The sequence below is a fragment of the Meriones unguiculatus genome, chromosome 16 (assembly GCF_030254825.1).
Source record: "Meriones unguiculatus strain TT.TT164.6M chromosome 16, Bangor_MerUng_6.1, whole genome shotgun sequence".
Taxonomy (NCBI): domain Eukaryota; kingdom Metazoa; phylum Chordata; class Mammalia; order Rodentia; family Muridae; genus Meriones; species Meriones unguiculatus.
The window spans coordinates 11,180,201-11,465,285 of NC_083363.1; the positions used below are offsets into that span (position 1 = coordinate 11,180,201).

Consider the following 285,085-nt stretch of genomic DNA (forward strand, 5'->3'; position numbering starts at 1 on the left):
TAGCTACAGGGAAAAAATTTAAACTCACATGGAAACCAAAGACTCCAGATAATCAAAGCAATCACGAGCAAAAAGAATAATTCCAGAGAGTTCGAGGCCAGCCTGATCTACAAAGTGAGTTTGGGACAGCCAAGGCTACACAGAGAAACCCTGTCTCGAAAAAAATAAAAAATAAAAACAAACAAACAAAAAGAAAAGAATAATGCTGGAGTCATCACTCTACTGATTTCAAGTGAAACTACGCAATCACAGTAAGAAAACAACAACAACAAAAAAGACAACATGGTGCTGGCAAACCAGATGAGCATATTAACAGAGCCGAACAGAAGAAGATCCAAGCATAAACCTAGGCAACTACACCCACAAGGATGCCAGGTATGCTCACTGGTTGAAAGACATTCTCTTTAACAAATGGCGCCGGGACAGTTGGATATCTACATGCAGAAGAATGAAACTACAGTCTCTTTTGTTTTACATTTCATTCATTCATAGATTCATTCATTCATTCGTTCGTTCGTTCAGTATTGTGTGTGCGCACAACCCAACAGCACAAAGCGTGGCGGTCAGACGACAGCTTGCTTGTTGGGGTCAGTTCTCTCCTTAGATCCTGGGGATGGAGCTAAGGCTGTCAGTCTTGGTGGCAGCCCCCTTCACCTCCTGAGCTGTCTATCTCATCAGTTCAAACTAGCTTCCTCCTGCCTTTGCCCTTGAATAGCAATCAACCGCAAATGGACCCAAGCCATTAACAGAAAGCCTTAAGCCTTGAAAGTAGCAGAACAAAACAAGCAGGGCACATGTTTCAAGATGCAAGGTCTAGGCCAACATTTTCAACTCAAAGTTTTAAGTTTTAGTTTTTAGTCATGTGTATATCTGTGTGGCCGTGTGGCTGACGCATGTGTGTGTGTGTGTGGGGGGGTCCCTGACAGGGCCAGAAGAGGGTGTCGGATCCCCTGAAGCTGGTGGTATAGATGGCTGTGAGCATTCTGACCCAGTTGCAAGCAGACTAACTTGAGTCCCCTGGGGTGCAGCCAGCACCCTAACCACTGAGCCATTCCTCAGCCTAAGGACCAGCTTCCTAATAAGACTCCTAATAAGAGCTCACGAGTTACGCCCAGCAACTAATAAATGGGACCTCGTGAAATTAAATAGTTTATGCACAGCCAAGGAAACAATCAAGTCGAGAGGTATCCCTGTAGGGGAGTAGAAAAACTGCCGAAGGATTAATATTTATAATATATGAAAAACTAAAATGAAATTGGAATAGCAAGACAAAAACCCCAATTGAAAATGGGCTATTAGGGCCGACCTGCTCAGTGGAGAATGCTGGCCCCTCTTGCGGAGGATCTGGGCTTGGTTTTCAAGAACCTACTTGGCAGTTCACAGCTCATCTGTAACTCCAGGTCCAGGCAACCCTATGCCCTCTTCCGGTATTTTTTGGTTCCAGGCAGGCACATGTATAGTTCACCTGCCATATACGCAGGCAAAACACTTATTTAAACACATGAAATAAAGGTAAACAAATCTTTGTTTAAATGGGAAATTGAACTGGACAGAGTGTCCTCAAAAGAAGAACTGGAAATGGCCAATAAATAGTTTTGAAAGTGTTCAACATCCTTAGTCATCAGGGAAATGCAAATTCAAAGGACTTTGAGACTCCGCCTCAGTCCAGTCAGGATGGCTGTCATCAAGATAACGAGGGACAATGGGTGCTAGCGAGGATGTGGAAAGAGAAGGCTTATTTACTGTTGGTGAGCGGGGGAAATGGGGACAGCCACTGTGGGAATCTGTGTTCAGGTTTCTCAAAAAGCTAAAAATATAACTACGTTCCAGCTTTCCCACTCCCAGGCATAAAACCTAAGGACACTATAGCCTTCACAGACATACGTGCATGGTGTAGTCTGTATGTGTGGAGAAAGCTACTCCCACAAGCCACAGGTTTCTATTGAAAATTCTAGTACCAGGTGTGTGTTATCTCCCGACTTCTCGGCCAGGGAGACCCCTTTGGGCATCCCAAGCTGTTGCCACTGTCCCTGATTGCCCGCCAGCCCTGGATGGTAGGTACGTCTCCATTTCTGAAGACACCAGACACTTTGGTCGCGGGCATAGAGAAAGCGTCTTCCTGACTGGCTAGCTTTCGCGGTGGTGCAGGGGCCACCCAGACTGCTAGGGGACAAAGTTCTCCCCTGTCTCGCACAGCTGGAGACCTGTCGTCCTGCACCACTGACCCGCCAGGCAGCCCGGGCCCTCTGGGGGGACAGTTGTGGGGTAACAGCTTTCTGACTGGATTTGAGGTCTGCCACACAGTAGGGGCAGTCACACCTGCTACTGGAAACCTGCCCCAAAGCCCACGGCCAGGGAGGTTACACGCCTCAGTGGCAAGGCTGGCACTGTGGTTTTATCAAACGGACGCATTGGGCCTATCAAAAAGCCTTAGTATTTACGCCCATAGGTGAGTTAGTGCTGCTCCCAATGCTGGCCAGACCATCTTTTTGCAGCGGGCAGCGGTTACCAGGGAGATGATTACTCCAAATGCCAAGAATAAGGAGCGGTTGAGTGCATCCCCTCCAAGGCTCCAAGCACACGAGGGAAGACTGGATGGAGAGACAGGAGGGAAGGCATCGAGTTTTGAAGACCGCTGTCCTCCTGATGTGACCCGGCCATTGCACTTAAGAACTCACAGCAAGCCGGGCAGTGCTGCTGCACGCCTGTAATCCCAGCACTCGGGAGGCAGAGGCAGGTGGATCTCTGGGAGTTCGAGGCCAGCCTGGTCTACAGAGCTAGTTCAAGGACAGCAAGGGCTACACAGAGTAATCCAACAACAATAGCAAAAACTTCACAGCTGTGCTGTGCTTATTATCTGTACAAGATGGTGCCTGCGAACGGCCTGCTGTGGAAAGGGAAGTTTCGGGCAGTTAAGAATTGCAATGGGGAGGAGCTTATGAGACTGGTTCTTCCCTTGAGAATCTATAGGCAGCTAACTGTTGCCTGGGGAAGGGTGTAACCAGTGGTGAGTTGCCAGGGTTCCTGCCCATAAACCCTTATCCCTGTTCCTGTAAGCAACCCTAATTAAATTCATCGAGTCACACGCACATACACACACATTGGGAAAACAAGGTATCAGCAGAGGTGGGAAGGGGCAAGAGAGGGAAATGAGGACGAGTATGACTGAAACAAATGATCCACATGTATGAAATGTTATAGTGAAACCGTTATTATTTATAGTTGATACATATCAAACATTAAATTAAAAACCCATCTTTGGGAATCGGGACGTAGCTCGGGGGTAAGGCGCATGCTTAGTGTGTGCAAGGCGCTAGATCTGATCTCCAGCCGACACCGACACACACCTCGCCCTTCCAGGTAGGGTCCACCGATGTCGGAGCCAACGGCAGCCCTGGTGAATACCTCTCTCCCTCCGCAGTGCTAGGGATGGAGTCCGGGGCCTGAGTCTTGGGCAAGCACTGAATCACTGACCCACATTTCCAACTCTCCTGCTCTCTGAGGACTAGAAAGGAGCTGTTTGTGAGGCGAAGGTGATGAATTCCAAACACCCCCGAGAGGTGTGTGGATTGGGACTGGCAGGGAACCAAGGCTAGAGAGTGTGTGGACACAAGGACAGACAGGATGAGGTGAGTGCGGACACTGCTGGAGAGGGCACTCGGTGCTTTCTCAGGGCCTCTGTGAGGGCAGCCGGTGGGAGAAGAGGGGCAGCCCTCTCTGTTTGCCTCACTGGCTTCTGCCCCTCTCCATTCGGCTCTGATTGATGTGCCTTGACTTGCAGGTCATGATATTAGTTTCATGTGGTGGTGCCGGAAATGTCTCAACCACAGGGCTCTAGAAAACCAGGATCCTGTCTTCTCTCACAGTTGTAGAAGCCAGAAGTGCCGAATGAATCTGTTGGTGGGTGGGTTCCTTCTGGGTGCTCTGGGTAGAATTCTGGTCCAGGCCTCTCTCTTCCGTGCCCACCCGCAACCTTGGCAAATCTGACATGTCATTTTTACCCCACCTCCATTGTCACTAGCTAGCCCAAGCTAGAGGAGCCCTTCCCAAGTTCTGTACACAGGACAAGCATGTAGATTAAGTCACTAAGTAAGGAAGCACCTCAAGTACTTTTGTACTTAGAGATGAGGCCCAAGGAACTCTGAGGCCTTTCTTGGACAGTTATTACCATCCAACACCTGCTGGGTTCCGGGGTCTTCTCACTGTTTCCCCCACTCTCTCCCCGGGGAACTGGTGCCTTTTCTAACTCAGCTATGCACGAGATGTGACCCATCCCTCACCATGCCTGTCATCCTCACATCCCTGGCTGGCCTTTTTGTAAGATCTGGGGTGGACGCAGGGCCCTCCCCGGAAGTTGACCATGGGCTTGTCAGTTCTTGCCCACTCCCATCAGGCCAGATGGGATGGATCCAAACCCCAACGGCTTCCTTTGTCCCCTGCCAGGACCTTGCTCCAGTCTCGCTGGCCTGTGGGCACTGCTCCAGCGGAAGCCGTTTGGGCCTCTTCAAGAGCACTCTGTCACCCCCTCACTCCTTTTTTCCTGTTTATCTCTCCAGAACTATTTGCATCAGCCCATCTTCAGGCTCTGCGAAACTTCCTTTAAAGGCCACTGGGACGCTGGGGTGGGAGGCGTCACGAAAGTCCTTTTGCGGTTTCTGTATGACTTTGATAGGTCATGATGCTAGGAAGTATCAGCCCTTGAGCCACATTCATACACGCCATTTTGTTTGCATCAAGGCTGGCAGCTGAGGTCTCAACCTAGCAGGAAGCTGGTACGTTTGGGGACAGAGAGCCAAGCCAGCCCCCAGCATCTGTTCACAGGCAGGATATGGGATGCTATGCAGAATGGGGTTACTCCATTTTCCTCCAGACCAGTGGTCCTCAGCCTTCCTGATGCTGTGACTTTAATACGGTTCCTCATGTTGTGCTGACCACCAACCATAAAATCATTTTTGTTGCTACTTCCTAACTGCAATTCGGTATCTGATGTGCGGCCCCTATGAACATGTCCTTTGACAATTTCCCCCCCACCCCAGAAGGAGTCATGACCGGCAGTTTGAGAACAACTGCAGAACAACTGCTCTAAGGGATCCTGGAAATGTTGATCAGATCTGAGACGCAGTGAATCACCCTGTCCCCAGGCCATATCACCGGCACTGGTGTGCAAAGACGTGACCCTTGCATACAGAAGCATGGTGAGGAGTCAGCTTCCACCTGAAGAATCAACTCCTGGTGAGAAATGCAAAAGGGGCCACAAGTGCTCATATGTGTGAGCCAGGCCGCCGACGGACAAGGCCGCCGACTGTAACCTCTTACGGGCTGGACTCAGCCGAACGCTGGTAGAAGGTCTTCGCGATTGCTGTAGCCTCCCGGGAAGGGCAGGGTCCAATGTCAATCCCTGCGCTCCTGGAGTGGGGGCGGGGTGACAGCTGCTCAGGCCTCTCAGAACCCAAGGGTGAGGGTGCAGCTCTGGGGTCATTGGGGTCATCGAGATCAAGTCACCAGGCAACAGGGCGGAAACCCTGTTGCTCCTGACAGCTCATGACCTGCATGGTCACGGAAATGGCTGTGGTGACAGTGAAAGTCCAGGCGGCCTGCAGGCTGGAGGCCACAGTCCACACAAGTCACACTGCTCAGGCGCCCCGCCCCTGGCCATTTATGGTCTCCATCAAGTGGACCTCATTCTAGGGAGCACTGGATTGACCTGACACAGGTATGGTCGGAGAGAAGGCGGTGGTTGACTGATATGGCTAGGCCCCAAGCCACCACCATCAAAAGAGGGTCCCATGGTGATATGCCTGTTGCCGCCAGGCACAGCTCCTGTCCTTTGGGCACACTTCTGGGGCCCAGGCTAGTGCCAGCTAAGAACAGCTACCTCCTCGGCGTGCCATGCAAAGATGAGGGTCTAGCTGGCCCAACCTGCAGTCCCAACAGGCTGAGGGGCCTGAAGCAGGGGTACGGGCCTGGGTGAGAAGCAGGGCCCAGCAAAACGGGCCAGCCTGATAAACCACCCCGCTGCCACCTCTCCCAGCTGCAGGGACACAGAGCCACATTTCCCAGGTGGCTCCTCCTCTTTAGCCAATGCTATGGTCCTTGCCTAAACCGGTGCCCATGCTTGAGGACTCAGTTGTGACTCTGTAGCCTGAAACACTTCACCGATGCCTGCCTGAGGGCCCCCAATTCCACTAAACCAGGACTTCCCACAGTGCCTCATGCAAACCTCCCCTCCCCCACTGACGGCCAGATCTGACTACGACGACGACGACGAGGGCTCTTAGGGCTGCAGCTCCTCGTTTTCCCAAGCCCTAGGAGAGCGGGGGTTTGGAACTCAGAGGCAACGGGCTGACTAGAAACCACCACAACTCTGTAGAAGTCTCAGGAGACTTTAATGAGGGTGTCTGTGGTCCTTCCGGCACAGAGTAGTACAGACAGCTGAGCTCAAAAGCAAGACCGCAGCTAAGAGACCATCAACCCACCGGGGAGGCCAGGCTACCCCCAGGAAGCCAAGGCCCACTGTGCCCAGGACCCAGGTTCCACAGTAAGAAAGTATCGCTTCTTCCTTCAGAGTCTGGCAGCCATGCTCGCTGGGCAGTCCCAGTGTACTCGGGGCTGGCAGTCTCTCCTTGGAGGGAAAGTTGGGCCACCTCACTCCCGAGAACACCACCTATCTTCCAGCCCCACACTGGCATTGCCAGCCTACAGGCCCGCAAGGTGTGAGGCGCTGAGAGGCAGCCCCAGCCACCGCCGCCAATGCCTGATGGCGGAGGAGCACTTCCAGAAGAATGCACAGCCTGTATAAATAAAGCGGACAGAGGATGGGGCCGGGCAGGGGAATGCAAATTGGCACATTGATATATTGCTTTCCAGTTCAGGGCGACAGACGCAAATCAAGAAACAAGGGAGCCGAGCGGGCAGGAACAGCAGTGCTTGCCTTGTAGGGTCAGAGCCATGACATGGGGTGGGCAGCCAAACTAGAGGGGTCCACTGGGTCCAGAAATGCTCAAGAGCAGACCAATGGGCAGCTCTGAAGAAGAAAAAAAGAAAGAGAGAGAGAAAGAAAGAAAGAAAGGAGGAAAAAAAAAGAAAGAAAAAAAGGCCGACCACACAAACACTGTATGCAGACAGAGACCCTCTAGGGTCCTTGGTTTCCTGCCCAACAGCTTGGGCAGGTTCAAGAGCAGACGTTTAGGGGGATGTGTGGCTCTGCCTCTAAGGAATCGCCACCTTCCAGACATGGGAGGGGCCGTGGAGCACGTGACTGGGAGCAGGGGTCCTCATGTGACAAGTCCTGCCTCTGCAGGAGCGGCTGGGCTTCAGGTCTACCAGTCTCTTCTCTCCACCTGCCCACTCCAAGCCCCGTGTACTCCAGCCCTGCACTGTAGTCCTGTCTGGTCCGAAAAGCGCTACGCTGCCAAGGCTGGTCTTGAACTCACGGCAAGTCTGCCTCAGCCTCCCCAGGGTGGGTTTGTACTCTTTTTAAAAATGATGCAAGATCTGTGGATTTTTTTTTTCTTGAAAAGAATTGGTAGTTTCCCCCCTTTCTCTTTTTACTAAGTAGAGACTACCCTGACTCCTGCCCAGGTTCAGGGAGTGTGAGGGTGGGAGGGCATCGGGTGGGCTAGCTTTCATTCTGCAGTGAGGTGGTTGCCCCCACCCCCAGACCTGACTTTCCTAACCTTCTCCTGGTGCTTCTGATGTCCCAGAGACATCAGAGATGACTCCAAACAAAAAGAAAGCTGGATCTTGAAGGAAGACGAAATACTCTCGGGACACGGCCCTCCCGTGGTGCACATTCTCATTTCTTAGTAGGTGTGTGAATCCGTTAGGAAAAAAATTAGAAACTATGTATAAAACTTAAAAATATTCAAGTATCAAAAGCTATTTTGGATCAAAGTTTTTTTGAACAAGCCACTAGAGCAAGCTGCTGCTTTCGGGGTAGAAACTGCTACAAAAGTTAACTTGAGTCTGTTCAGTTGGGAGCGAGGACCGGAAGTAAGTGATCCACACGTGGGACAATGAGGGACAGAGAGAAGAGTCAGAGCCAGGCCGGAGACATCACAGCCTTGTAAGCCAGAAGGGAGAGCTGGCGGCAGGCAGCCAGTAAGGATTGGTGGACACAGCCACTCTCCCTGAAGGCGGATTGTAAGGTGCATCACCAGGGCCTCGACTCCCCCCGTGTCTGGTCCCCGGACACTCCCGGGCCTCGGTGGGGCCTACTCCTGAGAAGTGCAGAAATAGCAAAACACCAAGAGTGTCAGAAAACAGGAGCCTGACCTACTTCTGCACAGACAACCTAGAGAGACAAAGCGAACAGCAAGCAGTCGAGATGCTACAGTGTTGACTCAGCGTCTCCAGCCCGGTTCCGTGTACAGCGGGGTCTCCAGGTCAGGGAAAGGGAGATATCCCCACCCACACAGGGACGGGCTGTGGCCCCCACAGATGCAGCAGCAGCAGTGTTTATTCAAGACACAACAGGGAGGGATCTGGCGCTGTCCCTATTCCCCAGAGAGGGTGCATCGGGACAGATGATCCAGTAGAGATTTAAAAAACAAAAAACAAAAAAAAAAAAAACAACAACAAAACAAAAACAAAAAACTCTGATAAATTAGATTCATAAAAACCACTTTCTTCGCCACCTCTTTCCCTTGTATGCAGGCTGGCAGATGGGCTGGCTTGGGGCGCCCTCTGGTGGCAACAAGGGAAAGTTACAGTCTGGGGCCAGCCTGGGGCTTGCAGACACACCTGGACCATTGGCCTAGGCCCCTTGGCCTTTGCTTTGGGTACTTGTCTCTTGGCAGGTGGCCCAGAGCTTGGGAATGGTTAAATTACCCCACAAGAAGGGTCCCATTCCCACTCCGTGGATGGATTCTTTTGTCACAGGTTTACAGGTCATTCTGTAGGCCTCTTTAAGGAGATGAGCGATGCCAGGCCTTTAGACTTCAGTGGAAAACAGGACGCTCTGTCTCTTGCTGTCGGGGGCAGGGATGGCCTCCAGCTGCAGGAAGTACAGCAACACCTGGACCTGTTCCAGCCGAGAAGAGAGGGGCAACGAGTAAGAGGCTGTTGGGGCTGTAGGTGGAAAACCCGTCTTGGCTCACCCAGCTCAGGTACTACAAAGACCCCGTTGGTGATAAGAGCCCCACTATGTGCACTCCAAAGACCAGCCTTGAGCCCTGCAAACCTAGCCAGGTCCAGAGGAAGCCCTTCCTGGCCTGTCAGTGGTAGCGGGTAGGCCTCTGCCGTGGAGGGAGGAATGCCGGGGCCGGCTGAGGCTGCCCGTGTCAAGCCAGGGAAACGTGGACCTCAGCTTGTCTCCTGTACCTGGGACATGACCTCCAGGGACCAGCTGTCGGTCATGGTGATGGGCTGGCTGGGGTTCGCGGGGAGCTTGCTCTCCTTCTCGGAGGGCCGAAGCAGCGTGGGCCCGAAGACTGTGGCGAGGTTGTGCAGCGACATCTTGTTGACCGTCTCCTTTTCGGCCACCCTGTGTGAAGCCAGAGTGCATTCAGGGCAGGTGTCCAGATTCCACCCCCCGGCCTGAGGAGCCTGGGATCTAGAGGATTCAAGGCCTGTGGGCGGCTGGGACAGCACGGGGCCATGATCTGAGAGTAAGGGGCAAACTTCGGCGCCATGCTGGCTGCTGGTTTAACGTCACGGTGTGTGTGTGGGTGTGGGGGAGGGTGGGGGGAGCAGTGGCTTCAGTCCCTACAATGCAACAAAGCTGCAGACTGGGGAGGAGAAAAGCCCCTAGGTGCCTGGGTTCTGGGGTTACGCAGGAGGAGAGGCGTTACCTTTTCAAGTGGTCCAGGAGGAAGAGGAAGGTCAGTAGGTTGGCTTCCGGGAGGGACAGCAGCAGGTTCAGCATGCAGCTCTCCTTCGCCACAGGGTCTGAAAGAGCTAAAGAAGGAGGAAGTTCAGTGTCCAGGGTCACAGCCCGGTGGGAGACCTCTCCCTGGGACGTCAGATGAGACACCCAGAGTCTGTGGTGGAAGGTGCCAGAGTCCAGGCCCTGTCCTTGTCTCAGCTCACACAGCTTAGACTATCCCCACCCCAGGGAGGAGGGCCCTGTGGTTGCTGTTTATGTGCCAATGGGGGACACCTGGAAAGCATTCTCTAATCTCACAGGGCAGCAGCACCCTAGGCACGCGAAGAGCAGTAACCTGAGAGCGGAGGCTTGTGGGTAGGACTGTACTCAAGTGTCACATTCTGCTGCTACTAACATCTGGGAAGAGGTTGAGTTCTGAGGGAAGCAGGCAGACTTGGGACAAGGAGGCCTGGGGGGTTGGACGGCCTCTCTGCCAGCCCCAGGGACTTCCCTTGTTTTCACGAGCACCTTAGGGGCACTTTCATGCCCGAGTCCAGCTCTTCCAGTGAACCGGCCCTACAGCTTGGGTCATCCTAAGGACGGGGTGGGAACTCATGTGTTTTCCTCATGTGCGAGTGGCTACTTTGGGCAACACTCTTCAGGCTGACTGAAGGTCAAGGAGAGGCTTGAATTTCTGCTTGACTGGGCCAAGACCTGGGGTCAGAGGGTTAGGGGTTCCTCTTGGCCTGGCAAGCCATCCACTCCATGTTTCTCACTGAAAGGAGTGCTAGGGCTTCCAGGGTCCCAGAGCTGGATGTAGCCGTGGTGACGCAGGCTGGTCATCTTCTGGCCACACTGACAGGAGAGGGAAGCAGGGAGCCCTTGGAGAACCCACAGCTGGCTTGGTTTTAGTCTCCTACGCTGCACAACCAACTGTCTCAGGTTAGGTTCAAGTGTAGACCAGAAGAGAGAGGAACGGTTATGCTCCCCTCTCCTAACAGTGCCTGCGTAGACAGGAGAAGGGGGGGATGACTCCCACAAGGCTGGGCCACCAATGCTCACCTATGCCTTCTGCGAAGTTAGGGTAGAACTCATCCGTGAAGAGGGGCTCGGGCAGCTCTCGGAAGTAGAGCTTCAGCGTGCCAGCAATGGCATTCACGTCCATCTCGCTCATCATCACCGACACATCCTTGTTATCTGGAAAGAACAGGGAGATGGAGCCTCTGTGTGACTGAGGCCGGGCAGGGCTGTTGGGAAGCAAGGGTATTCCACACTTCTGCCCGTGCCTCTGCTCTGCAGGGCCGCCAGCTGCAGAGCCAGGCAGGCCAGGGCAGAAGGTAGGGTTCACGGAGCCTGGGTAGGAATTGGGCGACTCTGTTCTGAACAGCTACACGGGTAGCAGCTTGTGACATGAAGGTACTGGGATTATTCAGGTCATTTTCATGGTCACACTGGGTGTTTCCTTCGGACTTGGGTAGCCACTGGCTCTCTGCATCAGAGAGCAGGTGTTGTGGCTTGAATGAAGACAGCCCCCACGGACACACAGGGGCTGGCATTATTGGGGGTGTGACGTTGGAGGACGTGTGCTACACGGGGTGGGCCTTGAGGTTGTAGAGGCACAGCTCACTCTCTTCCTGCTGCCTGACAAAGAACTCTCAGCTAACTCTCCAACACCATGTCTGTCTGCACGCCACCATGCTTCCTGCCATGACGGTAATGGACTAAACCTCAGAACTGTAAGCCAGCCCCCGATTAAATGCTTTCCTTTGTAAGAGCTGCTGTGGTCATGACATCTCTTCACAGCACTACAAACCCTAAGACAGAAGGCCTACTCTGGTTGCCCGGGGAAGCTGAAGGGACAGCAAAGCTCCTTAAGGGGAGCTAGGTCTTTGATGTCTCAGGTGAGGAGGTGGCAAAAAGTCTCTGCAAGTACAATGTCCTGCTGAGTCCTGCTTCTGTCTGCTTGTTCTTTGAGGATGTTGGCTAAAGGACCCTGAGCTGCTTGCTTTTTGTCAAGTTGAAACAAATATATCAAAGTTTCAACTCATATATCTGAGAAGAGGGAACCTCAACTGGGAAGATGCCTGTGTAAGACTGGCATGCATGCGTTTCCTGACTGACGATTGCTGTGCCAGGGTCTAGACCGTTGTGGGCAGTGGCATCCTTGGACAGGTGGTCCTGGGGTGTGTAAGAAGGGAGACTGGGCAAGCCACAAGGAACAAGCGAGTAAGCAGCATCCCTCCATGGCTTCTGCTTCACTTTCTGTCTCCCAGTTCCTGCCTTCAGCTCCTGCCCTGACTTCCCATCATGACAGATGGTGACCCAAGCGTCGTAACCTAAACCCTTTCCTCCCCAAGTTGCTTTTAGGCTTGGTGTTTTATCTCGGCAAGAGAAACCTTAACTAAGCCTGAGCCTCTGAGGATCTCAAGGTCCTTGCTTAGCATTTGGGACAGTTCTGTCTCCCGGGCAGAGTGTGAGGGGTTTGGGGACAGGTAGGAGTAAGACAGCCTCAGTAAAAATCGGGTCATATCCACGCCACTGTCCCATACCACCCTCAAGTGGGCTACCGTCAAATTATACTGTGACTTAACATCTCCTGTTCTCTCCAAGGCATCAGGAAACATCCCCCAGCAGACCATGGTCCAGCTTGGTGGATATGGCCAGACATCTGAAGGACTCATCTATTCTCTTTTTAAAGGGTCACTTGTTATTTTTACATTTATGTGTGCCTGAATGGGTTAACGCACGGGACCTGCATGCAGGATCAGACAGAGGCCAGAAGGGGCCGCTGGAACCCCAGAACTAGTTACAGGTGGTTGTAAACTGTATTGTGGGTGCTGGGAACCGATCCTGGGTCCTGTGCAAGAGCAGAATGTGCTCCCCCCTAAGCCACCTGGCCAGTCTTTCCTTTGAGGTGTAAATTTTCCAGCAGGGCCTGAACTCCTGGGCCCGAGTGATTCGGTCTCAATCTCCTGAGTAGCTGGAACCACAGAGGTTAACATCAACATGCCCAGACCACCCTATCTCTCAAATCTTTTCATTTTATATATTTCCTTTTGAGACGGGGTCTTGTTCTTCAGTTCTCAGTGACCTTGATTTGCAGCAATCCTCCTGCCTCTACCTCCCAAATCCTGGGATTATAGGTGTGCTAATTATCATCAGTCAGTTAGTCATCTATCTGACACAGGGACTCACTATGTAGCTAAAGCTGGCTGGCCTGGAACTCACTGTGTAGCCCAGGCTAGCCTGAAAGTATCCTCCCGGCCTATCCTCCCGAATGCTAGGTTATAGGGTCATAATCGTTTGTCTTCTACACTTAAGAAATAGAACAGTGAGGAAGGGAAAGGTAGACAGTGACACGGGAGGCCCTCTGGGAGTCTTGGTGTGGACACCTGTTCCATGCTGCCCAGGCAATACTCACTGACATCAAAGGCCGCCTTCAGTGCCTGGATGTCTGTGGCCACCCCGGACACTCGGTAGATGCCCACCTCCTCCATCCCCCGGCGCTCGATCTCCTCCACACACTGGCGCACGATGTAGGGTACCTTGGAGCGCTCTCTCCTGCAAGGGGAAGAGAAGGTGTGTAGAGTCTGAGGCGACTCACATAACCTCAGCCGAGCTTCCTTCCCTTCCTGCTGTGAGCTCTCGGGTCTGCTGCAGACATTTGATCAGGCACTTTCCAAGAACCCGAAGCATCCAATCATGCTGCAGGTTACCCAAGACCCTCAGGGGAAGGTCAGGAGGCTGTGCTGTTTTCTTCCCCACTGCTGGAGGGCACTCAGGGCATACCTCACAGATGATAGGGAAGTACCCTGAGCCATGTGCCCAACCTAGGAGGCCTTTCTAGGAGACACTGACCTACGAAGCACAGATCCTGGGCTGCGAATGAACCAAAGCTTAATTTAAGAGAGTCCTGAGAAAGACCCTCACTTTTGAGACAGGAAGTTAAACCGGGTATTGGCCCAGACTCCTGACTGCTATGCAGTAAATCCCGCGAGGCTCTCCGACAGCTGAGCCTTGCACAGGGCAGACGCTTGCATCTGCTGTGTCCTGGCTAGTGTTATGTCAGCTTGACACAAGCTAGAGTTATCTGAAAGGAGGGACCCTCAACTGAGAGAATACCTCCATGAGATCCAGGTGCAATGCACTTTTTAAATTAGTGACCAATGGGAGAGGACCCGCCGATGGTGGGTGGGGCCATCCCTGGGCTGGTGGTCCTGGGTTCTATGAGAAAGCAGGCTGAGCAAGCTGTGATGAGCAAGCCAGGAAGCAGCACCCCTCCATGGCCTCTGCATCAGCTCCTGCCTCCAGGATCCTGCCCTGTTTGAGTTCTTGTCCTCATTCCTTTCAGTGATGAACAGTGATGTAGAAGCATAAGCCAAACGAGGATTCTGCTCCCTCCCCAAGTTTCTTTGGTCATAGTGTTTCATCCCAGCAATAGAAACCCAAGACACATACAGATCTTTAGGGTTACCCTGAGGTAACCTTGTCATTTTAAATGCTTTCTCTCATGACAATCTCTGCAACAACTGGTACAACTCTGGACCCAGAAGGCTTCAAAGACACAATCCAGGGCTACGTGGAGGCACGGACTTAGTTTTACTTAGAGCTGGCCTCAAAAACACAAGCAGGTCCTTTCCAAGCCCCAATTATGTAGTTCCATGGGAGAGGCAAGGGGTGCCTTCCTCCCCAAAGTACACATCCTTATTTTCTGCAAAGAGCTTGGAAGCAGAACCCCTCAAAGGATAAGAGTGTTTGGACACATGTCAGCTCCCCGGGCAACGAGTGATGCAGTCAGTATTCCATCCTGGGGAAGCGCAGGAAGTCTGGGAGGAAGTGGCCCGTATGCCAGAGAATTATCCTCAGACTAACAAACAGGCGTCTCCTGGCAACAGACTCATGACAAAGAGCAGAGGGTCCAACTCTACAGGAACCCAGGACCATAATAATATTTATTCCCAGTGAGGGAAGGAAGCAAGTCCTGCACTTGGGGAGTCCCAGACCACCAGGTGAGGACATTCCTGAACTGGCTTTACAACCAACAAACAGACGTGGCTAAGCAGGGACTCACAATCCTCCCTGGTGCGCCCCCCCCCCCCGCAGACTTTCCCTCAGCCATGGTGCCGAATGCCCTCCGAGAACAAGCGTGCCTTTCCCCACTCACTTTGTGACCACGGCAATCTTGACCCCGAAGACCCCCGTCTGTCTGCGTGAAGGCATCCTTTTGAGGCTGAACTCCCTGCTTGTGAACTTGACCGACAGCTTCACCTCGATCTGCAGGAGAAAGGAAGGGCGTGGGTCCCTCCTGCTCTGGAGCTCATGGCCTGGAGATCTCAGGGCCCCCGAAGGACCTAGCCCAACCAACCTTTTCACCTCTAGGCAAACAGGTCAAGGTCTCAGAGGGAGGTAGAAGGCGGCCTTGTGCTCAGTAAGGAGCGGGGTGGGGGTGTGTGTGGGGTGTCAAGTCCTTTATGTCTTTACTTCTCTACAGTTTCCTCCAACATCCTCATGGGTTCCTTTGCTTCCTCTCTCTCTCTCTCTCTCTCTCTGAGATAGGGTTTCTCTGTGTAGCCTTGGCTGTCCTGGACTCGTTTTATAGACCTGGCTGTCCTCAGACTCATGGAGATCCACCTGCCTCTGCCTCCCTGAGTGCTGGGATTACAGGTGTGTGCCACGTGCCCAGTTTTCTTTTTAAAATACACTCCTACTACTAAAGTAGATGGGGCTGGAGTGCGTAGCTTTGTGGTAGTGCCCACACTCACTACGTGTAAGGTACTGGGTTCAATTCAAAGCATCAGGATGAAGCAAAACCAAACCAAAGGACTCTACCACTTCCCTGTCCCAAAGACCCCACCACACACACACACACACACACACACAGGAACAGGTCAAACATCCCAATCAGGAAACCTGAGTCGTTCCAAAACTGTCAACTTTCTGGGCTCTAACATGATACATGAGGAAGCCTCCACCCCCAGCTGACCTCCTAACGAGGTTAAGATGCATAAAATTACTACCACCCCCACAGTTATGCATATGCTAGATCTAAAATAATACATAATCGTAAATCTCATATTTATAGTTGGGGCCCATGTCCAAGGCTGCTTATGTACATGCAAATATCCCATAATCAGAAAAAAGTGTGGGAGGGGTCTCTAGTCCCATTTTCCTGGGGATAGATTTTTCTGAGCTAGCCAAGGACCATGGCAGTGGACTTTAGGTAGTCTGTGAGATGTGATCCCAGGACCCCTAGCACCACACAGGTCTTTCTTCCAGGTCGGCGTGCAGCCTGACCACCAAATGGAGAGGGTCTCCTCCCATGTCCTGGGTTCTTGCTCTGGAGGGCTCCCCTGTGCCCAGCACTCCTGCTAATGTGGGTTTCCTTTCCTCCTCCCCCTCCTCTACCGCTCTCGCCTCAGGCTTAGCCTCCTTCTGATCCATCTGGATGGAACTGGGTCTGCTCCACCTCTCAGTGGGAAACAGACACAAACAGAGCCCTGTGGGCACTTACCCCATTCATGTCAATGACAGTCCGCTGCCAGTCTCTGTCCTGTAGGGTTTGCGGGTCCAGCTGAAACCAAAGATGTGTGATTACAAAAGGCCCTCAGGTCTGCTCGGAGGCTGTGCCTGGCGATGGCCACCCCAGCTGCTGTTCTGAACTCTACCTGGGAAGGAGTCCGACTGCAGCAAGAGAGGACGGGCCCGTTAGAAAGCCCCGGAACCTCAGGATGCTACAGCTCATAGCCAGAAGCCCCACCAGGTGGAGCCTAAGTCCTTCTTCCCTTTGCTAGAGGCACTGCTAGGTCTGAACAGAGGGCAATCAATGGCTGTAAAGACTAACTGCAGCAGTGACTGTGAGAGGGTGTCAAGAGCTGCCAGTCCTGCTTTCTCTCTGGACTGTGCCCAGAAGGTTACAGAATGCCACCCCAATCAGACAGGAGCTTCACCGTACCCTTCTAACTTTGACTTCTGCAGAGCACCATCCGGCAGCCAGTCTGTAGGAACCCACCATTTATTCACCGGAATAAGCAGTCTTCCTAATTGCTGAGTGCCCCTGACCTTCGGAAGCTCTGCCTCCCGCTCCTGATGAGCGCCCATCAGCTACCACAGGAGGCTACGGCAAGGCCACCAGGGAGGCTAGATAAACAAGCACCCAGGAGCCTTTTGAAGATACGCTATCGCTGTTGAGGACTGGGTCTGCCCTAAACCCTGGTTTTTATCCCTAGTACCCCCAAATCAGGGGTTCCTTCTACAAAGAACTAAGCTCCTTTCAGGGTGGGAGTCTGTGGCATGGGGCATCTCCCTGCCCTGGCATCGAAGCTCCTGGGAGGAATCCCAGGGTCCACCACCTGTCTCGGCTGCCCGAGGATAGTGCCCCTCCCTTCCTTCTTCAAAAGCAGGCTGAGTAAGACAAATCCTTCCCTTTCCATCTCAGGACGGTAATAATGGGAACCCCGCTCCCCTAGAAACCCAGGACCAGCAAAGGCCATGGATGAGTGGTCCTAAGCCTGAGCAGAAGGGTGAGGAGAGCAGCCATCTCAGATGTCTGGTTCCGTCCCCTCCTAGCCTGCCTGGGATTCCCAGGCCCTGACTGGCCCACCTTGCCCCTGCACACCAGACATCGGATGTGGGTCCACAGGGCGGTGCCTCGGACACACAGCTGTTTTTCAGCGGAGGCTATCCGGCTCCGGCTTGCCCGGCGGGGGTAGAAAAACCGAATGAGACCCTGCATGGCAATGGGGGTTCAGGCGACAAGAGGCTCGTGGAGCTGAGCAGTAGGACAGTGGGGAGTTCCTGGCCCCGTCTCCTTTTGAGCAGCCTCCCGGGGAAGCTCCGCCCTACTGCTGGGCCAGCCAAGGTCACAGTTTCCCATCACCCTTACATTCCTTTTTTTTTTTTTTTTTTGGCCAGTATATGGGAAAAACAGCTCCTGCTCCAAAGTCTATTGGTTACGGGAATTCAGATATGTCACAGTCTCCTTTTAGGCCCGAGTCTCCTTTTCAAGTGGGTGGTTTCCTGTGATCCAAATTTAGAGACACTGAGTAACATGTGTGTGTGTGTGTTACTGTTCAGTCCACTTCAAGCCGGCTGTGTCCCGAAAGGCCGGCAGATACCTCCAAATCACATGCACCGCCTCCTAAGGAATGGGGGCAGACAGCATAGCGAATACTGACCCTGTTCCTGCAGGCAAGCTGCTGGGCCCTTGCTGATCGGGACGCGGTCCGCTCTCGAGCACCAAGGTCTGGCATCTAACTAAACCTAGAGCTGCTGGCGTCAGGCCCCCAATTGGCAGCTTATGTTGGTGTCTGGGCACTCAACCTTCACAGCAGCCTCAAACGGGTGAATTTTTCTCAAAGAACAGAACGCGCTTAGAGCAGAAACCATGTGAAGAATAACAGGACAAGGAGGGCCCGGCGACACCACAGACAGCATCCAAGGCCGGCACGCTTTCCCACACAGTTATTTAAAGTTCCAGAAAAACAAACAAGCAAGAGACTGGGATTTGGAAAACCGATGACTGTGTGTGTGTGTGTGTGTGTGTGTGTGTGTGTGTGTGTGTGTTGGGGGGGTCATAGGAGTGGGGCTGTCAAACAGAAGTGCCACTGTAGTTCCAGGGTGCCACCGCTCCACTGGCAATGCAAGGCCAGCATGTGTGTTCATATAGGGGTCTCGGAGGGGCAACCTGTATCACCACTGTCTCCCTGGGACTCTGAAGAACAGCTGTGGCCAACGGGTCTGGTTAATGCCTAGAAAACTGCCTGGTTCACACCAGGGCAGGCTGGGGGAAATCTAAGTTCAACTAGGGCAGACACGGAATGGGTCCTGGAGCCTCCTCTATCTGTGACCGGAACTGTCCCTACTGACTTAGACTGAGCAAGGGGTCACAACAGCACCAATCCACAAGAAGGGTGAAAGCCAGCCTAGTGACCAAAGAAACAAAAGTGGCCATGACAGGATCATTTTATTTAGCTACTGTTGATGACACCAAGAAGCACATGACCCCTAAAACAGTCAGTGGGCAGTGGTAGTGCAAGCCTTTAGTTCCAGCACTTGGGCGGCAGAGGCAGATGGATCTCTGTGAGTTCAAGGCCAGCCTGGTCTACAGGGTGAGTTCTAGGACAGCCAGGGCTACACAGAGACACCCTGTCTCTGAAAACCAACCAACCAACCAACCAACCAACCAACCTAACCAACCAACTAACCAATCCCAACTCCTCCCAGACAAAAACAATACAGTCACAGAACACTACCTCTGGCATGATTTTATTGATATGAAATATGCAGAATGGACAAAAACTCTAAAGACAAAAGGTATTATTACCCAGAAGGCTCTGTGGGAATCTGAATCATAACCCCGGCAGGGTATGTAGAAGTTTAGAAGAGATGATACAAGAGGGGAAAAGAAAGTGTAAAAAGACAAGATTCTACAACTTGATAGAACGTTATTCCCCAGGAAGGAACATGGGCTATGGTAACTCGGCAGCCTAGAAAGTTTGTGAATAGAAATGAGAGAAGGGAAGAGGGCATGGAGAAATCTCTAACGGGTCCAAGGCTGCAAGAGCCCTGGCCTCTGCTGAGCCTCACGGTTTCCTTTGGATGGTGGTCCTAGCCGACGATGGTGCTTTCGGCATCCTGTCTCTGTCTTGACCACATCCTACCAGGCTGCGGCATGGCATCCTCCCAACTCGAATATTCCCATGAATCCTGGTTAACTTCTGGTCTTAGGGTGTAAAACTTGATGGCTTAGCTTTGGGAAATCTCTCCCTGAAGGTGTCCTGAAGGGATACACCTTCAGGGATACCTAGTGTCCTTGCCTGTATGTTGCCCCAAGCCCTGATCCTGCCCCACACTCAGCGCCATCTGAGCCAGTGTGATCCTGTAGCAGGCTGGCCCTGGTTTTTGGTACATTCTTGAGTCTCTCTAAATATCACAAAGCCTGGGATAAATGTCTCTGTGTTATGGCATTCTTGGAGCCTGGCGTACAGGTCTTTCCTCGTGAGGGCAGCACACAGGCTCTTTTGTATGACAGCCTTGTTTTCCCGGGTAACCACAGAGGCGTGGGCCTAGCCTGAGAAGGACCAAGGTCTTGTGTATCAACAGCACATGAGCGCTCATATTCTCCTTGCTGCTGAGTCTTTGAACATTGGCACCATCCTGGCGACTGTGTCCTAGGTCAATGCCACCACATCCCTCTGTCTTTCTGGCCTGAGGCTCAAAGGTACCCTGGATTCAGAAAGAGGGAGTCCCTTACTCTCTTCTCTCTCTCTCTCTCTCTCTCTCTCTCTCTCTCTCTCTCTCTCTCTCTCTCTCTCGTGTGGAACCTCCCTCTTCCAGGAAGTGAAATGGGGACCTGATAACTCAACTGTGACAGTCATGCAAAGTGTAGGGGCAGAATCCAAAGATTCAGGCTGTGGTTTCTTGAACTAAGCGTTCTCTGATATCATTTGTGGAGCAAAAAGCGTGCCGAGGAGGCAGGATCTTAGCCTTGGAAGGGTCTGGCACCCCTCAGTCCAGGGCTGTGTAGGAACAGTGCCTTTACAGTCTCAATCTCCATTCTGGCCCTGGCTTTGGCCCTATTTCTCCTGCCTGGGCTTCCTCCATCTCAGCATAAAGCTTTATCTCACAGAACATCTCTCTACTCAGTTTCTGAGCCCACCCCCACCAACTCCCAAGAGCAGGAAATGGACAGGCAGGCACCCCCCCCTTCCCCCCACGGCACGCATGGAAGGCACTGATGTCAGTGGGAAAGCCCGCGCTCAAGAGAGGTTGGCCCCGACAAGTTCACACATGGCTTCCCCAGCTATACGTAACCCAGAAAACAGCATCTGCAGGTGAGAGAAAGCCAGGAGGCAGGAGGACTGAGCTAGACCGGAGTGTCAGGTCATCACTGGTCTCACTGCAACTCTGCCTGCTTCCTTCCTCCTGGGATCACACGAACAAGCCCTCGTTGCCGGGAGACGGGAATGAGTCATCTAGACCCTTAACAAGCCCTTGGGTTCCTTCCTGTGTAATGAGGTTCCAGAGACCATTCATCTCTCAGACCATGGCAGGGACCAGGGGCTGGAGCAGGATCCGGCTGTCGCCAATGCCTCTTCACTAACAATGACGCTGATAATAATAGTAATAACAGCACCAAATGCTGACCGGGTCTGAGTGACGCATCACTGAGCCCTAGATGTATCATGGTCTCCCACTCCGACCCATAGGTTAAAAAAAAAAAAAAAAAGGCTGGAAGGGTGAGGGGGTGATGACTCACCCGGGTCACACAGACTGCCGAAGGGCTGGGGCACTGACAAAGAGAATCCTCTTTAGGAGACTATTCAGACTTTACGAGCTCTTTGTTCAATACGGCTTCATCCCCAGGCAGGTTCTCAAAGACCCAGTCAGAGTAAGAATCCTGCTGAATCGGTTTTGCTAGGAACCTCTACCCTGTATATACATATATTTTTTGGGGTGTGTGTGTTTTATTTTGTGTGCGTATATATGTCTGTGGAGGGCAGAGGCTAACGGTGCTGTCCACCTTGTTTTCACTGAGCTAGGGGCTCTTCTCCCACTGGCCTGGAACTCACCAAGCAGGGTAGGCTGGCTGGCCAGTGAGCCCCCGGGATCTCAGTTTCTTCAGTGCTGGGATTACAAGTATTATCACACTGGTCTCCCACCTCTAACATTTTTTTTAATGTGGATCTGGAGGTATCATTCAAGCCTCCATATCAACTAAGTATCTCTCCCTCACACCTCTTCTGTCTGTCTGTCTATCTATCTATCTATCTATCTATCTATCTATCTATCTATCTATCTATCTCTATTTTGGATTTTGGTGACAAGGTTTCTCTGTGTAACAAAGCCCTGGATATCCTGGACTCACTCTGTAGACCAGGCTGGACTCAAAGAAAGAAATCTGCCTGTCTCTCTCCTGAGCGCTGTGATCAAAGGCGTGCACCACCATGCCCAGCCCTAGTTTTTTTTTGTTTGTTTGTTGTTGTTTTTGACAGTTTCTCATAAAGCCCATGCTGGCCTCAAATAATTCACGGTGTGGTTGGGCTGGCCTTGAACCTATGGATTTTTTTTTGCCTCCACTTCCAAAGGGCTAGGATTACAGGTGTGCACCAACACCTTTGATATTTAGTTGGGGTCTTAACTTCCTCTCTCCCTCCAGGTAACGTCTGCTTACCCAACTTTCCTTCAGCAAAAAGTCCCATTGGGCTGGTCTAGCCTGAATCCTGCTGACTCCTGGCACTTCCTCAGGGTCCTCACACCCCTCCTCACCCCAAAACACGCAAGTGCTGACCCTCAACCTGCTCCTTGGCTGTAAATTCCCACACGCCTGTGCTGTACCTGGAGTCGAGCCCTGTTCTATACAAAGGTGTCTCCTCCCTCTCAGAAGTAGCCCAAGTATATATGTCTTTGCAGCCTTCACTGCTCTCCTGCTCTGGAAAGTCCCCTTAGTCTGCTGCAGGGTTCTCAGACTGCCTGACAGAAAACGTTCTGTTCATACGATGCCATTATGGCAAGGGGGTTCCAAGGAAGCTTGGTTTGATAAAGTAGCTTTGTTCTCCTTCCACTGACACACCCTAGATTTCTAGTGGTATGCTCAGAGGTCCTGGTTCAAATCCAGCCATTCCCAAGAGTCAAGGTGAAAAATCCAAGTCACTTAAGTCAAAACTAGTAGGACTGGAGTTTCTCTTTGTTTTCTTGACAAACATCACCACAGGGAGCCAGGCATCCTAGGGATCACCCTGAGTGAGGCTGGTTAATACAGGCTTCAAGAGGGTCCCAGGGCCTGGGGTGTGCATCAAGAAGGCCTGGTTTGCGGGCAGCCGCTGAGAGGGACAAGGGACGGGGAGCAACGGGTGCTGGCCCTAACAAGTCACAGACAGTACCACTCAGCAGAGGACCTGAAGCAGCTGGGGAATTGTCTCCCTGATCGTCAAATGAGCGTTCTCCGAGACCCGCTACAGTTGGGTGTAGCAGCACACACCCGATCCTAGCTACCGGAGGCTGAGGCCGTCTGACTGTGGGTGAGTTCAAGACCCGCCTAGACAAATCAGTAAGACTCTTCCTCCAGTTAAACTAAGGAAGGGACAACGCTGCAGAACAAGTGGGAGAACACTTGCTTATAGCACGTGCCAAGGTCTTGGGTTCGCTCCCTTCTCCTCTGAAGAGATCTGCTACAATCTAGTTGTACACAGCCCCTCAATGGGATAGCCTGAAGACAGGGGGTGCTTCCAGGAGTGGGGCCCACCGTGAGGTCCTAAAGCCACTAAAGCAGCTGTTTCTGAGAGAGAACACTCTGACACGACTCCTCAGATCTCGGGAGGTGGTGAGGACAAGCTATGGCAAGATCAAAGCCTGACTACCCCCCCCAATAATCCCCAGGTTCCTGTTTCAAGATGAAACCTCCTCTTTCCATATCACTACCAATAAGATGGGCTTCTCAGCCTCCAAAACTGAGCTAATTGAAACTGCTTTTCTCCTTAGGTAATCTGCCTCAAGTACTTTGTTTACACTACAGAAAAATGAACGGATACAGCACACAGCAAAAGAGCCTGCATCATGCCCATCATTCAACCTATAACTGTCCCCTGGTAGATGTACAACCACTTATGTTCTTTTAAAAGACCAACACTGAGACAGGCATGGTGGCACAGGCCCTTAATCCAGTACCCGGAAGGCAGAGGCTGGTGGATCTGAGTTGGACAGCAGCCTGGTCTGCAGAGTGAGCTCCAGGTCAGCCAGGGCTACACAGGGAAGCCCTGTCTCAAAGACAGATGGAGAGGTAGCTCTTTGCAAAGGACCCAGGTTCAGTTTGCAACACCCATATGCCATTCTGCAACTACAGGCACCGGTAACTCAAGTTCCAGGGGACATGGTACCCTTTTCTGGTCTCTCCAGGCACCAGACACACATGTACTACATGTACATACAAACACACAGGCAAAACATGCACATGTGCATATGAGATAAAGATAAATAAATCTAGCCTGGCCATGGTGGCGGATGCCTTCAATTCCTGCACTCAGGAGGCAGAGGCAGGCAGATCTCTAAGTCTGAGGTCAGCCTGGTCTATAGGGCAAGTTCCAGGACTGCTAGGGCTACACAGAGAAACCCTGTCTTGAGAAAACAAAATTGTCCAAGGGCAGTGTGGCCACTCTGTGGCTGGCTCAGGACAAAGGCTGGAAGAATTAGTGGCAGCCGAACGGCAGGACACGAACAGGACGCGCAGAGGAACGTTTTTGTTTTCCAGTCTGCTCTTGGCCTATGGTAATCCCGTGAGGCCCCAAGCCCTTGAGTTCCCCCGCACACTTGTGCAGTGAAGGCAGCAGCCTTCTCTTAGGACTCTGCCCAGGCAGGCGACAGAGACTGACCGGGGTGAAAAGAATGTGCGTCCTCTCTCAAAGCAAAGAACTGATTCAGGGAGCCCATCTTTGCCTTCACCACCTCTGGCACTCTGTTTTATCACAAGGTGAATGTATTTCCTGCCCCCAGGGAAGGAAGCGGGTGCTTGTGGGTGTGTACTGTGTTCTCACAGGCGTCTGGGAGATAGAAAGTCTAGACGGTGGGGTACAGTGCCCAAGACCAACCCGTTTCCACGGCAGGAGGAGGAGGAGGTCAGATAGAAGTGGCTGGGCCAGCTGAATGCGGTGGTGGCTCACGCCTGTAATCCCAGCACTCTGGGAGGCAGAGCAGGCGGACCTCTGTGAGGTTGAGGCCAGCCTGGTCACACACACCTGCAATCCAGACATTCTCCTGGCCACCCCCACAGAGCTGTGAGGCCAGCAGTGAGTCAACTCCTGTCTGCCAGGAAGCAGTGAGCACTGGTGAGGTTTCTGGGGGCGTAGAACCTTGCAAAGGGCTGAGGGCCCAAACGGCTCTTCCTGAGGCCTGGGAACCCTGTGCTGGGCCTGCATGGGTGAACAGATTCTCTTGGCCTTCCTGGGGACTCCTACGGTAACTCTAGGGTTGTACCTGTGGGTACCCTGCTCAGGAAAGCAGCTAGAAACTGAGTGTGCACCCTGGATAGAAAACTAGTAGGCACTGGCAGTCCTACTTTTCCAAAGAGAGATAGTTTCAAAATCAGTTTTAGCCCAGGGCACCGCCTAACCATCTGCCCGTGGGCTGCTAGAGCCATGGGAGAAACTACAGATTCAGCTGCAAGAACAAGTTTGACAAAACAAACAAACAAACAAACCAACCTCTGGGAAGAGGATGGGATATAACAGGCACGGAGAGAAAAGATGCATGACAGTTGGCTATCCATTCCATCACAAGAGTTAGGCTGTTTCAGCAGCCTCAATGAGAAAGGCCACGAAGCAGCCGGACGGGGCGGGCAGGGGAAGGGAAGGCTTACCTGGACCTGGCCTTTCCCCATGAGCTTGTCCGCGCTCTCGCCATCCTCCTTGGTGATCTTCATTTTGTTGTAACACTTTTCATAGCATAGAATCCGCAGGGTCTGGGAGCCTTCTAGCTCGATCTCAAACTCCTGTGGTTCCCCAAAAGAAAGTAAGTTACCTGTGAGCAAACAGGTCCAGCCAAGGATGTGGTAGCTCAATGCCATATCTGAGCCATGGCTGGTCAACAAATGGCACCCCTGCAGCATCACGTGCTCCATCACGTGGTCCTGGGACCCTTCACGAGCATCCCTGTCACTGCGCTGTGCTTCTCTGACTGGACGTTTCTCAAACCTATTTTAATTCAAATTTGGAACACCATCCTCTATCTCAGTCTTGATACTGGTGGCACTGGGTGATCAAATTCCATTTCTAGAAGACATAACCATGGGTGGGCCGGACAGGAGGCTTTAGAACGGTCCTCTGAGCTTTGTCTGCTGCTTACTGTGAAGTTAACTTGCTCTCCTATCAACCTCAGCCTCCAGTGACTTCTGTACTTTCCATCCATGCTTACGCGTGCTTGGCTCTAGTTGGCCATGCACAGCTCTGGCTGGGCGGAGTGGCTTTATCTGGGAAGATGCGCCAGAAGAGGTGACTGAGACCTCCCAGATCTCCTTAGAGGCTTTGGAATGATGATTCCTACCTGGGCCTTTTGCAACCTACCTAGAATCCACCTTGGTTGCCAGTGTGGGGGTTTACAGTCTCCTAAACCCCTTTTTCTGGGAAGTCTCCTACAGTGGGTCTCACGTGGCCTTTTTTTTCCTTTTTAAATAAATGGAGCTGACTATTCACTATGTAGCCAAGTCTAGTCTTGAAGACTAGGTAATTCTCCTGCCTCTACCTCTCATGTACTGGGACTACAAGAATGTATCACTGAGCAAGCTCATGTGCCTCATCCTGCCACTGTCATATCCTTTTTATTTTTTTGCCCTTTGTACTGAGATGCCCAGAGAAATAACTACTGTGTCCCTCATGTCCTTGTCCTATTTAGACGAGGTATATAAAGGCAGACAATGAGGGGATGCTACAGCGCAAGACTCAGGATTTGGTCCCACTGTTATACCAAACGACCAGGACTAGATCTACCTGGTGTCTCACGGCTCACTCCTCCGTGGGCAAGGCGTGAGCGGCAGCTCTGTAGCTTGGCTGCTCCACTTGTGTCAACTAAACCAAGGTCCTTTAGGGTTACGGCAATGGCAGAGACCGGAAGTGGCAACTTCACAGGTCTGAGGCCTACATACACCGGCCTCTGTGCAGTCATGCCACTCCTAAGGTCCAAAATTTGCGGAGCACAGAAAACAGGCTACAGAAACCTGGTACTTCACGGGAAGCACACAGGACCCTTGGAAACCACCAGGGAGGTCCAGAGAGCCAGGCCCACAGCCCTGACAAGTAGGACCTGAGGACTCCGGAGACCATAATAGTCACAGGAGTGCATTCCAGTTCTGAGGAAAAACGAAAACGGAAACCTACTAACTATACAGAATTCAAAAGGACCTTTAAAGGACTCTTTCCAAACACTTCTCTGGAAAAACAGGTTACTTCTCTGCTGGGAGTGGGTGGGGAAGGCTCTCAGGGACACAGATAAAATCTCTTGGCTCTACTTCACACCTTCCCCTCCCCGCCAACTAGGAGATTCCAGGAATGCTGGCAACATAGTGGCTGTCTCGGGGAAGCCCTGAGGGATCCCCTGGAGATTAAAATCTGTGGAAAACATCCTGGTGGAAGAAGGCTCCTCACCTCATTCCAGTTTGGCTCAGTTGTGTCCCTGTAGACTCGTGTCTTTGCTTTATTCACAAAATACCCAAAGGAATCCACCTCCAGCGTGCAGTACAGATCTGTGAGAAAGGGACAGGGAGAGAGGGTGACCACTTTCCTATATTGCCAGCCTCTTCTTAAGAGCAAGTCAGGAAAAAAAAATCAGGAAAAAAAAAAAAAAAAAACCAAACAGTGGCTGGCACAAAACCAGCCCCTCATGCAATACCCCTGGCCCTAGGTCCATTTCCACATCGCTTAGCCATGGTCTGCTAAGGGCCCCATCAGTGGCAGGGAGCCTAAGCTGGGTGTGCAGGGAGGAAGGGAGCGTGGCGTTGGAAGCCAAGATGGGATGGATGCCGAGCTGCACGGAGAGACCACAGCAGCCGCCTCTATCCTGAGAGTAGCTATAGGTGGAGCCTGGAGACTGGGGAGGCTCCTGTGATCCGAGCAGACCCTGACAGAGATCTCCCCAGGCACGGAGTGTGTGCACAGGCAGTTCCAGCACAGGGCACAGGAAGAGAACGGGGGCACTGGTCTGGTTGTGCGCATGACCTGGCCATCTGGTAAATGACAGGTGGGGGTTCTAGAGAAGCTCATCCAGTATAACAGGCAGATGAAAAGCTCTGGATGAGGAGTAAGGGAAGAGCGGTGGTGGGGGCTGGGGAGGCCATGTCAAAGATCTAGAGGCACACAGACCAAGATGATAACAAAGTTCCAGGACGGGTAATGGCATTTGACTGATAGGGCAAGGGGACAGCTATCAATGACAGTGTCAAGAGTCCAGACAAATACAGATTGGGACACTATTGGAGAATGACATTTGGCTGAAGGCAAGGGGTCACGAAGTGGAACAGAGGCTGCAGGTGAAAGGTTTAACTCGGGGATTTCAGTTTAAAGAGTAAGACATCAGCCATCACACCTATAATCCCAGCACTCAAGGAGGCAGAGGCAGGCGGATCTCTGTGAGTTTGAGGCCAGCCTGGTCTACAGAGTGAATTCCAGGACAGCCAAAGCTACAGAGAAACCCTGTCTTGGAGAGCGAACAAACATGAAGAGGAAGACATCAGATAGAAAAGTACCCTAGGAGGTCCGGGGCATTAGTCAGAGCTGGCACCATCTGCCAGTCACTGGATGAACTGGAGGTAGGCCTGGCAAGGGAGGAAGATGCTCACTGAGCAGCCAGAGGATTTTCTTGTCAACTTGACTGGGTTCAGAATCCACTGTGACAGAGTATCTGATTGAGGTAACTAAGATGCCAAGACCTACCCTAAATGTGGGTGACACCATTCAACAAGCCCACTAAAAAGAGAAAGCAGGCTAGAGTAACCATTCCTCTCTCTCTGCTTCCTGACTGGATACAATGTGACCAGCTGCCTCAAGTGCCTGCCTTCATGACTTCCCCATGAGGATGGAGTGTGAGCTGAGACAAACCCTTCTCCCTTTAAGCTGCCTTTGTTGGGATAGTTATGACAGCAACAAGAGAATAAATGATACAGGAACTTGGTACCAGGAGTGGGGGGTATTGCTGGGATAAATTTGACTGTGGTTCTAGGATTTTGGAACTGGTTTGTTGGAGGAATATGGAAGAGTCATGAACTTTGGGTTAGCAATGCCTTTGAATGCTGTGAGCAGTGTTTAATGAGCCATTCTGGTATGAGTTTGGAGGACCAGAGACCCTGAGAAATTAGGACAGTGGAGGTTCTGGAGGCACTGTCACTAGGTTTCAGAGGGAAACTGGGAAAGACTATTCAGGTTATATTTTGGCACATAGACTGAATTGAGTCCATATACTGAGAACCTGAGTGAAACTGAATTAAAAAAAAATTGACTAATTTGTTTCATGCAAGAAATTTCAAGGAAAGATGTCCAGGCTGTGGCATGGCTATTGCTCACTGTTCTTATCCAGAAATAAAACACATGTAGAGTTTGTTAAGGAAAAAGAGATCAAGCAAATTGAAAGCTGCAGCTAAGACCCACAGTGAAGATGTGGCTGTAATTATAAAAGACAAACCTTGTGCTTTGAACTGGGACAAAAAGAAAAGGTGCCCCGAGGTCAAGCAAGACCTCATCCATCAAAGTCTCCAACGTGAAAATGCAAATTCATTTGGAAGGAGAAAGTCCAAACAGAGAGGATTGCTGAAGGCTTCCCTGCTCCTGGAAAACAACTGCCCCGGAAGTATTTCCCCAAGGTCAGTGCACAGAACCTGTGGCAACTGCAGTGCAAAGGGCGAGGCTCCATCCCAAGCTGGAACAGAGCTTGGCAGTACTGTCCACATGGTACCGGTTTTACAGCCGTGAAAGATGTAAGATTGAGGAGGGGTCATGGGGTCTTGCACAACGGCTCCAGAGAGCCACTGGGGCCACACAATGCGCAACAGAGTTGGAATGTCTTCAGGGAGGCATCCGGAAGCCAATGGGTGAAGCCGTGAGGGTACAGCCTCAGTTTCAACGGAGAGGCAGCACCTGAAGATGCTAGGGCCACGGACAGCCACCAAGGAAAGCTGTGGGTGTGAAGCAGTTCTGGCCCAAGAGAGGGGCTGCCCGTGGCAGAGCTGGGCAGTGGAGAGGAAACCCAATCCTTTCGGCGTTCAGGCAGTTCTATCAACAAGAGTCCCAGATGCCGAACATAAAGCTTCAGGATTTAGTGTTTTCCCCACTGACTTCTACTCTTGTTTTGTTCTTATCATTCCTCCCTATGGCCCTGTTCTTGCCTTTTGCTATGGGAATGTTTGTTCTGTGCCGCAACATGTAACTTGTTTCTGTTTTATGGGAGTTCGGCTGAGTGTTGAGGTTGTACAACACTATCGGGAGTTTTGAAACAGGACGTGATGGATTTTACATTTGAGACAGTCATATGAGGTTATGGGGACAAGCAGCTGAAGGTTTCGGCTTCATCGTGATGTCTGGGCGCCAAGCTGACAGGTATGGATTTGTGATAGCTAATCTTGATCATCAACCTGATGGGGATTAAAATCACCAAGGGGGGAAAAATCTCTGGGCATGACTGTGAGAACATTACCTAGCTTAGGCTGAAGTGAGAAGAACCACTCTAAATGCCCACAAGCTAAATAAAAAGGACAAAGTGAGCTGAGCACAAACATTCACATCTGCTTCCCAACTGTGGATACCATGTGATCACACGGCCCCTTCACCTAACTTCCCTGCCAAGATGGGAGTCACAATAAAACTTTCCTTAAGCAGCAGTTGCCTTTTGTAGTGTTCTGAATTTTCTAGGTTTTCTTTTTCCTGTATCTTAGAGCATTTGTCACAGCAATAAGATAAACGGATAGAGGGGCTGATGAGATGGCTTAATAGGTAAAGCAGCTTGTCACCAATGTTGAAAACGTCCCTAGTGCACATGGGGAATCCCCTAAGTTGCCCTCTGTCCTCCTCACATGAGGTGGTGGGTGTGAGAATGGCTCCTGCAGGCACATAGGTCTGGATACATGGTCTTCAGCTGGTGAACTGTTTGGGAAGGATTCTGAGGCGTGGCCTTGTTGGAGGAGGTGTGGCCTTGTTGGAGGAGGTGCATTACTTGGGGTAGGCTTTGAGGTTTCAAAAGCGTGTACAGTTTCCGGGGTGCTCTCCCTTCTTACTGTGAGGTGTGAACTTTCAGCTGTTGGTCCAGCCATCTGCTGTGGTGCCTTCACTCTGCCACCATGGGCACCAACCCTCTGGCAATGCAAGCCCACCTAAAGGCTTTCTCTGTAAGTGGCCTTGCTCATGGTGGCACCCACATACACACACAGGTGAGTAAATGAAACAAAAATTGAAAAAGAAACTAGTGTAACCAGTAAAGAGGGACATACACAGGGCTGCAAAGAGACAAGGGTTTGGGGCTCGTTAGCCGGTTGCTCCTACAATGCAACCTAGACTGTCAGAGTTCACAGTCCTTCTGCCTCCTGAGCATTGGGATTACAGGTGTGTACCACCATGCCCAGCTTTGATAATTTTTGATAAAAAAAACCCAAAAAACAAAAAACTTGTACAAATAATGCAATAATTTCAGAAAACTGCCCTCACCCCCAAAGCCTCTTCGGGTCCAGTCATAAGCAAGTCTCACCCTTATCGCTAACCTGACGCTGGGTGGGCCGTCTGACTCCAGCCTTCGCCTTTTACTACCTCAGTGGTAGAGCTTGTACTATCACAAGGTTTAGTTCCCAGCACCAAACAGAGAGATCTGCCGTGTTTTCCGGGATGCCTGACCAGGTGATGCATGTGCAGCCACGATGTTCCTGTTTCTCCATATCCCCACCAACACCTGATACTGTTCAGTAGTTCTGTTTTAAGGTGTTGGGATTGGAGCTCAAGGAGGGAGGGGCTCCAGCACTGAGCCGCACTTCCGGCCCTGGTGTGCACCCTTCTGACTATCCCTGACCCAGAGAGCATGAACAAGGACATCAAAGTAGCTTTCATCCTCACTTTCCTGACACGACAACCTTTCACCTTTTCCTGTATTTGCTAGCTATGCATGCATCCACATCCTTTCCACGTTAAAATATTACTTTATCATCATCATCATCATCACCATCATCACCATTATCAGTGTGTGTGAGTGTGTATGTGTGTGTGAGCTGGTGCCTTCGTGTGCTCACAGTGCGGGTATGGAAGTCAGAAGACAACTTCTGGAGTAGGTCCTCTCCCTTCATCGTGCGTTTCAGGGACTGAGCTTAGGTGGCCAGGATGGCACAGGAGGCCCTTCTACCCAGAGAGCCCTCTCATCCGCCCACTACTCACTTTAAAGGAAAAATCAACTGCATCTCCCTAACGCTTGGTTTTAAGAGTTCCCTGTACATTCTTGACTGCAAATCCCCTATCAGAGCCATCCCGGAACGTGCTGAGGCTCTTGTTCTGCAGCAGCTGTGGGAAGGGTCAAAACCTGCCCTTCGCCCCTGTACCACGGGCCTAAGAGCTGGGGAGAGGACAGGAGCCAGGCTAGACCAGTCCAGCTGCAGTGCGGTCGCCCTCAGAGAGCCGGAGCAGCCGCTGGGGCACAAAAGGCTGTGACGATTCCATCTCGACACAACAGCTAAGTCCAGTCTTCTGACGGGGCCCAGGGAACGCTGCCTACGGTTCCCTGCACTGCAACTCAGGCTCCTAGCATCTCGCTGCTATCGGGCTTTGGGCTCAGATTCCAGACCTGACGGCCTGCGGGATCCGAGACCGAAGGAGTGGGGAGGACAAGCCCCTTCCCAGCAGGCTTCCGCCAGCTTGGTCCCTCCAAGAATGGCACCCTCGGTGGACATCTGGGTGGACGGACTCCCTGGGTGGCCCAGGCCTCCCTTCTTGGTTAGCTAAAGTTCACGCACAGCGTCCACCACCTCCCTCCGAGAGCTCCTTACTTGAACTCTGCTTAAACCCGGTGGCCGAGTGGACGATGACGTGCAGGAAGCCGTAGAGTCCCGGAGACTCATCGTCTGTGCGAGAGACCAGAGCGGTGACCCTTCTGCCCACACCTCCCACCCCCAGCCCGCCCAGGATGGGAGGGTGCGGTGACTGGCTGATCCAGCACCGGGCAGTGCCACAAAGGAGGATGTGCCCACTGTGGAGTCTGTGTTTGGTATCTTACAATCCAGTTGGCTTCAAAACGCAGGCAAAACCACAGACTAAAAGCTCTGGAGAAAGGAGAGGGGGTTGGGTGACACGGGTGTGCTCATGTGTGTTAACTGACTCGGCCTGACTCAAAGTGTTGGCCAGGGTTCATTCACATCTACTGCACTGATGGTCTGGCCAGCTGTCACAAGCCTTATGACTAGATACAAAAGCCATGGTCAGTCTCTTCAACTGCCCAGCGATAGCAGCAAGGGGTGGGGGAGAGGCTGCTCTGAACAGATCAGCCCGGGAGGCACAGCCCTACCTTCTTTGTTGATGGTCAGTGGAATGTGGTGAACGGTCTGAAGTTTTACACACGAGTTGGTCAGCATTTGTAGCTCCACAGATGTCAGGGAGAAACTTTTGAAACCTGAGGGGGGGCGGAGCGGGTAGGGGGACGGGTCAGTCTATGCTGGCCCTCTTTAGGACCCTCACAGCACATGGGGGCAGGGAGATTAGCAGGGGCCCCACTGCGGCTTCATGGCTCTTGATGAAATGCAAGGGGAGGTCCTGGAGAGCCCAGGCCCGAGCACTCCCGTGGGGATCGGTGATGCCCCTCCCAAACTCATCAGTGTTGACCTTCTTCCTGAGTGCAGCACCATGGGGCAGGTTTCAGTGACAGGGACAGCATGGACACTTCTCCCTGGAGGTCTCCCCAGACACACACCAGTGTGGCTCTGTCTGGAAAAGGTTTGGATCCCATTGCTAAGCCAAGAATCTCTGGGACACAAGCCCCGGCCAGAGCCCCTAGGTCTCTCCCAGGCTACACAAAGCCTGAAAGGAAGAGGTGCTCTTAGCTCAGCAAAGGCTTAACTGATGGGAGCTCAGGACGGCTCAGAGGCACACAGGGGCCCCCAGCTGTGTCCACAGAAACGGAATCCAGCTTTAGCAGGAGCGGACCTCTCCCCATGCCACGAGCAGGCCTCTGAGGACACAGTTCTTGGCGGGTGCAGCCCAGGAACCTGGGGCAAAGTCTATTGCTCTACTCCCAACCCTGTCCCAGGACCCAGAGAGCAGCATGCAATTCAGAGAAGGAAAAAGCTAACGGAGGCAAGCGCCTAGAGCAGGAAAGGTCATCCCACTGAGGTGGGTCCAGCCAAAGGTGTCTTCTGCAGCACTGCCTGCATCGGGAGGGCAGTGGAACCCGGGAGTAGTTGCTGGTGAAGGGGGAGGCCCAAGGAGACTGGGAATTATACCACAAAGGCCCGACTGGGACAGCTGAGAAGGGCAGGTGTGTGAGCAGGTGTAAGATCAGCTAGCCAAGATGAGGAACCTGAGATGGTCTAGAGGAAGGGGTCTCAGGGATGATCAAAGGGCAGGATGGGGGTGGAGAGTACAACAGGGCCAGGAGGTTCCTCTCAAGTGCTTGCTGAGTCAGGCGGGGCTCCCTATAACATTTCCCAGGGTCCACAGCCCCTCTGAAAAGAACAGCAGAGCAGAAACAAGAAAAGGGAGAAGAGGAGAGAAACTCAGAATGTCAAGAACCATCCTCAGGGAATCCACCCAGCCCCGAGGGCTGAAGGCCGAGGCCAGGGGCCACTCACATTTCTTCTGCTGCTCTCGGATGCTCTCTCTCCACTCCGCTCGCTCATAGTCAGAGGAAATAAGGAATGTGTAACTCTGTGGTGAGTGAGAAGACTGGTTAGCTCCACTCTGGCTGAACTGACACTGGGAGAACCCAGAGCCACACAGCAGCTGGCTGAGTGCAGGTGTGCTCACAGCCAAGCTGACTGCTCTTCGCACACGCCACTGTACCGGCTGTACTTTGGGCCATGGTACCCAAACACAGTATGGGCCTGTGTCTAGCATAAGCCTTACCCGAAATGCCTGGGTCAGGGAATGACTCTGGCACACGGGGTACAGCTTAAGGACTTGGACGAGTTAGGAAATAGTTCTTTAAGGCGAGGGCTGATGGCAACCCAACCGCCGCACCCAACCCGTAAGACGACAAGACGGACACAAGGCTCTACAATGTCTGTCAACTGCTCTCCTTGCCATTCGCTAGAGAATAAATCATCCTTTGTGTTCACAACACATAGGATGCTACGGATGGCACCAGGACCAGAGCAGAAGGAATGCAATGCAATGACCCCGGAGGTCCCCCGGTAGAGTTCCTGTACTCAAGGTTGAGTCTGCAAAAACCCTGCATGCTGTCTACCCTATTCCCTCCCTGGGGCCCCTGCCACTTCCCAGCTGCAGGAGCTGAGTCAGCTGCTATGGAGACTACAGCCTGAAGCCCCACCAGGGGCACGCATGCCTGCACGTGGCATGCTGCACTGATCTCTCGTGGGATGGGGAGGTTCCCTGGGCTAAAGAACAGAGCTGCTGCAAGGGCATCCATGAGCTGGGGACAGCGGGCGGGCGGCTAAATTTGCTCTGCAGCTGGCGCTCACCTTGCCGTTGCGACTGTGTACCCGGAAGGCCATGCTGGGGGACATCAACAGCAGCAGTGACTCCTGCTCAGACAGCTTCTTCCTCAGCCTCTCCATGACCTTGCTGCCCTTGTTTGCTCTCTGCAGAGAGAGAGAGAGAGAATGGTTTGCCTTGTCATCTGGAACCAAGGCCACCTGCTCCCCCTCAGTTGTGGCCTCACTGCTCTGTACCCTTAACCCCAGGCTCACGGAACCCAGAAATCCCATCTGTCCACGCTCAGTACAGCCCAGAGGCTTCATCAGCTGTGGCTGGTGGCCTTTAGAGGATGTGAAGCCCAGCACAAGCTAGGGATGTGCTCAATAAGTCAGCCCTTCCTGCAGGAATTCGGCCTTCTCATAAAAGCAGAGGAGAGGCCTTCAGCTTTTCAAAACCGGGACAATTCAGCAGCTACTGGGACCTAGGGGACTTTTTACCTGCTCCCTGTCTTGGTCACATCACATCTAACATCAGGCTCCTGGGATGTTGGTGAGGATGAGTGGGTCCTAGTGTATTAAGCTGTACATCACGATGATCCGATCAAAAAACCTCTCCCTGTCCTGAGCTGTGTGGAACCTTCCTGAAGCCACTTTACCCTGGAAAGAAGACTGCGGCCTCACATAAGCTATTGTCCCAATCCCCAGATGTGGGACAGAAACACCCATCAGCAGGCAGCAGGGCCCAGTAGTCCTGAGGACACAGCGCTGGCTCTGCTTGGGGACACTCTACTACAGAGGCCCTGAAAAAATGACTAACATGGTGGTCTTGGGTCTCGCTCCTGTGTGTGCTGTGCTTGCAGCGGGGCAAACGGGCTGAAGAGGAGTCCCCGCCCTGCTGCACCCACTTGCCCAGGGCTCCAGGGACTGTCCCTGCGCTGAGGCTGGTCTTGCGATGATACCACTTGTTGGTGGCTAAGGCCAGGCCTCTACTCTGGCCTGGACTAACCCTAGACTCTAGGGGGCTCATCCTCACTCTTCACACCTTCTAAAAGTTCTCCAGAAAAACAACAACAACAAACCAGAGGCCTGCCGTCCAAAGCAGCCAAGGGAGCCGCACTCTCCAGCCTCACATCCCAGACTGCCCTGAGTCCTCCACAGCCTAAGTGGGCTCCCCTCGGTGGTTGAGCATGGCTCCCTGCCACACCACCATGGGCAATGCTGCCTGAGCACCGGCCCAGTGAGCTCTGAGAGCCTCAGAGACAAGAATTTAGAGGTACCACAGCACAGGGCCCCACCCTCCCCTGCCTAGGAGCCCAGCCTCCTTGCTCTTCCAGCTCTTCTTACACAGATCATTCAAGCACTGGTGTGTAAACCCACAACAGCCTATAACCCGAGCCCTATGAACCGCTGGCTGTACCAGGTGAAATGGCATACACCTCATGTTTCGACTGTGGAGGAGGCTATGGGGAGAGGGTTGCCCTTAGGCCCAGGATCCTAGCCTGGACGACCCCGCAAGGCCTCGTCTCTCAGGAAACAAAAGAGGGAGAATGCTGTTAGCTGTCCCATGAGTGGACTCTTTCTCTGCCTCGCTTTTCTACTTGGTGTGACCTGGGGGTGGTGGGAAAATGGTCCTCCCAGCCTTGTGTACCTTTCTTGCCCAGGAGCTGTTAGTAACAGTTTTCCAGCGTGTTTCCTACTGTGGCAGTATATTAAATTTACATCTTCTGTGAGAAGAACCAGAGTCTACCCTAGGCCAGGCTTTCCTGGGATGCATAGATGGGCAAAGGAAAGGGTGAGAAGACAGGAAGGGGCAGGTAAGGTTGGGCTCTTAACATCCGAGTGATGGTGAGGCACGCCAGGATCTCTGACCACAAGTCAGGCAACCAGACCTCATGCAGATCTGCAGACAAGGTAGGTACCCCGTGACAGGCGTGCTGTGAACACCGTCGCCAGTGACTCACCTCCCATCCGGCTAGGTTGCTAGTGTCTTTGGTATGAGAACTCCAATCCTTCTGGAGGCTCTCAAAACAACCAGAGTCCGGCTAGGGCCAGATACACAGCACTCTAGCAGCTGAGAACTCTCGGGGCCCCAGCAGATGCTGGACATCGGCTGAGGGGCCAGATGCCTGGCTGTTTCCGAGAAAGAACCTGCTTGGTGCACACACGAGGGCCTGCCTGTTCACTCAGGCCCCTCGGAACCCGGCACATGCTCTCCCCGACAGTCGCACCTTTTCTCGTTGGATGTCACTCTTGATTTGGGAGATTTTGATCTTCAGGGCGTCCAGTTCCTCATCTGGCACCAGCGGGATGTTGGGCAGGGCCTCCAGCTCATCCACCATCTGGAAGCTGAGGTCCGTGAGCGGAATGTACCATTTACAGTCGTACTGCTGGGTTTTGCTGGGGCGGAGAGGGGAGAGGGCATTAACAGACCGTAGACCTCCTTTTGCTGACATCACTGCTTTGGAGAACCGGGGAGCCGGGCCCTTTCCCAGACTTAACACTGCACAGGCTTCCTGTAACAGGCCAGGCTGAGGCTGACAGCAGACACTGGACAGGACTGATGTTCAGAGCCTCGGAGTCTGAGAAGCTGCGGATTGCCTGTCATCACGTCACTCGACAGACAGGGAGTGGAGGCCCCGTTCTGAGTGGGCTGATTAAGCTCATTTGCACAAAGTCAGAAGAAATGTGTAGGGGAGTCTACCACGTTCTGGTCTGTTCTACCAAGATTGCCTTGGCTCCATTCCGACCTGGTGTACCCTGGGCAAATCTCTGGTGGTGGTGGTGGTGACGGTGGTGGTTTGTGTGTGTCCATGTTCTGGACAACTTACTGGTGGCGGTGCTGGTGGTATGTGTCAAACTTAGAAGGCACCACAGCTCCGGAAGACAAACGTACAGAGACTGCCCAGTGATTGGACGCTGACAGGGGAGGGCTCCGGCTCCAGCCCTGCAGCCCCAGACTCCTACTCTTCAAAGATGATTTATGATGAGACCGTCCTCCGACAACATGGGAGTCATGATCTTGTTTGTCCCTCCCTTGTTATAGGTCCGTGGCCCTGCCCTATGATACCTCCAGATGGAGATAATGTAAGGGTGTGTGTGTGTGTGTGTGTGTGTGTGTGTGTGTGTGTGTCTGGCCAAGTTGTTACTCGTGTGTGTGAGAAACCTACCCTCCCAACACACTGTGGTGAGGGCACGGCCGCCGTCACTCACCCTCCACTTTGCTTCTTCAGCTTGGTGCAGAGGAGCAGGTCAGTGAACAGGAAGATGTGGCGCAGCTTGCGGGCCCCCTCCACCAGCTCCACCATGAAGCTGTCCTTCAGCAGCTGCCGGTGCTGTGGGCACAGTGTGGACAGGGGCCGGGTCAGAGTGGTGGATGTTGCGGGGAGCTGCGGCACTGGGCCCTCTGGGCTCAGGAGGAGCAAGGAGACCTCTCTGAAAACTCTTTTCTTTGGGGATTTCCACTTCCTCTCCATCTTTACTCTCTGAGATTTGTCTTATTTGCCTGCCAGAAGAAGGGGCTGCCAGCATCTCTTGCTCAGCCAATTATTCTGGGTCCCTCCTAGATGCCTGGCCCATAGAAGGAAGAACATCAGAGAATGGGGCAGAGGTGGATATCAGTTTGGGGTGACCGGTGCCTCTCTGAGGTCTTGGCCTGAGGTCAGACACACAGAAGGGCTGCTCCTGTTAAGGGACTGTTCCCAGGCACACACACAGGACTCTGGCGACTGACTGGGCAGCCCTTCAGTAGGGAGAAGATGGGCCCAGGAATTCCCTGAGAAGAGGCAGCACTGGGGACACAGGCTGGGTCTGATGATAAAAGGCTTCAAGAAGCTGTGGGTCCATGTCTGGACCCTACCTTAACCCCTTTCTAGACACCTGCTGCCCAAGGACAAAGCCAACAAAGAGAACAGGTGGGCAGCACAGGATTGTGGCATGGGTGCGCAGGGCCTAGGACAAGGAAAAGAATACGGAGAGAGTCTCCCAGAAGGTCCCGAGCTGCCTGTACCTTGACAGTCCATCTGAAAGCCAAGGGGCCTCAGGGACAAGGGACAAGCCACCTTGCTTGTACAGCTCAAGGAGTTGCAAGTAGGCACAATAAGGCAAGTCCCTGCCCGATATATTCAAACAATGCCAGACACCTTATGTGGGTTTCAGAGGACATGCCACGGAGCAGCGGATGAGGTACCGCTCTTGTGAGCCACCCCCACACTCAATTCAAAGGTAAGAAAATGGCCCCAGAAAGGCCATCCCAAGGCAGCACTGCAAGCAAGAGGCCTGCACACTGGTGCTGGGAGTTTACAAGCCTGGGGAGCACCTGGCTTCAGAAAGGCTTTCTAAAGGGTGACTGCTCTCCAGGCTGCCTGGGGAGGGTCTGTAGGTCAGGTGTATACACAAAGCGCATGAAAACCCAGCCTGAGGTGTCGCTGAGCCCCCACTCCCCCAGAGAAGCAGGCATGCCCCCTGTCCTCACCACAGCGGGCGGTACAGCATGCCCGGTTCCCCTGTGCCCACAGGTCCCATCTGCATAAACTTGACTTCCCAGCTCTGGAGGGACAGATACTGGAATCTGGTGCAGCCTGGAACCAGGCTCTCTGGCATCCCTTGGCACAGAGGGCCACACATCACAGGTAGCTCAGCTCACAACGGCCACCTGATTGCTGGCACAAGACAGCCAAGTATTTTTTTTATAGGCTGGTGTCCAAATGTAGGACAGGAAGGCTCCCAGCATGCTAAGTCCATGACTCTCTTACCCTCTCACATATGCCTCCACAGGGAAGATATAGGTGACAGCAGCCACAAGATTCAAGAAACTATACATACATACGTCTTTTGGGCTGTATGTCTAGTCTTTAACAGCTGGGCCATCTGTCCAGCCTAACAGTGTATACATCTAAAGAAGTGCTGGTGTGGGGCTGGAGGGGAGACTCTAGAGACTGGGGTGTCAGATTCCTAGGTCTATAGAGATGCAGGAGGGTTCTGGGACACCAACACCAACACCTACGAGGACACAGAAGCCAGGTCTCCAGACCAGGAGGTGGCAGTCTTTTTTTAAAAAAATATATATATATAAATTAACTGAACTTCTTGCAATGACCAGCAGAGGGCACCCTAAGCTCAGCCTAGAAGCTGTGGGTCAGGAAAGTTCAGACAGCCTGGCACCGAATGCTCTCCCAACTTCACGCGGGATTAAGATTCCAAGAGGCAGATTTAGCCTGGTCCTGGCAAGCACTTCTGATACCTCAACAGTTACCTAACCCTTCTCTCCAGCTTTGTCACGGGGGCCCTTCAGCACTTCCCAGCCAGCCCCACCATCCCTGGCCGAGTCTATGAGAGCTCTTCCAGGAGTGCGTGTGTTACTGGCTGGGACACCAGAGTGGTCCCTGTGATTGGATCTGGCTTCTGAGCCCCAGGGCATAGGCAGTTCCACCCAAACAACATCCAGCAACCAGGGAGGAGGGCCATCTAGCCTTGAGACAACAGGTGGGTGGGGGTCCAAACGGAATACCAACAGCCCACCCATTATAGACGGTTGTGAGCCACCATGCGGGTGCTGGGAATTGAACTCAGGACCTTTGGAAGAGCAGCCAGTGCTCTTAACCTCTGAGCCATCACTCCAGCCCTGTCCACTGGAGTTTTAACTAAGAAGCCTCTGCTGCAAATTTGTTGCCTATGTGGTCTCCTCCATTCCTTTTCTGGGATCCTGGCTCCTGTATGGACTCAGGTCAGTCAGGGTTGGCTGGGCCAGTTCACAAAGCATCAACAGGGAAGGAGGTCAGGCTCAGGAGACACCTCACTCTGAAGTGTTCACCAGCCTGGTTACAAGCCCAGAGTATAACATAGGCTCAGCAATGGCTTCCGGCCCAGCCTGCACCCATTCTCCAGGGCACACAGACAAGGTCAGAGCTGAGCCACCTCTGCTATAAGTCCCCAAAGCATGCTGAACATCAAAGGAGGCCAGGCTGTTAGGAAGAACTGCAGACTCAAAAGTCTCACCCAGTGAAAACCCCTCACCCCACCCCTGCCTCAAGACAGGGCTGAAGGTCGGACAGCCCAGGACCTGACTGGTCCGGGGTACAGAGAAGCCTTGCTGAAATGGCGAGAGTGTGTGCATGAGGAAAGGGGAGAGGGCCTGTGAAGTGTGCGTGTTCCTGTGTGTTGCTCTTGGTGTGTGGGTCCTAGTTTTACACACGTACATGCCCCTGCATGCTGGCAGAAGTCCCTAAGCAGGTGCCCGCATCCCCTAGTTGTGAGGCAGAACAGGGGGAAGGTGTGTGCATATGCTTTTTTTCGGGGAAGGTCTGAGGCACTGTCTGGGAGCCCTTCCACATTCAGGTAGGAAATGCCAGCTGGAAGGGGCACCACCGTCTTGCTAGGTAGCCAACATGGCCGGGCACCCTGGCAGCGAGCAGATCTGGGATCCCTTCCACTTTCACTGCCTGTCCCCTAGAGTTGCCTGGGAACCAGCCCATCCAGGGCCTCCTTTAGGAAGACCAAGTTTAGAAGTGTGTCTCCATGGGCTTAACGTATATGGCCTCCTTTTCCTGGATGCAGCTGTTTACTTCCTATCTCTGCTTGGCAGCCCCCCCCCCAGGGTGCTCTTGGGCATCGTTTGCCGGGTTTTGTGGGTACTGAGGGCTGAATCCAGGGCCCCTGTATGCTTTGAGAGTGTGCTGCATTTAGAGTCCTGAGACTTCTGCTTGGGCTCTGTCACTCTGCTCACCACCCTCTCCTTAAGGCCTCTTGCAAATGGATTTCACTTTTCCAGCTGTATTTATTCAACAACTCTGTGTGTGCGTGTGTGTTTATGTGTTTGTGTGCATGCTGTTGGAACAGAGTGCAGGTTTCAAGCATGACAGGCAGGTACTCTACCACTGAGGTACATCCTCAATCCCCAACTCCTTTTATTCACCAGCAGGAGAGCCCCGTGTTCCTCTCTACCTGAGCTCCAACTGCTCCTAAGCTTCAGCCTTCACTGGCACTATTCCTCTGCCACCGTTCCTTCTGAGGGCACCTTTAGAAGCCACTGCCCGCCTTGCTCCACAAGGGGCCTGTGGGCTCCCAGGCATGGAGCGAGATCAGCCGATACTCTTGCTGGTACCCTTGCGAGCTCCAGCAGCCCTCGTAGAGCTTGCGGCAGACAGGCAGCAGGGACCTAGTTATTCAACTCGAAGTTAACTCAGCTAAACCAGTGTGCCCACCCACCAGCGCTCAGGACTAGGGCCTGGAAGGAAAACGTGTCTGCAAGATCCTTTCTTGCAGGAGCTAAGAGGGGTGTGCCCTCAACTCCCCACCCTGGGTCGCTCCTTCCTCACAGTTCCTGGTGTGTTGGGGCGAGGATCCTGGCCTGCCAGGGCAGCTGCTGGCCACCATTCAGTTTGGAAACCACTTCTAACGCTGCCTAGATACTTCCAAAAAAGGGCCAGCTCTGGAGCCGGGAGACTTGGCCGAAAAGCATGAAGAGATTGCAGCAAGCCAGATAGCACGTGCTGTCCAGGGCTCATGCCTGGGTCTCCCGCTGGGAGGCTTAAAGGCTCTTTCCTGGTTGGTGACATGAAGGGTGCTCTCCACCATCTTCCATGCAGAAGGCACCTCCATATCACCACTTTTGTTTCATACTATCTGTATGAGAGGTCAGGAAACACTTCCAGCTTCACCATGGCCCAGTGTGGGGTGGGGGTCATGGAGGGGTCACTGTCCTTCGAGAGCACAGACACTCATGTCACAGGCAAGCAGTGGGTGAGGGTCATCGTGGGGTTGGGAAGTTGCCCTCCCTTTCTGAGATGCCTATGGGCTCCATCTGAGCAGGGGGTCTAGGTCCTTGGTTGGTGCATCAGTCTCTGCAGGACCCCTGGGCCCAGAGATTTTTGTTTAGTCACCTTATGGTGCTCCTGTCCCCTCTGGGTCCTTTTATCCACCCACTCTTTCCCACAAACCCCTGCACTCTGCCCAAAGTTTGGCTGTGGGTCTCAGCATCTGTTTGGATCCTCTGCTGGGTGGAGTCTTTCAGAGGTCATCTATGGTAGGTTCCTGTCCTGTTCCCTCTCTTCCACTGCTTTCGGTGTCTATCCTGTTTGCCCTATCCTGTTTGAAAATTAAGCATCCTCCCCAGGGTCCTCCTTGTTAGTTGGCTTCTTCAGGTCTGTGGATTTTCGTATGGTTATCCTATATTATATGCCTAATGTGGATGCCCTTCTGGCACCTTTCCTGCAATGTCAAGTGCCATGTTGCCGGAAGGATACTGAGGAGGATGCTGACGGCCCAAAATGTCTGGGGGTCAGGGAGACAGGTATAGGAACGTGTCTGTTATCCTGGCTTAGTGAGCCCCGAGGCACTGACGGATGGTGCTAGGGGAGGGGGTGTAAGCCACAGCTGCAATCGTTCACAGCCTACAGGACTAGTCCTCTCTCCCTCTCGCAAGCTGAGGTAGCACCAATGACTCTGCAGGTCGAGGCTCCAGCCTTCATAAAGCACTCTGTCCTAACAGCCCGGCCCTGTGGAGAGATGCAGGCGCATGGGCTCAGCTGCTACCTACCGGGTGACACCTCATTATCCTCCGTCCCCAAGGCGGCTTAGCTGACTGGAACGCTTTCGTGGGATCCTACGCAGTGGGCAGGGATACAGGAGTAGACTCCATCCCATATTTAAGCCAGGGGAAAAGGGCTTCTCTTGGGTCAGGCTCTCATAAATGAGCGGTTGAGCAAAAGAGAAAAGAGCACCACGTGGGATGGGTGACTTCAGCAGGCATTTAACCGACACATGAGATCTTGGCAGACACAGATCCGACACCCAGGTGGATGCAGTGAGCTGCCGTCGGGGAGCCCACAGGCTTTAAGTCAGAAGCAAACACAAGGCCCAGTATCGTTCCAGATGAGACCTGCTTCCTAGGTCCCTTAGGTGCTGAATACAGAACAACCAGGTGGCAAACTATGTCACTTTTCTACCTAGTAAAGCTAGAAACCCATTTCTGCCTGCAGTGGGCTTAATGATACTGGAGGAGCGGATGCACAGGGCCAGGGAGCTGCCATTTACTGCTCCGTCCATAACTCGTACCACTGTGAGGCCTGGGGAGGTGAGCCGTGCCCCTGTCCTGTTGTAGAGATGAAAAGGTCTGGAAGGGAGAGGCTGTGAGTGCTGGAATGCTCAAGGTGGACCTCAGGCTACCGGGGTGGAGGCTGAGTTGGCTTTATCCCAGAGCCTGGGTCATGGGTGCTGGCCAGCAGGAGAACTGTGACCAGGTGCCCCATTCACAATTAGCCCAGTCAGACTGTGGCTAAGTAAGAACTTTCAACTCAAAATGCGGAACAGCAATCCTCCCCATCCCAGCCCCTGAGCTCCCCCCAAAAAACAGATGGAGGACAAGGGCCAAGAGCAGCCTGTCTGCCACTGTATCGGTGAAGGACAGAAAAGTCACCGAGCACCTGGCACGAGCCAGAAGAGAAGAAGTGGTTCTCAGAGGCAACTGCAGTCACTGACACGACCTTTCCACGCCCTGCCTAAGCCTGACAGCTCCTGTCTGTGCACAAGACCCCAAAGACTATGGGGCAGCTCCTCCCCTCCCTTTAACACCACCTGTGACAAAGGATGCTCATGTTGGATTCCAGCTCCCCGACCTGTACCCTCTGCTGAACTCACCAGGCACCACCCAACCTAGAATGCACACGCCTAGCAATGTTCTTCCCTTCTCTTTCAAAGGGTGGCCAGAGCACAGGCCGAGGGCTGTGACAGTACAGGATCACCCTTTCGACCTGACCCTGACGCCCTGCACACGTAACTGCACTGTGCCTTGCAGAGTCATGAACCCCCCACGACAACGCATGTCCTGTGCTGTGTTCAGCCATCCGCTAAGAACCAACAATTGGCTCTCTGAGCCCGAGATCAAGGCTGCCCTGCATCCCCCACACCAGCCAAGCTCACCTCTCCTTTCTTCACCGTCATGGACTGCCGGCGGGGCGTGATCTCCTCATTGATGCTGGACAGGAAGTTCTGTGAGATGCGGAGGGCGTCCTGCAGCAGGGAATGGTCGGGGTGGCTGGGAGGAGTGTGTTTCAGCAAGTCCTGCCCCAGATGAGAAGATTAGAGTTAGTCAGAACAGGAGCGGCACATACCACTGTGTGAAAACCATACCGAGTGCAATTCAGAGCTGCAAGCCCAAAGCTCTTGGGTGAATGCCATCCCAGAAGCAGGCCCCAGCATCAATGGCAAATCCAGAAGCCCTGTACAGAGGAGTCTCTGGCCCTTGGTGTTATTAACATTTGGGGTAAGACAAATGCTTTGTTATGGTGGAATGAAAAGGACTGTCTTGTGTGGTACAGGGCACTTAGCACCACTGCTGGTCTCTGCTGGCACTGGATGCCTGGAGCAGCCTCTTATCTTCAGTCATGATGACCAAATGTCTTTGGACATTGATGCTGGCATCCTTAAGGGCAGGACAGTTCATAGCCTAACTACAAAGAGAGCCTGGAGAGATGGGTAGGTCCATCCCTCCTCCCACCACCCTTAGGCAGCTCTGCTTTCTCTACCAGGATACCACACACATGCCTGGACCAATCACAGCCACAGGCAGATGGCAGTGTCTCAGAGAATCAAATGTCTACCTGGCCAGAACCTCTGAACAACGCTATTTCACAATCCTAGAATCATCTAGAAAGAACACCTTCACGAGGAACTGTCTAGACCAGGATGGCTTGCAGGCCTGCCTGAGGGGAATTATCTTGATTATGCGGGAAGACCTGTCCACTCTGGATGGTACCATTCCCTAGTCAGGCCATCATGAACTGCGTAATGGTGGGGACAGCCAGCTGCCCACAGCACACACACTCCTCCTCTCTGCTCTTGACTGGATGTGAACTGCTGCTTCCAGATCTGTCACCTGATGGCTGCTGCCCACGGAGCTCAGAGCTCAGACTCCTCTGGAACCTGAGGTATAGGTGATTGTGAGCCACCCGATGTGGGTACTAAAATTCAAACTTAAGGTCCCTCGGAAGAATAATACACATTCTTAGCTGCTGAGCTACCTCTCCAGCCCCATCCAAAAACTCAATCAGAGCACGATAAGAACAATACAGCTGGGTAAGGTAGCATGTGCCTGTAAGCCCAGTACGAGGCTGAGGAACCATGAGTTCAAGGTTAGCTTAGGCTACAGAGCACAACGGGATACTACGTAGCTTTCAAAAATGAGGCAAGGCTGCCTGGATCAAAATGAAACAATAATCTCCATATATGCTATCAAGAGGGGAAAAAATGGTGTGAATACGTAAGAGTGTAACACTTTCTCAGTAATTAAGAAAGATGTTCACACATGTCAGCTCATGCACAAGCCCTCTACTGGGGACTCATTAGTGGGAGGGGAACAAGGAAAGGAAACACCAGGAGTTCTTGTGAATTGGCTGTACATTAAATATACATACATATATATATATATGTGTGTGTGTGTGTGTGTGTGTGTATGTGTGTATACACACATCTATCTATCTATCTATCTATCTATCTATCTATCTATCTATCTATCTATCTATCTATCTATCTGTCTATCTATCTATCATCTGGGGTTTGTAAGAACAAATGCTTCTAACGGGGCTTTCCTGGGCAGCGAGACTGGAGTTGATTCTATTTTGTGGTTTTATCTCTCAGTGTAAAAACCTCCTGGTAGTGGATCTCCTGGCACCTTCCCCCCAAGGCTGGGAGGCAACAGCAGCCTAGCACCCCGACCCTGCCTGTCTTCCATGAAACCTCAGCGCACACACTTTGCTGCCAGGCATGTTCCCATGTACAGACCCATGCCCATGCGGGATAGGATACTCCCCAATCTGTCCCAACGAGGGCGCCTGGACATACTGCTTCTGTCCCCCAGCAGCCTCAGGGAGGCCCTGCATTCTCAATGCAAGTATGGTGGCAGTGCAGCGGACCAGCTGGGCATGGGTGAGAGAGGTGGGCAAAGAGCAGCGTTAACCTCAAGACAGGAGGCCCCAGTGAAGGGGCCCGCCTAGCCCTTCCGTCTCCCCTTAAGTTTCCTCTTCCTAGGGAGAGGACCCAGGCCACCTGGGGAGGCCGCTGCTCCACAGCTGGACTTACGTGCAGGACTAGCGTGCTCCTCGTCACCCGGTCCACAGGTTTGTAGAGCAGCGCTGTGGGGAGACAGGGAGGGGAGAAATGACCACACTTGGAGAAAACAAGATGCTGACCTGTCCGCTGGCGCTGCAGGGCCACGAGGGCAGTCCCACCCTCCTCTGCAGGGCCAAGAAGGCAAACCTGGAACACCAGACTGCCATGATGCGGGCTTTGAGTTCAGAGCCGCTGCTCAGGCCCCAGTCATTGGAGAGGCTTAGTATGGAAGTGCTGCTGCCTGGATTGTCAAGGAGGATGGTGAGGGCCCCAGTCCTACCCTGTAGCAGGCCAGGATGTGGCTCCCAGAGTCCAAGGCTGGACAAGTTTTAGAGGCCTGAATCCAAGAAGGGCAGAGGCCAACTGGGTTGCGTATATAGCTCTTGATATAGTGGGTACTCTGGGGTGGGGACTCATGTGGGGACAGCCAGGCCAGCCTTGGCCATCTTTACTTCTACACAGTGAGGAGCACAGTTCACACGAGCACGGGCTTAAGGTCTTCCTGATGCACGCCAAGCACACTTTTTATAGAATGACTTCCATGGCCGCTGCAGGGTACCCACTGCGGTCTCCACTTCATCGACACAGAAACCGAGACTCGGAAGCACTAGGGGGTGGGCTCTCGGGACAGAATGACGTCCGCTGTTCCTTACGAGTGAATATAACTGCTCATATCAGCCTAATCCCTCAACACCAGCCTCACTGGTCACCAGCCTAACAATCCAGGCAAGAAGCAATTTACTACTGTTGATGAGTACAGAGGTTGACCACATGGTCCCGGGATCTGTCCCTTGCCTCCTCACCTGCTGTCTACCTGCGTCCGGCATAGCGATGTGTGTGTTTACAGACAGGGTCTCACTGTGTATCCCTGTGTCACACATACATACATCCTAAATGTCTCCCAAATGCTGAGATTACAGGTGCCACCTCACTGGTCTTCACAATGTCACAGTGAGACTTTAATATGTAATGTTTATTATGTGACTTTTTTTTTTTTACCGTGTCTATGTGAGCTGCCATATGGGTGCTGGGAACTGAACCTGGGCCCTGAGAACAAGCTGGTAGGGCTTTTAACTGATGGAACATCTCTCCAGCCCCTTAATATGTTTTTAAAGTCATATATTGATAGTGTGCGTGCACTAGACAGCAGGCAAAAGGGTACACGTGGAATTTGGAGGACAACCTTTGAGAACTGGTTCTTTCCTTCTACCACATAAGTTATAGGGGTCAGATTCAGGTCCTCAGGCTTGGAAGCACCTTCATCCCCAGCCCCACAGTGAGCCTGGAAGCCTGTGGTACCTGATAACTCCTAAAAAGTTCTCCTAGTGACACGATTAGGGACAAACTTGTCTTGATCACATCCTTTCTGCCCGGCCACAACCGAAGCCGATCTCTGTTCCTCCTCCCTCTCACTACCTGAAGGCTAGAACTGGGAAGATGAAAGCCGTGCCCCAATGAGGTGCAGTGTCTTGGTCCTTCCAGCAATGCCTTCCTGCTGGAAGTGGTCGCCCACTGCTAAGGTACAAAGGTCCCTGTGCAGAGAACTCACTTTCTAGAGAGTTCTTGGTGGCTGAGTCCTTGGCATCCTTGTTGCTTCTGGCTCTCAGGTTCTGTGGAGAAAAGAGCACATGCTCACGTGGAATGGAAGTGGCAGTTTGGCACAGCCTGAACAGAAAGCTCAGGCTTTCACCCCACAGGGAACCCTACCCGTAGCCAGTGTCAGCGGCACTCTCAGCCACCGAATGGAAACACAGGCTGAGCGAGGACCCGTGAATAAGATGAGCACAAAGACTGGTCCTAGATCAGCAGTTCTCAACCTATGGGTGGTGACAAATGACCCTTTCACAAAGGGTCCCCTACGGCCATTTGAAAGACATAGAGATTTACATTATGATTTGTAACAGTAGCAAAATTATGGTCACGAAGAAGCAATGACTTAATTTTATGGTTGCGGGTCACCACAACATGAGGAACCACTGGCCTAGATGGTCCCTTAGGACGAGGTGGCTCAATCTCAGCACGGCAGGCATTCAGGGGCCAGAAATTTCTTGTCCAGGCTGTTTGCCCCACGTGGCTCCCCTAAGCAACACTGCTGGTCTCGCTCTGTAGGTGCGTATCAACCCATCCTCCTGCCGAATGCTCTTTTGGGAACAGAACCATCCACAGATGAGGACCTTGCGGACTGAGCATTCTGCATAGGCAAAGCGCTTACTTCCAACACTTTAACAGCTTTCAAGGAACTGGTCATCCAGAAGAGTCCTCACCCACCTTTGATGACAGACAGTGCGGGGGATGGGGGAGGAGTTCGGCATCACCAGATAGTGAATCGTGTTTCACCTTTAGCAAGTTTCGAGAGTGCAAATGCACATAAATACTTGCTATAATGTGCAGGTGAATTGCTTTATCATAAGCTGAGGCCCTTCGACAGAAAGCAAGGACTGTGAGTGAATGACATCAGAGACGGGTCTCGTTCTATCAGAGGTGGAGAGATGACATCAGAGCATCCGTGGGATGTGAGGTCCTCTCTGGGAGGCAGCTGCCTGTCTCCTAACATTGAGCTCCCAAACAAATACATACGCAGCGTGGGAGCAGCAAGGACCTCTGGGATCACCCTAGTAATCCTCCGTGCTACACAAAATGTCTTGGAGAAAGTACTTCCTAGCTCACCAGGAGCAAAGCCTGCTGTGCACGTGGGCACCTTCCTCAGAAGTTAATAGACCTTGGATGGTTGTTCCTACCTATATGGTACGCAGCAGTTCTTAAAGGATCTAAGGAGGTATGAAAGATAAAAGGGACGGCAAGGTGCTGAGCTCGCAAGAGTGGCCCAAGATCCACATCGTCCTGGACAGTATGAGGCAAATTTAAGAGTTTGATCATGTTTCCCCCCATATGCCTGACTCCAAAAGTCTTTTTTTTTTTTTTTTTAAAATCTAACTTTCATTTCTCATTTGAAGAACCAGAATCCCACAGAAGGCAATGAGCATCTCTAGTCTATCCAGATACCACCTCTCTCACAACTGACCCTGGGAAAGAGTGAAAGGCCACTACTTGCCCTGTATGTGGGTGACCCTACAAACAGCCCCAAGCACGAGCACTGGCCAGCCTGGGACCAGTTCCGCCTGGTCACTACCACATGGCCTGCTGCTTTCTCTTCTTTGAACTTCCCTTCACGTTGCTCTCTTTAGGCAGAGCCCATTTCTCTGGGGGCATTTCTGAAGTACAGATGGAGACTGGCACAAATGTTATACTCAGATGGTGCAAGGGTAACCAAGGTTTGGAGAGAGCCCCTGGCCTAGCCCCTGCATGCCAGTCTTGGCTTAGATTCCCATTGTGGCGGTCAGTAGGACCATGGGAACACCCCTCCCCCAGTGTCACCCACCATAGCTTCCCTCTTCGTTGGTAGAACCCTGTCTGGGTGGACTCAAACTTGGCCACTTAACTAGATAGCCTGCTGTTCAAGAATCTGATCTTTGATTGGTCAGGGTCACTTGGGGTTCTACACACATACTGAAGCTTACAACGGCACAGGAAGCAGTTGATTTGATGAAAAGGGATATGGAAGGGGCAGAGTGTACACTTGAGGGAAGTGACAAGAAGTGGGGCACCTTCTGGGTCTGGGAAGAACTGGTTTGGGAAGAACAGCGTAATGTAACATAAGCTATTACCACGGGAGATGATCAGAGCCCAGGCCACAGATGTCTAGACCATGTGATAAATGATAAAAATGGTGCAAAGGCCCTGGACCACAGATCAGGTGTGACAGTGAAAGGTTTTCTCTCAGCAAAAGAAACCCAACTCATCCTATGTGTTTAGTCTATATTTCTCCTTGTGTGTGTGTGTGTGTGTGTGTGTGTGTATGTGTGTGTATGTGTTTTTCCTTATTGCTACTGATGATGTTAAATTGGTCTTGATCAGTTCACGTACGTGTGGAGACCAGAGGAGAATATTGAATGCCTTTCTTTGTTGCTCACCACCTTATTCCCTTGAGGCAGGGTCTCTCTGGGAACATGAGTGGCTGGCCAACAAGCCCCTGCTTCTGCCTTCTGATTACAGGCACATGTGGCCCTGTCTGGCTTTTATGCAGGTGCTAAGGTTTTACCCTCACGGTCCCGTGCTTTTATAAGATGTGTTCTGACGCAGGAGTCGCCTTCCATTCCCTACATTTTCCTTCTTAACACTGTTTTTCTGCACAGAGATCTCTCCCCCCAGATTCCTTGTCAGTCAGAGCTCCAAGGAGCGGGAATTGTGCAAAGGTGATAGTGACAACAGGCCCCCAACAGAGAAAAATGTCACGTGGCCGCCCGTGACATTGCAGAGATATGACAGGGAAGGGAGAAGAGCCCTGTATAGACTAGAGAGACAGAGGAGCAGGGGTGATACTGGGCATTGATCCTGACTTGGCTGCCAGCCTCAAGGGTCCTGTGCATGTTCTCTGTATCTGAGGGGCTCTTCCAAGGCCCAGAGGTTCACCACACACCACAGCTTGAGGTTTCAGCCCAGCAAAGGTTAAATGCAAACAGGGAGACAATCGACCCCCAGGGTTGATACAGCTTGGAGCTTTCTTCAAGTGGAGCTCCACAGACAAAGCAACCTGGTGCTCAACAATGCTTGGCAGGAAAGCCACAAAGCAGGTGGCTTCCTTGAAGCCTCTAGTGACAAGAATGTAGAGTAGCTATAGGACTCACACTGTGGTGGTCTGAATAAAAATGGCCCCCACAGGCCCACAGGGAGCGGCACTATTAGGAGGTGTGGCCTTGTTGGAGTAGGTGTGGCAATGTGTCACTTAGGGTGGGCTCTGAGGTTTCAGATGCTCAAGCTAGGCCCAGTGTCTCTCACTCTCTTCCTGCTGCCTGCTGATACAGACGTAGAACTCTCAGCTACCTCTCCAGTACCACGTCTGCCTGCTCGCTGCCATGCTTCCCACCATGATGACCATGGATCAAAGCTCTGAACTGTAAGCCAGCCCCAATTAAATGTTTTCCTTTATGAAAGTTGTTGTGGGCATGGTGGCTCTTCACAGCAACACTGACTAAGACACCCATGAAAAGACACAGGGGTAGAAGTATAATGACAGACAAGGTAAGGGAGTGCCCAGGGGACATGGCTGCTGTTTGACTGTGTCCTCCGAACGTTCTTGCGCTGGGAATGCAAACCCCGACTGCACACGCTCCTTGTGTTTTGAGGTTGGGATCTTTGAGAGATGGTTGGGATTAGATGAGGCCATGAGGGTAGACCTTAACTGAGACGGTCTGCTTGCTCTGTCCTGACATGTGACATCTCGTCATGGCATGCTCTAGCATGACCATCAACAGATGTACCTCAATGTTGTTGGCGAATACATTTCTATTCCTTATAATGTGCACGGTCCTGAGCAGTTTGTAGTGGTACTATGAAACGGACTGAGACATCACGGAGCTTCTGGAACCCGGCCCCCGCCCGTGTGAGGACTGCTCCTCTCCAATCACAACAGTGTCCTGCCATGGAGCTGACCCAGCGAACTCTGGAGTCAGAGCTGGGTTCATACCCAGCCCTTTACCTGCTGCGCTTCGTTCTCCCAACAACCCGCCCACAACCCATCGAGGGACTGGGAGGGTGTGGGTGGGAGCCTCCGGCAGAGCCCGTGTGGCATCACGGCGCTCACTCGTTACCTCAGATATTTCTGCAAACTGAGTGTTGGCCTGACAGCACTTCTCTGCGGTTTCCATGGCCACTCCATAGTTATCCACAAAGGCTCGGTACACACCCAGCTGGCTGGCCTGCAGAGAGGAAGGAGGAGAGGGTGAGACGGAGGTGGGATGGGCAGTTAGTTGCTCCCTGCCTTTCTGAGGGATGGGTTCTTGTGCACAGCTCTGGGGCGGGGGCGGGGGTGGGGCCAGGTAGAGCAAGACAGCACATGGGCTGCAGAAAGCTCAGCTCTTCCATGCTGTTCCCTCCCACCTACTTCACCTCCCCACACGCCAAGCACGATTCCCTCTCTTAAAATGACATGTTGAGAAGTGAGTCACGGCCCTGGACAGGTAACGGCTCCCTTTAGAGCTCCCTATTCCTCCCACCCCACTTGCATAAAGGGTGCCGTGAGCAGTGGCTTCAACTGGAGGTGAGACTCTGGATAAATGCTCCTGTGCAGGGGAGATGGAGGAGGCCACCCTGGCCACGGTCCGTGGACCCAGTACCCAGGGTGCTGTGTTCATAGCTGATACTGTCAAGCAGGTAAGGAACATGCAGTCTGGCTGGCTGGGAAGAAGAGCTATCACCACCTCGACCTCACAGGGCCACCTGGCTCTTCCATTCCTGGCAGGTGGAAGGCCTGCCAGCTGCCAGGGGAGAGGCATTTTACTTGTCCTTTATTCAATTAAAGACATTAACAGCGGGTTCCCTCACTGAGCTCCTGCTCAGACACACACTCAATTAAGCCACAATTTCCATGGTAGATAGAAGGGGTGTGTGACACCACCATGACCATCTCCGGGCCTCACATCATTTGGGGGCAGTGAGGGAAAATCTAGTCCTCATGCGGAACAGCAATTCGGACACAGGGCAGACACGCTGGCTAGGTCTGGGCCTCCTACAGCGGCTGGAGTTTTCTGTGTTGAGCATACATTTCATTTCCACTGGCATCTGTGTTTACATGGACTTTCCCATTCCCAAGGACGACAATCCCAGATGCTAGATAAAACCAGGTGCCCTTGGATAGGCCGGGCCTGGTCTGGTTGTGCTCCCGTTGGGTTTGCACAGCAGGTATGGGGTGTCTGAGGAAAGAGAAAGGCTGGAAGGGGGCCTGCTCTGCTCCTGTACTTCTACCCCCACCCAGAGAAACTGTAGCAGCCTTGAATTTCAGGCTGCCCTTCACTGAACAAACATAAGACCCAGAATACTGCCTCTTCTCCTCCCCCACCCCCTGCTTGCAGGCCACTGAGTGAGAGCCTCCCAGCTGCCAGAGGGACATGATGGCCTCCTGGGACAGAAAAACCCCTGTGCAGAGTCCAGAGCATTTAGGCGGAGGGCCGCTTTCAGGCTTTTTCCTTTTTTTCCCTCTTGCCTGAGGGGCTTTTTCTTTCAGGCATGAGAAATTCTGAAGAATGAATTCCTACATCTTTGGTAACCAAAAACTGGAGCAACATGGTCATGGCACAAATGGAGATTGCCAGTGTCTGGATAGGATGCCCCATGATGGACTCCAATCCCTGTGGTCCTTCTTGACTAGAAAGGCCGGTGGAAACACCTGACAAACTCAGAGCAGCCTACAACCTTCAGAAAATGTCAGTTCAAAAGGATCTGAAACAGACAGAAGGAGCCTAAAGAGACATCACAGCTAAATACACAGAACACCAGAGAGGACTGGATCTCTCTGGTGAACCAGAGAGGGATTAGGGGAAGTGAACTGCAGGAAAGGGCCTTCGGCACCATTGCAATAACCCAGGCATGCAGGGCTCCGGGGAAGGTACCAACGTTGGAGTAGGTGCACAGAACTCCCTGGATCCCAGGACTCCCAGGGGGTGGTGCTGGGCTAGCCTTGCTGCAGTCTGAAAGGACAGCGTGTAAGACTGTGTCTGTCTTCCTGAGGCGGCCCCAGCATTCAGCTCAGGTTAAAAACATATGACACGCCCAGCAGGATGACTGGGGATCAGCTTTCCCCTGCAGTACAGAGGACAGAGGAAGAGCACCAAGCCAAACTAAAGTAACTGTCTAGAGTTTAGGCTCCACAGGGCCGCCTCAGTGCAGGTAAGGTGGGGTGTGCCCCTTGGACACACCTTCTGCCCTTACACCCTCCCTCTCTCCTCTTCCTCCACTTACTTACTATGTTGGCCTACGTTGGTGCCTTGTTCTTCTGGGCTCAAGCAGTCTTATTGCTGAAACTATAGGCCTGTACCACTGGCCCAGACTCACACTTTCAGTCACCTCTAAGTCTAACCCAACATCATCACTATATACATGGTTGTTACACTGTATTGTTTGGAGAAGGAGGACGAGGAAAAGTCTGTCCAGCATGTTCAGCGTGTGCTTTTTTCTCAGCACTCGGTTAGTTCAGTGTGTAGATGGGAAACCCGCATCTACGGAGGCTGAGTAAGCCCCGCTGTGCTGTCACCTGCAATCACCTCCCAAGGCGGCACTCTACTCTATAAGCCCAAGTCTGGCTGTGCTGGGCAGCAAAACCATTTTGGTCCTGAAGGTAGCTTGATCTGTGTGGACACTGGGAACCCCAAGCAAGATCATAGGGAGCCAAGAAAAACCAGGACAGCACAGTCACTGGACTCTGGCTGGGCTGGCCCCGTGCGTGTCCCTCCTTCTCTCCCTCCAGCGGCCTGCCCTTTGGCACCAGGCACCGAGACACGCCCAGGCTCTCCTTCTTACTGTCTCATCTCCTGGGTATCTCCTTGTGACACATGCCCCAGGGACAGACTAGTCCTTTCCCAGCTACAGCCACAGCCATGGGTGCCAGCGTGCCTGGGGGGCTCACCAGCTTCTGGAAGAGATCTCCCACACGCTGCTCATGGCTCCACTGCTGCACTCGGGGGAACAGGCCGTCGTAGAACTCCTTGTGGATCTCGTAGAGCTCAGGCACTTTGAAGAAGATGGTCTCGATCTGCTGGCTCGTCAGCACAGGCTGAGACGTGGTGGCGGCTGCTTTCAGTGGCTTCATGGGCTAGAGGACGGCATGGGTCAAGTGACAAGGCGGAGTGGCAGGGCGGAAAGGCCTTACCATCTGCCAGGAGCTCCACGGTGGTTACGAAACACCCAAGCACCTAAGCCTAAGTCAACTTCCCGGATGAAAACATCGAAACCCTGCTGCCTTTGCTTCTACCAGGTTAGAGCTCACACACCATTGGATGTGACACGGGCGGGGGTGTGTGTGTGTGTGTGTGTGTTTTACAGTCTGCACAACCTGGGAGACTGTGAGCTGATACCAGCTTACGATAACAAGGTAGATCCAATTGCGTTACGGGCCCCCACCCCCATTCCTATGCTGAAGGTCATGTTTTTGGTGTCATGATCAGGCCCCAGGTAGGACTTTGGGCATGCTGGGCAGACAATGGCTGCACTACTGGGTTCTATCAACTGAGGTCTTCGGCCAGTGTCTACTGGCTTGAGAGAAGTTCAGGCGTCTAGAATAAGGTGTAAGGCAAACCCCAGCACCGTGTGCTCACCAGCAGCAGCGCCTCCAAATGGCTCAGGTACGTCTCCTCGCTGGCCAGGATTCCAGACAAAACCCACTTTCTCATCTCCAAGCCCTTTTCCAAATCCAGCTCGCTCTGCAGGAGAGAAACGGAGACATCAGCTCCCTCTGAGAACATGGCCCCCAGAGATGGTCCACCATGAAGGGAAGTACCAAGAACCCTGACACCCATTTAGCCTTGGCTTCATAGTCAATAAAATCTTGAGGGTCATCCAGGATAGGGCCTCCCTTGGGCACCCCCGCCCCCAGACTAGAAAGCGAGAAGGTTCATGCTGAGCAGGCTGCTGGGACCCCTCCCCTTCTTGCCTCATGCCTGGGACCAAGGAGTTGCTGTCTTGATCTACACACCCATGGAAAAGGAGGTTCTGGCCCCAGGTGGGCATAGCACACGGAGAGCTCAAGAGTAGCTCCAGGAGGGCTGAGCTGAGGTTTATCAGAGCCTACTGCCAGAGCCATACAGATCCCTGCTGTCAGAAGAAGTCTGCTGCTCCTTGCCCTGGTGTGTGCCTCGCCAGAATTCCCTGACTGTCCCTGGCCCCTGAACCTTGGACCCACCAGGCCCCTGGGTGGCACCACCGCCTTCCTCAGCATGCTGTCCTTCCTGGCCGGGACTGAAGCAGCTGTGTGTCACAGCCAACCCACCTGTGGGAGGAGTGGGGAGGGTGGCCCCTAGGGTCAGGACTTCTCTCTGGTTCTGCTTTCCAGGCTCTCACTTTGCTGGTAGGAGGGACCCCCCCCCCTTGCAAGCACACTCTGGGTTAAGTACCTGAGCCTGTCGACTTCCCTGGTGGAAGCAATGATGCCCTGCTGCCTTTGTTTCACATTGTTGGATACTGGCACAGGGGTACAGCCCGCCTAACCTGGCAGACTGTGAGCTGGTACCAGGTTGTGCCGGCACTGTGGCCCGAGTTGTGCCGTGTCCCCCATTTTCTCCATTGAAGTCCTAAGCCCCATGGCCTGAGAATGTGACTGCACTTCAACAAGTTGAAATGAAGACAGCAGGATGAATTCTAAGCCAGTATGGTTAGCATTCCATAAGATGGAATACAGGATAGACAGAGAGAAGACATTTGATTCAAGAGTAGTTATGGGTAGCTGCTCATAGATTCAGGAGGACTCAGAAGGAAACGCCCATGTCACATGTCTTAGACCTCAGCCTTCTAGCCTCTTACCGCCTATGAGAAAGTAAATTTCTGTTGTTTAAGTGGCCTAGCTTCGTGGTGCTTTGTTATGGCACACCTAGCAAACCAATGGTGATGCTGGTGCCAAAGGCAACAGAAAGTACCGCCTGACTTCCTGGCTACTCCCTGTTTCTCTCTGCCAGCCACAGGTGACGTCAGAGGTTGGCCGTGCCTATGGAACCACTGGGTGGCACCTAGCCAAGCAGCCCCACCTACAGGCAGAGGGAGATGCCAGGAAGGGGAGGAGCCCAGCATCCCATGGAGGGCAATGTGCCGTGAGAAGCCCCTCCTACTTGCTCCTCTTCTAGTTTCCCAGCTCAAGAGTGAACTCTAAACAGCCTGTTACCCCACCTCCTGGCCTTACACGGGAGCAGTGACCCTTTCCATGACTCATTTTCTTAAATCATTAAAGGAGAAATGTCAGCAACTCAGGCGCCCGGAGCTGAAGGGCAATCCAATGCAGTATGATGCTAGAACACATTCCTGTCCTCCACGTCCTGCATATAATGGTCACAAAAGTCTCTGGATAGTACCTGGGGCCTGTATAACCCCTGGTGGGATGGAGCGGATTCAAGGAAGGACTGGACTGGGGCCAACTCGGCCTCTGGGAGGCTCTGTGGTTGGACGTTAGGACCCCACTGTGGACTCTCTGGGTCTTAATAACTCTGGTCCTTTGCAGCTCCCTGGTAAGAGGGAGAGACTGTAGGCTCAACAAGAAAAGCCAGGGTCAAGAGTCAGGGTCAGAGCTGCAGAGACAGAGCTGCCCAGGGAGCCACTGGGCTTTTATCATTTAGAAGTAAACTACCTAACTCTGTGTGCCACCTGGGTCCCTGCGGCTTGTATCACATTGTCACTGCCAGAGGATTACCTAAGAAACCATGAGTCACGGCTTTATAGTGTGTGTGTGTGTGTGTGTGTGTGTGAGTGTATGTGTGCATATGTGTGTGTGTAAGTGCATATGTGTGTGTGTGTGCATATGTGTGTGTGTGTGTGTGTGTGTGTCTGAGCTGTGAACATGCAAATGTGTGTAGGTATCGGCCACTGCTCCATGGAAACAATGACTCTCCCCAGATGGGTCCCTGAAGGGAATGCCAGGCAGTGGCTTCCACAGATAGGAGCCTCCAGGGCATAGCTGTGCCTGAACCTGAAACTTCCCAGGCTTGGAACATACAGCACTCAGTTAAGATTCAATTTGTCACCAAATCTCGAAGACTTGGCTAGGTCCTAGTTTGGGCCTCATCATTGTGAAAGCCCAAGGGCTCCCCCAGAGTCTCAGTAATCTCACTGGGAAGCAAGGAGGTCCCGGAAATCCAGCACTGTCAGCTGAGCTGGTTAAAAGCAGGAAGTTGGGGAAACCCTAACTACCACTCAAGTTAGACAGGACACTGCCCATGGCGCTCAGATATGTGGGAGGTGACGGAGTGGTGCCCTCTTCTTGGCACAAATGTAAATGGCAGGTCCTCAGAGAGGCATTCTTCATTTGTCTCTGCACATGCCTCCCACTGAGTCAAGATGATGTGCCTAATCCCACACAAGGGAACCGGTTAGGGAGATGTCAGGCCTTCTGACAGCGGCAGCCACCCCCAACACCCAGGAGTTCTTTTCTAAGAACAATCTTGCTACTGTGAGCTCCCGGGACACAGTGGGGCCCCCAGGAGGTCATCAGGGCCACTCACGGCCCTGCCCAGCATAAGCCGGTGCCACCTGCATGTCTGGGAGTGCCTGATGGAAGCCTGCTGCCTCATTCCACCCACACAGTTTGGGAAGGCAGGAGGAAACACTGTGCAAGCAAGGATGAAGCCGAGTCCCGGGTCTCCTTATTCCAAAGGGTGAGGCTATGCCACGGGACGGTGCCGGGGTGGATGGCGACAGACTCGAGAGGAGGAGTCGTCTTTAGGTGGAGAATCTTTTGGGGATCAGATGGCACCACACAGGCGGTCCCCTCTGTCTCACAGGAAAGGGGAATTAGGCAAGAAAGAAAAAGAGAGCAATGGGCAGGGCTAGCACAGCCTGTTAAGCTGCACCCCTCACATTCCATAATCAGGGCCCCACAGGCAATGATGGGCCTTCTACAAAGATGCTTCAGGTATAGGGAAGAAGAGAAAAAGGTGGCGTGAAGCCCTTCTGCCTGACCCGAGCTCAGAAACGGGCAACCAGGAATGGACAGGAACAAGCTAGGCCCATGGTAAGGTAACAAATGATACCAAGCTCACAGGGTGACCTGAAGTCTGGTCCATGAGTCTTTCAAGTCTCCTCCCAGGGTTGCGCACTCACCCATCAAGGTACAGCTTTCTCTGCTCTAAGTTCGTAGCCAGCACAGCTGCTGGCCTTTTTCTGGTCTGAATAGGGCCAGGGCTCTCTGAGTGCCCGACTTCCACAGGCATACCAGTGCCTCCAGAAGGGGAGACCCCAGCACAAAGGACCGGCTCTGTTAGATGCTGCCTCGACAGACCCACCTGAGGCCTTCCTGCTGCCGCCAAGGTAAGGGACACCAGGGCCCTACCCCACTCCACCTCAACACCTGCCTGGCTCCTCAGGGTGGAAGCTCACAGAGAATCCCTGAAACCCACAAGAAGCTCCATTGAGCTTGCGTGCTGCCCTGGAATCCACACGGAAGTTCCCTTAATGCTCAGCAGCCCAAAAGGTGTGAGCTTGGTGATAGGGAGCAAACCAGGATTGGGGAGGCAGAAGAAGCTTGGGCGGCAGCAGGGGAGGGTGCGTCTGGCCTCAAACCCACCACATTCCTTAAGGAACCTAAGAGACACCAGAACACCCCGGCCATGCCTGTCACCAGGGCCACAGTAAAGTTCTACCCCGAGGTTCTAAGCACTGGAGTGAATATCCAAACAGAGGCCTTCTGGAGTGAGACCAGGTGACACGTTGACTCTCCTCCTTTAGACACGTCCTCTGGTGGAATGCCTGAGGAGCTGTGGACCTGTCTGTGCAGATGGGGAACACCCTGCCATAGCAGGCATGTTTCATGAACTCCCGAGGGAGCTGGAGAAGGGAGGCAAGGTTCTACAGGGAGTCTACAGGGATGAGCTGGGTGCTATATCAGGAGACCGGTAGAACAGAGGCCAACCTGGACGGAGCCTGTATCAAAGAGGGCAGAGCAGCTCCCTCCCAAGGTCAAAAAGGAGCACTAAGGCCTGGGAGGGTGAAGGCGGCCCTCGGGGACGGGTGCACAGGGGTGTATGCCCTGAGTGGGTGCACGTCACACCCTGGCCTCCTCTCCCGTCCCTGTGTGTCAGGGTGAGGAGCCTGCTTGGCATCCACAGAGCTGGATGCCAATCACAGACCCATACAGAGGAAGCAGCCCTCAGCAAGGATGTCAGCCCCAGAGCAGAGCCACCCTGCCGAAAAGACACACTTCTAGAGCTTTGTTAGGGCCACGGAAAAAGTGCGGTGCTGGGGTCGCAAGCCACGCGCATGCTGAGACTGGGCTCTACAAATTAAGCCGTGCCCCTAAGGCCCACTCTCATTCTTAGGCTTCAACCCAGGGTGAAACCATCTGGACACATGGTAGGCAGAAGGGAGAAGATGGCAAGGAGCCAGAAAGACAAAAGGGGCCAAAAACAAGAGGGAGAAAGTGCTCTAGGGCAACAATAATTTACGAAGTCAAAGCAGCGGCTGCCTTAGTTGCTTCCTGCTGCTGTGATTAAAACCAAACCAACCCAAAACACCCTGATCACAATTACTACACACTCTCACTCAGGCAACAAGCAAGTTACGGGACAAAGGGCTTATTTGGTTACAACCCCAGTCCATCACTGTGGGGAGGACAAGGTGGCAGAAACACAGAGCAGCTGGTCAGTCGCACTGCATTCAGAGTCAAGAGCAGAGAGAACAGGTTAGTGCCAGCGCGCAAGCCAGCCACTTGTTCTCCCCGCAGGATACCAAGCCCGGGGGATAAGGCTGTCCGTGGTGAGCGGGTCTTCCCACGTGAATGAGCGTAACTTAGACAGCTCCCCCACAGGCCTTCCTAATCCAGACAACCCCCACTGAGACACTCTTCCAGTATGATGTTCTCACTGTGTCAAATGGACCATTAAAGGCATCACAGGAGGTGTCCTCGCTCCAATGGCAGGAAGAGCGTGCCTCTGCCTCCACTGAAAATATTACCTTCAGTAATGCCCTAGCCACGGGGCCACGGAATGGTGCAGGGCGCTGGGCTGGCTGGGCAGCCCCACTGTGGGAACTGCTCTGTCCAGTTCCCAAGCACTGCAAGCACCTCCGGGCGATGCTCCCGTGTAAGAAGGCTGGCCCACGGAGTAGCTACCTGGGACTGTGGCAGACCGGCTGTCAAATGTTCCGCTACTCACTAGTCACAGGACCTGACTTCAGTGACAGCCTGGTGGGAGCCGCAGCCTGGTCCTCAGCACAGCTCCATCCGGGCCCCTTCAGCCTTCACGCCCACCCCACACTCCTGGACGGTGTGCCTCCAGACTCACCGCTTTGGTGGGCTCCAGGGCTCCTGAGGCCAGAGCATCGCGGCCACCTCTGCCTTTGCTGCTGAGGTGTGGCGAGGAGGAAGGCGAATCGTCGATGTAGGGCATCCCGTCCTGGTGCCGGCGCTGTTCTTCGGCCTGGTCTGCGGCACAGCCATACCCAGGCGGTGTTCCAAACGAGGAATCTGTGGGTGCGAAGAAGCGAGCTGCGTTAGTGAGAGCCAAGAGGGCTGTTTCAGGGGGTGTTCTATGCCCCACCCGTCCAAGCAATGTCCCAAGCTGAAGTCATCTCTATCATGTACCAGCGTCTCTTGGGGACTTCAGGTACACCACCACCCCCTCAAGACCTACTACAAGCCAAAGACACTGAGGAAGAGAAGGGGTCACCTGCAGCCTGTACCCCAATAATACAAGAGTGGCCATGACTGTCCTTGGGAAAGTGGGTAACGTCTGGTCGCTATAAAACCACACACATGCACATCACACTCCTTCCTAGCACATGGCTCCTAGAATCATCAGACTCTCTAAAGCAATGACTGTACTTCTAACCGGGATAGCCCAGAACAGGGGCTGACTGCTGGGGTGAGTGGAGGGGAGGACCAACCATGTGATTAGGGAGTAGGAACTTTCAGCTATGACCCTGACCCTCTAGGAAAGAGGAAGGAGCTGCAGTCTGAGTTGGTCGTTAGAGGCCAATGACATAACCAGTCATGCCTATGGGATGGGACTTCTACAGAATCCTAAAAGGCAGTGTTGGGATAATGTCTTGGTTGCTGAACCCACAGGAAAATGATCTAGGGCACCCCACTTTATAGTTTACCCCCCCTTTTTTTTTTGCTTTTGAGTTGTGCCTTCTCCTCCTCCTCATCATCATCATTTTTCAAGCTGAAAATCTAGTGAGGAAACTATTTTCCTACTTCCAGCCACCAGCTGTGGCTGAATAAATGATAGAGTATGAAGGATGGTTTGTGAGAGATGGCTCTCCCCATTTATATGGTAAAACACAATCATGGGTCAGAGCCCGAGGCCTGAAGATGGTGGAGTGAGCACGGCTGGTCCTACGGGGCCGAGCCCTTCCTTCACCTGTGGGATCCAAAACTATCTCCAGGAAGCTGATGTCAACTGAGCTAAGAATGCAGGAGGATACCCAGATGGCATCCATGGAGAACCGAACTTTTCGTGTGGAGGAAACTCCTGCATTTGGTCACAGAAGTATTCTGCTGAGGGTGATGAGCAGATACACAGGGACTTACCATACAGGGAGGGGACCTGGGCTAGGAGAACCCCAAATGCAAGGATACCCTTGTATGTTCCCTATAAACCTACCTCTGGGGAAGTGATGGGCAAAAGGACCAGCGTCCTCTGTACTAATTGTCGGCAAACACACTAAAAGCTGCCCCACCCCTACCCTGCCCTGGACTACCGCCTGTAATAACTTCTTGTTCTTCCAGTGGGTACCCTCACACAGGCAAACATGACCTTGGCTTTGTGTCAACAACATTATGCAGACAGCCAAGATACTCGGTATGTAAGCATGACAACCAAGACAGTGCTAGATACCGGACAGCCAAGCCAGTCTTGGCCCTAGTTAGCTGCTAGTCCTCTGGGAAGCATGTGTAAGAATGAGGGTGAACAAATGTCCTTTTGTACTTGAGCATCTTTTGGATATATACCTAGGAGTGGTATACTGGATCTTGAGGAACCACTATTCCTAATTGTCTGAGAAAGCACTAGATTGATTTCCAAATTGGTTGTACAAGTTTACACTCCCACCAGCAGTAGAGGAGGGTTCCCCTTTCTCCACATCCTCTCCAGCATGTGTTGTCACTTGAGTTTTTTATCTTAGCTATTCTGATGGGTGTAAGGTGAAATCTCAGGGTTGTTTTGATTTGCATTTCCCTGATAGCTAATGAGGTTGAGCATTTCTTTAAATATTTCTCTGCCATTCGATGTTCCTCTACTGAGAATTCTCTGTTTGTAGCAGCTTTATTTGTAATAGCCAGAAGCTGGAGAACAACTCAGTTGAAACCCTCAGTTGAGGAATGGATACAGAAATTGTGGTACATCCATACAATGGAATACTCAGCAATCAAAAACAAGGAAATCATGAAAATTACAGGCAAATGGTGGGAACTAGCAGAGATCATCCTGAGTGAGGTATCCCAGAAGCAGAAAGACACACATGGTATATACTCACTTATAAGTGGATATTAAATCAACAATATAGGATAATCATACTAAAATCTATATACCTAAAGAAGCTAATCAAGGAGAAGCCTGGGTAAGATGATCAATCCTCTTTCAGAAAGGCAAACAGGATGGACATGGAAGAGGGAGAAAACAAGAAACAGGACAGGAACCTACCACAGAATGCCTCTGAAAGACTCTACCCTGCAGGGTATGAAAGCAGAGGCTGAGACTCATAGCCAAACTTTGGGCAGGGTGCATGGAATCTTATGAAAGAAGGGAGAGATAGAAAGACCTGGAAGGGACAGGAGCTCCACAAGGAAAGATAAAAAAAAAAAAAAAACAAAAACTGGGCACAGGGGTCTTTTCTGAGACTGATACTCCAACCAACGACCACTCAGAGAGATAACCTAGAACCCCTGCACAGATGTAGCCATGGCAGCTCAGTATCCAAGTGGATTTCCTAGTAATGGGAACAGGGACTGCCTCTGACATGAAACATGAACACAGTGGCCTGCTGTTTGATAACCTCCCCCTGATGGGGCAGCAGCCTTGCCAGGCCACAGGGGAAGACAATGCAGCCAGTCCTGATGAGACCTGATAAGCTAGGGTCAGAGGGAAGGGGAGGAGAACCTCCCCTATCAGTGGACTTGGAGAGGGGCAAAGGGAGAAGAGGGAGGGAGTGTGGGATTGGGAGGGGACAAGGGAGGGGGCTACAGCTGGGATACAAAGTAAATAAACTGTAATTAATAAAAAAAAATGAGGGTGTTCAGCTGGATATGGTTGTACACACCTCTAACCCCAGCACTCGGGAGGCAGAGGCAAGTGGATCTCTGTAAGTATGCAGGGGGCCAGCTTGGTCTACACAGACGTTCCAGGGCAGTCAGGGCCACAAAATGACCTTGTCACACAATTTAAGTGGGGGGCTGGGCCTGGCTGCATTTCAAAGCTCCAGAGGTAATGCTGACAAACAGTGGGGCACACCTGGGAAGAGGCAAGGATGCGGTGACATCATCCGGGGAAGCCTACAGCTTGCAACAGGTTCTAGCCTGTAAGCTAGCAGGCCAGCCCGGATACAAGAACCGGCAACCGAGAACAGTGATTACAGCAGGGCCTGTGGTCCTGACCCATGGGATCCCAGCCACAACCCAGACCCCCTTTATTCCAATCCAAGTACAGCACAAAGACAGAGGGGTCCATTCTGTAAGGCCCTGCCTACCCAGACCATAGGAACAGACTGAAAGGGCCAGGTACGCCATTTGTTGGAACACACTGGAGTCAAGAGAAAGAGCGAAGGGACATAGGGGAGAACTGAGGGTTGGGTAGCAGCCTAGCTGTGGGAGAGCGGCCTTCCACATTTACAGAAGTGAGACCAGATCGGGCATCCAGCTGTGACAGGAAGGTTTCCCCAGCTCCTCCTCTCAGCTCTTCACTCTCTCCAGGGCTGAAGGGAAACTAGAGTTGTGCGTTGCTGGTAAAATTGTGCGTTGCTGGTGATGGCTGTTTCTACAGACAGTGGCTCGTGTCCTTTGGTAGGCAGACCTCTCCAGTTCAGGCTTAGAAATCTGCTGAGGCAGAGAGGTCCCAGTTTCTCTCCCACAGCCAGAACCAGGTCTGGACCCTCTGATCCTGGGCTGCAGTCGGGAGCCTTCTCCCAGATCCCTGAGGACAAAAGGCTGACTCTAGCTTGGGGAGAGGGCTGTCGATCAGGAACGCGGGGCTGGTCATCCACAGGAGTCTTATTTTGGAGCAGCACCTTGCATGGGGGTCACCTGCGGTACTACCAGGAGCTAGTTTTCCTAACCACTGGGAGGCCTCAGCTTACATGAAGCAGGTAGTAAGATACCTACTTGCTACCCTCTGCCACGTCCTTCCCCCAGCTCTTCATGGTGCTGCAACCTTTTACACATTCTGTGAGTGTACACAGACACCTTGGTGGCCCTGAGTTCCCAGAAGGCCATTTTTTGGATAGAAAACAAAGTTTCGGAGCTTGGCTCTATTCAAGTCCGCCCGTGACTACTGTGATTCAGGATCTTTAAGATGGAGGCAGTGCCTTCGCTGGTCCTGGGGGCACACTCGGCATGGCTGAGATCCACACACAGGGATATTGGGGAGTATGTAGAGAGAGAGCAGGAAGGAGGGGAAGGACGGCAGAAGAATGCATGAGCCTAAGCCCTTACTGGCCCAGGGTGTCATCCAAACAGTTTCCTAATGGAGTTTTAATTGGCAGGCTTAAAGCAAGCAGGCACTAGCTCTGGGGCGTCACTGAGGCATATCTTCGCCATATTTGTGAGTTTAGTAGGGCAAATTTAACAGGTATTTAATAACCTTTTCCTACGACTACCCAGGGAAGCGGTCACTGGGAGGCAGCTGTGTAAGACAGACACTGAGGAACTGGAAGGAAGAAGGGTGATAAGACCTGCTTTAAATGGGAGGAAGCCCACTTATAGTAAATATGGATGCCATAGTAGCATACAATTGAAATCCATGGGCTTGGATAGAAAATCTGTCTAGTGTGTAAGGCCCTTACACACGCATGCACACCAGCAGAGCCGTTGGAATGGGCCTGTTATCCCAGCACTGGGAAGACCCAGGCAGGGTGATTATAAGCTCAAGGCATGTCTGAGCTATGAGGTGACTTCAAGACCGGTCAGGGCAACTTAGTAAGACCCTATCTCAAAATAAAAGGTGAAAAGGTGACTAGAGATAGAACTCAGCATGCCTGAGTCCCTGGTATTATCCTCTGTGGGCCTATTCTCTTGCTTTCCAAGCACATTCCAAACAGAAGACATCCCTCAAATGCTGTGCTGATAACCACATAATCCAGCAATTCTATTACCTACAAGACAAAGGAGACCAGAAATGTTTAAATGAAACCTTGTGTTTCGACAGCCACTATTCCGATAAGCTGAGGAGCTACCCGGGGGGAGGGGGGGGCGCAGTCGTAGGAAAACTTGCCTGGTATGTGCACGGCCTGGGAGAGCCCCACCACTGGCAAAAACAAAGAGCGAAGATACACAGCAGAAAGGAAAAGCAAATAAGTAAATAGCTAAGAAAGGAAAAGCAAATAAATAAATAAAACAAATAAATTTAAAAAGGAGGGTCACTCCAAATACCCATCTCTACAGTGGTCTATTAGCTTTAAAGAAAAGCTATAGGATGGCTGCAATTTGAGGATATTTTACTCAGTGATAGGAGTCAGTATCACATATCACATGATTTGATTCACACATGACTTGATTCACACATGCCCAGCAGATAAACGGAAAGTTACAGGAAGTAGGTTAGTGGCTGGTTTGCAGGTATGGAGTTTGGTATTAGGGGCAATGGAGAACGTGGAACCAAACAGGCAAAGGCTGGCGCCCTGGCTGGTTTTCTATCAACTTAACACAGGCTAGAGCTATCTGAAAGGAAGTTCACTGAGAAAATGTCTCCATGAGATCCAGCTGTAGGGCATTTCCTTAATTAGTGATTAATTCAGGAGGGCCCAGCACATGGCAGGTGGGGCCACCCCTGGGCTGGTGGTCCTGGCTTCTATGAGAAAGCAGGCTGAGCAAATCATGGGAGGCAAGCCAGTGAGCAGGACCCCTCCATGGCCTCTGATCAGCTCCTGCCTCCAGGTTCCTGCCCTGCTTGAGTTCGTTCCTGCCCTGACTTCCTTCAGTGATACACTATAAAGTGTGAGTCAAATAAACCCTTTCCTCTCCACCTTGCTTGTGGTCATGGAGTTTCATCACAGCAACAGAAATTCTGACTGCTGGTTAAAACTCAATGTGTAACACCTAACTGCTTACTTTAAAATAATTAATTCTGAGTTAGACCTGGTGGTTTAGGCCTGTAATTCCAGTATCTGGAAGGCTAAAGCAGAAGGATCACAAATTCAAGGCCAGCCATATATATATGTGTGTATGCTACACACACACACGTCACATATGTTACATATGTATAAGTATATACATATATGTATGTATATATGTCATATATGTATATATGCCATACACATAAATATATACATGGGTGACTTTCATGTTATATGAATTTTACCTCAATTGAAAATAAACTGGGTGCACAGTGCCATACTCTATAACTGTAGCTCCTCAGGGGGCTTATGACAAGGGTCTCTCAGACAGCCTGAGCTGTTGTTGAATAAAGCTATGTGAGTCACTGTCTTAAAAAAATATTAACAGCTTTCTGAAGGCCAAGAGTACTATTCCAAATAGACAACAGAAACCAGCCATCTGGTGCCATGACCCCAGGCTACCACGAGCAGCCAATGGCCACTGAGCTTTCGGAGATACGTTGCTGGTCTCGGTGGGTTCTCTGCTTTCTCTTCCTGTCAGGCTGGCAGCTGTCCCTCCCGCACTGGTAGCCAAGGAAGTCAAAACTGTTTAGAAAGGAGACATCCCTCACCCATACCATGGCAAGAGCGCTACTGTCAGAAAAAGGGGCACAGTGAGCACTCCACAACCCTAGGCCTCTTAGCCCTTGCACTGCAACCCCAAAGATGACATCACCAGGCTAGCTCCCAAGCACAGAAAGCCCCGGTGGGCTGAGCAGGGAGAGATCATGGTCATGAAACAGTGTGTGCCACACAGAAAGCCCCAAGGCTGTTTAAGCCCTGACTACCACCCAGACGGGTTACAGAATGCCAGTCAGGAGGGGCCTGAGCGGGCCCTGTTCATGGCCTGTTCCTTGGCTTTCCAGTCAGCCCTAGTTATCCTAAAAGGAGGGGCAGATATTTCGAGTGCTTTGTTTCCTCAGAGTAGTGGTTCTCAACCTTCCTAAGGCTTTAATCCTTTAAGACAGTTCCTCATGCTGTGGTGACCCCCCCCCAGCCGTAATTTCATAATTGCTATTTCATAATTGTAATTTTGCTGCTGTTAAGAACTGTAACGTAAATATTTTTGGAGCTAGAGGCTTGCCGGGGTGGGGGGGTGTCACAGACCACAGGTTGAGAACTGCTGTCTTCATGGGTACAGGTTGACCCATACAGACGATACTTCTAACACCTTCCCTATGGTGGTTTGAGTGAGGAAGGCCTTGATGGGCTCACCTGTTTGACTACTTGGTCCCTAGTTGGTATCTGGGAAGGATTAGGAGGTGTGGACTTTGAGGTTTCCAAACCCCACACCACCCCAAGTTTCTCCTGCTCCCTGCCTAAAGCTTGGATACGGAGATGTGCACTCTCAGGTACTGCTCCAGTGCCAGGCCTGCCTGGCACCACGCTCCCTCCTCTGATGATCATGATTTACCCTCTGAAACGGAGAGCTCCCAGCAAACTCCTCTAGAAGTTGCCTTGGTTACGGTATCTCCGAGGCAATAGAAAAGCAACTAAGACACCCTCCTTCCCCTCCAATACCATCGGCATCCAGAACACTGTTGAAGAATCTTCCGTTTCTGAGGACTGAGCTGGCCTGAAACTCCTAGACACTGGAGGTAGCAAAACATCATCTGATGCTGTGGGTCCCAGGCTGAAACTAGATGGTGGTCGGGCGGAACAGGAGAAGGTGGGACCCACAACTAGGAGAAGGTGGGACCCACAACTAGGAGAAGGCAGCCAGCCCCGGCCATGGCAAGAGTTATGTAATTACTGTAACTACCTTGATGTGTGTTTGTTTTCTTTTTAGGACAGTAAGATTTGGAAAAACTTTTTGGAACCTCAACTTCCGGAGCCTCAACTATTTCTCCCCAGGCAGAGAGATGAACGTGGCATCTATCTCAGCCAAGATACGTTCATTATGTAATGGTACAAGACATGGGCCCTACCACGTGGAACTATGGGATATGTATGTACATCAAGACTACCGTGTCAAGGTCGATAAAAGAGGAAGCTGAGGGAATGACTTCAAAATCTGAGGGAGGTATGGGAGAGGCAGAGAAGCTCTGTCCTGAACATAGAAGAAAACAGCAATATTTCAAATAAGAATGTTAAACCATCAATGAACCATGCTTAAGACCAAAGCACATGTGACCTTTCTTTGTTTATAACCTTATTCCTCTCCTGGCTACAAACCTGTAATTTTATAAGAACCTCATAAACAAAATTACAAACTCTGCTTACTGCTGAAACGTGTTTTAACTTCCTCGTGACCTGCATACAGTAAGGATTCCTTTGACCCTTTCGGCCTACTTCTCAAAATTATAGAAGCCCACAATCCTACCCCATGCACTTCAGAAATCATCCTATGTTTAAAAAGAAAGTGCTAGAAACCTTTTGAATAACCTAACTTTAGAAGTTTGCCCACCCCCATCATATATGACTACTTGACTACTTTTTTTTTTTTTTTTTAAGACACTCAAGGCCAAAGGAGAATTTCCTGAGGAGCCCATAGGCACACGTAGGAATGTACTACCCTTTGATGTTAAAACTTTTGTTGTTGTTTTCAGGACAGGGACTCCCTGTATAGCCCTGTCTATCCTGGACTCGCTTTGTAGGGCAGGCTGGCCTCAAACTCGCAGAGATCCGCCTGCCTCGGCCTCCTGAGCGCTGGGACTAAAGGTGTGTGCAATCACGCCCATCCCATGTTAAAACCTTTTACTGACCGACTCCAACCCTGCTTCCCATTACTTTGGCTTGAGTCCTCTTCTGCAGCGCAGTCAGGAATCCTTGGCTGCACCTCAGCATAGGTCTCTGAAGATTTCTATCAGGTGTATGATGGCAGAAGGCAAGGGCTGCATCTCTGGTCCCCGCTGCCAGACTACCATCAAGGACACAAATGACAGCGGGCAAACAGCAAGAGGTACACAGGGTACATGTATCAGGGCTGTACAGGGGCCCTTCATGTCTCTCCAAATGTTCACAGCACTCCCGTCAGCTTGGAAGCTCTCGGAACCCCAATGTTCAGTTTAGTTGTTTTGAACAGAGGAATGACCGTCTCACTCACTGACCACTGGCATCAATTCAATCTCCAGCCCCTTGCTCCTCCCCACAGGTAGGGGGTGGGGCTGAAAGTTCCACCTCTCCGATCATCGGGTTGGTTCTGCTGGCGGCCAGCCCCATCCTGAAGCTATTTAGCCTCCTCAAGTATGAGGCAAAGAACTACTTCGTTTCGTCCCACTGTTTGTAGTTTTTGTTATGTAGCACGTGGTTAGAGCGGAACTCGGACACCAGCACCAAGGAACCACTTCCTGAGCACCACCTGCTCACGGAAACAGGGCTCTAACCAGCTGGTCACGAAAGCACCATGTCGTCAGCAGTGTGGCTCAGTCTCAAAGTGGAGGCCTACGAAGGCAGGTCTTCCAGTCAATGGTTAACAGCAAACGGTTTGGCCGTACTCCGGGCCGCACCCTCAACCTCAGGCATTCTGGAGCTGAACCGGAGTGAGCGTGCTGGGACTGACGTTCTGTGCACTGCACCAGAATTTAATGGTATACGAGATGCAGGCAGATAACAAAAGCCAAGGAACAGGTCAGAGTGGATGGGTCTGCAAGCCTAGGAGCTCAGTTTTTCACTTGAGCACACATTTGCTGGGAGAAATATAGTCCTCTTTGTTCCCTGCCTCTACTGCTCAGCCTTTAGGGCCGTCTTCACCAATGTCCCTGAAAAGGAAAGACAGCAAACAAACTGGTGTTGCCAGGGAGGGGGAAGGGGCCAGTGGTTCTTTTCATCTCTCAACATTCCCATCAATGAAATGAGGATAATGACACTCTTACCCATATGCCTGGGGAGTTAACAAGTAAAACACCACTCCCCCTGGCAGAAGGAGGAAGCAGCTAGGAGCATTGCTTATAATAATTACTGCAAACTGGCTACTCCTTCTGTCCAAGGTGTGATAGCGATCACCAGAGTTGGCTCCCTTCCAGAGAAGCACATGATCTGCTTCTGCAGTCTGTGGAATTCCTTCTTCTACGGTTTTAAAGCAGCTCCAATTGCAAAATATGGCAAGGTCCACATGCTGGCTCACAGAAAGGCCCATTTTCTGTTGTGATAATGAAACACCAGCTAGTGAGTACTGTTAAGATTCCTTCGCTCAAGGTTAGCATGGTGCTGGCGTGGTGCTCCCCTAGCTGGACTGTCTCACAGTGGATGGCCTCTGTTACAGTATGCACGGGAAATGTCCCTTATAGGCCCCTGAGTGTCAAAAGCTCGGTCCCTAGCTTTTGGGAGGTGGTAGAGCCTAGACGGAGGAACAGGTCACCATTCTTGAGCTATTCATTGTCTTTCGCCCCTTCCTCTGGTCCCCATTCCCCTTCGCTTTATTGCCATAGGCAAACAGCTGTTCTCTGCCATGTCCTTGCTCTATGATGCTTCTGTCTGGACTGTCAGTGACCTAGAGGCAAAGGCAGCAGAAACCATAAGCCAAAATGAATCCTTCCTGTAGCTTGTCTTTGCTACTTTGTGGGTTCTTCTCTCCCCCACCCCAGTGCCACCCCCATTACTAGATAAGAAAGGATAGAGGAGAAGGGAGGGGGAGAGAAGAAGAAGGGAAGAGAGAGAGAGAGAGAGAGAGATCCTTGAATCTAAACTCCTTTTTCTTGTTTCTTCTTTGAGCCACAACTACTAACAAACTGTAACCAATCCTGCTGGGTGACCAACAACAGCAACCCTGCCTCTCAGGGGCCCTAGCATTTCCACACCCTCTGAAACGTTCCCAGAATCCCAAACGTCACACAATGAAAAGAAACTATCTACATCTGGCAAAACCGCACCCCTGCTAGAGCATGAGGCAAATCATAGTCAGCTGCTTCAGACAGTCTGAAGCAGCTCCATATCCCCACACCTGGGATTAAAAAGAAAACATACTCTCATATTTCTAAAAGAACCCACAATTCCAGAATTCTCCCTACACTTTCCTACCCTGCTTTCTCAAACCCTGTGTTCCAGTGATTAGGAGTCTGACTAACATAACACAGAACCACTGTGGCAACGCCAGAAACGAGAAGGGACAGGCGCCCTGTCGGAGAATAACCCATTGTTGGACCTAATGTAGGGTCCCATGAGAACTAACCCAGGGACCAGTATCTTAACTGCTTCTGGGTCTCACCTCTAAAAAGTCCCATTACTGATCAGTATTGCCACGCTAGAGGTCAAGCTTCCACTTTCGAATCTTTGGGGGATACACCAAAATCATAGCAGCACCTATCCATAGGGTCTAAGGCTTCTGTGGGCCAGAAAGCCACCCAGGTCTCAGCCTACCAAAAAAGGCCAGCAGAGACTCCAATGCTCATGTATATACGGGTTATTTATCTCAAAGGCTCTCTTTTCCATTTTCTGAGACGCCAGGTGTTTCCAGATTCCTCTTCTGAAGCAAGAGTCAGGCTGGAGCAGAACTCTGCAGGACTTCGGGCTCTGCAGGCCAAAGATCTCCATTTGTACAAACAGTCTCTGCAGATGGTTGAGAAATGAGCCAGTAAGCCGGCCGGTAGGAATTTCTCTGTCCAGATGCACGAGGAGGCTGGGAACTTGGCTCCTGACCCGAAACTCAACTGTCATGCTGGAATTACCACTCATGGTGATAATCCCAGTTGTCATCAGGGTGTGACAATCTGTTCCAAGACCCACCTGTCACTCTCCGGTCAGTCAGGCCCAGCTCCCAGCCTGCTTCCCCCAGGGAGAAGGAATTCACGGGTCTGAGCTGTCCCCCACAGGCACAGCTGCCAGACACTCACACGCCCACTCAGGGCCCAGACTCAGCCACCTGCCAGACCAGTCAGGTGAGCAGGTCCTGATGACAGCCGGGCTAAGTTCCATTCTCAAAGAGCTCTCCAGGGAGAGCTAGTCTGTGAGACTTAACGCCAAAGAGGATCGGCGGGACCACTTTGGTCTGCTGTGGAGTCCCTACACCAGCAGTTGGAATAGTATCGGGAAGAGGCCTTCTTCCGGAACGGTGGGATCCACCGGAGGGTGGAGGGGGAGCTGAGGCATCTGGAGGGGTGGCTCTGGCCTGGTGTGCCTCACAGAAAATCTCCGGGTGGCAGAGCAACCGCTTGGCTCTACTGGATCACGCTGCCCGACACTCTTGCCACCCACTAGGGCCTTGCAAGGCTGGCACTGAAGTAAAGGCACTCAGGCTTCCCAGAGCCTGGAGCTGTCTGTGCCCACGCCCACAGCTCTTGACTGGGATAAGCTGGGGTCTTCCCGTAGCTAACCCTTCACACCCCTGCTGTGCAGAAGTGCTTGCCCCTCTCACTCAATCTTACTCTGTTTGTGACGGGAACTTAGGATGTGTCAGCCAGCAGAGTGTGGGCCGTTCAGAAGGGTGGACTGATCTATCTGGACAGCTGACCGGTGGCCACCAGTTTGCACATGAGCCAGCAACACATCGGTGATGCGAGTGTCTCTTAGCTCCACTAAGAATGCACTGATCTCACAGGATGACATCACACAGCTGGGGCGGAGACCGCCACAAGATGGCCAGAGTCATATGCAGTGGAACCCCAGGGCTCCAGGACTCTTTGGGAGAAGGACCTTGTCTCCTCCGTGCAGAGTGTACCCGGGGAAGGGGGCACGGGGCTGGCGGCTGTGCTGCACGGTGGTAACTATGGACTCTCGAACTGAAGTGCCCAACCGGGCTTTTGGCCACAACGGCCGCCAGCCACGGAGGAGCCATCAGCTCTCATTGGCAAGAACTCTCTGCTTCATGGAGGAGGGACTGTGTGAGGAGTCGCCTGTTACAGGCTAAGGGATTGTGTCTTTCCGGAGTTCACATGCTGAAACTTAATTCCTAACGTTAGGAGGCCTTAGGGAAGTGAACAGAATCACTAATAGGAACGGCGCTTCCTGAGACCCCGCAGTTTCCTTTCACCCTTCCACCAGGGGAAGGCACAGTGAGTGGACTCCTGACCAGGCACTTACCTGCCACCGCCCTGACCCCAGACTGTTGTCTCCTGAACAGAGGAACGGCCGCTGGTGGTTTAGGTCACTCGGATGACAGGGCTTTGGCTAAAGCCTGAATCCACTGAGACTGAAAATCTGACGGATGCACAGATCTGTATTCTGAGCGTCTCTCAGTTGCCCCCTTGGCACCTTGTGTCTGAGAAGACACGGACTTGAACACTTCTTCCTCTAAGGGCATTGTCTTCAATGGAAGCACTTACACATGGCTTTATGCCCAGAATTCTGTCTTGATTGAGGGCCAGGCAGAAATGCTTTCAAGAAAGGCTTAGAGATGGAGATGAAACAAGAGCCTGATTTCTGCTGGTTTTTATCCTCCTCCTAGCTGAGAAATCAAGAGCATTGTAAGGACAAAGTACCACTGGATACAGATCTGGGCTGAGTTGCAGACCTTGTCCAACTGGCCTCTCAGGGCGGCAGGCAGGCCCTGTTCACATACCCTTCTCCCTGCTGTCCTCAGCCTCCAGGCTGCTTTAGGCACCAAGGCCCTCTGGCCCCTGAGCTCAGCCCTCTTTCCATTTTAGCTCACACATATGTCCCCAGTGCCTCATACTGGCTGCTACTGCTTCCCAGTGCACACTGAAGCCTGACAAGCCTGGGACTCTGGGTGCTCCACTGCGGAGCTTGGCTCACACCAACCTCATAGGATGGGTCTATGAGCCATCTTTAGAACCCACCTCTCCTTCCCCTGAAAGACTGGCTCTTGCGCCTCCAGCCTGGGCGACGGGGGACAGTCTCCAGAGTTTACAGGATCCTCCTACTCCAACACCTACATCTAGATTATGGATTTTTTTTTTCCCAATTGTTAGTATTTCCTCGAGGCAAGGGCCTATTCTGGTCCCCTGCAGGCTGATGATAATTTAAAGACCAGGAATCACTTGTAGAGTCCATTTCCAGCCCACTTACATTGTACCACTCTTTAGGTCTCCAGATCTAAACTGGTAAGCACATACCTACCTACACAGATGCAGAACCACTGAGAGGCTACCCGTGGCTTAGCCAGCAAAGACATGAGGCCGGCTCAACTCATGCAGTAGATGTGAGCCAAACCCATGAGGCCAGGGTAGAGGTAGGATGCCTGCCCATACAGGAGATTTAAAGACTTTTTGAGTTGATAAGACATACATAAACAGGATAAATAAATTGTAGTTTCCTGAGAGGCCCAGTGGTGTTCCAGTCTCTGTAGAAACATCAGAAGAAAAAAAGCACAGGCCTGGAGACATAGCATAGCTTGGCTGGCAGAGCGCTTGCCTAGCGTGCATGAAGCCCTGGGTCTGACCTCCAGAACTGCATTAACCACGTGTAGTGGGATACACCTATAGTCCCTGGGAGTCAGAGGCAGGGGTATCAGAAGGAGGTCATGCGCCACTGCTCAAGTTCAAGGCCTGCCCAGGCTATACACACCGAAGGAGGAGAGGAGAGGAGGAGGGAGGGCAAAGCTGAGGATGGGAGAAGAGGAGGTGGACTGATCTATATGGACAGCTGACTGGTGGATGATGGAAGAGGAGCATGGAAGGAGTAGAGGGAGGGGTTAGACGGGGGGAATGGAACAGTGAAGAGGGATATTCGCATACACGGCCACAGCTGATACCCTCCAGGGCAGTGGCTCTCCACCCTCCCCGTGCTTCGACCCTTTAATATAGTTCCTCAAGTTGTTGTGACCCCAACTATAAAACTGTTCTCATTGCTACTTCAGAACTGTAACTTTGCTACTGTTATGAACTGTAATGTAAACATCTGACATTTCTGATGGTCATAGGTGACCCCTGTGGAAGGGGTCATGACCCACAGATTGAGAACCACTGCTCTAGAGGCCTGAGACTACATCTCAGTGCACCTTGAGGCGAATTAGGCTCACCTCATTGGGAATGGGTCCCCAAGCCCCAAAGGGATGTTTGTGGTTCCTGACCGCTGAGAAAGCCTCCCACAGCATGAGTGCGGTCGCTCTGGCTGGCCCGCTCCTTCTCCTAAGAACCCCTTGAAGGTACAACACAGCCATAGGTAGGTAAGGATACTGTGCCCACTGAGCACACACGCAGAGCCTGGCACTATAAACACACCACTGGCACTGGCTTTATGTTTTTGGAAAGGAGAGAAATAAAATACTAGAGCAGAAGAGACAGCGATGGTATCTTTTCTGTTTCCAAACAGGAACAGCCTGTCATCACCAGGAGGACAAACAGGACGGGCTGCTTCTGCTAGAAAAGGGGCAGTGGATACAACATGGAGACGCAGCCAGAGCCTGAAGTCTGCACAAGCTGCTCCTCCGGAGGATCTGTGAGGAATGAGCATCCAATTGGGAGCCTGAGCCTCGGGCCCATGGGCCACAGGAAGTGCCCTAGGGCACTGCCTAGAGAGGTTAGGGGCTCCAAGAGAGAGACAATGGTGGGTGCACAAGAAGGAAGGCTTCCTTTGGGATCTCCACTGTGCTCAGACACAGTTTCTTAGTTAAAACCTTTTATTAGGAATCTTTTCCGTGTCTTATTTCTCCATATAGAGGGCAGAGGACTCATTTTCCCCTTTTGCTTCCTACTGCTTACTTCAGTGGCATCCCATACTTGCCCTGTGCCTGTTCTGCTCCAGGTACTTCTATTAATGTCTACTGCCCAACTTAACGCTCTCTGCAGGCTCCACACAGACACCTGCATGCACATTAGCCGCAGAGCCCATCCTCATGGCCAGCGGGAACCACACTTTTCAAGCCACAGAGCTAGGAAGACTTAGGGAAATATCACAACGCCTAGCCACAGATTCCCAGAAATTGCCATCCCTCCCGGCTATGCTGCATGCCAGGCCTTCCTTCCTTGCCTACAGCCCAGCCCCCCCCCCCCCCCAGCAAACATCCTATGCAGTTGTTCAGGACACACAGTGCTCTGGCAGGGAATGCATCCCTGGTGGGCCGCACTGCACAACACAGAATCATCTGTCAAGCCACGCCAGGATGCACCCTCACTGTGCCTGACCATACCGCACCAGATGAGTTCCTGTTTCTCTCCATGGCCCCTTTGTTAACTGAGATTAGTCATGGAGACCCTAAAAGGGCCGTGCTGGATTGGTGGGAACTGCCCGGCAGGGGGCGGGCGTGATGGAAGCTGAAGTTGCTCTTGTTTTCTGGTGGGAAAGGATGCGTTTTGCCTCAGAATCAACACTCCCGTCATGCAGGCACTCGTTCACAGCTTTTTAGAAGTGCAATGGCAGCACGCACTGGGTAGAGCTGGGAGGCCCACCGACCCCCGCAGCCCAGTGCTGGGGCTCAGCTGGCACTGTTCCTAGGCTGACCCTGTTCCCTCCTCTTTGCTATGGGGAGCAGCCGAGGAATTCAGCAGGAATGTGTGGGGCATCCTTCCCTGGATCCCTGGACACCATCTGGCAGTGCCAATGAACACATGGACCTAGGAACTATGTCCCCACCTACCCCCACACTTACATCCACGTCCAGGGGATGAATCTGCTCCTGTTTAGAGCTGTGGGCGGTGGGGCTCCAAGAAGACCTTAGGGTCTTCTGCATCTTTATTGTGGCCCTTCTGTTCTCTGTTCCCTGGCTCTGCCTTTACTGCCCACTCCTTTGGCCAACCTCAAGGAGACTGAAGGCTGCTTGTCCTTTGGGGCTTCAGCTTCCTAACCTAGGGTCTTACTCTCAGCATGGAGACTTAGATCTCAACATTAGTTCCTAATTTTAGGATGCTTTTTCACCCCTACAACCATTGCAAGTTTGGAGACCCAGTGCTCAGGCATGGACAGGGTATTCTGATACACACTGGAGTAATGGAATTAACGAGGATCCAGGGGCCTCACCAGCTGCAAACTGCTCCAGCCAGCCTGGGAGAAGAAAACATCGGCTCCACAGGCAGACCTGAATCCCAGTGTGAGTCTCAGCTTAGAGCAGACTAAAGGGACTCAGGAAGGGTCACAGACAGTTATTGTGAGCTGGGTGGTGGTGGCGAGGGAATGAATGAATGGGAGAAAAGAAAAGAAAGCTATTGTGAAAGACAGAAATGAAGAAACACAGCTACCAGCCTCAGAATGCTAAAAAAATAATCTGCCTCAGGCAGCACGTCACACGCAAAGATAAGATACTTAAAAGTAGAAACTGGAGCCAGGTACACATGTCGGTTCTCCTAGCACCTGGGAAGCTGAGGTTGGACACTTAGCTCCAGGCTAGCCTAGGCTTCACAGCAGATGCTTTCTCAAACCAAGAAAGAAGGGAAGAGGCAACCGGGCTTCAACTCTTAGTCCCACATGTGAAAGCATACCTTTCCCCACAAAGCCAACCTCCAGAATTTCTGCATAAAACACATGACATGGCCATCATGAGACTCAACGACTTCTTATAAATTTTTTTGCCCCCTACTGGCACCAGAGTGACCCAGAGCCAGTGGCAGGTACAAACAGGAAAGTTAGAAGCCAGGCGTGCAGAAAGGCCTGTGTCTGTCAGCCAGAGGATCAAAGGGGGTCCTGTAGTGGGTTGAACCCTCGAGTTCACCTTGCTGCAGGTGAATCCTGGCAATTCTCCCCACGGATATGGCAGCAGTGGCCCCTATAAGCTATCGTGGTCTCATACCATTAGGCAATCAATGCCACTGAAGAGGCAGGAGGACCCCTGGCCTTCTTCGCTGGCACAGTGGCAGTGGACTCTGAGGGTAGAACTTGCTGCCGTAAGGGGGAGAGGTGTCAAGTTCCTGTGTTTCTAGAATACCCAAAAGGATGTCTCTGAAGAGGATGGATTTCTGCAACGTGAAGACTGGCCACCCCCACCCCCCATCCCCCACCTCCAGCTGCATGAGTGGAATCACTTAAGACCCAGCACAGCACAGCCTTCAGACTGCCCAGCGAGGTACACGGCGGAACAGAGGCTAGAATCAGAGAGCCAGAAAACAGCCCGGGGTGTGAGTCTGTTTCCACCTTGGCTACCTACCTACTTAACACTGAAAAGGGATCTGGGGCCTCGTAACACAATATTCTAAATGCCAAAGACACTATCCCAAATTACTTGACAATAAAGCAGGCGACCAAAACAGGTTTCAGAGAAAATATCAAGTGGCAACACACAATCCAAACGCTGGTACTATCAAGAGTGAAACTCTAAGTATACTTTACTAGAACCTACTATGACCATCACCAACAAGGAGCAAAGGCAGATTCTTGAAACAAAGGAGGAGAGACAGGAATTCTCAGCAAATACGTTAAAGCTACAGAACACACATCCAAAAGCCCCCAAAGGCAATGAGACAGCTCAGACGTGGCAGAGAACTTCCCCACCACAGACAAGGCACAGGGTTTAAACCACAGCACCACAGGACCAGGGAACCAAAACAAAATTCCCAGAACCCAACAGCAAATGGAGGTGACCCTAGGTTCACTGAACTTAAAGATAAAGAAAAATAATAATTTCAGAAATCTATAGGACTGACTTAGAGGATCTGATTTTATATTTCAGGAGTTGCAGAGCTGAGAATGGATGGGAAAACATTTGAGGAAATAGTAGGTGAGCAATTCCCAAATTTGATGAAAGACATAAATCTGTGAAGACAAGAAATCTAATAAACCCCAAAGAGGGTAAACAAAGACGCCACGGTCAGAACAGTAGAGTCACTGTTCTGAAAACCACAGATTAAATCACAGAGAAACAACACATGACATACAAAGTAACCGGCAGTGGCTCACGCCTAAACCCCAGCACTTGGAAGACATAAGCAAGAAAAGCGCCATGAGTTTGAGGCCAGCCTGGGACACATGAGCGTCAAACTACCCTGCATCACAGAGTGAGTACTGCTCTTTGAGAAGAATCAGTAATCTAATAAGTAGATTAATGGAGAAATCTCTACATTTTGAAAATGTCAACAACTGAACACTGCTATCAGACACGCTAATGAAAGAGGAGGACCCAAGGAAAACGATAACATGGCTTAAACTGAGCAAAAACCAAAGTAGGCCATATCCCAATTTCTACGACACATTAAACACAGTGCTTTGAGGCAAATATGCACTGTCAGCTATCAAATACTTATATTAGAAAAAAAAATCTCACTTTAATGAGTTTTTATATTAAAAAACAAAGAGAAAGGTCCAAAAAGATAATAATGAAGATAACGGCAGAAATCATGAAAGGAGAGGAAAAAAAAAAAAAATCAAGGAAAACGATAAACTTCCATCCAGGCTGACAAACAGCAAACAAACAAATCGGGAATGAAGGAGACCCCAGTGTTACTGCTGACCTGGATCTTAAAGAGACGGCAGGGAACATCAAAACAACTCTGTGTGTGTACGCTCGACAACTTGGAAGAAATGGACCTGTCCCCTGCCATGTGTGTGTTAGCACATCCTCTGACACACACACACACACACACACACACACACACACACACACACCCTCAGCCATCTTAGTGCTGGCCAGGGTAGGTGATAAAAAGAACCCTGGAACTGACAGAGGCAGAGGCAGACAGGGCCACCGGGCAGCAGGCACAAGGGCTTCTTGAGATGATCCAGCCTTCTACATTTCTTAGATGCCAGGAACTCCTGAGAAACCAAATCTCCAGTAACGGGGGCCTGGACATTCAGAAGGGGCCCAGCGTGACATCTTGTGAACCAAGAAAGAATCCCCCTGTGAGCAACTGCAGAACCAGGAAGGGTCACCTTCCAGCGGCTATCTTGGCCAGTGCCCTTTCACCATGCAGCTGCAAACGGCCCTGAAAACGGCCCTTCTTTCCAAAGCTTCCCCTGATGAGAATCGGTCACACCCTCCTGACAGCTACCTAATCTCACTGTTCAGCCGTGCCTACAGTCAAGATGCTTTCCCTCATGTCCTCAGGACGTCTGTAGTTCTGGCTAATTTACCCCGTCTATGTGTAGAGGGATGGACAGCCATGCAGCAGACACAGCCCTGGAGCCTCTGCTAGCAACAGGGGGTGATGGGAGGCACTCTGCAGAGCTGTCAGAGGCTGAGCTCGGTGACGGTGTGGCACTGGGCACAGGGGAGGTGCGGAAAGCGGTGGTTCCATTTGTCAGTGGCACTCACCAACCAACCAACCTGCTGTAAGCATGAGCTCATCAAATAAATGCTTTCCCAAAGGCTCCACCCTTCAGCCCACTCGGACAGCTCAGTATGTGCATGCTTTCTGGGTCTGAAGAAACTTTAAAATGACCGAAGTGAGATGTACTCATGGCAGACAGTTGTTAGGTTAAAAAGGACCCTGTCCCAGCCAGGCGGCGGTGGCCGCAGTGCACGCCTTTAATCCTGGCACTCGGGAGGCAGAGGCAGGCGATCTCTCTGAGTTCGAGGCCAGCCTGGTCTACAGTGAGTTCCAGGAAAGCCAGGACTAAACGGAGAAGCCCTGTCTTGAAAAACCAAGATAAAATAAGATCAAAATATGATTCTGGTTCATGAGCCACACTGATTTCTAGTCACCAGACGTCAGTCAGTATGATAGTGTGCTCAGGCCCTTGGTCTCTTGAACAAATCTCACATCAGCCTCTCTGACTCCAAACTGCAGGACCCTAAGTGCTCTCCCAACTCCCTTCACGAACAGCCCAGGGAACCTGACCCACCAATATTAACGCCAAGTTGAAAATAAAACTGGGGGAGGAGAAAGAAGAGGATGGAGAGAGAATGGCCCCCTGGGGTCTCTCCACTTGAATGTGTCGTTTCAAACCAGAGACCAGCAGTGGACTCTTCTCAGCCAAGAGCTTTATTTCTAGACACACAGAAGCATTTTCAGCTTCACAAGCCATGCTATATGGTCTCTGCCGTATCATCAGTCCTTTTCCACCGCTTTAGGCGAGGAACCAAGAAGACAGCTTGAGGGGGATTTCTTTTAGCTCAGTCCCAGAGGCGGCAGCCCGCTGTGGCGGGGCAGAGCAGCTCAACTCGTGACTGCAAGGCAGCAACAAGAGAACAAAAGAGACACAGCTTGGTTCGGCCTGCAGAAGGACACCCAGTGGCCTACTTCTTCCACCTCAGACCCCCCTTCCGGTGTTTCCAGAACCTCCTAGAATAACGCCACCAGCTGGAGACCATCTCTTTAGTATATGAGCCTTTTGAGGGACCCTTTGTATCCAAACCACGTCAGCCAAACTACTGCATCATTCGAGGAGCTAGAGATGGTACTTCTAAGACAGCGACTGGCCTGGGTTCTATAAAACAGGAAGTAGACCAACTGAATGTAAATCGTGGGGAGAAGTCTTAAACACCCCCCCCCCCACGTTTCCTCAGCTTGGTTGTTTCTTCAAGTCACCACAGGCCTAGAAATTTGCAAAGCAGCTCTGGGGATCTCCTTCTCTCTGCCCGGGCATTTAAGTGCTGTCAAGGATCTACTGGCACAGGTAACATGCTAAGACAAGAGAATGTCCTTGACCTGTGGCAGCAAAGAACACACAAACACACGAACACATGAACACACCACACACACACACACACACACACACACACACACACAGGCTGGGCACTGTGGGAAGAGTATTTCTGAAGGGAAAGCTCACATTAGCAATACCAAAAAATACCAGGATCTTGATTCCTACGTAGCAGAGATTCTGCCCAGAACACTTGCAGGAAATGAGTCACTCATGGAGCCCAAGGAGAAGGTTTCCACGGCCCCTTGGGCAACAGCATATGTTCCACCCCACCCGGGGGTGGGACTCCAGCACCAATCAGGTAAGATGGAAATTGAACAGGGTGTGGGCACAGGAAAGTGCCAGGCCTAGTAGACAGTTTGTGCAAGTGTTTACTCTCCTATTTCCAAACGGTTTTGAGACAACCTTAAAGAAAACTCTAAGAATGATACCACTGAGAGCACAGACAGGAAGGTCCAAAGCATACTTTAAGCGCTGGAGTTGTATCAACTGTGTAAATGAGCCCTAATTTGCTCGTCTCGTGCAACGGTCAAGAAAAGGAAAGGACCTTGGATAACTGCCAATGGGTGGTAAGCAGGAGGGCTTTAGAACCCCTTCCCATCATTCTACTCCATTGACCTGTTTGGTGGGCTACCCTTGACCATTTTGGCCCCAGAGATATCCCTACATCAATGTCCAGAACAGCTGTCAGCACAAACTGGGGAAGAGGGAGCTCAGGCCACATTCCCGAGTCCCCGGGCAGGAGCCTGGAGGATGGGCCTTGCAGTCTCCAGCTGGGGCTCTTGGCTTCCCCAGAGCCCACGCCCTCCACCTGGCCTGCACAGCCTGCCCTGGGTGGGGTCTGAGAAGCAGGGTGAGGTCCACCCAGTGAGTGAGCCCAGAGATGGAGAGAGAGGAAATCCCAAAATAGTCACAATGCCTGCAACTCTGGGCTTGCCAGGCGCCTTCTGTCCACGATTCCAGAGAAGGAGGGAAACCAAGACAGAAAAGGCACAACAGCTGACCACGTGACCCAGGATCTCCTGCCTCACACACTAAGTTTCTTTCTATCCGTGAGGTACGCCGAGGTGCATGGTGGGGGCTCGGGTCAGTTTAGCTGCAGGCACTCTTTCCCGAGGCAGCCCAAGTCCGCTTGCCATGCCTGAGAAGACTAGAGGTGTCTACCAGAAGCTGTGGCTCCTGCCCAGAGCCCGGCTCATCACAACCTGCTGGGCTCCGGTTTGGAGGAGGCTCCTCCTTCCCCAGTGCACAGCCAGGCCTTCAGAGACAGCTCTGCATCACAGCAAGTGGGTAGGCAGGGAGTAACTCCCTTCGGCCACTGGGCATACATCTGCACCCGCCACAGGCAGAACTTAAAGCCATGCTGGAGGAGAAATGCTGGCTGCTCTGTGGCACTGCCTAGCCCTGCCCATGACAGGGCAGCAGACGCTGCCCTACACCAAAATGTTGCAGTCGGTAAAGCCTTCGGGAGCTGTTCAGTTTTCCCATCGTTAGGGCTAGAACCCAGAGCCTTCCATATGTCCAGTCCCAGGGACAAAAAAAATAGTTCACAAGTAAAAAAAAAAAAAGAAAAAAAATTATACATATATATATATTTTACACACACACACACACACACAAGTTCTAAGAGCCAGATCTGGGGTGGATCCTGAAATGGATGGGATCCCTGGGGACCACAGCAGCGATCTAGGATGGCAGCCACTCATGGTGGCTGTGCCCAGCCCCGGGACCTGCGCCCTACTGTGTCTTCCTGTTGTAGAGGGAGACCCTGAGTGCGCAGCTTCAGCGCCGGCTTCCTGCAGGCCATGTGGAAAGGAGAGATAAACAGTTCCCAGCCCCGAAGAGGCCCCTCCTGGGTCTTCCTGTGCAGAGGCTCATGAGGTGCCGGGCACCAGGACTTGGCCCATGGGACAGGCAGGAAGAGGAGGCCCCAAAGTGCAGGCAGGGGCCTCAGGGCTCCTCATGGAGAGGGCGCTAGGAAGAACGTATGCTGTCAGGGCTCTACCCATCTCTGTGTGTGGAAGAAGGCTGTGAAAACCACACGACTGGTCAGAGCCGGCAGCTGACCAGCTTGGCTCTGAGCTGGCCCATGCCAAAATCTATGTCATATGTGAACTGCTGGGCCACTGGAAAGGGCCAGTCCTGCTGATCCAAAGCTGCAGGATCTCCATGACACAGGATAAGTGGGAGGAGTCTTGCAATGTGTGGACTGCAAGACGGAACGAACCATGGTTGCTACAATGTGTGTGGACTGGAATGTAAACTTCTGCACCTGAAGCTGCTCTAGTCCCACGCCATGCACACTGGGATTGGGACGTGAGGAGGAGGTACCTGAGGAGGAGGTACCTGCGCGTACCACAGAAAAGGGAGCTCATCTCTGCAGAACCTGCCCTACTTTCAGTGGGGAGTGTGCTAACACACGGGCTTCTGGGACCCTGGGAAGCTGCCGTGTGAGGGGTCCTTGGAGAGAGCCTGATAAGAAAACAGAAGTTTTACCCAAAATAAGGAGTCCTGGAGGGGAATATGTCTCCTTTCAGCCACAGAGCAGCCTGGGCGTTCTCTCGTTACCACAATTCCAGGGAGTGGTGATGAGGGTGGAGGTTATAAGCCCCACCTTACAGACAGGAACATCAAGGCCCAAAGAGCAACTGCTCTAACAACCACTGGTGGCTCACTTTCACGGCATCCCAGAAGCTGGCTGGGAATGGCATGAATAGTGTGCCAAGCATCCAGAGAAAAGAAGTGAGCTGAGCATACAAGTGGGTGGAGGAGGGACGCCACTCCAGACAGCCTCGGGGCCTCTGCTCTTAGCTTTGCCCAGCAGCCTCAGCCTGTCAAGGCTTGGCTCAGGGAGCGGGTGCTCTCAGCATTTCCTATCTGGGTGTGGCCTGGAACAAGCGCTGCCCCAGGAACAGCTGGAACTACTGAGCCAAAATGGATGGGTTGGAGGGACGGCCTGGGTCCCCACCACCTGGACCTGGCTTCCTCTAGGGAGGTCTCCTCCGTCATGCACACTCCCCAACACTCCCCAACATCTGATGCGTTGCTCTCGCTACAGCCAGGCACTGTCCTCTGACTGCAGTAAAACAGAGACCATGCGCCCCCGACAGACTTAAATAACAGCATGGGCCTACGTTTCAGGAGCTGGCTACCAGAGGGAGGCGGATGCTGCGTGAAGAGGGCAGAGAGGACAATCGGAGAAACCCCAAGTTGTGCGATGTTCAGGAAGAAAGGCGGGACAAAGGAAGTGGAGGAGCAAAGAAGGACAGAAGCTAACCCCGAGGCCAGGAGGGTCTAGGTGACAGACAGCTGGGCAGCTGATGCTAGGCAAACAGGTAGAATACAGGAAGTACCAGGAGGCAAAAAAAAAAAAAAAAAAAAAAAAAGAAAAGAAACAAAACACACACAAAACAACCCAGCACTGGCAGAATGAAGTAACTGTCCCAACACACAGAAGGGTAGGAAAGCTCAATCTGGGTTACACAGCTCTGCAAGCCTGCCAGCCTGAGAGCCATAATCTGGAGCTCCAAACCATGCGTAGTTAGAGGGTCTGTCTCTCTCTGTGTGTGTGTGTGTGTGTGTGTGTGTGTGTGTCTCTGTCTCTCTCTGTGTGTAGCCTTGGCTGTCCCGGACTCGCTGTGTAGACCAGGCTGGTCTCAAACTCAAAGAGATACACCTGCCTCTCCCTCTTGAGTGCTGAGATTACAGGCGTGTGCCACCGCACCCAGCCTGGAGGTTTCTTAGAAGCTGGGTTCTTGGGAAATGCTCAGGCACGTGGAATGGCTAACACAGGGCAGGGCAGAGCCCAGGGCAGGGAAAGACCATATTTGGAGTAAGGGAGTCCAGACACCACAGAGGAAGCTTCACGCAAAACTCTGCACGGCTAGGGACAGACCTCGAAAATGCCCAATACCCTCTGGGGCATCTTCAGTCAAGACTCTCGGCTCTTTGCAGGCTCGCTGGCATTCTCAGCTATGAAATGCAAGGCCCGCTGGAAGACACATGCCTGAGAGCCATCTGCTGGTTTAAGGGCTGCTTCACTGTCTCCCCTCCCCCTGGATTATTTTTAAAAGATTAGGTTTCCTGTTTTTACTGCCCTGCCAGCCAGACCCTGGATCCATCCATCCATCATCAGGTCATTAGGACCACGGGCATGACAGGATGGGCTGGCATGCTGCAGGCTCTCCCTCCTCCGTAATGAGGGCTCAGTCACCGCTGCGCCCTGCACCAGCTGTTCAGTGTATAAACACTACTGCCTCCCTGCTCAGGGGCTTGACCTCTCCCACAGGCAAAGGGCCTCTTAATGAAACAAGTAAATAGGCGATTCATCCTAGCTGCTGATAGCTGCTCGCCCTCGGAGCTGCCTCATTCCAGGACAGAGAACAAAACAACCACCAGCACACACGCATGGAAACAAGCCAGCCCTTCCTGAGGTACCTCCTATCTTCTCTCCTCCAGTACAAAGGTGGGCCAGGCTGTCTTGGGTAAGAGCGAGGGTTCCCACCATTGAGAACAAGGTCGGCTATGCCTGTGCAGACACTTACGGTGTGAGTGGTGATGAGAGACTGGTCTATTCCTGCCAGACTAAAGCCAATCCCCCAACATGGTACAAAGCAGGTAAGAAGTCATGCCCCTGCCCCATACATTACTGAACAGACCCGACCCCTCCTCACTGTCAGACCCAGGGCAGAAGAGGCTAGGTTGGGAGTCTCCTAGCTCTCCGACCCCCATGATGATGGGGTTGAGTCACTGAATCATCCAGCACAAAAGGCAGACCTCCAGGCACCATGGCTACCTAATGTAGAATTCTTTCACAACTCCCCCTCAAGATGGGGAGGAGATCAGAGACACTGACCAGGGGCGGAAGCTAGAGCTGACACTCACTCAGCTGAAGGCGGCCAGAGTCCGGAGACACTGAAGTGGGCATTTGTGGGGTCTGACTGCCAAGGTCCAAGGATCTTAGCTTGCTGTCTTAAGTTTGCTTTGCATTGCTATGGTTAACACCCCAGCCAAAAGCAAACGTAGGGAGAAAAGGGGGTGCGTGTGGCTTGCACATACATCCCATTCACGGTCCATCATGGAGGAACTCTTGCTGGGAGGTGGGAACTGGAGCAGAGGCTGGAGAGGGGCATTGCTGACTGACTTACTCCCCAAGGCTTACTCAGACAGCTTTTTCCTACAAGCCAGGCCCACCCACCCAGGAATAGCACCGCCACCAGAATGCTGGCCCTGCCATAGCAATCATTAATCACGATGATGCTAATCTAGCCCACAGGCCAATCTGACAGAGGCATTTTCTCATTTGAAGGTCCCTCTGCCTACCTGACTCAGGCGCACGTCAAGTGACAAAAAGCTAACCAGAGCAGATGTCCAGGATGAAGAGAAGAGTGGGGGCAGAAATGTGTGACAGGGCAAATCCCTATGTGATAGGGGCGGGATTGCTGCCATCAGAGGCAGTTTCCCTGGAGTGGGCACGTTTGTCTGCACATGTTCTGAGGAGCCTGACTTTTCTCCGAGACAGATGTGAGGATCCGCCTGGCTCTCCCTTCACCAGGACCTACTGAGTGGCACGGCCTCTCCAATACTTAGCCTACTGCCCAGCACAAGGCCCAGGAGCCCCAGTTTGAGGGGCGGAGCCCTTTCATGGGCGCCCAACTTCCAGCTCTTACCATCGTCCTACATGAGAGCAGAATGGGCTTTTCTATGCACTTATTTATTAAATTTTTATTTTGAAATGCTTCCAGAGAAACCGTCGAGAAAAATTCCAAGAACCACTGCTCAGAACAGGACGCCCCTAAAAAGGGCAAAGAGAACAGACACATTAACCTTGTTCCTTCACAAATCAAGGGTAGCGTCATCCTTGAGGACCTGGATTCCCACTGCGTTCCATCACGCTATATGAGGGCAAGTCCATCTGCACAGGGTAGGCCCTACCCCTGCCTTACAGAAGTGACTAGCTGGCACCCTCTGCTCTGCGACCACTCTCCTGTTACACTTAAGGATCCCCTCCCACCTCCCATCAAAAGGGCAGCGGGGTAGAAACAGTCATGCATGAAGGCGCCCCAGAATGTCAACCACGGTCTTTCAACACTCTCCTGAAACTCAGGCTACGGGGACCATGCAAGCTCCAGGTCTGTGGGACGTACACAGTGACCCCTACCACACCCGATTCCCATCTTCCTTACTGCTGAGATTACAAGCCTGCACCAAAGCACTGGCTTCATCTGCGTTTTTCTTGAACTAACTGCAGACAGACTCAGAACCTGCTAAGCGCATGTTCTGCCTGAGGTCTGTACACCGCCCAATACGGTTAATTTTAGAACAATCATTTTAGTATGGAAACAGCAAAATCCAAATGAGATGTCCACAAGCTCACTCACCCCTTAACCAATCATCTGTGTCTGTTTGTCCCTACAGTTATATATGCAGCCCCAAGGACTCCTGCTTGCTGGGTTCTTGCCCTTGACAATATGACCTTCCTGTTATCGGTAAGGGGTGCTCTCTCCTTGGGCCTGGAGTGGACTTGGCACTCTGAAATGACAGTGTATATGGCTTTCACAGCCCCAACACCATGTCCTTACAGCTCCCATTTTAATCCTTGTGCTGCATGTGAGGAGCTCGGGCTCAGCCGCAAAATGATGGACAAGGCAGGCGAGAGAGACATCCACCTTCCAGCTTCCCCATGGAGGCCATGAGGCGGGGGTGAGACCTCGGCAGGTACCAGCTTCAACCCACACAGAAGCTGCAGAGAGCCAAGAAAGCCCACACAGCATGGACGGGCGAGCCACCTCCCAGTCCAGAACCACAGGGGATTAACTTATGCCATGCCACTTGGGAGCTGCTGTTACATAGCAGGTGACGACAATGGAGCCACATCTGCCACAGCTCTGCTTCTCACTTTTTCCACTTAGGAGCCCGCTCCACATTGTTATATAATTCCCACCATCACTGCTGGTAACCGGCTCCTCTAATCCCGTTCCTACTGCAGGGTGCTCAGTTCCAGTTTCCTGATGTTATGAATACGGCAAGCAGTTTGACATGACGGTACGGGGTGGGGGGGGGGAGGGAGGGAAGAGCCAGGGGCAAAAAGTCAGACTTCCTTAGGAAAATGTCCTGCAGCGATTGGGTCTGAGCTTATGAACACGGTAACTCTTAAACAATGTAGGAACAGAATTCAAGGAGAAAGGTGTCCTTGTGGCGTGATGGAGAGGGAGCTGTGAACAACCTTGGTTTTGCAGAACTGCTCTGAAGCCGGGTGCTGTTTGCACCCACAGTGGAGAAGGCTTACCAAGGACGTGGATGGAGTTTCTAGCAGTGGGATGTGCGTAAGTGGAAGAGCACCTACCCCTACCCCGGGTGCTATCCCTGGATGCCCAGGCCTTCCTCCCTAGCACTCACAGTAGGCAGGGCGCAACATTCGGACATTTCTCAGTTAAACTCCCTGAATGCCATCGCGGCTAGACTCTCTGACTGTGGCTAAACAGGATGTGGTGACTGAAAAAACGAGGTCTCTGGAGTGTTGGTAGCCTGTTGGATGCCAACAGTACCTGGCCCTCCTTTAGAGCTCTACCCTCTGAAGGCAGCTTCTGACCTTGACTCCCAGGTCTGCTAACTCAGAGCAGAAGTTTATCCCCACTCCAGGGTCGGGGCCTACCACTCTATGGCGTTCCACAGAGAATGAGCCCAGGCCTCACTCACTACCTTTTTCCATACGGGAAGCAAGCTGTGCCAGGCCCCCCGAGAGACCTCCACTCTGGTTTCCTCACTGGCTCATCCGAAAACAAGAAGATCTGTTTTCTACCTACTGCACTGCAGATGGGTTCACACAGCGCCCCTTCTTTTCTCACCCCTGAGCCCTATTTTACGACTACCACCCGTCAAGAATGGCTGACTGCCCCGGCACCCTCGAAGGCAGAGGGCAGGAGGATCTCTAAGTTGGAGGCTAGCCAGGTCAAGACAGCCAGGGCTACACAGAGAAACCTCCTCTAGAAAAACAGAAACAAACAAAACCTTAAAAAAAAATCCAGCAAAGAACAAACAAACAAACAAACAAACAGCTCCATAGAGCTGACTCAGGATCACCTGGCAGAGAGGGTGGCAGAAACAGGGATGGGCTGGCAGTCAGGAACTCTACCCTCCAAGTATTCCCACCCTCTTTATCAGCGACCTGCTGCATTCCAGAAAGCTGTGCTCACTCCAGGGCACACAAGAGAAAGTTCCCTTCTCCACCAATAGACAGGCGGCTTAATGTTGCCTGGGGCGCTCATGCAGAGAAGGAACTGTGCGAAAGAGGCCACAAGTAAAATCATGTCTCCGGCGTCCACAGCAGCCTGCTTTACAGTCACCAAATGCACTTTGTTATTCCAGTCGTACAATGTCCTTCGAATACCAGAGTCACACAAGTGGAAGGTAGCGGAGGGCTGCGGGCTGCCAGGAAGGAGGAAGTAAGGAGTGGTTATCTAATGAGAAAGAAATGGGCCTAGAGTTTCAGTATGAAATGTTGGCAAATGGAAGTGTTGGCAAATGGAGGATGGACTTCACACCACTGAACTGTACCACATGGCACAACATCCCCCTCCAGCTTCCTCTAAGAAGATTTATTACGTCTCCCAGAACATGAGCTCCTTTCGCCCACACTAATTCAGCCCCGACTTGCTCAGCCATGGTAAGCAGAAGGTCTTTACCAAGGCGCAGGGAACCTGCCTGGGGTGCCATCATCTAGCTGGCCCGAGGCTGTGTCCTTTAGGCAGTTTTGTACAGCAACAATTTTTCTAGCAGTTGGAGAAGCAACATCGGGTGCCGGGAGGTGGTGGCACACAAGGTCAAATCCAGCAATCGGGGGGAGAGTCAGGTAGAACTCTTGAGTTGGAGGCCAGCCTAGTCGACAGAGCAAGTTCCAGGATAGCCAGAGCTATGCAAAGAAAAACTGAGAGAGTCAGAGAGACAGAGAGAGAGGGAGGGAGGGAGGGAGGGAAGGAGGAAGGGAGGGAAGGAAGGAGGGAGGGAGGGAGGAGAGTGGGAGGGGCAAACAGACAGACAACAGACACACAGACAAGGTTGCTAGGACTATGGCCACGCAGGTCAACAAGGCTGGGTTTACAGATACCGGGTCCATGCCTTGTTTCATCTCTTGGCATTCCATCCCATCAGAAATGGAGTTTGAGCCTAGTCCCACCCAAGTGAGAGATGAGGACACTGACTCAGAAGGATGGTGAGATCTGAGTGAAGACTGTGGAAATGTGCATACAGAATCAAAGCTCTCTGCCCCTGGCTTTCTGGTAGAGCTTTACTGGGCACTGGGAACTGTACACGGGGACCTCCTTTACCTACAAGTCACACTCGCTGCATTGCTCAGCATGGTTGCTGCGGTGGACAGATCTCGCCAGGAGACCTTTGGAATGTCTTCTAGCTTAGCTGTTCTAGACTTTCAGTTATATGTTCTAACTAGAAAAGGCCCTGGGTTATCACAAGGTGTCCTCTGACTTCCTCGTAAGACACAATGCTCTCCTCCAATCAATCAACCAATCAACCAACCAACCAATGTAATAATTTTTAAAGAAGGTTCAAGCCTACCTATAACTTGAGTTAATGGAAAAACTATGGGAAAGAGACTCAAAAGTTCAAGGCCAGCCTGATTACTTTAGTGAGACACCATGAAAAATAAAGGAATAAAGAACTGAAGACATACCTCAGTGGTAGAGTCAGCTACCATGTGTCAAATGCTAAATAAGCCCAATCTTAAATACTGCCCCTCAAAAATATCAAATGGAAAATGTCAGACGATGTATGTTGCCATAATTTTAAAGGAAAAACACCATCAATAAAATTCTGTGGCGGGCCCAGAGCCTTTCCTCATTTAACCTCCTCCCAACATGGGCCTGGACAACACGGCCACAAACACCGGCCCGAGCCATTCTTTCCCCAAACATCTGCCAAAGATAACTGGGTGTCTCCAGGAACAACCTCATTTCTCTGCCCTGAGAGGAAGGTGTGCCAAGTTCCCCGCCTGGCCAACTCCACCTAAAGGACACGTGGTGACGCAAGGGGCCAATCCTCAGAAAAGCACTCACCACTCAAGAGCATGTACAGAGGGTCACAGAATTGGCCTGGGGGCAAAAGGACAGCTGATGAAAGGCAGACCCTCCATGACAGAAGGGCTGAAAAGAAAAACCCTGTGTTGGGGGAATCAGAGCAGCAGCAGCTGTCACACTGGGGCCTCAGAGCCTTGGTGGAGGTAGGCTGATCTGGGCGAGGTACTTCATCCATGTCAAAGGGGTCCCCAAGAACAACACTGGACAGGGATTCTATCTCTAGAACAAAATAGTCTCAGGGTGTGTGGGAGGGAAACAAGCCATTTCTTGGCAGTGGGGACTCTCTGGGCTTTTCCAACTCTAATGGAAAAAGGTAGCTGGCCATCTCTACTCTGGACCCCCCCCAAAAAATAAAAACCAAAAAACCAAAAAGACCAACTCCAGCCAATTTATGAAGCAGCCAACATCCTTGACTGCTGACTGCTATAACTATAACTATGATACCAACAAAATGAGAATAACAACTGTTTCTGAGGGCCCTAGGTGAGCCAGCCTTCTGGCTAAGTACTTTTTTTTAGCTCACATCTTATGTAACCTTCACAGCATATTCCCAAGTGGAAAGATAATTTCAGGGACTTCTATGTTGCAGAAGAAGAAACTTAATATCTCACCCATTTCCCCTAGATATCAGTAAAATTTAAAGTAGAGTCTTTGCAATGGCAGAAGTATTGCCTTCCCTCTCAGGAGTATGTCTGTTAATACCTAAACCTTAAGCCAGGTGCAGTGGTGCATACCTATAATCCTAGCCATCCAGGAGGCAGAGGTAGGGGATCTCTGTGAGTTCAAGGACAGCCTGGTCTACAAAGTGCTCCCAGGTCAACCAAGGCTACACAGAGAAACCCTGTCTCAACACACACACACACACACACACACACACACACACACACACACGCATGCACTTTACCCTTAACCAGTCTCACCCTCTGCACCCCTTAGGGGTTAGTTCTTGTGGGGCAGGAACTCTCCTGCCTTTTCGCTCAGGCCCTGCTTTCTGTCCAGAGACCCACTGAAGAACCTCTAGGCTCAGGAACATGAATTGGCACCATTACTAACCCACAGCCACCTAGCACCAGCTCTGGAAGGCTCAGATTTGGACGTTGCCACCAAAGATGTCCAAGCTGAAAGCTGTGGGTGTCCACTGGGATGTTGTCAGCAGGCCAAGGAGTCAGCTTCATCCTCTCCAAGATGACTGAGTCCACAGGTCAAAACTAAACCAGAAGAAGGAGATTCTTATGGGTCTCTCTGAAGTAGCATCCCCAAGACTAGATGCTGTTCAGTTAGAACATGACCTAGACAGGCAGTCCATATCCCTCTAGAGGCTGGCACCTGCCTAGCACTGGACACACCAGCTATCTCCTTCACATCTCCAAGCTGCCTGCAGACAAGGAACTGACATGTGATTAAATGGCTCTAACTCTAGTCCAGGTACTGACTGGGACAGCGCATGCAGCCTGCAGCTGCCAGAGCACCCAGCCAGGGAACAGCTGTGTCACTTTCTTCTTCAGTGACAAAGCAAAGCGCACTGATGGCTGGCCTTCACTATCAACTTGACGGGATTTAGATGGAAGAGAGCAAGGAAGGATTTTGTTCCCTGGTACCGAGGGGAACAGACCTGAGCCTTGGGGAAAGGACCCAGGCTCAAGGAAGACTTACACACAAACTGAGCAAGATGGGTGTTTCCCACCCTCTACCCTAGTGATAAAAGGTGTGGCCTGAAAGACAGGACTTCCTTAAGAAACCTAAGAAAAGCCAGCCCACTCCAAGTCACGCAGGCTCGTTCATCTGACAAGCGTAGAAATTGCAAAGCTACAGAGAGAGAAAGCAGACTGGCCAGGGCTAGAGAGACGGCTCAGTGGTTAAGATCACTTGCTGCTCTTGCAGGAGACCTGGGTTCTGTTCCCAGCATCCACGTGACTGCTTACAACCATCTGTAACTCCAGTTCCAAAGGATCTGATGCCCTCTTCTGACTTCCACAGGCACCAGACACACAAGGGATGCCAAGACACACCTATGCAAGCAAAGCATCAATACACATAAAACAAATATATCTTTAAAAAATTTAAGGGTAAGAAGGGTAACAATGAATGGGGACAATGGGGACAATGAAAATGCTCTAGACTCAGACAGCATGGCTGAGTAACTATACTGAAAACAGCCCACTTGTACTGAGCATGGGTGAACTCACTGTTGTACAGCCAAGAGCCAAGATGTAGTTCACAAAAACCCTAATCAGAACCAAAGGGAGCAAGGTGCTATTAACCCATCCGCAGGATGCATGGTCCTAAATAACAAAAAGGAACAAGCTATCAAGTCACACAACAACGCAGACGACTATCAAGTGAGGAAGCCAGATCCAGCTCCACACTGCAGGACTCCAAGTGCTGGGGGGGGAGGGGAGTAAAAAACATGGAGAAAGAGCAAATTAGCAGCTATAACAGGCTGCAGGTGGACAGACACATATCCTACAAGGGATATAGGTATTAGAAGGTTCTGGAGTGAAAGACCAGTTATGTATCTTGGTTTTAGTAGTAGTGGCTATGTAACTCTGTGATAAAGTAACTTTTAGTCTTTATAAATTACTTTTGTGTACCCAACTTCAAAGCACAACATGATGTCTTTCAAGGTTTTAGTGACTTTTTTGATTCAGAGTTTCAAGGAGCCATGACTGACAATGACTGATCTTCCTGCCTCCACCTTTCAAGGGCTAGAATTAGAGGTGTGTGCTAACACCCCTCAATTGCAATTAAAAAGAAAAAAGGGTAATTTACTACATATACTATATTTTAAAAACCTCAACACCAACTTTCTTTTCAAACAGGAACAAAATACAATTTGTGTAAATGGAAATACCTCAGAATAAAAGGAAGTGGTGAGGAGAACGAAAAAGCCGAAGGTAGGGAAAGGGTAAAAAACAGAAGCACCATAAGACTGGAGAGATGGCTCAGCAGTTAAGAGTGTGTACTGCTCTTCCAGAGGACCTGAGTTCAAATTTCACCTTTCATGTCATGCAACTCACAACTGTCTGTAACTCCAGCCCCAGGGGTTTCCGCTACCTCTGGCCTCTACCAGTACCTGTATACAGGTGCACATATATATCCACACACAGAAACACAATAGAATTAACAATAATTTTCATTTTTCAAGACAGGGTTTCTCCGTGCAGCCCTGGCTGTCCTAGAACTTGCTCTGTAGACCAGGCTGGCCTCAAACTCACAGAGATTAGCCTTCCTCTGCCTTCCAAGTGCTGGGATGAAAGGTATGAAGCCACCACCTCGTAGATACACCTACATCCTAAGAAACTCAGGCTTGGCATGTAGCTCAGTGATAGAGCATATGTTTAGCATGCACAGGGCCCTGGGTTCAACTCCTAGGACACAGAAAAAGAAAAAAAGTTTAAATCTGTGGGCCTACCAGAAGGTAAACAGGTGGGGCAACCTAACTGTCTACCAACAGAGGATGGACAAATGAAGATGCGCTGTGCACACACAGAATGCATTATTCGGTTTTCGAAAGGTGGGGCATCCTAACACACACTCTAACACGGCCAAGCTTTAAGAACACTGTGGTAAACGAAATAACCCAGCCTGGCCTAGGGTTCCAATTTGTGTAAAAGGGGTGACTGATGCATAACTGGAATGCACTTATTCCCAGTGACTGCAGACCCCTGGCTCCACACAATGTTTTGGCCCTGTGGTTGTTTGAGTGGTAATGACTCCCACAGGCTCACCTATCTGAATGCTTGTCCCACAGTTGGTGGAACTATTTGGGAAGGATGGAAAGGTGTGGCCTTGCTGGAAGAGGTGTGTCACTTAGGGTGGGCTAGGAGGTTTCGAAAGTCAACGCCACTCCCAGTTACTGTTCTCTTTCTGCTTCTCAACATGTAAGCGCTCAGAGGCTGCTTCAGTGCCATGCCTGCCTGTCTGCAGCCATGCGTCCTGCCATGATGGTCATGGACTCTACAACCTTTGGAACCATAAGCTCCAAACAGTGCTTTCTTTTATAAGTTGCCTTGAACATGGGGTTTCTTGTAACAGGAAAGTAACTAAGAGGCCCTCTACTTTTTATTGTACAATGGTCTGAAATTATACTTAAAGAACTGTTCTGTGTTTCAGTCCATAGTAGTATTCAACAAAATCATTTGAGATACGCAGTACTTTATTACATAAGATGACTAATGTATGTATCCTGAGCATCTTTAAGGTAGGCAGACTAAGCTATAATGTTTGGTAAGCTAGATATACATGGTTTACACTTACCAACTGGGATATATCCCGCTTATCAGCTCCTAAACCTGGTATTAAAAACTGGTTAAGGTGGGGGCAGGGGTGATATGGCTCACACAGGTTCAAGCCCCCGGACCCATTCCTCAGGTTGCACTCCGGGTTCCACACGTGCATGTGTTCACACACATATAAAGAAACATACTGGACAGTCAAACAAATAAATAAATGCAGTAAAACATGACTAAGATGGAGGGTGTGAAGGTAGCCTAGTCATACAACATACACTTAACATGTGTAAGACTCAGGGTTCTGCTATCAGCATCATAAAACCTAGCCCCGCCCCCACAAAAAACTCCCCAAACATCATCAACAAAAAACCCCAGTCAAATCAAGCCAACAAAGCAATCAAAAACCCTGCTATATTTGTGTGTGTGTGTGTGCATGTACCCTTGTATACAGACAGAATTTTAAAACTTACATGATTCTCTTACAAACCAGTTGCGTTGGCAAGGCCTATATGACAACCTTGGATGGATAGACAATGGATGGATAGATGGATGCATGCATGCATGGATGGATGGAAAGATGATGAATGGATTATGACAGGTAAGGAACGGATGGATGGATTGTTGGATGGACGCAAGTTGGCTCAAGCTTTTTTTACTACTTTTTCAAAAGTCTGGTTCTCAATGTGGAGAGTTCTTCATGTTTCTGATCAATAAATGACTACTTTCTAAACTTATATTATGAAGAAATGTCAAACTAGTAATGACATGACATACGTCACACGTTTATCAGCCATGCCCATGTGTCTCTTTATTCAGCTTCCGTGACTCACGACTAGAACAGTTTCAGGAGATGAGTGTTGGCACTGAGAAGCAGCAAGACGAGGAAGAAAAGGAGTTGGGACCACGCAGCAGTCTCCCATCCCGGCTTTATCAGGCCTAGCCACTTCCTCGTGGGAAGAGACCCTGGGACAGGAAAGCAGCTCTGTCTTCCTCTCAGGCCTCATGAGGGAAACACACAAGTTCCTGAACAGATGGGCACAGCTACATACCGTGTTGCCACCTATTTCGTAATCACTGACAGTTAGGAAGCTACAAAACAGCAGGGTTGGAAGCTCTAATCCACAGGCCAAGCCAACCACTGCCTGTTTGGGGGCTTCCCAAGACCCGAGAATGGTGCTCATACTTTGAAATCATTTCATTTTAAGTGGTTTCATAAGTATCTACAGAGCAGTCCAAAGCTCATCTCTCAGACACAAGGACTAAATTAGTTGTGTGGCTCTTTAAGGAAAGGTCAGCTGATCCCAACACTGAGCAAACAGCAGTGAGGAAAGAAAGCTTCTTGCACTTGCTGTGCTCAGGCAGTCTTTAGACCCTGTTTCCATACAGGAATGCAGCAGGCTTAGACCCTAAGGCACAAAGCCAAACCCAAGCACAAAATTCCAGTAAAGGGAGGGGTCTACAAGAGAGCCAGATGGAATGGGGAGGGTCAAAGTATTCCCCAAACCAAGCCCATGAAATGGAACATTCTAAGGGAAAATGGAGGCTTCCACTGACAACCATGCCAAACAGACGTTGAGCTCTCCTCTTGCCCTCCGGCCCAGCCCATCTCTAGGTACAGCCAGCTCAGGCAGAAGACATTATTTTTCCAGCTGGCAAAGAATCCTCATGAAAGCCTAACAGGGAACTTCTACTACAGGGAGCTCACTTGGGTTTCAATCCTGCCTGCACTCCTCGGACTGCAGGGCAACAAGTCATTAGTGGCAAAGGTAAACAGGCTCAAAGCACCTATTGTGCACAAATGGACAGCGACACACAGGTGCAGCTATCTCTGCTTTGGCCTTGGCACAAGTGCATGCCATTTAGTGCTCTGCCTGACCAAACGCCAGATGTCACTCTGCTGCCAAACAACCAGACACCATTAGCTGCCACCCAGGCAGACACCCCATAATGTTCTCTCCCCACTCCCACACTGGCAGCCTGGCCTCCGGCTTCCTGGGCTCTGCTCTTTGGCAGTACCTGCTTCAGGTAAGACCTGCAGGGCTTCTGAAGGAGCACACTGTTCCAGGTGATCTCTGGATGGCCAGTGGGCTAGGAGGGAAGACAGGAAGCAAAGGCAAATCTAGCTCCCATTACGCCTACATACTTCCTAGCCTGTCACAGGTCCCTGACCTGAGGCCCTGCATCTACCTAGACATATTGGAGTCTTGCAGAGAGACTGATGAAAGACAGCTGCCAACTGGGCATTTCCTGGGAACTCAGAGAAGCGTAATTTTATTTGTAATCACAAAACCAACTGGATCTTGAAGACGTTATTGTTCAGCCTTGCCATTTACAGATGAAAATTCAGAGTTCTGTAGAACATAAATCATTGACCAGTCAAGAGAACAGCTAATGCTGACACCAAGGTGGGCAAACACGGAGAACAAGCGAGTCTTGGCTCTGTAAACTATTAACTCAAAATGGCTAAACTTCCCAGCTGCTGGCTCTCCGCACAGTGATGACGAAGTATGGTGGAACTCCTACCGTGACAGTTGATCAGCGTAGAAAATGTGTCCACCTCAATTTCTCTTCCTTCTCAAGCCACTGCCCCAGGCAGCCTGTTCCCAGGCTAACTCAATACAGGACAGTCTGCCAGGTAGAAGCGAGTCCTCCTGCAAAGGGTCAGGAGGGGTGCCCTGGCTTAACACCCTCTTGCCAGCTGAGTACAGCCCTACACCGTCATGTAAGCTTTTGTTCCTTTGTGTAGTTGCTTTTCCCCAATAACAGTCCACTTTCCCAGATCTCTTATTAGAGCCAAGCAGGAACTCTGAGAGCCACGATGAACCACAGTATCAACTAGCAGAATGGATCCTGAGTCCAATGCACCTAAGAGGAATTAAACTGCTATTTCAGACACAGTTAACAATCAGTTCAGAGCATAATCCACAAATGTCATGCTAGTCAGGGGGGCAGTGAACTCTCTCCCTACCAAAGGCCGTATCTTTGACAAAAAAAACCCTGTATGTCACGGCTTTCTGGAGCATTCAAAAGAAACAGACTTCATAGGCATAGCCTATCTCAGGAACCCTGAGAAATCTGAAGAGTCATCAAAGAATCCATAGCCTAGGACAACCACCCTCCACCTCCTTGACCTTACATCTTTGAAAATAAAGTCCCATACCTCAACACTGGAATTTCAGAGGTCTAAGCCTCATCCCACTAGGCTCCCTCATGAACTGAGGGAATTGCTTCAGTAGAATCTGACAGAAAGAATCCTTTGGGTGTCTGCCCCAGAGTGGTACAGATGCATCTTTCGGTAGCTTGACTTTCAGCTTTTTAAGGAACTCCACACTGATTTCCTTCAGTGGCTGTACAAATCTACATTCCCAAGAGCAATGGACAAGTGTTCCTCTTTCCCCACACCCTCACCAGCATATGCTGTCGTTTTACTGCTCTTGGCAATTCTGGGAGGGGTAAGATGGAATCTCAAAGTAGTTTTGATTTGCATTTCCCTGACAGCTAAGAAGTATGTTTAAGTGTTTTCTGTCGTTTGTGTTTCATCTTTTGAGAACTCTCTTCTTAGTTCTGTCACTTTTTTAATCGGGTTGTTTGTTTTCTTCATGTTCAGTTTTTTTAGTTCTTTATATATTCTAGATAATCTTATCAGATGTGTGTAATTGGTAAGTATTTTTTTTTTTTTGCCATTCTGAAGACCGCCGCTTTGCTCAAATTACAGCGTCCTTTGCTGTACAGAAGCCTTTTAGTTTCATGATGTTCCACTTATTAACTGTTGCTCTTAGCGCCTGTGCTTTTGGTGTCTTTTTATTTCGCCCGTGCCAGTGAGTTCAAGGTTATTCCCCGTTTTGTTTTCTATCAGATTTAGTGTTTCTGGTCTTGTGTTGTGGTCCTTGATCCATCTGGAGCTGACACCAGGGACACTCGTTCATCCGTGTTCTCTGCTGCTCTATTCACAGTAGGTTTCTACTCACGGAACCAGGAACTGGCCCCTTGCCAATGTTCTGGGGACCTAGCCACCACCACCACCCGCCGGCCTAGAAAGCAGCAAATGCTTCTACAAAAAGACCCCCACTTCCTGAGCGGTCAAGACCAGGTGTCCCTCCAGACTGCAGCTGACTGAGTCTCAGCCCATTGACCATCCGGACTTCCTTGACTGAGTTTCTGGAACCTGAGAGTACAGGCGCAGCAGGATAAACAAACCACGGCGCTAAAGGCCGATGAGAGTTGGACACGATGTCCAGACCAAGTCTCCCAAGCTTCCTCAGGGACGACTTTCTGAAGCCACACCCATTAGAGCCTCCTTTCTGGATCCCCTCACACCCCTTTCCAGGGCCTCACTCAATTTTCCACAAAGGGCGTGCCACAGTGACCCATGACACCTGGGCACCGAATTAATGCCACAGGAGAGAAGCCCGGGCGTATGCTAACAACCGCAACCTGTATTTATTTGGGCGAAATTCTCTTAGCACCTCACAGCTATTCCAGGGATGTGACGGCCCATCAGACGGCCCCATGACAAGCTGACAATCAGTGAGGTCTCTCCACGAGAGGTGCCACAAGCCCAGCTGGCAGTTCAGGGCCTCAGACACCAACCTTGACCACACCAAGGCCAGGCTCACCACCAAGCAAACAGCACAGCTTGCTGCATTCCACCCCAGCTACTCTCCATTGCCAGAGCCACCTTCAACTCCTCTGTCTATAGGGGTCTGTGGTATGACAGCACATGGCTGACTCTATCCTCCTGAACCCACTTTCTGATCTCACTGCCACCCTCTTCCTTCTCCTCCCCCAGATCTCAACCCTTACACACCTGGGCCCAAGGGAGACCTTGTTTATGACCCATCAACAACCACTTATATCCTAGGCTCAGGAATTAGAACTCTGAAAAGCCACACGATTTGAGTGTGGTCCACTCCTCTGAAGGGCTACCACACAAAACTTTCTGCCCAGAACATTTTTCTCTCCACAGCCTTCCTCCGTTACAAACCGCGGATGTCTCCTCATAGCCTCAAATGTGCCCCACGTTAAAGGCTTTTTGGGAACTTGTTTCTCACCTGGCCATCCAAGCGAATTCAACCAAGGACCGAATCCAAACCATCTTGCTACCATCCCAAGACATCAGGGCACCGGATCAGTGTTTTCCCACCAATGCTACAATATTTTTAAGGTTTATTTACTTTATGTGACTGAGTGCTCTGTCTGCATGTTCACTTACATACCAGAAAGAGGGGATCAGATCACATTATGGATGGCTGTGAGCCACCATGTAGTAGCCGGGAATTGAACTCAGGACAGAAGAGCTCTTCCACAGAAGAGCAGATAGTGCTCTTAACTGCTGAGCCATCTCTCCAGCCCCACATGCTGCATCTTAAAAACAAAACAACCAACCCTAACACTACTGAACTGTGTGTGGAAAAGAGTTGAGATAGTAAAAGCACCTTTCACTCACCTTCCTCAAAGAGAAAACAAAACAGTGAGTGGTTTTCCTCCGTGAAGTCTAATATTTGGGCAACAACAAACAGTGCTTTGAATGTCCCGACCAAGTGAGGTGCAGATGGGGGGGAGGTGGACACTGGCGCCACCAGCCCACTCCAGGCAAATGCTGGGGAGCACATCCTTCTCCATGAGCAGGGGGCATCGTCTGGAGCCCCACTGTGCTCCAAACATGGCAGTATAACCTGAAGGTCCCATGGCAGCATTTGGAAGAGCTGGAACCTAGTGAGAAGGCCGCAGGTCACTTAGGAAGTCCCTTTGAAGCAGACGGTGGAACCAGAGCCTCTCTTTCTCTTGATCCTGGGTCAGGACATGAGATTCCCACTTTCCCACTTGGACCACGGTTAGAACTGCCCAGGCATGTACCCTGATTCATGTTTTTGTCATGACACATCCCCCTCACCAGAGGTCCAAACCCACGAGACAGCCACCTTAGACCTGAGCCTCCGGAAAACAGGAACCAGAAAGAACCTCCCTTAGCTACATAAATAAGTAGCCCTCATCAGGTATATTGTTGTAGTGATGGAAAACTGATCAACACTGTAAGTCCTCCCTCTTGAAACTTTGTAACACTATGGGGGGCCCCTGTTCACCTCCTGAATCCCCAGGGGATTGCCTGCAAAAAGCAGTGGATCATACAAAGTACAGCCTGCCCTTCTCAGTCACCCAAGGCTCTTCAGAGCTCGCTGCCCAGTCCCCACCTGGGCAAGGCAAGAAAAGGCTAGAGAGGGAAATCCTGAGGTCACAAGGTGCAGCGTGCTAAGGCAGACACGAAAGGCCAAACCATGCTGAGTGCACATACCTGGACATCAAGCTCACAGGGCCCACAAGTGGGGTGGTGGGGGCTATCCCCTGGAGGAAGGCTGGGAGCTACTGATTAGGGACAGCAGTGTTTCAGTGTGGGAGTATATGAGAGTTACAGTAGTGTAAATGTATCTGTTATGGCCTGTGTCTCCCCCAAATCCACAGTTAGGCTCATCACCGACAACGCGATAACATCAGGAGGTGAGGTCTCCGGGAGGTGATGGGGTCTTCCTTGTAGGAAGAGAGCCTAGAGAGATACTTTGACTCTGTCACATGAAGTCCTAAGGATATCACCAGGTATCAACCAGACAGGTTAAAAAAAAAAGTCTGTTTTGTTATCACTGTATATGCTGTTGAACGGAACAGATTGTACCAAGGTACATACATGAAGGTCAGAGGACAACTGCGTAGAGTCGGTCCTCTCCTTCCACCTTTATGTGGGCTCTGGGGGTCAAACACTGGTCATTTGGCTTGCGGAGCAAGCACGTTCTCCACTGAGCTGTCCCGCCACCCCTGAGCAAGGGTCCTCCCCCCAAAGCCCTGACTGTGCTGGCCCCGTGATCTGGAATCACCAGCCTAGAACTGAGAGAAACACACACTGTACAACACACCCAGCTCTGTTCTACCTCATTCAAGCCAGGGAACCTCAGCGCATGAAAGTGAGAGTGTCGCTAAAGGGGACTAAGACTAGAATCAGGAGCTTAGTTGGGAAGCACTGTTCTAGCTCGGAGTTCCATCACTAAACACAGGAAAAGATGAGGGTGGGGGAGGGAGAGAGGAAAAAGGAGAAAAGACCAGGGGTTAGGGAAGAAAAGAAGCCATAACCCACAGACTGGGTGGGCAGGAAGAACCCAAATTCGGCAGGGTCCGCACAGGCCACTGAGGTCCCTTTCAAGGTGACCTAAACAGTCTCAGCCACCCTATGGTTCCCAGTAACCTGTGCCCCTGGGCCTCTTCCCAAAGCCACATGGGTGAGGAGCCTCCACCTCTCCTACCACAACTTCCGTTCAGGGCCCTCCTGGGATGCTGACTGGGTCTCCCCGTGAGCCAGCGTGAGCCAGCGTGAGCCAGCGTAAGCACACCAAGGGTTCTACACAGCACAGCCAGGAACCAGAAAAAGCCTGATGACCTGTTTACAAAAATAGTCTCTGGAATCCTAATGGACCACATGGGAGAATGCAGGTCTGGTCGTGTTAGGGCATGGCACGCAAATACAGTATCCTCAGTAAAAGACCCAGACAGAGAGAGCTGCTCGTGCCATGATTCTACTCACAAATGCCCACAAAAAGGCAACTCTATGCAGACAGAAAGCTCAGAGCTAGGGGTGGTTGTACACATCCTGGAACCTGGGAGGCTGCCAGGTACTGGGGTACACAGTGGGGCCCTAATTTAAAGGTTTCCTTTTGAGGTAATCAAGGTGTCCCCAGATTAGACCATAACTGTGACTATTACCCAAAGTCATTGAACTACATCCTTTCAATGAGTAAATTAAATCTCAATAAAGATGCTTGTGGGGAAAAACAAAGACAAAACAGAACGAAGACATACCTAGCAAGAAACAGAGCTGTGCCTACAGAGGCCGAGAGAACAGGAGACTCAGGGAAAGGCAGCCAAATTCACATACTGCCCATCCTCATCCCAGGCACCAAACAGGCCAGTTCAGGTTCACTCACTCTTTGGGTTTTGAAGCAGAAGGCTTCTTGAAGGGTAGGGACAACAAACAAACACAAGAAAACAAAGTTTCCAGATTTGCTGAAGGTCTAGTTACCCCTGTCTCCCAAGAAGTGAAGGCCAGGCAGGGCAGGAGGAGCCCAGATGGGCCCCTGGCTGCTTGTTAAAACAAAGAGTCTCCAGCTACTACAAGGCTGACTTCCTTTCCAAAAGGCCCACAATTGGGCTGGGAGATGGTTGAGCAGGCAGAGATGCTTATGCGCAGGCCCGATGCTCCAGTCTGATTTCTACTTCCGTGATGAACACCACGACCAAAACCAAGGCTCAGTCTTACGGGTGACAGTCCGTCATCAGGTAAGGGGCTTGAGGCAGGAGCGTGAAGCAGAAGCCACGGAGGAGAGCTGCTCACAGCCCGCTCGCTGGCTTGTTCAGCTAGCGTTCTTACACAGATCAGGCCCGGCCACCGAGACGTGGCAGTGCCCTGGGCATGCTGGGCCCTCTTACACCAAACAGCAAGGAAGAAAATTCCCCAGATACGACCACAGGCCAATCTGATGGAGGGGACGCCTCTCCCCGGCGACTTCATCTAGTTTGATGGCTGAAGCTATTTATGACACCTGACCTTAGTCTGATCCTTGGATCCTGATCCTACAAGGCAGTAAGAGAGGATGACTGCAGAGATGTTCTCTAACATGCATGCTCATGTGCACACACATGCACACACACCCACATGTACACACACTTAAATAAACAAACTATTAATAAATGAATAAAAACCTCATAATCATCTTTTTAAAGGGGCTCTGCACTTTCCCTCTACAAACTGGTCTCTGGTGGGGAAGGGGTGTCTTTTTTTTTTTTTTTAACCAAACCCTAGTTTACAAGGCCCCAAAAGTCACAGGGCTAAGTGGTTCAGGAACATAAGAATGTTGCCCCTATCTAAGGTGACAAAGGTCACCCTGTCCCAGGAGGCTCATTCTGTACTGGGCTCAGCTGAGGCTGGTAAGGGGCCTTAGTTTTCTGGTCTGGTATGTTTGAGGGCTGCCTGACCCGAAATGTTCCGTTAGGCCTTGATTTAGGAGTTACAAAGCAGGAAAAGTACACTGGGCTGAAAAGTACATAGTCCACTCAGGTTTCCATCCTCTGGACAGCTTATTTGTAGACAACCAAAAACAACTGCTCGCCAACGTGAACAATGAGAGTCCACTGGAGACCGAGTCTACTAAAGGTCTACTTCATGCCTCAGGTAACAGCTTCCTGCGTCATCTTCATATGGCAGAAGGAATACGGGGGGCTCTCTGAGGTCTCTTTTAAAAGGGCACTAATCTGACAAGGGCTCTGTCCTTACTACCTAAAGCCATCCATCACCTGGGAATCGGCATGGGCCGGGATCTATGTCAGTGGTGTAGCAACTGCCTAGCATGCTGGGGACCTAAGTTTGATGCCCTGCACTACAAAAGAGAAGAGAAAGGAGGAGGGATGGGGGAGGGGAAGAGAAGGAGCGGGAAGAGAGGGGAAGGAGGAATCTTTTTTTTGGAAATCTGTAAAATAAAAGAGGAGAAATGATGTGCCTCCGTGACTGGTGCCTTCAAGTCTTCCTGAAAGCCGGGACCAGATGTTTCCCCAGCAGCAATAAATAGGTCTACACCAACCACTGTTCTCCTCCCAAACTAAAAAGCTACAGAGAGGCCTATCTCTGGTCAGACAACTGATCAAGGTGCCTCAGGCCCTGGAGTCACCCTGTGTCATGTGACTGACAGTGCCACTCAGCTCCTTCACAAATGCCTTGACCTTAGCCAGGCTACGCTCTAGGCGCCCGTGTGTGTGTCACTCACCCTCAGACTCAACCAGCGGAGAACATATAATTACGATAACGATCTGGCTACAGCCACTTCACAAGAATAGTCTCCAGGTCCATGAAACTGCCTCCACAGAAGTCATATTTACTACGCAACTAGCATCTGAGTCTTCAGGCTCTGGCCCAGGCAGGCGCCTTTATGCCCTGGCTAGCTGCTCTAACCTGGGGAGCCATGAACCCCCAGGTCTCCACAGCAAGGGTCAGGATCCAGATCCAAGGCACTAGATTAGGAGGACTCAGAGTGCTGTAGAAGTGAGCAGGGGAGGCTCAGTGGCCAGCTAAGAAGGAAAGTATAACGGGCTAGAGGAACCCATATCAAGCCCCAGAAAATCCACTAGTTATTAGATGGGATTTCGTGGGTTTGGTCAGAGCGCAGAAGGATCTAAGCAAATCAGAAGCTTAAAGATGGAACCTCATGGCTGGAGAGATGGCTCAGGGGTTAAGGGCACGTGCTGTTCTTCCAGAGGACTCAGGTTTAATTCCCAGCTCGTACACAGTAGCTCAGTGATCTGCAACCCCAGTCACAGGGGACCTGATGCCTTCTTCTAGCCTCTGCGGGCACCAGGCACAGATGTGGTATACACACACACACACACACACACACACACACAGAGACAGACACAAACACACACACACAAACGAGCATAAAGGCACACCATTTAAAATCAAATTAAAACATAGCAGCTGGAGCCTCATCTCACTTCTGTCACGTTCATGGTGAGACACACAGCAACCTTGGCTCTGAAACTTCTCCACTGGACAAACTCTACCTGAGGATCCCAAGTAGGGCAAATCCTATAGGACAGAGAAGTAGGCCACACTCTGCCCTTTGTCTTCAGGCTCTTGTCTCCCTAAAGAAGGAAGCCAGTCAGACTCAGGAGTAACAGGAAATGAGGCTAACGCACAATTAAAGAAAGACACACAATGAAAGAAAGAAAGGAAGAAGGAAAGAAAGAAAGAAAGAAAGAAAGAAAGAAGGAAAGAAAGAAAGAAAGGAAAAATGCTTTGTTATCACAAAGGGTTTGGTTTTTGGTTGGTTGGTTGGTTGGTTGGTTGGTTTTAAAAGGGTAAGTCCATGAAGGGGAAAAAGTCTTTCCCCAGATTCATGAAGAAAAGCAAGAGACTTTCTCAGAGGACACAGCCAGGTATGGACCTGATGTTCAGTAAAAGTTACTGACTAGGGAGAGTGGCTGCCTTGGAAGGAGTGTGAATTGGGATAAACTGAGAAGTGTGAAAACAGCTGTGTTAATAACCATTTTGGGGGGCTAGGGAAATGGCTCAGCCAATGAAGAACTTGCTCCACAAGCATGAGGACTTCAGCTCACCCCCCAGCACCCACGTCAAAGAGGGAGCACAAGCTGGGCAGTGGTGGCGCAGGCCTTCGATCCCAGAGCTCTGGAGGCAGGGGCGGGTGGGTCTCTGTAACTTCGAGGCCAGCCTGTTCTACATAGCAGCAAGTTCCAGGACAGTCAGAACTATAGAAAGAAACCCTGTCTTGATAAACCGAAAAAAAAAAAAAAAAAAAAAAAAAAGAGTGAGCACAGTGATACAGGCTTGGGGAAGCAGGGACAGGAGGATCAGGGGGCTCACTGGGTCCTCAGAACTGTGGCAGTTTATAATAAAGTTACTGTGTCTGCTCCTAAAAATAAAAACATTAAGGACAAATACAGATCCTTGGTAAGCGCTGTCCAGCTTAGGCTACTTAGTAAAACTCTGTCTCAAAACAGAGAGACAGAGAACGGAAAAGGAAAGGAAAAAGAAAACTACGTATCAGCAGACACGATCTCAGCAATGACCCTTCTGTCCAACAACGTATGAAACAGGGATATGGTAGCCCGTGACCTGGCTCAGTGATGCCTTATGCCACCCACTGCCTGATACTACGAGGCTGCTGTTTCTTTCTCTTTTTCTGACAGGCTGATCTTGATCTTGCTAGATGGTCAAAGATGATCTTGAATTCCTAACCCTCCTACCTCTATCTATTTCCTGAGCACGGATGTCACACTCATGCCTGCTGCTTTATGCTATAGCGGAGACTGAAACCATGGCCTCTGAGTGCTTGACAAGCACTCTGAGAACTGAGCTAATCCCCAGGCCTACAGACTTCCACTCAAATCCATCGTGTGTGTGTGTGTGTGTGTGTAATGTTTTTCTTTGCCACAACAAATTCTTTGCTCTGAGGAATTCAACCCTGCACCTCACAAATTCTGTATGAAGTCCTGACTGACTCTCAGTTCCTCAGGCTGTTGTGACTTTTAAGAAATTAGTAAACAGATCCTTTTTAAGAGACTAGTCCTCACCTTTCATCAAGGAAAGTTCTTTTTCCAACAGCCAGATAGACACCATTACAGAAAACCATAAACCAATCAAAATGCAGAGCTGTGAGGCTCAGTCCCAAATGATACATCTACAACACAATCCTGTATCTAAGGTTCAGGGAACACTGTAGAAGAAGGGGTAGAAAGATTCTAAGGGCCAGAGGATCAGGGACCTTGCTGTGAGATTGTCTCCTAGAAGCATCAAAAGCTACACCCATAAGGTCTTGCCAACATGGCGGCCTAACATGAGCTGGACACGCTAACATGGATGGGTGTAGCAGTTTGTCTGTATTTGGGAATACACACACACCCCAACTAAAGAAAATGAGACCATAAGTTTGAAGGGAGGAGAGGGAGGAGGAAAAAGATGTAATTATATTATAATCTCAAAAACTTTAATAAAATTAGTAAACTACAGGGTTCAGTGGTCTTACTTCCAAATGACGGATGCCTTTCTAAGAAAGAGAAGTTTGGACAACCATAGTCCCCAGGAAGGAAATACTACTGAAAGGCATTTAAGAGAGAGCCAGGCCCCAGAGGGAATTCTATCAGCACCTTATTCACATTAGCCTCCAGCTGTGAGGGAAAATACATTTTTGTTGTTTGGTCTACCCCAGCCTGGGGTATTTTGTTATGCAATAGCGTTAGCTGACTAATACCCTGAGCCACTTCAACACCGTGGGTGGGAGAGCCAGGGAAACAGGAAACCGCCATCACTAACAGGTGTCTTCCTAAAGAAAACACACCTGTAAGGTCCAACAGCTAGAGAGTTAAGGGTGAGAATGCTGCCCCAGGGAATTTTAGAGCCATACTTAAATTAAGTACACCAGACGCTGGACAAACAGTATAGGATTCCATTTACGTAAGATACCTAGGATAAGCAAATCCCCTGAGACAAAGGGTAGAATCCTGGCTGCCAAGAACTGGAGGTAAGGAGAATGGGAGTTACTTCCATGGCTATAGTTTCTGTTTAGAGAGCGAAACAGGTGAAAAGACAGGTAGCGGCTGTGTTTAGCAATGCCCTGGGTCAGTCACAAGCTCCCACCCCCCCAAAAAAGGACTACAGACTTGAGTGCTGGTGATGGCTACAGAGTGACTACCTAGCAGGCACAATGTCCTAACTTCTCAGAGACTGAAATCATGCATTTTGTTGTGAATATTTAACACCCAAAATAATAAAACACGTAACAATAACATACCCCGACTGACATTACTACATTTTTCGGAGGAAAACACTCCTCCTTGAAGCCGTTGTGTTCTGGCCAGGATGAAGTCCCAGGGTTTTATGATTAGTACACTCTTCACCCCGAGCCTTCGCACAAAAAACACCAGCCTTAGCCAGCGCTTGGAGCTGTTACTTAACAGTCTGGGTCACTTCCCAGACACCTACTGGCTCACTCTGAGCATGACCTCTCAGCCCACAGGAGGAAGCTGTGGCCTGGGTCTCCCAACACTGCTTGATTCACAGGCTTGGCAGACACCTGTCTACCTGGACTCCTGGTCCTGGTGGAGGCAGCAGTCCCCACTCCCACCCCAGGGCCTCCCTAGCCACAGGACTCTCAACCAACGAGGAGTCAGGGCTCCTAACACCAAAAGCAACAGATTAATGAAAAAAGAATCACACGGCAGGCTTGTTCCCCAGGACCACTTAACTCCCCAGCCCTCTCGGCTCCTTTAATGAAAAGTCTCAGGATTCTCCATTCTCTTCCCCAAACACCTCCGCCTGCCAGAGCCAGGGAGTGTTTGTAAAATGTTACACAGTACTTACAGAATGTTTACCTGCTGGATCACCCTCATCCACCTCTGTTCAGGGGAAGCCTGTCAATCCAGAGGCAGCCATGGGCTCTGGTCTTAAACAGGCCATGGCTGAGCCAACAGAAGGCCTGTGTGACTGATGGTCAGTTACCCCTCAGAGCTGCTCGTCACCTTCCAGTCAGCCACCCAGGAGAATGACGACACACAGGCACCAATATAAGAACCCAAAGGGCAAGCATCAACGCTCAACCTAAAGATTCTGACAACACACGGAGAGCCACGGAGCAAGGCAGGAACAGAGAGTCGGGTTAGAAGCAGCTTGGCAGGAGATGACAGGCTCAGCAAGAAAAGCCTGGCCTGGAACCCCAGAGAAAAAAGGAAAACAAACAAACAAACAAACAAGGGGACGTGGTGGTGCACACTGTTAATCCCAGCACTCAGGAGGCAGAGGCAGAATGGTCTTGACAGGACAGCCAGGGTTACACAGAGAAACCCTACATGGTGGGATACATCAGTAGTACCAGCTACTTGGAAGATGACTGCTTGAGCTCAAAAGTTGCCTGGGCAACAAGGTAAGACCTTTAATCAAATATATATATGATAGATGATAGACAGACTGAACGAATGAAAGAATGAATGAATGAATGAATAAATCAGGAGTTCAAGGCCAGCCTGGGCAACATAGTAAGACCTTAAGTCAAATATAAATAAACAGAAAGATAGGTAAACAACTGTGTCCATGCTGTAAGGTGCGTAAACATTCAAGAGAAATAATCCAGTCATAAAAACACAGCACCAGGGGAGGCAAAAGCAGGCAGATCTGGGTTGGAGGCCAGCCTGGTCTTCACTGCCAGTCAGAGAGGACTACACAGTGAGACCCTATGTCAAACTAAATGAGATTTCTGCTCTGGGCACATGCTTTTCCCTTGGCTCACTAGCCCACTTCCATTTTTGGCATTGCTTAACCTTTGATAAATGCTTTCTATTTCTACTTCTTTTTTTAAGATTAACTTTTTTTTTTTTTCTGAGATAAGCTCTCTTTATGTAACTCGTGTTGGCCAAAACCTCACAATCCTACTTCAGCTCCCCTAAATAGAAGGGTAAATTTTCTATTATGTGTAATTTTTTTTTAGTTTAAAAACAAATCTATAATCCCAGCACTTGAGGTAGATGGAAGAGGATCAGGAGTTTAAAGCCAGCCTAGGCTATAAAATGACACTCTGTTTCCAGACTGTACCCTCCCAAACACATACAAACTCCACAGTCACAGAAGGTGGACTGGGGACCCCAATCTTTTGTTCCCACTCTTGGACACTCCCCACGCCTTTGGCTGCTGGAGAACCTGCTAATACGCCCCAAAAGCTGTGAGGGTCCCCGGTCTCACTTTCCTCAAATACAGATCCCCTTAACGTGTAAGCTTCCAGACAGCAAAGACCATATCTTCTCTGTGGCCTAAACAGGACCAAGGGAAGGATTCTGTACAGAAAAGGATCCATGGCTGTCAGTGTTCACCCTCAAAGGTGTGAATGCACATGGACCCCAAACACATCCAGCTCTGGTTTTCATGTGGAGGCATCAAGGAAGGACAGAGCCTGGTACCAAGAGCCTGGAGCTCTGTATTCACACACCCCAGGAGCTCGGCTTTGATACTTCTCCGTTACATCCTTATCTGTTGATGGACAGCCCACCACCGGGTGACGGAAGAGCTCACTAGAGGTCCTGCATGAAGCACCCTGTCCTGGTGCCCGGCACAGAGCACTGTATGATGGTTCCAGCTCCTTCCCTTAAGTTACAAGCGTTGGGCTTCTGTGCCAGAATATTAGGGTGACCACCTTCCACCCCCATATATACACACACTGTAATTCTCCTTATTTTCCTTCTAGGCCAGTAGGCCCCAGAGCCATCTAATGAACACCAACAGGTAGTCCTGGCAGAGACAGGTGGTGGGGACCCTTTCCCCCCACCCCCCCGACAAGACAGAGAAGTTCAGCATGTTTTAAATGTCCTTCGGGCTACAACAGCTGGGTGTGTAAAGGCCCAAACGAACTGAACGCACACAGTGCACGACACTAAGAGAGGTCCCTAATATAAACTATGCGCTGTGGGTGATGATGATGTGTGTGTGTTGGCTTATGACCCCCTTTTAGAGGGGGATGTTGATAACAGGATGTTCGTTTGGAGGCACAGGGTATATGGGCAATTTACAGTTTTGCTGTAAACCTCCAAGTGCGCTGAAAAATTTAACTGTTTACAAAATGGTCCAAGAGACATGTAAACCTTGCTTAAGGGCACTCCAGTTTGTTATCTGATTGTTTACTGAGCTATTGGAGACTGGACCCAGAGTTTCACACCACCACTAACCACACCTCCGCCATTAACTCTTTTAGGTGATGCTGTTTGATCTTAATTATCAAAAGTGTCTAAGGACACTTTCCATGTTGGAACACGTTTTTTAATCCCAGCACTCGGGAGGAGGAGACAGATGGATCCTTGTGACTGAGAGACTAGCCTGGTCTACAAAGCCAGTTCCAGGGCAGCATAACAAGACCCCGGCTCAAAAGTTGGCTCAAAAATAAAAAGAAAGGAGAGAGAGAGAGAGAGAGAAGTCTGAGGGAGACAGGGGTGGCACATGCCCTTAAACCTGGCACCAGGGAGGCAGCAACTCACTGCAAACCAGAGGCCAGCACTGATCCACATAACAAGTTTTAGGCTGGACAGAGCTTCGCAGGGAGACCCTATCTCAAAGGAGCACAAGAGAGTGTTTTAGGAAAAAATACAAGAGAGGATGTGGGGCTTCAGGATGGTTGCAGAAAGAACCAGAAAGTTCTAAAGTACGAAATTAACTTTTAAGCCACTTCCTGAGAAACTAACCCACATCCCTCTCCAGCCGCACTTTTTCCTCATTCCTCCGTTTGCCTACTCTGACTTTCCATAGGTCTGATATGTGAAAGCAGGTATACTAGGCTAGGCTCAACTTCCTGGAAACTCAAGCGTTCCCTATCAGCGAGAGAATATCGGACTGTAGATCCCCACAGAAGCCTCTCATGCCGTTCTTTATTGGCAGTGTCCCCAATCACCACAGCACCAAACACCAGCTCACCGGAGTTCACCTCACAAACAGCTGCCTGGCCATGGCTGGTAGCCCGGTAATTACTGCGCAGTCTTGCAGACCTGGAAGGGGCTGTCTGATCTCCCCACAAAGCATGTGACTGCCATAGCTGCTCATCCCTCCACTAGAGACAAGGCATGCAGCTGAACCAGGGTGCAGGCAGGTGGGTCCGGCTACAGGCTTCGGGAACCCTGATGGGAGCTCAGCGGCCAGAGGTGGCCAAGCAGGACAGAATGCTGAGCAGAAGGAGGCAGCTTAACAGAGCCAAAAATAGCCTCACCTTTTCAAGAGGATGCTGACAGATAAGCACGTGCAGCTCCCATCAGCAGGGAACAATCAGTGAAGCAAAGGACCGGATCAGCCCAACAGAGGCAAAGGCTCCAAGAGATTCCTGACAGCTGTACACCTCCAAAGCCAGCACCCCTCCCGCCCTACTCCAACTGGAAATTCTTCCCGAATCTCAAAGTCAAAACCTAGTCCCATTACCCGGCATATCCAATGGAGCCTGTGCGAGCAAAGAAGTTACTGCTTCATCTTAGGGATGGAGTCTGACCATGGGTTTGGAGCCCCAAACACGAACCTGTTGAGTGTGGCTCATGGGGGGGGGGGGGGTAGAGCACACTGCAGGACCTGAAGAGAAGGTGAGGTCTGGAGACATACCCCAGTGGTGTAAGCATGCTTTGAACGTGTAAGGCACTGGGTTCGAAGCCCAGCCGCACAAAAAGGAAAAACAGAATGACAGAACAGAAATCCGTGGCGGATGGAGGAGTCTACGGGTGAGCAATGACGGGTGAAACCTATTCAAGCCAAACAGGATGCTGTGGGTTTAGTCCCACATAAAATCCTCAACCTACTGATTTTCGGTGGCCTCCTGAGTCAGAGCTCGCCTCACTTCCTTCTGTTTCCTCTCTTCACCTGCTCCCACTTGCTAACCAGCGGCTCTGACACAGCTAAGACCTTGAGGCAGCTTGCACATCCGGGGTTCCCCGACTCCAAGAGCAGAACAACCAGGTGGCGGGTTCTGGAGAAGCGGCACAGATCACACCGCGCTCAAAGGAGCCGATGATCCAGGAGGCGGGCAGGACTCTGAGCCTACTGTCCAGCAGGGAGAGGGCGCACGGCCACCTCTCTCCTAAAACTTCCGCCAAACCCACCGGCTCTAGACCTGTGACCAAGAGCGCAAGCCTCCAGCCCGTTCCCTTTCTTCCCCCCACCCCCACCCCATTTGCCTTCAGGAGGAAGGGGGTGGAGTTAGCTCAGGCGCAGGGCCAAAGGGACACAAAAGCACTTGGAAAACCACGCCAAAAAGTACCAGTTTCCCCCATGCCAATCCACCTAACGAGTCCGGAACAGGTCCACGGACGTCCACACACGCACTCACCTGCTTCCCCCTGGAAGGTGCCGTCCCCATCACTGGGCCAGATCTGCCCGGTCTTGCGGACACCTACGATGGTGGCCTCAGACACCACCACCTGGCACTGGCGGTGGCGCTTCTGGCACTGGGGCGTCGGGGGGCTGCTGCTGTCGAAGGACTGCTGCGAATTCTGCGAGGGGGAGCGGCTCTTGTCCCGGAACATGCGGTAGGTGGTGGGGCTAGGCGAGACGCGGCTGGACTGGCCGGAGGAAAAGTCCTCCTCGCTGGAGGTGAGGTTCTCGTTGGAGCTGCAGTCCGGGGTGTAGCCCCCTCCGCTGTCCTCGAAGCTCCGGGGGGAGTAGGACCTGCGCGGCCAGGTGAGGCGCTTCTCCTGCTCGGAGGTGCTCTGGCTTCGCAGCAGCGGGCCCTTGCCCTCCCCCTCCCCCATCATACCCCCGACGTAGATGCTCTGGTAGGGCTGGTACTCCAGGGGCGGCCAGGGGGGCCTGCCGCCGCCCCCGTTGGCGTGGATCAGGTTGTCCTTCAGGAAGCGGGGGTTCAGCTCGGCATCCTCGTAGTCGCCGTCGAGGCCGCAGCCGCTCTCCGAGGAGCGCCCGCGGTACTGGGGTCTGGGGGCGTCCGCCAGGCCCGGCGAGGCGCCCTGCTGGGACTTCTTGCGCTCCATCTGCATGGCCTGGCTGCCCAGGGCGCTGATCCGGTCGGACACCTCCTTGTCGTTGACCTTCACCAGGCCGCGCTCGTGGTGGAACTCGACGTTCACGTAGAAGGGCTTCTCGGCGTCGGCCGAGGCGGGCTGCGCAGGCCCCCTGCGGATCTTCTCGAAGTTGGACCTGAGCGCCGCCACGCTGGTGGGAGGCCCCCGCTCGTCCCGCTCCGCCGGGGCGGCAGCCGCGGGCCTGCGCGCCGACGCCGCCGGCCGCGCCTTGGCCGGGGACCCCTCTCCGTCGGGCCGCGCCTCGGCCTCGTCGGCGGGCGCCGGGTCCGCGCCGTCGGCGGGGGCCGCGGGCTGCGGGGGGCGCGCGGCGGCGGCGGCGGGGGACGCCCCGTCCGGGGGCTGCGCGGCGCGGCGGAAGCCCCAGCGCTGGCGGTCGTAGCTCTTCTTCTCCTTGGCCAGCAGCGTCTGCAGGTAGATCATGCGGAAACGCTCCTGGTTCACCTCCCGCTCCAGCCGCCGGATGGAGGCCTTGCAGCGCTCCAGCTCCTGCTCGATGTCGCCCACCGAGCGCAGCTCCATGCGCGGCGGCTCCGAGTCCGGGAACTGCGCCCTCCACGCCTCGGCGAAGCCCACCGAGTCCACCATGGCGCGGCCGGCTTCACCTGCGCCGCGGGGGCCGCGAGCCCGAGCCCCGGGTCCCTAGAGGCGGCGGCAGCGAGCCGATCCCAGCGGGCCCGGCCCGGGGCGCCCCGCGGCTTCCATGCCCGCCCCCCGCGGCGGCGGTGGCGGCGACGAACAATGCCCGCCCCCCGGGGGCCGCAGGTGAGGCTCGGCGGCGGGGGGCGCGCGCGCGCGGGGGGGGGGGGGAGGAGGGCGCGGGGCCGCGCGTGCGCGCCGCTATTGTGTGCGGGGCGGCTGGGGACCGTCCTCCGCAGAGCCGGGGCTGCAGCGAGCGCGGGCCTGCGCCGCTCCGCGCGCCCCTCGCCTCCCGTTCCCGCGCCGCCCCGCCGCCCCGCAGCCCTCCCCGGCAGGCGCTGCTGCGATCGGCCCGGCCAGCCTTCGCCGCACTCCCGCCCCGGCCCGCACTCAGCGCTGCAGGAAGGGGCGGGCCGGGGGGCGGGGCCGCCGAGCGGCTGACGGGGGCGGGGGCCGGGCTCCGCCTCTTAAAGGCGCCGCACCGCGGGCGGAGCGCCGGGTCCCGGAGACTGACCCGGTCCGCGGCTAGCCGGTCCCGTCCCACTCTGCGCGGACTCCGGGGCGCTCCAGGCCTGGTGACTCCGAGCGATCTCTTCCACCGCGGTGGCCCTAGCTGGTTCACACCTGGAACAGAAATATCTCCTTCCTCTTTTCTGTCAAGCCCGGGTACCCAGCGGGGCCCAAGCTACTAAGAAATCAACCCAGTGATTCAGCTGAGGCCAGGCTGGGTCACCCAGGCCAGCCAGCCTCCGGGGTTGGAGATGTGAGGTGGGTGATGAAGCGTTTACAGTGGCCACTCGGTTGTCGCCGGACTCCTTACATTGAGTGATAAATAGATGCTCGTTCAACGCATCTCCTCCCTTCCCGAGTCCTGACTTCTGACCCCCGTGGGGCCAGGGTAGTATTTTCAGCGTCTCTGTCTTTCTCTGAAGAGACCGCACACCTCTTTCTTAGCCACGGAGGAGTGGAAGCCAGGAAACCTTTAATGATTCCCGAGGAATCTTAGGGATCGGGAGGCACGCTGCTTTGACACTGAGTACAAAGTGAAATCCAGGCCAGCCTGCTGGGGGAGCTGAAAGGAGAGGGGACGGGACGTAGCAGCTGAAGGACCGCCTGAGTTCTGACCACTCTTCCCTCCCCGTGCCTCAGTTTCCTGAGCATCGAGGGAAACAAAAACAAAAAACCAACCCAGCACGCCTGCTGTTGTTTCCACGGTCGTAAACAGGCTTTTCTGCAGACACCGGGACCAGCAGGCGGATGAGCAGGGTCTCCCTGACTTAGACCGCGTGGTCTCAGCGACTCTCTGTCCCTCCCTGGAGCTCTCTCGTCCTCACGTGCAGCGTTTTGTACGCACGGGTGTGGGACGTGGTGCGTGTTGGCGGTGGCGGTTCTGGCGAGCCTTCGGAGGCAGGCTCGGAACTCCGGGCGCCGTGCAGCTCGCTGCTGCCCTCTGCAGACCGCCGTGATCTCCTGTCCCCTCCTGCCCTGCCTACCTCACCGTCTCTTGCCAGGCAGGCAGCAAACAACTGCTGAAAAGAAACAGTTTTGCTGGTGCCCTGACTTTGGGGCCAGTGAGGGGGGAGGGAAAGGCATGCATTCTAGAACGTAGTGAACGATGTTTTTCTTCCTCGGTAGACTCACTTTTGAAGTGAATGTTAAGCCTGCTCCTCCGCTGGGGGTCATGGCTCGACGGTAGAGGTCCTGTTTGGCAAGGCAAGCCCATGGATCATTACCCAACACTACAAGAAAGAAAAAGGGAGGAGGAGGGGGGAGGGAAGGGAGAAAGAGAAGGAGAAAGAACGGGGGGGGGGGGGAAGCCATGACCTTACCAGGTCACAATCAATACTAGCTGCCGCCTGTAATGATCTGATGGACTCATTCAATAAGTGGGCCAGGCAAGAGGAGAACAGCTCAGGCCCCTGGAACCCTATTTCCTGGCCAGCGGAGTAAAGAATCTTCCAAAGACAATATTCTTTTTTCCCTTGTTGATTGAGCCCTTCAGTAGGCTCATTAGGGTCCATAGTGTGGCAGCTCTCTGGTTCACAGACCCCAATTCAGCTCCACTTTAAACATTTTTGCAGGGTTTTTGGTGGGTGGGGTGCTGGGAGCTTGAACTCAGGACCTTCTACATGCTAGGCAACCTCTCTTCCCCAGAGCCACACTCCCTCCCCCTACACTTTAAGTGGATTTTGTTTACTCAGCCACTCATTTACTTTGAGAGCCCACACTTCTGGACTCAAGTGATCCACTTCTTGCTTCAGCCTCCTGAGCAGCTGGGACTATGTTTATGCACCATTATGTTAGCTTTTAGTATTTTACAGATAAATAAATTTGCTTTTAAAACCCAGAAACTTGTTTATTGGGGTTTGCAAAGTCTGTTCTCTCGGCATAGCAAATTGCTTGTCCAGTACAAGGACACATCCACAAAGTGACTTTCTTCTTCCATCAGAGAGTCTTTTCTGGCCCCAAGAATACTCTTCATCCTCAGGACCTCCCCAAAGGAGCGTTAACACAAAGTTTCTGGTCCTTTTCTGCACAGAGCATCTCTCCCTCTCCCACACCCCACCCCATAGAGCTTTCTCCTCATCTGTCCTTCTCTAGGAGGACAGAGTAAGGAGAGACAGAGGGTCCATACGCACCTACAATCTGTCTGTGTTCCCACTAGATCCTAACTCTGCAAGCATTTGGGTTGTTAATAAGTAGTGGTCAAATTGAGATGTATGTGTGGCTGAGAAGCCCAGCCCAGGAGGTGTGTGTGTGTGTGTGTGTGTGTGTAAGAGAGAGACAGACAGAGAGAAGGCAGACAGAGTTGAGTCAGCAGAGAATGAGGCAAAAGTTGGGGGAAGGCTAGCCCGGACAGGTGACAGCTGGGCAGTAAGCTAGGGCTACATCCAGGGCAGACAGATAGCAAGAAAGAGGCTTTAGGAAGGTAGCTATTTGAGGAACAGATAAGTTATGAGATGAGGTCAATGTGGGAAGCAGGGGGTGAGGTCATAGGTTGGCCAGCACCTTCTAGATGCTTAAGAGAGTTAGGTTTCATTTTAAAGGCGAGTAAAGCCACCAAACAGGTCTCGGCCTGCATGGCCCGGAAGTTCCCACCACAATACATGTCCTATTATCTGTGTGCCTGTAGCCTTCTCCATGTGAATCCCCGGCACTAAGATGTGACGTCAGTACGTCAAAGAACAATGTTCTGTTGAACTTTAATGAATTTATGTTTAAGTACTCCCAGCACCACAGTCCTGCTAGGTCAGTCCATGCAGTAGGCAGAGGGCAACCTGCTTGATAGTTTTGGGTGTGAGGGTTGTGGATGGTGTGATGGTAAGAGTGGATATGTAGCAATCATGCAGAAGTTGCCGACCTAGACTAGTTTGGGAGCAAGGTGACCAGAAGAGAGGGTTAGCTTGCAAGGCCATTCTTGGAGTGGAGCTCAGAGGCCTTGCAAAATGGTTTAGGTATGGAGAACTAGGGAGAAGGACCAGTCACGGGTTCAAAGAAAGATACTGACTGCCCATCTGTGGTACCAAATAGGTATGTATGTACCACCGTGCCTGGTTCATTTGGTGCTAGGGATTAAACACAGGCAGGCAGGCAGGCCGAGTTCAGTGGGAGACAGCTTGCTAGCATCTACAAGGCCCTAGAGCCATGGTTCTCAACCTATGCGTTGCAACCTCTTTGAGTCAACTTGTAACGAAAATACATCCTGCATAGCAGATGTTTACAATTCATACCAGTAGCAAATTTATAGTTATGAAGTAGCAATGAAAATAATGTTATGATGGGGGGGGGTCAATTACAACATGAAGAACTGTCTTAAAAGGTCACGTCATTAGAAGGGTCGAGAACCACTGTCTTAGAGTGAACTTCCAGTACAACGGAGAAAAAAAGAGAAGTTGGATCTTTTTTTGCTTTTTCTCTACCCAGTCTTCGTTCCTATCTCCATGCCTGCTGGAGGCTGGGGGGAAGCCTGTCTTTTAAGTGGGATGTCACTGTGTCCTCCATCTGTTATCCATCATGTCATCTGTCATCTTGAGGGAAAGAGAGACAACAGCATCAGTTCCCTAGCTCTGTTTGCTCATGCTGCGCTCAACAGTGCTTAGCTGGAGATGCTCCTCCACGCTGACAAAGCCCTGGCCTACAGTAGGCAGCGGGGATCTCGGTAGGGGAGCCTTGCCAAGTAGGCAGTGGGTCTTCTTTGGAGCTGCTGGCCCGGGTTCCCAATGACTGAGCAGGACTCTCATTAGAAGCAACTCCGCCCCCCTTCTGCGGGATCAATTATTAATGAAGCTCCTGAATCTTTGCCAGTGTAATCTCCCGACTGTTGTCTGCAGCCTTTACCAAGAGAAGAAGGGCAGAGTGCAGTGAGCCTGTTAGTGAGGGGATGGCCAGTGAGGTGCTCCAGCTTTCAGGCTTCAGAGGGCGAGAGCACCTATAGGTCAGGGGTGCCTCCCCTGGTAAGGGAAGACGCCCTAGCTCTGCTTTGCCTCCTGGGGTCAATCCCTTATTGTGTGTTCCAGAAGGCTAGGTGTAGGCAGGTTGAGTAAAAAGCCAGCCCTCAACAGCCTAGGAAGCTGTGTCCGTCTGGGGCACAGAATCGGGTAGCTGGTGGCTCTGGATGTCACTGATGGCCTGGACTACAGAGGCAAACAAGGGCCTGCACATGGCCAGGATAGAGACAATGTGATGGCCATACTTCCTGTCTGCCCATCAGCTTCTCTGAAGGAAAGGCCTACCATATGGGAAATGACACGTGAGGCCAGAGCAGATGGCGGAGGAGCCCCGGGAGCTCCCGGAGGAGCCTGTCTCAGAGCAGTAACCGAAGCCAGCCCAGAGCCCATCCAGATTCACTCCCTGACCACAAGGAGGGCTGCCTCTAAGCTGTGTGATTCTTGTGAAAACTCCCGGCGCCAAGAGTCATGCCCCCCGCCCCTGTCGCTGTGTTCTCTTCGTGGCTTCCTCTTCATCTAGAATTCCCTGTCAACATGCCGCTGTCTCACGGGGCCTAGGACTACTTGTGGACAGGGCTGTTTCCTGTTCCCAGTCAGCACTTTTGTGGGGTCACATCCCCCAGTAAGTGTTGTGTACATTCGGAGACTAATAACTGGAAGAATTCGGGAAGCAGGCTGTAGAGATGCCTGAATAATCAGTGACGCTCGGTGCCTGTAATCCCAGAACTTGGGAGGCAGAGAGAGGAGTTATTTTTAGTTTGAGGCTGGAGGGGGCAGGGGAAGAAGTTGTGTAACTATACGAATGTAACCAATCCTGTCTACCTCTGTGCTCAGCTTCATAGATGTTAGGTGACCACAGTTTTCCTGGCTTAAAACGTCCCCGGTTCCTCAAGAAAAGGATGCTCTGTAACCTCTAAGCTATAGTGTTGTGCCTGGATCCCTGTGTCCTCCCCCCTGCCCCCAAGCCACCAAGGCTTGTGACAGAGCCAGGATGGTAGAGGCAAGCAACCAGGACACAAATGGCTGAGCACAAAACTCCTGTTCTGGTCACTGTGGAGCCTGAGTCATCATGGCTGCACAACTAGGAAAGGACAGTCCAATACCATTCGGACACAGGGAACAGACTGTGCTGTAAGGCTTGGCGGGATACTCGGAGCAGGGGTGGGTGAGGGTCTTGGGTGAAAGTCTTGATTGGAGCAAAAGTGTGAGAGCCTGAAGGGTAAGGCTGCTGGGCTCTGGGGCCCGATTCTACTGCAATCAGACCTAAAGCTAAAATGGGGCAGAAAGGGAGCGGCTCAGGTGTGTCCTGGCTTTTTAGCCTATCTGTTAGATGGCAGACAGGTCAGAGGTATCTCCAGCAGAAGACACAATGGAAAGAGTGGGCAGGAAGCAGGGAGGGAGGCTGGGAAAAGGGAGAGCACACCTCTGAAGTAACTGAACATAATCACTCATTAGACCTTGGCTGTGGGGAGCTGGTCCTGCAGGTCCAGATCCAGGCTGCCTGGGCCCTCGACAGAATCAACTGATGATTGCCGAGTTACCCTAACTCCAATGGGCTAGTGTGTGTGTGTGTATGTTTGGGGGGTGTAACATGGAAATGATGGGTTTGCTATTTTTTTTTTTTTTTAACAAATCTTCAACTGCTGAGCCACCTCTCCAGCCCCTCTGGTTCACTTTTCAGGGGTGGGGGTGGAGCATGTGGTAGGCAGGCAGTCGATCGGAGTGACACCTCTAGCGCTGAGGTTTGAGGTTTGACTGTCTCCTCCAAAACATACTCAAAAGTTATACTGTCTGGAGGGGGGACCCAGTGGGAAGAGTTTGGGGCTCCTCAATACACTGTTACCACAAGACTGGGTTTGTTACAGAAGCATGTTTGGTCCCCGTCTTTACCTCTCTCTTCAGGGCAAGCTCTCTGCTCCATATGGCACGTTAGGGTGTGGCATAGGGCCCTTGCCAGGTATCAGTCCCCTTCTCTTGGATTTTGCAGCTACCAGAAGCATAAATCAATCTACTGCTTATAACTTACTCAGCCTGTGGGGTAGGGTTTGTCACACAGAATCAAGGCAAAAGTGTTGACTGGCAGGGAAACGTCTGACTCCCTCCACTTTCCTTGGTAAGCTTAGAAGCTATCCTCCCAGGCCAAGTATCGAACTTGGCGAGACCCGTTATTGCGAGTGAGGACGCACGCGGTCACGCTGTGGTGGGCGCCACAAGGAGTGTTCAGTAAAGGGTAGTTAATCTACAGCAACATGGGTGTCTGTAGATCAGTGCCCTCTAGCTCTGGAGTGCATGACAGAGGGACGCAGCATCGCCCCTCCCGGTCACCGCCCTGGGACCCGGAAAGATGAAGAGAGGCCATTGCCATCTACTTCCCCCCCCGTGGAGCATTATGCTATCCCCGCTAAGCCCAGGCTAGACAAGGGCCCGCCAAGACCCTCTGGGGAAACTCTAAAGGACCTTACTTAGCTGAAAGCCAACAACAGCAGGATACAGAACGGCTGCTCAGTAGACAAGGAAGTCAACTCAGCTGCAGCCTGTCCACGCTACGGGAACTGCGTGTTTTGTTCAAGTATGGGAAGGTTTGGCACGCACCCGCAGTGTGAGATCAGGACAGATCACTGGGCAGGTGGCCCATCAGGCAGTGTGCACAGTACAAGGGCACACTGGAGAAACCAACAGACAGAAGGTTTGTATACAGAGTGGGAACAGCATGGAAGGATTTTTTTTTTTTAAATCAACTGCTAACCATGTTTATGTCAAAGAGTACAACTGATTTCAGGGCAGAAGTATTTTTGTTTATATGCTCTACCACCTTGTTTAATACCAAACATTTAATTCCTTCAAAGAGACGTTTTTTAGATAGTTTTTAGAATAAAAGACCTTGAGCCCAGATAGGAGCTTTATGCCTCCTCCCAGCACTTGGGGGAGGCAGAAGCTGGGAGGCTGCTGCAAGCTCAAGGCCAGCCTGGTGTAAACAGAGACCCCCTGTTTCAGAGAGAGGGGGAGGGAGGACGGAGAGAGAGAGAGAGCACACTAAAATAAAGCTAAGGAATGTTGGTGCTGGACAGGAAAATTTGCCAGTGTTCTCGGGTGTTTGCCGAGTTAATGAACAGTCATGGAAATGTGTGGCATGCCAGGCACTTAGAAACGGGCACCGACCAACATGGCCGCCTGCAAATGCCTACCATCCTTGACAAGCAGGTGTTGCTGGGGGTTATGGGGGTCCATGCCTGTAATCCCAGCACTTGGGAGATGGAGGGCCAATAAAATCTAAGGTAAGCCTCAGCTACAGAGTTGGAAAACAGCATGGGCTATGTGAGACAGGCCTTGGGGGAAAAGCATCAGCCAGCAATGCTGTGTGTACCCACCCTCTATGGCAGGAGTAAGAAAGGGTTGCGTGGGCCTAGACAGGGAGCTGTAGGACTACAGAGTGGGTGAGGGGGTCAGGGCAGGCTCTGGACCCAAGTAGGGAGCAGTGTTCCTGCTGATGTGTAAGAGGGGGTTAGGGATGCTAGATTCTGGATGTCCTAAGTCCTCCAGAGATCCGTGGGCCAATGCCAAAGTCCAAGAGACACACGGGCCCACTGGAGAGACACATGGTAGGTCAGCAGGGAAGGGCCTGGGTGACAGCACAGGGCAGCCTCAGGCTCAGGGACATGGAATGAGTTGCCAGAGGGAAGCCGTGCAATTGTCATCTCTCGGCGTAGTCACGATTCATCATCTTACCCACTGACATGCAGGGCAGGAGCATGGGAAACCTCAGGGATGGAGGCAGGACTCTGCCAGAGGGGCCACCTCAACTGTGTCCATCGTGCTTAACAATGGGGATCAAGAGTCCCAAGATTCTGTGGTAGAAGGACGGTGGATAGCTAGGTCTGAGGCGGCAAGGCCTAGGACTCAAGGAAGAGATGGGATGGCAGGTCGGTTCTGCTCAGCTATTCTGACAAGTCAATGCTTGGGACATGGAGACGAGGGTTCAGAGGCCTCAGTGAGGATTGGCAGGAAAGGGGTCCAGGACTGACTCTGGGTACGACTGGGTAAGGGAAGTGGGCTAGCCCTGAAGTGTCCTGAGTTTGCAGTCTTGAAGCCTCCTGAGAACACAGCGACTGTCTGAAGACCCTGTAGGGAAGGCTCGCCCTGGTGACCCCAGCCAGCTGAGCAGTGCGGGGCTCCAGCAGTCAGTGGCTGCTGACCTGCTTGGGAGAAGTGGCCGCACTCTGGAGACACAGGCTTCTCCACTGTGGAGCTTGGACTCCATGTCACCCTCCGTGTATGCACGGGGTGGACAGCTCTGATGCTGGCCTCGGCTAACAGCAGCCCAGGCTAGGTGGCCTCTTGTTCTCCTGGGTCTTGGGTACCTCTATTCCTGCAAAGACAGGAAAAGATGGCATCAACCAGGTATCCTACAGCTGACAACAGGCAAGGACTATTCTACCCTGACAGCTGGAGCCCTGTACTTGGTCCCTGGGTCTGTCCTCTGAGGCCTAGATGACCTGGTGTGGGAAAGACCCAGGGGACACTTGAGGTTGTGGCATTCATGTAAGCTGGAGGCAAGACACGTCTGAGGAACAGAAGCCTAAGCTTGACCCCAAAGGAGGCCATGTGGAGAGCAGGGAGGCCGGGGAAGGTGCCTGAGTTGGCAGGTGGGGGCATGGAAGCTGCTGGCCTGAGATATGGCTAATAGCCCAAAGGTCCCAAGAGGACAGCAAAGGTGGTAAATTAGGATGGTGGGTGTGGGCTTCTGGTCCCTATCCTGCCCTCTGCCCTCCCCGGCCCTCTCTGTACGCACGGATTAGGTCTCCATCGCCATCTCCGACCTGGGACTGGGTCCTGGGCCTCTTCTCCAGGTCCTCAAGTACAGACCGCTCAAATGCTAGCGCGGCGACGCGGCTGAACAATGCCTTCACGTTCTCTCCTGGGGGCCGGAGAGACAGCTCAGATGCAGTACGGGCAAATGCCAGGTCAGCCCATCCCTAGGCTGGCCATGGCAATCTCAGAACACACCTCACAGTCACATTAGCAGCCTGCCCACAGGGGTGGGAGACGGTACGGTTCTGGTGGCAGCCTGGCTTCCCGGTGGGCTCTGGCCCCCATCCCTGCCCTGCGGCCCCCTGCCCCCCCCCCCCGCCCCAGTCAGTTGCTTCTGAACATTTGCATGACCTGGGCCAGGCAGGGCTCTCTAGCAGCTAGCCATGTGCCGTTGGCGCTTACAAGGCGTCTGTGTGCATGGCCCCGCAGGTCTCAGCACCCAGCGTAAACACTGCCCGCGTGCAGCCAGGAACCTGTGCAACTGTGCAGAACTCCTCCTCTCCCCTCCCACCCCCCCACGCTCTTTTGGTAATGAATGCACGTGGGGCGCACTACTCACCCGTCTTGGCGGACACAGACCAGTACTCTGCCTGCATCTCATTGGCCAGGTGCACAGCCTCTGCTTCTGCCTGCTTACACGCTGCCCCTGACTGGAAGAAACAGCCCTGGCTCACCTGGTATCTTGGCCTTCCTTGCAGGAGTCCCTGGGATGGCCACCTCTCTCGCTACCCTTGGTGGGGTATCCCAGGGCGGGCTGCTTGCCCAAAGCTGACACTTCGGTGCTCCCCAGGGAAATGAGTCAACCCCACCTCTTAGGGGAGGGGCACAGGAGCTGAGTGCCTGCTGCAATTTCACAGCCCATAGTCTTTGAAGTCCAGCATAAGGTGTGTCAGTGGCCTTCAGCACTCCTCAGCTATTTTCTGGAAAGCCAGTCGGGGCAGGGCCTCTAGCTTTACCCTGCTTACCAGGAGATCCTTCTTGGTTCCCACGAGGAAGATGAAGCAAGAGCCAGCCTCGTTCTCCCTCAGCGCATCCTCCAGCCATTGCCTGGAATGCACAGAGTGGGAACAAGAGGCCTAGACTTAGCCAGGAGGTACAGGGAAGGTACCCTGTCTACCCTGACCATGTTGGAGGCTGGTGCTGGACCTGGAAGGGCCTCAGTGGGCACAGGAGGAGCTGGAATATACAGGCACTGGTTTGGGATGAGTGAAAACTCCTACTGCAGGAACTAGGTATCCCTGCCATTTATCAGCTGAAAAAAACCACTCCTGTCTCCTGCACAGGAGATGCTGCTGTGAAAGGCCCAGGCAAACCCAGGGAAGAGGGGCTTTGGTCCATTAGGTGGATTATTTCTGGCAGATGGCGGCCCTCTCAAACTGATCACGCTGCCCACATCTCTGCCCAATATAGCGAGTGAAAAATTTCTTTCAGGGAGGATTAGCTATGAAATTATTAGGGACCCAACGTGAAAGTGACAGAGGGTCCCTCATCAACATAAAGCTTCCCATTATGGTGGCAGCGGGACATCAAAGCCAAGTGTGGCCCGCCAACTTGGCCTCTGAGCAGCAGGTGGGGATGTTTCTAGGGATAAGCGGGGAACTGGGTAGTAGGTGCCCATCATTCCGGGTCCAGCCCTGATGCTAGGGTTTGGGAGCCCTTCCAGGCAACTTCATCAGTCTGTGACATACAGGGGGGAAGAGTCTGGGTTTACTTGCCTGGTGTGCCCCAGTGTCTGCACGTCAGTGAGGTCGAAGGCTGTGATGATCACTGGACACAGGAAAACCCAAAAGCCAATCAGCAACAGGCATGCTCGGGGAAGGCTCTCCTGGGTATCTTCCCGCAACAACTACTGGGCTGCCTCCCTATGGAGACTAGGGAGGAGTCACCCCACCGTTATCCCTTGGACCTGCCTTCCTACAGCTGCCCCCCAGGCCCTCCAAACCTGTACCTAGCAGCCTAGCCTGGGAGAGGGAGGTGCACAGAGAAAGCCCTGAAGCACTGGACTCTGGCAAGAGAGCCTCTGCCACTTGTGGTCCAAAGGGCATGGTGAGGGCTGTAACTATGGAGACCCTGCCTCCCCGTCTGTACATTTGCAAGGATGATACCCATAGCTGTCATAGTTGGGGGTAGGGAGGATGGGAACACACTGGAAAAGCTGTTAATCTAGGGCCTGACCCAGGGTAGACTTTTAATTGAAGGATGGGGATCAGTAACAGCCCGTTAAAGGAAACGACTTCTGTGGGCAGAAAACTGTAAGGTATCTTCTGTGGTCAGCTCTTTCATCATAGTCTGCCCTGGATTCCCAAGGGGAAGGCCACAGCGGGACAGTCCAGGCACAGGTCTGCTCTCTGCTGCCCTACTGTGGGTAAGAGCAGGCTGGACACGGGCTCCTTGCACCTGGGCTGATGAGAGTCCTACAGGTGATCGAACAGTGAGTACAGTTCACACAAGTCTGCCGTGCACCTCACAGCGCTAGCTCCAGGGAGGCAGCAGGCCCTCGGGAAGAAAGGTTAGGAGAGGTGAAGGCTGGCAAAGGCCAGAGTGGACGTGGCTAATGCTGGACTTCCACCCATGGTGCAGGCATTCACAGCTTACTTCCTGTTCCCCTTCCTTTAGACTGGATCAAACTGCACCGATTCTCAGACCACCGCCAAGAAGACATAGCTGTGCCTATATTTTGAGCCTGCTCTGGGATCCTTCTGATGGTTTTTCTTACCTCCTACTAAGAGTCTCCTTCTGTCTCCTTCCTGGGGACTTCCCATTGCTATCTCTGTAGACTTGATCCTGCTCAACCCCCTACTGCCCCTGGCTATGTTGGCAGTGGGCACTGGGGCCCCAGTATGGGCCCTGCCAACGCTGCCAATGCTGCTGGGTCCACCGTCACTCCTCTCTGGCCTAGCTGCCTCTGGCTAAGACAGGAAAAGCCTCTCCTCATTGTCACCTGGAACATGACGTCATCTCTTTTTCTCTGGGACCCTTGAACAAGAATGTCCTTTTCTGAACTGGGAACTGGGAACTGATGCAGCCTGCATCCGATATTTCAGACTCCCTACGGGGGAGACTATCAAAGACAGCCAGGGCCTAGTCTTCTAGGGAGCTTCCTCCACCCTGAGCACTAGCTGCGGTGCTCTTCCAATGGCTCTGGGAGGACAGGGGAATAGCGTTTGTGCTGATGACACAGGTTAGAGCTCCAGCATCATGGGCTGCTCACCCTGAGCACCGCGGTAGTAGGCAGAGGCAATGCATTTGAACTTCTCCTGCCCGGCCGTGTCCCAGCTGTGGGGGGAAGAGGAGACAGGAAGGCAAGGGGGCAGGTTAAGCAGTCATTGTATCCTACGGCAATGCAACAGTGACGTCAGGGGAAGACCTCAGGGCCCACATGGACACACCAGCCACTCTTGAGCAGGAAGTGAGGGGGGGTCCCCAGTTCTCCCTGCCTCCGGTCCCGCGGTCCCTCCTAGGTTCTTCTCCCGGATCTCAGGGCCAGCCAAAAGGGGGGAAGGTGCAACAGGGCAAACTGCCTTGTCTAGTTGTGTAACATTATGGAGGACCGTATGTTTTATAGCAGCAGGTATGTGACTGGGGCATGGTTTCACCCTCAGCTCAGGAGCTCCCCAAGGGTAATGGGGCTAACAGGGATGCAGGACACAGCTCTCGGGGAACTGACCAGTGGGCTCTGGCTTTCTGAAACAATCTGTTGAGAAGGAACTAGAAGTGAGCCCCAGATCCATGGAAAAGGAATGAGATAACAGATTAATAATGTCTGCCATGGTTACAAGATGGAAGAGGGGAAGGTGGCATTCTGAGATCTTGTGTAGGCTTATATAGGTTGCCAATATGCAGGGATGGCCCTGCAACCCAGTCTACAATCCATTGCTCTTTAACGTCAACATATCAATGTTCCTTTTTTTTTCCTCAGTAAGGTAAAACAATAACCCACAAATGTGATGTGAATGATCTGAATTTGTTTTCAAGCAGTTCAGCATAATGAAAACTTCTGGGATATATTCCTTCATTAATTCATTCTTTTTTTTTTTTTTTTCATTTCTGAAGAAGCTTCTAGTGAGGAGTTGGGAGTCGGCAACTGAGAAGAACACAGTGACCGCTACATAAGGCAGCAGGGAGGAGGGAGGAGCCTCAGCAGAGGGCACAGGGGTCTGGGAGCTGGGTAGGCTTGTAAGATCTTCCAGGGAGTGGGGAGAATGAGGCCAAAGCACACATCACTTTCATCAAAGAGGAAGAAGGTCGACCCTGAGAAGTCCCTGCACTGATTTGAGGGAAAGCAAAAGGGGATTGAGGTGAGGCAGAAACCACTGGGCCACTGAGAGGCAAAGGTGGGGTTAGAGAAGACGGACTGACGGGGAAGAACAATGTGGACAGAGGAGATATGGGTGTCAGAGGAAAGCGACAGGAGGGTGGAAGCGTCAGGCTTGAGGACAGGGTGAGGGCAGAGCAGCCTCCAAGATAACCCTCCTCACCCTTCAGGGCTGGCACAAGGACAGGCATGCCCTAGTTTAGAGATGAGATTAGAAGCTCAGGAAAAACTTTCAGAGGCCAACCTTCTGCTCGTGAGCTCCCAGGAGGTCCAACTGGGAAGGAAGGGAACCTTAGGAAGGAGCTGTTGGGGAGAATGGGTGAGTGTGCCATCAGGCTATGAGGGCCATCCCAGACCTGATGACCAAGAGGAGGCAACTGTGGGGACAGAGAGACTCCAGGGACCCAAAAACCATGAAGCCTGGTTTCTTCCCACCTCCCAGCGCAAGGCTGAGGCCTTTCCCCCTGAGGAGACGATAGCAGAGACTTACATCTGGAGGCTGTAGGGGATCCCCGCAATCTCAAAGCGCTCAATTTCAAAGTCTACCCCAATCGTGGCCTTGTAATCACGGTCGAAAATGTTCTTGCACAACCTGGGGGAGGCGAGGGGATCCTTAGGGCCCCCTCCAGAAACGGGGAGAGATGCTGGGAACAGGGAAAGTCTGCAGAAAATATGATTCCCCCAATAGGGTAGTGATAAATGATGGTGGCTGGGTGGTAGCGCTTGCCTTTAATCCCAGCACGAGGGAGGCAGAGGCAGTCGGATCTCTGTGGGTCTGAGGTCAGCCTGGTCTACAGACAGAGTTTTAGGCCAAGCCAAGGCTAAGAAATGATACCCTGTCTCAAAACCAAACACAACACAAAACAAAATGCCAAAAAGCAACAAAGAAAGTGCTGGTGCAGAGGTATTGGTTATTCAGGCATTTTAATTAGCTTCCCGCCACCATAGCAACGTCTGAGATGCCGGTAACCCGTGGGGAGAAGGTCATCAGGGCTCACAGCTTTAGCTGTTCTTTTGTTCAAGTGTGTGCTGTCACCATGACATAGCAAAAGAACATCCCTCGTGGCCAGGAAGCTAAAGAAGGGAGTGAGTTGGGGCATGCTGTTTCCTCCGTGTGTGAACCCCGCAGTGACCTAGTGACAACCAGCAAGGCTCTACCTCTTAAAAAGTTCTGCCACCTTACAAAAGTGCCACGAGCCAGAGACCACAAGTCTCTGACACAGGGACCTGTGAGGAATGCTTATGGGAACCATAGCAACAGGGCAGCCAGTAAGAATGATGTGGGGGAGGGGAGTGGCACCAGCCCAGGAAGAACAGGAGAACACAAACAGTGAGAGGAACTGAGGGTCCATTCCCAGGGAGGACAGTGCAGGGGCCCTACCAGGAGCGTGTGATGGATGCCAAGTGTCGGGGATGCTCCATCATCTGTCAGTCACGGTAGTGTGTGTGTGTGTGTGTGTGTGTGTGTGTGTGTGTGTGTGTGTGTGCCTGTGGTGGCCAAAGGAGTCAGACCTTCTGGAGCTGGAGGTGGAGGCGGTTATGACCCATACAATGCGGGAGCTGGGTCTCAAATTCTAGGGTGTGGCAGAGCAGTACTGCTGAGCCATTTCTCTAACCCTCTTCTTGACTCCTGCCACTCCCTTCAAACTGTCTCCCAGGCTAAAAGCAGGGCCATGTCCCTAGGAGTCACATGTTACCTGAGACTTCCAGGCAAAGGTAGATAACTTGGTGATGGGAGGTGAGGCCAGCCTGAGAGCAGACGGGTGTGTCTGTGTGTTTGTGTGTGTGTGTGTGTGTCAGGACCTACCTGTGAATGAGGCTCGTCTTCCCCACATAGAGATCACCAACCACCACCACCTTGGAGAGCTTGAGCCTGGAGGAGACATATCCATATCACCCTGGAGAATGGTATCAGGAGTGTTTTCAGCATATCCAAGCCTCTCCTTCCTGTACCATCCGAGTGAATCACATGTCAACCCTAGATGCAGGAAGGCCTACCCGGATAAGCCACTCTGCAGTCTTGGGGTGCGGGAGAACTTCCGTTTGTCCTGGGAACTCTGCCACCCCAATGGCTATACCCTGGACCCCACTAGGCCAAAGTCACTGTCTGTCCTGAGAATAAGCAATAGGCATGAGGAGAGGCAGAGCCATAAACTGAGGGGCGGAGAAGAGAGTATGGGAAGGACTGTGAAAACCAACATCAGACGAATCAAAACTGGGGGCGGGGGCAGGGAGAGCTGCACCAAAGGTGTGGACAAGGACCCCACGGGCAGGGCATGGGCTGGGAGCCCTGCATCCTGGCCTCCACACACCCCAATGGAGTTGGCTGCAAAGCAGGTATGGCGGTGCCTGAAGGGATGAGGTGGGCTAAAGGGTACACTCCAGACGGTACCCGGGTCCGTGTACCTGGGCTGTTTTTGAGCGGCAGTTTGGCTCTGTGATTCCCGGGCTCCTTTAGACACTGCTCACCAGGAGCAACTACTCCCTTCCCTCTGTACGGATACACCTGAGCCTTGGTGGTAGCCTCTCTTTGACTGTTAAGACTTTTAAGAGCTTCTGGGCTGGGGAGATGGCCCAATGGGTAAAGGTGTTTGCTGCCAAGCCTGAGGACCTGACTTTAACCTCCAAGACCTATTTGGGGGAAGGGAAGGCCTTATTCTTGCAAGTTGCTTCCTGACATCTGCAGGCATGCCGTGGCATAGCCCCTCACACATAGACACACACACATACACACACCACACCACCACCAAATTAATACAATTAAAAGAAGCATTCTGCAGTTCTTCCCAAAAGACCTCGATGCTTAAACTGACCATCTTGGGAAACATTTAGCACACTTCCTCTGAGGGCATGTATGTTGGTTGATGATTGGGTCCATAGTTTATCTTTCCACACCAGCCAGAGCTGGGCTGTGGCTGTCCTGCTCCCAGGCAGCCTTCTCATTTGGAATAGACCAGCCCTGATTCCATTTCTGAGGGAAAGAAGTCCAGGTGCCACTAGGATTGCACAGTGGGGACTGTCAGTGTCTCAGTGTCCTTACCTCTGGTGGCATTGTGTAGGGTCAGGTAGGTAGTTTGCGTGAAGATCCGGGTAGGAAATACTAACCTCCAGAAGAAGCCCTCAAGCCACCAACCACAGTTCTGACCTGAGATCTGTTTCCCTTTGTGTAGCCCTAGGGACCTCTGAGATGGGTTCTCTTGTGATCTGACTCCATCTACACAACCTCTGTGAACTCAGAGGCTCTGGAGGAAAGGGGAGAACTGGCCTGTACGCATTTGTTAGAAGGAGGAAGGAGTACTGGAAAAATCCCCTCTGACAGTGAACAGTTGCTGCTGAGGCAGAAACTAAGGCGGAAACAGGGCAGACACAGCCAGACTCAGGTCTGGTGAAAAAAGACAGAAAACCCTATAGTTCTATGCCATGATTCTGGAGCTCTAGAGCACAGAAGAAGGGCACTAGGTAGTCTACCCAGGCCAGGCCAGGCCAGGGCAGGACAGCAGGGGTGGAGGATCTGACAAACAGAAACCTGAAGGGATGAGAGTTAGACACAGCAAATGGACCTGCGCTGAAATATCACTCTGCTGAAAAGGCACCTGTGTGGCATTCTGAGAAACACGGATATTGTTCATATAGCAAAGTTAGATTCAAAATCCTGATAATAGATTGCAGAGGTTCCGTCCCTGTATTTGATTTGCTCATGCTTTCATTCATGCGTGCAGTTGGGCTTACCCAGCAGTGCCCGTGTTCCTGTGCTGGCAGGCTGTGTCAACCTGGCTGTGGAAGTGCTCCTTGAGCTGCAGGCAGGCCTCAGGCGTGTAGCACTGCAGAAAGACAGACGGACATACAGACAAACAGGCGGACTGTCCTACGAAGTGGCGTCTTGATAGCACAAACTGGGCAACGGAGTGGTGACAGCCACTTCCCAGCCCTCCTCTCTCCCTCACTCGCGGCCTCATTAGCATTCCTCCTTCCTGGTAATGCCACAGGCTGTGGGGGAGGAGGCATGAGTCCTTTTCTCCCACAGGGAAACAGGATAAAGAGAACACCTTGCCTCAGGAGGCACCACAGAGACCCGTCCTGACCTGGTCAGTAAGTGCTCAGGCCTGGACTGGCCCCCGGGGCAGGACAGACATGGCTAGCTGTAGCCTGTGGTCCTGGCTGCTGTAGGGACTGTGAGGGAATCCCATCTTCTGTGAAAACAGGACAGTTCCCTGGGCAGACTCCCTAGGGCTGGAGGCAAGGGCAGCGGGGTCAAAACTTAGCTTTCCACTCCCAGCTGCGCAGCTGTCAAGCAGTTTTCCCCATCGCTCTGAGCCACAATGTCCTACTCTGTGAATAGTGTCTTTTGTCCCATGAGACGGGGCCTGTTTTTTTTTTTTTTTTTTTTTTTTTTTTTTTTTTTTTTTTTTTCCTGATTATTTCCTTTCTCTTAGGCTCATGAAACACCAGGCTGCACCACCCCTGGTTGCCATGGTCACACTCCATTGGGAAAGCAATGACCCAAGCTCACCATAAAAAACCCAGGGAATTCTCCAATATCTGGGGCACAAAGGCTTTCTCTGTCAGTGTTTGAAGAAGGAAGTTAAAGGGGAAGATAGAGTAGGGGAAGAAGCAATAGCTGCAGACGGGAACACCAAGAGCCTATAGGCTCCTCCTTCCTCTTTACCAGCTTTGGCACAGAATCCAAAAGACGCAAAAATTCTTTCTTCACACCTGTCCAAGCCACATGGAGGCAGCAATGGACTGGAGGGTCTTTTTGTTTTTTTTTCATACAATACATTCTGTCACGGCTTCCCCTTCCTCAATAGATGCTAGTTCCCTCCCATCTGGATCCATAACTTTTCCGTATGGATCAAACAGGAATCTAAGGAATAATAATAAAATAAAATAAATCAAAGACAAAGAAATCAGCCAGGTGGTGGTAGCACACACCTTTAATTCCAGCACTCTGGAGGCAGAAGGAGAGAGGTGGATATCTGAGTTCAAGGCCAGCCTGGTCTACAGAGTGAGTTCTAGGAGAAACTCTGTCTCAAAACCAAACCAAGCCAAGCCAAACTACCCAAACAAACCCCAAACAAATAAGAGTATGACAAAACAACCAAATAAGAAAGAGCCAAACAAAAAGCATATAGAATCAGAGACGCATATGTTCGCATACACAGAAATCCCATAAAACCCCAAACAGGAGGCCCTAACACATACACAAAACACTGTAAGCTAGAAGGAAAAAATAAATAAAAAAGCTCCGACAACAGTAGGAGACAAAGAACCTCCAAAGATGACACCCAATTAGTTTTCTGTTGGCCATCTACTGCTAAGCATTAGGCCTACTTTTAAGAGTGGTTTGTTTCAACCAAGTAATCCAATTGAAAAATGGGGTACAGAGCTAAACAGAGAATTTTCAATAGAGGAATATCGAATGACAGAGAAACACTTAAAGAAATGTTCAACATCCTTAGTCATCAGGGAAATGCAAAACAACAACCCTGAGATTTCACGTTATAACCATCAGAATGGCCAAGATCAAAAACTCAAGTAACAACACATGCTGGAGAGGTTGTGGAGAATGGGGAACCCTCCTCCACTGCTGATGGGAATGTAAACTTGTACAACCACTCTGGAAATCAATATGGCGCTTTCTCAGACAACTAGGAATAGTGCTTCCTCAAGATCCAGCCATACCACTCCTAGGCATATACCCAAAAGAGGCTCAAGTACACAACAAGGACATTTGCTCAACCATGTTTGTAGCAGCTTTATTTGTAATAGCCAGAAGCTGGAAGCAACCCAGATGTCCCTCAACTGAGGAATGGATATAGAAATTGTGGTATGTCTATACAATGGAATACCACTCAGCAATTAAAAACAAGGAAATCATGAAATTTGCAGGCAAATGGCAGGAACTTTTCTAAAAATGATCATCCTGAGTGAGGTAACCCAGAATCAAAAAGACATACATGGGTTTATACTCATAAGTGGATATTAGCCATATAACATAGGATAAACATACTAAAACCTATAGTCCTAAAGAAGCTAAACAAGGAAGACCATAGGGAAGATGCCAATCCTCATTTAGAAGGTCAAATGTGATAGACATTGGAAGCAGAAGACAGGAGCCTACCACAGACGGCCTCTGAAAGACTCTACTGATCAAGGTATTGAAGCAGAAGCTGAAACTCATAGCCAAACTTTGGGCAAAGTGCAGGGAATCTTATGAAAGCGGGGAGAGACAGAAAGACCTGGAGGGGACAGGAGCTCCAAAAGGAGACCAACAGAGTCAAGAAAACTGAGCCCTGGGGGGCCCTGCAGAGACTGATACCCCAACCAAAGACTCAGTCTCCAAGTGGGTTCCCTAGAAAGGGGAGCAGGGGCTTTCTCTGGCATGAACTCAGTGACAGGCTCTTTGATCACCTCCCCCTGTGGGGAGCAACCTTACCAGGCAAGACAATGCAGCCAGTCCTGATGAGACCTGATAGCTAGGGTCTGAGGGAAGGGAAGGAGGACCTCCCTATCAGTGGACTAGGGGAGAGGCAAAGGGGGAGAAGAGGGAGGGAGGGTGGGATTGGGAGGAGACAAGGGAGGGGGTCACAGCCAGTATACAAATTGAATAAATTGTAATAAATGAAAATAGTAATTTTTTACCAGGCCTCGGAGGAAGACAATGCAGCCAGTCCTGATGAGACCTGATAGCTAGGGTCTGAGGGAAGGGGAGGAGGACCTCCCTATCAGTGGACCAGGGGAGGGGCATAGGGGGAGAAGAGGGAGGGAGGGAGGGAGGGATTGGGAGGAGATGATGGAGGGGGTCACAGCCAGTATACAAATTGAATAAATTGTAATAAATGAAAATAATATTTTTTTTTAAAGTGGTTTGTTTCTCCAGTGAGGCGCCCTTGGAGAAAACTAATTTTCGCTTGGTAGTGGCTAAAGAATAGACAATAGGATCTTAACGTTACCTTTCATTACATAGTACCTTTCGTTACATATTTTCCACGTGTACTAAGAGACATTTCTTTACTCCTCCCCTTTTTTGGTGATACCAGAAATTTAACCAAGTGCTCCAGCATACAGCTACGCTGTAGTCTTCCTCCTTCCTTACATAGCCGACAGAGTGTGGTACACACACGTGATGGCAAAAATGCTCCATTCTTTGCGCTTTACATAGCAATTTGCTTTGGCTTTCCTTAGCCTTGGGAAGAGCTGCCTCCTCCCTCTAACCCTCCAGTCTGTACTGAGGACCAGTGTCACTACCAGCCTCCCTGGAGATGCTGGTATTGGATCTGACTTTCTGCTCATGCTAACTGCTACAGTGGCCTTTCACACCCTCTCCAATCGAAGTGGGATGGCTACCTAACTGGGCAAAGCCGTCTGTAATACGGGCAAATACTGTCCCACTGTCCCCCCAATAAAGGTTATCTGGCACTTCCCACTGCAGTTAATATTAGACTATGGTACAGATTTGGAGGTGTCAGCAAAAAATGAAGACAGAATGCCAATGGAGAAAGCGTGGATTTGGGAATGAGAAATTAGAACACCATTAAAAAAAAAAAAAGATGGCTTTTGTTACATAGTCCAGGCTGAGGCCAAATTCACAATCCTCCTGTCTCTGATTCCCAAGTGCTGGGACTACAGGTGTGTGGCCTTACACCTGTGCATTCTCTTACATTTGTGTCATCTGCCCATTCCCCCAACGCCCCTCGTCACAGTGCTAGGAATAAAATTCACGGTTTTGCACCTACCAGGCAAATGTTTTTCCACCACGTTACATTCCCACTCTCTGGAGAGCTGATAATAATAACAGCAAGGAATGTCATGACCTTGGGGAGCTTACACTTATCATGAGCTGGCGCCCAGAGGCGCCATCAGCTTCCAGAGCTTGGGTGACTCGCCTATGGTCCCAGCTATGGTCCCAACCATGACGGCATCAAGGCTCCCACCGAGGACTACGTGGCTTATAACCTCTGCCGTCCCTACTGGCCTGCTTTAGAGGAACTCAACACCCAGTCTTTTGTCCTCTCAGAAATAGGACCAGCCTCTGGGATTCCCTTGTTTGACTTCCGGGGTGACGGCATGTTAGCGAAGCTGGATGGCTGAAATGTCACATCAGCAATAAAGACAGAAAGGGCTGGGAACAGGGGCATGTTCCTGCTATCTCAGCACTCGAGGGGAAACAGCAGGGAGACTGCAGCTTTACGGCTAGCCTGGGATACACAGTGAATTCCAGGTTTGTCTGGCATGGTAAAGACCTTCTGCCAAAGCAATCCAGACCCAAACAAACAAACTCAAAACAAAACTCAAAAGTGTTCTAATGACGGTACCTTCGGGAAGCTGGTGATGATGCGGTCCTGGCTCACTGGGGGCCCCAAAGGGGTCCAAGAGGACCTCATTCTTCCAGTGTCCTGTAGACTCAATCGGGGGAAAAGAGCATTACACAAAATATAGAAGAGGTTACTGTCTGCCCAGCAGATCAAACCAGAACAGCGCATGCTGGGTGCCATGTGACCAAACAGAGTTCTGAATGGGCTAGTTTCCCAACAAAGCACGAGGTCAGGGGCCCAGTCAACCTGAGCCAGCACGAATTATCCTATAAGCTTTGAGAACAATCAATTTGCTTTTTATACTATGTCTACCTTCCTTTCTCTCTGTCTATAAAAGCAAACTCCTAACCAGCTGTAGTGGTGACAGGGGCCTATATACTTAGCACTCGGGAAGCAGAGGCAGGAGGATGGTGAGTCCCAGATTCCTTGGGCAACAGAGAGAACCGGTCTTAAAAAGACCCAAACCAAACCAACAACAACAGGGCAACAGCTGGGCAGAACGGTACTCGCCTGTAATCCCAGCACTCGGGGAGGCAGAGGCAGGCGGATCTCTGTGAGTTCCAGGCCAGACTGGTCTACAAAGCGAGTCCAGAACAGCCCAGGCTACACAGAGAAACCCTGTCTACAAACAAACAAACAAACAAACAAACAAAAATAAAAAAACAGAACACTCACTTTATTTTACAGGGCTAAGTGTTGTCTGGTTCTAGGTTCACAAAGTCAGTTACGACTAGAATTGTTATATTTGAACAAGCAAGAACTATTTTAACAAGAATTAGGAATCCCATACAAATTCTCAAAAGTGCACCTGTCATTACTTTTCATCACTTTAAAAACACACCTGGGCCTCCATCCTTATCAGCAATATTAGGCAGGGGCCATTCAATGGGCAGCACAGTGGCGGGGGAGCAACTCAGACTCCTGGGAAGAGGGGTTCCCTCTTTGCATACCTGGCATGAGGCAGGTATGCAAAAAACAAAATAACAAAAACAAACCAACCAACCTGGGTGTGGATCACAGCCCAGATAATGGAGCTAGAGGAGGGAGGGGTCCCTTGCTCCCAGTCTTTAAGATGCAGAGTCTGAGTGGTATGGCGACTTTAGGTTCCAGCCCCTTTTCCTGAGAGTCCTCGCATTGCCCAGTCTGACCCCCAAGCCTACTGTCCTCATCTGACCCGGCTTCCGCGGGGGGCCTGGCCTAGGGTGGACGCTCAGTGAGGAGGACCAAGGCCTGCAGGCCACACTGCAGGTTTGGCGGTAGGAGGAGGGCAGGGGACACGACAGCCTCAGGACCACAACCTCCGGGATGCGCCCTCAGCTGGGGAGGGTGAGTGGACTCACCAAAGCTGCAAAGGCCGGTTCCGACGTGCGGGGCCCCAGCGAATCACCGCAGCAACGTGGGCATCGCGGGACTGGCTCCGGGCTCTCGAATCCCGACGTCGGGGGCGTGGTCTGGACCCTCCTCCAGCCCGTGGAAACGGAAGACACGGGGCCCCCGCGCGCGCGAGTCATCACCATGGCAACAAGAGCCTCTCGGGGCGCGGAGAACCGTGCCGCCTGCTCAGAGGCTTCCGGGCTCCTCTGGAGTGCCCAGGGTCACTATGACAACCGGGGCGTTGATGAGCAGGCAGGGCTGGTGGGCGGAGTCTGGGCGGGGGGGGGTGAGAGTGGAGGGGTTGGCTCAAGGTTCGTGCGCTGTGGCCACCTTCGTGGGCCGGGTCGGGAGTCCCGGGAAAAAGGGTGTTGGTATTGGATTGAAGCCAGGCATCATCACACCCCCCTCCAAGTCCCTCGGGCGCAAGAGGAGGACACGCCTCATGTCTACCATCTGCCTTACTGCATCAGTTTGAATTTAATGCTATTTGGAAATCATGTGCCTGGCTTCCGGAGCGCATGCTGAAAAATTAATTCCCTCGATTAACGGATGTTTTAAAAGCTGACTCAAGTTACTGGGCTAGTTTCCAGCTAGTTTCTGTTGAAAAGCGAGGTGTGTGTGTGTGTGTGTGTGTGTGTGTGTGTGTTGCGGGGGTGGGGTGCGAGGGACAGGTTGTATTCCAGAGGCCTTAGAACTCTTACTAGAATTGAAACCAAAGCTTTTCCAACTTTGGTTCTCTCTCTCTCCCTCTCCTTCTTTTCCTTAGACAAGAAAACTAAAAGCCTCATTCAAAAACAAGATCTGCCTAGTGAGCTAGAAATAGACTTGAACCCAGATTTGCTGACTCCCAGCCCTAGGGGGTGGTCACCACGCCTTTCTCGAATAAAACGAGGGCAGTCTGGGCTGGAGAGACCCTTTAAGACTTGATCTGAAGGGCAGCAGTTGCAGTCATCTTTAATGCAACAGGAAATGGCCTGGAGACCCGATGCCTTTGCTAAGTGGGTTGATTTCTAAGGCTCCAGGCTTAAAGGACCTTATGCCTCTGTACTGGCAGGTTTTGTGTGTCAGCTTGACACAAGCTAGAGTCTGGTCAGATAAGCCTCAGATGAGGAAATGCCTCCGTGAGATCCTGCTGTGAAGCTTTTTCTCAATTAGTAATCGGTGTGGGTGAGACAGTCTCTGGGCTGGTGGTTCTGGGTCTATGAGAAAGCAGGCTGAGCAAGCCATGAGGAGCAAGCCAGCGAGCAGCACCCCTCCATGGACTCTGATCAGCTCCGGCCTCCAGGTTCCTGCCCTGCTTTAGTTCCCGTCCTGACTTCCTTTGGTGATGAACAGCAATGTGCAAGTGTGAGCCAAATAAACCCTTTCCTCCCCAACTTGCTTTCTGGTCGTGGTGTTTCATCACAGCAATAGAGACCCTAACCAAGACGACCCCCAAATCCCAGTTCACCCAGTTATTAAATGGATGACTGGTGTTGCTGGAGACTTGGGTTCCTTTAGCTCAGAAGTTGAAGAAAGGGGGGACACCTGAGTGTTTGCAGCACGAGCAGGCAAGGCTTTAAGGGGCCTGTGACTGTGGAGTGGGAGTGGGGCGGGGCTCGCAGAGCAGCTCTTCTCCTGGGACAGGCCTGTATGGGTTAGACATAGGTGGCCGTGGCCACGCTGGCAGAGCTCAGCAGCAGTGTTTTTAAAAAATCGTTTGTAGCAAGCCCTCATGTAGTGTAACAGCAAGGCCCCGATTTGCTTCAGTTTGCCTCTTGTCAGCCATATTAATAAGAAAACCTTCTCATGACCTCTCTTATCGGTGGCCTTTAAGTCAACCGAGAACAGGCGAAACGAAAGGGTTCTCCTGGATTTTGTGAACTGAATAGAAAATGACCTCCGAGGGCTCATGTTTGGGATGCTTGGTCCCCGGAGGTGGAAGCTTTAGACGATGGGAGGAGCCATAGTCCCTGGCGGCAAGCCCTTAGGAAGATATTATCCCTTCTAGTGTCCTCCCCACCTAATATTTTCCCACTGTCTTAATCTTTTGCCAAGCACCCACGGGCTGGACCTCCTGAAATCCTAAACCACACTAAAGCTTTCTCTGTCCAGTTGCATTTTGTCACATGGAGGAGAGGAAAGGGTAACCAAAGCATTTGATGATAAGTGAAGCCTAGGGAAATGCTCCTAATTGGTAACTCTTAATTCAAGTGCGTCAGCTGCTCTTTCTGCACTTACTGGAAGCTTCTTGGCCTATGCCTGACACGGAGAGGCGATAAACAGAACAGACACAGGCAAGGTCTTATGCTAACTAAGTCTTAGTGAGTTGATGATGGATGCCAGACAGGGTCTTGTTACATTCTCCAAGGGAATTTGCGCACAGTCTTAGTACGTGTGTGTGTGTGTGTGTGTGTGTGTGTGTGTGTGTGCAGGGAGCAAAAGGAGGTATTGGGGGCTTAGAAAATAGCCACTCCGGCAGCCACGGTGCACTGGGCCCTGATTAGGCAGTTCTGGGGTTGGGTCTATGTGACTGGGGGGAATTCTCTTGTGATTCTCAGCCTTAAAAGGCATGAAGTTACCTTCTTATCTCTGATGACCCGAAGCGTGGAAAATGCACAGAAAAGGGAAGGACGTAAATAAATAAATTCCATTCCTATCTGTACGGTGAAGGGCGAGTTGTCTTTGTTCTACGTAGTAACATTGTAAAATATCGCTGTTCTCTGTTCTCCTGTGGGTTCAGTCCTTTTCTGCGCCTGCGCCTTGGCTCCCCAGGGAATTGACCAGGAAGCTGCAGACGCTGGCAGTCTCCTAGCAACCAGGTCGCCTGGCAATGAGCGCTCTGGCTGGCAGACACCAGGAGACTACACGCACTAAGGCAAGTGAGGCAGTTGTAGGGGGTAGATACCCGGCACAGGGTTTTGGGGGCTTCCTGACCCACCCAGTTCTGTTCACCCGGGGCCCATGCCCCCACACCCGGGGTCTCACCTTTTTACAGGATTCCTGTAGCGTGTGCCCTTTACAGGAGGGCAGCCCGTGTCCCAGAGACTGTCTCCCGAAGTCCCCCCCCCCCCGCCCCATTTCAGGGATGGCTTTCCACCTTCCCAGCTTGGCCCCCTTTTTTCCCCTTATTGGTTGGTGGCTGGCATCAGAGTCTGCTTTTTTTCTTTAAACTTCGGAATTGAGTCCTTGCCTGCTCCTGCCACCAAATGCAATAGTGACCAAGCTAATAACCACAACCAGTGTATTTCAAGTTCGGGCTAGCCAGGCTCGTGGCTCTCAGTTACACGACAGTGCTGAAGGACAGGAAGGAAGAACTTTCATTACCTTAGTTTTCAGCTGCAGAAATGCACATGTACACATGGAGGGAATGACGTGTCAAGGATAACCCCTGGCCCGGCACTATATCCTATCCTGAACCAACAAGTCATCTTGCCTGTTTAAAGAATGTATGTGTGTGGGATAGTGACAAATCATTCTTTAACCTTAATCACTTCTTGCCAATATGTCCCAAGCTTGTGAACACGTGGCCCTGGCATGAAGGAGCAAGACCTCTATTTGATGTTCTTTTTGTTGCTTTTGTTTTGTTTTGTTTTGTTTTGAGACAGGATTTCTCTGTGTGGCCTTGGCTGTCCTGGAACTTGCTCTGTAGACCAGGCTGGCCTCGAACTCACAGAGATCCTCCTGCCTTTGCCTCCCAAGGGCTGGGATTAAAGCCACACACCACTACTGTCTGGCTGAGAGCTCTGAATAGCTTCCAGCTTTACCAACTCCCTAGCCCAAATCTGTTAACTTACTTATAAATGTGGATTTCTCTTTACTGAGTGGTTGCATTAGATGCTGGTTAGACACCCATCATAGCTGTCACCAGCTAAGCATGGATATCAAAGGAGAAGCCATCTTGGTTGGCCTATTTCTTTTCTTTCTTTCTTTTTTTTTTTTTTCCTTTTGGTGTGTGGGACCAAGGAACCCATTGTACAAATATCCCAAGCAGTTTCTTCTGGCTTTAAGGACTGAGATTTGAAGTTTGGGCAACTTATCTGTGCTGTAACCTTGAGAAATCTCGTCAGCCTCTGTTTGCTCATCAGTAAATCAAGATGAGAGTGTCCATCCTGTTTGTCTTCACAGACAGTGTGGAGGCTGAGTTTGGCTAGCTTCTACATGAGAATGGTAATAATGACAGTTCTTGACAGTTCTTTTTTTTTTCTTTGTTGCTCTTTTATTAGTGGTTTCTACGGAGCTCCAAAGCCCCCTAGCAGGTGTGAAAAGATGGCACACACCCGGATCTCCATGTACATGCCTCCTGACCTCGACCCCACCAAGGCCGCCATTGCTTATGGCTGTCGGGCCTTGCCCAAGCTCAATGAGGAGCTGCAATCAAATGAGCTCCTGACAAGGCAGAGAGCCCTTGTGGCTCTGTGTGACCTCATGCATGATCCCGAGTATGTCTATGAGGCCATCAGTATAGGTGAGAGTGTCACACCCCGGGTGATCGTGACTGGGGGTGAGGGTGGGGGGTGGTCCTGATGTGGCTCAGGCTATGGATGACATTAGTAGTAAGAGCTGCTACTTACTAGACTGGATTTCAGGCCACCAGTACCCCCAAGTTCAGTGCTACCCCCCAAAGAGGGAACATTTTCAATCTACAGGTGTGAAAATCCTTGTTTGGGAGAGGGGTGTGAGTGTCAGTTCGTGTAACCGATAAAAATAGGAGGGGCTGGAGAGACGGTTTGGTGGTTAAGAGAGCTTGCTACTTTTCCAGTAGACCCAAGTTCAGATCCGAGCACCCACATCAGACAGCCCACAACTGTCTGCAACACCAACTCCAGGGAATCCAAGACTTCTGTCCTAGTGTGCACTTGCGCTCATATGCACAAACTTGTACACACACACACCTGTACATCATTTTGAATATAAGTACATTTTTAAAAATTTGAGCTGGATCTTTATATGCTAAATCGGGAATCCTTGAATCTAGCCAATTCAAGGTCATGGTGACTAGTTTGTAGAATGTGTCCTTTTATTGTTGTTGTTTCGTTGTTTTCATTATGTGTATAGGTCTCTGGGTGGGTGTGTGCTTGTGAATGCAAGTGCCTGTGGAGGTCAGTAGGGGGCGCCTGATCACGAGAGAGGAAGTTATGGGTGGTTGTGAGCTGCCTGATGTGGGTGCTGAGAACTGAACTCAGAGTCTTCTGCAAGGGCAGCATGCATAAGCAGGTTTCCATTCTCATGTCTCTCCTGAAATGTCAAGGGCAATTTCTCTTAGCCCCAGGATAGACTACATGAGGGGCAACTAACAGGAAAAACAAGGGGTTGGGGATTTAACTGAGTGGTAGAGTGCTTGCCTAGCAAGCACAAGGCCCTGGGTTTGGCCCTCAGCTCTGGGGATAGCGGTAAGGAGGCAATTGGTGCACACAAGTCAGGGCATAATGGCACACACCCGTAATTCCAATATTCAGGAGGCAGGGGCAGGTGGATTTCTGTGACTTTGAGGCCAGCATCCCAGTCTACACAGTGAGTTCCAGGACAGCCAGAGTACATTGTGAGACCCTGTCTCAAATACACACACACACACACACACACACACACACACACACAGAGAGTTATGCAGAAGGTTAAATGAGATGGTTCATGGGTGTGAAGCCCTCCAACTAACAAATGCTGTGCCCCTGACTTGGTTTCCCCAAACCCAAAGCACGGACCTTTGGTGCTTTCCTGTCCTCAAACATAAGGTCATGTGCTGTCTTGCAGCCAAGTTTTTGTATGGGCAAATGTTCAAATGGCTTCCTGTCCCCACAGGCTGTCTGAAGAGCCTGAAGGCCTTGCTGAGGGATGGCAACAACCTGGTACGGATAAAGACCACTGAGGTGCTGTACATCATGGCGACACATAATGTGGGCAGGTGGGCATCTACCAGTGAAAGCCAACGCCACGGTCAGAAACTGTCAGTCTGCCCCGGGCAGCCATCCTTGAATGACCCCTAAGAGAAAGTTAGCGCCCGAACTTTTACCTATCGCACTGGTCTGGGGCGGTGCCTCTATCTGTTGACGGCAGCTGTCTCCTCGGGGCAGTTCGGTTGTCTCTGTGTTGGCCTGACGGGATTCTGTTCTGAACCGTTTTCTCGGGGTTGGGGACTAATCCCAAGGCTCGATGCGTGCCACCCAGGCTCTCCACTTCCGAGCTGTGTTCTAGTTCCGTCCCAGACTGATTTTTATCCCAGCCCCTGGCTCCAGGCTTCTCATGTTGAAGGTAGAAAGTAAGTTCTGATCCCTTCGTGACCTCCTTGTGCCTGCTTCAGCCGGATGCTGATCAGTTGCTGTGGTGGGAGGCGTTGGGGGGGGTGTACACATGGGTACTAGTGGTGCCAGTCCGAACCCTAACTCAGGAACACAGATGGATACTGTGGTCACAGCAGTGAAGTAGGGGCCTGGGCTCTGTCCTCCCGGAGGTGGGGTACCCTTCCCCGTGCTGTAACCTCGCCAGGTCTCTTGATCCCTCTTCCTTTGTCTAAGACAGCAGTTCTCAACCTGTGGGATTCAAGTTCTGAAAAACACATATTCCCAGTAGTCCTAGAAATGGAGACACGACTCAGTAGCAATATTAGCGATAAAGAAGCTAATGAAAATAAATTTATGGCTGGGAGTTTCTAAGACCATCAGAAACACGTGTTTTCCAGCGGGTTGTACCATCAGAAATACGTGTTCTCCCATTGTCGCACCACTGCAAATAAGTGTTCTCTGGTGCTTTGGCCCAGAGGGTGAGAACTGCTGGTTTAGGGCCACCTCGGGGCAGGGGGAGGCCACGGGATTCTGGAGTTGGAGACGGGAGAGCCGCTTGACTCTCCCAGGCTCCCAAGGTTGGGATTTGGTTGGATATTAAGAAGCACTAACGAGGTTGTGGAACCCTCTGGACCCAAGGCCCGGCTGTCAGCACGGAGCTGTCAGTCAGTTGGCCTGGGCTCCATGGGTCGTAGCCAAGCTGGGGTTCCAGCCGGCATCGGGCTCTCCCTCCTGCTTGCTGAGATGCAAGCAGGTGTTGCTATAGGCTTGCAGAAAGGAGCTGGTCCTCCCGACACGCCTTCCCTGCCTGGAGACTGGGCCAAACTACATCCCAGGGTTTCCCCACCCCCACCCCAAGCATGGACTCAGTGTAGGACTCTGAACTTAGCCTTTCCCCGTACGCTACAGTGCATAAAGAAGATAAAGGGTCTCAAACAAATGCTGCGGGTTTCTATAGTCCACCCCCAAATTCAGTGGCGATAACCCCCAACACCCACCAGTGAACGCCACACCCTTTTCTTCTCCTCTCTCCCTTCCCTCCATCCCTCCCTCCTTCACTGCCTCCCTCCCTCTTCCCCCACCTCCCTCCCTCCTTCCTTTCTGTGACGTAGGCATTGAACTTCAGGGCTTTTTATACCGCTAAGCAAGTACTCCAGAACGCAGCTGCCTGTTCAGCCCTCAGTAGTGGTTTTATGGCTATGGCCAGTGGCTCACCAAGCCAAGTGACCGCCGGGAACCTCCAGCGTTGAAACCCTCTGGCCCCCACATCACACAAGTGGTGACACAGAGGAGGAACAAGGATGGCAAGCTAAGCATGGCACCTTGGCACCTTGAGTAGTTAACTCATACAGCATCCTCACGTGCAGGGAACTCCCCGGACATTTGGGTCCTTGCTCTTTTGCTGTCACGCTAGCAAGGGAGCCATGTTCTTACAGGCAAACAACTGACCTACTTATTTTTAATTTTTCTCTCTGTGTGATTTTTGCCTTTAACAGTTTTTTTTATTGTCATCAGACGTTCATTGTACAAAATCATGGGTTTCCTCATGACATTTCCCAGCAGGTCTATCATGTGCTTTTTTCATTCCCACCCCTTCTCCTTCTGTGACCTGGCCTTGTCTCCCTGTCCCTTCCCCCACCCTCCACTGGTCTTCTTCCTAATTACCCTTTCATGCTTCACCAGTGAGCTCTGTCCCCAGCCTCCGTCCCTCTCACCACTCCTTCTTCCCTTCCCCTCTCCTTCCTTCCATCTTGCTGTACTGCACAAGCTAGCCCTGAACTTCTGGGTACAAGTGATCAGAGCCCCCCTGAGAACTGGGACCGAGAGGCATACCAGCTAGTTGTCAAAGCATGGATGCGGAACAGATCACGGGGGATCTGGGTGTGTCCTGCTGGATTTCATTTTTCCGGGACAGGGTAAAGCATACTATAAGGTTAAGTTCTGACCAATGTCACAGAGCCGTAATTGGCTGGGCATGTCCTTTGTGCTGGATATTTAGCTCAGAGCTTCACGCATGACTTTATTCCTGAACCCACCCTGAAAGAGGTGACCTTGGAAAATCCCACTCCAGATGCTGTCGTCTACTTAAGAGAAACGGTTCACAATCAAAGGATTAAGGAAACTATATTTCCTTCAAAGTGCTAACTCAAAAACACAAATGAGAAGACATTTGCCAGTCCCTGTGTGAAACCCAGGCCTTTTCTAGGATACAGCCCATTAGGTGGTATTTTCTATTGACTTTACTGCTTAGACCACCATTTTGATTTGCAGTGTGTTCCTCAAAAGCACACTAAGATCAGAAAGACATTGCTGAAACAATCTGTACACACACATATATAATAAAAAATATATATATAATAAGAAAACCTTACAGTCATCTCACATTTTTAAGAGACTCATTTGAGTTTTTCCAAAGCATGCAAAACATTTTCAAGAGGAAATAGTAACAATTCTTTATCTAATTGGCTTACCTAACATTTAATTAACTTATGTGTCATTACAACGAACGTAGAGGGCAGCCTCGGGTCTGGAGGGAGGCAACTGGCTGCTGTAGACTTTGAAGTCAGTTGGGAGAAGACAAGAGAAGGAAGAGCTAGGAGAGGCCTGGGATCACTGGTCCCTTGAGATGTCTCCCTGGGAGCCAGAGCTGTCAGAAGGATGGCAAACTCAGCCCCCTCAGTGCAGGCAAGATGGGTGCAGGCTTCTGCTGCCTCGTGCCGCTTCAGAATGGTGAAAAGAACCAAGGCCACGAGGATCCAGAGACACTGCTCAAGCGTGGGAGTGCTGGGATTCTTGCCTATCCATAAACCACAGGGCTTTGCATTTATGACCTCCAGGGTTTCTAGAATGGGGCAGATCTCTCTGGATCTTTGCCCGAGACAGCATGGATTCCAGCAGGGTCACTGACCCGACCTTATTTGAACGTCTCCAGAAATCTCTATTTACTATAGAGCTGTAGTAATAAAAGCAGCATCGCACTGGCATAAAAGCAAGACACATTGGTCAATGGAATAGAACTGAGAACCCATGTGTAAGCACACACCCTTACAGTCACCTGATTTTTGACCAAAAAGCCAAAAACACACATTGGAGAAAAGACAGCATCTTTAGCAAATGGTGCTGGTCAAGGTAGACAGCTACCTGTAGAAGAATGGAGCTATGCCTTATTTCTCACCCAGCACAAAACTCAAGTCCAAGTGGTTCAAGGACTTCAACATGAGACCAGTGCCCTGAAACTAACAGAAGAAAAAGTAGGGCATATACTTGCACTCATTGGCACTCTGAACAGGACTCTGACGGTGCAGGCACTCAGGCCAATAATTAATAAATGGGACCTCATGAAAATAAAAAGCTTCCATTCAGTAAAGAAAACCACCAGTCAAGTGAAGAAAAGCAGTCTACAAAATGGGAAAAATTATTTACTTTACTATACTAGTCATATCTAGACTATACAGAGAGCTTAAAACAAAACAAAACATCCAGAAAACAACACAGTTAAAACTAGTCAGGAGTTCTGATGAAATACCAAAACAGCTGTGAAATATTTTAAAACGTGGTCAAAGTACTCAGCTGTTGGGGAAATGGATATTAAAATTACTCTGCGATTTCAACCTACTCTTGTCATAATGGCGAGAGAAGAAAAGAAAATGATGTTGAATGTCAGAATGGATGTAAGGAGAGAGATACACTTAATCCCTGCCCGTGGGAGTGTGAATTGGGTTCAGCCACTATGGAAATCAGTGTAGCGCTTCCTCAAAAAGCTAGAACTAGATCTGCCACGCTACCCAGCTATCCCGCTCTTGGGCACGTGCCTGAAGGACTCTGTATCCTATCGTAGGGCTGAGTGATCATCCATGCCCATTGCTGCTTTATTCCCAATAGGCAGGAAATAGAAACAGCCTTCATGCCCATAAGCTGACGGGGGGAGGGGGGATAATGAAAATCCAGTGTAGTCACACAATAGTGTAGCATTCAGCTACTGAGGTAAACAAATCTGGGTCTGGAGAGATGGCTCAGGGGTTAAGAGGACTCGTTGTTCTTGCAGAGGACCTGGGTTTGGTTCTCAGCACCCCATGGAGGCTCCAGTTCCAGGGGACCCAACACTTCCTTCTGACTTCCTTGCGAACCAGGTGCACACAGGATATATATGCCTACATTCAGGCAAAACAACCATACACATGAAGTAAATGTATGTTTAATTAAAAAAAAAAAAAAAACAACCAGAGTGGTCTTATGTCTAAACCCACCTTCCCTTCTCTAGAGTTGGCTTCTTAGACCAAGGAGTCATCGCAGACCTGTCGTTCCTGCTGAACGATCACCAGGTGGTCTGCAGGGAGAACCTTCACCAGGCGTACAAGCATCTGGCGCAGCTGCCTGAAGGTAGGGTTGCGTCGTCACGGGATGGGGCGTGCCGTTGTCTTCCCCTCCTGGTAAGTTCGTGCCAGGCTGAAGAGCTCAGCCTTTTGTTGCTCCTTTTAAAACGACCTTGGAGCAGGCCATGGCCGTGTGCAACCTCCGCCCCCAGCTCCTCCAGAGGCTGAGGCAGTTGAGGAGAATCAGCCTGGACGTCAGAGTAAGAAGACTTTGTCTCAAAACCGAAGCAGCAGCAGCGGCAACAAAGTTACCTTTTTGTTAAAACGCCATCCACCTTTCTCCGTGTGGCCCTGGCTGTCTTGGGCCTGGCTCTGTAGACCAGGCTGGCCTCCGACTCAGAGATCTGCCTGTCTCTGCCTCCCCCGGGTGCTAATGCATTTTGCAAAGTTGGGAGTGTTGCTCAGAAGTAGGATAAAGACCCCGAGTTCCATCCCACCATCCACTTCTAAAAAGGCAAGGGAGTCCATGTTTACAATAAACGAACACAAAAAGTTAGCCTCGTGGCCTGTTCCCAACACTCCAAGCCTTTCCACAGGCCCCATTCTGGGTTCCTCTTCATCAGGGTGACTCCTTCACTTGGTAAGGTCACGTGCTGGCCTTTTTCTTTTTTTTTGGGCGGGGAGGGGTACTGGTATTGAAGCCAGGCTTTCACATATGTTTACATTATTCCGCGATGGAACTTACATTCCTTGTTTAGTTTATGGCGATACCGATTCTGTTTTAGATGCTTTCGTTTAGTGTTTCGTTTCTGGATCACAAGTGGTTTTTAAAGGTTAGAATTTGCATCAAGTATTAGAGTACATCTATTCTGACGCAGGATGTCTGATTGTATCCACTCAGGGCACAGATACAGTCCGAGTGCCCTCTGGATCTCTTCCCCCAAGGCACCCTTTCTTCTTGGTCCCCCCTGAGCTGTAACCTCATAACAATATGTACATAGATTTTTTTTAACACAGATACAGTATATAAAAAATGTATATGTATAATGTTGTTTTGCATATTTTAAATCTGTGTTAAGTGGGTCTTGCTCTATGTATCCCTTTGCAACTTAAAAGTACTCCAAGAAGCAACATAGATTGTAAGATTGTTATTGTGTATGTGATATATATCTCTTCTCACAAAGCACCACAGCTGTGATGGTGATGATGCTGTGTATGTGTTGTGTATGTGTTGTCTTGTGTGTGGAGGGCAGAGGGTGAGTTCTGAACTTCTGGGAGTTGGGTCTTTCCTTCCATCTTGCTGAGGTAAGGTCTGGTTTGTTTCTGCTGCATGGACTAGAATTCTAGGCAATTCTGGCTCCACCCTACATTTTTGCCTTAGGAATGCTGCGATTACAGATGTCTGCCACTGCATTCATTTATTTCTTATTACGCGCATCCCCGGGATAGAATTTAGGTCACCAGGATTGTGTGGCAAGTGCTTTTCCCTGCGGAGCCATCTCACTGGTCCTCATAGCATAACCTTGAAATGTACCCAGGTTGTATTGAAGCGTCTTGCACTCTCACTGTACTTGTTTGTCATCTGAGTATATTATGACATGTTTCCACTCCCGGGCTGCGGAAGGAATGAGTAATGGACGTCTCTGCACAGACTCCCATGGTGCATAAGAGGGATGCCCCTAGGGTCTGCCAGGGAAGGCATTGCCAGCCTCAGACACGTGCCTGCCTTCACCTTTGCGGGATAGCAGGATGGCTTCCCCGCCTACCCTCCCCCGGCCAGCCCAGCGTCATCCTTGTCAGTCCGCCCAGTGGGGTGCTCTGGTAGGCTCACTGCTGTATGGTGTTGCTCACAGCAAGAGGAGACATCTCTTCGCTTGGCACTACCCCAGTCTTCTCTCTCCTAGCACCTCTGGGGAGTTGGGATCCATTTTGCCAACTAGTTTTGTTGTTATTGTTTCTATTCACTTGCCAACTAGAAGATGGGACTACCTAGGGTATGCTGACTGGGGTGGGAAGAGCCTCTCACTGTGTGGCCTCATGCCCTGGGCTGGGATCCCGAAGGAAAAGGCAAAAGTGAGCTGAACACATGTACTGACCGCTCTATGCCCTCTCACCGTGAGTACGACGTGACAGCTGCCTCCAGCTCCTGCTTTTGGGACTTTCTTGGAGCGGACTATTCCCGGCTCTGTGTCCAAATAAAGCGTTTCTTCCTTAAACTGCTTTTGTCAAGAGTATTTTATCCCAGCAATAGGAAAGGTATCGGAGACGGATAGCTTCTCATTATTTGTTCCTTTGTTGGCCCTAAAGGTCTTCGTCTGGGAGCCAGCCTGGCCCCCTTTTCTTTGTGTTTTTCCCTGAGGTGGGGGATTGCTGCAGAAGGCAGTCCCGTTCATCCCAAGCTCTTAAAGGCATCCTGTCATGTTTCCTAGGAAATACGAAATTTTGCTTTCCATTCTTGCCTTGTGAAGGCTGTACTCCGAATGGTGCCTTGCCCCCTTCTTTCTAGACCTTGTCAACCAATGCTGCCAGGGCTCTGAGAGCACTGGGTGACCTGGGTTCTCTCAGATGCTTCCCCATCTCCACATAGAACCCAAACAACAACAACAGGAGGAGGAGGGGAGGAGTAGGGGGAGGAGAAAGGGGGCGGAGGAGGAGGAGGAGGAGGAGGAGGAGGAGGAGGAGGAGGAGGAGGGAGGCTATTGTGCTGACAAGCAAGACTTCCTGGAGATCCCGGTACCCGCCATATTTGACTTGGTGGATGCTGGTAGCTGTGGGCGAGGTCCCCAGAACGGAGGCCAGGGAAGCCTGGTCGAGAGATTGGCATCAAGGGCTTGGGTGATGACCGGGAAAGTAAGCAGAGGGAGAGAGGCAGGTAGGCGGATGCCCGAGGAGGTCCATCTTGGGGTCACCCTGGTGGCCACATGGCATCCTAGCCGGGCCTCAGGTCAGGCGTGGACTTATTCTTCAGTGCCCCTCTTATCAGTATGTGACCTTGGGCAGTAGCTAGTTGGTGGAGGCCTGAATTCCGTTACCTGTGTAGTTTGGCCGGGTGCTCAGCCATCTTGCAGCATATGTTATGGGGTTTCCCGTCAGTGGCTGTATTGGGCGGCTTTTCTTTTTTTTAAATTATAGCACCCTTGGTGCCCGCTGCTCCCATGGCATCACACGTGCCTGGCCTCTAGAGTACCTTGTGTGTAGCTAATACTATCCAGCAGGTGGATGCGCCCGGAGAATCCTTGCAGCTACCAGGGTCTGACTTGTTCCCAGGATCACCAGCAGGGGGCGCTCCGGCACTAGGGCCTGATTCAGCCTGACGCCCTAAGGAGTGGGCCTGTTACGGGTGAGAAGCCAAAATAGAAGAGGTAAATGCCACAAAGGGGCTTCCAGGCCGGGTTGCCCCAGGAAGTGGTGGGCTTGAGTGTCCACCCAAGGATCCTCTCTTGTTTCAGGCCCTGTCTAGGTGTCTGGGCGAGTTTGGCTTGGTCCTTTCTCATGTAACTCCCTCCTGCTGTGCCCGGATGCTGGCCCAGAGGGCAGTATAAACTCACTGTCTCTCACCCTGATGTACAATGCCTGGACTTGGGTCGGGCCCTGACTGGCCAGGCCTGTACTCGCAAACAGCCAGCGATGGGGTAGGGTCTCCATTCATGGAAACCATTCCCCAGCCTCGAAGCATGCCGAGATCCCAGCGGGGCTGGTGGGCACCCCGAGATGTTCGCACATGGTTTCGAACCAGGTCAGGCTGAGACGCTGCAGGGAGCCATGTTGGCTGGGGTTGAGTGAGAGGCTGGACCCGCAGGGCCTGGCTCGTCCCCGAGGCGAAGGGCTGCCGGAGAAACCCCCCCTCCAGTGGGACACCTCAGCCGCGGGCAGGCAACCCTTGTTCTGCCACAGCATCTGCCCTTCACACCCAGTGGCCTGTGAAGCATTCCAGGAAGCCCCCGGTCTTGCCTCTGACACCACACTGCATCCTTGGCCGGATGGTCCAAGTCGCTCCTGCCCCTGGCCTTAGCCAGGATAATGTCTGGATAGTTGCTGGGCTGCTGTCACGGTTTCTGGGCACCACCTCATCTTCTCCCGTCTTCCCCCTGGCACCTCCAGCAGGATAAAGCCTTTTCCTCTCTAGCGCGTCAAGTCTCACCAGTGTGCCAGGACTCACCCTCTTGGGCCAAGCAGGCTTTCTCAGCTCTTCCCATTAGGTCTTTCCTGGTCTCCCCATCAGGTTCAAAACAGCCCATTACCAATTGAATTAGGACAGGGACGGGGTCTCCCAGGAGTGGACTCTAGGCTGTGCTGGCTGGCACCTGGTGTGGGCACTAGCCCCAGGCCTGAGGCACCTCGAAAGGCTTCTGTTGGTGAGATCCATCCCTCAGGGCATTATCTAGCCTCCCTCTGGAGGCTGCTCAGCCGTGTGGTGCAGCGCTGCCCTCTGTAACATCTGCCCCCGGGCCAGCCTGGCACACTTTTCTGCCCATTTGTCCTTCTGGTCTCATCGAGGGCCTGCACAGACCACACACAACCCTTTGGGGACTGTGGACTGGCCAAGTCATTTGCCATGCTGTTTGGTGGTGGGAAGCTGTCTCTGCACTCTTTTTTTGGTGTGTGCCAGGGCATAGGCCTATGTGTGTGTGAAGGCCATGGGTAGCCTTGGGCAGGAGTCCTTGGGAGCTGTCCCCGTCTTGTTGCTGTTGTTTTGAGATGGGATTTTACTGGGGTGTGGGCTGGGTTGGCTGGCTAGTAAGCACTGTGGATATACCTTCTCCCCACCCCCCGCCCCCCAGTACTGGGACTGCAAACCCAGTCCATGATACCCAGCTTTTCAGTTGAATGCCGGGAACTGACCTCTGACCCTCACTCTGGAGCTGCAAGCCCCTCACCAACTGCGCCATCCCCCCCACGCTGTTTCCTCTTCCGCAGAGTGGACTCAACCATCTTAGCTCCACAGGGCAGCTCCCCCGAGGGCAGCAGGGATCCCTGGAACTGTGGCGGACGCATCAGTGACCGCTCCAGCAGCGAGGAGAGTCCTAGCCCCGGCTGGTGGAGTGTCTTGGGAGGGCGGCCCAGCCTCTGTATCTATTCCTGTCCTCAGCGTCTCGCTTAATTTCCTCTGTGAGTACTGTTACCAGTTTCGCTGCTGAAGCTGTACTTACCTTGCAGGCCTCCCCTGGGCCTCGTAGGTCGGCTGGTGTCCCCGGGGGAAGGAGATGGTTCAGACAGTACCTTGCGGATGGAATCAGTGGGACCTGCCATAGTATACTGAGCCCTGGAGTAGGTGAGCCGGGGAAGGTGAGATGGGGGGGCTAAGGCTTCCACCCAGGCTGAAGTAGATTTAAGCTTGGCCCCCCTCGGGATGGACATACCGAGGACTATGAGGACAGATAGCAAGAGGGAGGGAAGGAAGGAAGAACTGCCACGGGGGAACCCCAGTGGAGAGCCAGGGAGGCCAGCGTGGTACCCAGAACGGGGTGTGGGAGGGAGGGAGGGGGAGGGTGTGATGGGTACCATTGACTGTGAACTGGGCAGAATCTAGAACCTTTCAGGAGCTAAGGCTCTGGGCATGCCTGCCGAGGGTCTGTGTGGATTAGCTGAGCCACTGGACAGGGCTGGGAAAGACGATCTAGATCAGGGAAACTGAGGAGGGAGGAGGACCCACCCTGACTCTGGGCAGCAGGCTAGGTTCTAGATCAACCAAAAGGGAAGGAATGGGCACTCAAGTTCCTGGCCGAGGAGGCAGTGCTCTTAGCTTTCTTAGCTGCTCTTAGCTCTCTGACTTCCATGCCTCAATGGCCCGGAACCTCAAACCATGATCCGAAATAAGCCCCCACCCCTTCCTTAAGCAGCCTTTGCTGGGTATTTTAATCACAGCGACAGGGGTCGGGAGGGATCATGAGAAGGTGCCCACGCGTCTCTAAAGGAAAGCCATTTCCTGGGCCAGGCCTCCTCTGATCTCTGAGCACAGCAAGGGGCCAGAATCCTTCTATCTTCCCTTCAACTGCGTATTTTTAGGTTGAAGATGCTCACGGTGAAACCACTTTTCTGTCTCACAGTTGGTATTAAAAGCACAAAATAAGTCTCAGTGACTTTCAGCCGAATATTCTAGCTCCTTAAATGAAAGCCCCGCTTGGGTCCTACCCACTGGTGACATGGGAACCTGTGGAAGGAGATACCCACTTGGGCAGGAGGGGTGGAGGGTGAACCAGAGGGCCAGGCCCACATGTCTGTCTCCGAGCACATCTGTGCGGGACTTCATGGCCCTGCACTGGGGGCTGTGCCTGGAGCCCCCCGAGGGGGAGGCAGTTCCAGGGTCACTCTGGGCTCCTCCTGGGTTCCTGCCCCGTTCAGTGTGGCGTGGGGGTCCAGGGAGCCAACCCCTGCGTTTCCCTGACTTGGGGGACTCCCCCTCATGGCTTGATTTCTAACCTGATCCTTCCCTGACTTCCTGGACTGGAAGTTGGTTGCCACCGGCCACCCACACAGGGGCTTTTTAGTATTGTGAGGGGTCTGGATGCAGCTGGAGGAAGCTGTCGCTGGGCTTCTGTCCGCCCTGTTCTCAATGCCCCAGGTCCCTCTGAACACAAAAGCCAGCGGCAGTATAGGATCTGTGCCATACTTCCTTCTGGGGAGCCAACTCACACCCCTGGAGAGGTTATCTGTGGGGTCAGGGGTCCCCATAATAGTGCAAGCTGGGCCAGTGCTGGGCAGGGCCTTGGGGACAGCAGAAAGGGGTCAGCGCCATCATCATTTGCAGCCTTCTATCACCCGAGGCCACAGGGGGCCCAGCAGGTCTATTCTCTCTCGTAGCTTCCCTCCTATTTTAAGTTCGCTCTTGCTTGACGTTCATTCCAGAACAATTTTTTATCTGTGCCTGTGAAGTGTGGAAGGAGTGAGTGGGAGGGACCTTGGTGTGGAAGGTGTCTCCAGCTGCTCCTAAGGTGGCACTGAGCTCAGCCGCACATGAGCCACACACAGCACACGGGAACAAAGTTTGGCTCCATTCAGGGTATTTTATTTTCTTAAAGTAGACAACCTTTGACTTCCATACGGTCACCAGCTCTCCTCGCCCTCTGTACATCTTGACTCCTTGGCTGCCATTCTGTACATTGACCTTGGACAGACAGGTACCGAACAGAGGGCTGAGATTTGGCAAGGGCTCTACTGGTGCCACACCCTTGGCAGCGGAGCACTGTATCCACACACAGCCAAGGGTCTTTCAAGACACTACCTGCGGGGCCCGGGGCTAGAAGGCCCAGCGTGCACGGTCCCCGCAGGGCCTCCTTCAGGCCACAACTCCAGCTGTGCCTTCACAGGAGTCAGAGCAAGCTCCGAGCCCACACCAGGCTCGGAGCATTCGAGGACGGGGTGGGGCTGTGCAATCTCCTGCCTCCCCCTTCCTTCATTTGGCAAAGCCACAGTTAATTTAAACTTCAAACACCAAGACATTCAGCTACTGTTCATTCGCTCCTAGGTAAAGAACCTTCTTTAAATACATCACATTTATTTATTTATTTTTTCTTAAATAAAAACAAAGCAGAGAATGGCACCAATAACAGGAGGACACGGCAGAGGTTTATGTACACACGTCCCATGAGCCTGGCGTGGGACATCTGCCCCAGAATTCTTTGGAGCCGAGGAGCAGGAAAGTCCAGATGACGACTTCTATACTGAGCAAGCCAGACGATAAAGGGGGACACCTGAAATGAAATGGGTTTTGAAAATCTGCATTTAAAAAAAGAATATTTAATCACATCCGAAAATTGTCCATAGTTTTTTTTTTCTTCCCTGTAAAACATAAATTTTGGCCAAAAATAAAGATTAAAAAAAAAAAAAAAACAAAAGCAAAAAACAAAAAACTCCCCAAAAACAAACAAACAAACAAACAAAAAAACAACAAAGATGCCAGAGAAGAAAAACCAGGTTTCCATTTATAAAACGTCAGGCCAGTAGAAGAAAAGCTAGAAATCCAGCTGGCCTAGTTTGAAATAAACGATGCCACTCATTTTCCTGTGTTAAGTTTTGCTGCGTACTTTTTAGCTGTTTTAAAAAGAGCCACCAGCGGTTAGAGGTCTGGTTGGTGCGGTCCTGGCCTCCCCAGGTCCTGGGTCTAGGACGGATGTGCTGCAGAGTGGCGGAGCCGGGTGTGGCCAGCAGGGAAGGCACACAGTCCCCGCTCCGGCCCTCCCTCACGGTCAGCGGAAGTCCCCAGTCCAGAGCTCAGTTGGCGAGCTGGCCCCTCTCCCGGGCAATGGGCACAGCCAGCCACAGCCGGCCCCAGCCCCGCAGCCTCTCCCCAGCAGTCTGATGAGAACCCCACCTCCCTGTAGAGTGGGGGTCGACTCAGGAAGGCAGGGTGGGGTGGGGGCAAGATGGCCTTGGGATGGACTTGTGACGGCGGCGGCTTCTTAAGACTTCAGGAAACCTTGACACTTGGGAGAGCTCCGCCGCCTCCAGGTGTGCACGGGCGCGTGTCTGTGTGTCTACCTACCTAGCAACCTATCCAAATATGTCTGTGTTTGCAGAAACGTGGGGCCGTGAGGGCAGAGGCTGGGAGGGGGTGGGGGGTGGGGGCACATTCTTCAAGCCCCCCCGTTTGCTGCCCCTGGGTCGGGCACCTCTCTAGCACGGGCTGGGGTGCGGGCACCCCCGTGGGTTTCGCCACAGGCAGGCAGGCAGGCGGCGCCTGGCTCCTCAGCAGAGGCCAATGTACTTGAGGTTGTTCTGGATGATGACATCCGTCACCGCGTCGAACACAAACTGGATGTTACTGGTGTCGGTGGCGCAGGTGAAGTGCGAGTAGATCTCCTTGGTCTCTTTGTTGCGGTTCAGGTCCTCGAACTGGCGCTGGATGTAGACCGCGGCCTCCTCGTACGTGTTCTGGCCCTTGTACTCGGGGAAGCAGACGCTCAGGGGGATGCGCCGGATCTTCTCCGCCAGGAGGTCCTTCTTGTTCAGGAAGAGGATGAGCGAGGTGCTGATGAACCAATTGTTGTTGCAGATGGAGTCAAAGAGGCGCAGGCTCTCCGCCATTCGGCTCTAGGGGGGGCGAGGGGGGAGATGCTGGCGTTAGTCTCCCGGTGGGTGAGCGGGGAGAGAGAGAGAACTTAGACCCACAGCCTCGCTCTTTTTGAGACTGCCCGCCCGGCGCTGGCTAGCCCGAGACAGCACCCTGCTTCGACAGGCGTGCTTCCCTCCTTCAGGTCAAGTCAGTTCTCTCCCATCTCCCCCAGAGACAGCCAACAACCTCCTTCACCCTGAGTACCGAGGGGTTTCCTGCCCCTTCTGGTCCCCCCCTCTGGGCAATGATGCTCAGTGGCCTCAGTATGTGGCTATGAGGTTCGCGTGCAGTGGGTGTCTGGTCATTTCTGAGCAGGCGGGCTTGCACATACAGAGTGAGGGTGACATCCTAGGACGAAGTTGTGACCAAGCAGATAGAGCCTAGCCCCTGGTCCCTTCTACTCTTTGCCTCTCTCCTTTTTTGGGGACACGCAGTGAGCGTAGTGACTCCAGGTCTCAAGGACTACGTCTGCCTCCCCAGGACACGGACAAATCTTATTTCTAAAGTGAGTAGCTGTCTGTACCTGGAGTCTCTGCTGGTGGAAGCTGCCCAGCACTTTAAGATAAATGGAACAAGCTCTTAGAGAATTCTAAGACCAGCTTTCGAGCATCATTGGTGGAGATGCTGGCCAGTGAGTGAAGCCAGCCCGGACAAGGTGGATGTGAGGCCTCAGCAACCCACCCACAATGACGGCGACACTGAAGATGGTTCTGAGGAGAAGGTGGGGCCTGTGCCAACCTTCCCCACTCCATCCTACAGATGGAGAAACTGAGGCATGGAGAGGCAGGAAATGTGCTCCAAGTCCCACGCCAGGGGCCTTGGGCTCCAGAGTGGCCTGGGAGCACAGTTCTAGGAGCTGACACAGAAGCCAGCTCTCCAGACCCTGTGTCCTCGGAGGTTCAGGCTTTGGCAGAGCTTCTGCGGGAGGAAGCAGATGTAAGGAGAAGGGAGGGCGGACGAAGGTACGACATTCGCTACCCTGAGACTGGCCCCCCAGAAAACTGTGTTTTGCAAATGCAGTCTTTAGAGTTGATACAGCCACTACGGAGTCGCAAAAGACTCTAAAAGGCGGGAAGTTTTTGGCGTGATCTGAGCCTTCCGGCTGAGAAACAGGAAGCCCGCTCCCGAGCTCGGCAGCCCACAGGGGAACCAGCACCTTCCTCTGCAGCCAAACCAGACCTGGCTACGATGTTCCCCAAGTGAGTGCAGTGGGTGGTGGTCTAGGAATGCTCCCTTCTACTGGGAGAACAATTAGCTCTAATGGATTCCTGGAAACTGCCTTGTGAAAGGATGACTGTGGGAATGGAGCTGTCACTTCTCACAGAAATGATGTCATAATTGGGGCTTTTGCTTCTGACTCCCAGTTCTGTATCAGATATGGCTATTAGCACATATTCTTCAACTCATTGAGCAGCCTTGTGGAGCGTGTCCTGGGTGCACGGGCCATGTCTCTCACACTTGATGGAGGTCTCAGAGCTGTGAGCCTTTATGGTGACACTGGAAGGCATCTAGGGGTGGACTAGGGGCCTCCCGTGGCCTGCGAGTGGGGATGGGAAGAACAGAGTGTGTGTGTGGGGTGATGGTTCCCTCAGCCCCCACGGGTCACGTGATGACGGCAGAGGTGATTCTTGGGCCAAGACCAGCCCAGTAGTTTTTGGAAAGTGGGATGCAGCTTAGAGGAAGGATGAAGAGTGGGTCGGGGGCCGGGGGGGGCTGTGTAAAGGTGCTGTAATAGCATACAGTTGCTGGCCAAAAATCAGTCCCCTTAGGACGATGCCCACTTGAGGAGCTCAGCTGAAGAGATGCTTGCGGGCAGCAGCAGGTGGGGCACCTCATCCCCAAGACTGCCTCAGCCTCTCTGCCTGCTGTCTTAAGCCATCTGCGAGCTCTGAGGACTTCCTTCCACCCCAGCCGTCTGGACCCCTTTCCCGCTGGTTCCTCTCCCAGACTTTAGGGATCCTGCATGACTGAGCCTTTCATCTGGGACTCAAAAGAGACTTTGGGACCCGGGCGCTCAGCTCACAGGGTGGTAGGCGGCAGAAGGGGTAGGATTAGGAAGCCCCAGATCTTCCTCTATCTCAGCCTCATCCTCATACCCCAGGACCTCTCACTCCGCTGCAGCTTCAAGCTCCCATCTCCTGGTGGCCTCCTCTATCGTGTGAGGACTGAAGAGCCACGCCGACCATCACTTAGCAGCCCTTTGGGAGATGATGCTCCCGTCCTGATGGACCTGCCCAGCAGAATTCAGAAACCCCTGCTATGGCACTGGCCCGTAGGCTCACAGAGACACAGGGCTCCGGAGTGTCCTGAGCTAGACACCTCCTTCTGTCCTGCAGGGGGATTCCTGGTGTTGAGTGTGCTGTCACTGTGCAAGCACCAGAGTCCCATCAAGTAGACAGACACACCTGCCCCAGGAGACAATCAGGATGGTTGGTTAGAGGGCACAGTGAGGCCAGAGTGGCTCCAGCACAGGGCCTGGCAAGACAGGCGGGTACCGGGTCCCGCCCCTACCCACAGGCGAGGGTCTCTGTGGTTGCCCGTGGCTCTGTGGCGGAGGTGGGATGAGGAGCAGTCACAATCAGGAACCCTGCCCGAACAGGGCTGACTAGAGGATCCCGTGGTCAGGGAGGGGTCTTGCACACGGCTCCAAAAGAGCAACGTGTGACGTGATGATGGCGGTTCTGCCTTACCTTCTGACCTGGTGCCCATCCCGGCCTCCTGTGCTCACTCGTGAGCCCAGTGCCCTTGGACCTGGCTTCACAGTCACATCCCCACTCTGGGAGACTCACATGCACGGTGGCACCCTGCTGCCTTGGACAGCTGCCACAGGAGGAGCCCTGCCCTTCCAGGCTGTAACTCCAGAAGCCACACAGTGCCAGGGCGAGAAGGGGAGAGCAGCCGCCCGCCTTCTGTCTGGCCTCCGAGCCTTCCTGTTGTGGCGTTCCAGCCTCCCTGCTGTGGCACTCCTCGCCAGGTCGTGTTCTGCTTCTCCTGTAGAGCATCCCTCAGTCCCCTTACTCGGGGTTGGGGGGGAGCTGCTGCCTACCTTCCCAAGCCACATCTCTCCCGCCCATTCTCCATCTCCGCCCACTTGGCTCCACGGGTCACAGCTGCTTCTGGAGGATGTATGGTGTGGACCCTAGTCTGGGTAGCAACGGCTCCACTAGCCCAACACAACCTGATCTTGTTCGATCCTGGAACCGCAGGAGCTGCAAGCAAGCAAGCCATAGCCTGCCTGCAGGGGTGGCAGCAGCGGGGGTGGGGAGGCTTTCCTTTCACACATGAGCCAAACCCCTAGGGCGGCACCAACTCGTCAGAGCTCGGTTTATTAAAGAAAAAAAAAAAAAAAAAAAAAAAAAAGCAAAGCATATCCTCTTGCGGTAGGATAGCTCCCTTACCTTCGCCTCTCCAGCTGCCAACAGTGTGGCCATAGTGGAAGTGCTGTGGTTGGCAGCTACTGTAAGGCCTTGAGGGACCCTTTCACTACGGAAATGACATCTTCTAGGAGACCGGGGCTCATCTGAACATTCATTTATATAAACACCACAGAGCATATGATGATTCTGACAGAAGCCGGGGCACTGAGGGGATTTTGCTGCTTGGCGGTGAGACCCAGCGATCTGTAGCAAGCCATGTCAGCCACACTGAGGCTAGTGATAGTCCCCGGGGTGGTTATAGCTGCATCTGGACATTTCTGAGATGTTTACATGGCTCTGTATGTTCTCTTGTTCCCACGTCACTTCTTTTTGTCCAAGGGTTGGTGCCTGCCTGCACTTGGATTTCTTACCACAGGGGTGGAGGGGAGCTAATGGCATATTCCGGAGGACCTCTGAGCACAATGGCCTGCGAACCTGAAGGTCTTCATCCCCAGGAAAGCTTCCAGGTGCCAGCACCTATGGCGGCCAGCCAGGACTGGCCCCTGGAATAATCCAGGAGGCACCCAGCAGCAGCTGTGACCTTGTGTCAGGCTAGCCACTTGGTCTCCTTTCTGCACGCCTGGTGACACACTTGCAGAGGTCCCTGGTTATGCATCCAAGGTCTGGGCTCACTTTGAACATCGTCCTCCCGTGGGTTCTCTGTATCCTGACCAGGTAGTCAGCGTGAAATGATGGCGGACGAGAAGGTTCAAAAGTCCTCCTTCTGCCAGTCACCAAGACTGCTTGCCCGCTTCTAGGGTGAGCACAGGTAACCGTACCCCTAAAACAGAGCAGCTGAGGGCTGGGGTGGGACTAGGCAGCTCAGGCCTGGGACCCAGGCTCAGCGAACTGCTAGCAGCGAGGACTTCTGCCAGCAGTGAGGATGATGTAAGTGACGCAAGGTGCATGGCAACAGCGGGCATTTGTAGCTGAGGGGCCTAGTCACCTGTGAATGTATCTTGAGGGGGGATGTGGCCAGGGGTGTGATGTCACACTAGCTGAATGGGGAGTGGGGAGGGAGGAGGAGAAAGAAGGAGGAAAGGAGGAAACAAACGAGGGAGGGAAGAAGAGGGGCAACCCTGCCCTAGGCTTCATTTTTCCTCACCTGTTGGTCAAATTAGTTCTCGTACAGTATGGGAAGTTCAAGTCAGCCTGTGCTAGAAAAGCCCAGAGTATTTTTCGTGAGATAATGAATTCAGCTTTTTATCCTACAAAGCGGGGCTGGTCTGGGTCATGAATGACCTCCATTCACCAGACTGCCAATCTTGCAGCTTAGTTAGCATGCCTGACCCAGTCAGTGCAACAAACGGCCAGGCTTGGAGGCAGCGACGGATGGCAGTGGCCTCACAGGTCTCACCGGATCCATGCCGGTGTCCGTCACAGACTGACAGCCTGTGACAGTCCGGGGGTCTGCCTTTGTGGTAGAAGGCTTGGGAGTGCGAGCATGAGGGGCTGTCTACTGGGTGGGAGCATGGCTTGAGGGTCTTGAGTGACTGATGAACGCCACGGCCATGACCTGTCCCAGTCAGAAGTCTTGGCATAGAACAGACTTCTTTGCACTGCCCAGAGGAGTAGGGAAAGGCCAGAGCCCTGACCCTCAGGCCTCAGGAGGCCCACAGGATGGAGAAACCTGTGAAAACAGTTTGTCTCTCAGGAGAGGGGCTGGTCTTTCCGAGAAGAGAAAGATGTTTGTTCCTTCTCCAGGCAAAGCAGAACAGAAGCATGTTGTAGCCGGGGAGCCTGCCGACAGGCTTAGAGAAGGCAAGTGCAGTGTCCCTTGTCCCTGATGGCAAAGAGGCTAGTCTGATCAGCAATGCAGGGGGCTGAGAAGTTTGTGCCACCCTGGACAGTCTTTGTCAGGGACTCCTGACTTTAATTGTCCTTTTGCACTCTGCAGTCACTCAGCAAGGGCTCAGAGGTGCGAGATCCTGGCCTGCACCAGACCAGTGAGTTAGAGGCGGGAGCTCATCTCCCCAGCAGTGATGAGCGCTGCATCCCTAAGTGGACTGGAGGTAGTGCCGACAAGAACTAGGCTAGGACTATGCAGGAGGATGCTGGGGCCAGCACCGCCTCCTGTGAAGAAGGGAAGGTGTTACAGAGGCCTCTTAGCCAGCCTTGGAACACCCTATTCTGATGTAGAGCAAGCCTCGGCGCCACACAACCTGAGCAACTGGGCCACATCCTGGTCACGCTGGCCACGACACCTTGACCCAGGGTGCTTGCCAAGGAGTAACAGCCTGCAGGGTCTTGAGTGGCCTGAGAAGAAAGCGAAGTGGCTCCATGATACCTGTGGGCCGTTCTGGGCACTGACACTTGCTCCTGGAGGCCAACAGAGGCACACGCTTCAGGGTTTGGCCCTGCTTGACCTCACCAGACCCACCAGGCTCCCAGCCTGGCCATCCTGGCTGCATTGTGTTCCCACCGTCCCATGAGCTCCATTTCTTCTCCCTTCCGGGACCCACCCAGCTCCTGGCCTGTGCTGCTATCTTCAGAGGTGTCTTCCAGTTCCGAATGGTTCACACCCAGCCCGAACTGGGGTGCTTGGCCACATCTCAGTGTCTTTCTCTTCCTCAGTCTACACTGCAAGCCTCCTGCCTGTAGGGTCAATGGTCTTGGCCATCTGGCCACGTATCTTGTTTTGGGCTTTGGATGTGGAATGTATCCCGGAGGCTCAGGTGTCTGAACGTTTGGTCTCCACCTGGTGGTGCTGTTGTCAGACCACGGGGGATGGAGGAAGTGGCTGTGGATGCAATGTAACCGGGTGGACTCTGGCTCCTTGCACCATATCTTCCCCGCCTACTGCCATATCTTCTGGGCCACGGCCCCACCACAATAGACTGTGTCTCTTGACAACTGCGAGCCAAAATAAGTTCTCCCTTAAGTTGTTTTTGCCAGAGTATTTTATTACAGCTGCAGGAGAGTGAAGCTAAGACATTGCCTGTGTCTGCCACGCTCTGCGATTAGAAGCCTCTGGTTTGGCAATAAGATTAGATTGGAAACAGCCCAATGCCGCTGGGACCTGGGCCTGAGACTTTTCAGGGTGCTAGGGGGTCCCGTCAGCGATAGACTGAATCCAGCGCATGCACTCGCTTGCTGGCCTGGGGCTCTGTGGCTGCACTCCCTACCTGGTGGCTGACTGGCTCTCTCTTGCTTTAGAGCTGCGGGGGAGGTTACCATCCACGCCGTGGCGTCCTCAGGGAGTGAGGTGAGAAACACTGAGGGGATGCCGGCTGAAATCTAAGCAGGCACCTTAGCACTGCGTCCTGAGCAGTGGGAGCAAGCCAGGAGGCCTTGGCCCCAGATGCTTGGCTCTTTCCATGGTGCCAGCCACAGGTGCTGCCTTCCCCTGCTCCATCCTGTGTTCTCTGAGACGAGGCTCCCAGCGGGCAGAGCCCATGTGTTTACCCCAGGGCTTAGATGCCAGCTGACCCTAACAGGGACAAGGCAGGTGTGGGCATCCCCACCCACAGGGGGACCCCCAGCTACTCTGGGTACTCCAGCCATGTTCTAGTGCATGGTAGCCCCTTGGTTCTTTCCCAGCACTGGACTGCTGGGAGGTCTTAAAGGCGGCTGTCACCCAGGGCCAACTGCTCCTCCCTCTGTTCAGTTTAGCATCCAGACTCTCAGCCGACGGATTGCTGTCTCCATGACAACTGGAGGGGACGCCTCCACCCTCTGCCTCACACGGCAATAAAGACCAAAGACAGGAGGAGCTGTACATCTTAGCCCAATATAGCCCCCCTGGGGGCAGGAGCAACAGGCCTTTAGGAGCTGGGGAGCTGGTTCCCCTCTGATCCCTTTGAGGGAGATCTCTTGGATCACCCTGGCCTGAGGAACAGGGCTGGGAGGCTGTTAAGGTGGGAGGTGCCTGTGGTAACTTGCTCCTCATGGCGCATCCAGCGGTGGGGAGGCCACTGTCCCACTCGAAGCAGAAAGATGACACAGGGCCCCGGGCCCAGGGAGAGGGGTCATGAGGGGTTCCTTGAAGTATTCCTGTTTTATAGACTCAACAAACTTCTATCCTGGCCCAGCCCAACCCCCTGCACCAAGGAGAGTCCTGTTTAGACTGAGTCACCCTCAGGCTTGGTCAGGGATATCGGCCTCAGGGGAAATGGGATGTATCTGGAGACGGAGATGGCTAGGGACTCATTTCCAGTCCAATCTGGTTAGCACCCTCTCCTCCTTCCTGCAGATCTAAATGCTGCTTCAGCAGCCAGGAGAATTGGATTAGGGGGCCTTAGGATCCCCACGGCCATGGGGCCTGTCTGGAGGAGCAGAGCCGGACTGGTGGGCGCAGTGCAGGGGCAAGGGGTGGGCTGGAGCTAAGGGAGGGCAGCTGCCTAGCTAATGCTTGTGCTCAGGGCTCTCTCCCTCAGGGTGGCCATTTCCAGGCGACTGTCCGACATCTCCCCTCCTCACCAGACCTGGGCCTTGCAGTTCTGTGGGTGCTCGGGGTACCACGGCAGATGGCACAACCTGGCCTGCTCTTCCGGCTCCTGGGCCCTGTTCACAGCCCCGTTCCCATCCTGTCTGCCCACCACTTGGCTCCACACACTACCTTATTTTTGTCTCTGGGATCTGCACAAGTTTCCCAACTAGAGATGCTGCCTCCCCTTAAATCTCGGGTCCTTCCCATTCGGCTCAGTATTCCTTTTATGGGGCCACTTCCACTAGGCCTCACTTTTTAGGGCTCTGAGCGGCATTTGGGGAGGAGTCTGGGAGAGCAGATGCTCAGCCCAGCTTGAGGGACAGACAGGAGCAATAAGCAAACTCAACTTCAGAGAACCGAGTCCTTCAGCAGAGGACAAACACACAAACTACCAGCTGTCCAGAGACAGGAAACAAACGTTGAGTGTGGCTTGTTAGGCAGTAGGTAGCACACTAGGGGCAGGTCACACTGAGGACCATGTCTGGGATGGGACAGCAGGGTGGACATGACATCTCGGGAGTCTGTGATGTCACCAACGTCTCCGATGAGGACCCGCCTCTACCCAGCTCCGAGTTTGTAACTTGTGGCATCCTCTGGGTTTTGACCTCCGATCAACACACTTCCTGCTTCATCTGTGTGCCCACTTCGCCCAGAGGCCTTCGCCATGCTGCCTTTCTGTACGCACTGTCCTTCCCCAAGGTGTGTACAGCTGGCCAGCTCTCCGAATCCCACCTCTGACGTTTCCACAGGTCCTAACCTCAACCAACTGTCGCTGTTAGCACCAGTTAGACCGCATTCTTGTCAGTGTCCATGATCTGTCCATCAGTTCGTGACCAACTATCTTGGGACCTGCTCTCCTTAACTTGGGGCAAACTTCAGACAGGGCAGGATGGGTGGGTGGGGGTGGGGGTGAAGGTTGGCTAGGGTAAGAGGAAGCTCGGATGCTTGGATGCCCATTCTGTGTCCCTACCTTTGAGCCTGGCCTGCACATGACTGGGATTGTATGGGGGGGGGGCTCCAAACATTTCTGTGAGTACACCTAGGCAGGCTGTGGTTTGGGGTGACAGGTCCCCAAAATGAGGCTTTGAAAGAGCGGGGCCGGGGTTTCCCATTCTGGAGCAGCCCCGCTTCCCAGGGACAGGTGGTCTGCGTCTTGTGACGCCACAGCTCTGCCACTCAGAGGGCTGGTCTGGAGAGGGACTAGGAAGGGGCTGGGGAAGGCCTGAAATGACCATGAGCCACCGGGTCCCACATCCTGGCAGGTGGGGTCTTGGCTTTGCATTTGTGGGTCAGAGCTCTCCGCTCAGCCCTGTGGGCTCTGTGTACAGATGCTCAAGACTCAGCCCCAGGTCTGTGCTCCTCCTGCTGGGTGTCCCCTGCAGCCTGCCTGTAAACCTGCATGGCCCGGCTGCCCTGCCTGGCTGCAGCCTCCACCTGCAGGCAGACGGCCGGCTGTGAGCTCACAGGAGCAACCTCGTGCCAGCAGCACAGGGGGGCTAGTAGCGCAGGCGGTTACAAACTTGTAGAATCAGACATTCTGGATGTCTGGTGTTCGCCGGCCTCCCTCTCCTCAGGTCTACCCTGTCCCTTTTACTGTCACCTTCTCTTCTCCCAGCTGCTGCCTCTCCCCTGGACGGTCGGCCGTGTCATCCGGGCAGGAAGGGGAGATTGTCCTAGTTTGCAGGGCACTTTGGGAGCAGCCCACCTGGCTGGCAGCAAATGAGATTTCTCAGGGTTGGAAGCTGGGGCAGGGGGATAATGAGACCACGTCCAGAGCTCGAGCCCTGCTTACCCATGTCCCTTCCCAGTGACGAGGGCAGGGCTCACAAAACAATGCCCGCCAGGCTCACCACTTCACACGACATAGGGTGTTTGAACAAGATAAGAGGCTGTGGGTGAGGCTACAGCTCAGGCTCTACCTACAGGCACCTTCGTTAGGAACCTGCCACAAGCAGCAGGAACTGCTTCCTGCATCACGTAGCAAGTGCCTCTGGCTGCTTCCTGTTTGCCTGCACAGTGAGGGAGGGGCCGGGTGACCCTAAACGGTACCGAAGAAGCCACCCCCCAAATCCTGCCTCATCCCCGGGGCAGTGGGCAGCCAAGGGTCCTCACTGGCACCTATAGGTTTGGAGGCCCCTGACTTTGCCCTCAGGGAAACCTGTGCTGAGAACCGTTTTTTTTTTTTTTTTTTTTTTTTCAACTGTGTAATGGGGCGGGGGGCACCCCTTGATGGACGAGGGGTTCAGGCTGCATGAGCAGTGCGTTGGTCCACGACCCGGAGCAGGCTCTGTGCCATATTCTCACTGCCCTCTGTTTCTATTCAGTTCGTCCCCAGCAACCTCACGGATCTCCTTCCACGTCCTTCTGCATGCAGAGCCCAGGGCCCATGGTGTAACCGTGAGAACTGCCCTAGGGGTAATTCAGAATCCCCAGGGTTGGATGAGGGGATCAGACTCGTACTGCTGGGTCAGCCTGGACCTGGGCCATCCAGCTGGGCACAGGCGGCCCACACGACATGCCAGGATGATTGCCAGGCTACGGCCCTACCAACCCTCAGGCCCCACAGTCAGGTAGCTAGAGACAGGTACCTACAGTATCTGGGCTTTTGGTCTGTTTTGTTTTTTACTTACTGTCGGAGCTCTCTAGAGGCATGAGGGTAGCCATCAAACATCACCCTGGCCTCTCTGCAGTAGATCCAGTCACCCTGTCTCGCCTTTTACTTTTTTTTTAAACGGATCTCAGAACCAATGATGGTCAAGTTCTCAGGGTCTGGAGATTCCTTCTGTCCTAACAGTTGCTGGCTCAAGTCCCAGGGGAGGCGGAGTATGGCACGGGCTGTGGGCATCATACACCCAGAGGCTGTGACTTAGGCCCCAGGTCTGGAACCGAAACTCTTGCGAGATGCTAAGCGCATTTACTCTGGGAGGGGTCCTGTTCCGCCGTCCACGCCCAGGAGGCAGCAGCACTGGGGGTGGAGGTGGGGGTGGAACTCAGGCCATGGCACCTGCTCGGCTTTGTGGGATACCCTGCCCGGCAGGGAGAGCACTACCACAGCCCTAGGCTGTCTTTGCTTCTACCGACTGAGAGCCAGTCTCCTCTGGGCTCCTCTGTGCTTCTGTGATAAATCTTGCTGGCGGGAATATCAGACCCCTGCTGCCAGTCACTAGCAGGAAGTTGACCGACAGCAGGAAGCAAGCATCTCACAGGCTGGGGACTGTCAATACAGATGCAGGCCTGTGAAGAAAACTGGCGCCCAGAGCTTTCCCCTGTTTGTTCTCCCGGGGATACCTCAGGCTTACAGCTAAACACATCACCTGGACTGCTGGGCAGGTGCATGCCTTAGCAGCAGAGCCAGGCTGCCCTGTCTGCACGGGCACCAAAGCTGGGGCTCCTTTGAGGAACAAGCGATACCAGTGGGGAATGTCTGCTTATGGCCAACAGGATGAGATTTCAGCAATGCTCATCCTTTATAAGAAAAGGACAGAGTGCTTAGATCTTCATTGCCCTGGCCTGACATCACCTGCAGGATTGTTGGTGGGGTGGGGAGAGTTGCTGTAGCAAGCTCGGCTCTGTCTAAACTCCAGCTAAGGTGACAGAACTTCTCTGAGAATGTACGTGTGTGTTCTTTGGCAGTCGCGGAAGCCTGGCATAAGGATTTCCAGCAATACTAGGGCAAGGGCCCGGAGCCTGAGGGTTTGCTTCTGACTCCATTACTGTACGTGCTGAGGTGGAGGCTGCACCCTGCCCCGAATGCAGCAGCCGAGGGACAGTGAATTGGTAGGGGACCTCAACTTTAGAGCCGTCTCTTTGGAGGAACTGTCTGAGCACAGGGCAGGATGGAAGTACCAAGGACAAGGCTTCCTTCCTGTCTCTCCTAATCACTTGCTTTAGAAGAGAGAACAAACGTCCACATCCTTGGCCAGTGATTTAGTCAACACATAGGCAGAGCAGCCAGGTCGTGTTTTCATTCTGACACATGGTACTGTCATTTCCAGGGATTTCCAGCAACTGGGGCTGTCACATGCACAGTGGCCAGAGACCAAGGACTTCTGCACTGTTTTGTTTTCTCTCCGGGCCTCAGTGGTTGAGAAAGGTATATGGGCCAAGGCTGAAGACTCTTTGCCTTCTGGACAGTGATCAAGGCTTGGACTTATAGCCATGTCATGTTTATATTCCAGGCTGTGACCTTCTGGAGTGTTGTAAGAACCACAAAGTTAGGCCGTGAACGGCAATCACAAAAGCAAAAGACAGATGAGAAGAGAAAACTCCCTTCATGCAACGCGACTGCTCCGAGGTTCTTTGCACATGCTAATACTCATCTAACCCAGTGTCTCCCAAGCCCTCTCAGCCTAACTAATAAAAACTCTTCTGTTCCTGGTGTATTGGCAAGGCCCTGAGCCCACACTCCAGTCCAGGCAAGGGAATCACTACGATCTGATGACAGGGCTGATGCTGACAGCAGTCTGGGATGGTCTGGACATAAGTGGTCCAGGGAAAGAGCTCCAGCAGGGCCAGTGCAGGAGACGCCACCGATGAGCCTCTAAACTGTGGAAGGCAGACAGCATGGATGCCCTGCCAACAAGGCCCCAGGCACAGCGGCCACAGCACATAGCCAGGACAGGGCCATAGGCCTGGCTGCTCATCAGGGTATGTCTTTGGCCCTGCCGAGTCCAGGCTGGGCCTCTTAGAGTCTCTTGCTCTGCTAAAAGCATGAGTTATAGCAGGCAGTGACCATGGCTTTCTGTGCTGTGACTTTAAATGGTCCATGACCAGGTAAAAGCAGAGAGCCACAGTACAGGTTTTCTGTCCACATGTTCTACAATCACCTTTCTCGCCATCAGTCACAAAGACAGGTTAAGCTTGCCAGCACTGAGGCTGCAATGGAGCTCTGGGCAGCATCCAACTCTGCCGCCATGCTCCCTCCTCCTGTCCTGAGCTAGGTGAGACTCAGAGACAGTCAGGAGGGATGCCTGGAACCTTCCTGGCAGGATCATCTCTCTTGAGCTTGTCTTGCTTACTGAGGGTGGGAAGCCACGTCAAGACCATAGGTTGCCTCCTACCATTTCCAGAACGTTCCCTTCACCTAGACCGTGGCCTCACTTGAGTGGTGCCCTGAGGTTTACTTGCGTCCTCATCCCTGCCTCCGCTGAGAGGGCAAGCTCACACAAGCACAGGGTAATCCAGGCACAGAAAGGAGCGCAGGCGGATGAGGCTTTCGGGTTTCTGAGGTGAAGAGGGTTGACCTGCAGTTCTTCCAGGCAGGGCACACAGTCCAGCACGTGTCGCTTGTGAGGGCCAGCAAGAAGAAGGCCACATTTATCCAGCTCTACCTATCACTCCTCAAGGGAGGCTGGTGTCCTGTTGGGAAGGGACCTACCAACAGTCATGCTCTGCCTGGGCCAAAGTTCCCCGGAGGATTTGAATTTTGCTCTTTTAGAATGCTGGGTCAGGGCCTCTGGCCCACCCTACAGATCAGGGAAAGCTTTTTCCCAGGGGCACGGCAGGCCAGGAAAAGCTGCGCGGGGCGATGGCCCTTGGCTTGAAAATCTCAGAACATGAGGCCCAGGGCCTTGGGCATACAGTCGTTTTACTATTAATAAAACTAGATGCAGTGCCATGAACTGACGAGATAGTCACTATGGGGTTCGAAGAAGATGGGGCGAGGGCTCTTAATTCCTGCCTCGTCCGCATTTGTCATCTGTCCATACCTATCATTATGCCCTCACAATATATGTCTCCTTCAGAGACCCAGGGAGCCTTGCAGAGGACAAAGAAAGGACAGTCCTCTGTTAGGACCGAGGCCTTTCTGCCCACCGGGGTGGCCCTAACACCCCTGACTGTCTAGCACCTACTCTGCCGTGCCATTCAAGGCCAGTCAGGGAACTCTCCTGGCTGGCAGACCTAAAACCTTACCCCGGTCATCAGGAGCCCCTGCCCCCGAGCCTGTGAGGCCCCAGGGCTTTCCTTTACCACCTTGGGGTCTGTTCTTGTTAAGTGGGAAAATTTGTTTTCTTTTTTCTTTTTTTTTTTTTTTTCAGTTCTTGGATTATACAAATCCCCTAAAACAATAATCATCTGCGCCTTAAAACCGCAGACTGTTCTGATGTGTGCATAATGAGCAGGACTAATGCGATCAGGAAATTAATTACGCACTGGCCAGGGCAGCTGAGAGGATGGGAGACAGAGGCTACTTGGCCTTGGATCTCTCCGTGCGGCTCAGAGCAGGGCATCTTTTTGAGTGTACAGCATGATCACGGGGGCGGGAGTATGAAACTGTGCCTCATCTGGCTCTGCATCACCAGATATTTGGACTACACCTCTTGTGTAGGACTAGGACTACATGAAATGATGCTTGGGACTTGGTCCCACTTCACCTTTCCTTGACCTCAGTGCAGGGGGCCATCCACAGAACTGTGCTGGCCACAGTCCCAACAGCCTCTTAGTTTCTGCCTTTGCTGGCTGCCCCAGCGGTACCCCACAGTTCTCGGGCTGGATTCTCCGTGGTAGAGATCAGACTGCCATTTGACCTTTGTCCCAATCTGTTCAGGCCCTGCTGCTGAGGTCTGGCCCCCCCTACCCTCCTCTGCAAACTGTTTCCAAGGCGGGAGGGCCCCTCTTGACTCCTCTGGCCCATGTCAGATGCTTTCCACAGACCCTCTCACGGGGCCACTGAGAATGCTGTCCCCACGTTACTCAAGAGAGGAAGGAAGAACACGATGACTGCTATGTCCCTAAATTGTGAGCTCACTGGGTTGGGGGCCTGTGAGCTTGCTGGGCTTGGGGCCTGCAATTCTAGGCGACTCCTTTCCTGGAGGATGCCTCAGGACTTGGCGCTCTCTCAGATGAAGGACACAGCAAGGGCTTAGCTTACAGAGAGAAATCAGAACTCAGTCCTATAGCTGTTTCTCTATGCAGTGGAGTTCTCTCAGGTCTGTGAGAAGAGAGCAGCAGTGAGGGCCATGTGAGGACTTAGCCTGCCAAATGATCCTTCTCCAGCAGGACGTTGTCATTGGACGTGGCAGGTGGTCAGTGGGGCCGGGGAAAGCTCCAAGGAACTACAGAGGAAGATGCAGACGGAGCACTGCTCTGCTCTTCAAAGGCATGTAAGCGGTGACTCCTATCATTCATCACACGGATCCTCCCACTGGGGTGTCCTGTCTGAAGGCTGTTGGTAAATAATAGCTGGTTGGGTGGGGATGGGAAATGGCACTGGTGCGTAAAGCTGGCCAATTCCTGTGATGTAATTCCTGACACCTGGCTGACCTGAAGCTATCACTGTGACGTCAGACAGCTCGAAACTTCCTGAAGATGAACAATTCATTCTTGCAAGCCGGTGAAAGCCAGGCACAGCTGCTGGACCGGCATACAGAGAGCTGTTATGACATGCTCCCCTGCCGGGGGTGAGTACCTGGGACAGGTGCCTGCCCTACCCCCACCCCACCTTCCTCAGAATTTATCAATACCAGAAAAGCCGGGGGCACAAGCCAGCTGTTTCCTGCTGTGGCATGGTCAACAGTCTCAGAAATCCAAGACCACAAGCCTTGTCTCTCTCCCTGTTCCCTAAAGGAACCTGAGAGTTATCATGGTGGAGAAGATGGGATGACAGAGTTGGCATTCTGGGGCTGTCTCCAAGGGATGGTTTCCGGTGACATAGTAGGACGTATGATCAGTTATTATGGAGGAAAAGCTGAATGACACAGCCAAGTTCACGGACGGAATGAAGGAGTAATGAATGAAAAGGCCACGTTAAGAATACAGAGCTCTACCATGCAGCTGTTTCTGGTACGGGAGGCATGGAGGTTTACTGAGAAGCAAGGCCTAAGTCCCAGGGCCCAGGCTTGCTAAGGACCTACCAAGAGCAGGAAGCCACTGTACAAAGGGGACTAACTGAAAGGCCTTGTCCTTGGAAGCATCCAGGATGGCAGGGAAAGAGGGCCGTGAGAAGGTGCTGTTGACAAGAGGGTTTGTAGAAGAGATGGGAGGTCTGAGCCCAAGTATCTGAAATGCCAGTTGGCAAGCTCAAAGGCCTCATGCTAGGGTGTCCTCCATTTTCTAACCCTCTCCCTAAGGCTTAGGTGAAGCCTAGGCTTTTGGTGCCCACTGCCTGGGCAGACAGTGTGGACAGCTAAATCCTGCTCAGTACTGGGCACCCACTTCATGCCGGTCCTCTCTGCTTTCCACTCCTGTGGAGTCAGGGATGTGCCACCCAGCGGCCACCAGTCCTTGAGACCCGAGTCCTGCTGCCATACCACCCTACAAGTTTTGAGTCCCGGTCTCTGTCACCCCAGGGTCATGCATGATCTGTGGCTATCATAAACAGACTGCACGCGGCCCACAAGCCTCTCTGGCGTGATATTAAACACCAGACACTATTGTTGGTGCTACATCCTTAACTGGGTCAGGAGGAGGCGGCAGAGTGGAGACGCACTCTATTGGGGATTCCTGGGGTGCTGCTACTGGCTGTGGGGGGGGTTAGATGGTCATCTGAGTCTCCTATATGATGTGGGGCCGACAGACAGGGGAGGGCTACGGCTTGGGCATGAAATATCCTACAGGCATGTGAGCTTTAAAACTCGCTCCCCAGCTGGCAGTGCTGTCTTAGGAGGCCGTGGAACCCTAGCAGGAGCTGGTGGCAGGCGGGTAGGCCCCGAATGTGGGGTCTGCTTCTAGTTTCTGCCGGAGCCCTGTTTCAAGAACTGCAAAGAGGGGAATGAGCTGCTTTGGGGTCTCCTGCCCCCTCCGCCTCCATCCTGTGACGGTGGGCTGTGCGCTCTGGGAACGTGAGGCAAAAGAAATCTTTCCTCTCTTAAGTGACTCTGTCAGTATCGGGACACGTGACACGGATGGTCTGATACAATTCTTCACCTGACAAACTGGCTGGCTGAGGACATTAAGTAACCTGTAAGGGCCCTTCCGATCTAGTCTGTGCAAGCTGCAAGAGGGGTTATCATACACACCTGGCGACTCCTGTTTGGGCCCCCTTCCCGTGGCTAGAGGTAACCAGCCCCCTGTCCAGCAGGCCGAGAGCCTGTTTTACTGCAGGCACCTCTCGCACCTCTCAATACACCCCACTCCCTCCGAGACGGGGTCTCACCCTGTAGCCTGGAACTCACCACATAGACTCACACAGCTCCATCTTCCTCTGCCTCCTGAGTGCGGGGCTTAAAGGTGTGTATGCCACCATGCCCTGCTCCACACCTAACATTTTAATAAGATGTTTAAGAAGTTTTTTCCAGGTTGGCCTTTAACTTGGAATCCTGCTTTAGCCTCTTGAGCACTGGACTTACAGGCTTGTGTAACTATCTCGGGTTTAAACTCCTTAAACATTTTTTTTTGGAGGGACTAGAGAGATGGTCCAATGGGTAAGAGCACTTGTTATGGGGCTGGAGAGATGGCTCAGAGGTTAAGATCACTGGCTGCTCTTCCAGAGGTCCTGAGTTCAATTCCCAGCATCCACACGGGGGCTCCCATAGTGGTGCCCTCTTCTGCTGTTCAGGCACACACGCAGGCAGAAAACTGTATACATAATAATCTTTAGAGAAAACAAAAAAGAGCACTTGCTGCTCTTGCAGAGAACCCAGGTTCCGTTCTGAGCACACACCTGGCAGCTCACAACCATCTGTAACCTCAGTGCCCAGGGATCTGATCCCCACTCTCGGCCTCTGACAACCAGGCACGCATGTGATGCAAACACATACACGCAGGCAAAACGCTAAAAATTTCCTGTCAGCACCCAGGCAGGCAGACCTGGAACTCAAGATAATCCAGCTTCCTGAGGGCTGAGATCACAGGCATGAGCTCCTACTGCACAGGACTAAAACTCCATGAAAGAGAAACTAAACAACCCCCATGTCAGTCTACACAGGAGAAGGTGCGTGGCTCCGGCGGCAGGTCCACACTGTGGCTCAGGCCAGTCTCATAGGCTCGTCCCTTCCTTTGGGGTCACCCGGGAGGGGTCAGTACCCACGGGATCTCCCTCAGACAAGCTAAAAGGGGGTCCCTGCTCTCTAGCTCTTCCCATTCGGATTCTGGCCTGCCCTTGGCATGCTGGGTCTGACCTGTTCAGAACTGGGAAGGGGCGGCTGCCCTGGGAACTTAGGACACGAGGGAGAGCCCTGGGCTGCCTGCTTGGGGTCTGGCTGCTGCACCCTCCCCTACCTGCAGAGCCTGCACCTCAGCCCGGAGGAATATTCTGCACCCGGACGGGCTCCTCGATTCTGTTGACCAGCTACCTGCCCAGTGAGTGTGAGGCCTCCCCCTGGTGAGCCTCACCACAGCTCAGCCTAACTTGCGGGGCTCAAGAGGCCACCCTCGATCCCACATGGAAGCAATCGGGGGAAGAACCCTGTCAACCATGCCAGCTAGCTCTGGACAAGGGGCAGGTGTCCTTGGCAGCCTAAGGGCTTGTGAGGATTAAGTGGGAGCTGTGTGTGCCCTTCCCCCATAGTCAAGGTGTGCGATCAGGATTCTGCATGTGTCTGCTTGTGGTTCCCAGTCCCTCACTCCAATCAGGCCTTGTATTGGCACAGCAGTTGCACGGCAGGCCACTATGGGGCTTTTTTGCTCCGCCTTTTAATCTGTCTCTTCTAAAGTGTCCCCCCACCATTAAGTGGCTTCCAGCGTCCATTAGCTGATCTGCAAAGGGGCAGTCTGGATGGGAGGTGCCTGCTTCCTTCTACCTTCCACAGGACCAGGGGCTCCCGAGGGCTCCTACAGGGCAGGCAGTTGAGTTCTGCCGGCTCACGAGGTCCCCACATGGCCCTGGGGTGTGTCCGCCTCTGGTGGCATCCAGGAGCACACCAAACAGAGCACCAGAAGCCCACTTGGGTTTGCAGTCTCCATCTGCCTGTCAAGGCTGCCAGGAGGTTTGAGACCCAGTCAGTGTGGAGACCCATCAGATGCTAGGGACGGCAGATCATGGACACCCTTGGGGTGGCTCCGCGCATGTGCCTGCTGCTCTGTCTCGAGGATGCCCCGGAAACCCGCACCTCCAAGGTGCTGCCCTGTGCTGGCTGCAGCCCTCCCGCCCGGAAGCCTGGAGATGCTGAAGCTCTCCTTGGCAACACGCTGACGCAGAAACCAGCGGGCGGGCTGGGGGTGGGGGTGGGGCGGTGGCTTCTTCTCCAGGCATGGGGATGGGGTGGGGTGGGGTGCTCCACCAGCCTCTGTGAGAGGAAAGAGGAGGGCCGTGGAGCAGAGCAGGGAAGGAGAGCTCTGAGGGGCTGTGTGTACAGCCCTGGCGCTGGCCCTAAACTTCATTGAGCTTTTGCAAAAGTAGTGTGATCTGTTCCTGCCTGAGTCCTTGTTGGGGCTGGGATTTTTAAGGCATTCCAGGAGGAGGAGGAGGAGGAGGAGTGGAGGGGGGGTGGTTGGCAGCTGGTGGCAGCTCTCTCAGCATGTGGCTGGAGGGAGAGGTGAGAGGTGCTCAGGGCTGGCACAGCCAGGGCAGCGGGTGGCAGAAATCACAGGAGAGTATTGTCTTTCCTCAGCGGCCTGTCTGTTTTCTATCGTCAGATATTACTGGTGGAGCATGAAAGGTCAGAACCATTTGGAATCCAGTGAATTTCCAGCTTTGCTAGGGTTTTCCGTCAAGAATTTCCTTTTCTGGTGAACAGCACTACTTCCTCAGGCCCATGGGGATGAGAAGAGAGGGGGTAGGGAAAGTGGGAAAGAGAAAGAGGGAGAGAGAAAGAAAGGGGGAGCTTGAGGGACAGGGGGAGAGGGGAAAAGAGAAGGAGGGAGAAGGGGTAGAGGAAGGAGAGAGGGAGAAGGAGAAATGAATGAGAATGAATATGCACATGTAGGCTCGGCCTCAAACCCCTCCCTTGAGGAGATGGCCCTGGCCAGACTCAGCCTGGTTTCGGCAAGAGGTGAGCATAGGCCTCACTGAAATCCCTGTGGAGATGGGCCTGAAGGAAGGCAGAGATAAGAGGCCACAGAGCTCAGCTCAGTCCTCTAGGGCCTGTCCCCAGGAGCTCCTCGCTTACACACGAGCATTGATCCATCCTGTGACAAAGCCCTCGGAGAGAGTGTGCAGGCTCCAGGCTGTAGCCAGGGAAGGCATCCAGTCAAGGTTTGCCTGAGATTAGCACTGGTCCTGATGTGTGGAGGGAGAGGTATAGAACAGGATGCCTGTGAACTGTAGGATGGACAGAGAGACACCGCTGACAGCATGAACATAGAAGAGAGGTGACAGGATGGTGGGAAAGGGCCAGGGAGAGCCAGGAAAACTTGGGGCTGCTTTCTGATGGCAAATTCAGAGGGAAGAGCTGGTCCTGAGATGCTGAGACCAAGCCTCCTGCCTGCTGGATCCAGGTACACCTGTGGGCACAGCCTACAAAAGCTGGGCCTGAGAGCTTGGTCCTAAGGGAATCCACTATGCTCACCCTGGAGATGGTAGATGAGGCCATCAGAGTTGGCCTTGAGAGGCCTGTGGGAGGTTTCTTGTCAGCAGAAGTACATAGAACTATAGAGAGCCTCTGTGATTGGCAGCACACCTTCCTTTATAGCTGCCCCACAACCAACCCCAGGCACTATGCTTTGCTTGACAACTGGTCAACCCCACACTCTGGCCTCAGTGCTGTCTCTCTCATCCGTTAGGATGCCACTTCTAGCTAGAAGCATACGTTGCTGGAGTTGGGGACAGCCAGAAAAGTCCTATGGGCTAGAACGCCAAGGATCACTCACTTACAGACAGACACAGCCTGGGCATGAAGCAGACCAAGGCAGCAAAAGGGCCACCTACACCTACAGCTTATGACCTCATCCACTGGGAACACCGTTAGTACTTGGCACGGTTTCCAGGGTGCTCAGATGCTGGAAGGAGAGGAAGAGAGCCCTGTCTTCTGTCTCTGTGGCCATCTGAGCAGGCTACAGGCTTTCTCTATGTTCAGAGCACTCCATCATCCATAACTGTGGCCAGAGCCTTCAGCCTTCCACAAACAACCTTGGAACATAAGCCCAAAGTTAGAGTCCTTGGATGAACTCAAAGAATGGTCACCACTTGCCCTAACAAGACCCAATGAAGGAAGAAGCTCCATCATTGCCATCGACCTTGGAGGCCAGCGTTCCAAAGCGGAGAGGCTGGACCCGTGTCTTATAGTACTGTGGAGGTCACGTGTCCATAGGTCTCTCACTGGTGTCGATCCCTTCCTCTGGGCACCACGGCTCGGGCATTCACAGCCCCATTCAGGCATTCTTAGAGGACTCCCCTCCAGTTCCCACGGCATCTGTAAAGGGCTTTGTCTAGTATCCCAGCCCGGCACAGCCGCTCTTCTGAGTTATAGCTCTGGCGTAGACCACTACCGTTTGTGTATCAGACTCCCAGTGCTGCTCCCAGTGTAGCTTGGGCATCTGGCCTTCTGCCTCGGTCAGCTCTAGCGTGCTGGCCACCCTCTCCATGCAAAAGGCCTACGCTTGCTTCCCTGTTTCTTCAAAGCTCTCCCCCGACCCCCAAGCCCTACCAGCTAACCGCCAGACCCAGGTCTCCCTCAGGTAGCTTCTTTCCTCTAATGCTCCTTGTCACACACTTGGCTTTAAGTCTAGGATTCAGAGAACCTCAACAGTGGCTCTACAGCGTACCCACAAAGTCCAAGGCCAGGCCCTGGATCTACCCCTTTTTAAGCCAGACCACCAGTGGACTCTTCAGGTCAAGAAGGAATTGTGGGGGAGGGGGTCGTTGTTCTTGGTGCTGGTAGGAGCTTAATGGCCTTGCTAAACTGACCTTCGGACCGCCGCTGCTGCCCATGCCAGGCCTTGCCTTGCACGTCCTCAGCATGTGGCACAGGCACAGTCATGCTGAGTCCCTGTCCTGAGGCCAGGAGGACAGTGGAGCCAACAACAGTACAAGGAAGGTTCCAAATGTGCATGTGTTGCAGGTCATGGCTGATAAGGGAGGGGTCCTTGGGGGGAGCTCTGTGGAGCCTGGGGGTGTCATTTGGAAGGTCTCAGAGCAGTCATTCTAGCTCGAAGTGATGCCCCTCAGGCTGGAGGGGTCAGGGGAGGTTGAGATCTCATGGGATGCTGTCGCGACCTTGCCTACTGGGGCTCCTAACTCGAAGCTCTGAAGCCTCATGTCACGCGCAAGCTCACGGTGCTCCACTGCACACTCCCCCCGAGCACAAGCGACACGCTCACCTCATCTCACGGAACTGCCAAAGGCCTCCGTCTTTTAGTGTCTGGTGCTGGGGCTCAGCACCAGATCTGGACGGAGCTTGTCTCCGCTCGCGCAAGCGAGTCCATCTGCTTCCCAGGACCAAACAGTAGAAACCTAGGCTTTACTCACCGTCTGGTTATCCTCATAGAGCTTCAGGTCATAGCCACTGAGCTCCACACAGAAGATGATGGCCGTGACGCCCTCAAAGCAGTGGATCCATTTTTTGCGCTCTGACCTCTGCCCACCCACGTCCACCATCTTGAAGGTGAGCTCCTTGAAGGTGAACTTGTTCTCCACAATGCCCGTGGTCATGTCCCGGGAGCGCAGGATGTCCTCCACTGTGGGGATGTAGTCGGGCGCTGCGATGCGCTCCAGGTCGTTCAGGTAGTAGGCCGCATTGTCTTCCAGGTGGTACTCGCTGGAGCGGCCAAAGCAGGCCTGGGCCCCGGGGTCAGCCCACAGCCGCCGCATGACCCCCAGCAGCTCCGGCGTTATCTCCCCTTTGCTCTCCGCCGGACCCGTCAGTGCAAAGAGCTGCACCGCGTCGTAGGCGCGGTCTGGGTTGTGGAAGTCGATCTTCAGGGCGGCCAGGGCCCGAATGATGCGGGTCAGGGAATCGATGGCGTTGTAGATGATGAGGGGCTTGTACTCCTTGCAGGCCTCCAGGTTGAAGCCGCCGCTGTGGATGATCTTCATCTGCTTGACGATGGTGCTCTTGCCCGAGTTGCTGGTGCCCAGCAGGAGGAGTTTGATCTCCCGGCGCTGCCTCTGGCTCTCTGAGCGCAGGTGGCGGTCAATTCTCCGGGACCGCCGCGCCGCCTCTTTCTCCTCTGAGCTTTGCCGACATCCCATGGTCCGGCCGGCGGCAGCAGGCCCGCCCCCTCCCCCAAGATGCAGAAGGCGGGATTCGTGCCTCTCCCCCTTGCCACCAAACAGAAAGGTCACGGTGAGGGCTGGTGTGACAGGCAGACGGGGAGAGGGGCAGCTGAGCAGGGGAGCGCTCAGCACTGGCTTTGGGGCAAGGCCATGTCACACGGTGATCCCTGCCCCAGCCCCTCTTCTCCTGCTGGCATGGCGCTCAGGGCGGTGGGGCAGAGACCACACCCTCCCCTCTAGTGACACTCCACCTCCCTGGTCGGCACCGTGGCCTGATTTGCCGCAGTCATTCCCTGCACTCGGCCACGGTAGGTAGCTGTCGGCTTGCGTCTGCCCAGGCAGTGTCTGCCCAGGCTACTGCTGTCTGCTTGCTGGTTGCTGTGGCGATGATGCTTCCAGGCGCGGCTGGAGGGCCCAGCACCCCTGAGGCCCCCCTGCCTCAGGCTGCTCCGGCTCCCTGCCTCGCATCCGGCCCTTCACCTAACGAAAAAGAGAACAGTGTGAGCTTCGTCCTGGGCCGGGGAAGAGGGATCAGCCGCTGGGCCTCAGGAAACAGAACAACAGTCCATGAACTCCCAGCCCCTCAACTGCCTCAGGGTTCGCGCCCCTCCCACAGCAAAGCAAACATGTTTGGCTGATGCCTTCCACTCCGCCGATCCGGACAGAAGTGAGCTGTGCAGGGCTCCTGCCTGCTGTCCCCATGCTGGGTTCACCTCCGCCCACTGGACCCGGTCCACCTGGTCCCCTGTGAGTCTGTATGTCTGACTGAGACTCCACAGCACGACCCTGCCATGGGGGTCCCCTATTCCAGGATACTCGGGGCTCTCAGCCCCACTCTGCAGCCTGGCTGTGGCCCTGCCTAAAGGAGGCCGGGGAAAACTGGCTCTCTCCTAACTTTCACCCCTTTAGACACAGGGCCACCTCTGGTCTCACTGGGCCAGATACACAGACTGTGTACCGTGTGTCAGGGCGGAGCTCTGGCCCTGCTCTCCCTTCCTGGGGTTGAATCGGCACACGGGGGAACCATGGGGCAAGGCGGGCGGGCAGGAGAGGTCAGGAAGGCTCTCAGAAAACCGGGAATCACTGGGTCTAGGCACAGCTGCCCTGCTCAGGTCTTACCTAGGCTCGGGCTGAATCCTTTCCAGACCCTAAGTGGGCCAGAGTGTTCACGAGGAACAGCTGGACTCACAGCTGGAGCTGGTGACACCTGCTGACCTCCAGGAGGAAGGTTACCTCCTGGGTACCTCTGTGACCCACTGGGTGGCTGGGGCAGGTCTCCAGCAGGAGGCTCAGTTCTGCCACTGTCCGGGGGGTGGGGGAGGGCTCAGAATGGCACATCTTTTGCCCTCTTTGCTCTGATCTGTCTCCGCCTGGCTATTGTGCTGCAGGGACTTCATAACCCATCCTATGTTCGCTTCCCTGATGGCAGGCTCTTAGTAGAAGGCCTAAGGCAGACAAGAGTTCCTAACCTAGGCAAGGGCCTCTCTCTAGCTCCACTCCTGGTGTAACCAGCACCTGAGACTCAGTCAACCCACATCAGTCTTAACACACCTGACATGGACCCGTAGGAAATGGCAGCCCACAGCCCTCCATCCCCCGTACTTTGCCTCTCTCTCTCCTAGTCACACTAGGCCCGGCAATCATGCTCTGAACCAAGCCCCAGGGCCCACGGGTCTGACTTTCCCGGATGGCTGTGGCCTCTGGTCTTCTCCAGCCCCTCGGTCTACCTTCCTCCAACAGCATCTCTGAAGCCACCTCTCCCCCGGGTCCAAGCTTGATCCCGGCCCTTGCTCTCAGGGTGTAAATCTCACCCTTTACACAGCCTCTGGCTGGGTACCCTGTTGCTTCTCAGCGCCTTGGGTGACTGACGCCACGTTTCTGAGCGTGTCCCTCGTGCTCATAGGTACCTGGGGGTTACAGATCGGGTAGCCCAGAGCCTGACGCACTGCGAGCACCAGCCAGTAGCAGTCGCCACCCATTGTTTCCGTCACCGGGAGCATCAGCATGGCACAGCCGATGCGTGGCACATGTGGCCTTCCCCTGGCAGAGAGTGCTCCGTGAGCAGCAGCGCAGTGCATGGGGCACAGTCCCCCACCCCCACCCCGCATCAGGTGCTAGAGTAGAGGAGACGGGAGGGAAGGTTAAAGACCTGCTCCACCTCTCTACAGTCCCACCCCCAGGGGAAGCCAGAGACACCCCAGATGCAGAGCTGGCAGAGTAGTGATTAGATGTCACTCAAACCACCCCAAGACGTCTGAGAATGGAAGCCTCCAGATGCACCCGCTCCGTGGCGGCACACATGCCCCGCACGCGCACACTGCACGGGGCAGCACTCCTGCGTGGACAGAGCGCCGGGAGCACCTCCCGTCGGCAAGGAGCTCCAGGAAGAGTCTCTGCTGTGCGTTTGACCCCGACACCCACATTTCCCTGAATGCACTTTGGTTTGGAAAAAGGCTTGTAATGGCACTGATTAGGCCCCGAGTCTCATCACACCAGGGCCGGCTGCTCTGGATCGACCGTGAGCATGTATCGGTCCAGGGTCAAGGTGAATGGCCCCTGAGCCGTGTTGATGGCCTGACACCCCCCGACCGCCAACCCAGGCGAGAAGGTGTGCACCGCCTTCAGCTTCCTGTGGGGGGGGTTTCCTTCCAGAAGTCTTTCCAGAGGCTGCTGGTGTGTGTGTGTGTGTGTGTGTGAGAGAGAGAGAGAGAGCACTGGGGCCTCAACACTGCCATTTCAGCATGGGGGCAATGCCCACCCTCCAGAGAAATGGCCGAGGATATCCCCATTAACAGCACTTCCTGCAGCGTTTTAAAAGTCAAAGGTACGGCCAGGCCTGGCCTGCCGGCTCTCCTCTATCTGGACAGTGTTGGTGGCAAAGGCCATCCAGAAAATAACGGTCCTGCTAAACGAACCTCTCAAACTGCCCAATGCCAAGAAAAGTAAGACCCCGGAGGAGAGGTTTCCATCACCACATTCTCAGCACGTGGTCTGATCCGGACAGGTGACCCTGCTCTAGGGGACCCCAGAGTCATTCCTGTGGGACGTTGGGGCCATCCCCTGCCTTGGTGCAGAGCTGCATCTGAACGGAAGAGGCTGTCCACTTCCTGCAGTGGACTTCCTGCCACTCCCACAGTGCTGCTCCAGGGAGCCTGGCAGGCACTGCCTGCTCCAGGACCCACTGCTCTCCTTGGCTACTCCCGTTTTGGGTGTCTTTTGCTGGAACTCTCCGTGCTCTTTGTGGGTCAGCTCCCATGAGGGAGGGACCTCCTCTCCTCCATGCTGCTGCTACTTGGCACTGTATCTGTCTGCTCTCAGCGTCCCCTGCCACGCACGTGTTTCCTTAAGACCGGCGAGGCCGTGTGGTGCAGGAGAAAGGTGTGCCCCTGGTGAACCTGAGAATAGATGGTGGTTGTGAACAGCAGGTCTGTGTGGGCAGGGCACCTAAGCGTGGCACGGTCCTCCCCTTAACTGTCCATCCTGCTCCTGCCTTGGTGGTCCCCTGCCTGGGTACTGGATCTTGAGAATAAAGAGAAGCAGCCAGGCCTTTGGTCTCAAGTGGTAGGGGAAGAAGTTTCTCTGTTTACAGACATGTGATCTGAGCTTCAGGAAACACATTCCACCACCATGAGGCTGGTGGCGGGGGCAGGGGGAGATCAGGTCTGGGGGTGGGGGGAGCTGCCATTTGGAAGCCTCATTTGCTGCTGTCCAGATGCCCAGAGCCAAGGGCTGGTGAGGTGGTCCGTTGGCATGGGTTGCTGGAGAGCAGTGAGGGAATGAAGGGGAAACTGTACTTAGGCAGTGAGCTCCTGCTGTGGAGACCATGTCGGGTAGCAACTGTCACAGTGAGGGCAGGTCCCCTGCTGGAGCCACCCTCTGCCAGGTCACCAGGCTACCAGATGCCTGAAACAAATAGGCCGATGGCCCTTTCCAGAATTCTTTGTGGGGTCTGGTGACCCTGGGGCAATGTGAGTGCCAGAGCAGTGGAACTGGGGTTGGTGATGGGTGCTTAGGTCCAGCTATGATCTCTACATGGAGCCTCAGCCAGTCCTACCTTCTGAGGTGGGGTTCCTGTCGCCCTTTCTCTGGGTCTACCCGGGGTCTTTTGGCCAGAGGTGGCGGCTGAGTGAGGACCACATGTTTTGAAGTTTCCTGGCCTAGAAACTGTTCCTGTGTCCCCAGAGGTGACACCCAAAATCTACCAGCACAATGCCCTTGGGTAGGGCTAGAAATAACAGAAGTAGGAGGCAGAGGAGACGAGACGTGTGTACAAAGGTTTGGGATGTGTGGGTGTGGACAGGAGAGATGAGCTCCACAGTGGTGGATCTAAAGAGAGGTCAAAGCACCTCATCAGAGACAAGAAACGTTCAAGGTGAGAGGGAGGGGTGTGGCAAATGAGAGGCCTAGCTGCTGTTCTGGTTTGTCCTTCAATAAAAAAAAAAGAAGAAGAAGAAGAAATGGTTTCAAGCTAGGTATGCAGGTGCATGTTTGTGACAGTGACATGTGTATGTGTTGGTATGTTTGTGCATGTTTGTGTGTGTGTTCTGCTTAGGCGTATCTGTGTAGCTGTTCCATGTGATGGGGTAGGTGTGTGACCATGTGCAGTTTCCACACAGTATCCTGGTATCCTCAAAGCAAGGAGCCATGCACAGGAGGGGCCAGCTGCGGTGCCAGGGAGGAGAATGGGGCTGGGAAAACCAGCCGGAGCGGAGTCTCACACTGAAGATAGGCTGTGGCCCTGAGCTTGGAACTTACGGTGCCTGTGGACTGAATAGGCAGAGCCCAAACCTCTAAGTCTGCTCTGGCAATAACAGAACTCAGGCCATAAGCAGAGCAGAAACAACAGTGGGGGACGAGGAGCCAAGCTTGACTGTGAGAATGGAGCTCCTGTTAGGAGGGCAAGGTCAAAGGTGGAGTGCAGAGGGAGCAGGTCTGCAAAGGTGGGCGGTGGGCAGGGCTGGCCTCTAAGCAGGTGACAAATGACAGCATGCATGAGCTGGAGGAGGCATACAGGCAGGCATCTGAGCAAAGGCTGAGGTATCGGGGAGAGGGCTGGAAGGACAGCTGGAGGGATGGTCCAATGGCAAGCCAAAGCCTAAAGGTTTGGATGACATCACTGGGCTAAAACAGACTGGGGAAGGTGCCTGTCTGTGGATTCAGGGTGAGAGGGCTGTGACATGGGGGTTGGGGGGGGGGCTAAGTGGCGGGGGTGTTCTGTGAGACCAAAGCTGCATGGCAGTGATGGAATGGTGGCTGCGTGGATCATCCCAAGGACTGTCAGGCAAAGCTGAGGGCCAGGGCTGCTAGTGGAGAGCAGACAGTGGCACACCTGGGAACAGTCAGCTCTGCCTGTAGTGTGGGACCTCAGTACAGATGTGTGGGCTGTGTCGGTTAGCACAGACTCTATTGGTCAGTATAGACGTGTGGGCTGAATCAGCATCAGCAAATCCACCCCAGACCTCACCAGATGCACACAGCTGGAGGCGTGCAGATCACAATGGTGACTCCGCCCATCCCAGCAGTTTTCTTTGGCCTTTCACAAGCTCCACGCTGGCCTCCATCATGCTATTGTACAGAGACGTGTTAGTGTGCAGTCCAAACCCTAACTCCGCTCAGGGATTCCTCTCTAAAAGCCCTCACTCCTGCCAGTGCCAGGCTCGGAACTCTGAGTCCATGCCAACCGTCTCCTTTTAAGACCTTCTCTACCTGCCCGAGTCTGGAGCAGTGGTTTTCAACCTGTGGGTCGAGGCCTCTTTGGGGAGTCATACATCAGATAGTCTGCACAAATCGGATATTTACACTGCAATTCATAACAGCAGCAAAATTACAGTTATGAAGTAGCCACGAAACAGTTTTATGGTTGGGGGTGACCACAACACCAGAAACTGTATTGAAGGGTCGCAGCCTCGGGAAGGTGGAGAACTGCTGCTCCAGAGTCTCTGGGTTTGGCATTTGCCCACTGCGTGACCAGCTTACTTTCCGTACCTGCTGCTGCTTCCTAAATACGGCCTCTCTGTCCAGAAAAAGACACTGAGCGACAACCCCGAGCCAGGCCTGAGACACAGTTCCACACAGCGTCATTTCTCCCAGGATCTTTGTATCTTGGACGCCCTTTATACCAGTTATCTTTGCTCTCCTTGGTCTAAGCCTATAGCTTATAGGTCCTGATGCTGGCCCTTCCCCCTGCCCCAGGCATAGGACCCGACAGTGCAACACCTATACCCATGGCAGCCAGAACCTGCTAAGGCAGAACTGGGCTGTGCCAGCGCCTGGTTGCCTCTACCCCTGGCTTTCCTCTCCTCTCAGGGCCTCCTCCACAAGAGCACTGGAAAGGCAGCTCACACCTGAGTCCCCAAGGGTCTTTTCCCAAGCCAGTTGACTCTAGGGTGGGAAGGTTTATCTATCAGCATAGAGGCGGGGCTCTTTCACTGCCTCATCCTAATTTCTCACGAGCCTGGTCACGACCTGTCTAGACCCCTGGCTACCATCCCTACTAGTCTCTCAGGAAAGCCTGCCTCATGCTGAACCTGCCCACCAGAAAGGGTGATCCAGGACAGCAATGGCTTTGCACGCAGATACTTCTCTTCAGCATAGGGATACTTGCTGGGGAGAGACTTCAGCTCCCTGAGGGTTTATATCAGGCTGAGTGGATGGAGAAATGGACCTACCTAGGACCCAAGACTGTTAGCCACAGTGAGCAGAACCCCAAAAAGCTTGTGGGTAGCCAAGGCCCACAATACATCAAGGCAGCGAAGCCGCATTCTAACACCTGGTTGGGCTCCTAAGTGTCCCCAATACCACACCCCTTGGGGGCATGAGGGTTCCCACTGTCTTCACCCCTAATCGGAAAACCTGGCCTGGGTGTCTCCTGCGGGGAACAGCAGCACAGGTGGTCACAGGTCCTGAGGTAATCAGGAGTCCCTGTCATGGAGTCTTTCCTAAGCCACGGGAGCTGCTCAGATTGCTTGCGCCGGCCTGACCCTGGCCTGCTCTGCTGTTTCCCAGGGAGGTCAAGTATTCCCGAGGCAGGAATGAACCTCAGCACTGCCCAGACCCTCTATCCACTTTTCAGATGCCCTCTGGCCGCTGCCAGCCTCCTATGCGCCCTCGGTACCCACGTGTGGTAAAGGGAGGGGGCAGAGGGAGGCTGGCCCAGAGGTCGCAGGCTGAGCTCACCAGGCCCTCCTTTCACATGAGGCTGTCAAGCAGAAGTGGGAAGTTCCAGGTCCGCAGCCAGTCCATATATCAGGCTGAAAGGACGAATGGGAACAGTGCATCTGAGGTTCCCGAAGGCAGGCCCTGGGCAGTTCACACACTACTGGGTGCCCAATCACCCGCCAGGAGCATTCCCAGGCCAACAGAGCGCCTTCATCTCTTTTTATGAGTTCTTAGCTGGGCGTGGTGGTACACACACCACGAAGAGATTCTTCACGAATCCATTTCTCCTCTTGTGTGCATTCTCCAACAGCGGAGGACAGCTTTGGGCTGGCCTGTGGGCGTGTCTGTCTCCGGGAAGTCACAGTGGGCTTGGGGGGAAAGAGCTGGAACCAAGCCAGGGCTTCCTTGTGTAAGCTCCCCTAGAGCAGGGGCATGCCTCCTCTAGGGGAAGCAGACGCTTACAGAAACAGGGCCCAGAAGCCTGTGGCTTCAGACGCTTGGTCCCAGCCCTCAGGCTGAGCCACAAGGGTCATGAGCTCTGGATCAGCTTGAGCTATACAGCAAGCCTTGTGTCAAAAACTAGTGAATGCTCTAATGAGCACACTGGCAAACCCTGGGCCCTCTTGCTTACCCGTGGAACTGAAGTCCCCGAGTGGACACCCACCATGGCTTTATTTCAGAAACTGAAGAAAACGGAAGAGCTTGTGCCCCTGGCTGCCGCTGATAGTCAGTTTCCTCCCTTCTTAAGAAGGAAACATTTTCTCCTGCCTTTTCACGCCTGCCTTACTAAAAGCATGCTCTCTGCTTCAGCTGACATTGTGCGTTCCTCTACTCCTTTTCTGATGAGGCAGAGCAGCCCTGACTAGGTTGCTCGAATGAAGCCAGGACTGGGCCACGGGAGGGGCCTGCATGCTGTCTGGCCCTCCTTTGACCATCCCAGCCTTCCCCTAGTAGGACCCTAGTGGACCAGAGAAGCCAAGACCCATGGCTATGGGCTTGTTCACCTTAGCCAGATCTGAGTGCGCTCTTGCCCCCACCTGTTACTATGACGGCCTGGTCACAGTCCAGGGTCCCCATAGACTCTTCATGAGTCCATTTCTCTTGTGTGCATTCTCCAACAGAAGGAGGACACCTTCGGGCTGTTCCTGGGAGGTCAGACAGTGGGCTTGGGGGGAAAGAGCTGGGTCTAAGCCAGGGCTTCCTTGTGTAAGCTCCCCTAGAGCAGGGGCATGCCTCCTCCAGGGGAAGCAGGTGCTTACAGAAATGGGGCCCAGAAGCCTGTGGCTACAGATGTCCACTTGGCGGACATGGATAGTGCCAGCCCACACCTGTCTGTGGGCTGCACATGTTAAGAGTAAGCCCGGGGGTTGGCTATGACTTTGTAGAAGTGTAAAGGCCCTCTCAGGGGAGTCCACAGGACTCAGCTCTAGTCACCCCAGCCTCTGTACCCCGCCCCCCCCCCCCCCCCCCCCGCTGCATGCCTAATCTGACCACATCTGGGTATAACCTGCTGCAATGTTTGTCCTGAAATGGATTTATCTTTTTTTTTTTTTTTTTTTTTTAAACTTAACTGTATACTTGAAGAAGAACTTGAAGTGGAAAGCCAGAGCCGTTCCTCATAGAAATGATCCAGAATACACAACAATGAAGGAGCCGCTGCCAGCCGGGGCCTGCAGAGGGGCCAGGCGAGGTCACTGGCTGTTTGCTAAACAACAAGGATTAGTGCCTGCTGGATTGGGGTGGGGGAGCCACGCTGCCACCAAACTGCAATCTTCTCCTCCAAGGAGAAAGATTGAGAGATGTAAAAGAGGATTACTTCCTCACATGAAAGGCCAGCCCAGGACCCCCTAGGGCTTGGTGGCCTCTGTCCTTTGCTTGGAGAAGCTAGGCCCTGGAGCTACTGTTTTCTGGGAATGCAAATGGGATGTACAGTGTCTCAGAGGCCCTCTCTGCTGAGACATCTAGGGGACAGGATTATAGGGTTGTGGTACCAACACTGCACCCTTTGACTCCTTCTCTCCTTAGCTGCACTGGCATGATTTGCAGCACCCCCTCCAGGCTCTGCTCAGCCTATCTTAGGTCTGGGCCTGGGCCTAAGGCTCTCCACTCTCAGATGACTTGAGCCCCACTGTGGTTTGCTCTGCTCCAAGCCAAGTGGTAGGGGTTGACACAGAGAGGGCAGGCTGAGTTTGTGTCTCAAGGAGCTCACATTTTGGTTGGAAGGTAACCAGACCATTCCCGACACAGATCAGCGCTGTGGTGGTAGGGACATGATGAAGGCTACAGAACAGGGCTGGGGGAGAATGGCTGAAGACACGACGTCCTGAGCTGATCTCACGGCCAAAGGGGACTGCTGGCCACCTGCAGGTTATGCCCATACCAACAAGGAAGGGTTCAAAGTCTGGGAGTGGCCCTCGGAAACGTGAGCGGCTCCCGAGGAGGCCAACACTAGGTAGGAAACTGTGACGGCTGGGCTGAGTGTTCCTGGGGAGGGCCATGCAGGAATGAATGCCATGTGGGGTACCACAGGCATCGCCAGGCGCCCAGAGCATCACTTTCCCTGGGTTTGGAAGAGGCACTTTTGCGTTATTACACTCCAGTGTAAGGTGCCCAGCGGATAGCACCTTGGGAAGGCTGAGCGCAGTCAGTGTGAGCTGGAGAGCGAGTGGGGGCAGAGCTGAAGCCACACGTCCCCAGATGACAGGTACACGCACTTCCTCCTGTTCTCGCTGGAAGGGCCTTTGCGAACAGTGGCTGTTCAGCTCTCGCTGGGCCTTTGAGTCAAGGGCAGCTCTCAGCCCGGGGCCGAGTGGTGGCAGTGAGCGTGTGGATCCAGCCACCTGCATGCAACAGCCTGCTCTGGCCTCCTCCACCCCTCTTCCCTCACCCACCGCGACTGTCTGCAGGAAAGGTCTGATAGTTCACTTAGGCCTTTGATAGACAACATGTGTTTTGAGACAGAAAAGTCGTATCTTCCCAAGGAGATTAGAAACCTCTGCTTGCCTTGATGCCAGTGACACTGGACTAAAGACAGGGCAGGCGATCCCTCCAAGGAGTTGCTCTCGTGGGGATGGGGCCTGTACCTCTTCTTCCTTGTAACCCTATAATGTCTCCCGACAAACAAAAACCAACCAGTTTCTGCCTTCCCGGTTCTGTTTCACACTCTTCGGGACCACTCTGCCTACGGGACATTCTTCTGTCGTGCAAGGCGGGCACCCCTGTTCGTATCGGATCCTGCCCCAGGAAGAAAGGGCAGGCTGGCATTCCCCTTGGCCTCAGGGATCCTGGGTCCTCCCAAGGTTTCCTCCCTGATCACACTGTGGGTGCGGTCTTCCCTGTGATTCTCCCCGCCGTGGGCTTGTCTGGGCTACTGCTCTACCCCCATCCCCCAGCCGCCAGCTCTGCTTCCTTCAAAGCAGGTGCTCTGTGAAAAGATCTGCGGAGCAGATGGATGGGAAGATGGACCAAAACCAAAAGATGTTTGCACGGAGCTCAAAGCTTCTCAGTGCTCCCTTCGGAGCACATTACCTAACATGACCTCGCTTAGGAGGGAGGAGAGGGGTCACACACCAACAGTCCATATGGGCCTTGGGCCCTGAGATCTCTGCTGGTCCGTGGACACCCCTGGGTGTTCCGGGATCTGGTTCTGGGGAGATTCCAGGGTCCCTCTATCTGCTTCCCTGACTTTTTGGCTCCTGCTTCCCGTATACCCTCCTTAGATGGGTGACTCATCTGTCTTTCCTGTAAGGAGGCCTGTCCAACAGAGACCCCAAACTTAGCAGTTTCTAGTTCTTTCCTCCCTTCGAGGCAGGAGTCCTCTTCCCAAAGCCCCTACCCTTAACTGCTTCCTACACCTTCCGTATTCCGTACTAGGTGCTTCTTTGCCCCGCGTCCCCTTCTACCTGGTTCCTGGGCATTCACTCCATGCTCTCCCTTCCTGACTCTCTAGCCCCTAAGTGGTGCCTCCCCCCATCCCTGTCCAGCCCTCACTGCATATTCCTTTCTGCATTCTCTGCCCCACCCCTGGCCCCTTGCCCTGGTCTCTCCTCCCCCTTTTTGCCTATGACCCCTCTCACCATCTTCCTTGAGCCCTGCCTTGTCCCCTCCTCCTGGTCCCCGCCTCTCTTACGGGCCCCTGGACCTGTGTCCCACTCTCCATGCCAGAAGCGCCTCTTCCCTTCAGGTTGCCCCTACACACTCCTACCGAGCTTGGAGCAACTTTTAAGAATCCTTTGTCCCTCCTGTCTTGGAGGGACGGGCTTTCAGGCTGACCTTTCCCGGGAGCTCTAAAACATAACAGTCCCCTCCCACCCTTGGTCTGTCTCTGTGGCTCCGTGTTCGTGCGGTAGATCACAGTTCACATCTTCTCAAGTCGATGGCTATCCCCCAGTCAAACAAACGAACAAGTGAGCACCAGTAAGGCCGGGACCCGCCCTCTATGTAATAGGTTATTACAGACACATCTCTAATCCCCATTAGTCGCCACGCACTGACACCAGAGATGAGAGTGGATTGATGGAAGAGCGCTAAGGGCTAAGGACGGGACCAAGTCACTCGGTACAGATGTGTGTTCGTTCGCTGTAGAGATACCAAAGCTCAGGTCCACCCTGCACTGCCAGCAGTGCCCTTGCCCAGCTGCGGCCATGCACCTCGTGTGACACCCAGTCCCCTTTCTCCACTACCCACGTGGGAGGAGGCGGCTGCTGCCTGATCCCTCGGTCATTATTACTCCCAGGGCCCGACCAAACTGTCTCACCCACACCAGATCAGACTACACCCGGCCTCTGAGGATTCGCCGGCGGCCTCTGTGATTTCTGCCGAAGCCCCTCCGTACCCATCTTCTGTTCCTTTACGGAATAGCCAAGGACGTAATTATAATAAGGACAACTGGTGTAAACACACTCGGGACAAACACGGCTGACTCACACTCAGGGGTGCCTGAGGACCACCTGCTGTCCCGGGCGCTGCCATGGACACGGGCCAGCACGGCACGCCTCACAGGGAGAGCAGGGACCTCAGGGAGTAGATGACAGAGGGAAGGGGGTTCCGCCCACCAGTTTCCAACAAGGCTTGCAAATGACTTTGCATTTCATTTATCACAAACCCTGCTGATGTCCGAAAAACGACAGAATATTCAGGGCATTACTGATTTGGCTAGGAAAATATGACTATGTTTGTGGGTTGTTTTTTTTTTTTCCAACCATTCAAAAGTCAATAAGGCTCTGGCCACTGAGTTAGCTTCTCCATGTTGCCCTCATAACCTTGCAATTTGGCAGGAGGTCCCCCTTTTTTGCCTCCTCCAAGCTCTTTCTCTCTCTCTCTCTCATTTTGAAGCTAGAGTCCAAGTTGATACTAGGAAGTATAGGAGTGTACATACAGTGCCCCTCCCCCAGACAGCCCCCTAACCCAACCCTCACCCAGCTTTGCTACGGCTGGGCAGGTCACAGCAGACTGTTAGTGTCCTGCTGCTAAAGGAAGGTGACATGAGAGGCCCCTTCCTGTGTCCCTGTGACTCTGGCCGGCCACATGTGTAATCTTCTGGCCCACAGCCACCAAGGCTGACCAGACAAGAGGTGATAGCTTCAACTGAGAGCACTGACTCAGAAGGAAATTTGGCCAGGACTGTAGAGATAAAAATGAAGAGTTTGACCTACAGAAGAGAAGGAGAAAAAAAAAAAAAAATGACAGCCAAGAGGTAGGGCCTTTAATGAGAGCCATATTAAATGCTCTGCTGCCTGGGGGAAGATTAACTGCTCTTTCTTTTTTTTTTTTGGTTCATTTTTGTTTTTCAAGACAGGGTTTCTAGCTGTCCTGGAATTTACTCTGTAGACCAGGCTGGCCTCAAACTCATGCAGATCAGCCTGCCTCTGCCTCCCTAATGCTGGGATTAAAGGCGTGCACCACCACCACCGGCTTAACTACTGGCTTAATCAGTTCCCTGGGAACTGTACTGGACCTCTGCAGATTCCTGCCCTTGTCTTTACTCAAGACACCCATAATCTCACCCTGCTCCCCAAAGTTCTCCAGGTGAGTTTTGAAGCATGGCTCCTTTGAGAGGCCCCTTTCTCCTCCTTGCTATTTGGAAGGTGAAATGCACCCCCTATCTACCAGTTTCCCCTTTCTTCCTGGCTTTGTCCCATGGCCCTCCTCTGGACCCGCTTAAGCTTACTCCTGTGTTCAGACTCAGCTCACACAGATATTGTGTGATCCGGGTGCATATTCTGATATGATCCTTAGGTCTGAGAAGGGTCTAGGAATGTGCATTCTGTCAGTGCTGAGACCTGCCTGAGGTTAGCAGCCTGGGACCCTTGTATCTGTTCTTTATCCAGCAGGAGGTTGCTCCTACCAGAGCCTACACCTCCAGTTACTCCTGAACCTGCACAGTAACATCGATGGGGTCCTTGAGAGGAAGAGGCTAGCTGGACGTGGCGGCACACACCTGTAATCCCGGCACTGGGAGGCAGAGACTGATGGGTATCTGAGTTTGAGGCCAGCCTGGTCTACAAAGTGAGTTCCAGGACAGCCAGGACTACTACACAGAGAAACCCTGTCTTGAAAACCAAACCAAAAAAAGAGGTAGAGGCTGAGTGGAATGTTTTGTGCTATGGCCAGTGAAAGGAAAAACACCCAGGAAAAACTCAGGGGAGTGGGGGACTCAGGACAGGATTAGGGAGAAGCTAGCGTTGTCAAGATGGAAGGATACTGGACTGACCTCAAGGGGAGCTTAGGAGGGGGAAGGGCCCTACTTTGAGGGAGAGCCTGATCATCACAGGCATTTCCAGGAAAGGAGGCTCCAGGACCCTGCTGCAGATACCCACGGGTGTGGGAATACAGTAGGTAACAGTGTAGGTACATGAACAAGAGGTCCTGGGAGCACTAAGGCCTCCACAACACACTCCGTGTACTTTCCCATTGCTCCCTCTCTGACAGGGCACAGTCCTCAGGTCCTCAGGCCAGGCCTGGGCCCTTCTGTTATCCTTCTAACCCTATAGCCTGGTCACTGCGCTTAATCTGCTCAGTCTGCCTCCTGGACAGACTGACCTCGAAGGTGTCCTTGCTGTCACCAGCCCCATGTACCTGGTGCTCAGCCAGCAGCGAAGGGCTTCTGGTTAGAAATAAGGCAGTGGGTCTCTGTTCTTGTGCTCGGAGCCTTCTTTCTGTCCATTATAGTTGAGAGCCAGGGGTCACGGCTATGCCAGGGCCCAGAGCTCTGCTACGGGGCAATCTCCAACTGCCTCCTCACCTCCACCCCCACCCCCGCTCACCGCCTCTGCTAATCTCTGTCACGCCGGGATCCCTCTCAACTCAGGCATCGGTACCGTAGTCTCTCCTTTGTCAAAGCCTGTACAATTTTGTGGAGAGCCGTCCTACATCACAATTCAGAAGTCTCTTCCTTGCTGATCACATGTACAAATGAAAACAATCACCCAAATACCTGACGCTCCTACCTCGCAGTACTGTTTCCTTCTACGACAACGGGTCACTGAGTCGCTCACGGAAGGTATCATGACCTCTCCTGTCGTGGTCAGCAGTGTAAGCAGCACAAAACTGAGTGAGGGCTGGGAGAAGGGACACCTGAGCGCTCCTTCCCCCTGCTGGTGAGTCCCTAGTTCTAGGGCCAGGGACATCCTCTCTTGTACATTCTCCGAAGCTGGTTTTTGTTGTTGCCTTCCCTATATCTACTTCAAACTGCTCCAAAGCACCCCCCCACCCCATTGGCCTGTTCTCCCTGCCTTGGTGCTGGCCTTCTTCCTGTGCCAGTGACGGGGACATCTCTAGGCTCTAGAGACTAAGGGCCAGGGGCCCATAATGCATCTTGACTCAGAACATACCCATAATCTGATACCAAGTATGTGCATGTGGAGTGAGTGGAGGAACCCCAGAAGCTGAGGGAGGAGGGAGGCTCCCTGGAGAAGGCAGGTGGACTCAGGGCACAAGAGTGACCCCGTCAGTGCCTCTGTGCAGTCCCTGCTACAGAACAGGGCAGGGCAGGGCTGGCAATGAGCATTTGTGAGTGTGAGTGTGTGTGTGTGTGTGTGTGTGTGTGTGTGTGTGCACGCGCGCTCGTGTGGTGTTATCGCAGAGGAAATCGATGCCTGGCACCAGCCCAGTGTTTAAGGAAAATGAATAGATTTTGGCCGAGGACAAAGAGAGTTTGATTAATCAGAAATTGGATAATGGAGGCAACACTCTAATTATTTTTCTTCCCGGCATTTATCAAGAAATATGTTTGCAGTACATATCGAAGGTAGCAGAGTGGGTGAGGGGTGCAGCTGCTGTAGGGCGTGTCTGGCCTGGGGACAGGCCGTCCGCACCCACACTCACTGGCCAGGATGGGTGTGAGGCTCCTGGAAGCCAGTCCACGGGGTGTGACAGGTCCAAGCCCGCACACACCTGGGCCAGGTAAGGCTTAAGAGGACAGGCCTTGAAGAGTGGGGCTGGGGGGGGGGGGAGTCCTGGGGCAGGCCTTAGTCAGCACAACCGCACCCTCATGGAGCCACCACTGCTCTCCTGACCCCGAGCCTCCCTCTCCCCTGGCTCTGCCTACCCAGCCCTAGCATGGGTGCAGGGCAGAAGGGCACACACCACCACGCCAGGACAAGCCACCTCTCATGAGGCTCCAGGACCCGTGGCACTGGGACAAAGGCTGTACCGGGACAACCCTCACCCAGGAGAACCATCAGGGGATCCCCCAGCAATGAAGGGCGTTCTCTGTCCTCTGGGACTGTGCAGCACCTCCTGTGGAAATTATAGTTTAGTGCTCTCTTCCCATGGCCACCTGGTCCACACAAACACGAAGGCCTCTTGGGGGTTCCACACCGGAATGAGATGTATGCACAGGAGGAGCCCTGGTCTCCCTAAGTGACCTCTCTTAGCTCGCTCACTCACTCACTCTCACACAGTCTACACGGTGAGGCTGCTATGGGACGGGGAGGAGGCAGGACAGCAATCATAGGGAGAGAAGGGACAGTCGCCAACAACAGCCAAGATGCTTTGAGACATTCAATGCCAATGAGAAAAGTGCTGAGGAGGTAGGTGAGTTCTTCTGTGTGTGTGTGTGCAAGCGCGCGCGCGTGTGGGGGGTGTCAGGGCCACAGGGCCACATTCCCAAGTAAAGAGATCTGGAGATGAGTAAAAGCTGATAGGCAACGGACAGACTGTAAGAGCAGGCTGGCTAGCTGCTGGCAAGCATGGTTTCACCCTGCCAGATGAACTTATAGGTACCCCTAACCCACCATGACCCTTTCGCCTCTGAGCTACAGCCTGAGAATCCTCTGCTCCACGGCATGCTTCCGGCAGCCGCTCTGAATCTGGAATAGGACACTGAAAACTCTCTCACCTTTGACTCAGCCCAGATCCCCCGATAAAAAACAAAACAATATCAACAACAAAACCCAAAAAACGAGGAGGGCTGGTGTGGAAGCTCAGCTGTAGCATGCTTGCCTAGAGTGAACAAAGGCCTGGTCTGGGCAAAGCCTGGGTTCCACCCCTACTACTATAAAACAACAACAACAAAAAACAATGAGCAAATAAACACTAAATGTGGGGAAATTAAGGCAGAGAGGAGAGGGAAGAGGGGAGGGAGGGAGGAAGGAAAGATGGGAAATGGGAGGTGTCCCAGTACCTCTTGCTCCCAGCAGTCCTGCTGACCTGGCCTGAAAGGCCACTTGGCCACTGACTCTGTGTGTCTGCTGCTTTCCTTCCATCAGGACCTTGTTTTGTCCCCTCAGGGCAGTTTCCCATGGATTCACCTCTTGTGTGTCACTTCTACATAAATTCCACTTCCTCGACTGATCAAGGTCCCACTGAGGCACGAGGCTCGCCGCATCACCAGGGGACCAGGAGTCCATCTGAGGTGTCTGACTGGGTGTCAGAAGCCGGCAGTTGACCTGTGTCTAGCTGGTACGTGAAGCATGGCCAGGCTGGCCGGGGCCCAGCTGCTCTCTCTTAGGGGCAGAGGGCTAGACTGGGCTACCATTCTCCACACCAGTCAGCATGTGCCAGGCCTCTGCATAAAAGGGACTCAAAGGGACAGTTCTAGGCGCATCTACTCGCCAGAGCTCGCTCCTCACCAACAGGCTTCCCGGGTGCCATTTTCTCACAGGTGATCACACACACACAAAGCCCTTGCCTCAGACTTTGATACATCTTTCATTCTGACCCAAGAAACAATAAAGAAACAAGTAAATGAAACAAGTAGGTCAGACGACGGGGCCTGCTGAGGAGAAAAAGAGAAGTGGGAGGGGCCCAGCCACAGTCGGGATGTGAATGAGGTTATGGTGAGGGCCCGGTGAGCCTGGCACAGGCATGGGTTCAGTGATGTGAAAGTTCTCCCTGTATGTGGCCCTGTGAGAACCCGAGGGAACATGGCAGCAACTGCAGGGCCCGTTCTGCCCCGTGGAGAGACCTGGCCTGCATCGCTGAGGCCAGGAGTCAGAACTGCCCTGCAGATAGGGGAAAACATTCTTCTTAGGCAGGATCCAAGGCAGCAGAGCCATGGTGGCTGAGGAGGCCAGCTGATGCTTCCTCCACTGAGTGACCAACCTGGACCCTCAGTTCCCCTCAGGGGATGAGCCCTGGGGTTAGCACACAAGGATCTCCACAGTCTGCTTACTTCTGTCATCTCTTTAGAGAAAAGGAAACTGAGGACCCAAAGGGTGAAGGGCTAAGGAATGAAGTGCAGTCCCAAGGCTGTACTCTGCTCACCAGCCATTAAAGCCAGAAAAAGGGGGATAAGGGTGCTGAATGGAAAATGCCTAGGGCTTGTTGCAGCCCAGCACTCTGGTTGCAGCAGAAGCCAGAGCCCGTGAGCTGGCAGCAGGTCCACAGGTCCAGTCAGGCAGCCTCCAACATGCCTCCCTGTGGCCAACTGGGGAGAAAGTCTACAGAGGAGGAAGCTGAGAGGCCCCCATGCTGTGGAGAATCCCAGGTTCCTCTATGCCCTTCCTGATCATGGCTTGGCAAATGCGGTGCTCTCCGGAGTCCACTGAGGCACTGGTAGGTCCCCCCATCCTACCCAGGCCAGGTCTCAGTCTCCTCAACTAAAACTGAGGCAAAACCAGGACCTTCTTTCACAGTACTGAGTGTGTGTGTGTGTGTGTGTGTGTGTGTGTGTGAGCGAGCATGTGGTGGGAGGGGTAGGTAAGGAACACTTCCTGTCCCCCGGAAGGTACTTGGCTGTGAAATCCAGGGCATATTTGGCGTCTCCTCCTCGAGAAGGTCCATGTCTGAGCTCTGGGGAAATGTGAGCGTCATTCTAAACACATCCAACCAAAAGTACAGCAGAGGACCACAGCACCCACGGCTCACAGGGTACCCTCTCTGAGGGATCAGGATCCGGGCCAGGCCCATCCAGGAATCCTGTCTTGGCAGTTCCCGGTCTTAGGGGAAGGGGTCTCCCTCTCAAAGGCTCGCTTTGACCACAGCCCTACCAGCATGGCCACAGGCCACAAGAGCCCCTGGGATAAGATGTACTTCTGGTTGATTTCTGCTGGAGGGAACGTTGGCCCCTCCCTGCACTGTGGCTTTTGACAGTCTAGCTTCCTAGCACTTCTTGATGGATTCTCGAGGGATGTCTCTAAAAGAGAGGTATACCTTAATTTAGAAGTGAATAACTCAAAACTCTGTGATGTAGCAAGCTTCTGTGTGTGTGTGTGTGGGGGGGGAGAAAATGAACAAGAAAAAACTCACGGAAGCCTCTGCACGGAGCCGCCAGCCACACCTGCCCAATGTCCGACCATGGCCGGGCCTAAGACCTATGTATCTCCTGCTACCAGCTGTCCGAGTGGCTGCTAGCCACTAGGGACAAAACGATGGAGGGGAAGAAACGGTAACTCCTAGGGAGCAATCCTTAATGTGTGGATCCAGGAGAGCCAAGACAGGATCACAGCATAGCTCCTGACCCTGCTCATAGACCCACTCAGGTAAAAGAAGAAAGGGGCAGAGGGCTGCACTGGGCATGCCACAGCCCAACTTGTTAGGCCTTGTGCTCGGCCCACTGCAGCCCAGCACTGTCCCTGCAGGTCCCCGTGGGTGGGCCGGCCTCCCAGGCATACCAATAGGCGGTGGTGGGGTCCCTCTGTCAGGCCTAAGGCTACGCAGCAGCCATCTTGAAACGCTTACAAATGCCAGATCTTCTGATGCTCCGGTCCCAGCATTTATCGCATTTATCCAGCTTCCTAAAGGACCGTCACAGTGGAGCAGGAACCTCACTGGTTCCCAGCCCTCCAACTCCAGGTTCATCCCCTCAGGATCTTGGAACTTCAGGGACCTCACTGGCCTGCAGCCTCCCAAACACTCTGATGCCAAGGACCCCAGGCTGTCACCACTGACCTCGCTCTGACTACGATATGGTCAATGCCTGCCAGATCAAGAGGAAGAGATTCCGCAGTCCCTTCCTCTTGAAGGAGTCCTCATGAGTCTCCTTCCTTCGCCAGGGCCAGCTGCATCCTTCCAGTGGCTCAGATAACACCCTGGCACTGCCATCTGACTCACGCCCTCTCATCCCCTCTTTCACCCTCCCCCCCCCCATTATAGGTTTAGCAGCCCCTCACTTGAAATACTGCCCCAAGCGGCCTTGGGGGCTCGTCCTAGCAAGGCCTGCTTTTATTTCACTTATCTACCACTGCTTTTTGGTGGTGGGGAGGAGACCAAGGGCTCCCTGGTGTTTGCTGACTCCCCTCCCCGCCCCCCGCCCCCCACCCCCCGCTGAGAGCTCTACACCCAACAGAGCCAAGCACTTCTAAAGGCCCAACAGGTCCCGGTTCCTTCTCTGTTCTAACCCGCCCTAGCCCTCTCACTCAAGAGTGTGCGCCTCACCCAATCCAGTCCTCAGACCCTTCCCACATGCCAATACTGGGCTCCTGCTACCTGCCCTTTCACACGTACCTATGAGCAAGTTTATGTGTGGTGTGTGGACGTGTGTGTATGTGTGTGGTGTGTGTGTGTGTGTGTGTCTGTGTGTGTAGGACAGAAGACAACCTCACACACTGCACCTCTTCGGATTTCCACCTTGTTTTCTGAGAAGGGGTCTCTCACCAGCCTGAGTCTTGACTAGGTTATGCTGGCCCAGGTTAGCAAGACCCAGGGACCTGCCTGTTCCGACTCCCCGTCCCCAACAACGGGATTACAAGTGTGAGCCACACCGCCTGGCAATTAGGCCCTCACACTTGAGTGTCAAGAACTTTGCTGACTGAGCCCGCTTCCCCAGCCTCCTGGCTCCCCCCACCCCACCCCTGTCCCCCCCGACTCCTGCCCCCTGCCCCGCTCTTTATTTTTGAGACGAGGTCCTGCTATACAGCTCAGGTGGGCATCAAACTAACCACCTCCTTGCCTCTTCTCATGAGCTTCTTCCCCAGTTGTGGACATAATCAAAGTGGATGGCTGATGTGGGGACCCATTCTTAGTCCTTTCCAGATGACGACAAGACGGTTCAGGGAAGATGAGTCTGGATTAGAGGCCACAGGACCAGGGCCTGTCTCCATGGTTTCTTGACTAATGGCTCTAGAGCAGAGAACCTAGGTGCTCCTGGCCCCTCCTAGGGCTACACAGAGCACAGTGTGGTCTCTGCCTGCCTGGAGGTAACTTTTGGTGTCTTCCTGTGCACTTTTCCTGCCCATGTTCCTTTAAATCAAGCTCAGGGTCTCCTAGGTGGCCCCAGCCTTGCACACCCACCCTGGGCTTCCTTCCTGGGGGTTTTAGGTGAGCAGTGGGCTATCTGCTTCCTTCACGAGCAAGCCACGGTCAGCAGCGGCTGGCACACCTCTGCAGCCACCCAGCATTTCTGGTGTTTTGAGGCTTTTGTGGGGTGGCTCACAGTCCTTGCTCGGTCCTGGTACCCCTGGGAGGAAGCACACGCTCACATTTGTTCACATGAGCACACTACCATCCAGGTTCACATGCCAGACTACTGGGCAGGTAGACCGGGGCACACTCCCAGGCTATCTGCAAGATGACTCTCTCCCAGCAGCCTGTGTGCAGGGAGCTCTTGGCAGTGGTGTCTGGATTCGGCCACCCAGACATTGCTGGACTCGCCATGGGATCTCTTGAGATACAGCCTGAGACATTTTTTTTTGTTTGTTTTTTTAATCATAAGGTACCAAAACGTCTAGGAGTTTGGGGATAAGAGAAAGAATCCATCCTCCATGCTTCAAAGCCTGAGTTCCATGGCAGGTCCCTGGAATGGACCAGGCATGAGGCACGGACCATATACCCCATGAGGGCAGGCAGGCTGTGTTCTTGCCGGGACACCCTGAGCCTCAGCCAACAGCCGATGTGTGTGTGTGTGCGGGGGAGTTGTGTGTGTGTCTATCTTTGACGGTGGGCACACTACCAAGATGAGTAAGAACCAGGCCCTTCTGACAGAAACCAAAAACATCTCTGGGACCAAGGGAGCACACAGATCTAGGGCAGAAGATGAAATCGGCCTTCTAAGGGGGAAGAACCTTGTCTCTGCATGCCTCATAAAAAAAAAAAAAGCATGTGTTAGAGGAGCACACAGAGTTTTCCAGCAAGGCCAGCATCCCTTCACGCCCAGAGGAGAGAGCGAACAGAAGGGGCACGACATCATCCAAGCGCGGGACAGCCCTCTGCAGCTTCCTGGGTCCCTCAATGGTCCCTCCTACCATGGTCCTCATTTTCAAACCTTCCCTACTCCAGACTCACCAGCTAAAACACTGGCCTCCTTCAGTGCGGGTGGCTTCATCGTGGCTAAGGAGGGGACTGGATAGGTTGGTTACCCAGGCATAAAGTGCCTTGCAAGGGAGGTCCTGGGTCCAGAGGCCAGGAGCCCTCTCAGGTCTCCCAAGTTCTTTCTCTAACACAACTCAGCTCCAGGGTCACAGAGCCATCCCCCTTTGTAGACATGGAGGCTGTGGTGGTCACTCAGACAGCCTAACAAGCAATGGTGTCTCGCCACGGTGCCTCTGTCCCCTTCCCTTCCTGTGCTTTTCTGGCTTCTCACCCACCTCTCCCTCCTAACCCCTGACTCCTCCCCAAATACACCCTGTGTTTTCACCCAACCCAGCTGCCCCAGCTTCTGAGCCTCCATTCATTCTCTCCCCTCTGCCCACATTGCTCATTCTGACCGAGCCGGTGTCCTTCAAGCTCCAGTTCAAATGTCACATTGCCCACAGGCAGGTCTGACCTAAGTCTGGGGTATCTCTCTCCCAGGCCCCTCCCAAGCCCCCCTGCACCGCACGGAAGGCCTGGTCATCAGAGCACAGCCATATTTCCCCCATAGGAAGGTGAATCAGTCCTGGGAGGGCAGGCCCCGTCCACTCCCACCCTTCCACCTCAGCACCGGGCCCAGGGGAGCCAGTACTCAGTAAATGTTTGCTTAATTGAATCTGGCCAAGCAGCTTCCTCTAGACAGGGGCCAGGTTAGCAGAACTGGATGATTCCTACGGCAGGGAAACCACTTGGGCAGAAAAGAGTCTGTCAAGGATCAGGTATTTTGCTCCAAATCCCCTCCCCAGACAAGGCGACCTCAGTTACCAGCCTGGCCCTTCCACCCTGAGACTCAGACTCCAGGGAACCCTGGTCTCACTTGGCACTGCTTTCCCATCCTCCTCTCTGTAACTGGATCCCCAATTCTCGGCCTAGGCGGATTCCTGCTGTCCTCATCCACACAGGCTCAGCACTTCCCTAAAGGCAAAGCCCCCACAGATCCACCGCAGGATCCCGGCCAGAGGCCCTCACACCCCTCCCCAAACACCCCGCCGCCTTTTAAGGGAAAAAAATATTGAGCCAGGGACACATTACAATCGCAGCAGGTCGATACTCATCTCTGGCTCCAAATGCCTCCAAGGAACCTGCTCCCCAGCAAGAGCGATGACCGAGAACAGCGAGTCGCTGTAGCGGGCCTCGGGGCCTTCTCTTCCCGTCCTACCAAGGCAAAGCGCCCGAGCTCCTGACACCTGCGGCGGTCTGCACCCCTGGACCCCCGGATGGAGACCCTCGCCTGGCGTCGTTGCTTCCGCAGCCACAGCTGCTCAGGGCATGCAGTGGTCCCACATCATCCTCGCGCCCCTAGCCCCATCTCATCTGGCGGCAGCCTCCCTTCCCAAGGGCTATTGGGCCACCGCTCCTCCCTCCCCAGGCACCTGTCTGGACCGTGGCCACCCCCTGTCCACCTCGCAGACAACCCCACCCTCGCGGCTCCCCTACGCGGCGGGGCATCCCTGTCTCTGCACCCCTACAGCCCAACAGATCTGGGGTCCCCAGCACAAAAGGCCCCAAGGCCCCGGCCCGGGTGGGGGTGGGGTGCGCCCCAGCCGCGCCCCCAGCCCCGGGTTCAGCTGTGCGCGCCGGGGCCGCTGGTGCGCTCGCTCACTCACCTCCCGGGCGCGGCTTCGTGCGTCGGTCGAGCTGCACCCGGCGGGGCGGGGCCGCGAGCGTCGCGGGGCTGTGGCGCCCTGGTTCTGCACGGCACGGGCTCCGGCGCCCGCGCCAGGACGTGACCGGTCCGCGGGTGGCACACACGCTCCGCCGCCCCGGCCGGCTCCCTCCTCCGCCCTCCCGCGCCGCCTGCCAGCGGGTCCACCCGCCCCGCACCGCGCCGCCGCCGGCAGGGGGCGGAGTCGCGAGCGCAGCCCGTTGCCAGGCCAACCGCGGGCGGGGCCTGCCGCCTGCCTGCCCCGCGCCACGCGCCGCCCCCCTTCCCGGACCGCTAGCTCCGGCTCGTTTTCCATTGGGAGGTTGCTGCCGACGGACGCGCAAACCGCCCAATAGCGACGGGCGGGGGCGGGGCGCGGCTGTGCGCGCGCCGCCGTCCTGCACGCGCTGCTGGCTCCAGCGGCGGTGGCACTGCACTGCGCCGAGCCTCAGCGAAGGCACTTCTAGCGTCTTGGGGAACCCACCCCGAGACCAGTGTAACCGTGCTTCCTTGCACCCTGGTTTCTCGGCCCTACCTCAGTGGGGTTTGGGCTCGGCCCTGGAAACCTGCCCTCCCACCCCGTCTCTTTGCCAAGTACTGTGGGTCCCTGCTGGCTTCCCTGGATCCTGTCGTCAATCCTTGAGGGCGCGTGAAAACCTTGATATTAGGGTGAAGCTGGCGAGGTTCGCGCGGCGTGGCGTTTGTCCTCTCTCCTGCTATCCTTTGCAGCACGTAGGGGCACTTCTGGAATCCCTCCTCCCTCCCCCGCTCCAGCCTCCCAGCAGAGAGACTCGGAACCAGATCAGTGAAGCCTGCCCCCTTTGGAGACTACACAGGAGACATCACACCCTTGGCAAAATGCACCTAAGTGTAGGCTGTGAGAGTCTGCTCTCGGTATCAGGAGGAGCCCGTGTGTGGATCTTGGCAGGGGTCACCTTTACACCAGCCCAAGAAAGGCCAGGGGTCACCACGGTAGTGCCTCTCTGTCCTTTCCATCCTTGTAACTTTCAGCGTGGTGTGTGTCCTAGAGCCCAAGATGAGGTGGGAGCCATGGCCTTGCGTTGGTGCCTGCCAGCTGGATGCTTTGGAGGCAGGACATCATCCCACCGTCCCCTGGGAGTATCTGCTCGGTTGTGAAATGGGGGCAGTCGTACTGCATACCCCAGGGGGACAGCCCACCTGTGAACGTGCTGCGGGACAGGTGCTGGTTACTCAGGCCAACCTTGACACCCTTCACTTCATACACTATTGCTCCCTAGAAGGGACCAAGGAAGCTAACCTGTCAAACAGGGTTACTGTTGCCTCCTCACAGGGTCAACATATGCAGGAAATACACCCTAGTAAGTGATCGGGGCTGGACAGACACGGTTTGCATGGCAGGTTCAGGGGTCAGAGCTCAGCCCTCTGCAGAGGACGAAACCAATGCAAGAATTAGATTACTCTCTAAGATACTCCGGGTATCTTATGGAGCAGAGGCTAGCCCCTGGGACGGGACGCCAAGGCTGGCTGCTGTCTCCTGGACCTGACTCTGGCAACGACCACAGAGTGGCGGCCTCCGCGTGGCGCATACTTTTAGAATATAGCTCCGCGCTGTTTTAGAAGACTCTGGAAGCAGAGGCTGGAAAAGCAGCATGATCACCCATCCCTAATAGCTGTGTTGTTATGGTAGTTCAGCGGGGCTCCGGGGGCATACGGCAAGGAGAGCAACATGCACTGGGCTAGCTTTTCGAAGAAAGTTGCTTGGGCCGGAGCCATGGCAAGGGCAGTGTGGCCGGGTATCAGAGAGAAGTTAGTTCGAGGGTGGGCCTGAAGGGATGTGAGGTCCCCTGAGAAGCCGGGAAAACCCAGCTTGTTCACACTGGCACCTATTGGATATGGAAGGAGACCAGGAACAGTCACAACCAGCTACAGGCCTTTTGATGAGACTGAGGAGGTTGGCTTAAGAATCAGCAGAGATGGGGGGCGGGGAGAGGGGGGAAGAGGAAGAGAGGATGGGACTGGGTGGAGAGAAGGAAGGGGGCTACGATTAGGATGTTAAGTGAATAACTAATTAAACAACAACAACAACAACAACAAAAACAATAGAGAAAGATTAGCTTTTTACATCTGAGAAGGCAGTGGCTGAGTATTATATTATTTTCAATAGGCGTGGACTCAAAGACCACGTGGGCCGGGTCACTGGGAATAATCAGGTTAAAAAAAAAATCTTGACTAGCACAAACTGAGGACAGGCAGTCCCTAGTGCAGGGTAGAGCCTGCTGCAGCGATAGACTCACAGGGACACGTGTTCCTTGGTGACCTGCCCCTAGCTGGCTCTCTAAGTAGCCTGCCCGCTACCCCGGTGTGAGCTAGGGCTGTCCTGCTCCTCCCTCGATCTTCAGCTACCCAGGGCCTGGCCTTTAGGGATAGCGTCTCTCCCGACTGGCTTCTTTCTGTGCTCCGCCTCTTCCACCCCCAGGACTCACCGATTCTCCGGCCGTGGCAGCCGGCTGGGTTTCTGTACTCTGTTTCTCTGGGGTCCGTGCAGCCCAAACCCCATCTTAACATGCAAGACTGCCCCTGGACCCATCACCCATCTCTTAGCTGAAAAGAAACAGCACAAATGACCAGAGGAGACATACCCGACACAAACTTTATTTTTATTCACTCCCAACCCCCACCATCTCGAAATGAGTCTTGGTCCTGCTGCCTGGTAAGTCTTGGAGCAGTAGCTGGAGACAGATGCCTGAGAAACAAAATCTGAGGTGTGGGGGGTCCTGGCTTTGCCTTCGGCTAGCAAGTCCTCAGGCATTAGACTTGCTCTCTGGGCCTGCTGAGGAAACCAGGCTCAGAGATTAGGTCCAAAGTCACACAGCTGGGAAATGACACATTCAGGCATCAAATCTAGGCTTTGGAAGTCTGTGTTGTCAATAAAAAACAAGCAAAGAAAACCAGAGGGAAAGTGGCTTCCCTGAACCGTCCTGAGATCCCTGAGCACTAATGGGCAGAGCCAGTTGCTACACCCAGACACCCCAGGGAGAAGCCAGATAAGGGCCCTAGGAGCCAAGGATCATCAGGGAACAGGAGGAGCAGCTAGAGCTTCAGAGGTCCCTGCCCCGCCTCTCTTCCCCATGCCACCATCACCCGTCACCCGCCATCCTCAGGGACCAGAGGAATCAAAGCAAAGCAAAGCAAAGCAAAGCAAAGCAAAGCAAAGCAAGGGGGTGATGCCCTCGAAGAGGAAATTCCCCGGTGCTAATTGGCACTGAGAGACCTTTAGGCTAATTAACCTGTTCATTTGCCTCTCTAGAGTAAATTAGAGGGTTTAGCTGGGGAGGCCTAAAGAGAGACATTTGCTGGTGGCCACCTCCTCAGGGGCAATGGCAGGCTTTGTAGCGGGCACAGTGGGCTGCCGGAGAGGCTTGGCAAGAGGGGCCTGCAGCCAGGCAGCAGTCCCAGGTGGCCCTTGTGCTGTGGGGAAGAGAGCTCCCCTTTGTTCCCCTCTCACTGCTGTGAACTGGGAAAGCCTGGGGCTCTCCGGGTGCCGTCTGTGCCTGGTTCCGGGTTCCCCAGAAGGAGAGGGGTAGGCCTTGCTTTTGGGCAGGGGGGGGCCTCCTCTCACTGTGCTTCTGGTACCCTTACCCCTATGGTCTGCTTACAAAATGCTCCCCACAGGTTCGTGTGACTGGACACCTGCTACCCAGCTAGTGGCACTGTTTTGGGGAGGTTGTGGGACCTTTAGGACGTGGAGCCGAGCTGGACAGAGTGGGTCAGCCGGGGTAGGCCTTGAGGTCTCCAGCCTGGCCCCTCCACCCATTACTGTCTGATGTGTGTACACAGGCCCAGACATTTACAAAAGCCCTTGGCCAGAGTCTGGATTCCTGTCACATTCAGATGGGGACACAGATCCTTTGGGGACAGCAGGTAGTGTTTTACGCCCCACGGCTTCTCTCTCAGGCTCTATTCCAGGCTCCCGCAGCCTTGGTGTAGCCTGGATATGAAAGGACATGCCATGCTTTGCCACCACTCTGGGGAAAATTTAATTTTCCTTTTACCCGTGACAAAAACACTTGAGAAAAAGCAACATAAAGGAGGGAAGCTTTGCTTTGGCTCATGGTCGTCTAGGCTTCAGTCCTAGTGTTCACGTGGCTTCGTTAGAGAGCATCATGGTGGCAGCCGTGCCAGGGCCGAGCCGCCTGCCTTCTGGGTAGGCTGGGGCAAGGAGAGAGAGAGAAAGAGGGGGAGGGTGGGAGGCAGGAAAGGTGGTGATTGGGAACAAGACAGAATTTTCAAAGGCAAGGCCCTCGTGACCTGCTTCTAATGGACCCCGCCTCCTAACAGCTTATTCAGCTTGGAACTCATCACGGATTAAATCACCGACGAGGCTAATTGACAGGGTAAACGCCACCATGGGCCAATCAGCTCTCAACGGAGGCACTTGCTGGGGATCAAGTCTTTAAAAACCCACGAACCTTTGGGGATATTTTCTGTCCAGCCCATAACAGTATGGGAGGGGAGGGTATCTCTGTGTGCCTGAATCTGCAGCAGTAAGCTGCAGTCTCTCAGGCCGCTGTGCCACTCAACCATGGTTGATGCCTTGGAGGCACACCTCAGTCAAAGAACTTTCTGTGTTTGGTCACTTCTCAGGTCTAGCTCTGGACCTACTGCATCTGTGAACTCCTCTCCAGTTCTCCTCTCCCAGGCAGGGCAATTAGCCCTGGGGGGCGGGGGAGAAGGACCCTTAGCCCCTCTTCCTGTTCCGCAGGTGCCCGGGGCATCGTCAGCAGCGGCTTGATCCCCTCGCTGGTCTGGAAGCTGCAGACGGAGGACGAATACATTCAGGAGCTCATCCTGGACACCCTGGCCCCGTGCCTGCGGGAGGATGCCAGCGAGGCCCTTGACAGCCAGGCTGTGCCCTATTTTAAGGAGAAGCTCCTCAGCGAGTCCCCCCAAATCCGCAGCAAGGCTGCTCGGGCGCTCATCGCCATCAGGTGAGGCCTGTTTTGCATTGGCTGAGGGGACCACCTCCGTAGGTTTCTGCCAAGGGTCAGAGAGGGCCATCAAGCTACCCTTGGCCTACCTGTAGACCAGTGGTGAGGCTTCACCTTGCCGTGTCTGCCACAGGGCACGCACCCAAGCAGACTTCCTCTAATTTCCTTGCGTCCTGGGGAAAGGAGGGCAGTGGCTCAGAAGTGTACCCTTTTCCATCACGGTGAGTGGCCATGGTGCCTGGCCTGAGGCTGAGCCATATCCCAGCAAACTCCCTCACTCGCATCTCAGACACACCTAGCTAACTGGTCACCTCCCCACGGGGAAGAAAAGCAGATGAACTCCAGTGATAACAACAATAATGTGGTGGCCAGGCATTGCCTATTAAGGTCAACGGTTTGGTTAGACAAGTGCCAGGGAAGGTTGCACCACGGGGTCCAGCTTGGCTGTCTGCCTTTTGAGGTGACCGGATGGAAGCATGAGCTCTAGTTGTTTGCCTTGGTTCACAGGCTCACTGTCTAAATCCTGACCTGAAGCACAGATGAGTCCTGTGTCCTAAGGGGAACCCTTTGCCGGTGGCCACACCAGCCTCAGCATGAGGGGGAGGGGAGGCCCTGCCATCCCATAAGTCCTGGGCGTCTTGCTGGAGGGCCAGGCTGCTGTTCCCGGGCCTGGATGCCTCCTCTGAATGCTTGTTACTGTTACCATGCACATTCCCACACCCACCCACAGTCAGCCCTGTCAGGTCTCTGGCCAGAGGTCCCCCAGCCTTACCACCCCTCCCCCTACTGTGCCACCCATGCAGTGAGTTTCTCCTGTTCCCTGCTGTGGACCAGCGGCTAGATAATGTGCCCCAGCAAGCGTCAATCGCCGAGGAAGCTAAAACCCGGCTCCTTCTTCAGTGCCTGAACTAGCACCCACCTAGTGTCCCTGAGTAGTTAAACTCAGGACAGCCCTGCAGGTGTGACCTTGATAAATCACCCCAGGGTAAAGACCAATGGCCCCCAAAGCCAATGGCCTCACAGCATCACAGAGCGGCGGCCGCCAGATGTGTCTCCCAGACAGTGTTCCCGTAAAATGCCTGTGTCTTCTGAGGTGTTCAAAGTTCGGAGAATTCTGTGGGCAACAGAGCAGGGAAGCAGTGGGCCAGCACTTAGGCCGAAGTCTTTTCATTCGTGTGCCGTGTCATTACCCCGGGGCCTGCAAGGAGGCTTCCAGGCCGGGGAGGCCGTCTCCGTTTGGGAGGATGATGCCAATCCTCTCTCATGGTCTCGAAGCCCTTGGGAAGCTCGCCACCCTCATCTTCACGACTTCATACAATGCTGGTGAGCGGATGAGGGTGAGCGGAGGTCACCCCGCCTTGGCCCGTGGCATCGGCTGTCGGGCACCAGGCTGCTCACCTGCTCACCCGGAGTGGAGCAGCCTGGTTCTTCCCTGGCGCAGCTGTGGTCAAGCCATCCTGCTGCAGGCCATACCCTTGGCTCATACTCTCCCTCGTGTGGAAGGCAAGATGGACATGTCTGTATTCATGAGCACAGCCTAGAATGAAACTCATTCTCCCCCTGGGTCTCTTTATCTTTTTTTCACTGGCAGCGAGCCACACTCGGACTAGTGATCTTCAGGGCTTCGGTCATGGCAGTCCGGGAGATCTTATCTTGGTGTGCGTCTCAGGCCCTTCCTCGGTCTTACACCCCCTCTGTCCTCTCTCCGTCCCAGCGTCCCTTTGGAGGGCAAGAACCAGGTGTGGCAGCATAATGTCATTCCTGTTCTGGTGAAACTGCTGGTAGATCCTGACGAGGAGGTACAGGCCAATGTCGCTGGGGCCCTGATGAACGCAGCAGTGACCACTGAAGGTAAGGCAAGAGAGCCCCGTGGATCCCTGAGGCCAAATGGGTGCAGGCAGGAGGAGCGACCCTCCCTCCCAGCTTGCCAGCAGCCACAGTGAGCTTTTCAGCTTTCCAGTCAAGGGCTAAGCATTGGCCTATCAGGCCTCTGGGCTCCATCAAAATCCACGTTTTGCTCCATTACTGAAGTCCTTTTGAGGTCTGGTCCAAGGTTCGGACCTCTCATCTTCTAAGACACAGTGGGCTGCCTGTGACTTCTCACAAGTCCCCCACAGGGGACCCCTGCCCCCCTACACCAAGCCATTTCCCAGGCTAAAGACCTTGCCTGATGCTGGTGTTACTTCTTAAAACTATTTTATTTTTGTTTCTTATACCTCTTTCACCCTGCTCCACCCCAATTCCTTCCAACACCCCAACACCAGGAAGGAGAGAAAGAAGGTTAGTGGGGAGAGGGTTCACAGTTCTCTTACAGTGCTTCCTGCTGTGTAGGGTCATAGTTCCTTGGGGCAAGCCCAATCTTTGTTTAAGGATATCCCCAACTTCTTTTCATCAAAATGCATCAACAGCAGCCAGGATTAGGGGGTTGGGGGACAGGGGGTGGGGAGAGGGAACCAGCAGCCTTCTTCTTTCTCGGAGCCCCCTCAAAACTTTCTGGGCTCTGGTGTTTATTCCCTCTCAGAGCCTGTACAAGGCAAATAGTCTCCTGCTGTGGACAGTCTGAGTTAGTTCCATGTCCCACACCTGGGATCAAAACAAAACCATGTTCACGTATCAGAAGCTGGAACTACCACAGCAGCCTCACGCTCAGGTCTCTTGTAAGCCGTGACTCCAAGATGGATTAGTTTGCTGTCTGTGATTCTGTTATTCCTGGGCCTAAGCAGATCCTGGAGCCCTTGACCTTATGTGTTTCTTTCTTTAAAAGAGTATTTTTTGCTAATTTTAGTTATGGGTAGGTATGTGTGTTCATGCGTGCATGTGTTTGTGTGTGTGTGTATGTGTGTGTGCATGCCCAAGCAATGAGATGCCCCTTCCCCTGGAGCTTGAATAACAGGTGGTTGTAAGCTTCTTGATGTGGGTGCTGGGAACAGAACTCAGGTCCTTTGCAAGAGCGACACTATTAACCTCTGACCCCTCTCTGCATCCCCTTTTTATGGGTTTCTTGATCTTAGTGACTTTTCTCAAGTTGTAGGAAAGCATTGTCCTTTGAAGCTCTGAGGCCAGGATTCCCAGTCAGGTACACTTCAAGGCTAGGCCATCCAACCCCTGGCTGAGGAAGGTGACCCAGGGCAGGCTCCACACCAGATAGGCCAGGCGTGGCATTCTCTTGTCTTGCCCTTCGTACCTGCTGTCTGAGCTTCCTGAATGGTCCACACTCCCCTGCTCCAGCCCCGCGGTCTCTGCTTCCTTCACGTTTCCTGATGACTCTGTGGGTCATGGATTTGTAATCAGTCTGTTTCAGAGTCTCCCAATGATAAAGAGGCCCCTGGAAGCTCCCCACTGGACCCCACGCGTCCAATTTGAGACACACAGGAGGAGACCCTGGGGCCTTTCTCAGTCGTCAGCCTTTTCCCATCATTTGTCCTCACCAAGAGAGTTCTGCCTGTCTGTGGAGCAGGGCACCCCATGTGTCTTCCCATTGGGGTACCTCAGTCCAAGCTCATGTGGGAGGTCTTGGAAGGCCAGGGACCCACCAGGCCTTGGACAATGGCCAGAGACACAGTGACCAGGACCTAGGGCCGTGTCATCCATTCCTAGATGGGTCTCCAAGTCCCTGCTCTGTCAGGCTCTGAGCTGGACCAATGGAGCTCAGGGGTCTCGGCCATGGGTGTCTACAGCTGTCAGGAGAGGTGCGATGATGACAGATGTGGAGGAGAAGCTAGCCTTCGGGGCAGGGAGGGGATGTGGGCTTGGGGCAGCGGCCAGCCTCCTCTGAGCCTCCTCAGAGCCTCAGGGCTCTGCTGTTAAGCTGCACCTTCTCGCCTGACGCGCTTGCTTTGTGCTAAGGGCAGGGCAGCTCCTCAAGAAATACCTGCCACATAATCAGATGACTGATTATTTTTTCCTTTTGAAAATACTGTGTATGCCGTCTCCTGAGGGCTGATTTTGTCTCCTGAGGGGTAGAGGGACACAGCTGGGCTGGTGAAGGGACTGAACAGGCAGAAGAAAGAAAGAAAGAAAGAAAGAAAGAAAGAAAGAAAGAAAGAAAGAAAGAAAGAAAGAGATGGCCCTGGTTGGACCCAGCGGGGCAGTGGACCACCAGTGGGCAGGGAAAGAAGGTGGGCACAGGTGGCATTGCTCCTGAGACATCTCAGGCAGCAGGTCGGGGTGGGGTTTGGGGGACGGCACCTTTAGTGCAGGTGAGTGTGGAACCCAGTGTCTATGGCCCACAGGGAAGTATGCAGCACTTGACGCCAATGCCGTCGGCCCGCTCATAGAGTTGCTCTGTTCCAAACCCACGACCAAGGTGATCCTGAATGCCACCAAAGCCCTCACTATGCTGGCCGAAGCCCCCGAGGGCCGCCGGTCACTGCAGGCCCACTTGTCTACTTTCCAGCGCCTCCTGGTGCATGACATGGAGGCCATACAGAGAGCAGCCCAAGTCGCCATCAAAGTGATTGAGTGGAAGCCGTGACTCCCTCTGGGGCCGGGGGGCTCCCTCTCTGCCTCAATAAACGAGTTGAATCTCCCCATGCTGGATTTCCAATGCCGCCTCATGTTCCCGGAGCAATCCTAGGAGAGGAAGACACATCAGACCCAGAAGGGCCTTGTTCTGGGAAGCTCAGGCCCATCCCGTGCCAGGAAGTGGAAGGAGGACCGAATCCTCCGGGGACAGTGTGGGAGGCACAGGAGTGGGATTGGGGCTTGGAAGGTACACAGCTGGGCCAGGCACCGGGCAAACTGTGCGTTCGGATGATCAGGACCCTGGGGTGCAGCTGAGCACAGCTTTGCTGACTACTTCAGCTGGGAAAGTGGTCGGGTTGCCTGTTAGTGTACGCTCATCTAGTTCTGCCTGAACCAGCAGGGGATGGATGCCCTGGTTTGCAAGGCATCCATGGTGTGTCCAGCCTCTGCTGGAGGAGCTAAAGAAACAGAGCAAGGCTTCAGGGCAGAGCTCTGGGACTAAGACAGACCCCCGTCTCTTCCCCAGGAGCCGGCTAAAGCTCCCACCTCACCAGTGGGAGTTTATTTTGAGAGAACTGCTCAGAGTAAATATTATCAAAACCAGAACCCACAAGAACCCAAGTGAGCCTCTCCTCACTGTCCATTCAAGGAGCCTCAGGGACCCTCCTGGTTTTCAGGAGAAGCCAAGACAAGTATGTGTCCTGGAATTAAAGGATTGGCTCAAGTGGGCCCTCTTGTACCAATGGGGCCTGGCTGCTGGACCCAAGTAGCATTTCAGGTACCATCCTATTTTGAAAAAACACACTGAATAAAAGACAACTGTCCTCTTTCAAGAAAGCTGGGGCCCTGTGCCTTTGATCTCTATTCTGGAACCCTCTTCTGTGACATGACCCCAGGTGCTGGGTTAGAAGCTCCAATCTGTGTGGTCATGAGTTCCTCTCTTCTGTCTCTTTCTAGCTGGTTATGACTTCTGTTTCCTCTGGCTAAAACAGTGTCTCTAATTGCAGTCTGTTTTAAGTGCTGGTCCCTTATGTCCAACAGACAATCTACCCTAAAATGTCTCTAGGCAACGATGAACAGCAGTCCTTCAGGAAATGCTTCAAAAAAAAAAATGGAGGAAGGAGCATTTTCAGCTCCACCTGTAACAATATTGGAAAGCCCTGTCCCTCTACCACAAAGAAATGGCAAGAAAACTATAGACCAGTAGGTCTTAACAGAGACATGACACTGTAGCAAAAAGTCAGTGAAACAAATACAGCAACATAGTAAAAGTATTATAGTGTCAGTACCACTGGGTTTTAAATATCCTAAGAAGGGACGTACTAAAGTCAGATCATTCCACAAAATCCAATACCCATTCATAGTCAATAACAAACAAACAAACAAACAACAACAAAAACAACATGTTAGGAAATCTAGAAATGAGGAAAGCATCCTCTACACAATAAAAAACACCCGTGAAAATTCGACAGCTGGCATCATATCAAGAACTACTTATTCCTTGAGAAAAGGAACAAGGCAAGGACCTCTGTTTCTGACATTTTGGTTCAGCATTGTCCTGGGGGTTCTAGCCAGGGCATGTAGGCAAGTAAAGAAATAAGGGCCATCCATTTTTTTTTTTAATAAGCAAACTATTTAGATTCATCAATTACACCATCAGTGTATGAAAAACACCTTAAAACTATTAGAACTAACAAGTTCATCATCTTGGTGGCACCAATATACAATCAGTTATATTTCTGCACACTGGCAGTGAACCACAGAATAATGAAGCTGAGAAATTTTTACTTACAGTAGCATAAAAGAATAAAATAAGTTAGAATAATTTTTTTTTTTTCTGACACAAGCTAGAGTCATTTGGGAAGAGGGAAAGTCAATTAAGAAAATGCCCTCACCAGACTGACCCAGGGGAAGGGCTGCAAGGCTTTTAAAATTTTTATTTATTTTTTTATTAATTGGTGTGGGAGGATTCAACTTACTGGGAGTAATTCCACCCAGAGGCTGATGGTCCTGGATGACATAAATAAAAGCAGGCTAAGTAAGTCACATCCTTCTGTGGCCTCTGAGTTCCTGCCTGCAGGTTTCTGCTCTGAGTACCTGCCATTTTTTCCCAGGGTGGGGACTACAAGCTATAAGCTGGAATAAACCCTTTTCCTGGCCAAGTTGCTTTGGTGGTGGTGTTTTTGCAGGAAGCAGTAAAAACCCTAAGTACAAAACACTCCCCAAAACAAAACAACAAAACAACAACAACAACAACAACAACAAAAACCATCTAACAAAAGAAATGCAAGAACTATGCATTGAAAAGTGTAGCTAAGAGACCCTAAACACCTAACCAAATGGAAAGACGGCCCATATGTGCAGATCCGGGATTTGACGCTGTGCTGTTTGGCAGTAACACCCTCAGGCATTTCAGGCTTCATGATGGAAACAGCTCCCATTTCCCCAGGTCTGTTCTTCCTCCGGGGTAGCCTGTTCTAGAATGGATGTCGCTGTCTCCTGTACTCTCATGCCACATGGTCACCCTGGACCCCTCGTGATTTATGAAATTGGTTGTCAGCAGGGTCTAGAATTGCCCGGGGTGATTCCTCCAAGCACAGCCCTGAAGGACCATCTGGATCGGGCCAGCCCTTGGGCACGCCTGCGAGGGGTTATCTTGACTGGTTAATCCAGTTGGGTCCAGCCACCTTCAAAGCCTGTTTGGTACCATTCCCCCGAGCTTGGGTCCTGGGCTAAATAAAAAGCAGAAATCTGCTTTTTGTCTGGAGTCATAGCGGACATTCACCCAGTGGACAGTCAGCACTCTCTTCTTGATTGTGGACGCAAAGCAACCAGCTGCACAATATGCTTGCACCGTGGCTCTCGGGCTCCGATGAACTGTAGCCCTAAAATACAAGCCAAGGTAAAAATCCCCCTGACATTGTTGTTTATATCAAGTATTTCTATCCCAACAACATGGAAGGTAACTGAGACCCCTCCCTCCAAAGTTCTCTTTGCCTTTGTGCAGTCTCCTAGAGGGCGGCCTACTTCACATCCACCTTCCCAGCAGCATCCAGCAGATAGGATGTCTGGAACGTGAAAAGGCACTTATGACGGGCGTGAGAACAGCACATAAGACAGAAGCCATAACTGTTGTTGCCTTCTCTCTGCACCGGCTAGAAGGTCTCGGAACACTCCCTACAAGCTCTGTTCAAAGCTCCCTCTCTGAGGGCACCACGGGGTGCTGGTTACAGAGTAAACTGCCAAAGCCATCAGCGGAAGAATCAAGGCGAGGAGGAGGGACCAGCTCTTTGAGCGTGCTTTGAGGGTGTGATTCTTCCTGATGCTGGATGGGCCTCCCCCAAGACACTTGTAGGTACTTGGAGCTTTTCTTAAGGATGATGTCGTTTATCTCAGTCCAAGGAGGAAGAAGGAATGGTTGGTTAGGTAGTCCCCGCAGAGGCAGCCCACGAGTCCCCATGACTGGCTTAATAGCAGGCTGGGGAGACCTCCCAGGGAGAAACTTCCCTCACGGTCTGCCCTCCAGAAGTCAGCGCAGTGAATAATGGAGAAGAGTGTAGTCTCAGCCCAATGCTCGGGCCAGGCGGGAGCTGGACATTCTGCCCAGGTGGCAGCTGTTGCCTCTGGTCTGATGGTCATCAGCCCTGGCCCAGCACCTGCGAGTCAGGGCCCTGGCAGGGGTGCAGCAGTGCCTACAGCAGGACGTCCTTCATACCAGGACAGCCTTCGTGGGTGAGACAACAAAGCAGCAGGAGGGTGGGTACAGGGGGGAAAAAACCCAACCCCTATCGTCTGGTAAACACAAGCAAAAAAAAAAAAAAAAAAAAAAGTGCCAAACATATCAGAGATAAAAAGCCAATATTAAATTTAAAGTGAAAGTTGTTGCTTATGAAGTAGAGCCATTTGGAGAAAGTGACTCATCTCCGAGAGGAACAGATGTTCTCGTTTGCATCGCCTCCTTAACTGTGAATGGACTTTGCTCTGTGCCCTGAGCGCGCACAGTCCGCGGCGGTGGCACTGGCCCCACCCAGAGGAGGCGTTTTCATTAGTGCGGTCCTTGGCTCCACACGGTCAGGCCCCCTTGTGCGTGTGTGTTTGGGGGGGACCCACGTCAGCCCCATCACGATGAGGGAATCTGGGAAAGGCAGTGGTCTTTCCTGCCCCCCGGCTCCTCACTCCATCGAGGCGTGTCAGGCCCAGCAGGCAGGGTCACCAGCTGTGTACACGGACAGCATCCTCCCATCAATGGCCACTCTCCAGCGTGTCAACCCATCCATCCCTTTCATGTCCCTGCTCACCTTCAGCTTTCCGGCTGCCTCCCCTGGAGCTAGCACCTCTGTTCCTCTCAATGTACTACGGTGCTCTTCCTCTATTCTCTTTAGTTACTTCCATCTTCTCAGTGGCCACCTGTTGCTAAGATCCCTTCCTGGGAGAGATGTCAGCAGCACCTACCTTTTCTCCCAAGGTTCCAGTGACAAACCCAGACACAGATCCACCAAAGCTCACCCTGAGGAACCAGTGAGCTCCCTGGGCTTCGTCTCAGAGCACTGGGATGTGGGTATTTGTCTTAGGGTTCCTATTGCAGTGATAAAACGGGATGACCAAATGCAACTCGGAGAGGAAAGGGTTTATTCCAGTTTATGGGTCATGGTCCAAAGAGTTATGACAGGAACTGGATGCAGGATCCTGGAGGTAGGACATGAAGCGGAGGCCACAGAGGAGTGGCGCCGGCCTGCAGTTTGCTCAGCCTGCTCTCTGACTCCATCCACAAGCGAGCTGGGACCGCCCATACTGATTGTTAATTAGGAAAATGCTCCACAGATTTGCCCGCAGGTCTCTTTGGTGGGGCCTTCTTCTCAGTTGACGGGCCCTCTTGCCAAATGACCCAGGTCTTTACTGCTGACAAAACACCATTCAGTGAGGTGTTCTTCCCCTCCAGCAGGCTGTACCCATCATGCCTGAGGGCTTCCCCATAGCTGAATAGCCCAGGCACCCCACCCCACTTCCTTCCTGACCCACATGCTCTGAGGGTCCTGTGACACAGAGAGCCGCTTCGCGAGGAGCCTGCAGATGAACCCCTTAAGACAGCAACTGCCTGTCTAGGAGGACAGCCACAACAGCTTGGGGTCAGTCATGAGTCCAGGCCGCAGAACAAGACCTAGGGCATCTATCGACAGGCCTCCAGGTCTCTCTAAACATTGGTGAGAGAGCAGGACAGGTGACAGTCAGAGGATGCACAAGTCTTGACCTAGGAAGGAGGCACAGTGAGTCGTGAAGTCCCACGGCCTCACACCCTGTGTGAAGCAGTGCACAGCCAAGGCCGAGTGTGGGACAATGGGCCTGGCAGTTTGGCGGCCGGAGGAGAGGCAAAGCTGTCAGCTGTGCTCACATCCCTCCAGCTAGACACATCCCAGAGGCACGGCTTGGCCACACTCCTGTTGTGCTGCAGTTTGGTTTTTCTTTTCTTTTCTTTCTTGCTTTTCACTTTACTGAAATGTATTACAGCATCCTAACAGGGAACTATGTTACTCTTTCCAGCACCTTGCTCTGCAGCCTCCCTGATCCTCTTTACTTGGATGCTGGAGCACTGGGTGTTGCCACGTGACCGACAAAGAGCCTGGCCACTTCTTCTCCTTTGTGAGGACTCTGGCTTTCTCCTTTTTGGAGATGTTTCAGATGGGCTGTGCCTCCCAGTCATGATGAGATGCAGCCTATGTGCTTTTGCCATGCTGCTGCGACATCCTGGGCCTGTCTCTGTAGAACTTGGGCATGGGTGGCTGCTCCTCTAGGGGCGCCCTCCTCCAAGGACAGGAGGACCCCGTGAGCCCTGGAAACAGGCATTGTTCTCAACAGTAACTTCTGGGGACGTGTCTTCTCCAGGAAGCCTCAGCCCTTTCTGCTTGACCAGCAGAACATCTGCAGGTACCTGAGCCCTGGAGGTACGTCCCACGGCTGTCCAGAAGGGGAGCCTGGTAATTCCAGAAGGCTGCCATTTTCTTTTTTCTCTAGGACCCCTAACCGGAGCTGCACAATTACCCCAGGCCTGTCTACACTGGTGTCGCTGGGTTGGCTCCTCAGAGCCTGTGCTGGCCTAGATCAGGACCAGACTATAGTCCCACTCTATTCCGGCTCCATCCTACTTCCTCTGGGCCCAACCACTGGCTGGAACGCTCTCTCCCAGCCGCTCCTAGAAATAGGGCCCTGCTGGGTGACAAGGCAACGCCGTTTCGGTCAGAGCCAGACCCCAATCATCGTGCTGTGACATCTGACATCTCATCCGTTTGAACAGCCCCCGAGCCCGTGTCTCCTGTCTCCTGTCCCTGCAGCTGAGGCTGAAGAGGCCTCGGGGACAGTGGAACTGCCAGCCAGAGAAGAGTGGCCTCCCGGTGAAGGACACCCATGGCCAGAGAGGAGTGGTCGGGGACATGGTCATCTCATCCTGTGGCTGAGAGTCCTGATGCCCAGCCATGCTGCGGCTTCTGCTCTTACACACGCAAGGTCCTACTGTATGGCTCAGTGTCCAGGAGCACACGGGCTGCGGGCTAAGGCATGGGAGCCAGTACGGAAAAGGCACCCAGTGACCCAACCGCAGTCCACAGGCACAGCTATTCCACTTGACCGTTGATGTGTGATCTGGCTGTCCCGGGGGCTGAGGCTGCATGTTTTGGGGGCAGGGCTCATTACAGAGCTTACATTGGCTACCCGGGTGCTAAGTGCTCCAGGGTCCTGGGCTCTCAACCTCAGATATTAACCACACCTATTTTATATTGTTTTGGCAACGGCTGGCAAACACAAAGAGTCTAGTTTCATCCACTTGGAGGAGAGCAGAAAGTGGGGGATGTTGGGTCTCTTGTCCCAGGACTGGGGACGTCGTGGAACAGGTCTTGAGGTGCCCCAGGACTCTGGAGTTTTAGCAGAGGGGACCTGTCTTAGTTAGGGCTACTGTTGCTATGACATAGCACCATGGCCAAAAGCAAGTTGGGGAGGAAAGGGTTTATTTGGCTCACACTTCCATGCTAGAACCCATCAATGCAGGAAGTCAGGGCAGGAACTCAAGCAGGGCAGGAACCTGGAGGCAGGAGCTGATGCAGAGGCCACGGAGCGGTGCTGCTTATTGACTTGCTCATCATAGCTTTCTCAGCCTCCTTTCTCATAGAACCCAGGACCACCAGCCCAGGGATGGCCCCACCCGCAAATGGCAGGCCCCTCTCCCATCAATTACTAGCAGTGCCCTAGAGACTTGCTTACAGACTGTTCCTACAGAGCTGTTTTCTCAACTGTGGCTCCTTCCCCTCCAAGGACTCTGTAGGTGGCATCAGGTAGACATGAAACTAGCCAGCACAGGACCACAGAACTCTCCCTTCTTCTGTAGTCCCTTGCCATCTCCTTCCTTCCCTCCTTCAAATTCACAGCCTTTCCCCAACTATGCCCCAGGCTCAAGTGTAATCCCATTAGAGCCTTTATCCGGCATTTGCGTCAGGGCTGGTGAGAGGCTCAGGTGGCTCTATTCCCTGGGCAGTGACCTCAGATGCTCTTTTTCTGACCCCATCTGCTAAGACAGAGTCTCTGGCCCTCTGGCTGCCCCAGGCCTCAGCTCCTCTCTCTCTCTCTCTCTCTCTCTGACACACTGTTGTTCTGTTTTGTTTTTGCTTGGGTTGAAAGTGGGTTCTGGAGACCTGCCTTGATAGCGTCCTCCTAGGTGAAATTGCTCCTCCCTCTCTCTGCCTGCCTGTCCCTGCTCTCTGTTGGAGAGGGCTATATCTCTCACCCCCAAGCTCTGCTGGGGGACACACTATGTCTTCATAAGGCTAAGAAACCTGAGAGCCGGATCGTGGGTCTCAACCTTCCTCCCCGATCAGTGCTCGCCGGCGTGGACCTCCCGACCCTCTGACATATTTCTAAGGCACTGCATACCTGTGACTTCCCTGCCCCGTTGCTGGCACCTCCCCATCACTTGGCTCTTCCATGCTTTGGTCAGCCTCCTCACCCTCCACTTGCTTCAGAGTGCACTGGGCATCCCAGCTACCCTCCTCCGTGTCCCCCCTCCCCCCGCAGCCCTGACAATTCTCCTTGGACACGTACGTCCTCACAGCCTCCTGTATGCTCCACCTGCCACAGGAAACATCACAGAGGAAGGAAAGCCGGAGCCGCTATCAGAGAGTGAGGGTGGGAGGAAAACTGGGGTGCCCAGGCCACATGTCGCTGCAGGGAATTTCTGCACAGGGCTGCTTTCCAGGGCTTGTGAGTATTCTATCTTACCTTACCACCTTCCATGTAACTTCTGGGCTCCCAGCTGCCATCCACTGCCTGCTGCTGTGTAAACTCCAATAAATAAATAAGTAAATAAAAAGCCAGGAGCTGGGGCATGGAGGGAACAGGGCCTGTTGCTAAGGGACCCTGCCACAGTCCATCCAGAACCTGCCTCTCAGCTGGGACCATACTCATTATATGGCATTTTAAAATGAAAGTTTATTTTTGTTATTTTTTTTCTCTTCACCATTTCCTTCCTCAAAACCTCTCTACCTCCTCACTCCCACCCCACCCCTGGGCTCTTCTTTGTAGCTTCCACATCCAGCCATTTATAACCACACAAATAAACATTAAAAGCCGAGAGACAGGCGTGCAATCTCTGAGTCTGGGTTATCTAGCTTAACTAAGTAATCCTTTTCAGAGTCATCAGTTTCTTGCAAACTTCGTATTTAGCATTGAATAAATCCCACTGTGTATATATGCACTGAATTTTCATTATCCACCTGTCTATCTGTTGGTGGACATCTAGGCCGATCATCTCCTTGCTAGTACGAATAAGGCATCGATAAATGAGGGTGTGCGGGTATTTCTAAGTAGGATATAGAGACTGTTGGGTATGTGCTCAGGAGCTGATATAGTTGGATTGGATGGTAGTTATATTTTTAATGTAGAACATTTATTTTATTTATCATTATTGTTTTTATTCGTGTGTGTGTGTGAGAGAGAGAGAGAGAGAGAGAGAGCACATACAACTGTGCATATAGGGGTAGAAGGACAGCTCTCGGGAGTTTCACTCCCCCTTCCACTTTGTCAAGGCAGAGTTTGTTTTTGTTTGTTTGTTTGTTGTTGTTTCTACCAGTCTCTGCACTCCAGGCTGCTCACTGCTTCTGAGCGATTCTCCCGTCTCCGGCTCCCATCTTGCTCTAAGACTGCCGGCATTACAGAAGCATACTATTGCGTTCATTTTTTTTTTTTTGGGGGGGGTAGCAGGAATCAAACTTAGGTCACCACGCTTCTGTGGTGAGCATGTTCACACGCTTAGCAATCTCCCTGGCTCTGTTTTTTAGTTTTTCTGGGAGTCTTCCGCGCTAATTTCCCCAATGGCTGCTCTAGCTTCCTCCCCGACCAGCAAGGGATGAATGTTCCTCTCTGCTCACACCCTTGCCGGCCCTGATGTCATCTATATCCTTGATAGCAGCATCTTGAATGGGGTGGGGCAGAAGCTCAAAGTGGTTCAGTTTGCGTTTTTTCTGGACGGCTGAGCATGTTGAGCATTAAAAAGAAGCTATAAGAAATTCGTGTTTCTCTTTTTGGGAACTATCTGTTCGTCTCATTAGTTTATTCACTGACTGGTACTTTTGAATTTTGGTGTTTGACTTTTGCGGTGACTGACATATTCTGCTCCCCTCCCCCGCCTCAGGTACTGCTAGCTGGCAAAGGTGTTTTTCCCATCCTGTGGGCTGTTCTGATTGCCCGGCTGATATTACACTTTTTAATTTCCTGTAGCCTCGTTTGTTAATGTACCACATCCTGTGTTATCATTAGAGTCCTTGCCTGTATCTTGAAGTGTAGTCTTTATGTTCTCATGCAGTTTCAGTGTTTTAGCTTTTAAATTAAGGCCTCTGATCCACACATTTATATAAAGATATTGATTTATATTATAGATAGATATCCAGTTTTGCCAGCAGCATTTGTTGAGTAGATTCTTTCCTGGTAACTATCAAACATAAGGTGGCCATGGCGATATGGCTTCATTTCTGAGTTTTCCGTTCTATTTGACATGTCTGTTTCTGTGCCAGTATCAAGCTGTCTTTGTCACTATGGCTCTGTAGTATAGTTTGAGGTCAGGTATTGTGGTATCACCAGGGGTGTTCTTTCTAACTCTGATTGCTTTGGCTATTTGTGGCCTTTTGTGTTTCTATATGAATTTTTAGGTTTTTTTTTTTTCCCGGTTCTATGAAGAATGTCACTGGAATTTTGACAGGATTTGCACTGAACCTATAGATTACTTCCGGTAACAGCCATTTCACAATAGTAATTTTGTCAACTGTCTTAGGGTTTCTCTTACCATGAGGACACGCCACAACCATGGCAGCTCCTATAAAGGAAAGCATTTAACTGGGGCTGGCTGGCAGGCTTAAAGGTTTGGCCTGTTATCACCATGACGGGAAGCATGGCGGTGTGCAGGCAGACATGGGGCTAGAGAGGTGGCTGAGAGTTCTGCATCAGGCAGCGGAAAGAGATTGTGAGCCACGGGGCCTGGCTTAAGCCTCTGAAACCCCAGAGCCCACTCTCAGTGACACTCCTCTTCCAACAAGGCCACACTGATCTAGCAAGGCTACTTGTCCCAATCCTTTCAGACAATGCCATTCCCTCTGAGCCTACGGGGGCCTACGGGGGCCTACGGGGGCCATTTTCACTCAGCTTGACACACGCTTGTGTCATCAGAACCTTACCTGAGAAAATGCCTCCACAGGTCAGCCCAGGGCGTTTTCTCAATTAGTGATTCATGGGGGTGGGTCCAGCCCACGGTGGGCAGTGCCAGGCCTGAGCAGGCTGAGCGAGCCAGGAGGGGCGAGCCAGTGGGAGTTCCCGCTTCCAGGTTCCTTATTCTCTTCCAGTTCCTGCTCCAACTGTCTTTGGTGGTAATTGTGGTACGGAAGTGTAACTGAAACAAACAAACAAACAACAACAACAACAAAAACAAAACCACCCAAATACTTTTCCTCCCCAAGATCCTCTTGGCCAAGGTGTTTCATTACTGTCCTTGTAATAGAAACCATAACGGTGACAGTTTAGTTTATTCCTGTTTTTTTTTTTTTTTTTTTCCTGATTTGTGAATTGGGAAATTTGTGATTGGAAAAATTTGCAGCAGGTTCTTAACTGGTATATGTGAAAACTATTGGTTCTTTTATGCTGGTTTTTATATTCTGAAACTTCACAAGAAGTGTTTACCAGGTCCAGGAATTTTCTCGCTCTGTCTGTAAGGCCTCCCAGAAACAGAGTTGTGTCTGCTGTAACAGGGGTAATTTGGCTTTTCCTACTTTTGTCCCTTTCGTATCATTCTCTGCTTTAGCTGAGACAAGAGGTAATATAATTGGGGGAAAGGGAAACCCAGAGTAGGTATTCTCCCTGTGGAGTGGGAGGAGGGTGATACAGGGGAAGAGGGAAGAGGAGAAATAAATAACACTAAAATTGTTTGGAAAAGCTACAGGAAAACATCATTTTATAAGCTTACTACTAAAATACATATACAGGGATTCATATACATACACATATTATCTATGTTAAGCAAAATAATAAAATCTATAATAGGTATATATATAAAATGACATATTAAAATGTAATTATGCCTCACAGGGTGATAATGCTTCTCCCAAGAGCCATGCGCTAGCCAACAAAAATCCCAGTGCCAAGTACGGGAAACTTCCTTTGGATTTCTGGCCCGAGGGTTCCAGGAGAGGCCCCAAATAATACAGGCTACCGGGCTTGTCCCTGATTGCCTCCTGGAACCATAATGTGAAACCCTGCTGCTGGAGACATCACACCCTTAAGACTCTAAGCCTTAAGGTTTAGAAGTGACAGAGCCTCCTCCTTGCTGACCGGCTCTCACCACGCCCGGGGTTGCCATGCCACCTACTGAGGGAGAAGAGCCATCAGTCACACCATCTAATGACAAAGCCCTGGAAGCAAGAGCCGATACTGGCTGGGCGTATACCCCAATGGTTCAACAGCAGCACTCTTACCTCGGAGGTGACCAACAGCTGTCTAGTTAGACGTGAGTCCTGCTCACCAGCAGGAAATTCAAGCCTGGTGCTGGGATCCTCGCCCACTACCCGTGGCAGACCCTAAGGGAGAGCACACTGCTGACATTTTCTAAACAGACACAGTTTATAACCGTGTTCTAAATTCGTCAACATAACTTTCCTCCACCCCCACCAAGCTGCTTCTTTTTGCAACTGTTGGAGGCCACTGTAGCAGCAATGGTCAGAGCGCAGAGGACGGGCGACTGTGGGATGCACAGCTTTAGCTGGCACACCTATAACAGCCCACGACACTCAAGTCTCGAGGGCACCACAGGAGGGGACAAAGAACTGTAAGAGCAGAGAACCAGGATGCCTGCTCTGAGTTAGTGTCTTCTAGGCACGAGAGGGAAGCAGGGCCCATTAAACTTCAAAAACGTGGCTGCCCAGACAAGGCCCGTACAGCGGTCACACCAGCTGTCATCACTAGCTGTCACGCCAGTAGGCGCAGAGGAAATCCCACAGGGCCCCACCCCAGATTATCTGAAGCTGCTTCAGATAATCAGTGACGGCTGAGATAGGGAGAGTCAGTCCCGAGTGGGCAGCCCTAAACAGACGTGCATAACAGCAACAGTAAATGGACTCTGGAGAAAGAGAGAGAGAGAGAGAGAGAGAGAGAGAGAGAGAGAGAGAGAGAGAGAGGAGAGACTACAAGAGTCTGTAATGAATATAATTACTAACGATGTCATGAACTTGAGAGTGGATGGGGAGGGACACAGGGGTTTTGAAGAGGAAACAGGGCAGGGCGAACATGATGTAAATACAGTAGCCACGTATGACATTCTCAAAAATTAAAATCAAAAGGAAAAGAGACGGGGGCCAAATACCTCATGGAAAGGACACAATGAGACAGAAGTTAGCAAAGAGAAAGAATGGAGAACAGGCACCCTTTTCTTGGTCCAGATATCCGAATATTATCTGTGTCCTTCTGTTGCCTTCATTATTTGGGCTAAGTTCCACACACCCCTGACTTCTCCAGGACTTCTGTTGTGAGGGCATGTCGGCCCTCAGTAGAGGCCCTTCCTGTACTTACTGAGATGGTCACACGATGTCTTTCCTTGAGGTTATTTCTATGGTGTGTCACACTTATTTGTGTATATTGAACTATGTTTGCCTGAGAGGAAGCCTGCTTGGTCAGGACAGGTGATCTTCTCCTTACGTTAAAAAAATGACCTCTTAAAGCCCTTTCAGTGAGCTCACCAAACGGCAGGCTGCCGTGTGGCATTTTCACATATGGTTTTGGTGGGTCCTCCCCTCTGTCCTCCTCCTCCTCTACAGACCCTGGCCGATGGCTACCTGGGGTACCCATTTAACTTGTCACAGTGAACCCAGCAGCCAGGTTCTTCCGGCATCCCGCAGTCCCTGCCTGTCACAGGGCACGGCTGGCACCCCTGCCCCTCCCCTGCCTCCTCCAGCCCTGGGTTGGGCTGCCCTCCCCCACGCAGTCCAGCCGTTTGGGCTGTGCTGGTCCTTTCCCTCTCTCTCCTTCTGGCCTCCTGGTGTCCTGGCTCCTCGTGTCCCCTTCTCCTGTGTCCCCTCCCAGTGTCTCCTCCCGTGGCCCAGCTCGGGGTCTGTGCTGCCAGGCGGCGCACTTGGGACAAAACATGTGTGACTGGGTGTGCCCGTGCCCCCCATGTGACACCTCTTGGTCATGGCGTGCGTGCAAGCAGGTGTGCCCTGCTTGCAGGCCACACACAGGCCACCTGGCGCTGCCGGGTCACGACGTGAGAGAGAGCAGGCTCGCTGGCACCCGGGCCTGATGTGTGTGTGTGTGAACAGGTGTGCCCAAGCTGCCCTATGACCGAGCTCAGCAATGTCACATGTGCCACGGGACCGTAGCGCCTCCAGGAGCAGGCGTGCCCGCGCTGACATGTGGCAGTACACGAGGGCACCGGGCTGTGCATACTGCTAAGTGTACTGTGGGGACACAGCAGCCGTGCCAACAGGCGTGCCCCCAGCATCGTGCACCCGAGCTGGGCACAGAAGGTGTGTAAATAGCTGAGCTGGGGCCTGAGTGTGTCGGGAGTCCCGCGGGCACGCCGGCAGGGACAGGACACAACAGACGCGGACCCGGGCGACGGACACGGCGGGCGTGTGAGCAAGCGTGGCTGCGCCACCCCGCGGCGGCGCGGGCACACTGCGGGTGCTCAGACAGGCGTGCCCATGAGGCAGCGCCGTCACTCGGCAGGCGTGCGCACAGCGGCACCGGGAGGCGACTGGACGGCCCCGAGTGTGCCACCGCCGGGCAGGGCCGGGGCTCGCCAACTCTTGTGACGCGGAGGGCACTCAGCGGGCACGCCCGCGCCGCCGCACGGTGGTGCCAGGCCTCGGCAGATGTGCCACCAGCCGACGGTGCCGCCGTGCGCTGGCACCCGGCCCGCGGAGTGAGCAGGCGTGTGCTGCGCCGCTGCGGGGCGGCGGGGTGTGTGGCGGCTGTGCCAACAGGTGTGCGCACGCCACCGCGTGTCACCCACCCCCGGGGGCGGGGCGTGCGCGGCAGCAGGCACATCCCCACCACGGTGGGACGCGCCCTCGCCCGCCAGGCAGCGTCGCTGAGATGCTCGAGAGCCGGCAGGCGCGAGCAGGGAGGCCCGTGCCACCGCGGCACTTCCGGCGTGGCGAGCACGCGAGCGGGGGGTCCGTGCCACCGCGCGGCACTTCCGGAACGTGGCGGGCACGCGAGCGGGCGAGGCTGCCTCCCAGAGCGCGGTGCGGGGGGACGGGGAGCAGCCGACGCCGGCTACACCCAGCCCTGTGCAAGCCCAGCCTGTGCAAGCCTACCTGCTCGGCTGCGGGCGAGGCCTACACCTGGGCAGGGCAGAGTGGGGATAGGCGTGGCTAAGGTGGGTGGGCGTGGCTAATGAAGTAGGCCTGGCTAAGGCGGTAGGCGTGGCTAACGAGGACAGGCGTGGCTAGTGGAGACAGGCGTGGCTAACGGGGTAGGCGTGGCTAATGAGGACGGGCAAGGCTAGTGGGGACAGGCGTGGCTAACGGGGGTAGGCGTGACCATCGGGGTAGGCGTGGCTAAGGGGCCGGGGATTGAAGAACAGCAGAATCACAGGAAAAAGTAAGGAGAGACGCGGAGGAGGAGCCAGGACGGTTTGCCCGGAGGGGTCACTGTGGCCTCTGCACACCTGTGCCATCTTCCTGTGCAGCCCTCGTGGCGGCGATGGCTCACCTCTTGCACACCCGCTGCGCCCCAGCATTGGTGATGTAAACTCCAGCCAAGTGTTCTACTGAAGTCTTGGAAACGTTTTATAAAGTGGTTAACCACGATCCAGGGTATTTTTTAAATTTAAATTTGCTTTTTAATAATTTACTCACTTTATATCCATTGTAGCCCCCTCCCTCGTCTCCTCCCTGTTCCACTCTCCCTCGTCTTCCCCCCCCTACCTCCCTCTTTTATTCCTCAGAAAGGTGGATCCCTCCTCCCCTACCATCTGACCCCAGCCTATCAAGTCTCATCAGTACTGCCTGCATCCTCTTCCTCTGAGGCCTGGCAAGCCTCCCCACCCACCCCCAAACAGGGGGAGGTGATTAAAGAGCAAGCGATAGAGTTCATGACAGTAACTGCCCTTGTTCCCCTTACTGGAACCCACATGGAGACTGAGCTGCCCATGGGCTACATCTGCGAAGGGGCTCTAGGTCTTCTCTATGCATGGTCCTTGGGTGGTGCATCAGTCTCTGAAGGAGACTGTGGGCCCAGATTTGTTGTCTCTGTTAGTCTTCTTATGGATCTCCTGACCCCTCTGGGTCCTTCTCCTCCCCCACTCTTTCCTATGACTCCCTGTGCTCTGCCCAAAGTTTACATCTGCTTTGATCCCCTGCTGGTTGGACTATTTCAGAGGACCTCTATGGTAGGCTCCCATCCTGTTTCCTCTCTTCAACTGCTTCCGGTATCCTATTTGCCCTTCTGAATGAGAATTAATCATCCTCCCTAGGGTCTTTTCTGTTATTTAGTTTCTTTAGGTCTGTGGATTGTAGTATGTTTATCCTATATTATGTGACTCATATCCACTTGTAAGTGAGTATATACCATGTGTGTCTTTCTGCTTCTGGGCTACCTCACTCAGAATGATCTTTTCTAGTTCCATCCATTTGCCTGTGAATTTCATGATGTCTTTGTTTTTAAGAGCTGAGTAGTATTCCATTGTGTAGATATACCACAATTTCTGTATCCATTCCTCCGTTGAGGGACATCTAGGTTGTTTCCATATTCTAGCTTTTATGAATAAAGCTTCTATGAATACAGTTTAGCAAATGTCCTTTTTGTATGGTGGAGTATCTTTTGGGTATATGCCCAGAATTGGTGTAGCTGGGTCTTGAGGTGGCTCTATTCCCAATTGTCTGAGAAAGCGCCAGATTGATTTCCAAAGTGTTTGTACAAGTTCACATTCCCATCAGCAATGGATGAGGGTTCCCCTTTTCTCTATATCCTATGTGCTGTCACTTGAGTTTTTGATCTTAGCCATTTTGGTGGGTGTAAGATGGAATCTCAGAGTCATTTTGATTTGCAAGTGGGGAGGAGCCTTGAACTCAATGGCACAGGAGACAACTTCCTGAACAGAACACCAATAGCTTAGGCTCTAAGATCAACAATCAATAAATGGGACTTCATGACACTGAAAAGTTTCTGTAAAGCAAAAGACACTGTTAACAGAACAAAACAACAGCCTACAGACTGGGAAAAGATCTTCACAAATCCTACATATGACAGAGGGCTAATACCCAAAATATATAAAGAACTCAAGAAATTAAGTTCCAACATACCAAATAATCCAATTAAGAACTGGGGTACAGAACTAAATAGAGAATTCTTAACAGAGGAATATTGAATGGCAGAGAAACAGTTAAAGAAATGCTCAACATGCTTAGTCATCAGGGAAATGCAGTTCCAGGGTATTTTAAATTAATTAAAAGAACTATAGGATTGACAAATAATATATCACTTCACTGGAAATAAAGATTCCTTTTAGTCTTACAGACATTTTATTTGTTTCATTTTCAATCCCTTCAAATTCTTTTAAATGTTACAAACAAATCTGGAGGCTTGATTTCATCAGTGTTTAATGTACTCATGAACTGAAATATGTAACAGCACACTAAACATCACCGATGTGGATAATTTAAGCATGTTAATTAAAAAGAAAATGAACAAAACACCCAAAATTTTAAGTAAAAAAAAATACACACACACACATATATTATTTTACTTTTCATCTCAAGGGTGCCCCTCCCTCCTTTTCTCACAGGCTCCCCTTTTTCTCCTTCTTCCTCCCTCTCTCCCTCCCCCCCCCGAGAAAAGGGGAGCCCCATATCTGCCCTCCCCAGCTCATCAAGTCACATCAGGACTGAGCATGTCCTCATCCTTTGAGGTCAGGCAAGGCAGTCCTGCCAGGGGAAAGTGATCCAAAAACAGGCAATAGAGTCCATGTTGGGAACAGTCCCCCCCCCCCCACTCACCAGGGAACCCATCGGTCACATATGTGCAGGGGGCCCTGCTCCAGACCGTGCATGCTTCTTAGTTGATGTCTCAGTCTCTGTAAACCCCATGGGACTGGGTAAGTTGTCTCTGTTGGTCTTCTTGCGAGGCTTCTGTCCTCTCCATGTTCTTCCATCTTTCTCCCAGCACATCCACAGGACCCCAGAGCTCTGCCCCATGCTTGGCTGTAAGTCCCAGCATTTGTCTAGATCTGCTGCTGGCTGGAGCCTCCCAGAAGACAGTCAAGCTAGGCTCCTGTCTGCAAGCACAGCAGAGCATCATTAATAGTGTCAAGGGGCTGGCTCTCTGCTGTGGGGTGGGTCTCAGGTTGGGCCAATTATTGTTTGGACTTTCCCTTAATCTTCGTTCCTTTGTTTTCCCTGCACTTCTTGTAGGCAGGGTAAATTTGGTTTAAAGGCGTTGTCAGTGGGTTCTTGTTTTCCTCCTCTCACTAGTCCTGCCCGGCTAGGAGGTGGGCACTTCAGTTTTCATGTCTCTCCACTGTTAGGAGTCTCAGCTAGAGCTAGAGTCACACCCACATCCTCTCAGGAGCCTACCCTGTTGCAGGCCTCCAGATTGACAAAGAGATGCCCCCCTCAGTTTCCTTTCTTGTTCCCAGATCTCTAACTTCTCCATTGGATCTCCACTCTGGTCTCACTCCCATCCCATCTCCTGCCCAGTTCCCTCTCTTCATCCACTTCTGCTGTCTATTCTAGTTTCCTTTCTGAGGATGACATTCCAGCACCCTCCCTTGGGTCCTCCTTGTTACTTAGCTTCTTTGGGTCTGTGGATCGAAGTCTGGTTATTCTGTACTATTGGTCTAGTATCCACTTATAAGTGAGTACATACCATGTGTGTTTTTCCAGGTCTGGGTTACCTCACTCAGGATGATCTTTTCTGCTTGCAAATTTCATGATGTCCTTGTTTTTAATAGCTGAGTAGTATTCCATTGTGTAAATGTACTACAATTTCTGATCTATTCTTCTGTTGAGGGACATCTGGGTTGTTTCCAGATTCTGGCTATTAAAAATAGAGCTGCTATGAACATAGTTGAGCAAATGTCCCTGTTGAATGGCAGAGCATCTTTTAGGTTATATGCCCAGGAGGGGTATAGCTGAGTCTTGAGGTAGAATTATTTCCAATTTTCTGAGAAAGCACCAGATTGAGGTTGTACAAGTTTACATTCCCACCAGCTATGGAGGAGAGTTCCCCTTTCTCCACATCCTCAGCAGCATGTGTTATCACTTGAGTTTCTGATGTCAGCCATTCTGGTGGGCGTAAGATAGACTATTAGAGTCATTTTGATTTGCATTCCTCTGATGGCTAAGGACACTGAACATTTCTTTAAGCGCTTCTCAGCCATTCGAGATTCCTCTGTTGTGAGTTCTGTTTAGCTCTGTACCCCATTTTTAAATTGGATTATTTGATTTGCTGAGGTTTAATTGCTTTTCTTTCTCCGCCCTCCCCCTCCCCCCAAGGGACTAAAGGAGTCTTTATTGGCCACAGCTGTTTGAGGGGGATGAAGCAGGAGGAGCGGGACAGGACAGGATGGCCTGTCCTGCTTCCCCGGCTTGTAAGTGTGGAGAGCTCGCGCAGGAAGTGGCCGGTCATCTCTGGCTTGCTCTCCACCTGGTTGAAGGTCTTGCCACTGTGCACGCCCACGGTGCTGCCCACCCTCTCTGGTGGGATGATCGGGTTCCTCAGGGGGTCTTCACCGCCTGGAGCTTCTCCATGGATGGAGCCACCTTCGTGGCCTTTCTCAAGGCTGGAGAAGAGAGTGTTGCTTCCCCCGAAGGCGCGGTTCAGGCGCCGCCTCTCGGGGGCGCTGTGCAGCCGCATCAGCTGCTCCTAGGACGTGCCCAGCAATGGTCCAGATCTACGGAAATGGTGCGTGAACTCGCGGAAGGTCCGCTTCTTCTTCTGCTCCACTTCAGCCATGTCGGTGTCTGTTCAGTTATCGCGAGAGCTGCCGGAGATGACAATTTCTTAAATTCTTTGTATATTGTGGATATTAGCCCCCTGTCAGAAACAGGGTTGGTGAAGATCCTTTCCCAGTCAGTAGGCTGTCGTTTTGTTCTGACGACAGTGTCCTTTGCTTTACAGAAGCTTTTCAGTTTCATGAGGTCCCATTTATTGATTTTTGCTCTTACAGCCTGTGCTGTTGGTGTTCTGTTCAGGAAGTTGCCTCCTGTGCCAATAAGCTCCCCCACTTTGTCTTGTAATAGTTTTAGAGTTTCTGGTTTTATGTCAAGGTCATTGATCCACTTGGACTTGAGTTTAGTGCAGGGTGGTAAGTATGGATCTATTTGCATTTTTTCTACATGCAGACATCCAGTTAGACCAGCATGATTTGTTGAAGATGCTGTCTTTTTTCCCCATTATATGGTTTTGGCTTCTTTGTTGAAAATCAAGTGTGGATTTATTTTTGGGTCTTCAACTTGGTTCCATTGAGCCTGTTTTGTTTCTAAGTGGGCATTTTGCGGCTTGTTGGCGGGAGCCTGGGCTGGCAAGTTCAACCAGGAATCCTGACAAGTGTTTAAGCAACAGACTGAGGATCAACGCAGATGAATAAAATCAGCATCTAGGGAGCGAGAAAGGAGTGATTTGGTTGGAACTGGCAGCTAGAGACATCGTTTCCATCAGCCAACACTCTGGAAAAGCCACATTACAGATGGTGGGCGAGGGTCCCAGGCACCATGACTGTGGCAGACCTCGTTCAGTGAGCTCCAATTAACCACTTGGGGTATAACATAAACTCCAAATGGCATGCTACTGTTGGTATGATATTGCATTGTGAGACAAAAGACTTTTCACACGTGCACACTCATTTCAAAGTCCTATTGGCAACATGTGACAAGTGTCTGTCACACAGGAGCTTTCCACAGAGGGCCTCTGAAAGACTGCTCATCAGGGTATCGAAGCAGATGCTGAGACTCATAGCCAGACTTTAGGCAGAGTGCAGGGAATCTTATGAAAGAAGGAGGATAAAAAGACCTGGAGGGGACAGGAGCTGCACAAGGAGACCAACAGAACCAAAAAATCTGGCACGGGGGGCTGCAGAGGCTGATGAATCAAGCAAGGACCATGTATGGAGAGGACCTAGACCTGCTCAGATGTAGCCTAAGGCAACTCAGTATCCAAGTGGGTTCCCTAGTTAGGGGAGCAGGGGCTGTCTCTGACATGGACTCAGTAGCGGGCTCTTTGATCACTGCCCCCTGGCAAGGTGGCCTAACTAGGCACAGAGAAAGAGGATTCAGACAGTCCTGATGAGACCTGATAGGCTAGGGTCAGATAGTAGGGGAGGAGGACCTCCTTTATGAGTGAACTAGGGGAGAGACATAGGGGGAAAAGATGAAGGGAGAGTGGGTGGGATGGGGAGGAGAGGAGGGATGGGGCTATAACGGGATACAAAGTCAATAAATTGTAATAAATAATAATAATAATAAAAAATAATAAATAAAAAACAAAATAACATGTTCCAGTGGAAGATAACACTGAAAATTGTCTTCATTGTCTTCAAATGTCTCAATGACATTCTTAGTTTTGAAATTTTAATTTTAATAATATTTGGAAAGAGTTATTTAAAAATTTGTAGAACTATATCAACAAACCACAATGTATCTTATTCTTACAGTATAAAAAAGAACATAAATAATAATATTTATAACATAAATAAAATAACATAAATAATCATCATAAATAATGAAAGTATCCAAGTATCTATATAAAGTGTCAATTAACTGAAACTTTACAATCTTCCTTGGTTTTCAGTCTCTGCTATGTGAGGTTTATAACATTTTTATCTTTATAGAGATGTTTCTTTACTAAGTTGGGAATGTAATTCAATAGAATGTATAAACTCTAAGAATAAATGATGGTCACATTTAAACAATAAACTGATGATACCAAATGAGGCTGTCCAACAGGCTATCAATGTAAGGCTAAAGGTGTACACTCTAAAATATATTAACTTGAAAAGAAGTGTGTCATCTTAGTGACTCAGTTTCATATGAATATCATCCATTTCTGCATAAAAGAAAAAGGTTGCTTTGAAGTTACATGTGAAAATAAAGGTTTAATATTTATAATGCAATTTACTGTATAGTTAACAAGCAAATGCTAGAGAAGATACTTGTTTTTATTAAACATCTGGAGATTTAGATAAGTCACATTTTAACTGAATGTCTGAAGTGACCACCTTTCCCATCTTTCCCCCTGTTAGTCTCTTTTTTTGGAGTTTCAATGAAGGCTTTCCATAAGAAATTGTTTAAAAAAAACAAGAGGGGCATAAATGTATATAACATTAAAAAATAGTTACATATAATGCTAAAATTTAATATTCGCAAATTTTAGAATATAAGCAGAACACAGCAAAGAGGAGAATTCTTATATGCAGCTCATTGACCCTGTCATCACACTATGTCAAGCTAAAAGAGACAAAGTGGCCTTCATCTATCATCTGGATCACATGGAAATAAATAAAATATAATCAACCTCACATAACCAACAGGGAAAGTTAAAAGTTTCATCTTTGGCACTTTGAGTCAGAGGTAATAATGAGTGTCATGATGAAACTTGAACTAAGTTAAATCCCAAGTCACACAAATGCAATGCCGATAGAATTTGTTCCTTGCCTTTCTCAAAGCTGGTTCGTGGTTTGAAGACTAATTAAAAGAGTTATACAATATAATACTATGTAACTACTACATATTTATATATAACTATGCATAAAACATATTATATATAATATTAAAGGAATTATACAGTATCCAAGCAAAGTTCTAAAATAATGACAAAACTCTGGCCATGAAGATAACCTGAAATTACAGATAAGATTGAAAGAGAAGAAAATGTTTCTACTTGACTCTAAAAAGACATTAGGCCAAAACAAACAAACAAACAAACAAACAAAACATTAGGCCATTAAGCCATACCAAGGACACATAGGACTGGTGAAATCGTCACTGATCGTGAATTCAGAAAAATGGAACTGATCAAACCACCAAAGCATAAGTCATAAGAAACACCGTTTAGATCTTCCAACCTAATTGTAGCTAAAGAAGGGAGATTATAACTCTGAGACTCTGCTAAGAGCGTGCAGTCATAAGCAACACAGAACACTTCCAGCGGCCAGCTGGAGAAGTGTGATCACCGATGTCACGTTGGTCAGAATAGTATCCACACCGAGGAAAGCAATGGTCCAAAAGTGCAGGGGTGCAACCCCACACAGAAGGGTGGAATCCTCAAGAAGGAAGAACAATTGTGTAACATACTTGATAATCTGAGACACTAAGACTGACGTCGTAGCTTCGAGTAGGTGTGTGGAGGGTAAATGATTATCAGAGAAGTGATTGGCTAATCGTAATTAAACACTGAAGAGCGAGAGGGAGCTCTCTCAAGTTGAAACTGCAGCCTGCATTATAAAGCCTGAAGGCAGGGTAATTGTCACCAGGGCCTCTCCAGATATGCTGTTCATTATTAAATAACGGAGAGCATTTCACGGCCTCACAAAGGACTGTGCCATGTCCCCTGGCTCCATACCGCTCATGTATATGATGGACTTAGCTAGAAACAGGCTAAGATATAAACCTTTAAGTGAGTATTTTCTTTCTAGGAAAAAAAAATTACTGACCAAAAATCTCTCCCAGAGTGAAGATGAAATTCACATCTAGAAATCACCTAAAAACTCTTTTCTGTGGATTACCACTGTTATTTTGAAATAAGTAGCCTTTGCAGGGCTACCTCCTGCCCCCATGTCTGGACATGGAGTTACTCTGGGCTCTATTTTTAAAGTCAGGAAATCCTGTCTTTTGGTCTGTTTTCTCCACTCTCATCTTATTTGTTAAAAGAATGAGAGTCCCGGTTTTTTTTTCTTTCTTTTCTTTTTCTTCTCCCCCCCCACCCCCCAGCCATCTCTCGTAGCAGGTTTTGCAGTAGACCTACAAGCTGACAGATGTGTCTGGATCCTGTGGCAGGACCCGCCTTGCTTGCACATCGCTCTCCTCTTTGATTTTGTGTTTAATTACAGCTCTGCCACGTCTCTCGTTTTCTTCGAAGGGCAGTGAATTAATTTCCATAAATCTTAATCAAATTAAAATTTTCCTAAGCATAATTAGGACGATCTGGAAACGGCTGCCCTTAAGCCATGTTTGCAGAGCAAGAGTGGCAGCACGTGCCGTATTCGGCAGGGTGTGACACTTCCTGGGAAACGTTACCATATTTTATGAAAAGTATCTTTTAATTCCCAGGACCTTCGTTTAGCATCTCATAAACAGTAGCTACTGACAACTTAATAAAAATGCCTCATAGACACCATTAGCTCTGTTGTATGATCCTTTTTGTGTGCACTGGACTATTTCCACACTATTCCTAGGCAGGGAAATTCCCTTAAAGTCTGAAATCTCTGTAACTCTTAATTCTGACCCTCTTTTCAATGATCCTTATGTGTATATTTTCCAGATTTCTTGGCACACCTGGGCCTTTCTACCTTTCTCCACTCAGAAGTGTCTCCACATTACTCCTGTTGCATAGTCAGTTATTTTTGTTTCTGAGAATTTTGTCTACACATGGACGTGTAATAGAAACAACCATTAAGAAAACAAGTTAGACAGCCATGGTAGCTTATATAAGTCATTCCACCACATGAGAAGTGAAGCAGAGTCAAGCAGATCTATCTCTGTGAATTCAAGCCAACTCTTACCTACATGATAGATTCCAGGTCAGCCAAAGCAACACGGTGAAACCAAGTTTCAGCAGCATCAACGACAAATCACCCAAATCATGTCATTTGTAGACCTTTATGGATCTACAGATCAACATAGTAAATGAAACGAACCAGAGTCAGAAAAATAAATATCATGTTTTCTATTATGTGTGAACTCTTGGGAAACAGAGGCACAAACAGGCACCACACCAAAAAAAAAAAAAAAAAAAAAAAAAGAAAAAAAAAAAAGAAAAAATACTTTTGGGGAACACTAAAGAGAGATGTGTGAGAATACGGGGTGAACACGCTTGAAGCACATTGTATACGGACATTAAAAATGTCGCCGTAAACATTATGATTTCTCTATATACTAACAGCAGTAACAAAATCCTCTACAAAATTTGTGCTCTTAGGGGTGTGGCTGGCGGTGGGCCAGCCTTGGTGCAGTGAGGGGCCCCCCATCCTGAGTGTGCGGGCAGCACGTACTGCTTTCAGTGGTCATTGAGAAGAGAAGAGAAGACCAGGTCAGCGGGGATGAGGATGTGGGGGTAGGTCTGGAGGAATTAAGGGGAGGGCCGAGGATGAATGTGATCAAAACACTTGGCACAAGATTCTCAAAGAATCCGTAAATAAAAACTGTAAAGGGAAACACGCGAGCAGAACTAGAGGGAATTATGTGACTTATGTAATAAGCTATGTGAATTATGTAATAAACCAGACAGAAAGACAAGTGCCACACTCTTCACACAGAAGGTTAAACACACTGACAGATTATAAAGCATGATTAATAAAGGTTGCTAAGACCAGGCATGGAAGGGGAATGAGAGCGTGTGTGCCTGCATGGAAATATCACTCCAATCTCCGCTGACATGTGCATCTTAATATAAAGGAACAGATGAAATCATAACATGTAAAAGAAGACAGAAGTATGTATGCTTGGAAAAGCTAGCAAGGACAGCTAAAGGTTTTTGTTTTTGTTTTGAAATCTTTGTAGTTCTGGAAATTTAAAAAAAATCAGTAAGACTCGTGGACACTGGCAAAAGCAAGTAAAAAAAACCCACACAAACAGGAGTATCACAAAAATGGAGTTTACTGAAAGTTTTGCATAAAACTAGTCATGCACAAAAAATGGGGTTTCTGAAAGTCCTGAATAGTGAGCACCGTGAATGAAGATATAGTATATATAAAATCACCCAATGGTCTAGTACATTCATTTATAAAGAAATAAAAAATACGTTCATTTTTTTACTTGTTTTAGAACTTGAACTAGTTTTTTTTTTAACGATCTATTTATTTATTATATATACAGTATTCTGTCTGCATAAATAGCTACACACCAGAAGAGGGCGCCGGATCTCATTAGAGATGGTTGTGAGCCACCATGTGGTTTCTGAGAATTGAACTCAGGACCTCTGGAAGAGCAGCCAGTGCTCTCAACCTCTGAGGCACCTCTCCAGTCCTGAACTAGTTTTTTTAAAAGAAGTTTTTAAAGATTTTTTTTTTAAACTTCTTTCAAGTGAAGTCAAACTATTTCTGAGAAATAATATAAGAACGACGCAGCGTGGATGGAAACTGCTTAAAATAACATCAACACTTACATAAATAACCTTATGCACTGTTAGAGGAGTAACAGATATACCAGCACAACAATAACAAGAGTTTCAGACTCAGACATGGTTGAGGCTTTGTGTTCCACGTGGAAAGGAGTAGAAGTCACCAAGAGATCATGGCTGGAGACTCCGGTAGATACCACTGGTTTTCATCAATATCAACTTATCTGTCTTTAGCATTCATGTCAAATTCGATCATCTCTCAACAATTTTCCTGTCAGCCGAGGCCGCTGACGAGGCTGTGTGAAGGAAGCATGAAGTGAGCTGGGTTGAAATAATAGGAGAATCTTCCAGCTGCTGTTGACTACATAGAAATACAGACGTACTCATAAATCGAGGAACAGAAACGTTTTTTTAAAAAAATCAGGGGTGTGAGCAGAAAGAAACAAAGTCACAGGAAACCCCGAGGTGATATCGTAGCTAAAGAAAATGTGAGGAAGTGTGACAGTTACTCAAAAAGTGTTTGTTGTAAAATACCAGCTTTAAAAAAAGATGTTGCTCACTTTCCGTGTGTGAATGTTCTGCTTGCGTGTATGTTTGTGCACCCGGGTGTGCCTGATGTAGGCCGGGGTCAGATGGTGGTGTTGGATCCCCTGGAATTTGAACCACAGATGGTTGTGAGTGACTGTGTGGATGCTGGAAACTTAACCAAGACCCTCTGCAAGTGCGACAGATGTTCCTCACGCTGACTGTTGTCCTCCAGCTCGGAGAGTAACGCTTTCATTTACAAAGTTAGCGGCCAGACCTGACAAGCTGACAGATGATGTCAGGAAATTTTAAAAAGAGCCAAACATCATACAGGTACAAGAATATATGTCCAAAGGGTTTGCACTGAATCTCGATTCTGCCCTTTCAAGCCGTTAAAAAGGTTGAAGCCCGATGAAAACATATAAAAATGTGGGGAATGTCAGGGTTTTTCAGGCTATGAGAGCAAGGGTTACAAGAGAATGGTCCTTCCTTCATTTGTTCCTTCCTTCCTTTCTTCCTTCCTTTCTTCTTCCCTCTTTCCCTTTCATTCTTGTTTGGTTTTTTCCCCCCTCTCTTTCACCTCAAGAATTTTTGAGTTGTAGCTGACAGGTAAGTTACTGAAATAGCACAACTCAGAATCAGAAATATGAAACTAGTATTTCCAGATGGTAAGTTCTGTGAAGGTCAGGGCCTGGTCAAGGGTACTACACTGCCACAATGATTTGATGGAAGTCAGAATAAGAGCAGTAAGAGAGGGCTGGGGAGATGGTTAGGAGCACTGTCTGCTCTTCCAGAGGTCCTGAGTTTGATTCCCAGCAACCACATGGTGGCTCACAACCATCTATACTGGGATCTGATGCCCTCTTCTGGAATTCAGGTATACATGCAGATAGAGCACTCACGTATGTAAAAACCTCTATAAAAAAGCAGTAAAAGAGGGCAAATCACAGTTCATCTTTAGTCACTTAGGTGGGTGACCACAATTTCACCAGTGGAGATCATTCTCAGCTTATCACTTGTGCAAAGTAAAGACAGTGTGGGAGTCAGGAGTTTTGAATATAATGTTAACGTCAGTTACGTATCAGGTGGTGGTAATTTAGTTGTTATTTGTTTATCTTTCCTAGATGCCTTTTCAAGATATTAGAATTTTTCTTGGTATTTTCTAATCTGACCCTTTAAGGAAATCATATATACTGTATGTGGGTATGTAATATACAGATGCATATGTTTCTAAAAATCACAAAAATTAGTATTTTCATAAAATAAATAACAAGCATTTCATTTCCGGTAACTTTTCAAAGGTTTTAATTGATAATGTTACCGAATCCAAAGAATTATCCAAATTGGAAAAAAAAATAAGTGAAGAGTGAAACTGCCGGCAATATTAATATGAAATAAGTTTATTTGGAAAAAAAACTATACTATTTAAAAAGCTGCTTATCATAGTGAAAGGAAGCTCTGGTCATCAAGTTCTATCTTAATATCAACACTTAACAAAACAAAATAACACTTATGTAATTACCTCTATTCAATTTTCACGTTAGCCACAGGGTTTGCCAGGGAGACCTACATAGATGTAGAAGCCCAAGTCTCCACAACTTGGGTTACTGCTATAAGATAAATAGTCATGTTGAATTCCTTGCACTGGAGAAAAGCATGTAGTGATCAATGTTTATCAAGTTTCTTTGATTTACCAAGATGCTCTTTACCATGAAGAAAAAAAAAATCACTAATACCCGCACCCGTGAGCAAATGGGATGCTTTTCTCCCTTCCATCCTGTAGAGGAATTTTAGTTCAGCAACATGGCTGCTCTGGTAGGGGATCATATCCAAAGACCTTCTAGGTCTGTATAATCCAGTTGGAATGCAGATACAAAACACACCTTTAATTCCTCTGGCTGGAATACAGACACACTTTTAATCCCAAGCAATGATGTCTAATCGAGGGATAGAGAAAGTGACAAATCAGAGAAAGATTTGACAGGAGTCAGAGATAGGATGTGCCCAGCTCTTGCGAGAGCAGGCAGGAAGGAGAGGCTACTTGAGAGCAGTGCAGGGAGGGAGAGGAGAGTTGAGTTCAATTGAGTTTCATTGAGTCGTACAGTTTCTTTAAGTTCTGTTCAGTCATACAGTCAGTATAGTTTAGAGTTCAGAGGCAGTTTTCCCAAGCAGAGCAATTCAGTCAGAAGTTGAGAGAAGCCAGATTGGATCAGTCAGTTTGGAGAGGAGTCTGAGCCAGAACATCCGAGTTGAACCAGCCTGCCAGAGTTCAGAAAAAGCTAGAAAGGGTGAGCTTATTCAGCAGTAAGTTTCAGAGGCTGAAAACATTTTAGGTCCAGGTTAACAGACAGAGGCTGGAAGCTGAAGCCTTTAAGGTCTGGGCTGGAAGATTAGATTGTACAGACACTGGAAGTTTTCAGGCCTAGGGATAGATAGAACAGAGAAATGCTCTAGGCTCAGCCCAAGCTACGTTTTCATAAAGCTTGGCTATGGTTCTCATCCACTCATCAGAGGAAATAAAAGCAGCATTTGCACAGTCCTCTCATGGTCTTGGATTTAGATGATTTATTACTCAGAGGGTCATAGATTTTCCAGCACTCAAATCACCCCAGCATAATTTAGAGATAACTATCTAGACACTAGAAATTTTCTGAAGTAACTAGTTCCTGCCCCTGAGTTTTTTTTTTTTTTTTTTTTTAGAATAAGTTGTTCCTCTGAGTTTTAATTCTGACACCACAGAAGTCAAACAATGCTAAAGACTGACTATATCGTCAGATGATATTTTTTGAATCTCTAAAATATCTAAAAGTCTGCTGTGATTCCACTTTGTTTTTAATTGGCTGCATAATATTTTCCTTCCACATTAAGTAAAAAGATCACTTTCATTAACAAAAAATCCTGGAGATCCAGATGCTGAACCATAGGACCCAGATAATGCTGAACTTGCTTTGCTCACTTGCTTTTCGAGCCTGACTTGTCTCAAGCACATCAAGCTAAGTTTACATAGTTGCATCACATCTATTACTGTCTACTATCAGCCAGTCCAGTTCATGAAATTTACCCACTCACACGACTCGATTCTGTGTTTCCTTTTTACTGACAGCCCATGAAGGAGATTTCACCCGTAAATTCTTACAAGGACCACTGGTTGTTACCGGGCTGAATGACTGATTCACTGTCACCAGGCAACCTGATGCTACATCTTTCAGAGTGGAACCCGGAAACCACGGATTATGATCGCAGTGGGCAGGAAAGCAGAGAGTCACGGCTGTTGGCCACCTTCTTGTTATTACTCCCCCGCTCTATCTGTATCCAGCCCAGGGATCACGCCAGTCTTACTTAAAATATTATGAGTTTTTTTGTCATTATTTTTTTTCGTGGCTTGATTGTGTAGCTCTTTAGCGTGAACTTTGAAGATGACTATGTCCATCTTAATGTCTAAAGGTTGGACGTGCTCCTAAGCTTTCCCGAGTCTGTTCAGGGCAATGACCAAAATTAACCATCACATTTCTATTATTCTTTATTTTTATTCTTTCAACATTGCATTACCTGACATAGGTCAAGGGATGTATAAAACCTAAACAATACTGTGATGCTTTAAAAACCATTGTTACTTTTTCTTGGTTTCTTCCTGGATTGAGTTGATCCATGAATCCAGCTAAAGGGTCAGAATGGACTTTCCTCCTTACTCGTGACAGATTTTATGCATACACCTTTCCTTTTCATTCTTCAGCTTTTTAAAATACTGTGGTGTGTGTGTAAGATTTGTTTTGTCATAAGGAAGGCTGTATCCTGCTCTGCCTGGTTTTCAGTATTGTGATTTTGTGCTCTTTAGGGTGGTGAAAATTTAAGTCTTTTTTTGATAGTTTCTAATTAATCTTCTACTCTTCATTCTTCTAAATAACTAGTGAAAGTCATACTTGAATTTATTTTGTCTTGTCTGTTCTGAAGCCTCTGATGCTTATAAGCAGCACACCACATGTTCTCAAACAAAGGAAAAGCTGTCCATCACTCACAGAGCCAGGAAGGGAGGGAAGTTTTTATGAGTCTGGATAGAGTACATCATGGCCCCATTTCACAAGCCATTAACACTCCAAAAGGAAGAATTAATTTGAATATTTGTCACAATCCAGACAGGGAACAAAGTGCCGAGACATATCTTTCAGCCGACTTCTTAGGAAGGATAAACGGTTGCAAAATTAATTCACACCTTTTTATTTAGTACGTAGATATTTTCATTTAGTTGTTCACTAAGAATTTCCAGTGCCTCCTTACTGTCCTTTGTGCAGTCCAAGAACAAAGTATGACGAGCAGTGAAGATGACCAGAAGGCTCTCAAGTGAACGCACAGATAAATAAGAAAACGTTAAGTGTGGAAAGGGATTTAAGCGTCTGAAAAGAAAATTTAAAAAGTGTCGATTTGGAAAATGACTGTTAAGAATATTGACAGGAGCTGGAGGGATGGCTCAGCGGTTGAGAGCACTGGCTGCTCTTCCAGAGGTCCTGAGTTCAATTCCCAGCACCCCCATGGCAGGTCACAACTGTGACGTCAGTTCCAGGGGATCGGACACACTCACATTAATGTATAAATAAAAAAATAAGGCTAAATAAAATAAAAAATAATAAATAATATTGACAATACTGTGATGCTTTAAAAACCATTGTTACATTTTCTTGGTTTCTTCCTGGATTGAGATGATCTGTGAATCCAGGTAAAGGGTCAGAATAGACTTTCTTCCTTAATCGTGACAGATTTTATGCATGCACCCTTCCTTTTCATTCTTCAGCTTTTTAAAATACTGTGGTGTGTGTGTGTGTAAGATTTGTTTTGTCATAAGAAAGGCTGTATCCTGCGCTGTGCACCTTGTTAAAATGCCCCCGTGTGCCTTGTTAAAGGTCATTAATTAACTATATTAAGCAAACATAAACATTAGCCAGGCAGAATGGGTTCTGGCTTCCCCTGGAGGTCCTTACTCCAAAGGCAATAACAGCAAATACTGTCTTTCTGTCCTCTCTCCTCTGCTCTACATACCTCCTCCTCAACCGTTTATTTTTTACTCTTTATTCTCTTTATTCTTTTTCTCGAAGGAAAGAAGGTTAAGACAAAACAGGACTTAGGATTCCAATAATCGGAAGTATCAGGTGTGAGAGGCAAGCTGTGACGTCACGGACTGGTGGTAAACGTACGGCGCCTCCTGCTGCGACCCCCCTCACCGTGGGAGCTGCGGAGCTGCCAGGTGTTGTGTACATCCAGGAAGCTGTGGCCTTGTGAGCTTGCGCCGCAGCCAGGTGTCAGGCTGGGATTGGTAAGGAGCAGTCTTCACACCCCCGAAACTGTGTTCTATACAGAGGTGGTGTGTTACACCACGAGGGGATGGAGAATATTGGCGTTTTCCTTCTTCTTCCGCGGACGGAGATGCTTTACAACTCAAAGCAGTTCAAAATGTCCTGTTTGGGGGAGCGCGGAATTACATTAAAAAGAGTTGTTTCCAGGGTCATTTCTTCCCCTTAGAACGTAACGGTAAAGGGAAATCTTGGAGAAATTTCTGTGATGTGTCTGAGTCTCATAAGCGTCTCCCCAAGCCCCAGCTCATTGTCTTGCCCATCTCTTTGGACTGTTCGTCTGAACATGAACTGTTCGTCATGAAATATCCAGCCCATTTCTGAAGGTGTGAAATTTAATGTGAAGCTTCAAAGCGAACGTCAGTTCTAACTGTATAAAAGCTCATTAAGCGGTAGAGACTTTGAGTCACATTAATTTTGGTGTGCGATGTTTCTGTTTATTTTCAAGATTTATATATAGGACTTTTATGTACTGAAAGTCAGAATTTATAATACTCAACATCTATCAAAAACCGTAGCGTTTCATGTTTGTCAGTCAAATCTAATCTTAAGGGAACAAAAATCTGTTTTTGTTCTACAAAGAAAAAATATTAATGAAGTATGTTAGTGTTATTTGTAATATGTGTGTGTTTTTTGAACAGGGTTTCTCTGTGTGGCCTTGGCTGACCTGGACTTGCTTTGCAGGCCAGGTTGGCCTCGAACTCACGGAGATCCAACTCTGACTGCCTCCCTGAGTGCTGGGATTACAGATAAGCCCCATGGTACCTGGCTAATATGTATGTTTTTATATGAAAAGCATTTCTTTTAAGTAAAGCAGGCATTTTACTCTACGTTGGCTTATTGGACAGGAAGGTTGCTTCACTTCAAGTAGGAGAGACTAGACCAGTAATTGCACCGGAGCGTATGTCCACTTGGCAAACAGGTGACAGTGAATAAATTCTCAATTGTCCAGCACTGCCTTTGTGGTGTGGAAAGGAACCATTGCTTACCCTGTCCTAGCCAAATGATTAAATTCTCATAGAGCGTTTTGGTTGATATAAAAGTGTGATAATTCTTGAAGAGATCACTATGTTTCTCCTCAAAATCTCTTAACTTTTCTTCTGTCTGATTTGTACTTCTCCCATCATAAAAAATAGACCGAGTGGGTCAAGTTCAGGTCTGTATCCTTCTTCCAAAGCTTCATTTCCAAGGATAGAAATCCCAACAAACTCAGCTTTCCTTAAATTAACTACAGGCCAGGATTTTGTAGCAGGCTTTTAAAAATATCATGGGAAGTAATCCTACTTTTTTTGTGTGTGGAAAATGCCCACAATGTGACACAATGGCCAGGTTTTGAATGGGATTATTACTGGCGCTGACAGTGGTCGGTGAAGCTCTGCTCAGTTGCTGGAGTACTGCGTGTTGGCTATTATGGGCAGATGCGAGATATTTGATTTTTTTTTTTTAAGTTTCCTTTCTCATGAAGTTTTATTGTGCTATTACTCACCAAAACAAACGTTTAAATTAACATCGACAACTTGGATGATAGATACAATATGTAACAATCCTTTGAACAATCTGCCTTTACATCAATAGTACCTGGGTGGGGACACTGTTCTTGTAAAATGTTTTGAGGTGAAAATATTGCCTATTTCTTGCCAGGCAGTGGAGACACACACTTTCAATATCAACACTCAGGAGGCAGAGGCAGGTGGATCTCTGAGTTTGAGGCCAGCCTGGTCTACAAATTCCAGGACAGCCAGGGCTACCCAGGAAAAGTCTGTCTCAAAAAAAAAAAAAAAAAAAAACAACCCAAGAATATTTCTTGTTTCTTGTCAAATACAACTGTAATTTATTATCTTTATAAAAGATTTGTGTGTTATAAGTGATATAGTAACATATAATCCATATTATATAATTGTATTGTTATATAATATATTAATATATAAAATTTCATATATATGAAATCCCTACCCAGAGAGGGTTTCTAATAAAATATGTTTTCATGAAATAGCTATAACATTAACAAATAGCAAAGGAGAACGCAGGAGACACAAATTCAACAGGAACATTTGACCTGTCTGGGAGAACATGACTGTACAAGATGGCGCCCTGCAGTGTTCTGTAAAGTGAGGCATGACTTCTGGGTGGTGCTGCCTGTGGACTGAGGCTGTTGACTATTGACACCCTCCCTGCAGGCTGAGAGCAGCATGCTGTTGGTCGCCGCAGAGATCTACAGAGAATGAGACTTCCGTGCGGCACTGACTTAGGGGAATCTTGACGACTTGAACTCGTGATGACCTGTCTGGGACGCATTCTACCTCGACTACCACCTGGCCTAACTAGAAATCACTCAGTGCTTAGGGAGCATTTGCTCTGCCTGGGGGCTGGGACACTCGATGGTTACCTCAGAAGCTCGAAGACTTAGATTTGATTCCTCCCACCAAAATGTAACCATTTGCTAAACCAGCGAATTATTGAGTCGGAGGTCATTTACTTAGCTGAATGTATCTGTAGAGCCTTCATCCGTATTTCAGATGCTGGCACGGTCTGACTTGAATGTCATCTGAAGAAATTCATAATCTTAATTTTATCCAGGAAAGAAATTATGAATATAATTTAAATAATTATTGCATTTTACCTAGCTTAAAATGCAATAATTCACTGGAGGTTGCCTGACAAGACATTGTCACCCTCCACTTGCTCTCTCTCTCTTTCACACACACACTTCACAAAAACATATATTTTTTTCTTTGATGACTGTCAGTGTAAAATAACAATTTATCAAGTAGAAAAATAAACAAAAAAAATCTAAAGTAGAGGTTATTTCATAAATGCAGACATACTTTGATATTAGGAAATGTATTCAGAGTATACCGAGAAATCTAAGAGGAAAATCACTTATTCTGTTGGATGTGGAAGCACATTTAATAGAATTTAATATCTGTTTGCATTAAACATACTCAATAAAAAGTAGGAAAAATGATGACTGGGTTTGCAGCGTAAAAAATCTTTCAGTGAAAGATTAGCTACCTTTGCATATTCTGATGGAGAAAATTAAAATATTTAATAAACCTGAAGACAAGATGGGTCATTCTACTTATTACTATTTAATTTTATATTGATGTTATTATCTAATACAATCAACCAGGGGAAGCAATTATTGTTATAAGAAATGGAAAAAGTAAGAGGTTGAATTTGTCATTGTTACAGAAACTGGAGTCATCTGGGAAGAGGGAAACTTCTTGGAAAAAATGCCCCCATCAGAGTGGTGTGTGGGTTATTTTCTTGATTAATGATTGACATGGGAGGGTCCAGTTCACGGTGGACAGTGCCACCCTTAGGCAGTGGACCAGAGTTGTATAAAAAAGTGAGTGAGTGAGTCAGATTGAGAAAGCCAGCCTTCCTCCATGGTCTGTGCTTCAGCTCCTGTCTGAAGATTCTTGCTTGAGTTTCTTTCCTGGCTTCCTTTCATGACGAACTCTCAACTGTAAGCTGAAAGGCCACTACATATGATAAAGCACATTGCTAAAGAGACAGGTTATTAAATGAACAGATCCTTAATGTAGGGGGAAAAAACACTACCCATGAGGAAGAAGACACTTGAATTTTAAAAAAGCCATTTACCACACACAAACAAAATACATTGACCAACCAAACAGAGAAGTAGCCTAAAGTCAGCAAGGTCAGAAAACAATGAAAATGTGTTGAGTCACATGGAAAAAGGTGGAAGCGGTGGATTTTAATTTGCGTGTCGGATGGGAAGTTTTACATTATTAAATTCAAAATTTCCTGTAAGGCATAAAGTCAATGTAATTATAGCACAATCCAGTCTTTTATCTGTCAGTGATTAGATAAGGGAACCAGCATGTTAATTTGGAAGGAAAACACAACCCTGGGTATTAAAATATCATGTCAGCCCTCTGATGAGACCTCTCTGATGGCCTCCATTCCACTGAGTGAGAAGGTGTGAAATAACCTCCAAAGCTCTATCAGATTTGGAGTTCTTCCTCTCATTCACTAACTGGATATTTTTTTCTCTTCTCTCTCTCTGTGTCCTCCGTGAACGAGCACATGTGGGACAGAGGTAGAAGCCTTCTCTCTTGGTTTATTGCTTTCCACCATGTTTCTTTGAGACAGAGTCTCTCAATGAAGCTGAACCTCAGCAGTTGGCCAGGCTGTCTGGTAAGTGATCCTTAATAAGAACTTAGTGTCTCTCTCCACAAGTCCTAGGGTGACAGGTACTTGTCAGGGAGCCAGACTTGGGTTTCATGCTTTTACAGCAAACATTTTTTCCCACGAGCCATCTCTCAAACCTCTGGACTGAGAATTTCTCTACTCTCACCCTGCATAAATGCCAGGGCCTGGGTGTTTACCTAGCACTCCGGCAAGCTCCATCCACCGAGGATGGGTGTCTGGTCTTCCTGCTCTTCCTGGAAACCTTTTCTCACTCACTTCCTTCTGTCCCGGTGGTGATTTACTCTGAACGTGGCACCAAAAATCATTTTGTTTGATTTCCAGGCTCATTCTGTTATTGCTCTGTGCTGTTATTTTCTCTGTGGAGATGATCGCAAATTCTCCTATTGTGTGCTTTATTTGTTTGTTTGACAGTTTCTTTTTGTTTTTCCCACATCTGGGAAAATGTGGGTTCCATGAGGGCACATAATAATCTTTGCTACTTTTGAAATATGTGCTTTAACAGCTATAAGCCTGCCTCCACTGTGATCTCAGCTACACCCATAAATTGTGATACCTACATTTTGATTATCATTCTCACTCTCTGTGTCTCTCTCTTGGTGTCTCTTTGTCCTCCCCCGCTCTCTCTCTCACACAAACACACATGGAGAGAATATGTAAGTAAGTTTGCCTGCTTTTTAAATTTTTGCCTTTAATATTTTGAGGCCATACCATAAAAAAGAAATGGTATCTGGCCATTATTGCTACAAAGCACGTTTCTCTGTCATGGTTGTGCCCACTGGCCTCGGGTCTATGTGGCTGGAGATTAGGGACACCGGCTTTCCTTCAGTGAGTGTGTGTGGCACATACATTCACATCTTCTCGGTGTGTCCTTGTGGGAATTCCAACTGAGCACACAACACGTTCTTTTAAAACTATAAAACAATACTTGATGTGGCTCCTAATGTTTGGATTTAAATCAATCATTTTGAACGTGCTCAATTTGTTTTATAGACTTCTTGCTCTTTGCCTTGTTATCAGTAAGATGCGCTTTATATATCTTCACTTACTCGTTCTGACAGTATTTGTGGGATATTGTAGTTCCTTGTGATTACATTAGGAAGCGCAAGGTGGTTTTTCTCTACTAAATTAAAACTTGTTCTATTTCTCTTAAAACATTTTCATTTAAAGAATAATAAGGTGAAAACAATGAATCTCAATAAGCAAGACGTCAAATGTGGTTGTCTTTTCTGTTACTAAAGCTTATTAATTTTTACATGTTAAGATTCAGGTGGTGCACACGCCTGTAATCCTAGCACTCTGGGAGGCAGAGGTAGGGGGATCTCTGTAAGTTCAAGGCCAGCTTGGTCTACAAAGTGAGTCCGGGACAGCCAAGGCTACACAGGGAAAGCCTGTCTCAAAACAAACAAACAAACAAACAAACAAACAAACAAACAAACAAACAAAAAAGATTGTTCTGCCGATAGAGCCAGGATAGACCCAGTGCTTTGTTCTTCCTAGTTTGATGCCTGGCTTGGTGGCCAAAGCTGTTTTATACTGAGGACTCATAAAGGTAAAATCAAATAAAATCCAGGCACCGCAGCACAGGAGGAGGAAGACAGAGACTTGTAGACCTGCCCTCCAGCCGTGCACAGCACAGGCAGGCCATAGACACCCACTTGTCACCACGCCATGTAGAGGGAATGGAGGATGTGACCCAGGGGTCTGCCAGCTGCATGGCCAGCCTGCAGTGGGGGCCACCACAATGTATAACTCTGTGGTGGACAGATGAGAGAGAAAGAGAAGTGGAGCAGCTTGAGCATTCTGAAGAGAGATGGAAGAGAGACGGAACTGGAGCCTCGAGGGTGCAGAGGGGCGGGCTGTTGTGAGTGGCCGGCCCTGTTGTCTGGGACCGTTGTGAAATCCTAGGTTGAGCTGTTGCTGAAGGCTGTGTCTGAGTCTGTGGCCACACAGAACATGGGGGCATCCCTGGTCAAGGCAGCTGCCAGGGACCATCCAGGGGATGTGCAGAACTGGCCCTCCCCCTCACTGGCTGCTGAACTCTGGAGAGCTGACTCCATCTCTCACCGGCTGCAGCACTCGGGAGAGCAGGCCCTGATCCTCTCCTGGGCAGCACAGCAGAGCTGACCCTGGTGGTGGGGGTGCAGCTGAGCCAGTCTGTGGGCCAGAGCAGGGAAGCTAGTCATGATGCTTTTCCCTCCTTGGCCTTCACCACCTGTGGCAGTCAGGAAAGCTGGCTCTGAGGGCATGAGAGCAGGAGAGCTGTCCTTGCTCCTCACCAGCCAAGGCACTCAGGAGAGCAGGCCCTACACCTCACCTGGGAATCACTGTAGAGCTGACCCCGGTTTGAGGGGGTGCACGTGAGCTGGCCCTGGAGGCATGAGTGAGTTGGCCCTGAGGACAGGAGAGCAGGAGAGCAGGAGAGCTGACCCTGCTCTGGGTGGCCTAGCTGGAGCAGTGTTGGAGAACTTGCCCTGGTGGTTCAGATAAGGGAGAGCTGGGTGTGAGGGAGACCAGCTCAGCTACCACCCAGTCCAGATCCAGGGCACTGATTTGGCACGCCCCAAAATCTCTATCATCTACAAACAACTGAGGTCTGTGAAAGGATCAGTCCTGCTGATTCAAAGCTTCAGGATCTCCATGACACAGGGCAACAACACAATAACCAGGAGTCCCCGTGAGGATCCCGCATTGATGGTGTTACAAAAGCCGGAGATCTCAAGCTAGAACATTTGCAAAGGAAGATGTGTGGACAGAGGGGCACACAGTGACACGCAGCTTCCACTATGGGATGTTTTCCATGCTTTGTTGTTTGCTTGTTTGTTTGGAGGTTTGCAAGGGTGAAGGGCAGATATGAGGGGATGGGGAGATGAGCCGGACTGGGGTGCATGATATGAACCTCACAAGGAATCAATACAAAGTTATTAAAAAAAAAAAAAAATCCAGATATTTAGTTGGGTGGTGGTGGCTCACACCTTTATCCCAGAACTCAGGAAGCAGAGGCAGGCGGATCTGAGTCTGAGGCCAGCCTGGCCTACAGAGTGAATTTCAAGACAGCCTGGGCTACACACAGAAACTGTCTTAAAAACAAACAAACAAACAAACAGCAACAAAAACAACCAAACAAAAGAGTTGTCAATTACATACACATATTTATACTCTTCACAAAGCATCTGATCAAGCCCTATTAAGAACTAATTTTTTTCCAGAGTTAACTTTTTTCTTATCTTGCTTTTTTTTTATTAATTACACTTTATTCACTTTGTATCTCCCCATAAGCCCCTCCCTCCTTCCCTACCGATCCCACCCTCCCACTCCCTTCTTCACGCAAGCCCCTCCCCAAGTCCACTGATAGGGGAGGTCCTCCTCTCCTTCCTTCTGATCTTAGTCTATCAGATCGCATCAGGACAGAGTTAGCTTTTTAAATGAACTTTCTCGTAGCAGGTTGTTAAATCATCCCCAGGCAGCCCATTTTTAACTATCACTTATATAGTCCATCCTATTCAAGGTTTGATTCTTTTAACAGAAAATGTCATTTTAGGGTGCCTTTTAACAGAATTCTCACCCCTCTAGATATATCTGTGCTCTAAGCAGATGGCACCCACTGCACGCCAATGTCTGGCATGCCAGATGAAAGAAGAGAATGGTCAAGAGCAACTGCTGCCTGGCAACGGGGAGTTAGTGATGGCCTCTCCATTAGTTTGGATGGGACCAATGAAAATAACCCCTGTATCCTTTTTGAAACTTTTACAGCGGATCAACGCGAATTTGCACAGCACACGTGTTTAATTGCTGATCCCTGTACTATCAGCAACGACGGCATTAAGGACGAACAAAAATTAAAAAAAAAAAAAATCAATTACTTTCAGAATTAGGAAGGCCTAGAAAATGAGCGATTGTGTGAAATTTGGCACAGCTGTGGAATTTGTTGCTGAGGTAATCCAGAGATAACTATCAAGTGTGGCCCGTCTTCATATCGAGGCATTGTTGAGATGTAGATAACGTCTCTGGCTTCTGCTTAGCAGTGTTTCAGAGGAATACTTAGGAAAAAAAAATCTATTGTTAATGTGTTGGCACACAGGTGACTCAATTTCCATAATAATTACTTTTAACTTTGGTAACTTGAACGCAGCCAAAAAGTCTTCCCAATCGCATCTTTACACATTTGAGTACAGCCCTATTTCTCACCATTATGTTAATAAGAAAGTGTTCCCAGCCTACCTGGAGGCATCCTCCTGCAAAGCAAATGAACTTTGTGCAGTGTCCTGTGAGTAGAGTCATTATCTTGCTGCATGACACAAACAGGCTAAGAAACCAGAGCGGCCTCCATCCCTAGGTCACCTCTCAGCGAGCTTTATTAGAAGGTTCTGAAGTTGTCCACGTGGCCGCTGGGCCTAGAAGTCAGTTTTACGTACCGTCATTTTGCCCACACGTGGAGTTTCCTTATGTGCTCACTCAGGAAGGAGGCCAGGAGAGCCAAAGCTGTCAATGCGCTTCAGAGCTGCCTTCCCAACAGTTTACTCCGGGCTGATTTATGGGGTGGGGACTTAAGAAGCCGCCTGTTGGGAAGTGAAAGAGGGGATTTTAGAGCAGTCCTGATGAAGCTCTAGTAAACGGCCATGATGCCTCTGCAGAAGTTTTGTGCTTCTTCTTAGTGGGGTTGCTGTAGTTTCTGTGGGGGTTTGGATGACCGGGCTCCCCTAGGCGTGTCTGCTCGTCATGTTTCAGTTTGGCTTTGTGCTTGTGAAACAGGGTCTTGACATGTAGCTGAGGCTGACAGGAACTCATGGCTGTCCCACATCTGCCTCCCAAGGGCTGGGACACATGTGCATTCACGGTAACTACATACTGATTCGTCTAAACTGCCTTGTTGGATTCTAGGAATCACCACAGGCCACACAGTACGTTACAGCCTCAGCAAGAAGCCAGGTAATGAGTGTTTTAGTGTTTCTCTACCATATGGTCGTTTCCACAACCATCCAAGTTGGCAACTGCTGCACAAATATAAAATGCCAATGACTCGGCATAAACTCTGTGTATGGATAAAATTTCATTCATCAAATTATCATAAAGTGCTGGCCAACGGCCAGAGGTTCATGATATCTGGCTTAAAAACATTTTAGGCAATGTAATGCCCAACTCTTAAGATTCATCACATAGAGCGAAGATAGCATTTACTTTTTTATTTTTAATATAATGTAATTATGTCACTTCCTCCTTCCTTTTCCCTTCCTTCGAACTTTTTAATCTACTAATCCTTGGTCACTTTCAAATTCATGGCTTCTTCTTCCATTAATTGTTGTTATATGTATGTATACATATGCATATATTGTCTTAGGGTTTTGTTGCTGTGAAGAGATACCATGCAACTCTTATAAAGGAAAACAGTTCGTAGGGACCCAGCTTACAGTTTCAGAGGTTTAGTCCGTCATCATGTTGGGAAGCATGGCACCTCACAGGCAGACAGGATGCTGGAGAAGGGGTCGAAGAGTTCTACTTCTTGATCCAAAGGCGGGGAGACTGTGTGCCCCAAAGGGTGCAGCTTGAGCATAGGAGACCTCAACGCCTGCCCCTACAGTGACACACTTCCTCCAATATGGCGGCACCTACTCCAACAAGGCCACACCCCTCTAAGAGTGCCCTTCCCTAGGGGTCAAGCATTGAAACCCACAAGTCTGTGAGGGCCATGCCTGTTCAAACCACCACACACACATACACACATATTCCTAAAAAACATTTGGTGTTGAATGACCAACTGGAGGGCTCTTTCCTGGGGAAGAATAATTTTTTTCTGCTCTCAGCATTCCTTAGTTACCTGTAGTTCTTTGTGTGGTGTTGAGGCCTACGGTTGCTCCTGACCTCTGTCTGGTTTACTTTGGCATATCTATTGTTATTGTCCTTGGTCAACTCATATTTAGGCACCTGTGTTGGTGAGACTCATGGGTATAACTTACCTGTTTTCAACATCATGTCCATAAACTAAAAGTCAGCAAACCGTGACCCACAGCTCAAGTTGGTTTGTATTTCTTCATGCCTTGTCAGGGTAACAGGGAACATAGGCTCATCCTACTTTTACACAATAGACAAAGTAAATATATATAGAGAGACAGAGACAGACAGAAAGACAGAGACAGGGGCAAGCAGAGAGATGGAGAGTGAGAAAGAGAGAGGGGGGAGGGAAGGAGAGAGCATAGTATAAAAATGTTGACTACATCAGTTGGTCCGACCCTTGGAGTGTAGGAAGCTGTGTGATTTAGGGACTTTTCCTTGCATCAATAAACTAATTCAAGAAAATTCTTTAAAAAAGTACGATAAAGAAATAAGTACATAAATAAATAAACTCATCTTTCTTAATTATCGTTATTACAATCTAATTATTGTCTAAATAATGAAGACTGTGGTGAATTTGGAAAACAAAGCAGTGATGTTAAGAAGGTATCAGGAATGTTGACAGAAGGATTGAGACAAGACATAAGCAACTGAGTAAAAGTAGATTCATGCTAGCTGGTGTTCAGACCATACTGCTGAAACACGAGTCACGTTTTAAATATCAAGATGATTGGTAAGAGCAAAATGATCGTAATTTCTGTGTCCTCTCTAGTTATTTCTTGACTTCAGAATCATTAAATCCGGTGCTGCTGTGAGATAGACAACTTGAGCCCAGATTGCTCTAGCTTCTGTCTCATTTTGACTGATTCATATTACAAATTGAAACTGTATTTTTATATCATCTCAAGGTCACCACATCAAAAATCGAGGGTGTAAATATGGCCAGTGAATCTTGGGATTTGTCCCCGTCACCTGGGGCTCTAGATTTTGAAAATAAAAGTATGCGTTAATTAAAGTTGAACATAAGAGAACAAGCTATTTTCCAATTTTAGCGAAAAAGTAGGAGAGAAGTCATGTGAGATGAGCTGTGTCTCGCAGCTCTTCAGACTGTAGGCTGGGACAACCAAATCTTTTCTGACTCCTCAAGGGTTATTGCCTGACAGATCACTTGAGAAAGGCAGTTAAAGCTGATCTATTAAACGTCTCAGGGTCTAATAAATTTCTTACTCATAGAATACTACACAGACAGTATTTCTTCATCACTTTCAAGGCCTTCCCTGGCTAATAAAAATATTTCTGTTGGAGTTATGAAAGTCTGGTTCTTTCAGGAAGGCTGAAGAGTAGCGCATTGGTAGAGAGCTACCTATGATGTGCAAGACCCTGAGTTTGACCCCAGGGCTACTACCAAAAAGTGCAAATAAAGAAAAATCAAAATCAAAGAGATGGAGGAGACGAGTCAGTCAGTGAAGTGCTTACGTGGGAGATTAACGACCTGAGTGTGAGTCCCTGGCGTGAATCCAGACACTGTGGTGAAGATGTATAGACCCAGCACTGGGAACAGAGGGAGGGAGGCGACAGAGGGATGCTTGGAGCTCATGGCCTAGTCAGCCATGTCAAATTTAGGGGTCCTAGGTTCAGTTAGAGAGCGTGTTACAATCAATAGAGAAAGTGACCTGACGTAGACATCTGATCTGTGCACACACATGCACCTGTGTATACTCATACAGATGATGTGCGCGCACACACACACACACACACACACACACACACACACACACTTGCATGCACGCACACCCGGAAACCCAGTCCAAGGATCTGTAGAGCAGACTGCGGTTGGATTGCCAGGAGGGCAGACACACCTTATCCAGACCATGGGCAAGCATTCAGGACATGGCCCAGACCTTCTCCTCTAGACTGATGGACCCATGTGAGTCAGAGCGTGTGGAGTTTGCCTGACCTGGTCACACTCACTCACTGTCTTGGTACAGGATCCAGCCTGCACTGGCATCTGTGAACCTGAAGCAGAACTCACAACCATTATACAGCTCACTTGGGAACACACACAATTATTCACACACAATTAAGTTGACTGGCTTGTTCTGTGCTAGTCTGCATTTCTGTCTCAGAAAAGTAAGGTTGAGTTTATGGGCGTCAGGCCCGAGCAGAGCAGTTTTCCTAACTCACTTTGAAGTGAATCCCTTCGGTCTGTCATCTCTTCCCCATGGTAGTTCTGAACTTGCACGCATAGATCCTGCTTAGGAAACCCTCAGACCATGTTTGCACGCCATCTCGCCCATCTTCTTCTACTGCAGGGTTATTTCTTCCAAAGTGAGCCGTGTTTCATGCGAACATCCTCGGTACAAGCCAAATGTGTTATTTATGAGTTTGGGCTGGCGGGGATTGTAGCTATCACAGACAGATACTCATCGCAGTCTAAAGATGGTAAGGAAGGAATTGGATTTTATTCTTGAATAGGAGCTAGGCGAGGCTTTCGAAATCCAGTTTTGGATTCCTCCGGACCTGGTGAACTGGCAGTGTGTCATCCAGGAGATGAACACCCGGATTGTGCCCTGGCACGACCCACCGTTGGCGTAGTGATTCTTTGATGATGCGTCTCCAAGCATCACCTGTCGGTAGGGCATCTTGGATCGGGATCACTGCTGCCTCTGGTTGTAAGCGCTACAAGTCACATCCCCAACCCAGAGACCCTGCAGTTTTATCGTGATAAGTTGTATCTGCGATGACACCCTGAACTTGTCTTGCGGGCCTTCAAACAGCATCAGGGACAGGTTCAATGGGGATGTAGCTATTATTTATGTTACTAGAAAACAAGAGGAAAATTTAACATAAGTTTTATTTCAAAACTTATTTGTAACACTACTTGTAGGGAAACTTGAGTAGGCTCAAGACAACCAGAGGCCAAGTTCTGAGCACAAATGAGATTTATTTACCTTAGAGGGACTGAGGGCAGGGAATAAGAGACAAAGACAGGAGATGGAGGAGGAGGGGGAAGGGGAAGGGAACAGGGGAGAGGGGAGAGGGGTGTTTGTGCTAGGGGAAAAAGGACTGCCTCTGGAGAGAGAGGACCCAGTGGTGGCCCACAGGCAAATGGCAGCTCATAGAAAGTAAAAAGGGAAACCCCATGTTAGGATGAGGTGTTTGATTTTAATTGGGCACGTTAATTAGGTGAGCCAAAGGGAGCTTTTGATTGCTCGACCTCAACACTTTGAGAGCTGGTCCTGGGTAGTCAGCCTCAGGAGGAGGGAGTGGCCAAAAAAGGGAATAGATCTCTGGAGCTAGCTTCAGGAATGTAATATGATGGTTTTTACAAGGCTGAGGAAACGGGGGTGGGGTTCGGGGTGGGGGTCGGGAGAAGGGCAAGGCCTGCCGGAGTCATGTCTTCTGCCATGCTCGGGCTGGCTAGAGTTCTTTCACTATTCATGTAATACAGTAGCTGTCAGTTACCACATAATGTTTGTTAATCGCAAATTATTGATAACACGGCTTAGGTTTGCATTAATAAGCCTGATTCTTAGACTGGAGGCATTTTTATATTAACTGTAGATGATAGTTTTTGTTAGCTCACGTTTCCTTTCTCCTCTACCTAAATTTATAAGGCTTTCTTTCCCCTAAGCTTAAAAATGCAAAGCCTCTGCAGGAAAAATGGTCCTTGGGAAACTTGGCTGATTTATGTTATTTATACAATCGCCTCTCTCTGCTGGGTTATTTATTTGCGTTCGTCCAGATTATGCTGTCTGAAGAACCAGTTTCGTCTCACGTCGTCCTACTATGAGAACCTGGCTTCTAGAGCAAGGGGGAAACGGCCGCATTTCAATCTTCCATTGAGATGTTATTTTGTGACAATCTTGTCACCTCAATATAATCATTCCTGGTTTATGAGAAATGTGCTCAAAGAAGATATGTGCTCAGAAATGATCGAGAGAAACATATCACGCAAGAGGAGAATCTCGTTTTTTTTTTCTTTCGAAAGGCAAGAGGCGTTCATTGTTCACGATAATCCCAAGATTAAAGACCGTGCTCTCACCATTTATAGTATGACACAGAAATATGCTTTCATTGTGTCCTGTTACTAAGTATGAAATAGTAATTCATTTAGGAATGGCTGCTTATTGATTCTCTAAATTGCTAAGAAATTTACTGTCTGCTTTTGCAAACTTGTGAAAGTGTGTTTATTGTTTATCTGCTTGGAAAAAAGAATGGGTTGTATTTATATGGGTTCTATTTTCACACTTTCCTGTTTGTTTAGAGGAGGGGGACTGAGAAAGGGTCTAACCTTGTACCTCATGGTTGGCCTAAAACTCACTCTGTTAACTGTGAGTTGGCCACTGGTGACCTCAAATTAATGGTAATGTTCCTGCCTCAGTCTCTCAAGTGCTTTAACAAACAGGCATGAGCCACTATATTTAGGCTTCTAAATGCTATTTAATAATTTTTTTGTACTGATTCTATTTTCTTAGTGTTGGTATAATGTTCTTGTGGAATATATACAATTTACTCTTGTTTATTCAAATGCTGATTTCTCTACCCCACTATCAATCCAAACATTGCATTGTGATGTTTATTCTAAGCATCACCCGTCTCAAGTTTGTGTAAACATGCCACCATTTGTTTTCTGTATTGTCAATAAAACAACCTGCCAGTGCTGTGCAATGGAGAGAATGGGGTGGGGAGAGGATGTCCTGGTCTTTTGGGGAGGAGAAGGAAGCGAGTGGGAGGAATAAGAGAGCAGGGATCTGCAGGTGAGGACTCTGAACCACAAGGAGAGATGAAACAGACCTAAGATATGACTAAAAACAAGTATAATGTGTGAAATCTGAATGGAGGAAACTATGCGGGCTTGGAGGTTTAGGATGGAGTAATTGTAGACCAGCATTGTGCTCTAGCTTAATTAAATACATCCCAGTCTCTGTGTGGTGATTTGGTTTAGGAATAACCACTGTTTAACGAAAAGTTAAATCAACAATAAATATTAATAATCAACAACAACTTAGGAAGTGTGAACTAGCATTGAAGAGCAAACAGGGCAAATTCCTAGAACTTTTTTCTTGTCAACATGCACCTTAGGGAAGAAAGTTGAGATTGGAGCTATGCTGAAAGACAGAACAGGAGCAGGCTTTGTGAATCCTAACCCTGCTCCTATCAGTTCCCATATCTGACTCAGAAAGACAAACCATGGAGAACGGCAGTAGATGCAGGCTTGAAGAGCAGCAGTTATTCCATGTATATGAACTCAAGACTGATAAGGTGTTCTGTTGTTTTAGTTTTATTGTCTTTCCTTTCTCAATAAAGATCAAAAGGCTTTTCATTAAATGATTAATGTTTAACTCAGTTCTGAACCCCGAACACACGGCTGAGGTTGAAAAATCGTACTGGTTGATGTACAGTCCTTAAGCCAGTGGTCACACGGCATGGCCAGAGGTAGATTACTTATAAAGAAAAGGAGGAGCACAGTAAGGCCCGTGCATGTGGTGCCTTTGGGAAAGTTTACAACTTTTGAGACGTGGGATCTGGTAGGAGATAATTATTGACAAGCCCTTAGAACTAGTATTGGGACTTTTCTGTGACTCTATTTTCTCCAAGGTCGTGCAATGGGTACTTTCTTAATGTGCCATGCAAACTCTAAGCAATGCATGGACCAAATCCGGGAACGGTGGCCTGAAGTCACCCTCCCCCCCCTTAGTCTGATGACCTCAGATATCTTGTTGGTGACTCAGACATTCCCTGTCAGATGACCCTCAATTTTCTGTAGAAGAAATTGTGAGCAGATGAGAGATGCAGTGAGCAGTAGTTTTGTGAGGGAAGTTGGAATAGACCTGCCATTAGATGCTGGTAGATGGGAGGAAAGGACACTCCACAGGGAAACATCCATTGATTGTTAATCATTCTCATTCACGGTATGTTGAAATAGGATGACACCCTGATCAGTAATGTATAGAATAATGTTTACAGTAGAGGGAAATTGAGTAAAAGCAACTATTTATCATTTATGTTTTGACATGGGAATGGAAATTGAGGAGAAGGCACCCACCAAATGAATTTAAAATAGCAATTATCGCCATTTATTGATTGTATAGTTAGTATTTGCTATGTTCTGAATACTCTGTATCTTTAAGTTTTTCTTACTATTTAATAGTACATGAAAATGGTTACGAATTACATACATTACCCATATATATATGCAATACACATATATAATTAATGATGTGTAAAAGTAGTATAACTAATTATACTATGATACAAAATCCATATCAGAATTTCTAACTTAAAATGAAAACAGTGGCCATCTAATTCACTGTTGAGAGTAACACTTAGTAGTTGAAAGACTCTGAATTGAGAAGGTTTATCGCCCTTGCAATGGGGTCTGCTGATCATACCCAGACCTGACATACTTCCAGTGGCATTCAGGGCTTTGCATTGTTTGATGAAATTGCATTATTTATAATAGACATCCAACATGTACATATCAAGACATGCCGTTGCTTGCATCACAGTACCGCAGGGGCCTATTTTAACATTTCTTTCCACATATTTATTTTACCTGGGTTTCTCATTTAAGATGTATTCATTCATGGGTCTGTGAGTCTTCCTTACTCTTCACTTAGTTTAAAATTCCTCATTTAAAAGGGGGGTATGTGTGTTGATTTGGAAAAAGTCAGGTAGATCAGAATCAGTTTTCCAATCACATGACAAATGTAGCAGAAAAATCTATCCCACTTAATTCTTGTGGAACTCGGGGGACTTTTGAAGGCTTGGAGGAGAATTGCATTCAGTCTTACCTCTTATCACATGTAATACAAATTTTATGCCGTTTTCACGGAACACGATACGATTATCTTATAAAAGATTTATTTTGGTGCTCAATTTTCAGGTTGTGATCTATGACCAGTGGGGCCTGTTATTGGGGTGGGGGAGGTGTGTTAGAGAGAAAATAGAAGTCCTGCAAGTATGTGTGTGTGTGTGTGTGTGTTGATCTTGGGAGGGACATGGGCACCTTGGTCCTTTATAGTTTGCTTGCTGCTCCTTCCTCTGCTGTGTCCTCCTGCCACGGTGTAGCCAAGGGCTCCAAGGCACAGTCAAGCAAGGCCAGAAACTTTCAAACATGACGCCAAAGGGAAGCTCTCATCCTCTAGACATGGGAGGTGTTTTGTTGTAATGACTAAGTTCAAAGGACTGGGCTTCTTTATTTTGCAGGATCGGAGCAAGTGCATGGAACTGTCTCCTGCATCTAACATAAGCTGAACACTTCCTACACACTGAACCTCCTAGTCCCTAATTGTGGGGGTCTCTGAGACAGCCAGCAGAGTGTTCGTTCAGGAGAGACAAGAAGCGAGTGCAGTGCAGCATGACTCGGTGGCCTGTGCTGGTTCAAACTTCGAGAGTCTGACAATGGGCGGTTCATTGTAGGCATGTTTAAGCAGAGCAATTTGGAAAAATAAAAGTTTTCTGGTGAGAATCAACTCAGTCTGGTGTTCACAATGAAGCTTGAGGCATGACCACACAGAAACTCTTGTAAAGTGCAAGTGGCATCTTCCATAAAGATAGGTTCTATAGATTAACCGAGGAAAGAGGCTCAAGATAAACCAGTCCCAGGGTCGGGGAGCTGGTGTGGCCTGGTGGCCATACAGATGGCGCAGAGCTCACTAGGCTATTAACCACACTTGTTCTCAGCCTTCTGGGTGGAAAATGGGCTGTACATGTTTTTTTTTTTTTTTTTTTTTTTTTTTTTTTTTTTTCAGAGAGACAACCCTGTGTGCTCAGCACTCCTGGATTCCCTGATGCTTTTCTGTGAGCATAAGGACTTCTGTGCCCCCTACACCTAATCCTTTACAGCCCCCCTTCCTCATGTCTGAACGTCACAAGACTTGTTGTTTTCATTACTTATATCTTTTAGAAATAATTCCAATGTTAGAAGTTGAAAGAAATCATTTAAAAATTCAAGTTTGGACAAAACACTTTAAAAGGTATATTTTGAGGACCTGTTCTTGGGTACAAATGTATGGAGATGGTTTCTGCCTCAGGAGCAGCTGGGACAAAAATGGAGAACTTTTTTTTCTTAATTGAAACGCTCTCCTTGAGGCTTGTATCCACAGGAAAGAAAATGATAGTGTTTTTCAGCTGGCCAGGTGTTTTACTTAGAAATCTCGCTTCAAAGTTATTGAATCTGGGCTATTCCCCATTCCAAAAACTAAGAAAGAAAAAAAAATGTTCTATACTAATACAGTTGAGTTGTCTATTGTTGATAATGCTGCTACAAATATATTAATTTCATTTTGTTGGACATATGTCAAACATAGAATGCTGGCTGTCATGGTAAGTCAACTCCGAATTTTGGAGTAATCTTTATTTTCTTTTATGTAGTAATACCAAGGGTGCTCTAACCAGGTGCCAGGCTCCCCATCACCCCACCCCTCCCCTAGCATTTGTCCTTTAGAATAAACATTCTTGTGTTTTGAACCTGCATTTTTATAATAATTTATGTTACTAAGCGACTCTCATATATCTTTTCAACATTTCTATCTTTTCTTTTAAAGCAATGTCTATTCTGGAGCCAGAGAAATGGCTCAGTGGTTAAGACACTTGCTGCTCTTTCAGAGGGCTTGAGCTTGTTTCCCAGCATGCATTTCAGGTAGCTCCCAACTGCCTGTAACGCCAGCTCCAAAGGATTTAACACTGTCTTCTGACTTCTGCGGGCAGGCATTTGCACACATATGTGAGCACAAGTAAATAAAAAGAAAATTTTGAAAAGAATGGAATGCATGCTTAACTTCTATCCCATCTCAAAAGTTATTTTATTCATGTGTAACATGTGTCTATGTTCTTGTCTGGGTATGTGTAGGCTGGGATGTTTGGAGGCTGAAGGTCAAGCTTGGATGTTATCTACTTTTTTGTTTGTTTGTTTGTTTGTTTGTTTAAGACAGGAGCTCGTGCCTCAGCCTGGGTCTTAGACTAGACAGGATGACCAACAGGGTCTGAAAACCTGCCCATCTCTGACTCCAAGCTTGTGTAGAGGTGTCTATTAATTTTAATTTTAAGGGAGTTCTGAGGATTGTCCTCATGCTTTCCAGTGAAGCTTTTTACTTAATCAGATATCTTCCCCAGTCCCACCCTTTTCCATTTATAAAATGAAGAATTCATCATTTTCTTGCAATTGAGTGGTAGCCATTGCTTGTGTATTTAGCTTTTAATCTTTTATCGAACGTACGATTTGATAAGACCCCTCCCATCCTCTGAGCTAACTTTGGCATTTTGACTCTTGCTGTGCACATCTTTGTAGTTCTGACGTGGGAATCTTTCTGGAATACTCATTCTGACGCCATGAGAATGGAAGAGAGGAGATGACACCTCCGGATCAAAGCCAGGACAGCTCCTGAAAGGCTTCTGTCTGGGGTCCAGTTTACATTCTCACTTGAGACCCTAGGACCCCATGGTGGGAGGGCGCGCAAGCAAGCAAGCAAGCAAGCAAGCAAGCAAGACTTCACAGAAGCATGCATGGAAGTCATTAGCTATTTATGCAGGTCCTTCTGTTTCAGGTAGCAAGTGAAGTCATGCTTGGCAGAAAGACAGTGCAAGCAGGGCTTTAAGTAGATCATTCGATAAATCAACAAATCAGTATCTAATAATTGGTCTTTTCTACCTCATTCTGCTTCATTCCCCACTCTTCACCTTCATAACATTGTATGGATCTATCCTGAAATGGGTTGGTATATCTGGCCTATTATCTGTATGCGTTCCTGAATAATAGCTAAGTTTTTCTTTACCTGAATAGAGAGCTGGCCACACTGAACTTGTCTTTTGCAGCAGCTCTGGTGGTCACGGATCCTGTCAGAGCCATTGTTAGGAAGATAGTAAATGTATAGGAATTCTTTGATTTTTTAAAAATTTTTATTCTTTGATTTTTTGAAGCTAAGGGATGTAAGTCTTGGTGGCCCTCATTTCCTGGGAACACATTTTAGCCAGGGGCCAAAAATAGTAGTCTGCAACTGTCTTTTGGGTAGCGGGCCAACATACCCTTGGAGCAGGCGATGTTATGTACCATTGGGAGCCTCTGCTCTCCTAAGTAGTCTGGTGTGGCCCTTTATACTTTTCACACATTGAGTTTTTCCTGTGACCTGAGGACATGGCCCAGTTAACATGTCCCTTCTTTGTTGTCAAGCTTTGGATAGTCATTTCTATTCCAGTATAAGTAACTTGGCTTGGCTCTCTCTATGTATATCCAGCAGCCCTGACATGGAAACGGGTCTGTTAGGTGAAGGAGTTCATGGATGGCATTCATTAAAGTCAGCATTTTGAGATAGGACTTTTGTATGGTGAGTTCCCACATCACTCCTCCTGGGTTCCTCCCCAAACCCCCATCCAAAGTCTCTTTATGGCCTTAACTCCTTGTCCCTCTTTGGAAGCTCCCCTCCTGACAGATCTCCTCATGGAGAAGTCCATGCATGGCCAGCATCTAAGATAAGACTGGTAGATTCCCCCATAATTGTTCTTTTGCCCCTGGCCCTCGTCTATAGGCTGTCACTCGCTATGTCGCTACTCATCCAAAAGGAACCGTTGTCAGCTTTTCCACTTGGGCAGTTTGATCACAGCATGGCAAGGTTCGAGGGCTGATCCATGGCTGGCCTATTCCCAGGAAGCATCACCTGAAGGAGCTCAAGCAGAACCACTCTTTGGGCGTGGTTAGTTATAGTTTGATGGGTGTCCAAGACCTGGAGTTGCCCTGGGAGAAGTACACTCCCCAGAGAGTAGCCTTTATGTGACAGAGTCAGCGAGCGGGGACCGAGCGTGCAAACAGAGTTTTGAATAAGCCAATAAGCCAGTATTCAATAATTGGCCTTTTCTACCTTATTCTACTTCCATTTTATACTTCCAATAAAATTTTTGCACTCTTTATCTTGTGTTTTGGCAAATATCTAAAACACCACTACTCAGACCGATGTCAAGAACCTTCGCCTCTGTGCTTTTGTGCAACATGTTTATAGTTTGAGATCTTACAATTGCATTTCCCTCAAGTTTAAGCAGATTTTTTTGTGTATGGTAAGATGAGGGTCTGATTTTGTTCTCCTGCGTGTATGCCTTCAGTTTTCCTAATACTGAAGAGTGTCCTTTCAGCAGTGTGTATTTTTTATACTCTTTTTGAGACAGGGTCTCTGTACTATGCATTTCTGGCTAGGTATGTTCTGGGACTTGCTAGGTAGACCAGGTTGGCCTCAAACTCCCGGAGGTCTGCCCGCCTCTACCCTGGGAGCGCTGGGGTTAAAGGCGTGTGCTGTCACACTACGCTTACTCCGACTCTTGTGAAAATTGTTTGGCTCTGTCCTGCACTTACTCTGAGACTCTGTATTTCGTAGGCCTCTGTGTGTGTTTGCAGGAAGGAACACGTTTTTCTTACTAGAGCAGAGCACTTCAGAGTAAGGTAGCGCTGTCCAGCTGTGCACCTATTTGGTTGGAGATTAACTTGGGGGTCATGTGACAGCCTTCGGGGTTCCCTGTGAATTTCAGAACTGACACTTCAGTGAAAGTGCTCGTGACTTTCCACGAGGAATCTGTAGATTGCTTTGAGTGACATAGACATTTAAAAATACTGTTTTTGCCAATAAGAAATATTTTCACTTACTCACAGCTTTATTTCACTTATAAGGTTTTAGCCTTACACACAAGCCATAGCATTTTAAACAGTTGAATTCCTTGGATGTATGTTTTTTCTAAATAAATCCCTCCTGCTTGCATGATAACGTGCTCCTACGAAGTGACCCGCACAGGACAGGAACAGTCTCCCCTCACAGGGCTCATGGCTAGGAAGGACAAGAGAATCGCACTCTTTCCCGAGTCTATGTTAAGCCAAATGTTTACGAATCCTGGGATTACACGGTAGTTTTGTTTCACTCCAGGCTTAGTTTGGTTGTGATTTTAATCAACCATGACAGATATAAAAAAGTCTTCAAAATTCAAAACTTAATTTAAGCTCCTTCAACGAGGACTTCAGTCTCTAGACGCCCGGATTTCTGCTTCTGTTGTGACACTTCCGGTGATTGCTTTGTATGTTGTCTTTATTTTTCCTCTTTGAAAATTTCCTAAAATTTTCCATTGTCAGAAGAAACTCTTCAGTAATGATTTTTCGGAAGCGACTGGAAAGATCATTACGCAATGTTTATGGATTTATTAACAACGTATTGTCTATAAACTTCAAAAATTCTTGGTGCAACCAGCAACAAAACACACATTTACACTGCAACCTAGGCTCGTTCGCAGGAGCCTCCACTCACACACGTACGCTCAAAACAGCATAGAAGCCAAGTAATGTCAGACGGGTTCCAGCCATTGCTGACGGTCCCGCACTCTTTTCATTCCTTCCTGCCGATCCCCTTGCTGTCTGCTCTTCTCACTCATCCTAGAAGACACGGCTCTGCACATTCCTCTCATCTGTTAGTGTCTAACATTTGAAATGCAGGCTGCGCTGTGGCTGGAGAATTGTGAAATCAATTTAATAAGACTCGATAACATCAAACTATTGAACCGCTGCGTTGGTTTTCTTAATTTCTTCTGTTCCTCTGCTAATGTGAAAAAATGTATCTTGAAATCCAGCCAACTGTCTTGAAAGATCATCACATCAAAACATTATAAATCCATTAGAAACACCCATTGAAGTCATTCTTTCAATCTTCCTTATACGATGGTTTCGATGCTTATTCAAATGTTTTCTCAGAAGCACAACCTTCAGGCAGAGGAGAAGTAGTTTGCGACCTAATCAATGCCGTTTGGTTAGTCATAATCTAAGTGATTAGCACACGTTAACCTAAAAACCAGCCAACACGCTTGGCCCTCAAGGGCATACGTTATTCTATTAATAGTCTACTTTCTGTGTCCAAACAAGTGAAGTTACAGCTAAAATGCTATAGAGCTAATTAATGATGTAACAATTACCACAAATGTCATTTGAAACCTTTCACTTTAATTTAACAAAATCTTATGTAAAGGTGGTGAGTGGGAATATCATGGTATGTATGATGTAGTAATGTGCAGCCAATGTAGTGTGCAGAGAATCTGTGTGTGGCATATCAAGAGAACACTAATATTTTCCAGATGTAGCTTATGTGTCTATATGTATATGGCTTCTAAATACAAAATCATCAGAAAAGGCTTAACGGTTTCTTGAAGGATATGCCTTATTCCATTTCATCTGTTACATCTATAAGCAAAGCTGGCCGTAAGAGATAGCAGTACATCAATATGTTAATTAAATGACTTACGATATCAGATTAAAAAGCAAAAAGAATATGTTTGGGTAGTCTTCTAGATAAAGCAGATGTAGAATGAAAAACAACCAGAGTGAAATGAAGCACTTTTACCTAACCAAAATTAATTTGGAAAGTTGTTCTAATGTGGGTAAAGAGACGTAAAATTTCCAGAGGAAACAAATTTGATTTCACCAACAGCAAATTCCTAATGCAGAAATCATTTACACTATGTTCAACTCATGACCCAAACTGTCAGTTTTCACACACATAATTTGTAATGTAGTTGTCTAAATGGGTGTGTGTGTGTGTATGTATGAGTGTGTGTGTGTGTGTGTGTGTGTGTGTGAGGTGTGTGATCACATTACCTGCACATGAGGAACCTAACATGAGAATACTCAATGTTAGGGAGTTCTTTACAGAAAGCAGACATGGGAGACTACAAAATAAAGATACATGTCTCAGACAAGATCCAGAAAAGCATAACCTTTAAACAAACTTTTAGCAGGCTTTTGTGGGTTTTCTCCAATGAATAACACAATGTCCTGCAGATGAGAACTCCAGTGTCAAGTTGTAAAGGTGAGGGAGCTGAGAGGTCCAGAACACGGAGTGGTGAAGCCTTCAGCTCTCAGGCAGACACCAGGGCAGGCCTCTGACGGAGAGCAGAAAGGAAAACAGAGGGAGCATTGTATCAGTGGCAATTTTATACCCTTAGACCGAAACTTCCCATTTGGCATCTGACATAACTATAAAAGTCATTTTGAAGTCCTTGTCTTCAGCTGTATTGCATTTCTCAGGGCCTGCTCTGGTGGGGCCGCTGGACCCTAGCAGAGACATAGCGCCCTGGCTGTTACTGATCGTGTTTTTAGGCTGGTGTCTGGGCGTTTGTTTCCCTTTGGGATGACTGGGATTCTAGGTGGGATAACCTAGGTGGGATAACTGGTCTTGCTTGTATTCTGTTGCTGTTTCTGCTTCATAAAGTGTAGGTGGCTGTGGGTACCTGGTAGAGAATGCTTCTGAGATCCTTCCAGGTGTGGCAAAATGTGTTTCTGGGTATTGGAACATGCTTAGGAACCGTGATGAGCTAGAGGGGGCACTGAGAGCTTTCACGAGAGGGAGGAAAACCTGTGTGTGTCGCAGGTCTGCTTGGTTCCCTGGGAATGGGGGTGGAGCGGGAGGAGAGCCGCCTCATTTGGCAGACCATGCCACAGTTGAGGATGAGGCTTGAGGCTGGGGACTGGGTGTGTGGGACAGGAGGCAGCGTGAAGTTCTGGAGATCTGCTTCCCTGGCCAGCACGCCTGCTGGGTTACTAGGGGCTGCCTGATGGAGGTTGAGACAGAGGGGCATAGTGGCGAGGAGGGCTAAAGGAGAATACGTGCCTGATCCTCTGGAAATGGGGCAGAGAGAAGGGGAAGGGAGCAGCAGGGGATGAGACCAGGGGGTTAGGTTTGGAGGGGAGAAGGGGCAGTAAAGATCTGAGGGTCACCTACAAGCTTCCCACAGAAGATCTTAAGAGACGGGGAGAAAGGACAAAGAGGGTAATGGAATGCATGTGACAAGAAAGCGGAAGTGGGTCGCTAGGGCTGAGTGAGACCATCGTAAATGAAGCAGTAGGAAGGTGGGAGAGAGAAGGGGGGTGCTGGTCCATCAGGAAGAAAAATAAAGCATCTACAAAGACGTCCTAATGAAATCCATTGTTTTGTATTCTTGGTTGATTTTTTTTTAAAGAACACAAAGTTGGTTGAGGAGGGGAGGGGCAAGGATCCGGGTAGAGTTGGAGCAGGGAAGGGAATAGATCAAAGTGCAGTATACAAAACTCCCAAAGAACTAATCATTTTAAAAATTAGGAAAACAAAAGAAAGACTGCTATATACAAACTCCAAGGGGGAAAACAAAAACAAAAACAAAAACCCACGCCAGAGAGCCCTGCTGCAGCTTGATCTGGAATTTCTACCCTCTAGATATGGACAGGCGAGTGAACACTTAAAGCATTCAGACTGTGGCACTCGGCCATGGTGGACCCTGAGAAATCTACCAGAGGATACAGAAGCAAAAATAGTTGGCTTCTGCTGTATTCGTAATAGCCAGAATCTGGAAACAACCTAGATGTCCCACAACTGAGGAACAGATACAGAAATTGTGGAATACTGTTCAGCAATTAAAAACAAGGAAATCATGAAAATTGCAGGCAAATAGATGGAACTAAAGAAGATCATCCTGAGCGAGGTAACCCAGAAGCAGAAAGACATACATGGTATATACTCACTTATAAGTGGATATTAACCATATAATGTAGGATAAATCTACCAAAATCTATAGTTGTAAAGATGCTAAGTAACAAGGAGGACCCTAGGGAAAATGCTCAACCCTCATTCAGAAAGGCAAACAGGATAGACATCAGAAGCAGGAGAAAACAAGGAACAGGACAGGAGCCTACCACAGAGGGCCTTTGATAACCAGCAGGGTATCAAAGCAGCTGCTGAGACTCACAGCCAAACTTTGGGCAGAGTACAGGGAATCTTATGGAAGAAGGGGGGATAGAAAGACCTGGAGGGGACAGGAGCTCCACAAGGAGATGGACAGAGCCAACAAATCTGGGTCCAGAGGGCCTTGCAGAGAAAGATATGCCAACCAAGGACCATGCATGGAGAGGACCTAGAACCCCTGCTCAGATGTAACCCATGTCAGCTCAGTGTCCAAGTGGGTTTTCTAGTAAGGGGAACAGGGGCTGTCTCTGACATGAACTCAGTGGCCAGCTCTTTGATCACCTTCCTCCTGGGGGCGGGGGGCATGCATCATTACCAGGCCACAGAGGAAGACAATGCAGGACAGTCCTGATGAGATCTGATAGGCTAGGGTCAGATGGGAGGGGAGGAGGAGCTCCCCAATCAGTGGACTAGGGGAGGGGCATGGGAGGAGTTGAGGGAGGGGGCTACAGCTAGGGTACAAAGTGAATAAATTGTAATAAATAATAAATAAATTTTAAAAATAGTTGGCTTCGACTAGCATAGGACATTGATGAGGCTTGACTGTGAAAATCCATTGAGCAGCCGGGAAGAGAAAACATGGTCTTGGGAATTCCACAAGCTTATTTAAGTGTGACTTTTCCACTCTCCAAGATGGATTTTAAGGCCTCAGGTTTGATGGGAACACTGGGAGGTGTGCATTGTATTCACCAGCAGAAATACAAGCAGTAACTTCCAACCTCATCTCATCACACAGAACTTCGCTAAAATCCAAGTTCTATCTAAGATAATTGTGCAGATTAACCGCATAATTAACAATATCAATGCAGATAATGAGGATTACAATAAAAAAACCACTCCCAGGCTGAGATAAATGGAGAAGTGCTAGTACTTTAATTCCCTTATAAATATTCATAAAGCGCTTGAAAATCATTATGGAATATTATTGTCCTGTTTGGTATGATCTCAGAATGTTTTCTCCCCATTTTAAATCAGCGAGAACAATGGATTCTGCCAGGTAAAACTGGGTTTTTGTTTTGCAATCCCATTAGAAACATTTAACAAATTATAACATAAAATGATATTTGTTAAAGACATTAAAGATCTTTGGGAAAAGAAAAAAGGGAATAAATGGAAGCTACCAAAGGCTTCCAAATGCACAGAAAAGAGAGAGAGGTTGTGTTGTCCCTACTGGGCTACAGGAATGCTGGGAACGTGGACTCAAGAAACTGGTATGACACTGACGGTCCCCCCAGTCTGGCTTGACAATGCTGGGGAAACTGAAGGACTCTCCATGAAAGCCATCGCATGTCAGTTTGTATGTCAATTTTATCTGAAGGTCGTGAGGACTGAGAACTAAGCTGAAAACATCTGTGAGATGAAATTCAAGAGTTTCAGGGACAGGTTCAAGGCTAATGTTCCATCCTGGAACAGTGGACCTAGGGTTAGACTGTTGGCTTTACCAGATCAAAAGCCAGCCTCTGTTCTCTGAACTCCTCAGCACTGTGCTAAGTGAAGAAAAATGTGGTCTTATCAAGAGACTGAAGTTGAGCCGTTCACAGTTTACAGTTTCTGCCTCAAGGTACGAAGCGGGCACAACAGAAAGAAAGAAGAAAGACAGTGGCAATAGAGACACATTATAATTTTACAGCTGTTAAAGCTTGCCAGGGTTTGATTTTAAGATTGCGATTAATTTGCTTTTCAAATATTTGACAAAGTAAGTGTGATGCTGACAAAATATCTGATTTTGAAATTTATAAAATACATTTGAACACAGACTTGACGCATGCAAGAACAAGAAGAGTAAATATGAAAAGAAGTATGACTCATCACTTTACAGAAACTTCTAAAAGGTAAGGAGAGGAAGGAAATAATAACACACTGGAAAAGGACACATTTAATTCAAAGAAGCAACAATTGAGCTGAGCACACAAAAATATTCTTGCAAATTAAATCAAAAGCTAAACAAAACAAAACAGACAGACAAACAAACAAACAAAAAACCCAAAGCAAAGCAAAGCAAACAAAAACAGCACTGAACAAAAGAATTAAAAAAAAAGGATCTTCACCAACCCTATATCTGACAGAGGGCTAATATCCAGAATATGTAAAGAACTCAAGCAGTTAAACAGCAACAAATCAAGTAATCCATTTAAAAAATGGGGTACAGAGCTAAAGAGAGAATTATCAATAGAGGAATACCGAATTGCAGATAAACACTTAAAGAAATACTCAACCCCCTTAGTCATCAGGGAAATGCAAATCAAAATGATCCTGAGATTTCACCTTACACCCATCAGAATGGCTAAGATAAAAAACTCAAGTGACAACACATGCTGGAGAGGATGTGGAGAAAGGGGAACCCTCCTTCATTGCTGGTGGGAATGTAAACTTGTACAACCACTTTGGAAATCAATCTGGTGCTTTCTCAGACAATTAGGAATAGTGCTACCTCAAGATCCAGCTATACCACTCCTAGGCATATATCCAAAAGATGCTCAATAAGGATATTTGCTCAACCATGTTCATAGCAGCTTTATTTATACTAGCCAGAACCTGAAAACAACCCAGATGTCCCTCAATGGAGAAACGGATACAGAAATTGTGGTACATTTACAAAATGGAGTACTACTCAGCAATTAAAAACAAGGAAATCATGAAAATTTCAGGCAAATGGTGGGACCTAGAAAAGATCATCCTGAGTAAGTTATCCCAGAAGCAGAAAGACATACATGGTATATACTTACTCATAAGTGGATATTAGACATATAATATAAGATAAACATACTAAAATCCATACACCAAAAGAAGCTAATCGAGAAGGAGGACCCTGGGTAAGATGCTCAATCCTTATTCAGAAAGGCAAAGAGGATGGAGATCAGAAGAAGAAAGCAGGGAACAGGATAGGAGCCTACCACAGAGGGCCTCTGAAAGATTCTAGCCTGTAGGGTATCAAAGCAGATGCTGAGAGTTATGGCCAACCTTTGGGCAGAGTGCAGGGAATCTTATGAAAGAAGGGGGAGATTGAAAGATCTGGGGATAGGAGCTCCACAAAGAGAGCAACAAAACAAAACAAAACAAATCTGTGCACAGGGGTCTTTTCTGAGACTGATACTCCAACCATGGACCATGCATGGAGATAATCTAGAACCCCCACACAGATGGAGCCCATGGCAGTTCAGTGTCCAAGTGGGTTTCCCTAGTAAGGGGAACAAGGACTGTCTCTGACATGAATTCAGTGACTGTCTCTTTGATCACCTCCTCCTCAGGGGGGTACAGCCTTACCAGGCCACAGAGGAAGACAATGCAGCCAGTCTTGATGGTAGGGTCAGATGGAAGGGGAGGAGGACTTCCCTATTAGTGGACTGGGGGAGGGGCATGGGTGGAGAAGAGGGAGGGAAGGTGGAATTGGGAGGGGAAGAGGGAAGGAGAGTGGAATTGGGAAGGGAAGGGGGAAGAAGGGTGGAATTGGGAGGGGAAGAGGGGGGAGCTAGCGGTGGGATATAAAGAGAATAATTGTAATTAATAAAAATAAATTAAAAATAAAAACAAAAATATTTTGGCTTCTTTTTTTCTTTTATTTTATCTCATTTTTCTATTTATTTATTTATTTACTTGGTTTTTTTTTGAGACAGGATTTCTCTGTGTAGCCTTGGCTGTCCTGGAATTAGCTTTTGCTTAGAGCAGTGGAAAAGAATTTGAGGATTGCTCAATTCCTGGTGCCTTGTAAAGTATCACTCAATAAAGATTTTATTAATATCCATTTAAAAAAACAACAAGAAACATCATAACATTCCTTTATTTTTTTTTTTCCCCCATTTGGCTGCAGGGAGTTGAGTGTAGGCAGAGAGGTGGCTCAGTGGTTTGTGCACGCAGTACTGACTGACAGAGTAAAAACTGTTTTCTCAGTGTCCTTAAAGCCGCCTGTGGTGAAGGGGCATGATGGTTTCCACTTCCAAAGGCTTGAAATTGTGCCATCAGGGCTATACATGAAATACAGACATATTTTAGTTGGCTTTCAAAGTGTTTTGAATTAACCGAAGAAAAAGGATGAAAAATCCGGGTTATGTTTCCAGAAGTCACTTACTCCTTGTACTATTTCTTGGGAGTCTGCCGGCATTTATTTCCACCAAAAACACGCGTAAATGTTTAACACAAGATTGCCTTTTTGGCAACGCATAATGTTCATGTACCTCAAGCATCCTGCACCCATCTTTCAATAATTTTTCTAGTTGCAGTGTTAAAAATCAGTTGTAAAGTTGCCGTTTGACTTAGAATACAGTCTTCTACCTCAGGACAATATTTCTCTGTGCGTAGTTCCTGTCATAACTAGGAAGCAGAGGCTGTCGTAAGATACTAATGAGTAGGCGTTCTTTGTGTTTTGCTTCGAGCGAAGATTTCTTCAGAATTAGCGCATAAATGTGATTCCATTTATCTTAAATTGAGGTTGCTGAAGGAATTTGTAGCTTGCATGGTTCCTAAACAGGATAGAATTTTTCTAAACAAATCCCCCGTACGTCATAGGATGCTTAGCCTGTACTATTTGGCTAAAATCCATGTATACATGAGTATATACTGTGTGTCTTTCTGGGTCTGGCTTACCTCAGTCAGGATGATCTTTTCTAGTTCCGGGCATTTACCTGCAAATTTCGTGATTCCTTTGTTTTAATAGCTGAGTAGTATTCTTCAGTTGAGGGACATCTGGGTTGTTTCTGGCTATTGTGAATAAAGCTGCTATGAGCAAATGTCCTTGTATGGCAGAGTGTCTTTTGGGTGTTTACCCAGGAGAGGTATAGCTGGGTCTTGAGGTAGAGCTATTCCCAATTTTATGAGAAAGAGCCAGATTGATTTCCAAAGTGGTTGTACAAGTTTACATTCCCACCAGCGATGGAGGGGTGTTTGCCTTTTTCCAGATCCACTTGAGTTTTTGATCTTAGCCATTCTGACAGGTGTAAGATGGAATGCAAGAGCCTTTTTGATTCGCATTTCCCTGATGACTAAGGAAGTTGAGCAGCTGAGCGTTTCTCTAAGTGCCTCTCAGCCATTAGAGATTACTCTGCTGAGAACTCTCTGTTTAGTTCTGTGACCTATTCTTTAATTGGGTTATTAATTATTCATACAGCATGTCTGCCTGCATGTGTGCCTGCGCACCAGAAGAGGACACCAGATCTCTCTACAGATGCTTGGGAGCCACCATGTTGTTTTTGGGAATTGAACTCAGGACCTTTGGAAGAACAGCCAGTGCTCTTAACTTCTGAGCCATCTCTCCAGTCCCTGCATCTTTGTTCTTTACATGGTGGTCAGGAAGCAAAGAGAATGAAGAGAGAGAGAGAGAGAGAGAGAGAGAGAGAGAGAGAGAGAGAGAGAGGAGCTGGGGTCCCAATATTGTCTTTCAAGGTCTCAATTTTAATTACGGAATGTGTTTAAGTGCCTCCCATCCCCTTAAAGCTTTGCTCTCTCCCAGCTAGTATGAAGAGCTCTGACGAGGGGCCTGTATGTGTGGATGGACGATGCCGTGAAAGGACAGGCAGATAAAAGATATGCAGATGAAGGGCCTTTGCCGTTGTGCTAATCCAAAACCGCGGCGAAGCTGATTTTCCTATTGTATGTAAGTGGAAGCGTAAAAACAAAAGAGAAGGAAAAGGTTTTGCTTTGGTATAAAAATGTTAAGTTCCAGCTCCCCGTGAGAGCGGATTAAATGGCGTCTTGCTTGTTTTGTACTTGCGTCAAGTTTCGGGCTTCACCCCGGCCTACAGAGACGTGCTTCCACGAGGGGCTTCACGAGAGAGAGGTGCCCCGTTCCCCTTGGGGGCTCTGTTAAAGACATGCCAGCTCTTAGCGACCCCCCTGGCCTAGCGTTTCCTCCTTTTTCAGAGTAGTTTGTCCTTCATTACTTCATGATCGGGCAAGTGTGTCAAAGTGCAGCGTGGGGTGCTTAACTGTACGTTCTTCACCCACGGGAGTCTGAGACGGAGAAAGGTTGACATGAAGCTCGGAGTGCAGGATCACCAAGGGGTCAGCCGGGGTCGGCGGGCGCAGCGCCCTTTGGTTTCTGCCTTGCCCGTCACCTCACTAGCGAACTGTCAGGTCCCGAACTTCCCTCGTGCTTCCCCGTGGGTCGTTTGCAAGAACCTGTGTTTGGAGTCAGGGTGATGCATACAAGATCAAGCGCCAACAGTAGATGGGGGTGGACGCATGATAAAGTGTGAGTCCGTATTTTTTACCGATGCCTTTAAGTACAGCCACGTATTTTATTTGCAGTATAAAGTTGGACGCTTTTTCCAATAAAAATTTCTCTCTCTTCCAGCCACAGTAGCCCCACCTCGAATTCAGCTTTTACGCAGTTGTTCAGATTCACATCTCCCAGCTCCAGCCGTTTATTGCGGCACCCTCTTACTGTTTAACGTCTCTGTGATTTATTCTCCAGCCGTCTTGAATGTCACAGGCAAAGAAAATAATTACTTTAAGCAATCGAAAGTGCTAGTAGCATCCTTTCCAGTCTGGGTACTCTTTATGAATTACGTTTTCCACCTAAACTGGCTTTTACCGTATTAGAATAGCGGCGGGAACTTGAAGGGCACGGGCGGGATTAGGAGATGCGCACGCAGTCACGTTTTTATCTAAATCTGAATACCAAACAAACTCGCTCCACGGAGTGACCTCACCTCCTAAGGTGGAGTTTAGAGAGATGAGATTTTTTTTTTTTTTCTTATAGATTTCCACGAAATTCTTCTAAGTTATCAGTCACTGCTTGGAACTCTTTGGCTCAAATATCAGATATTTTGTACAGTTGTTATTTTGTGTGTGTGTGTGTGTGTGTGTGCGTGTGTGCAGATAGGAGTGTGAAAGTCTACACCGATAAACATCCCAAGAAGAGAAAAATGTGCACTAACAAGTGGAGTGTTTTAATCGCCCTGGGCTGGACCATCCAGCGCATTTATTTAATAACCCCTGCGCATCCCCGTCTGTGGCTCTGGAAGGTAAGCTTCTCCCGTGATCTCTGATCCTCAAAAGTAGCTTTAAACTGGGATTTAAACATGTTTCACAAGCGCTTATCCCTGTAACACCTCAATAGATAAGGATTAGAAACGGTCTTTCCTGAGAACCAGAGCCTATCCATTGATGCCCCAAATTGCCAGAACTAGGAGCCAGCATAGGAAATGGATTTTCTCTGCCCACCACCGCATGGCACCACTCTAATCAGAGCAGTACAACACGGTCAGTGTGAGCCGGCCACTACTCAGTCTGTGCTCCTGTCTGAAAACAATGGGCAATCCCTTTCCTTTGTCCCAGCCAGACGGTGTATCAGGAAAGCAATGGGATAGTCAAAAGAGACCAAGGGATGCACGCTTGTAATTTTATTTCTCGTTTATTTAAAGGGTTTGCACACGCCGCGTGTGCGCGTGTGTGTCTATTTCTCTGTGTGTATAATGTCTGACAAACCACTTAGCCAAAAAAAAAAAAAAAAAATCTTCAAAATTCACAGCTGTGCATGCTGGTTCTTTCAGGTTTTCATGTAGCTATCACAACAAGGCCGTCGTTACTGGCCTCTGTGATCTCTGTTGAAGGAATTTAAACAAGACACAGAACACCTCGTGGAATGCTGATAGAGTTCATAGTACAGAGCAGGACGGACCAAGGCCACAGGTGGGCAGACGCTGTTTTCTGATGTCTCGGAAACAGACAGCCTTTCTGAGGAAGGTTTTCCTTTTCAAGGGCTTGACACGTCCATTTCGATTCCCCCCCCTCAATATTATGCTTTCATTCTCTGACAGAATGGCTTCTGGTGGATAGTAATCTCACAATCTTCCCGGCACTCCAGAAAGTCATGTCTCAACCCGTGTCTCACCTCGAAGGAGAAAAACAAACCCACTGTTTGGGAAATGGTGAAGGCAACTTGTTGCAAAACTGGAGAGAAACATGTAAGCCATTCCTGGAAACACTGCTTGCATCTCACACAAAGGCCTTTGGCCCAAAAGGTAAAGGAATATGCTTTCTTAGTAAAATTTATGGGTACCACCCATATGTTAGCATAATTTATTTATGTATGTTCTTGTGAGCTGCAGAAAGCTAGCGTCACCACGGTTTTTCCAGCATGCCATTCCCGTGTAATTCTTGGGTGTGTAGAAGTGGTGGTTTTACTCTTAGGGTTAGGCCACAGTACCCAGGGCCATTGTGATTGTCCAGGCATGAGCAAGACAGAAGGCTGCAAAATGATTAGGGTTCACACTGAGTGAGCCAGACCAACCCAAATGCCACTGCTGCCCACTCTTGAAGGGGCCATTTAGCAACAATGTAAAGAGGGACACCCTCTGAGGACAGGTGCTGGTCAAGGACCATGAAGGGAGTTGGAACCTCCGTTCCTCAAGCATAGCAAGCGGATTTTTCTTCAAAGTCTCCAGAAGACAGTAGAGCAGTGTAAACCCTGACATTGGCTGGTTAAATCCAGAACAGGAAGCCCAGCCGTGCCATTCCCATCACCTGAGAACAAAGCAGAGTATCGCTTTTCAAGTTAAATTAGTTGTGAAATCATGCCTACCTCCGTGTGCCTAGTGACCACATGTCACACAGAACAACCATGCCCTGGTAGAAAGGCATCCTTAAGGAACTTAGAGTTTTCATGTGAATGCGTGAAATATTACAAATCTTTAATCCTAAACATGAATTTGAGTGTTTAAAGTTGAGTATCCCCAAATTTCCTAACTGATGAACATAAAATATTTGCCTTTGCTTAAGGATCAAGTATAAGAATATATTATGCTGAAGACTTCAATTTGAAGATGGCTTTTTAAATATGCACCCAGTTCTTTAAGAAAAAGGACTCTAATTTTGAATGAAATAAAAGCTTTAGTTGAGATTTTAACTTTGCCAATTATTTTATCTACTTCATTTTAAATATTCTTTAAAAGATATTAAGCAAAGTCAAAGTGGATCAAGGACCTCAACATAAAACAAGATACCCTAAATCAATTGGAAAAAAAAGTGGGGAACAGCCTAGAACTCATTGGCACAGGAGACAACTTCCTGAACAGAACACCAACAGCACAGGCTCTAAGAGCAACAATCAATAAATGGGACCTCATGAAACTGAAAAGTTTCTGTAAAGCAAAGGACACCGTCATCAAAACAAAACGACTGCCTACAGATTGGGAAAGAATCTTCACTAACCCTTTATCTGACAGAGGACTAATATCCAGTATAGACAAAGAACTAAAGAAGCTGAAAAGCAGCAAACCAAGTAATCCAATTAAAAAATGGGGAACAGAGCTAAACAGAGAATTCTTGATAGAGGAATATCGAATGGCAGAAAAACACTTAAAGAAATGCTCAACGTCATTAGCCATCAGGGAAATGCAAATCAAAATGACCCTGAGATATCACCTTACACCCATCAGAATGGCCAAGATGAAAAACTCAAGCAATAACACATGCTGGAGAGGTTGTGGAGAAAGGGGAACCCTCCTCCACTGCTGGTGGGAATGTAAACTGGTACAACCATTCTGGAAAGCTATCTGGCGCTTTCTAAGACAATTAGGAATAGTGCTTCCTCAAGACCCAGCTATACCACTACTAGGTATATACCCAAAGTTCGTTCAAGTACACAAAAGGGATGCTTGCTCAACCATGTTTATAGCAGCTTTATTTGTAATAGCCAGAACCTGGAAACAACCCAGATGTCCATCAACAGAGGAATGGGTACAGAAATTGTGGTATTTTTACACAATGGAATATTACTCAGCAATCAAAAAGGAGGAAATCATGAAATTTGCAGGCAAATGGTGGGATCTAGAAAAGATCATTCTGAGTGAAATATCCCAGAAGGAGAAAGACAAACATGGGATATACTCACTTATATAGACCTAAAAGATATGATAAACATAATGAAATCTATACACCTAAAAAAGATAATCAATTGAGCGGACATGGGGCAAGATGATCAATCCTCCTTTAGAAAAACAGATGGGATGTGCATTGAACGTATGACAGGAGTCTACTGAGCGCATCTGAAAGACTCTAACTAGCAGTGTTTTCAAAGCAAAGACTCATGACCAAACCTTTGGCAGAGTACAGGGAATCATAAGAAAGAAGGGGAGTTAGTCTGATGGGGAAAGGATAGGAGCTCCACAAGGACCAAATATATCTGGGCACAGGGTCTTTTCTGAGACTGACATTCAACCAAGGACCATGTATAGATATAACCTAGAACCTCCACTCAGATGTAGCCTGTGGTAGCTCAGTAACCAATTGGTTTCCCAAAGTGAGGGGAACAGGGACTATTTCTAACAGGAACTCAATGACTGGCTCTTTGGTCTCCCCACCCCCGAAGGGAGGAGCAGTCCTGTTAGGCCACAGAGGAGGGCTTTGCAGCCAGTCCTGAAGATATCTGATAAAACAGGATCAGATGAATGGGGAGGAGGTCCCCCCCATCAGTGGACTTGGAAAGGGGCACGGTGGAGATGAGGGAGGGAGGGAAGGACTGGGAGGGAATGAGGGATTGGGACATGGCTGGGATACAGAGTTAATAAAATGTAACTGATAAAAAAATAAAAAAAAGATATTAAGCAACACTATTTTTTTGTTTTATTTATTCTTCTTTCATATAATACACACATCCTGACCACAGTTTCTCCTCCCAGCTGTAATAGAATTATGAGTGACTCTTTATCCCACTACAAGACCTGGAAAGGAAGTAGGGATTTCAAAAATAGTGGTTTAAGTTAGCAGTTTGGAAAAATCAACACTTTCAAATACTATTAGAATAGTTATTCCCAAATGCTTCACTCTTTTAAATGGCAAGTGATGTCCAACCTCAGGATTATACAAGGGTAGCCTGAGGCTTTTATGGCTTTTCTAAGGGTGCAGCTTCTTGGGTCAAACTGAGCAGTCACATTCAGGTGTGGGGCCAGTCTGACCCCAGACTTTCTCAGAGGCCCCAGTGAAAGGACAAAGGGAACTTTAGTACAGTGTCCTTGTCCAGGGGTGGGCTTGGGAAGGCCAGTCTAGAACTGGGGGGAGTTCCTCAGAAGAGTCAAGGTTGTGACTGCTGGGGACCCGACTTTCCGCAGGGCTGTTTTATCAGTCCTGAGGTAACTGCGTCTGAGGTACACTGTGTTCTCTTTGCCAACATTGTCTGACTTCATTTGCTGACCTTGACTGTTCCTCCCCTCTGCAAATATACACTGGGTGTTTTAGGGATAGCACAGCCTGCTTTGGTAAAGCTTCGAACCACCATTCTGCTTTCAGGAAAGAAAGTGAATTCAGGATCATCCTAGGCACTTTCTCCCTAACCTCAAAAACTGATTGTCTAGGAGGGACAGGAGCTAGCCCTAAGCTGTTTCAAGCCCTGAGCTGATTCGGGCAGCAAGCAGTCTTCCTCTCTCAGGAAATCATGATTTTGCAACAGTCCACAGTTACTCTTGATGACCACAAACAAACACTGAGGCAATCAAGCCAGTCAAAGGCAGCCCAGAGAACCACATAGCTCACGATGAGGCAGAGATCTGGATTCTTCCCTTGAACTTCTTCTTTTTAGAGGACTCTCTAAGATAAAAGAAAGAAAAACAAAACAAAACAAAACAAAAAAAATTTACTTCCAACTGGATAGAGAACTTTTTATTTTAGCTCAAAAGATGCCATTTAATTTTCTGCGTTTTACTTTATTTTCAGACCATGTTTTACTTAAGATAACAAAGTCCTGCATTTAAAAGGGCCACAGATTCTAAGAGAGCGTGTTTACTCGTAGTGAAGAAAATTAAACCAA

General features: G+C 50.8%; 4 protein-coding genes, 1 long non-coding RNA gene and 1 pseudogene across 8 annotated transcripts; 1 reads left to right on the forward strand and 5 right to left on the reverse strand.

The window, feature by feature from the left end:
* Window positions 1-6,367: 6,367 nt before the first annotated feature.
* Window positions 6,368-117,310, reverse strand: Bcr (BCR activator of RhoGEF and GTPase). The gene is made up of 23 exons (XM_021646061.2): window positions 115,875-117,310; window positions 61,802-61,983; window positions 56,141-56,245; window positions 55,453-55,638; window positions 52,643-52,750; window positions 48,544-48,604; window positions 46,965-47,017; window positions 44,808-44,948; window positions 38,103-38,224; window positions 37,121-37,289; window positions 34,938-35,057; window positions 34,089-34,164; window positions 32,810-32,914; window positions 32,295-32,369; window positions 26,935-27,032; window positions 25,155-25,286; window positions 16,317-16,376; window positions 14,970-15,079; window positions 13,227-13,366; window positions 10,868-11,002; window positions 9,792-9,897; window positions 9,322-9,484; window positions 6,368-9,022 (listed from the first exon to the last, which is right to left on the reverse strand). The coding sequence occupies exons 1-23, from the start codon at window positions 117,166-117,168 to the stop codon at window positions 8,933-8,935; spliced, it is 3,831 nt and encodes a 1,276-aa protein (XP_021501736.1). The 5' UTR covers window positions 117,169-117,310; the 3' UTR covers window positions 6,368-8,932.
* Rsph14 (radial spoke head 14 homolog) lies at window positions 117,284-216,005 on the forward strand. Of its 2 annotated transcripts, none has more exons than XM_060369365.1 (7): window positions 117,284-117,345; window positions 144,686-144,927; window positions 146,259-146,361; window positions 150,999-151,117; window positions 211,256-211,481; window positions 213,196-213,332; window positions 215,714-216,005. In XM_060369365.1, the coding sequence occupies exons 1-7, from the start codon at window positions 117,284-117,286 to the stop codon at window positions 215,953-215,955; spliced, it is 1,131 nt and encodes a 376-aa protein (XP_060225348.1). In that variant the 3' UTR covers window positions 215,956-216,005. The 2 variants fall into 2 exon arrangements, with proteins under 2 accessions (XP_060225348.1, XP_021501744.1); XM_021646069.2 differs by lacking the exon at window positions 117,284-117,345 and adding an exon at window positions 142,988-143,337.
* Window positions 124,455-140,697, reverse strand: Rab36 (RAB36, member RAS oncogene family). Of its 3 annotated transcripts, none has more exons than XM_021646075.2 (11): window positions 140,447-140,695; window positions 139,107-139,187; window positions 134,521-134,612; window positions 132,599-132,664; window positions 131,282-131,383; window positions 129,688-129,752; window positions 128,192-128,243; window positions 127,442-127,523; window positions 127,036-127,126; window positions 126,457-126,582; window positions 124,455-126,033 (listed from the first exon to the last, which is right to left on the reverse strand). In XM_021646075.2, the coding sequence occupies exons 1-11, from the start codon at window positions 140,621-140,623 to the stop codon at window positions 125,975-125,977; spliced, it is 993 nt and encodes a 330-aa protein (XP_021501750.1). In that variant the 5' UTR covers window positions 140,624-140,695; the 3' UTR covers window positions 124,455-125,974. The 3 variants fall into 3 exon arrangements, with proteins under 3 accessions (XP_021501750.1, XP_021501752.1, XP_060225349.1); XM_021646077.2 differs by having other exon boundaries at window positions 139,107-139,194; window positions 140,447-140,613; XM_060369366.1 differs by lacking the exon at window positions 131,282-131,383 and having other exon boundaries at window positions 140,447-140,697.
* On the reverse strand, window positions 158,018-206,706 carry Gnaz (G protein subunit alpha z). Its single transcript, XM_021646068.2, has 3 exons — window positions 206,474-206,706; window positions 182,232-183,458; window positions 158,018-160,080 (listed from the first exon to the last, which is right to left on the reverse strand). The coding sequence occupies exons 2-3, from the start codon at window positions 182,952-182,954 to the stop codon at window positions 159,736-159,738; spliced, it is 1,068 nt and encodes a 355-aa protein (XP_021501743.1). The 5' UTR covers window positions 182,955-183,458; window positions 206,474-206,706; the 3' UTR covers window positions 158,018-159,735.
* A 4,596-nt stretch (window positions 216,006-220,601) lies between the features above and the next one.
* Window positions 220,602-230,827, reverse strand: LOC132648351 (uncharacterized). The gene is made up of 3 exons (XR_009586738.1): window positions 230,780-230,827; window positions 227,942-228,043; window positions 220,602-226,863 (listed from the first exon to the last, which is right to left on the reverse strand). It is a non-coding gene; the product is annotated as an uncharacterized LOC132648351 (long non-coding RNA).
* A 158-nt stretch (window positions 230,828-230,985) lies between these two features.
* LOC132648411 (small ribosomal subunit protein uS19-like) lies at window positions 230,986-235,418 on the reverse strand (annotated as a pseudogene).
* Between the last annotated feature and the right edge of the window lie 49,667 nt (window positions 235,419-285,085).

Coding starts and splice junctions, on each gene's coding strand:
- Bcr (XM_021646061.2), bottom strand. CDS start 117,168: ATGGTGGACTCGGTGGGCTTCGCCGAGGCGTGGAGGGCGCAGTTCCCG. Junction 47,018..48,543: donor CACCAAGAACTCTCTAGAAA/GTGAGTTCTCTG, acceptor GTCTCCCCACAG/CGCTGCTCTACAAACCTGTG. Junction 27,033..32,294: donor CGGGTTTAAGCAGAGTTCAA/GTAAGGAGCTCT, acceptor CCTTTCTCACAG/ATCTGTACTGCACGCTGGAG.
- Rab36 (XM_021646075.2), bottom strand. CDS start 140,623: ATGGTGATGACTCGCGCGCGCGGGGGCCCCGTGTCTTCCGTTTCCACG. Junction 129,753..131,281: donor ATCCCCTACAGCCTCCAGAT/GTAAGTCTCTGC, acceptor TTCCCCCCACAG/CTGGGACACGGCCGGGCAGG. Junction 127,524..128,191: donor CAGACACTGGGGCACACCAG/GCAAGTAAACCC, acceptor TGTGCATTCCAG/GCAATGGCTGGAGGATGCGC.
- Gnaz (XM_021646068.2), bottom strand. CDS start 182,954: ATGGGATGTCGGCAAAGCTCAGAGGAGAAAGAGGCGGCGCGGCGGTCC. Junction 160,081..182,231: donor TCTATGAGGATAACCAGACG/GTGAGTAAAGCC, acceptor CGCCCCCCCTAG/AGCCGAATGGCGGAGAGCCT.
- Rsph14 (XM_060369365.1), top strand. CDS start 117,284: ATGCCCGCCCCCCGCGGCGGCGGTGGCGGCGACGAACAATGCCCGCCC. Junction 144,928..146,258: donor CTATGAGGCCATCAGTATAG/GTGAGAGTGTCA, acceptor CTGTCCCCACAG/GCTGTCTGAAGAGCCTGAAG. Junction 211,482..213,195: donor CGGGCGCTCATCGCCATCAG/GTGAGGCCTGTT, acceptor TCTCCGTCCCAG/CGTCCCTTTGGAGGGCAAGA.